Raw genomic sequence first — 276723 nt, 5'->3', positions numbered from 1 at the left:
GTTAATGGGTGCACCACAAGCTTGTTTAACAACAAATAGAAAGAAAAAACTTCTTGTCAAGCCATTCTGTTCTGTGTTGACTTAACAGTGATTTGAAGTGAAGTGAACATTTAATTCCTGAGTTCCGGAGATAAAATAGGTTTTATGGATCATCATCCTTGGATCATCGCTTCAGCATCATAACGTGTTCAACTTCATGAGGACACAAATTGAGATGCAGGTGTCCCCCATTGGTTTCACTTCCATTACACCCTTCATGGACTGAGATGCTCTTCAACAAACAAAAGCCTTGACCTTCTGATATACCAACACTGAGCTATAGGTACAGTGCATGTACAGCAACAGTCACGAGACTCCACGTGGAACTGGTCAGTGGCCTCCAACTGATCGCTATCTATAAGAATAAACTTCTACTTTAAAACAAGAAATGCTAGCGTGATGCTGCAATGTAAAATTATTTATATTAGGGAGAGCGGAAATGCTGGGCACAGGATATTAAACGTCGCTCTCACTGGCAGTGCCACAGCATGTCAATGGCTTGCTGTCTGCTCCACGTTCACCACTTGAATCTAAATGACCAGATTTGACTTTCAGGATATTACCAAAAACCCCAGTCACTGTGCCAACATGGACAAAGCCCTTTACAAAAACAGGTTCCTGAAGAAAAGTGAAAAGGAGCTTGAATGAATTTTGAAGAAAGGATCACCTTGAAGCCCATCAGAGAATGAAGATAAGTAAATTAACGCCAATTAAACAGAGGTATTTAGGCTTTCTTCACAAAACAAATTGTTTTCTTACTTAAACCACATCAATAGAAGAAGAAGATAGAGGGTGGGGGGGCGTTCAGAGGTGTCCTTGTCACTGATTGGTTGTTAGCTAAGACACTTCTCAACATGGTCGCACACATCAAACTGAATAAATGACATTATCAATACCAAGTTCATGGCGTTTCATTCCGCATCAGTAAACACAGCAAAACAGAACTATAGTTTGAAGCTTCATAATTAATACACCTGACCGTTTCTGTTGCTTCAATCCTTCACAATTAAACTGGATTATATTGAAGGTCCAACAAAATTTAATTCACACAACTCATTAAAAACATTTACATTTCAGAACAAAGACATTTTCATTACCTTTTTAATGCATGAAAAGAGCCACTTACTTATAAATACTCCTCAACCAAGTGGAGTTTAAATTCCAAATTTCAATAAAACAGCAGACACTTGAGCGCACAGTGGCACATATGTTAAATAAAAGCCAGGTTGTAGTCTTTAAAAATTTGGTTGAACTCGATCCATTTTCTAAACGTCTAACATCTAAAAACCAAAAAATTATGTATTAAAGTTTTTATACAAAATCTCCCACATAAAAATGTTTTGAAAAAAAGGCATGGTGTAAAGCATTTATTCACTCATCTTAAAGTCCATGGACAGTCCATGGACACTAAGTTATTGACCTTGTCACACTCCTGAGAAATGTAGTTTGACAACTTAGTCGATAAGCAGAAGCCTAATGTAAAGTTATATTTCTGTACTGAAAATTACTGCAACAGTTGCCTGCACCAAAGAAGCTGGGGGCATGTAAATAAGCTAAAAGGACCTCCAGTCTTCACCTGAGGATGCGCTTCAAGGGGTGGCATAGGGCTGGACCTACCTCAGGTAAGAGGTGGGGGAATCCCTGAACAGGTGACCAGTCGAGGGACAACCACTCACAAACAATTACACACACCAATGAACAGTCACCCATTCATCTTTGCTAATGCTGCTGGACTGTGGGAGGAAACCAGAGTCTCCTCACAAGTATGGGGCGAACAGACAAACCACCCAAAAAGACAGAAGAAGTTTGCAAAATCAAACATCTGTCACCGAAAGCTCAGCTCAGGCATACCATTTAGATTTCTCAATCGATTGCAAGACAACATCAATAAAAAGTACTTAAATAATCATCCAATCTCCATTCATTCGTTCACTGATCACGTGAATGGAAAAATATTATACGTTTAGTTCGTTGAAGCCTGGTTAAATTAGTTCCAACTTGAACTATCACCATGAAAGCTTTGAATCTAAGTTTGAAGGTGAAAAACAGACTGAAATTGAACATTGTAGCCCAATGAATGAATCTTTTTTTGTCACAAGATGATCTTTCAACAGTCTTTATCATCAACTTCAAGTTCAGCGCCACACTTAAACGGAAGCCACTCAGCTGCACAACCTGTAATTCACACAACAGAGTACCAATGATGGCAAACAAGTCCTCCACATCCAAAGTCTACCTATTTTCATACACAGCAGTCCAAGAGCACCTGAGGATAAAGCACCAGTGGGACAGAACAGACAGCAGTTCCATTTCCTCATGCTTATTTTCATTCATACTATTATGGTTCTTAAGCGTCTGGGCCAGCCTTATCACTATGCCACTTTTTCATCTCAGCCATCTCATCTTGCGGTTGCTTGTTCCTAACAGTTCCCTCGTCTCACTTCCCCGATCAAATATTCTGCTCACGCTCAACTGCGGCACCCTTTTCTCCAGTGCTCCCCATTAATCCACACCACAGACATCTTGGCCCAGTGTCTCGTCTCTCTCTCTCTCTCTAGCTCCACATGCACTCCAGACTCCTGTAGTCTGCTTCATTACAACGTGAAGTGCCAGAGCATTTTTCATAGGCCAGGAGGTGCACTGATAAAAAATGAATCATCTTTTTTATTGTTGCTGCTAGCTGTGGAAAAACAAACTTTTGGAGGAAGAGCAAAACAAGAAACAGTAGAATTTTAATACGCGACTTCACTGACGTTTGCTGTCTGAGTTTACGGAAATAGCCGGTTTGTGAGAACAGCTGTGCGCGTCACCGTTGATTGTAGACCAGCGACCGAGTGACACAGCATTTGGTACTAAACCAGTCCCTCCATTTTCAGACTTTTTTATTTGTTGCGGCCATTTAAAAAAAATTGTGGTGAAAGTTGAGATCATTTATGGTTCTGGAACAACATGACGGGAAATAAGGACCTTCGCAAATGAGCTTGTAAAAAACTATGGCCAGCTCCAGGCTGCAATGATTTTAACAAAATATGCTTTTAAAAGTATTTCAAATCCAAAGAACACATACAGTGCTCACAAAATACATAAATGTACATGATAAATAGAGGAAAAGATGATAAATGAGTTTCCTGGCTGACAGCATGGAGTGGCACCTCACTGGAAGGAGGAGCAGTGGTTTCACTTTGCATCTTCTCTGGATGAGCTTCTCAGCTACCCTCAAGAAATAAGGTACTTCTGCAAGACAATCGAGGGCGAAGGGTTCCTTGAACGAATGTTTCACTACTCCTTTCAAACATAAAGTAAGAAACTCTCAATAGCCAGGTGCGCTCTTGGGAGGTTTAATACCCAATAAAAAATAAAAAATAAAAACTCTTCTGCCAAACTTCTAGACACACTAAAAGCACTTGAGAAACATCAGATAAAACAGTTTGTTTTCCTTCCAGGAAATTATCCTGTGAAACTGCTTTAGATTTTCATTTCATTTTGTTGATGGTTAAGAACTCTCTGTTCTGAGGTTACCTTGAGTTTTTGAAAAGAATATATAAATATAATAATTTGACATCAACATCAACAGATGCTAAAAAAAAGAAAAGTTTTCTGGGTTTTATGTGACTCCAAGTCAGGGGGGCCCTCACAAATGTATTAAAGATGCAATGTGATGCATGAATTTCCATTTAAAGCACCAATTTTGTCATCAATATTATCATACATTACATGACGCTGCCTGTCTTTATATCACAAGGAACATGTATTTCGACACACTGACCACTGTGTAATGAGCATCATTTTTAAATCTGTCATGCTGAGGCCATGAATATGAATATAAAATTGACACTATTTACACTTGAACTTTAAGTTAAGTGGCGATGGTCCTTCTATTACTGTGACTACATTCAGTATTGAGCAAGTGAATCTTTTAAATGTGCAATTGAACATTATTAATCTTGGAATTTCTATCATCGATTGACAGCATTATTGTATAAAAAGAGACCTCATCGTCACAATGACACCCGTGGAATCCTTTGACGCGAAAGAGGAGGAAAACTGGTAGCCAAATAAACTCAAATATATTTTTAAAAAATACAGGAACATAATTTTGCAGATTTTATATCATTCATCGCAAAAACATTGTCTCGCTGAGATACGCTGAATATAGATATGATTTACCAATCAGTCTTTGAGATATTTGTTGACTCGAGCAGAGGCAGAAGCTTTTGTGTGGATTTTCACTTGTCGGGCACCAAAGGAAAGGCAATGACACGGCACAATAAAGAGAGTGAATTACATTTAATTAATGTATTAATTGTTTAATTTCTATTTATCAGTTGGATCCACCTCCCGGAACAAATCACGGGAAGAATGCTGCCAAATCCTCAATATTAACACGTTTCACGACGGGGGGAAGTTGGAGAGGGGATGGGGTGGGGGGAGTGAGGAAATCAGACTGATAATGCCGTCAAACAAAAGAGGCAGCTGAACAATGACAGAGGAAAGTGAGGGAGCCTGGTTCTCTTTGTTCTCCTCTCGCATGTGGACTTTTAATCTCTTATTAGACGGTGTCTGGAGATTCAATCCTGTTTTCAGGTATTTCGCCGCTTTACCGTCTTCCTTCTCTGGAATAAGTCTGGATTTGCTAGGAATTGCCCACCAACAGCCTCCAATCTCTTCAGCCATTTCTTTTTCTCACCCTCCACTCCTGCTATTTCAGAGCTTTCTATTCTTGCCCTCCCTCTGCTTTCTCTCTCCCGCTCATTCATTCAGTTTAATTTTGAACTCTGCTCCGCTAGACAGGCAAAGAGGGGAGCTCCATGGTTACCTGGCACCAGGCCATCTAATTACACTGCCAATTGATTCTGGCCTGCCGCCATGTTCGCTGCCTCGATCCCCCCACTACCCCACATCTCTGCACCCCAGACTGTCTGCAGCAAAGGAGATTTCAATACAAAGCAAGACGCAGAGCTCAGACTGTAATCATACAACACTGCGGTGGAAGCAAATAACACGCAACACAAACCATTACAACACAATTTAGGTGTAACGTTCATTCATTCATCTTCACTGCTCACTTCCTGCTTGTCATCGGCCCGGTCATCAACCTCTAAATTCCCAAGCTGAAGTCACACTTGAGGTTGTTCTGAAGCCAGATTGGAATTCGTGCACTTGTGTGTCTCCAAAGTCACTCAGCCGCAAACCATGAAACACACAAAACGGAGGTGCAAAACAGCCATTAGGGGTGCAACGGTTCACATACTCAGACTGGACTGTTGCTGAACACGGCCTTCAGTCCAGTTGGCACCAGGCAGATATGAGGAAAATCGCAGTACGATACGTTCTCCCACGGTCCGCAAAGTACGAACGCAACAGACCACCAGCGGCATGTCAACCACAACAAATGAACAGCTGAGGCTGGAAGATCCCGAGGCATGCGCCCAGACTTTGTTGCATGTACTAAGTAGTTCACCAGGTAATTTTGAGAAGCATACGGCAATTCATTTGAAGCTTCGCAACCGAGTGAATCATGTGACCAGTTTGGGAAATGGAGCAGTTTATTTCAAGATTTAAGTGGCAAAAAAACACAGCACAGATCCGCCGTTTAAATCGCTGTTGCACCGTAGGAATCGTTCTTTTTGTTTAGTTTCCAACCATTCTCCTCACAGTTTGAGTTCACTTTCAGGGTTTGACGTCTAAATCGTAAAAGTCCTGCGAGGTTTTCTAATATCGATACATTACATTTAAAGTTGGTGTTAGATTCATATATGCTGTTCAGAAGGCCAACCATTAAGATGAAGGATTCTTGCAGAATTCTTCTCCTTGTTATTTTTTATTTAGAATGTTATTTAAAAAAAATTGATGCTGAACTTCTAAGGAAAAGACAGACACTAAGAAGTAAAAAATAAATAAATGAATGCGTTTGTGTCACCAAAGCCCAAGAACTGACAACCGCTACGGAATGGCTATTTTGTGTCCTGCCACACCCATTGTAAACAGGTAGTTCTGCCCTCCACACAAAGATGAGCCCCCATTTGAGTCAAGTCTCCAGAATCATTCGACTGAGAGCAACAGACCATGATCACATTCACAGACAGTCTAGCAGTTTCTTTAGCAGCATGTATCTGAGGTTTTGTATCAATGAGCATCAGCGTATCTGTAAAGTATTGAACTGCTTATTTTTTTTCCAGGAAATGCTACAATTCTGTGCATTTTAAGTCATAAAACATCTCAGCATTAAAGTCTTAACGAACAATTTGGGTTCGTTTGAAAGCACTTTTCCGACAACCAACATTTTCAACTGGTTCATAATTTTGGGTCAAGAACAGCATTATCAGAAGTAGAAGTAGCACAACCACAATTTCTTTCTTGCGGATGTCAAACCATAATGCAGCAGATTGCAGGAGTACACGTTCAAGGACGAAGGATCAAAACAGACAGTTTGCTTTTCAAAACCCAATCCCTCAACAAGAGTCAGGTCTGAGGTCAAAGAGTCACCGTCTGGATATAGAAAAGTCATGTTTGGAGAGCGACCTGAATAAAAACCTCCTGTCCTGCAGCAAATAATGAGCTCGATTGAAAAGTGTGATAAAATCAGAAACTTGTATTCAGATGAGTCAATATTAACTCTATGGTTCAAGAACTTGTGTTAATTGAGCTCAATCCTCTCTTCAACGTCTACCATGAGCAGCATTATGTTCCAAAGTCATCTGATGTACTGGTACTCTGATGCTACTTAGCTACTTGTATATGGAGTCGCAGCAGTAGGTCACACATGCAATGGTCAGATAACAGAGCTCAATTTAACCTATATTATTGAGCCTCTTAACTTGTGCATTTGAACTGCATCTGCACGTTGCTGAAGTGAAATTCACTGTCACCACTCTCTATGCATGGATAACTAGCATTTGATGACTGACCTCCTGTTGCAGCAATCTTGCAATTATTTCAAAGAGCTAGGCAAAAAGACAAAGCTTTCTGCATGAACCAGTCAACCTAGTCCGTTCCTTGAGGGACCACACAAGCAAGACTTGGCCACCAAGCCCAAAGTAAAGCTGCTCCCCCTTGAGTGACGCCAATTGCAGCGGCATCTAGTCAGGATGTTTCCTGGATGTTCGCCTTGTGACCCTCAACAAGCTGGAGAGATGATGGCTCTCACCTGACTAAGTCTTCTAGCAGGACAGATATAGGGTTTTTTTTAGGTGTCGGTGTTTCTTCACTGTCCAGCCATAGTACTTTGGTACTACCTTGAAAGGCAGGCGTAACATTTCCCAAGGCGTACTAACACAAGTTATCATTCACTTTGTCCAACTGACTTCTTCAATTTGATTCAATTTTCTTCTAATTTAATCAAACAATTACGCATACGGAGAACTTGGTCACAGGCCCCCAAAGTCTAGGTCTTGGACTGGGTCTCTGTATGCTCTGGTCTCAGCCTTGACTTGGTCTTGGGTTAGGTGGTCTCGACTACAACACTACCAATAATAGATCCCAAACGTAAAATAAGTCATTCTTTTCAAACTGAATTAAACAGGCTGAGCAGTTCACAGCTGTGCACTCAATTCCCAAAAATCAGATCAACCTCAAATATTTCTCTTCGACCCAGCATCACTTACTTGACTCCAAAAGTTATATTATATTGAATAAAAATATGCATTGACAGACAAATCTAAAATAGCTTTTCTTGCTTGATTTATTCTACTCTTGTTTCTTGTAGCAGTCTTGACACAAAGACACCAAGACTGACTTCAAATGTATTCCAAATGCATGATGAAAAGCTCGCTGAAAAACACCAGCTCTTCAGCTAATGTGATTTTGAAAAGTCAAAGACTCGGTCGGCGTTCAGATCGATGTCTCATGACTCATGTAGTCCAGTGAGACTGTCAGTCAGAGGCAGCGAGTGTCGTGGCAGCTTCACAACTGAGACATCATCTTACAGAGCATCTGTCAAGGTGTGACTTGGTCGTGGCACAAGTCCCCCCCCCTCCACTTGTGGCAGATGCCGAGGTCGTGGCCTCTGGGTCGATGGGGATTTGAGTAGAGCAAGTGTCAGAGGGATCATAAAACCAGATGACAGTGGCTCTACTGTGCCGTCTGCAGACGCACAAAGTCATCTGCACACAACGCAGCAAACTGGCGGGAAATTCAAACCTGAATGGACTGTTGGATTGGGCTGGAGAGTTTTAGGGGTTCATCGAGTTCCTTTACTGATAGACGTGACAGGCTGGAGTCAATAGAGGAGGTGGAACAAAGGACAAAAGAAAACAATGTGAACCAAAACAGGTAAATAAATAAACAGATTTGAAATAGAATTACAGATTTATTTTGTCATGTTGTTGTGCAGAAACTGCTTTGCCTTCCCATATATTGTATTTTTTTCATCTAGAATAAAAATATTGTTTTTCAAGGGAATTTGGGGAATTTGTGACAATTAAAAAAAAAAAAATATATATATATATATATATATATAATCATCCCGTGATTTTTTTTTCATAATAATTAGAATAAATAGAATTTTATGATTTTGGACAAAGCAACCAGTTTTTTTGTGTGACTACTTTACTTTTAGCTTTCCTTTATTCTAATATTAGAAATTATGACAGCAAAATATTTGTTTAGCTTTCCTTTCCAAGTTTTTGTCTGCAAGAGATTAAATCATATTTACTGAATAGTTAAGTTCTGGTGGCAGAATCAAAGGTTTTCTTGTCCAAGTCTGTCCTTCCTACAAAAGGTTGAGAGATAGGACTCCCCGCTTTGGGGCCCCTTTCCTGTACATGCACACGGGTTGTTTAAGGACACAGTGAACCAGGCTACCCGATGAAGAGAGGGGGCCCTGCAGGGGGAGCCGCGACGGGCCGGCAAGAAGGAGGAAACTCAGAGGATCCTCACAGCCGGAGCTGCTGGCTCCCAGCTCGAGTGGGAGAGACGGGAGCAGTGAAGGCGAGAGACGGGATTGGGTCAACTAAAAGTCGAAGGAGGAGCACGTTCCCTGGGAGAGAAGGAGACATTTACTGTGAAAGGATGAAGCTCGCTCTTCAAATTGACTCCATTGTCAGTTTCAGCAAGTGTATTTGCAAGCAGTGTCGTACTGGCGTGGCATCCCCGAAATTAAACTTAACAGAAGTTGTGTAGCACATTTCCCTCACTCCCCCTTCAATTGTGTTCCATTCATTCAATGTATTTTCATATTCATGTAAGTTGTATTTGTATTTATACTTATAATAATTAATAATTAATAATTCATCCAGAAAACCCCATCCACAAGGGGTAAGAACCTTTCAGCTTGTTTTGCAATAGTTGCAGTAGCTTAGCATCACAACCATTTCAAACACTGACAAAAGCTTTATCTCGCTGTTAGGAGTCTGAAAAAAAAAACAAAGAATGAAAACTGACTGGCGTCTGTAGCGCCCTCTATTTTAGCTTGTCATTACCTCATTGTTTAGTGACTGAATTGATAGTTGTGCAGAAGATTCACTGTGGACACTGCAGCTGAGGGCAATTAAGAATGATGACAAGCACTCAATTTAAGATAAGGCAAAGGTGAAGGACAAAATTCAGCTGGAGGAAGTGGAAGATCACTGAGAGTCTCATCAGAAGATAACAGGACGGTTGTGGTGGGCACTCGGGAGGTGTGGCCTCTCACCCAGAGGTATGATGGGTAGGGTCCTGACCGAGGGTATATATAGAGGCTGTGCGGGAAAACGTGTTTGAGTGTTGTGGCCCGAGAGACAATAAAAAACATCACGTTCTCAACCAGCGACTCCGGACCGTTTTGTCCTGCCACACGGTGTCCGTTATGAGTGGATGAGTCAGATGCTAGAGATACTCGCGATACAAGGTTCAGGAAGTGTCTCAAGCCTGTGGAACCGTGGAGGGAGTGAGATACGAGTGGGGTTCCGGACATCAACTCTCCAGCCTAAACTTGTGAAATGATAAAAGAGGATGTTTGAAACGGTTGCACTCCAAGTCATTCCAATGGTGAAACTGAATCCGGTTCTCAGTGAATCTGAAGTTTCTTTGGCCACTGAACAAATCTTGGCACAGATCACAAAAGGCTGCTGCAGTTTTCAATTCAGCCCATTACACCTGTGTTCTTAAATGAGTGGAGCGACCAAACAACTGCTCCCTCACGCTCCATTTTCTCTCCCCTAGTTACCTTGTTTTCCTCTACTGTTCCCCTTTAGCTGTGTGAGTGAGTCTGGGTCCTGCTGCAGGGGCTTTGTTTGTGAACACTGCAGCCCGGTCCGGCCCATGGGGGCTCGATCCATGAATGCCCACAGTGTGAGAGCCACTCTTTCACTTCCCACCACGGTCTCTACTGGAATGCCAGAGCAGTGAGGTAAGAAGCACGTGCACGCGCTGTCATATGCGCACTAATACTTGCTGCACACACAAGTACGCACAATATAGAGACACCGAATCACGCAGCGACGAAAAGCCAGCGTTTTGTGTGCGAACCCTGTCACTCCCTCCCTGCAACCAGAGAGACCCTTTCTCTCCTCATCAAGTCCATGCCAACCCTTCCGTCTAATTAAAGGCTATTGGGTCTAAAAGCACTGGCTCAGTGTAGCTGGACCAGAGAGCAGCGTATGAGCGAGGTGAGTATCTGAAGTGACGTCTCAGGGTTTTTAGTTCTCTCATTAATGGCGAGCTATGATCGCCATGCCAGCTCTGCAGACAGGCTGGAAGAGTGTCAACCAAAAACCTTTGCTCTGGTCCGGAACACACTGTCCCGGGAAAATTGTCGACGCAGGAGAGGAGGTGGGAAACAATCTACTGGCGCGGACCAAACCAGCTCGACGCTTAACATTTGTGATACAAGGATTTCTCTGCTTGAATTCATCCACTTTTGTATTCAAACTAGCCTCCATTTGTGTGAGAGGGTAAATGCGGCAATATAGATATGAATATCATATTTAATTCAATCTTTTTTATAATTAAACTCTGATGTGAAAATACATGTTTTTTGAATATCAGGTTTACGTTTGTGCTGAAGGTGCCCTTTGGAAATACGCACAAGTGCTATCGCTGTGTATTCAAAAGCAAGGACATTTGGATATCCAGCAATAAAGGTTGGCAATATAAATTGTTTATACATTTTAAGTGGCCACTTGTATTGTATTTCATACAGCACCAAAACAGGAAAAAAGCGTAACACTTGAAGAGCTCTTTCACGACTCAACTAAATAAAGCACGCACTGTGTACTGTACATAGTTCACTAATCTGATATCGCAGATTTGTCATATTAAATGACGGTTTGACACCACTGTACAGCATCAGCTGACCCCCATTGTTGCTCTGTTTGTTTGCTCTGATCTTTTTATGTTTACGGCAGGAAATGCTGTCACGGTGAAGTGGGATTCTGGACTGTTTTTTATGCTTAAAATAAAGGAGCATTTCACACGACACACGTGGAGATGATTTAATTCAAGAAACATAAAAACGTAATGAAAATAATTGAATAATTGATATTTCTAGCTGGAGCAGAATATCCTCGAATGAGGGCTGATGTAGAGGAAGACCATGCCACGATCATGGCAATCATTCCGGCCAGTTCTCAATTTAAACATCTTGCTTTTGAGTGCAGCAATGATGCTGAGGCAACTTCTGAATATTAAGGCGGGGTTTCAAGGTTCATATAATTCAATAAATAAATTGCTTAGTCTCTTGATGAGGGATCATAATAGTCAAGGTGTTTAGAGCGACTACGAGCGTCTCTCAGCTCTTTGACAATTCCGTACCATGATAATTGATAGCTCACTCTGGTTTAAGAACCAGGTTGGCTCATAGTCCTGCTACTGCTAGTGACAACAACTCACCTTCAGCCTTTCGTCTTCAGTGACCATTTGTATCTTAGGTACAAAACATACACCAACTACAGCTTCCCTCATTTTGCTGTTATATTACTAGTATCCCTCTGCCTTTTCCAACATGAGCATGAAACCTTCGAAATCTCCACTGCAAGACGAGTGGGTGTCTCCTCCAACACGGGTAGCGTCTGCAGTTTCCAGTCCAGACTTTTCTTGTGGAGGCTGCTGCGTCACTTTCATAAACAAGCTGCCGACCACTCTGGCTTGGAAAACACCACACATTACCAGACAACTACACACGTCTGTCTGCCATGGAGGACGGATAAACTCGTAAATAATGAGAATTCATTCATTCATTCATTCATCGCCACCACTGAGAGACGTAGCGTCACACTTGTCTTCTTTTACTTGGGACAACCTTAAGAAACAACAGAGTTCATATTTTATAGCTGACCATCGGGCTGCGCTGTATGCCACACTTCATACTAAAGGATTGCCATGTGTTTTGGATGGTTAGGTTACGGGGGAGAGGCTGGAGATAGGGTTATGGCCATGAGTGGTCCACACAAAGATGGTGTGACAAACCTGTGTGTGTGTGTGTGTGTGTGTGTGTGTGTGTGTGTGTGTGTGTGTGTGTGTGTGTGTGAATGAGTGAAACCATGCCATGCCATCACAAACACAAGCCATTTCAAAAGCAGACACCTGCACTACAGATCTGTTTACATTTGATTGTGTGACTTTTACATTTTATTTGCAAAACGAGCAGTAGCTTATTTATTTGGAAGAAGTCAATAGACTCTTAGTGTGCTTTATTTGACTTGTTAGCATAAGATCATACGCTCTTACTGCAACAATAACAATAACTGTGACATGGAATTTTTTACCATTACAACCCCACTAACAACACAATGACAGTTAAGGTATTTATTCACAGATTAGTTTTTGTTCGACAGTCATTCCACATGAAGGCACACACCATGTTAGCAGAGCCCAAATACTGTATCTGCCAACATGTCGTACATAACATACACCACCAGCTGGCCCTCTCTAGAAGCCGGAAAGTGAGATATGATAATATAATTTCCACTATAAGGGAGCTCTGATTTAACGGCTTTCCCCCAAAACAGAAGTAGCTACAGTACATCACTGCTTTTTTGGCAGATAAATTTAGAGTACTGACGCCGTATGATTTCTTAAAGAGGCTTTATTTGAGTAATGGAAAAGAAGGCATATTACGCCAAGTATGATGTAAAAATAAAACTTTGACCGCATTATCACCTCAAACAAATACTTCTGGTTTCAAACTGACCAAAAGGAAGTGACCGTCTTGTCTGGCCCAGTCTGGTGGTCACCCAAACATTAATATCAGTCTCACTTCCCTCTTGAAATAGGAGCTTTCATTCACATCCAACGGCACACAGGGTGATTCAGCACGGCTGCTCGTGAACACTACAAACAAACCTGCCATTTGAACATATTCCCAGGACTAGAACTCAAAGTCGAATCACATCCATGACCACATAAACCTTTTCCTCGAAAAAACATTAAAAAAGAAAAGTCAGATAGTGAGTCATGCGGCCAGTCAGTGGGTGGGTCAGCTGCACCCATGAGCGTACATGCTGAAGCAACAAAGACCAACTCCCAACCTCTGTTGGATGGAGCCACAGTCACCGTGATTCATTTCAAAACTGATCATTCATGATTCCAACTCTTGGTGTGGCTGAAATTCCATCCCTAAGAATACATTTTAGAATTTAGGCTAGTGCTGGATTTGCTGGATTGCTATTCAGTAGGGAAGTTTAAAAAAATAAATCCGGGCAACACTTAAGTTCTATCATATTTTTAAGCCTCATATCAAAACACAAAGTTCAAAACTATTGCCAAATTAAGTTTTGGGGAAATACCCTAGCCATAATTTTAAATAATTTTCAATTAAATACAATTACTGCAGGCTGCTTAGGCTTTTGCTCGTTTGGTATATTCAGGAGTGAAAAAAACTGCAGCTGACAGAACGCACACTTGCGAGGTGACTGACTTAAGTCATGCTGTCAACACCCCCACGTGGCTTTAAAAAAATACTATTTAATAAAATGTACAGCATGGAATCTGAGGCAGCAAAAGCAGACTTAAAGGCTTCACTATGGAAGTGTGAAAAACAAGAAGTGCGATCTGCTGAAAGAATGGAAGAGTTGCTGTCTGGTAAACGTCTGCTGTCGCTGACACGCCCTGACAGAGACGGTAATTGACTTCTCTTGACATCTACTCAGGCTGACAAATAAATGCAGGATTGATTGTTTGAGAACTGACGGCCTCAAACAATCAATCCCTTTCGTTACGGCACATCGCAGAAAAGGATAATATGAGTTTTAAACGAACAACGACGTCATCTGAGCTACACACCGCCAAGGGCGCAATCTGGCTTAGGAGTGTGGAACTGTAATTACACTGTAATACTGCTACGGTCTCAGTAGACGTTTGCAAAACAGGCAAATTCAACAATTATAATATAGAAAAAAATACATGACACAGAACAAAAACTGTCTCAGTCATCATTTTCTGCTGATTCCCTTCTCATGGTCCCAGATATTGAGGCAAGACACACAACCAATCGCCTGGCAAGTGGAGACACACACTCATAAACTAACCTCTATGTTTTTGAACAGTGGAAGTCCAAAACTTTATGGGCTAAATCAAACATAAGACAACGTCCCTGAAAGAGCATCAATTGTGACCCCTTATGGATACGGAGTAAAATCGAAGAACACACGAAACATCTGTTGTTGAAGCAAAGACTGGAGTTGCCAAACTAGTTCGGCAATTTTCTACCCAGCAACAACTTGGATGGATGTTCTCTCTCTTACGGAGCAAGTTTTGCACCAGAATGGCAGAAGATCTGCAGTTTCTGAAAACTCCACCCAACAACAATGACGCATTAAAAGGCTCTTAAATCGCATTCGTTTCCTAATTCAGCGTGTCCTCTCGATCACATCTACCTGAATGTAAGAGGCTGCTCCTGTGCGGTTGGCTACATTGGTCTTTGCATTGACGGGTGGTTAGAAGTTGTGTCTACGTCAAAGACATTTCAAAATCTTCAGTGAGTCAAAACCTGAGGTAAACGTGGCTTTCCAGGCATTACTGGACCTTCCTGCGTGTGTGAAAGTACAAGAGGTGTGAACAAGTTCTCACTCCACTCACTCTTTTCCTTTCATTATTTTACTACTGCTGCTGCTTTCTTTGCTGCAGTGCTTCGTGATTGGTCCAGCACGTGCGTCAAATCACTTCAGCTCTGTCAGGACAGGCAGCGTTATTGGCTGGTCGGATTACACCCCTGCCTAGCGCCCACTTTCACCAGGCTGTGGCGATGGTGAGTGGGCATGCAGATGTGTGGAGCTGATGGGGAGTAGGAGGGGGAGGCTCTCAAGGCCACCCAAGGTAACAGAGCTCCAACAAGGGGGCAGCGTCGTGATTGGAGGAGGTTTTACTACGTCTGGAATATTATGATGCGCAAAAAAAAAAAAAAAAAAAAGAGATTGCAGGGGTAATTCTGAAAGCTTTTTTATTACATTAACAATAAGATTGTGCGTGAACGACAGAAATTTAGTACAAGTATTGGCGTATAAAAGTCGTGACAGACAGCAGGTCTAAAAAATGAAAGTAAAAAAGTCTTCACTGACGTCAATGGAGCAAACGCATCTTTCTGTGGCATGACCAACGTCAATATTTCAAATAACATACATTGAGAATCGATTGAAGATTGGAGGAAAAAAGACTCCCACTAGATGGGAATTAAAGCCTGGGTTGTTTTCATTCGTGTCAGATCAAATTGAATCAACTGAAATGTATCTAGTTGCTGCAAAAATTAAACTTATAACTGATAATAAAAGCCAGTGCGTCATGTGTTGTGATACGAAGGAAGTGGTGACGGAGTATTGCTCCTGAATTTTGACTCCAAACAGTGAGATAAGCATGTAGTACTCACCAAGACAGACTTATCTAGCACTCTGTAAAGCTCATTTCCTGTTATTCCACTCATAGACTGCTTTGTGAATACAACTTCCATTTGACCCACTACCTAGACTGTGTTGAACATTCTGAACCCCTAGTGTGAGTGCGCTTCACATCCCTGCTTCAGATATTTGAGGCATTGGTGTATTTTAGAACTTGGTCGCTTTTCATTTCAAATCTTTCACAAATAGAAAACCAACAACATAATTGGACACTTAAAGTTTCACTGAAAAGGTACTTAACTGGCCAAACAGTTGTGAAAGCCTCTTTAATATTGTTTACAAGGCGCTGGCTGTTCTGTTGTGGATCAAACTTGCTTTTTTCAGTGTGAGAAGATTGCACTGTCCCATGACAAATCTGCATTTGCAAGAAGGAGTGCATCATCCTGCAGTAAAATTCTCCCTTGACAAGAACCCTGATTTTCAATAGCTGAGACATATTTATTACAATCTCTGAAGAACATTCACAAATTTATTTTGTCCCATCCCAACGTGGGGTGAGAAATGGGAGGGGGGCATCCTGGACATAGCCCCGGTCCATCCGAGGACACATGTAGAGAGACTGCCACTCACATTCAAATAGCAAAAGTCTATAACAAATGCAACCTTTTGTCAGGAAAGGGTCTCATCACCTCAGTCCTGTAAAAGAGTTACATTCCTTTATACAAGATCAATTATTATGATACTAATTTACCCCAAAGAAGAATGAGACGTGTTGCTGAAGTGGTCATGAATCACTGCATTAACTCAGAGGTTCAACAATTGAGGCAACAGATGCAATTCATCACATTTATTGTCAGCAACTTATCGGTCTCTCCTTGTGGTACCACACCTTAAATGACTACACAAGGACCAGCTCAATTTAAGATCAAATTATTATCCTGGTGAGTGTCTGTTCTTTTCCCCTCATGTCTTTAAACTTGATCCCTTTGACTCCTTTTGTTTTTCCATCCAAAATGGACGTAATCAGCTGTCTAGAGGTGCAAAGAATGTGGGTTCAGGGATAAGCTGTTGAAGATGAGATGGAATGAGGTCAAGCAACTTGCTCATTTCACTTTCGAATCCAGTTTTTAAGAGGCTAAAGTCATGGCCTCTCAACTCGTAAACTCTTATTCAACCTGTCAGTGGCCTAGTCAGAGAAAAGCTGGAGGGGTAACACATGGTACTAAAGGAGGCGGCCCTCACATCCTGACCTAGCCATGACACCAAGAAACAAAACTGAATTAAATAGGTCATGCCTTTGCTGTGGGTCAGGTGTGGGTCTACTGTCATGCATCATAAACAGAAAAAAATCACATCACTCGGCCAAAAGGACGCAGAGTTCCGGGGCAGTGCCATCATTTGCGAGAATATATCCTCCAACAGCAGTTTGTGCAAAACTGTGTAATACAACAAACAGCAGCAGGTGTGACTTCCACCTACAGGCCAGGCCAGGAAGTGAGGCTCAACTTACCCGACAGCAAGTCTTCACTCCAGTTGATGCAAAAACCCCAAAAAAACCAAAACACACGCCCATCTATGAAATAAGAAGTAAGAAGATGACTCACAACCTAATTAACAAACTGGAATATATTGTTGTGGAAAGGATCACTCAGATGAAAGTGGCTGTTTTTGGCTCAGCCGGTTACATAACCCCCAATATGGGTCAGAATAATAGCATTACATATGAGATTACAGTTCAAACAGGAGTCAAAGTGCTGAAAGGCTGCTGATGCAGACTGCAGCAGCGTTTGTGTTTGCAGCTCCGAGCAGACAGACCAGCCCCAGAGAGCTTTTTTTATTCTCCACTCGTTTCATTTCTCCTCACCCATCTGTCTGTATTCCCCAATTTTTACACCCTTTCGCTCCTGTTCCGCCGCATATTTGGCTACACACTTGAACTTCAGCGAGCTGATTAAGTCTGACACATGCAGACGGATGAATAGATTGACAGACACAATCATCTCCGAACCCAGAATCACATCGGGGCTTGTCAATCTATCATTGCCACTTGTTTCTCTTTCTTCCCTTCGCTGAGGAAGGGGAGGACGTCTGCGATGGTTGCTATGGCACCAGACGGCTCATCATTTACTCGCAACTGTGATTGTTTTCTGTGTGTGTGTTTGTTCGGGTTTAACATATGTGCATCTGCTGAATGTGTGAAAATTATCTGTACGGGTGACTGAAGTGAAGAGGTGCAGGAAATTGTCATAACGAGTGTCTGGTTCGTTCTTTGTTCATTAGGCGTCAGAGATGAAACCAGATTGTCCGCAGGATTTGAAGGCTTCTTACGGTCGGTGTGGTTAAATACACAGATGTATAAAGGAGACATTGTAAACACACAGAGTCAGATTAAGAACAACTAAATTATCAGCATGAACATTTGTCATGAAAGCGACTAATATTGAGTGTCAGAACACTTTGTAAATGCCCAGCTCCTGCAACATAACAAAGATGGAATCTCACAGTGAAAGAAAATTATTCAAAACTGAGTTAGGAAATCAACCTCTTTTCCAACATTACCTTAACAATGAAAAAACTAAATACATATTGTCTGTAGAAAACTGCACGTAAAAAAAAAACTGCTCAGTTATTTGCTCTTTAATCAGATGTTTTTATATTTATTTTGAGAGGGTTTCATGGATTAGTGGCTTCAACAGCAACTACATCAACAAGAATATGATGCTTAATAGCAACTTTGATTCAGCATATACAGTACATCTTACACTTAGAACTATGAGAACTTAGAACTACTATACTTGAACTATGAAATGACAGAAAATTAAAAAAATAGCTGCAGAACTGAGACTGAGAAACAGCATAATGTTTGAAGCAATGAGCTGGGGATCTCATCCGTGTTGTGGTGTTTCTATACAGCTTCAAGGCCCTGGATGTTTTTGGTAGAATTTTCTACGGCACCTAAAATGTCATATATTTTGGAAGAGAGTGATTTAAATACGACATCGGGTGACGACTGTTGAAAAAACAAACAAGAGCAAAACACAAGATTATAAATAAATTATTTCAGTTTCAGTCACAAGAACCCAGAGTGAGTCAATACCGGCTTGTTTCACTTCTCTATTTCTTTTTCTTTTTTTAAGAGAAAGTGATGTGATTTCCATTTTCGGTTTCCTTTCAAAATGAACCGAATTCTCAAAACGTTTTAATGATGCGAATTATGTTTCACTATTTTAAATATCTGACATGTGACTGAGTTTAAAATATTCAGTCATGATTGTTAACAACATCAAGTAATAGTCAGATTGTATTTTTTTAAGTGAATCGGTTGGCATTTCTAGCTAATTATGTCCTAAGGAGAATTCAAATTTGATGATCCAGCATTGAGCCATTATGGAAGAATATGATGTTTTCAACACTGATGAGGTGAAATGTAGCTTCACTGGGGAGGTCAAACAAGGTTTACAATTCAACTTAAGTGTGACCATTAGACATCCTATGGAGGTCTTCAAGCATGAACTCGCTGGACGTTCAGGTCGATGAAATGACAGTCTTATTGCCAGCAGAGGGCAGTGTGCACATGAGCATTCAAAACACTCTCCCAAATAAAAGAGCATCTTAATTAAAAAAAAATGCAGAAAAAGGTGAACTGACATAAAACTTATGTATCTTCTTCATTAAAATCTTATATATATTTTTTTATTAATCTAAGGAGGTGTGAAACAAAAACTCACGAGAAGTAACACAAACATTGGTAAAGTTGCATAACTTTTTAAAGCAATTTAACACAATAATAATTAAAGTGTTTGTGCCACAAAGTTAAGTGTTACTTCTTTAGATGTTTGAAGATAAACGGTGTGGAAACCAGAGGAAGTCTCAGCTCTCACAGCCAGGATGGGCCAAGAATAAGGAACACTTGAAGCACTTGTGCAGGTTTTCCCACTGTACGTGTGTTCGAGACTGTGTGTGCATGTGTGTGTCGTTGGTGTTGGGTGAAAGAGGTGTTTTTTTTTTCCACCCTAGCGGGCCTCAGGCTGAGGCAGGGCAAGGCGGAGCGTTGGGGGAGGCACAGCGTGGGGCGGGTTGTTCCAGCTGAACTCGGTGCACTCCAGGCGGGAGGTCACGGAGTCCGGCATTCCTCCGGAGCACTGTCTGTTTACACGACTGCTCCCGCACTGGGTGGGGGGTGGGGGGCCTCCGCATAACTACTCCATCAGATAGCACTCACTGCTTGTATTTATGATGATTATCTTACGGTGCGATAAAAGCCCTTTATTCACTGTTCTAAATCGGGAAAATCGTTCAGCCTCTTGACTTCGGTAAACATTCATAAAGATTCTGAAACTTGAGTCATAAGAGGAAGCCAGGCTGCTTCTGAAAACAATGCCTGATATTTAATAAAAATAATATTATTAATATTATTATAACGGATCTGTTCTTCCTAATTTCTTCACACAAGTGTCAGTTATGCGCACATTATCTTGTCCTGATGTCCGCAGTGAGCAGCACCGGAGCCACAATGAAAGGTAAAGGCAGCTGTTTCAAACTGTGTTACCAATAAGTGTTCACTCCACAGACATGAGGAGGATGTCAAGTATGCCTGTGTCATGTACGCCTCAATGAATACAGGTACGTTCTATAGTCGAGGCCATGTCCACAGAGCTGAGCTAAAACACAAGCCACTCTGGGCCTACTTAGGTGGGGGCATCCTGAACATGGCAGATGCTGCAATAGAAACCACCTCTCTCAGGGGTCAGAGTGCAATGCTGAATCAGCACAGCAAGGTGCAGTCTCCCTTTCCTTCATCATCTTTAGCATTGTTGTCCTCCCTGAATTCAGAAATTATGCATAACACGACCAAGGGTTGAGGTGGTGCTGGTGCTCCAAGAAAAAAATGTGGACGCAGCAAAATATTTTTATGTACACAACATAAATCAATGTAACATTGACCTAAAAGTATATAAGGTCTCAAAAAAAAGGCCCTACTCTGAAGGATAATCACAATTAAAGGAACATTATTTGCCTTTAAATAATGATTTTAAACGATGCAATTTACTGTACATCTGTACTATCAGTCAACAGAATGAACTTTGTGGATGAAGGAACGACATGGGCCCAGAAACACAACAACTCATATTTGTAAATGTTGACTATTTTGGACTCACCAGAATGAATATTATTGGTGGTGCGATACAAAATCAATATGCTGTTTTTTCTTGCCCTACCTTGTATGGTGCATTACTGATTTACTGGCACCAAGTATAAATACTTGAAGGCATTTCAAAGTTTCATCTCAGCCGGTTTGTCAGCTGATGTCCACCAGTGTTTCTGTTCACGTGTGTGAAAGCCAACACGAAAACTGCTGCTGCGCAGAGACAGTCAGTAGAACATTGGTCTATGGTCATAGTTTTAAACATGTTCTTAACACAAGAGGTTCTCACAAATGACATCAGTAGTTATTGAGACTCCGAGTCAGGGTCAGGGTCAGGTCTCACTAGATTGAGCCACGAATCTGTCTGTTTTCAAACATCAGATCCACTAAGAACAAGTCAGCTAGTTCAGTGTTTCATATTTTTATAATCTCAACTAAACTTATGTCACGTGATGCACTGACATCTCAGCCTTTGACATCCCAGGTAGATGCGCAGCGTGAGAGTTTCTGCAACATTGACCAGCTACAACACAGTTATCTTGACCTCGACTACCACTCAGTATGAAGCAGAGGAGATGGTGGGACAAACCCGAGGGAGGGGCCATGTTGAATGCTAGCCAAGAAACTGCTCGGCAAATTTGCAGAGACTCATCAGTTCAATCCCACAGTGCATCAGTTCTGTCATCTCTCGTGAATAGAGTCACGATTCACTTGATTAACACCAACAATTTCATGCTTATTAAACTTCGGCCAGCAACAACGCGCTGTACTTATGCAAGTGAATTATACCGGCAGAAAGGAGGGGAGTGGCTGCAACAATGGCTGAGCACGGAGGTTAATATCATCAAAATGACAGTGCTACAGCAACAGCACAATGATAGCATGGAAGGTGAACTCAAAACAATGAGCAATACGTACATTTCCGGCACAAGTGGGAATGAATAATCTGTCTGTCAGTCTCAGTCATGTTTGAGAGCCTCACCACCCTCGAAAGAACGCGCACGCGTGGCCTTGATTTTATTCTTTTGGCCATGACTCACCACCGTCGGTGTGTAAAGGAATGAACCAAGTGTTCTCTAATTTTCACACAGGAATTTAAGTATCTTGAGATGACTCACATTTCTTCTTCTCCTTTTATCATGAGTTGAATAGGTGTGTGTCGTTTTCTTTATCAGTTCATAATGACCCTGAAAACAGATACAAACTCACTTGCTGCTCTGAGTGTAAATACCTTTTCAAATTTGGACTTGTGAAGTCAATTTTCTTTAATCGTATACTTGCTTGTATATAACAGCACAGCATATTCTGAACAATACGCAGCCTTTAAACGTGTCAGTAGGCCTACAAATGAAGTAAAAATACAGTACAGTAGTAGGTGAAAAACTGAAGAAGGGATGTAGAAAAATACATCAGCAAAACTACAGAGCCAAAATCCTCCTAAGTGCCGACAGATTCAATGACAAATATTTTTCTGCATAAAGGACACCATCACCCCGACCAATTCCGAAAGTATATTTTCGATTGACAAAATGCTAAGTGAGTAAACAGAAATCTAAATGAACCAATATTTGTCGTTCTTTGCAGCACACAACCACCCACTTCATGTGACGATTGAAATACGGTCAAAAAACCCCAAGGCGACGCAAGGAGAGAAGGAAGAAGAAATGACTATGCTGAGCTGCAAGTCTAGAGCTAAGACTGCATTGGATTTATTTCAAAACTGACTTCCATTTCTTCTATGCAAAGACAGAAGACACAGTGGTCTCCCAAGCAGTGCATGAGTGATGCATCCTTTCTAATTATGGCATAACAGAGAGATGTCCTGAAGGTGCGATTGTGAAAAGACATTTGCTGTCTCTCTGTGGTCTGAACAGAATAATTGTGACTTATGAGTCATATGTCCGACACTGGGACGATTCTGAGCCACTTAATTGTGTGGGAAAACATAGAGGGAGCTGTAGTGAGAAGGCATTTACCCACCAAATGGCTGAAGGCAGAAACAGGGAAGCATAGTGGAAGTTCTTGTTAGCATGGAGCAGCAGTTCTGAAAAAAAGAGTTGTGGATTTTGCCAGAATCTGTTGAGTCTTATTCATCATAGAGAGGCATAAGGGAGGTGGCCGACCATAAGAGGAACATTTCATGTAGCGTTTCCATTCTCCTTAAATCATTGTTAATGACTGTAAAGAAAGCAATCCGGGATCAGTGTCTCCAATGAATTTCAGTGTTCCGATAGAGCTTTATCATTATGGCGACCCCTTGACACCAACTGCTCCCCGCCTTGAGAACAACCTCACAGAACTAGAATTCAATTGCATACCTCTATCTTATGGCGTCTTAATTCATTCTTGTTGCTGTTCACATTGCCAGCCCACTCTCTCTCCGACACCCATCAATTTAACCCCACAATAAAACTTCTGCATAAAGTTTATACAGAGTGCATGCTAGACAATCAGCGTGCCTTCTTCTTTGTTGTTTCTGAAGAGCTACAGAGAGATAAAGCACCACTCCCAAGACTGACACTAGATCTTTAATAACTAGGGTCAATTCAACTGAAATGTATGGAATTTTGTGTTGTTTTTCCACAAAAATAAAAGCTTTTTTCTACCGTTTTCTGAATTGAATGGCCTAAGAATAGCAACTTGTGTGAGCAGGGAGAAGAATCGCAAGCTGGGTGTGCCAACAAGGTAACAAGGTATACAGTACTTTGACCTATAATACAATGATATTTAATCTCTTACCATCAATTTTTTTGTTGTTAAAATGGAATATTTTAGCCAAGATGACTTCCTTGTTTTTGTTAAGTCAGCAATTGAAGGGACAAGGGTCAAGTCAGCAATTGTTCATATTTTGCTCACATTTTCAATAGCAAATCCTGTTGCGAATCTCAATGGCACACATTTATCCATCAATGAAGGATTCAGGTTTTGAATGGATAGCTGTCACACTGGTCTAGCCCCAGTTCCTGACCAACAAAGGCTTCAATAAGGGAGGTAACTACCAAGTTGTCTCACATGAAGAACCATCAAACAAACTAGTGTTTCAGGGAAGCAAACGCTGATGACTTTCCCACCAGAGAGGGTGCTATCTGGGTTGGACCAGACATAAAGAACAAGCTCGACCTTCTCTCAGCTGGCTGAGCTTATCAGGTTATTTATGCAGGAAGAGTGAGGAACTTTGAACTCTGACTGTAACTCCACTGTGCTTCGGCTCTCACAAGCCAGATGGTCAGTTCTGGTTTGAGCACAACAGGGATGGGGAGTGACACCAGAGTCCAGGGGAGACAGAACACTGACTGTACTGTGGCCTGAGGAGGAGGGGGCAGCTGTCAAAGGGCCTATTGTTAAACTGGTCAGCATGGCTTCTGCACATGATTCTCAGTGCAGGTCCACACTGACCTTAACTGTACATGAGGATCCAGCCGCGGCCTCCCTGAGCAGGTTAAAGTGTAACCGTGTCCGTGTTTTCTCAGGAAAGTGTGTTTATCTAGAGGACCGACGTGGAGGCCCTTTTGTTTAACTAAGTAACAAGGCTCGCCCTGAAAGTAAAGCTTTGTGAAACGCACAGGAACCAGGTGGCCCTTCTGCTGGTTAGCGGTGGCGTGTGTGAGTTTGTTTACATGTTGGAGAGTGAGCAGAAAGAACCCACACGCACTCAAACAAGTCAAACATAAACATAAAGAAACAGTAGCTGAGATTTTATTTGTCCAGAGCAATGCAAACTGCAAGCGGGCACAAGTGAAATCGATCTACTGAGCGCGCAACAGCTGCAGACAATTATGTGAAAATAGCTCAAGGTCACTGATCACAGTTAAACACTAAATTACTGTATTTTAAAACCTTCTGCGGAAACCTTGAATAACAACATTGTTCCAAAACTCTGCTCCAAATGCGGACATGCAATAGCAGGAACAAGAAAATTGTCAATAAGTGTTAGCTTCCTTGTGCTGTTTAAATAAAATGAAAACTGTGGAAATAAGCGATGAGAGTCGACACCTGTATTGCGGGCACCATGGAGATTTACAGACCCAGGTTCATGAGTGGTAAAAGGATTCAGAGCAGCTCCATAAAACAGAAGATGGTCTACGATTGTGAAGCAAAGTGAGTTGTGCCTACATGTAAAAACCATTTCTAGCTCTGAAGGCCAAGACTGAACAAACAACCACACAGATGCAACATACTAAGTTAAGTCTCCTTAGGTTGGTGTCTGGTATCTCCCTTCCAGAGTGAAGGGTTTGGTAATCCATCAAAGACATCAAGCGACACTACTGCTTTTATGCAGAGCCAAATGAGTTAATCTGACCTCTCTATATAGTCTGTGAACATGAAACTCCTCACCTATGACTATATGGGTGGGCGACATGACTACATTGTACCATCAACGCTTAGAATGTGTTGGCAATCTGCCAAAGTGAGGAGATCAAAAACGGACCTTCAAGGTTTTTTTTTTTTTTTTTGAGAGCCTAACTTGACCACAAGGCTTCACGGCAGAATGAAGGAGTGTTTCTTGCCTGACCCGCGACCCAAACACTGTATGCACTATAGAACATCACTTCACTTCAAAGCTTTATTTGCACAACAGTTCTGCTGTTGTTTAATAGCTTCATTAATGCTTATTTAAAGCAGTACCACCAAATAAATACTCCAAAAAGGAAACAATCGATCGGCTTCTTGGTCCGATATCATCCATGATGGGAACACATTCTCTTTTTACTCATTCACAGCGTCAGTGTAAAAAAACTTGTAACAGAATACATCACAGAACATGTCAGAACTCTTTGTATTTATGCTGAAATACAATATTAACACATTCTCATTTTGACAAGTCCACACCTGTTATCGGGCTGATCAAAGCATTTGAAAGTTCAATCGAGCAATTTCTGGTATTTCGGAGCAACTCAATATTGGGTGTTGTTGAGAGTTCCTGTTCCCTCACACACCCCTGTGGATATGTTTGGTAGATAAAGCCCTTGTTTTCAAATGTGACTCACAAACATATTTGACATTTTGGTTCCCATACCATCTGTTGGCACTTTTAGCAGAAGTTCCCTTCACAGGGCCCCTTAAGTCATGCCTGCTTGAGGGTCAATGGGACTCGATGGAGATGTAATCTCTCCACTTAGGAGCGAGATCTGCAATGAACAGCTGGGGAGGGCTGGAAACACTCCAAAAGAGATGAGTGTGTGACGTCATGACATGATGCCAGAACCACTGCAAATGAGTGTTTCTCCAGGACCTTCAGGTCCAAATCTACGAATGAGTGAAAATCAACCAGCAGCTAACAAGAATAAAGACAGTCTTAGGAAGGAGTGCATTGAGAATTATTTTTTTACTGCTCAAAATGTCTCCTGCCAGTTCTTGATGCAGCCAAGGTCGATAAAGATGAGTTTTGATAATCTGAAAACGTCAGAATACTCATGAAAGAGTTGACAGTTCAGACAACAAAATAATGTTTCCATCTTGAAATAAAGGCAGCCAAAGTACCTGGTTCTGAAGTCAGTCCCTCCCAAGGGGAACGCTGGAGTGGCCTTGTGGATGACAGGCCTACAATATCCAGATGTGTTCACTCACCACAGACTATTTATGAAAAGGCACTAAACGCAATGTACAGCTGTGACTGATCATAAAAGCCACTACTGGTGTAATAATCTGGTCATAAAACCTGGTGTGAGACTGTAACAACCAGATCTCCTTTAGCAAATTTCAGAAATCACAGTGAAGCATAGGTGCTCCCTTGTTACTGAGAGAAAATGTGACATATGATCATCGTTGAGGCTTAATATCTCTGAGTAAAATGGCTTCTACATGCAACATGACTTTGTCACTAATGCCTTTCTGGACGTCATCTTTGACCAACACATTCAACTAGAGAAAGGTGTTCAAAATCAGCTTGGAGGTGAGGGACACCCTGGAAAGGGCAGGCACTTCCATTTAGCACAAGAATGTGTTTGGACACCTCATAAAATGGGTCTAACTTGGGTTGGCAGAATTTCAAAGCTCAAATGATAAGGCACGATAACAACATATGAGACTCTCTTTACGCACCTGAAAAATTCATACCATGTCTCACATATGGAAGCAATAAAATTCAATTCAGATTCACTATAATACTTCACCACACCAGGGCTTCTACCCAGAGCTTCAATCTTATAAAATTCTGTTCTCAAGTCTTTTTTTCTGTAGCTCTCAGCGGTGACTGTGAAATCCATGAGCGTCTCAAGAGCTATTTGAACTCTTCAGAAAGAAGATCAGCCTTTCACCGCGGGACCATCTGTCCGTGTAGCAGGTCAATGGAACCCTCCAGAGACCATGTTCAGGAGGATCTTATGCAGCACCTCGGCTCACATTCTGGTTCTGTCACGTGTCGTACCTGATGGCTTCACATCTGGATATGTTCTGAGAGCTGTAATCCTAGATGCTCAACTTAATGTCCTCGCAGTGTGTTGTTTATTTTGGTCCAGTTCTCTGGTCAATAGCCAGCTTTCTAAGAAGCAACTGCCGAGGCCACGGGAGTGAGGCCGTGAGGCCCCGACAGAGCAGCCAAAAGATCAGTTTGGAATGTAAAGACTCCTACAGTACAGCTAGAACATTGATGTGGTAACAAAGACAACAATGCATAAATCAATTACCACTGTGTCTTTTTCTAGCCACATAAAGTACTACATTCCAATCAGTTTTAAAATGTTTCACGACTGAAACACACATTCATGATATTGCAGTTACACTGTGTGCCATTATAATAATATTAACTATGCCCATTGAGAAGACGCTGCTGACAGAAACATTTTTTGGGGTGAACGACGATTGTTATGCCTCAACAAGACAGATCTGAAATTAATAAATAAATAAAGACAATGTAATTATCCCACCCTCTCCACGCTAAAACACAATTTGCTGTAATCACTATAATTGTTGTAATTGCTACACTGGCTTCTTAGTGCAATTATGATTATTATGTCTATTTATTTTAATTTATATACTGTAAGATGTGCTTTAATGCATAATTTAAATTATTTATTTAGAATTGAACAGTCATTGAATTAGCTGACTATTTTATTATTTTTAATTTCTGTTTTTTTTTTTTAAATCGGCTGGTCGGAGTGTTAAATATTTTAACAAGTATGAACCAAGCAATGGCCAAAAATAAAAAAACAAAGGAAGCTATTGGGATTTATGAATGGGTGAGTAGCTCTTTCATCCCATAGAACTCAGAGTACAGCATTGTTTTATATTACCTTTAAAGAAGCAAGTTCATATTGAGTTAGAAAGCATTCAGATTAGATTAAGAATGATTCATTTGCGATGCCAAGCGACAACTTTACAGATAACTGAGATAAGTAGCTTAAATTATGAGGCGAGTTGTCCCCTGAGCCTGTTCCAACAGATGATTACTTAACTAAATAACAGAGGAAACAGGAGCACAAGCTGCAGACAAAAGCAAACTGGAACAGGAAAATCTATAAGAGGAGGCAAACAAAAGAGAGTAAGCGAGAAGAAGGGAGGAGTGGAGGTCACAAGGGCAGAGAGGGAGGAGAGAAAAGGGGAAGGAGCAGATCCACCAGCTGACAACCAACCTCTGATCGGATGTGGAGGTACAATGTTTAAGTCTTCCAGGGTAGTGAATCATCCTGTGACTTCCCTTTCCAGAGCACAGCGAAATTATCAAGAAATAGTTTGAGCGTGCCATTACAAGGAACAGAGCACTAACGGTTCATTTCCTCGTCCCAAGTTACTCTTTTCTTGTTAAACCATGAGAAGCTCCAAATTAAACCGGCACTCACCAGCTTGTTAACATAGAACTCGGAAATAAAGTTTAAAACCTGTTGCTCACTGGGAACTTGGTACGAACTGGTCCACTAGAGAGGACCATGAGATAATTATTTAGTGGCGTTAAGGTGAGAAGCTTGAGACGGAGACATTCCTAAAAACATTGACAATTCAAAGAGTTCAACAGGACCTTATAGTGACAACTGAGAGTTAGAGACCTGCTATCGAAGGAAAACTGGACAGCATCTCTCATTATAGGATCAGTCGACATAGCTTAATAATGCAAATCCAAACAGCCGGAGGCTCAGGAGACATGAGCTGATCACGCCAATCGTTGCTACAAAGCTGGAAAGGATCAAGCCAAAACACTTCTCCACAGCCAACAATATTATTGAGTCACAGCACACTGGCCTTCAGGTTGATAAGGCACCAGAGTCATTAGTGAGGCTGCGTGAAGAATATGAGCAGCGAATAATGATATTTGGATTCAAAATGTAAAGGATGTTAGGATCCGTGAAGCATGTTTCAGCCTCTGCATAGCTCTTCTTGGCTGCTGACCTTTCTGGGAAATAACCACAGCCGCGCTCCGCTGTCACAGTAAAGTCAGCCCTGGTCCTCGATGGAGGCAGCACCTCTAGTCTGCTGCAGGAAAAACAAGTTACGGTTGTCATGATTTAAGATAAGGCAAAGGCTTCTCCTTCACTTAACACTGCGGACCTCACACAGTACAGTGCTCTATTATTCTGGGAAGAACTAGTCTTGAGGACTGATGGAAAGCTTCATATCTCAGCTGCCTTTCCAGTGACCATGAATGGACAGCAATCAAACCAGTTCCATAAATGTAATGTCAACTGGCAACATAGTAATGACATGTAGAGATTTCTAATCACTGACCCCCAACCCCTCAGAAGTCCTCAACAACCCATATCTTGCAGGGATTTCCGAAGTATGGCCCCTGCTAAACTACTCCTGGCCTCACAACTCTTCATCCCAGGAACTACCAGCAGCCTCTGGGTAAATCGGGAACTCTACCTGGAAGTGTGGTGCTTAGAATGGGACGGCTACCTCGCTCAGATGTTCAGGAGATATGAAGTAGCATCTTAAGGGTTTCAAACTGATGAATGCCTCTGTCGACCACATTTTTATTTTATTATTGTAATTTTTTTTTTATGTCAAAAAATATTTCTCCATGGTTCCTATTGGGTTTATTAGCAATGAATAGGTTGCTATTCATGCCGATAATACTCCTTACTTTGGCCTTGGAAGCAAAGTACTCACTACTGTTGAGATCAATGTGGCTCTTCATCAGAATTGGAAGGGTAATCGTTGCTTTATCGTAAATACGTCTGAGTATTTTGCCTGCACTCAAAAACATAGTTTCAATTTTCCCTTAAAAGCAGCAGTCACTTAGCTTCAAAAAACGTCAACAAAAACAATGAGCTGCCAATAATAAATCAGAAAAACAAACTTCACGATCCACATGTAATGCTGAGAGACTGTCGTGAGAGTCATGAAGTTCGAGTACCATTTAAGAATTGCAAGATCACAAGGAGCAATGTAAAATACATACGTCTGTATTTTAACTCAACATATGAATTGTGAAACACTGTGTCTACACAAAAGAGTTAAATAACTGTCTATTAATAGCCAGAAATGAAGCCATCTAGAACGGGTTGGGGATAAACCACCACATTATTCTTGGCAGTGAAAGAGTCGCGGTGTCGTAATTGGAGAAAGCTTCTCTATAAAGTAGTTTATCAGCAGATAAGGAATATCAAAGGAGCGCAGCTCCACACCGTCCTGGTTTATTTGGGAACAAATGATCATGAGGAGCCCGAGCAGCTGGAGGGAAGACAAAAGTGAACCCAGACCAGTCAGCGCTCACCAAAATTTAACACCTTCATGTCCGAGCACATGTAAACAAAGAGACCGAGAGGGAGAGTCTGACAAAGGGACTTCAGGGAGGTAAAATGAGCTTCACAAAGTTGAGCTGCAGCTCGAAACTCACCCTCCTCTTGTTGTCAGTGCTTTCTTCCCAGCTAGAAAACTTTGTCGTCTCAAGATGGAGGCAGGAACTCTCCAAACACAATTCCTCTGACCGCACTTTTTCTTGTTTGCACGTCCTCTGGCCTCTGACGGCAGCGCTAGCGAGCACAGGTGCCCAACACAAACACAGACGCACACTACAGCTCAGTTTAAGACAGATCCTTCACCAGTGGGTCCACTCCAACCTTCCTCCTCCTCCTGCGCCTCCCTCCCTCCCTCCCTCGCACCTAAACAGCCTCAAGACACAGCAGAGACCAAAGAAATGCTGCTTTTAGCTGCAGGTACCGACACTGTTTTATCAACAGTAAGACATGAATCCAAAATATTAATCGGGGTTGATAGATTTAATCATGACAAATAATTATTTAATTTCTTTAAATATAAATCACTTAAGTGATTAAGGAATCGATTGCATTAACTTCGTAATTTACAAGCAGTTAATAGAACAAATAGCGCAATTAATTAGTGAATTATTACATACATTCAATTAATACTTTTGCTAAATTGTATTTTATTTAAAAGACTATTTTATAATATGCAAATAAATGACCTATTTTTTTATTAAGAAAAGTACTATTAAAGAGGTTAAGGCACTGCTTTGGCTGAATTGTTTGTTTTGTATTCAGAGAGGAAACCGGAGTAAAAACAAGAGATGTTTTGAGCTTATTTGTCACCAGTTTTCTTATCAGTCATCCACGAGCACGTGAAAGTTAGAGCAGAAAGAATGTCGTTCAGAGCGAACAGAGGTCAGAAAGTTTAGCTGCCATGTTCCACTCTGACTAACAAGGTCACATGTTTCAACAAAGGGGCCGATGCACAGGTACAAACAAAGTCACATCGGAGAACACTTCGCTATCATTTCTTTCAAAACAGGAAGTCAACGTTGGAGAAGAAGTCAGAAATTCGCAGACTGTTCCATTGTTCTTCCATCACACGCAGGCACTCTGCTTTCCTCCCACTACACACTCCAACTTGATTCTCTAAATGTGAAAATGATTTGTAGTCTGGCTTTGTTCAGGTCACCGAGCACAAGCATTCCTAACTAGCTGGGACCACGCTCCAGAGAACCTATGAAATTATCACTTTATATTTTATGTCAAGAACAATTCTATGACGACCTGATAAATGTCCAAAATATAGAATAGCATAGTATAATATAGTATAGTATAGAAAATGACGACACCCTTGAACGCATCGTCCGAGATGCATTGATCAGTGCTTTACCCGAGAGAGCAAGAAATGAAGAAAAGCAGTGTAACCAGAGCTATGATGTGTGGCTCCCGTGGACCATTATGTGTGAAAGAAACAACTTCAGCTTAAGAAGGTAGTGACGTGGACGAAAAGTCTCACTAGAGAGATTCATGACCAAGGATAAATATTACCAGATGTAAAAAAATTTTCATGTAATAAGCCAGTGTCGCAGATGCTTTTATAGAAGCCTTATCTAAAGTGAAACCCATCATCATCATCATCATCATCCCTGTCACTTTTCAAAAGTGATATTAGTTTTCTCCTTAAAACAAACTGATGCCCTCGTTCATTGATGAATAATTTTATTGGTGAGGGAGGAGTCCATTTGAGCGAAAGTAGAATCTGAAATGTAGCGTTAAGGGGCACGGTCGGGGAGTTGCCTGAACTAAAAAGCGTTGCAGGAAACCTGCGAATACATTAACCCCTGTTTTTCAACGCAATTTCTCCAACAGTGGGCTGAATATCAGAATATCCATTACTCTACTAAAAGTAAGCTTGAAAGCAGAGACTATTGGCGAGTGCGCTCAGTGTCACATTTCTTTCAGCAGCTTCATTCAGAGCAGGTGGCAGGAAAATTTTGCATTTTGATAATCCAAACTCGGCAGCGGTGTCACACAAAATTCATGGATGCTTGAGAATTTTGTCCAATAAATTAAAGGCTGAGACAATCAAAGAAAACCTTTTTTTTTTTACAAAATAACAATTATTTCATTTGCTCAACCTTGACTAGTGGCCACTCCATAGATGAGCATTTATTTGCTCACTGAACAGTAGTAGAAAATGTATGTGGCTTTCAAATTGGGTCCACAAACTTGAAGAACATCAACGTCATGACAAAACAATGACACTTATTTCAATCAAGCTGGACTTCATTAACACTATGGGGACAAGAGAATAGCCTTTATCAACAATCTCCAAACCAAACTCTTATATCTCGAATCTCAATATCTCAAACTCTAATATCCTCAAGCAACAATGTTCGTGAGGGAGAACTGGTTCCAATTTCAAACATGTTGCTAATTTACAGTTGTCTGTCTTATCGGTCCCACAGAGGTTGAAATTGTAAAACAAGCTTGTCGTCGCACAGCTGGTTACAGTCAGCAGCGATCAGTACCACAGAATGGTCAGAAGCACCTTTCACCAGTGCGGCGTGATGACAAAGGAGTGCACCGTGCTAAACCTGCAGTACGGACAGTCTCATTTTGGCAGTGAGCAGCGAGCATAGCATTCAGCGACCCTTCCTTCTGTTAAGATCTGAGCCAGATAGGAGATTCATTTTAAAAGATATCAAAACAAAAGCCTGTATAGCACAGCATCAAACCCATTCAAAACTGAACAATCCCCAATGTAAACGTCACAGATGGCCATCTCCAAATGCGGAAAAAAAACCCTGGGCCACTCCAAAGGAACTTCATTGGTACACAGAATCGAAGAATTGACGTGTCCTTGCATTATCACAATGGACTGTATATAGTGTATATACATATATATATATTCTATATACAGTAGTGCCTTGGACACGCTGCTTGAATAGAGTTTGAAGCCTCCACTCCAGTGCCTTTGGGTACACTTTGCCTTCAAGGATGAGATTAACGATAAAGCAACGATTCAGACTCTCTGATGAAGAGCCACATCGATCTCAACAGTAGTACTTTGCTTCCAAGGCCAAAGTAAAGAGTATTATCTACATGAATATCAACCTAAGCATTACTAATAAACCCAAAAGGAACCACATAATCTGAAGATAAAAAAGAGTGTTGAACCCTTTCCAGACGGCTTTTGTCCAGAGAAGGAGATTGTTTCTTTATTATTTTAGCTTCCAAATGGGTTTGTGGAATCTTAAGGTTATTCTACGTCCAACCACCTGGTCTAAGGAACCCATCGTCTCGAGTGGACCAACTATGGAAGCTCGGTATGGACGTCAGGATTGTTTCTTTTTCACCACCATTTTCACAGGATATCAAACTTCAGACAATTTCCTTTACTGGAACCAAACTTTCACTTCCTCAACTTCAGGTTCACAAGGGGAAGCTGTACAAACCGCCCTGTCTCGGTGGCACTTCAGGAACTTGGTGTTGAGGTCACAACTTTCTTGTCGCCATCGTGGGTGTTGGAGACAATAAAAAACCATCGCTGTGGTGACAGTTCTTTAAAAAGGAGTAGTTGTATAATGTCCATCGGTCAGGGAGTATCACCAACATCAGTATATCGTACAGCTATTACATCAACAGTGACACTGTGGGATATATTAACCTTCAATAAACTACTAATTTCATACAGGTTTAAGTCATCATCATCATCTATTAAATAGCACCTTCATAAGCATGACTTTATTCTCGTATGGGGTGGTAACTAAGAACTGACTCTAAACACCATAATCACTGATTAGTAAAAGTGAGAATCTTTTTAAATGTTTCCCTAAGTCAACACTTGAAGCTCAGATGGCCCACGTGTACATAGTTGTACTTGATGAATGACAGAGTTCATGGATAGCCACGTGTGATGGATTAAATCTGGCTCAAGAGCTAAAAAAATAATGTACATTTTCCTACACTTTGAATTTCTACATCAGAACTACACAGCATGCATGACAGCACACCCTTGACTCAATATCTGATACAATTTCTGATATATTTTGAGAATTTCATCACACAAAACCAAGGCAACAAGAAGTTTTCGATTCAGTATGGAGGCACCTACCACAGTTTATTTCTGTTGGCGACAGTGCTGTCCTTCCTCTCCAGTCTGTGGAACTTGGGTTCGCATTTTCAAGGATTAGACACTAAAATAATCAACGAAAGAAAAAAAAGTTGAATCTATTCCTGTTATGTACATTGAATATGTATATAAAAATACAAATACTATAAAAAAAAAAATAAATCACTGAACTTCTTTGAGGTGAATAAATATATGGTGCACTTTATCCAAAAATGTGTTTCACATTTGCTCGAATTGAAAGACTACAGCGCCCTCCAGTGGTTTCTGTCAGCAACCTAACTACGGATTTACTGTCTGAAAAATCTTCAGCTGAAAAAAAATGTTCCCAACTTTAAAGGAGTAGGGGTGGAAAAAATCAAAATGCATTCATTTTTATGTTGCACTCCTCACATTTTCAATCATTTAAAAGCGCCCATTTACATGAAAACACACTTTATCAAGTCGTATGTAGTCGGACGCTCGTAAAAATAAATTAATCTATCAGCTAATCTAAACAGTGCAAATTTGGTTAACTGCTAATAACTATGGATCAATGACTCGGTTTTATGACTTAATTTTACTTTATGAGGATATTACAGCAATATATTCTACATTTTACGACAGAATCTCAACACTGAATTGTTTCCTTTCGAAAGCAGCACTTGATAAGATAACTTAATTTAACAACACATAACATATTAGTAATTAAATTTGCTTTATTTCTTACCTCAAATGAGAAGTTGAAATCTATCTTTGGTGATGTCATCGGGCAGAAGCACATAAACACGAACTCACTGCGTCACTGTTTGCTAGCTGGCTAATCCACCTGCTTCAAGACTGCTTCACGCATGCGCGGACAGATAGAGCCGTTCGGCGAAACTAGTTACATCGGACTTAAGTGTGACTAACCATGAATAAACCTACCTCTTGATCGACAAAAATAAATGTGCTTTTTTGCAACTAAACGGCAAATGCACCACAACAACATTAACAACCTATTTTTTTCACAAATGACATTTACGAATAATTTCAGACCGGAGCAAAACTCGAACGAAAGTCATGAGATGAATATTTTCGTTGACTTTAATTTACTTACTTATTTACAACCACATTTAATGCAGTTCAGACGGTTGCTGAAAGTTTATCCTAAAACAAATCTTCATCTAATGTAGAACGACAGATCTCCGCAACACGTTCTCTTAACTTAAACATGGACAAAACCTGAATTTTCTCATCTCCTGAAAATTCACCGCAGACAAAACTAAAGGCAACAGCTCACAGGAATGTGCTGTAGGGTTTGAAAATCTTGCTTTATTCAGTTTTCAGAGCGTCAAAAGCATCTTCAGTGAAACAGCCAGTAGCTGACACAAGCACTAAGCACCAAAATCATATGAAATAAAAATGTCCCTGTTTTGTTTACAAATAATACAGGTAAATAAATGCAGCTTAATTATTAATTTAGTAACTTAATCCGACTGAAAACCATTCTGTGCTTTATAATACGTGTGTGATAGATACTTGATCTACTGGCGACTGTCACAAAAGCAATAATAATAATAAAGAGAAAAATGACTTCATAGTTACTTCATGAATCAATCGTGTGTAGACAGCTACACGTTACACCAGGAAGATTTAAACTTCTCTGATGATTGTCAAAGTTTCTTGTGCTAGTTCTTACCAGGCTTGTAGTAACGTTTCTGAAATATGCAAAATATTTCTTATCACAGTGTGAGAGGCGGCAGAAAAAGGGCAGTAAAAGATAGGAAATTTGACCCCAAATTATCAGCAGACATGATTACTATAATTCTATTATTATCATTCGGGGCCTCGTGGGCAACAACAAACCTCTGTGTATCTTACCATTCCTGAGCTTTGCATCTGAACAGCTGGATCTAGGTCGTTTCAAAATGCCTTTGATGGAAGCCAGATGTGTTTTTTTTTGTCTTTTGGTATTTGGGCTGCATTTGTAGCAATGTGCATTTAAAAATAAATATAGTTTCTGCAGCTCACGGTTGCGCACAGGCCATAATAAGCCTCATCCTTCAGTCTTGCATGAGCATTTCCCTCCAGTTAAAACTATGATTTGGTCCATGAGTCAGAGGCAAGATGGGCGGGTCAACCAGCTGCCAAACTCCGGTCTCTCCCAGCTCTTCACAGGCGCAAAACCCCAAGTATGGAATCTACAATCCAAAAATGTTAAAATCCAAATGTTAGTTTTGGCATATTGTGATGACAAATTCATCAGACCTGAGACTCGGATTTGACTAGTTGACTAACGCACTGACCTTCCGGACGACTTGGACAAAGTCCTTGGAGTTTTGGGGACTGAGACCCTGAATCTGCCGAGTGCAGGCCTCCAGGGAGGAAGCGTGGGCTACAATCAGGACCTTGTTTCCTGCGGAGGGGGTCGAAAGAAGACAGAAACATTCCAGCGATGCTGTCAGAGCGTTCACCAACTCACGGACACTCAGTTGTCCATCACATGAAGACTGATGGGTTATCTTGAAATCCAAGTATGTTCATGCTAGAGCACTAAAAATATCTACGTGGTCAAACCTAAAAAATATTTTGTTGACACAATAATAATTCCTATACAGTGTGCTTAGTCCCAAGTCACAAATCAGAACTTTTTGTCACTTCATAAAAAATATATAAATAAATAAACAGTGATGGTTAAATTTATCTGTCTTATCTTAAGAAGCATTTGGCCACTCAATTTTTGAAAAATAAATCTCGGTAACAGTCCTTTAAAAACTATCTAATAAAGTATGATTTGATATTTGCCTTTAATTTTAACTGGATTTTAATAAAATGTATACAAATTCTTTTATGCAAGGATTTAATTACATTAACTTTGTCGTCAATAAATTTAGGACCAGTTATTTCTGTATTCTTCAAATTCGCCGCTAGATGTCTCTGCATTACACTCAAACAAAGCATCGCCGGTTCTAGATTTTCCTTGAAAAAGAAGTCGTGAGCCAGTGCGTGTGTTGCGTCCTTTCAAGTCTTTACCCAGGTTTTTGCACTCGGTCAGGATCTCTCTGGTCACTTGGAAGCTCCGGCTGATGTAAGTTTCGTAGGACTCGGACACCACCAGCTTACTTACGGGAATATGAGGTCTGAAGAGAATAAACGGGCGTATTTGAGCTACCTGTATTCCAGTGGTGATCCCAGTTAAACAGCTAAGCACCTGTATGTTGTATCCACACTGAGGTTGGAGGCGGCCAGCTCAGTCGGGGGGATCCAGGTGGGCAAACATGTGCCTGAAACCCACTTGGTCCACTCAAACAATCCAGGCTCAATGCGGATTTTAGTCTTTCCGTCTTGTTGAAGGCCTGACAGAGTCAAAACAAAATATGAAGAAGGAAGGCCAGGCTTGCTCCGGCACACTTGCGTCTCACCCTGCAGGATGTGCTGAGCCGTCTGGACGCAGCGAAGAGAAGGGGAGCAGTACACAAAGTCGATGGTGGTGTGACTTTCTAAAAGGGCTTCACCTGGAGGAGCGACAACCGACTCGTGAGACATGAAGAGACAAACATAAATACGTCGCACCCACCAACAAGACGGGCCTGAGTGGAGCCAAAGACAGTAATGGGACAGTCTTTGTCAAAGTCTCGGTGACCTCCACTCCGGGCAGGAAGGCTGGACGGCATGTTGAGATTGGAGCGAACGTAGCGACCTGCCCAACGAGCGTGTCAGCGAACCACATACATCACACTCCAGGTGAACATCTCTCACCTTTGGAGTCGAAACACTGCGTGACCCAGTGCTTCCCAAACACCACGTCCATCCTCTCTCCGTGCCGGCAAACAAACAGCTTCATCTTGGCCAGTGACGAAGCACCCGGGGCTCTAGTCACCTGACATGAAGAAGGAAGTCAAATGAGGTTGAAGAGAACTGAGCAGGAGCGTCCGAACATACCTGCATGGGGGGGCAGAGGCTGGTGAGGTGTGGAGATTCCACCAGACTGTCCAGCAAACTGTCGCCCGGCTGTCCGTCTGACAACAAGCCGCTCATGGTGCTGGCAGAGTTGGAGGGAGAGGCACAGTTCAGGATGGAGTGAGACCTGAGGACGAGATAGTTGTTCAAGTCTTGTCGTCTTAACCCTGATATTTTTCTGACCTTTCAGCTCATAGCAAGGAGGGCAGGACTTCACCAAACAATTTGGCCATCTCTACCTTTAAGGTGACTTCTAGTAGACTCAAGCCCAGATCATCACCCAGACTCAAATGGGTTTCTTTAGGTAGGGGAGCAGCATGAGTAGAGCAGCTGGGTTCTATACTATGAGAATTCTGGAAGCTTATCTGGGATGGCCTAGGCCCAGAATAGATGAGTCCTTCCTTTCGAGTGGAAGTGCTGGAACCTTTGCAACGGCAAATTTGGGGTCTAAAAGAAGCTCTTGACCATGAGTATCTGGCGCCCCCTACTGTTAGGACAGTGCAAATGCAAACCAAAGGGTCTTCCCAAGTAATCTTAAGGGAGCAAGATGGTGGTCAACTTCTGGTCTCCAGGCTTTCAACTATCCCTTGACTCACCCGTGGACCACCCAGGTGTCAGACTCGTCGGCTCGGTTGACGTAATTCTCGGGCAGAAGGCCCGACAGTCCAGTCCCCAGCGAGGTTCCGTACACCCAGCCCTCACTGGCCGTGCTCTGCTCCACTGGAGACATGAAGATGAAGTCTCCAGGAGCCAGCTCCAGCTCGTCGTCATTCTGAGGCACGTATGGGTACATGACCTGGAGCGTCTGAGGGGTCGAGACAAGTCAGAGGTGAGACATCCGCACGCCGGGTCTCGGTCGCCTGACTCCCTACCTCGTGATTAGCAAAGCGGATGTCCCTGGAGAGCAGCACGGCCAGCCAGTCGCACCCTGAAGACAGGTCCACGTTCTTGGCCAACTTCTCCAGGGCGGGAAGGTGACTCGGCTGGAAGTGGTACGCCAGCGTGACGTGAAGTTGCTTCTTGTGGGTCTCCACGTGAACGTCTGAAAAGACACAAAGGTCAGGAGGAACATCGGCGCCACCTTCACCTCCGTCGATGATCCCGACCTGCTTTGGCCGCGGCTTCTGTGGCGAAATCTGCTGAGAAGTTCTTGAGAACCTCAGCGACCTGCTCCTCCACGAACAGGCCGATAAATGAGGCGGAAGTGTAGAGCTCCAACGGGAGGGGTGTCGGCAGACGACCCTTCCAGTTGGTCACGGTGGTCTGGAGGGCGTCAGCCAGAGCTTCTACCTTCCCGTCAGCACACTGAGATCAGAACAAATGAGGTATATGAAGGAGACAGTTCATGATCATATTAAAATGAATGTTAATGTGTGACTTTAATGGAATCTAGTTCAGCTAAACAAGACTACAGACACAACCGAATCTTCAGATCCAACAGCTGAGACACATTGCATTCACTTAGACACGCACTTTCGATACGGGTCGGTCAGCAGAATGTTTTCGAGGAATTGTTGTGACTGACCACGAGGCGCAAAAATGTCAAGGTCAGAATGAACCCAGGACTGACCATGAAGAACTGGCAGAGGGTGATGTGAGGGAAGATGTTGTGAGCCTTATTCTTGCCGCAGGAGACGCGAGACTGCTGCCAGAAGTGGGACAGCTGCTGCAGGAGCGGGCCGCTGGGTCGCAGGTACAACACGTACTCCCGCGGCAGCGGGTCGTCCAGGAAGGGGTCGTCCACGTGGGAGAAGAGCCTGGAGAGGACAGAGAGAAAACCACGTCACGCTCATCAGTCACCCGAGGTCAGGGGGCGGAGTCACACTCACCAGTCACAGGCCGCCTGGACGTTCTTCCCTCCGGTGGACACCAGAGCTTTCAGGCTGCAGAGACCAACACATAGCAGCGTCACTCGTCAATAGTTTCTCTTCCGTGGCAGATGATGGTTTACAGGGATAAAAGATAGTGACAGAGCAGTGAGCAGTGAAACGGCAACATCCATTTATTCAAAACGATGTGTATAAACATGGTAATAACATGTTATATCAGTATTGTTTTTCGCAAAATACATTAATAAAATATATTATTCATTTTTTAAGCAATTAATACAAATTCATTTTATTTAAAAAGCGATTTATTGAAATTTATTATTTTATATTTATTATCACAATATTTTTTGAATATATTCCTATATCATAAAATCATTTTATATTTATATATATTTAATTAAAAACGTTCCCATTGTGATATAAATTAATATTTTTCATATTTTCATTTTTTTTTTCGAACAATTAAACTGAATATTTTTAAAATAGACAAACAGAATTCACAAAAAAAAAGAACAGAGAAGCTCAAAGGTCGAGCTATCTGCTGCATCACACTTGACGCCTGCTCATTTTCTCAGTGTTATTCGTGAATAAAACATGAGTGCAGTGGTCAGTGAGATGAGAGATGCAGTTAGAGCAAGTGCATCTCTGCAGCTGAAGGTTTAACCTTCGAAACCATGTGGCAAAGACCACGTGAAGACTGAACTGTGAGAAACAAGACAAGAGTCGTCCTCGAGCTCAAGGTTCAAATGACGTAGCTATTCGTTTAAAATACATTTGGAGTATTTCTGAACGATTGACTGAGAGAAGCCAGTGCTGCTGTGTGTTGACTGCAGCCATACACATCAATTATCGGCTCCACAGACACGGTGCCTCTTGCATATGCGACCTGAGTCGAGTGGACTATTTTTACATTTGACCCACTAAGAGGGTCCCGGATACCAGCCTGAGGCAGCGTGCCCTGATGCCGAGGCCACAGCACCACCCCAGATGGTTCTCACTGAAGATGAGTCACACACACAGTAGGCACACAATGAAGCAGGGATCATATTATGAACAACCGTTTCCTCTTTTAATCCATGTGGTTTGATGGGGCAGCAGGAAGAGAGGGGCTTAACTGACTGAACTTTTGTGAGGTCATAAAAAAGATATGCCCCCAGAGGTGGAGTGTTTTCCAAGTCCTGACTGTGGTCCAGCTGCTCGCCAGACAGCAAGTCAGCTCCATCCAAGGCCTGCACTGGTGGTACCAAAGTCCCTAGTGGATGGTGCCATGGCAAGTCTAGCTCGACCACACAGCCAAATTCCTTATCTACTTCCTCTTCCAAACTCATTTCTGGAGACAAGTGTAAAAGATAAAGATTATAGGTCATCCTTAAAGCAGAATTCAGGAGGGGGCCGGATGAAGAGGTGCAGTTCCACTTCCTGTCAAAGATGCAATCGCAAAATGTTGCCTTCCTGTCGTAAACACCAGCAGAATACTTAAAAGCATTTCTACATTTCTGAGACCCAGCAACACATCAAAGGACCATCATTCAATTTCTGAATGGACATCGAGTCTAGTACCTGGTTTGTGTTCGAAGATAAAAAGAAGAGGATTTTCACTCGGACACGACCGGATTACGAGCAGATGTGATGTCCAAAACCTAATCCAGGTTACAACGCTGGATTGCTTCTTATCTGCGGCACGGAGTAATTGTGAACCGCGCGGAATCCTCCACAAGGTTATTTGTTGTTTTGCTCTGAATACATTCCGAGCAGGAGGTAAAGAATCAAGCTATAATCCCATGCTACAACTCAGACTACCAGACAAACGGAAGATGGGCATGTGAGAGTCTGCAGAAATAGCTAACCACAAGGACGAGGTGGCGTCACCCCGCCACACTTCCGCTGCCTACTTCTGCACTTCACCCTTCTATGATTTTCAACCTCAATACGAACAAGTGGGTCTTGTTTCCGAAAACCATTTCAGGTCAGACTCACTCAGAATGATCTGAAGTGTGAAGGACTTGAAGCATGTTTATAGTTTAAAATGTCTGTTCCAATCACTCCTCAGGACACAGTCGGGAGAAGTGACTACAAGGTTCCACTGCTTCCCAGCACAGACAACCTTCACTTCATATCAAGTCACTTCATATCCGGTTGTTATTTACGACAGTAAGCGCCACTCTGAGTCTCTAGTAGACGGCCTAGCTCCTCATGAGGGTACCTTACCAACCACTGGACTCCATGACTACATCCTTCTTGTCAACAGAAGTCAAATATCTCTGCCTTCTGGCTTCATTTGTTGTCACAGTATTATGGCCCATTTAAGCTCAATGCTCTATACAAATCCGGACGAAGCCTTCTGTCCGTGCTCTGCCTTCATTTCGTCTGTATTTCTGCCAGTTTCCAGAAGCTTACCGATATGCCCTAAATGGAGCAGCACCATGAGAAACAGATGGGGGAAGTGTTGCTGTAACTACCCCATGTGTAGCTCTATTCAGACACGAAGAAGACATAACAATGGAGGAAATTCTCCGTCGGCCTCACCGACCACTTCCTCATACAACACTGCCTCCGTTTCCTTTTTTGTGCAAGAGCTACATGATCAATACTGACTCCACAGTTGCCATGTTGGTTTGCCGTTTGTCTACTCTGGGCTGCTCCCCCTGGTGGATATATTGGTGAACAGCAATGTAAACAACACATGTGATCAGTGACGGTAACATGGTTTGAAACGGACAGGCGCATGTTAGTACGTTAAGGGAGGGACACTTATTTCAAATGGAACACCGTCTTGCAACCAAGGAGAGCATCAACGACACATCATGGATCAAAATTCCGAACAGGTGTGATGAATAAAAAAACCTTGCAGCTGATTTCTGACCACATAACTAGCCAAAGCTAAGGTTAGCTTGGCGAGAGCAGCGAAGCTAACCGACAACAACTACTGCCAAATTCTACTTCAGCTGACATTTGAAAGACAAAAGCAACACATGGACTAAATTCTCATTAACATTACGCATAAATGGACGACAAAAAATATTCTTTTTTTTTCAGGTCTTCATACTCTGCGGCTCTTGCTTCACTTATGAGCCCACAGTAAATGACTGAGCGCCAGTCAGTCTTCCTGGCTCTTCCACACTCACAAAAGATGATTCTTGTTTGTCAGGTCTACACACTTGACTCTCCACACATGCTGTAAAGGCGTCTCTCACTTACATCACAGTTATTTATGGACTGCATTTCCTGTTCAGGCTGAACACGGAGGGAAACACCGACTGTGGGTTACGCAAGGTTTCTAAAGCAGCTGCTTGTTCTTCTAACAACAATGACGCATTTGTTCGCCATGATGAGACTCACAGTCGTCCCTCTGCAAATGCATTTGAAAATAAAGGACAATCTGGGATGAAAGCTCAGAATTTTGCCTATAAGCAGAACCACATTCACTCCTGCAGCAATCAGCGCCCTAAATTGGGACCTGGTGACATAAGGAAGTAGTTGTGAGGTCACATGATCACTTCCTGCAGATTGGCCGAGACCGTGCTCGGGTCTCGGGCAGGGGTTCAGTGGGGAGTTTGAGACAGTGAGTCCCAATTCAGGAGTTGAGAACAACACACGACGCAGCGGCAGGAAATCTGTTTCCTGCATTGTAAGGGGCAAATTTTGTGATAATAACTTTTTGCCTCCATTACCCTCCAGTATGTCTGTGATCTCTGGGCGATGCCTCGCAATATGAGCCCACGCATTTGTTGAGTCACCATCATTGTAGTCCAGGAATGCGTCATGTCCAGCTCGGTGTTTCCAGGCATTCAGTCTCACCTGGAATGACGCCAACCTTTAGCCTTCAGAGAAGATACAGATGGTTGGATCTACTTCCCTGCCATCTTTGTTTTGGCATTTCCCATGTGTGCGTTCCAGAAAGGTGCTGTCGTGAGTTTGTGAATCGTAGGATGGTAGGGGATGGTACCGCCTTCCTGGCCTGTTGGTTTCTGGTTGGCTCGAATGGCTCTCCTCCGATTGGCTATTCTATTTAGCCAGGAAACCATCATGTCATGTTCAGGGCAGATGAGTTTCAGTAAACTCATGCTGAAATAAGTTCGGGTTGGCGGTGGAGACACATTACAGTCAATCGGAAGTGAAGAGGGCGGCACCTTTCCCAACCATCGTATGTTTTGCAAATTCACAGACTGGACGTTAGGCATAGTTACAGAAAGGCAGACAGCCAGTGAATTTTTTTTAAATATTTGGGGACATTTTAGATTGATTCTGAAGCACAGCAAGTGACAATCGTGATTCTATGTGAATTGATACTTCGGCATACACCTTATCTGAACCAGTCAGCAGGCTGCTAAATCCAGTCTGACTTGCTCCTAGATGAGTTCAGTGACTTGAGCTCAATGAATCCCCTCGCAGTGTTTCAAATGGAGAGTGTTTTTTGTTTCTTTTTTTTTTTTTAAATCCATTTAAGAGCTGTTTCTGGAGCACCAGGTTCAAGTTCAGATACCACAGTTGGCATCAGATGCAGGATGGAGGGACGTCACAGTGGGCAGGTCCAAATCACACAACTTCACTCTGTTCGGTATGAGCATGTATTTAGACAGACACTTCACTCTTTAGTCAGGTCAAACGGTCATCTCCCATACCATCACACCCCTGTGGATCCTCGAAAGGGATGGGCTTCACAGTACTGGACCGCTTGCTCCTGAGAGACTGAGGTTCATGTATAGAGCATGTGACGCCGTTCCTCCACTCTTTTTGGGACTTTGTAGGTCGGAGGTAGCATGTGACTGCCTTCAGCTTGGTGGAGGATTTCTCGGAAATCAGTGGCCTTATCATATGTTGGTGGTGCGACTCTCAAAAGTAAGACTTCAGGGGTGGAAGTGAAACTGCTTCCCTCGTCTCCTGATTTTGGTCACTGGCACCCTTTCAGCAGAACAATGAGAAACATGCAGAATCTGAAACGCACCCAAGGGCCGTCCCCTGACTCAGCTGTTTGGGGCAAATCGCCATTTCCTGTTTACAAGCCAAGAGCCAGCACGCATGTCCACTTATCGGAGCCGGGAGCTGCTGAACAGCAGACGCTCGGGTCGCAGAGAAAGTCGACGATGACTCTGACACTTCAGTTAATATTGCATCACTTCTCACGGTGTGCAGGAGCCGCTAAACCCTTCACCTGCAGGTGATGCCGCCGTCAAGGTGACACAAACAAGAACAGAGCGTTGTGCAGTTCTCAGCTGTGGTGTGAAACTCAAAGGTCAGGTTATAACCATTAACCACAAAAACTTTGCACCAGCATATTGTCTCGAGGTCAGTAGTAGAGGTGCGTGTGACTTCAGCCAGTCCGCCTCACAGTCCACACACTGCAAACATCATCTTTCCCAGCTGTGGTGCGGCGACCAATAGACGCTTCACGCTCTCCGGCTCTCCGTCTTGCATCTACCTTCCTGGTCTCGCAGGAGTGGACGACTGTTAGCGACAACAAAGAGGAAGTTGCTGGTTTCCGCGGGAGGCTTGTGACCTTTTCGGAGCGCAACTGAGACGCTGCTTTTCTACTGCACAAGCAGAAATTCCACTCGCACACAGGAAGACCTGCACAACTGATCCGTCACGTTCTCAAACGTGATCAGCCGAAACACTTTGAGGACACTTCACTTCATCCGGTTGACTCGTACTCATTTATTTATTTTCTTAATCTGTGCATCACTTAAATCCTGAACCACAATTGGATCTTTGTCTTAAGCAATAATAATCTGCTTTAATTTATTGACTCCAAATTATATTTGTAACAACAGAATTTTCACGTAAAATTATTGACTATTTTAAAACTATTTTCTTTTACTTTGTGTGTAAATATTAATATGAAATTAAGATTGAATATAATGGGATGAGAATATTTTGTTTTAAAGGAAGCCTCTCATAGTTGGTGAACTTAAAATGACAAAGAAAATATAGAAGCTGTTATCAGAAAACTGCCAATACACTTATTTTATTTAGAAGTTACAAGTAATTATATTTAATTCATAACAATAAACTAGTGTCCATCATGTTTAAATATTAAAATACACGTGGAAAAAAAACCATTATCTGTGTGTTATCTTTGACCATAAATTAGCACATAAATAAAAAAAAAAAGAAATGGAATTTAATTAAAAATAAAATAAAATAAAGGAAAACTTGTGATTTTTTTTTAATCATACATTTTTGTCTTTGAGGTGCAGATCCTCACTGCTCCAAAATTATCTTACAATTTAATCTGCATTTACTGTTAGAGCATATTCATTTCCTTCCACTCATCATTGGGTTGCTTGGTTCTACATAGGGTGAGAGGAGGGGACACCCTGGAAAGGCCTCCACAGACGCACCAACACACCCACATACGGACAATTTACAGTCATCAATTAACCTCTGTATGGCTTTGGATCGTGGGAGGAACACAGACCCCCAGACAGAAAGAACCCGGTTTGATCCAAACCCACCACCAACACATAGCCCTGATCGTCTGGTGCTGATGTTTACCCATCAGATGAGCCGGGCTTTTCTGGGTCAGCATTAGCTTCTCCTCATCTGCTCTTGTTCGACCCAGCATAATGACAATTGTAGCAAAGTGACTGCAGCTTCTGTTCAACACAGAGCGTCTGTGTCAGCTCTTAATGGTGTCACTCGCTGCACGGCCTCGTGTCGGCCAGAAATAATGAGACCAGACTGCAGCAGCTCCAGACAACCAGATCCAGTCGGTATGCTGGACCGGCACCGCGCTGAAGACCCCGGCCGGGCTCTTGTGGACCGACAGACCCCCACAGACATCGGCTTGGTGGTAATTGGTTCTTTACATCCCCTGACACCGTTGCACAGCCACACAGCCTCCTCCTCATTAGACCCCGCTGCAGTGCTTTCTCTTAAAATCCCCTTTTGCTTTTCCTCACTCATTTGAACCGTTGAGGGATTTAAAGTCTCCAAGCAGCTGCATTCAGGTCAGTCTGTGGTTCATGAAAAATGAGGTGGCGACTTGCCACGGATTCTGAAGTGCAGCAAATGAAGCCCTCCACCCCCCAACTCTCTATGTCATATTAACATTTTCCCCTCACACCCGAGTAGTTCAATCTTCACTCACGTTTTTTTTTTTTTTGTGAGAGACATTTTTCTTTTGGACTAAATCTTTTTTTAAAATCTTTTATTTTAAGATGACTTCCGTCTGACAGTGAGCGTTTCACCTTTTCTTCTTGAAGGCCACTGTGTTTGTAGTTATTTTACTTCTGCCCTTTCTCTCCTCTCTTTCGTGCCTTTGCTGTCTTTGTCTCCTGGATTTTTTTTATCATTTATTTTTGTCATTGTCAGTTTATTTTTCAGGTTTCCTTATTAATTACTTTTGTCTCGCAAACTAAATTTTTAATACTAGATTTATACTATTTGTCATACTATATTTTACTCTTTTTTGTTGTTTTTAGTTACATTTATTCCTGCTGACCTTTTTTTTAAGCTCATTGACTGATAACATTTTGTTGGCGATTCCTGTTAAAAAGATTTTACCAGTTGTTTTGGGTATTTCCCTTGTCGCTCATATTTCCAATTATTTAATCATTTTTATTATTCATTACGTTGCAAGGTTGTTCACGGATTTGACATTTTTTGGATGAAATTAGGGTCCAGATGTGGAACCAAATCGTAGCCCAGACCAGGGGCCACATGTGGCCCTCCTGGAGTCAGAGTCGAGCTACAAAACTGATCAACTGATCTTTGAGAAATAAATTTGTGAGAAATCATGAATGAAACTCAAATATAACATCCTTTATTTTCCCCTCTTTTAATTTGTCATTCTTGCATTTCTTGTTCTTTTAAAACATTTGAGACACTTTCAAAATTTTTAAATGAGAAACAATTGAAAATAATAAAATAATTTCATGGTAATATCCTCACAGTCCTCCCCATCAACGAGTGCCGCAGGTTATGCGATTGAATGGATTGTTTATGGTCAGCATAAATGAAACTTTCAGGGGCTGCTTAGAAATGAGTAGATTTGTGGGGTGCTCTGCGATCTCATCTGGACTTACGGACTGGATTATGCTACTCTTCCTTGTCCTGCGTGTGCAGTAGGAGCTCTGTAAGCCACCTACTGGACGATTGAGCTCATTGCGTCCAATGCTATTTGAAATGAATCGAATAACTCAGATTAACGAAATGTGAGGCAATAACATGAGGTAAATAAACCACAGTGTGGGTGGAGATAAGTGGCCGGATGCAGGTATGCGCTCTCTTGCTTTACATTCTATTTATTTAATGATTCACCAGCACCCCGCCACACGCCAGCTAGCTACAGTACATCATATCATATTCATCCAGTCAGCTCATGCTCCTCATCCTCAGTATGTGTGAGTCATTTCCGCGATGCAACATCAGCTTCAGGATCACGTCAGCAGATCGGAGCCACCAAAACTCACTGGGATCAATTTTCATTCCTGCTTCCGACGATCGGACGCGATCAGCCTGCCGTCCGACATGGCTGCTATCAGATGACCCCAGTCGATGCCTCAATGACTCAGCATCAATTAAAACAGGAAGTTGTCTGACTAGAGTGCGTGTAGCATCACTCTCTTAATCGAGGCCAGCGAAAGCTTCGAGCGAATGGAATCCAAATCTCTTTGGTGATTGAATTCAGATCACAACATGCAGGTGAGAAACAGAAAGCTTTGTTGAGACAAATGAGAGTCTGAACAACCAAACGCTCGATTATGGTCTGATAAAATGTATGGAGTTTCAAGGCATGACAAGACAATGAATCTACAGAGCATCTATTTGAGTTGGAACTGCATGCATCACTGACTAACGGAAATATTGCTGAGCTTGTGAAGGTCATTTATACAGACTACTTCCCACTTCAGAGGAGGACGCAGGAAGTAGAACAGACATATGTTTGGTAAATGACCTGCTTGACAAACATCGTCTTATGCTGATACAAATATTCCCTGTGGTAGAAAGTGAATCCTTCATTTGAAGTTCCTTTACTCATTAAAACACGAAAAATGTGATTGTGATTGCCGGATGTGACATCATCAGCCGGTGGCTGCCCAAACGTATTCCACTCGGGGACACATTTGGTACTACAGAAGTATTTTATAGGATAATCTTCTCAAAGATAAGATGATCGGGCACCATCTTTGGTCAAGAAGGGACAACATCGGGGCCAAAACAGCCCTTCTTTGTGTGTTAGTTATGTTTTGTTGGCGTTATTCCAAAGCACTTATTTCAAGCCTAGTTGGTGGGATCCTCACTGACCTTGGCAATAAAGCAGATTCTGATTCTCATTGTGTGAGTGCCTCGCTGTACTGACAGCCACCTGGAACCCGAGGTATTCCGTGTCTGTCCCAGCGGGACCATAGGGCCGAGAACCATAGGACAGATTTAGGGAGCTGTGGAAAGATCCCATCTGAGACAGTCTCTGTTAGGGTGTGGGCAGGAGACCATGGAGTCGGAGCTGTCCTGCGTGACACTGACATCCGCTGACATCCGAGCACACGGCGTCAAGCAACACGCTCTCGCTGAATTATTCTTCATGTTTTCACTGCTGAGCTAATCAGAGTGTATTATTCCGCCATCAATAATGGATGCCCGTCTGCAAATATGAGCTTCTGTCTGCAGCTCTTCATTCAGCTGTGAAGACATTAGAGAGATGCATTGTGGGATGTTGAAAGCCACGGTGACCTTAGACATTTTTCGGTGGATAAAAAGGCTTAATTTTGGAGCGACTCCATCTGTCTCGCGTGTAGAAGAAAGACTGCTCGCTCCTGTTTGGCCTACTTATCAGCGCTCAGATAAGCAGCAACAATCCGCCGCTGATAAACGGCCCTGTGCGAGCGCAGATTCAGCAGCCGTCCAGCCCAACGCCACCAAGCGTGTGTTTGTGATGGAGGCTTTCTGTGCTGCCTGTGTTTTAAGATCTCATTATATAATGGCTGGGGTGTCTGACAGCCTGAACAATGAACGCCATCATTAAATGGGTGATCCAGCAGAGTCGGTGGAGGAGAAGATAAAGCCACACAGAACTCAGTCAGAAACTGGAAACATGAAGTCATGTTATCGTCAGTGTCTCAGCAGGTTCTACAGCCCATGAAACACTGTCGAAACCAACTAAACAGAAATTGGGCGGCGCTTTTCACTGAATTACGATTTGATCACCATTACATTTATCATCTTTTTTTTCACTTCACCAAGGAGGCCAGTCACCTCATTCTCCTTGCATCATGACTGGAACAGTGCAGTTTCAGGAAATGTTCGTAACGGCACTCGGAACATTTTGTTTCCCTCGTTGGTGTTCCAGGTCACCATCTGGACCCGCCAACACCGTGGCGCCAGCTTTACCAAATTTCTTGCTCGGTTTCACCAGGGTCGTGCGAGCAATTTCCGGAGCACTACTGCCACCTGCTGTCCCATTCAGAGTTTTTTAATTTGATGTTTAATGATAGCAAATTCAATGAGGATCCAGGAAGCTATTGAAGGATTCCTCATTCACTTGTATGGCTTCTTCAAACTGCTGCCGACCCGACAAAAGCACTGAATCACTGAAGCAACCTGACTTTCATGTGACGGCGGTGCTCAAGTCTGAACTTCGTGGTGAAGAACAAATCATGGAAAGCAAAAAGGAGGATTTATGTTCATGTAATGTCAATCTAACGTACAAGTCGTGTACGTATCATCACTCCGCTGGGGAGAAAGACGTGGCGTCTCGTGGGTGTGGCACCCCTTCCTTCATTGAACAGAACTTTTTAGCAGCAACTTCCATTGAAAATTCCCCCAAAAAACTACTCGTACGATTTTTGCTACTGAGAGGACTTGTGCTCAAAGTTACTGTCTGGTCACTTGTGCCTCCTCAGCTAAGGTCACATTCAGCCCACTCAGTGACATCACAGACAGAAGCTCAAACACTTCATTATAGATTAAACCACCTTATCACTTTTCAAGGGTAGCAGCATGTAGTGTCAAAGAAACGATGCCCACCGTGACGGCGTCACCCACTGTGTGGGCAGTTTTGTGTTTTACCGTGTATCATTTTTCCAGCTGATAGTTGGACAAATAAAGAGCTCTAACAGCTGATAGACAAACCTGAACACAAGCACAAGGTTACTCGTGTTTTCATTTAGTGTGTTTTCATATGCGGCACTGCATATTCAATGATTTCCAGTGCAGCATTATGTAACTCCATTCAGAAGCCGCTTGTTTCTTGGCAACAAAATCTTCACTGGAGAATGAATGAAGCGAGATTGGCTAACAGCTCAGACACAAACTAGACACAAACACTGCAGAGGTGTGAGGCAACAGTCACAATGAGGAGGCCAAAAATGCTAAACAGAGCTGACGACGCCACCGCAGCGCTGACTGCTCTTTTTTGGACAACGATGCGACTGTGCTGCCAAATGTCGATCTTTTTTACGCGTATTTGAAAAGAAGGAAGTGTTGGTCTTGTCTGGATTATGGCTGAAGATGAGTCGCTCACTTGTGCGGCTGACCAGAGCCGCAGCAGTGCAGGAAAGTTTGGGCCGTCTCAAGTGCCTGTTGACAAATATTTGCACATATGCTGATGTTTGAGAGGATGTTATTCAGTCAAATATCATGACTGACTGGCTCACGACAACACCACGCTCATTTCACAATGTGAACATGTAAGAGGGGCCATCCGGCTTCTAGTGATCTAACATGACGTGACCAAGTCAGAAACACAGGCCTCGGGTTTGACACATGGTCTCTGGCGTTAGCTTCAACTGTATTAAAGTAAGTGAAAATACAGGTCATACACATTAAATTTGCAGCAAGTGTCATCCACCTTCATGGTCGAGGTGTCAATGACACCACAAAGAGTTTAGAAACTCATGACTCGATGGTTATTGGTATCAGCCTGGATCGGACCAGATACCTCAGCTATCTGATTCTTTTAGTATATTTGTTTTGTTTGACATTATTTCAATATGTTTTACTTTCATGCTATTAAAACTTCACATTTTAATGAAGCCGAAGCAGCTGCACACAACTTCAGTGGAGTCAGTACTAAGCAGCTCGCAACATCTGATCGGAATCGACCATCGTCCAGGCTGCTGTATCAGATCTAAAAGGGTGCTATCAATCCATCCCTTCTACTCTTTTATACATGGTGTCGTAGCGATCAAAAGTCGTTATTTCAGCCCAGATTTGACTTCACGGCTACATGATGAAGAAACGTGGACGAGTCCTGTGTGTTTATTACAGACAAATAATGAGTTGTATGTACTTCAAAACAGAGGGAAAACTAGAAGCATTTAAACCAGTGATGTCATCTCCTCCTGAAATTTAGATTCAACAAACAAAATGTCGCTCGTCATTTGGCTTAATATTTTTATGTCTGTCCGACAAAAATCGCAGCGTCTTCTGAGTGGGAAATAAAGAAGCATGTAGTCAGTAAGAAGTACTCTAGCTAATGTCCCAGCTTAAGTACTTCACCAAGGCTGTGGTTGCTCAGTGCGCTGTGGCCACTGTTTCTGTTATCATAACCTATTTTAGTCGTGTATTGGACGTGTGAGCGTGCTGGTGTACTCACGCCCTGGTCTTGGGGAAGCCCATGGACAGCAGCACGTCCAGAGTGGAGCCGTGTTTGATGGTGTTGGGTCGGATCTGGCGCTGCCTGCGCGGGGTCACTTTGGCGTACAGCTCTTCTTTAGCGGCCATCGCTGCTGCTGCTGCTGCTCCTCTGACCAACTCGATTCTCAAACGTCATTCAACATGAAGACGCCACCGCGGCGTCGCTCCCGCGGCTCCGGTTCGGTCGGTCTTCCTCCAGCAGAGGGGTCAGCCATGGGAGGTGGCCGCCCGTCAACCGTGGCCGCGCTCACTGCTCCGGACGGTCATGACTGCATCGCGCTGGCATCCGGTCCGGTGGAGAAGAGAACTTCGATGCTCCACTTCCTCTGGAGTGCCGCTTATGAATGGACAGCGTTTCAGGAAATCAGGGTCAAATCATCCCCTCCTCCGCTGGAACGGATCCCGCTCCCGTCCGGGACCAGAATTATTCAGCCGAGTGCAGCCCGGTGAGACGGAAAGTGTCGAGCGAGAGGCGGATGGTGGAAAAGTCACATTTCCTGTCTCAGAAAGTGGGCGTTGACGCATTGCGCATGCGTAGGAAACCCCGACGACACTGCCCCATCATCTGTTACCATGGCGACGTTTGGGGCAAATATTTACATTTTCTCCAATATAACGACTTCTTTTACAACTACCAAGGACTATTGATGCTTTGAAATGTCTTTAGATGTGAGACAACCTCAAGTTCAGCCCGAAAATTGTCATCAACTTACCTGACTGACAACATTAAAAAAGGGAAGAAAATTGACTCCCAGTAAAGACTTTACATTTGTGAACATTAATTTTTGCTATCATGATGTCAAGCACCAAAAAATGGAATGTAGTGAGCTGACTCAACTACAGCAATCCAAACTACCAGATTGTGAGTTGGATGAATTTATAGTTTTTTTTCCCTCCTATTATAATATGGACGCTATGGATTGCTGTTCTATCTTATCTAAATGTTTATTTGGGAGTGGGGAATTGGTATCTATTGTTGGGGATAAAAACTACTTCTAAATAAAAACTACTTCTAAGATTGTTAATAATTCTAAAAATATATATGGATGGGTCAGTGGTTCTTGAACAGCAGGGGACTCTGGTACATTTCATGGCCATAAAATCTGTTTTTATTGCATAAAACAATGATTTAAGTGTTAAATCTCAGGTGTGTGAGGCTTAAACTGCATGATATTTGTTTGATAGACTTCTAAATATTTTTCCTGTAATACAAAATATATGTATTAAATTATATCTATATTGCCCTTCTGAAATCACAGTATTTTACTACATGTTTTACAAGTCTCATGCACCCCCTGCATCGTCTCCAGGGACCCCCATTTATGAACTACTGATATTATTACTACTGATCCGAGTAGTAAGTCCAAGTATAACTCGTGCACTTATTAGTAACGACACCACCAGAGAACCAGATTTTTGTCATTACAATTTTATTATACTACACATACAAAGCAAAGTTACAACAATCTGCTGACTGAGCAGCGACAAACTCATGACAAAGATGAGGTGATGGGAGAAGATTCAAAAATCCTATCATGACTTCCAGAGAGCGGACAGTATTCTGCGTGTTACGGACATGATTTGTAGTGTTAAATGTTTGTTTTAAAATCAAACTGAAGAGTTTTAAATTCATACAGGAGACACGTCATTTAAAAAAAAGTACAAAAGCTGATATATACAGAACAGAATAAAAGCTAAACGCACACATCTAAGTTCAGAAACACATTAACTTCTGTAATCCTTCAAGCGGGAAAGTAAAATGAGTTACGGGTCATTCGTCGTACTCAGTGTTTGAGGAGGCACAGTGAACCAGAGCAACACAAACACACACACTCCAAACACAGTTGTAAAAATGGGTCAACAGCTGCCCCCGAGCGCTCGATTAAAAATCCAAGTATGAATGAAATCATTGCCTCCGATCTTCAACACCACAAGCTCTGGTCAGCGCAACGTGGGACCAACCATAAAACAATCTTGAGAAAGTGGTCGTTTCTTCTCGTTATACCACGAATGACGACTTCTGTTTGAAATCCCCCTGAAAGACACAACAGTGGAAACTTTAGAATCTAGACTCGGCTTGTCTTTGGTTTGCCCCTGCTGCAAGACTAATTTCCTTTCATGAGGAAAATAGTTTTTAATTATGGTAATATGATTTTCAAAGTATTTTAAAATATGCAAAAATTGTTCTAAAATATGTATAGATAGAAAATGTAAATAAAACAGAAAAAAGGTATTGTTTTTCACAATAGGAGAGAACGTTTAACCACTGTATCTTTCATGTTTAAACGATTTAATCTATTTTAAATCAATAATAAAAAAAATAATCTAAAGAACAGAAAATGACTGGATTCCCATCCAGTGCTCATACGTACATCATCCTCCTCTCCTCCGTACACTGATGGAGGCTGGTACACCACGTTGGACTTTGGTTTGCTGCAGAAAAGCAAAAAAAAAAAAAAAAGAGGAGAATGAGAAAACCATGTGGAGAAAGTGGAATCCAGCCGGGGCAGTCGGTGGGGATTAAAAATGAAAGAAAAAAAAAAAATCAATCAAGCAGAATAAAGAAGAAAAGCCTCTTACCTTTCACTCTTCTCTGCGGAGGGAAGGAAGCAAAGAAAGACAGTGAGTATCCGGATGTTTACTTCTCTTGAGGCTCACAGCTTCACAAGATCAAAGGAGAACTCGATTTTTACGGCAGATAGTTCTGTCCAAGTTCACTTACTGGGCAGGTATCCTTTCTTGTTGGCGTACCAGATTCCTACTCCAAGTAGGAGCAGCAGCAGAAGAGCCACGATCACGCCGGCTACGATGCCTCCTGTGTTCACGTCGCCTTCAGTCACACACAGAGGAGAAACACATTCATGTCTGGAGGAAAGGCCCACAATAACATTCGACCAGATGCTGTCTTTGATGAGAGCACATTTGTCATCTGAAGAGATCCAGCAACAGTGGATGACAATGCAGCCTCCCACAACTAGGTGGCAGAGTTCACAAGCGTGAAAAAGGATGAGACGATGAGGAGCGCGCAGAGTCTGGTTTCATCGGACGCGAAGGAATCAAAGCAAGTGAACTTACGGACTTCCATCTTGACAGCTTTGCAGCGCTGAGCCGGGCCGGCACTGTTGTAGGCTTCGCAGTAGTATTCACCTGTGTCCATCCTACCGACCGCGGGAAACTCCTGTGGACACGCTTGGTTACATTTCTCATCGCCGACGGCGCTACGGCCTCTGCACTCACCAGCTTCCCGCCACCGTCGGTCATCTTGTAAGTGGCGTTTCGGAACGCTGCGATCTTGCTGGGATCAGGGGGCAGCAGGACGCCACCTTTGTACCACCTGTACTGTGGAGATGGCGAGCCATCGGCGTCGTGGCAGCTCAGCACGGCCTTCTTTCCTGTGGTCACTGAGGTGGGGATTCTGCACAGGGGGACGGACGGAGGCACTGCAGCACAGAGCTCAGAGTTCAGCCTCATTCAACATCGCAACATTGTCATACACTCAAGTAAGAATATCAGTTTACTAGTGACTGAATAATGAGAATAAGAACTAAAATGGAGATTTCCTAATGAATTCAAGATTTACAAAACGTGTGAATAAAATCTCACCGAGCACCGTCAGCTTCACGTCCACTTCCGAAAACTGCCCGTTGCCAGACACTTCACAGGTGTACATGCCGTTATCTTTTCGGGTCACTTTGCTGAATCTCAGATTGCCGCTGTACATGGACACTCTGGATTGGTACGGCACTGTGAAGAGTCATCAGGATGAGAACAAGATACAGAGGTCACAACTGGAGCAGCAGGACAGACAGTGTTGGACCAAGAATGTTGGAGAGGAAGGCAGCCAATGAGGTTCATGGATGTTAGAGGTCAGATGTGAAGAGGCAGTGACTCTATTGTGCTCCAGCAAGTTATGATGAGACTCACCTGTAGGTTTTCCATTAAAAACTACATAACTTTGTGATCCTTTGGTGTCTTTGAATTTCCACTCCAACCTGGCATTTTGACCAAAATCTGCACTGTGGCTGCACGTGAGGTCCACGCCTGGAAAAATGAAACACAAGTTCATAAATAAAACAGAAGAATTGGATGTATGATAAGCTGAAAGAGCAGCTGAAACTGAATGAGCCAAATGCACCGCCCATAACAAAGTGCTTGAACTAGAAAAAACACAAACCAAGTTGTGCTTACGGTGCCACCTCGTGGATGAAAGGCGACATAGCATATTGCACTTCCGCTCGTCTTATGTGCGCAGGTTCAGTTGACACGACTTTATTAAAGATGTTTGAATATTAACAAGGAGTTTTCATGTGCGAGAGCTCAGTTTTGTCATCTGCACCGCTGCAGCTGGAAGCAGCAAGACACTCACCCTCGTTCTCTTTCACCTGCACATCTTTGTTGGAGCTCGAGACGGTGAAGGCGCCTGGAAGAGAAATAAGATAAGAGCGTGTACGTTCGCTGAAATGTTTCCATAATAGAATATAATTAAATTTAGAATATAATCCTACTTTGAATTTTTTTCAGTTTTATCATTCATTTACCAGCATGAATAAATGTTTGTGTGAATGTGCGAAACTATTATAAATTGAAAAAAAGTGTTATTTCTGAAATATATTTAATAATAAAGACTTCCAAGTTAAACTGATCTAATGACTTCAGATTATAGACTTCAATATTAGGGAAGAAGAGTCTTCATTACATCACTTTGTTTGGCCAGAAGTAACTATTTAAATAATAAAATAAAAGTTAATAAAACACTTGGGTGAAGGACGGTTGAACTTGCTCATCTAAAGCACCAACAACCAACAGGAGAAGTTCTAAAATGTATGTTTATATGAGAAGAACTTTTCATGTTGGAAATTTGGAGGCCAAGACACGTGGATGTTGGTGGAGACTCTGCAGGAGAAATACGTCATTTAAATGGCAATAAAACATTGAATATAAAGAGGGGTGATTCATAAAAGAAAGAAACAAAAATGATGAGGGGATTAGAATGAAGGTCTGAAAAGTTTTCTATTCAAATTCAGATCAAACGGCTGTGGACTGAATGATAAGCCCTGCTGTAATATCGGGGCTCTTTGACCCACCAGCATGCAAACATGAAGAGGTTTCAGCTCATAATCCTGTGAAAACCCCGTTGATGGAACAACCGTCCTGTCAAACGTGGCTTCAATCACAGGGCGTGGACTTCAACACGCCTCATTCCTTTCTGCTGCAGTAGGAAGCTTCCGTTGAAACTGTCAACAATCTCGCTGAAACTAGGTCTCTATCAGATGGGCAAACACCAGACACCGCAGCGTAAACTTGCTCAACACACCAGCCAGACTGCAGACGACCAACGCAAACCACTAACTCCTCACATGCAATTCAGTTAGAACGGTGTGGATTACAAACTAAATCTCCTCGTCTGCTGTTCATCTTACGTGAAATAGACTTGATTTTCAAACACAAAAGCAATTTACTTTCAGACCTCAAACATTTAAAATTATCTGTGACACAGCACACACAATTCATTCACAACCAATTGCTAATATGAATTCATACTATGGCACCAGTTTTGCCTCATAACTCAATTGCTGAAACCAAACATTACAGTATGAATTTGTTTTTCTGTCCTCCAAAAGGCCACACATGAAATGAAGGGTTAAGCAACAATTCCGGTTCAAGTGGCTTCCTCAAAAAAAAAAAAAAAAGATGAAACTATAGTGTATGAGTTTATGCAAGTCAACTTGAGGCAGTTTCGCTCAGCACAAACAAAATAAATTACAGTAAAGTTAGTTGAAAGAAAAAAATAAAAATGAGGAAACAAAATGAAAAGTAAACGTGGCGTTCAAGGCTCATGGTTCAGACAATAAAAAACACTTCTGCAATGACCAAAATGGCGACTTGCAGATGTTCTGTTCATTTTCACGTCTTCACAAAAAGCAAATGAATTCAAGAAGAAAACTCTCAGCAACGACCTGTGCAACATTAGCATTTTAGCAACATTAGCAATTCTGCTAACAGTTTCCGTTTGAGGTGAAACTACCATTTCACTGTCTAACTGAACATGAACTGATTATTAACTATATACGGACTAAATAAATAGTATTACGTAAAAAGTCGCAATAAATGTTTAGTATGTATTAGCACCATTGTGTTAACAAACAAAAACAAATAAGGCAATTGTACATTTTCGTTTGTGAAGGTGGCCTTTGAGATCACCGTCAAAGGCGCAGCACATATTTCTTTTGAAAATTCATCATGCACTTCCAAGTACTTACGGTAAAAACAGACCAACACCTGACGTCACCTATTTTCCACAGTGTTATGTAGCAGAGTAAACTGTGCGAAACTAAAGAAACTACTAATGTTAAAGGAATAGACGGTTATATTTAACTGAAATATGAAGCATCATTTCATATCCCGACCATACTCGATAATAAGGGCCTGGGGTTTGTTACAGGTGCAGCAGGCCTCGTAAACGCCTCTCGGCGAGTTGCGGAATCAAACGTTAGTGTGGGTTCATCGAGTGAGTCCAGGACATTATGCTCCTACATTAGCGCGCGGTAACGTCCAGAGTTGGGGCATGAAGCCGTGCTATTGTTGTGCTCTCACCTGTTGCCGCAAACAAAGACACCGAAACCAGCCAGCGGAACAACATAGTTGCGTCTCTCCGGAAGCCCCAAGCCAAACTCGAGCGGTACAGATACGCTTCCTGGAGTGGGAAAAGTTGAAGATTAACTTGTGCTATCGCTGAGGTTTGTCTAGAGTGTCGAGCGCACGGTGAGATTCCGAGTCTTCACCTGCGAGTCCGCCCAGGTGCTGCTCTCTTCTTCCGGTAAGAGGATCCGCCCGGTTCCAGCGCGTCACTGACCAGAAAGACGGGTTCGACGGTGAAACCCGAGTCGATGATTAATCAGGTATGACCGACACACGCGCACACGCACATTTAAAAATGAAGCCGAAACGTGGTGACGAAACGAAAAGAATTGGCGCCGAAGATTTATGTTGAATAAGATTCACCGCACACACAAACCTCATTTTACGGTGATGTTAGTTATAGATTTTAACCACAAATATTTTCCAATTCCAGGGCAATAATCGCCCTAGTTTATGATTGTATCGATGAACCATGAATCAGTATTTTTTTTATGACGCTGCTGTGGTTTCCCTCTCTGTTTAGTTTCACTGGCAAGTTACCTCCCACGCACACATTCTTTTATCTCATTCTCATCCGTGATATCGGTGACTTATTTGAGAACAGATGAGTCAGAAGATATCAACAATGTTGGAGTCTCGGTGTGAGCATTCCACCGAGGCAGTCACGTGCCGTCCTCCAGTCAGGTGTCATCCTTCACGGCTCACGTGACGTCACATCTAATTTGATCTACCTCACAAAGTTCATCGTAAAATTGCTTCAGCCTCACCTGCTCCTTCTCCATCAAGGTGGAGAGATGAGATCTGGTCTCCGGCATGGCAGCTGGGAGAAGGACGTTTGGCGCTCCCTGTTGAAGCTGCTGGATATGGATGGATGGATGGGAGGAAACCAGAGTGCCCATGACACACAGGCAAGCATGGTTTGAACATATCTCCAAACATTGTGTTCCTTCAGTAAGGAATTGAACCGGCAACCAAAAAATGAAGTTGGAATTCATGTTTATTATATTATAGTATTATTGCAGCTTTAAAAAAAAACTGTGAAACACATCTGAACAACACACCATCATCGAAAACATGACACAAATCACACAAAACACTGTGCTTTGCATATTTGAAAACTTTGGTGTTTCCTCCTGATGTCCCTGCTACGCATCATCTACCAAGCCACTGCACATGCATCAGAGCATTACAGCCTCTGTTATTGTTGCTTTTTAGTGCAATTAAATGATTGTGCTTCAGCTACTGCTCGACTATATACACGAGAGATACAGTTGAAACCTGTAAGAAAAAATGGTCTGGAGATGCAGCCAGTGCATAGATGTTTCTGCTTCCGCATGCATCAGGAACGAACAGAGAGGTTGTTGTGGAGACATGTGGTGCAGCCTTCCAGCAATGCACCACCTTTATCCACCAGGATCCTTTTTGGCAGCCAGGTGGGACACGGGGGCAGATTTCAGAGGGATTGTTTGCCTCTGCAGTGACATTAAGTTGGACTATAATGCGGCACTGCATCACTCTCCAGCTGAGGTGGATGTAGCCGCTGCTTCTGTGACAATTGTTGTCGTACGTTGACTCTCAAACAGGTAAAATGGGAGGTTGACTGTTCCCTGAAACTACATGTGCAGACTCACCTGAGACACACCTGTGGAAGATCAGCGGGCCTGTTCTGGCATGAGCTGCTGGGTTTAGCATAGGAAAGTTGTTGGGATGATTTCATGATGGTTTTTGGCATGTTCTTTTAACAGAAAAATCCTGAAGCAAACACCACAACTGAATGCTCGCGGAACTAAATTGGACCTGTGAAGAGACGGGCCGCGTGAGGACGGCTGCAGAGTAGAGAGAGATGTACTTCTTGTGATTAAAAACTGGTGTTATTGTCACCAATTCAGTAAATGTCAAAATGCTCCCTCTGCTTCATCGTTTCTCTATCGGATCCCATAATGCACTGCAACAGTTGATGCTCTAACAAAAGCCAAGGAAATCCTGAGGAAATCCATTCTTGAACGTTTAAAATGTTTGGCCCTTTACGTTCATATGTGCATGTTGCGTGCCACCAGGTTGTCGCATGCAATAGCTCCTCGACAGTGATGTAGCATGTACCTTCCGTTTTAGCTCCTCTGCTACATTGACACCAGGAGCGTTTCAGCCTCATTCTGACCTATTCGCACGTCTTTTCATCTTCAGAAGTTCGTAATGTGAATCAGAATACATCACTGCAATTGAACGTAGAAGGGTTCCTCCCCACTGCCATGTAGCTTGCTAGCTCTAATGCTAACTCAAAAACCAATCAGAACACAGAGCAGACACCAGACCTGAATGAATATTTGATGTTTCCCATCGAGCAAAATCAAAATCAGAAGCTTAACAGTGTTGAGTTCACATAAGATTGTTGGAAAACAAGAACTAACGTACAGACCATTAGCAATGGTGCTAACTCTGTGGTCAACACGTGCATATTTTTATGAAGCCTCTGTTGCAGATATAAATAATAGCATAAATAACACTTCAATGATAATTTCATGTTTAAATTTAAAGGGGATTAAAATGATGCCCATCATGAGTCACTCAGATCTTTACAATGTGGCCTTGTCAACCATGTTTGATAGTTTGAAAGCTAAATAGTCGGTTGAAGAATGCGCTTTATTACGTTTCACTTTAAAAATGTTTGTCATTTACTTTTTCGTTCTGAGGTTTCACTGTTGCCTCTTAAAGACGTGCTGACGCGGCGGTATCCGCGGCGTCCCCGATCAATGCGGTGACCTTGTGGTTAAATATGCGTCTCGAAAACAACCTTCTGAACGTTGTAGTTGCATAACAGAGGCAGAACTTGATGTGTCTCACCCTGTCGAGGAGTCTTCCACGCGACATTGCCTCGATCTGAGCTAAACCGAAATCGATTGACAGGAAGTCAACCTTCACTTCCTCTCCAGAGTTTTGTCATCACACACACATCACAGATCAGGTGGGTCCTCTGACACTCTGAGACCCTAGTCGCATCAGGATTGCTAACACTTTAGAATATATAATCCTATAACTCAGACTATAAGATTTTCGGATCATGCTTCTCTTGTATTGTTCTGTAAATATTGTCTCTACTGGTAACTACAGTTGGATGTGTTACGGTTGTAAGCTGGTAAAATTGCTGCGTCTGGTGTGACGGTGTGGTCCACACACACATACACACACATACACACAGGCAGGTTCAGCGCTGTCGCCGGACAAACCCGGATCCGTGTCCGCAGCAGTGTCACAGCCAGTGGGTTTCTAGCAGCGCGGGGAGGGTCAGGAAGGTCAGGATCAGCCCGCTGCAGCTGTGTAACTGAAGACTCCAGGACGAGCAGGGCAGCAGCAGCTCTGACAGGAAACACACCATCCAGAGCTCAATTGATTGACGTAATCCGACCCAAAAACTGATCAAAGTCACTTAACAGAAGAATGAAAGAGATCGTGTGATCATTACGAACGTCGCTTTCTCAGATGATTTCCTCACAGAGGTGTGCTTCTGTTTTTTGAGCAGATTCAGAACGGTAGCAGAAACCATTCGCCTTCAGTTTTGTTTTGAACAAGCCTTTTTCTGGAGCACAGCCAACCTCAGGAGAGAGTTAAATAAGATGTGCATGCAGCTCATCCTCTTTTAAATCACGTTTATGTCTCTTGAAAATGGCTCTTATTAAACAGCTGAAAAAGTGTCTGGAAAGAACAGATTTTTAGTGACGGCTGTCAGCCACAAGGAGGCACTTTAACTCACACTCAAGTCTCACACACTTTTCCTCCATTCCTCAATAAAGCCACAGGTAAAATATTATCTTGTTGAAGAGATAATTCTGATCATCAGATTCACATATAAACGTTTTATTATTATTATTATTTTGGTGTGTATATATAGCATATTGTATAAACTGTTTTTATGCCAAAAATTAAAGGCTTAAAATGACCAGGAATGTAAACTTTATGCTGATGTAGGAAATAAAATACTCCTTTTGCTTATATTCAGCTTATAGGGGCGCAGGGGCAAAGAAAAGACACCTCGGCTTTTCCTCTCCAGAAGCCTCATTCATTTTCATCTGCTTATTCTCGTGAAAGGGAGACATGTAGTGAAAGGTGGGGGTGGCACCAGGGGAGGCCGCACACGCATCTTCATTTTCCTATCCTTGGTAGGACATTGTGAGGTTTCTCACTCGACACTGTTGTTTTATTTCTAATTGTTATTAAAACAGATTTATTTTTAATTCAAAATCATGAGTTTTGTGATAGTGGCAAGGGACTTACTTTTCTCAATCACCCAGGTTTTGGAGACAGTGGTGGGAGACTCCACGGGTCTGATGTTGCAGGTGAAGTTGGACTTGCCCTTGGGCAGGTCTTTGTACAGCAGCCGACAGATGTTCCCGGGGAACAGTCGAGCCCTGGCCCGGGTCTTGAACGCGGCCGGCTGCTCCTCCTCTGGGTCGGTGCTGTCCAGCAACCTCTCACCTTGAGTGTACTTGCAGAAGGCCTCGGTGGACTCGGCGGGAAGAGCGTACTTGCAGTCCACCCTCAGGTGGTCTTCGCCGACCGCGCAGTAGCTCATCTGGATCACCTTCTGCGCCGAGGCCAGGCCTGCGCCAGGCGACAGGGAGACGGTAAAACGCTGCTCCATCTAAACACACTCGTGTGAAACCGTAACTGACACCGGGAGGAAGTCGACCTCCAGCAGCTTCTACACACATCAGCTGCTTCAGCTGCACCTCTCATGTTTAGGACAGCTCTCTTCCTATGTCTATAAGAGTGGGGTCTGGTTATCACAAGGCTTCTGCCTCCACCAGCAGTAGTTTTAAATGGAATAATAGTGGAATAAATATTTTTACAATTAAAGTTACTTTCATGTCCTTCTATCATATTACATATTTCTTTCTCTAAGTCATGTTCCTTTGATGTTCCAGCTTCCTCTAATATTCGCCCAACTTCTCTCAAATATAGCAACTTTCTGGCACATAAAGGTCTCACCGAAAAGCAGAGCTGCAGTCAGCAGGAACATTTCTGCAGCCTTCCTGGGGCGGAAGAAAAGTAAAAGTTAGAGAGATCTTTAATTGGCTGGCCTCATCACATTAACACCAGTCCTGCTGACGCGGCTGAAAAGCCATCCGTGTTAGATTTCAGACGCAAGAATGCCACTGCAGGTCTCCAAACCCAGTTACCTGGAGTCACCGTGCCAAAGTCCGGGGAGCTTTGCTTCTAACTTCATCGATGTGTTTGATCGTCCTCCCCGAATTCAAGTCAGAAATGACAGCGTGACGCTCACCTTCTCTGCCTTTGTCAGAAATCCTCCTCAGCGCGTGATAAATCAAAGCCTTGTGCTCAGAAACCTCCAGAAGTTCCCTGCAGCCCCGCTTCAATAGGAGGCGAGTGAGTGAAGCGTTCTCACCTTGTCTGATGCAGTTACGCTCCCGTCAGGCTCTGCAGTGTGATGCCAGCCGTAGATACAGTAGAGGTCGGCTTATAGAGGAATCACAGGAGGCGGTGAGGGAGGGGGCCGGGTGGGAGGGGGAGGGAACACTGCTACAATGGACTTTGGGGACATTTCTCAATATTGCATAAGGAAGGGAATTGATTTTCTTCTGTTATGAAAGAGGATCGCAGAGAGGATGATCAACTCGCCAGACTCCTCACCTTCAGTCACTTTCTCAAGACACGTCTTGTTGGATGTGTTCAGAGAGTTTTCATGAGCAGCCCATCCTCACTGCCATGGTGTTCGTGGACTTCAGCGCCCTATCCTGGCGCCATGAGCAGCGCCTCACGTAAAAAAAGATGTAGCTTGTAGTTAGGTGAAGCATGGGATGGCACTGTGCTCCCTATACAAATAACACTGTTTCAATTGCTATTTAGCCCCTCAGACGGCCAGGTGTGTCAGTCACAGTGACTCCCTAAGGCGTAGAGCCACATAAGGGGTTTTATATAGCAACTGACATCTAGTGCAAGCCATTGACCAAAGCTTCCGAATGTCTCCTACGCGCCTCGCTTATTGCGGCCCCACCTGGAACACTACATTGGAAGGAAAACGTTTTGCAGTCCATCGAAACGCCTGAAAACTGCCGTAGGCGTCAGTATGTGACGCAAAAGTCCACTTCCCAACATCACTATATGAAGCCATGGGCAGGAGGTTAAGTTGTCATGAGAGAAGCTCAACTCTGAATCTCCGTGAGATGACTGAGCTCCTCCGCTTTTCTCTAAATTAGACGTTAATAATTCAGTGTCTAATGTCAGCGTCGTACTGTTCATGGAGGACAGGGGGCATTAAAAGATTGTGTTCTTCTTTTTGCAAGGGAGTCTGTGAGACTACGGAACCACTGTATTTATGAAAGAAAGTTGTAGCTATACTTGTCCGTCCAAGTGGCCGTTTGACTTATCTCCTTCAATATATATTTACTTACTATTGAAAGCAGTTTTTTCATGACAAATTGAAGATTAGTTTGTTGAACTGCGTCTTCTTTACTGTCATTAACATCACTAGGTCAAAAAAAGTAAGTGATTTGGGTTTTAAAAAACATCAGCGATGAACTACAGGCAAACAAGAAGAGGAAAAAGCACCACGCTGAAAGGAAATCTGGAAAACCCTAAGTAGGAACAACCTGAAAATCCTTGTTGCATCACAATAATGTGTTGTTCTATCTGTCATGACCCAGAATTCTTCAGCACAAAAGGGAGCATTAACACCAACAGCCATGTAACTCAGATGTTTTGAGTTCAAACACAACATGAGACTTGTAAAATGACTGTACAAAATAGAAGTGTTCATGCTGTCGCAGTAAAAAAAAAAAAATCTCAGTTCATATTTGCCCTTGTGATGCTTAAAACCACACACAGCTAATCCCCCCAGTAGCCTCCTCATCCTCTTCACGCAGCTCATCCATCTTCTCAAGGTCTTTCCTGGACAGTTAGTGAGCAGAAGCAGCGTCCCGGGACACTGACAAAAGTGTTGCAGAGGCTTCACCAAAGATGCCGAGCGCAGCAAATGCCAAAGGCAGGAGAGGAGGGAAGCTGTCTTTGTTCATGATACCTCACCAGCACATGGCCGTCACATGCTGTTCAAGAGGAGAGACGCATGTTTCGTGAAATAATCGTCCCACATGAGGCCTTGGAGGAGAGTGAAGGAGAAGACGATTGATTTGTTCGGCCGGTGTGTTTCATCTTCTCCCAGCTGTCCGGGGTTGAAGCCGACCTGTCAATTAATGCTCGTGGAGTGTGGGACTTCAGTCACGATCACATGACTCATCTAGGATCTTGTCATGTAACCATGCTATAGAAAAGTGTATGTTCATAATTGTGTACCTCAGGAACCTGGTGGTATGAGAAAATACCATGGTAATGAGGAACAAAGACATTCTGTGACGGAGATCATGCACATGAACATGATCTCCGTCACGTTACGGTGGCTCGAAGGAAAAGAACTACAAACATGGGGTCATGTTGTAGTCCAAAGCAAGAACTGTCAGACTACGTCGTTGCTTTCTTTTGAACCCAAAGTCATAGTTTTTAACTTTCTTTTGGACTGTGGGAGGAAATCAGAGAACCAAGAGGATGTTGCCATTGCTGGATTCGAACCAGCGACGTCCCTGCTGGGGGGCTGCAGTGACACGTTATATGTTATCGCTTGTCTCACCAGCAGAGTGCGCTAGAGCACAAGTGTTAAATGAACTCGCGTGTGTGCGTGTGACTCAAGTGCTCTTATTTCTAATAGTTATTGAACCATTATTGTGAGTCAGCGTATGTGCCTCTTGAACTGAAGGCATCAGCGGAGCAGCCCTGAGTGTGTGTGTTCTCGCGTGCGTGTTACATGAAGAACATGCGCCCAGGTGCGCGCGCGCAGACACACGCTCATCTTCCCCGCACATCGACACCGGACTGACACAAGAAGCGACGCCATCAGGAGCTACAGACAGGTAGGTCTGCCCGTCTCTCTGCCTGGAAGTTGGACACGCGCCCGTGACGCTTCCCGGCTCTGGAGAACACGCGGGAACGAGCGCCGCTCGCCACTGCAGTGAGTACTTTGCTGCAGTGAAAAGTCCCCGCAAGGGCGTCGTCTAGAGGCTGCGGACCGGACTGCGGCCCAGCAGACGACTCGCCCCATCAGATGCGCTTGTTGGAATCATGTGAAGTTGTCGTGTTGCAGGTGATTAATCCCCGACTGTGTCCTCAACTTCTCCCTGTGTGGGACTCCGCAGGGGCCGCTGAGCTGGGACGGCACCTGAGCAAACATGGACCACCTGCTCCGCTGCATCTTCATCATCTTCATCAGGACGATCAGCGCCCAGGATACTCACTGTGAGTCTCGATAGTTTTACTGCTTAAAACACTGTAGTGAAGCAGAAGCCGTGGCCCTCAGAGCAGAACAATCCTCTGAATGAGCGACACTCTTTTGAATATACGTAGTTGACTTTTGCTGTGAGCATAAACACTTGCATGATATGTTCATAAATTATTGACTTCAATGAACTTGTGCTGCTGCTTTAAGACGCTGACGTCATCGTGTTGCTTTTACAACGTCACATTTGATTCAGTTACCTTCTAAAGACATTTGACCATTGAAAGATGTAACCAACACCTTTAATTGTTCACTATATTATTAATATTAATTATGTTTGATGAAAACGTCATCAAAGATTTTATTCCTTGCTGTTTTTCTAACTACTAACTAACGTTATTTTCAAAAAATGTTCACTAAACGGTCTGACACACAGTTGCAGTGACGTGAGGGAGAAGAACTACAAACATGAGCTCATATTGTAGTCCACAGCATTACATAAGAAGGCACTGCGGGCAAGAGAGACCACACCATTGCTCCATCTATCCATTTATTCATTCAAATAACAAATCCATTTTGGCCACATGTTATTATCGAAAACTGTTCTACCAGGTCCCATAATGCACTGCAAAAGCTGAAGCTCAAATCACAGCTCATGTTTTATTCAGTCGGACTCAGGCTGTGTTTTGGTCTGTGCGACCCATTAAAAGTGTATTTGTTGACCTTGAGTGCTTGACATATAAAGAAAGGATCGGAGGCTCGGGGGCAGATTTGGACTCATGACTTCTATCATGTGCCTCAGTGAACCCCGTCACCAACCTGCTCTTCACGCCCCGCGGGCCTCAGATGTTCCCGTGCCTTACCTACCTGGAGCGGAACGTCCGGATCGACTGCGAGTTCCCGCCCACCTATGAGGTCGGGGGTCCGTACTGCGAGTACCGCCAGGACAGCCGGTTGGTGGGAAGCATGTTTCCCAACATGGTCAACTTTGTTGCCATGGACGACCGCCGACGGAGCAACGTCAGCCTGGTCACCCCCACCTTGTGCCGCCTCACCTGGGCCCCCATGGCCGACGAGAAGCCATACACTTACACGTGCCGCGTCTACCAGGGCAACAAGTGGAAGGAGAACAGCATGGCGGTGCACCACAGTGAGTCCACCACGGTGCCACCCCAAACACGCATCCGTCTAACCTGCCTCTCTGTTGCAGGGATTCTTCCCATCTGCTCCGCCATCAGCGTGATGTTCCAGTCGGCCCCCTGGTTTCTGTCGCTGCTGATGTCACTTCCTGTGGCAATGGGTCTTTTAAATCTGTGACCGTTTCAGAGGTTTTCTAACCAGTATTATTTATTGATAATCTGCTTTCAACTTAGCTAGTAGCATTAGCATTTGATATGAACCTAGAATTTCCGTTACTTGTAAATAACTAGTATAATTAAACTAAAATAATTTTTTAAAGAGATCTTTGTTATATATTTCTATTGCACTATATTTCCCTTGTGGAGCACACTTTGAGTTCCGCTGCTTTTAAGTCACTTCAGTTAGCATGCAGGTGGAATCACGTGTTCCCGTGGGGGAGGGGCTTATGTCCACCATTTTCTGCTCCATAATATTGTCCCACACAAGAAAGTTGATGGAAGTCCGTGGCCCTGTAGAGAGTAATAATCGATTCTTTGACCTGTCATTTGCATTTCCTGGAATTTGTATTGAAATTCATTCAGAACGTTCTTAGATATTTTGGTAACCCGCAGGAAATCGACCCGAACAAACTGTTGTGTTTCATCACCTCACCTGCTCAGATCTTTGTTCCACATTTCTGAAATATATATTTTATATCTGAGGGCTGCATGAAGAAGAAAAATAAACTTCATGAGAGCAATACATTAAAATTCACGGTGAAAAACAGCTGAGCTGGAACATCATTCCTTGCGTGTCTCTCTAGTTCATCACGTGTCTTCTGTGCCTTTCTGTCTCGTTTGACTCGTGCCTATTAGTTAATTTGCAAAGGAGTATATTTGACAAGACAAGCTTCTTTTTGTTGACCGTACTGTGTGAAATGAGGTGTTCTATAGCAATATCTATTCAAAAATAAAAGTATATACACACCTGTTTCAGTTTTTTTTTTGCACAAGAGCTGCAGTTCGCCAAGATCACCAGCTGATGGCAGCAATGTAAAATAAAAGTTTTTTACCCGCGGAATTATGGAAGAACTTGTCGTCGCCGTCAGTGGCAGCGCGGAGAGTAACCGACAGTCTGTGTTAAAAAACTCTGTCATATGGGATTTAACTTGGTCATTTTAGAAAATAGCGCCTCCATTTGAACCCTGATCCGTTAAACAACCCTGTAAAGATACACAAAGTGAAAGGACAAAACATGACAATCCAGTTTCTTTATTGAAACGTAGCGCTTTAATTCATATGGTCTTTGAGCATGAACAGTTCGCTGTCTTCTGACTGACGCCAGTTGAGGCGCTGAGGTGTGACGCTCTGTAACTGTAACCATCGTCTCTTGATTCCACCGAGAGCGTCGCGCGCCGGGGGTCGTCCGTGAGGCGTCCTCTGTGACCTCAGATGAGCAGCCAGCCAACAAACGAGCAACGGTGGGGTCCCCGTCAGACTCCAGGAGCCACCCACGAGGGCGTCCCGCCACTCTTTGATGGGCACTGAGGCAGGAGACGCGACCCGACACCCCATCAAAACGTCGATAGAAGAAAACATCTCCACTGTCCTTCGCTCACATGCGATCTTCACTGTCTCTTCTGGTTCTTTTTTGGAGTCGGTGTGGCAACAATGGAAGCGGAGCAATTGTTTTCTGTCGTAAATAAATAAAGTAGTAAAGGTACTGAGACAGCACAGACCTCTGTCGACCCACTGTACTGACATCGTTTTGCCCATCATGTTTTCTGTAATCCAAATATGATCCGTTGCATATATTGTAAGTGCAATGTGCTCGATTGGACAGCAGATGGCAGTAGCGTTACAGACCGCCATAACCACGCGCTGCCAGCAACTGTTGCAGAGAAAAATGGGTGCTTTTGACTTATAGAAGTTTATTTATTTCAGTGATCCGATTCGATATTGTGTTCTCTAAAGTCAGGAGTTGCAGGTCATGTGACCAGAATGACGATTTCTTTATCCCGTTATGCTACCAACACTGAAAACATAACATCGCGAATATTGTAACAGGGAAATATGTGCGGAATTAAATTATAGCAAAACATGTCCATAGATGCATGGAATTAAATGAAAAAAAAAAATGCATTCAGCTTTAATTGACAGCCAGTTTTAGTTGGTAAAAACTACTGAAAAAGCCTTTTCAAATCTCAATTTAGTTTTTCAGGCCTGACATTGTGAAATATCCTCTCCAAATTTGACTTCCACTTAATAAATAAAATGCATTTTTCTTGCACACGTTTATGGATTATGTTTTCTTCTTTGTAATTTAGACCGCAATGATCTTAGGCTGCATCTTCTGTGTTTGACCAGAATCTTCAGCTCTTTTCTTCACAAACTTATATATTAAACATTTATATTATATATTATGATACACATATTTAGTCGCAAACATTGATTTGACCTTTATTTAAAAACAAAACACCAACACATGGAGTTGAACACGTATAATTTCAAAAATAATTTCACGGAACTAATCACTAATGCCGATGTTCCTCAACGAGAGGAATACAAAAGGTCAAAATAATACAGATTTACAATGGTGAGGTATGTATGTAAAGAGCATGTTGTTATGTACAATGACCAGAAATAAACTGCTACGTTTCCTGGCAAGTTGTCAAAGTGTGACACAACCAGACGCGTAACTGTACAAATCGATAAAGTCAGCTTAAGATCTTACTCTTACTGTTGCATGGAGGCTGAGCTGGTGCTCTTCTGGGGCGAAATGCTGAGAGTCTGATATCAGCGGCACATTAAACACAAATATGGTGTCATGATCTCCACTGACGTCATGCATCAAACGTCCTTTTACACAAAACCCTGAATCTTGTTTGCCATGTGGACAACACACTTGCCGCTACAATCACCAGCAGCTGATCTCTATTTACATGATGACAAAAGATGGAGACTTTTTTGACGTCTTTTCAAAGACAGAGCCTCATTTCCATCGTGTACCAGTAATGCTTATTGTTATATACAGCACAAACGTACAGATAAAGCTGTGTATTTACATGAATGTTGCCTCAAATGTGCATTTTTTAACTACATTTTCCAGCCAAACATTTCTAAACATAACAATTCTACTCTCACTATACCTATGCTTTGTCAGGAAAAGAGAAAAGGTGTATATATATATATATATATATATATATATATATATAAACCAAAAATTTTATCAAACTTTAAAGAGAATGAATTTTTTAATGCTATAAACGTGATTGTTTTTTCCAAGATTTTGAACAATGCAAACTATATATATATATAAAACTTATATATATATATATATATATATATATAAAACTTGTGTTATACTTGAGGTTCATTGATTTCTTGAAAACTATGTTCCACTTTGGGGTCTGAGTCTGGGCCTTCACCACGACCGCTGTCCTCGGTGCACCATCACCCAGACACCCACTTGCTTGTCGTGGCCTTCACTTTCTGGGGAAACACTTGAGGCCCTGCGGCATGGTCGAAGTTAAAATCCAGCATCCCCCCATCCATCAGAGTGTCATGAAGGACACTCTCCATGTCGCACTCCAGCATCTCAATCGACATGTTGTCCAGGTCGCTGGGCAGTCGCTCCAGGCGCTGGCCGCCGTGGTGAGGGGCACAAAGTTCTCTGTAGTTACCGCAGCTAACGTACCCCGCCGTGACATCATCAGCGTGAGCAGCGTGACCATGGGACACAAGCATGCATGTCCTCGGGCTGGTCATTTGAGGAGGGGCCCCTGAAAGACGACTCAGACTGGTCAGGGGGATCATGTAGCAGCTATTCAAGTCTCGTGAGGTTGAGGGACCCTGGTTATGAATAGCTGGAGGATTTGAGTGAGGAACTTGGTGACTCTGCACAGGGCTTAGACTGCTGTAGTGGGGCGCTGGAGAAAAACCCTGACTAATCTGTGGCCCCTGAAAGGGAGTCAAGTCCCCGCCGTCTGCATTTGAAGTTTCCTCAAGGAGCCCGGGAGAGCCTGCGTACTGGCTGTCGAAGGCGTAGCTGCGCTTGGCCTCTGGAAGGCTCTTCATCCTCATCTGGCTGTACATGTGTTTACGGTAGTCCGGCTCCGTGTGCTGGGTCAGGCCCGGAGGGCTGTAGGGATTAGCCTGCAGCACGGCTGCCGTTGTGGAATGTGAGAAGCTGGAGGTCAGCAGGTCAATGGACGGCACCATGTCCATGTTGTCCAGCTGCTCGTCCAGCTCAGACGGTAAAGGGGACCAGCGGCTGCTCAGAGTGCTGGCGTCCGAGCTCTTCCGCGTCCGGAATGAGTTCCAGCTCTCCGAGTCCTCGTTGCTCTGCGAGCTCGGGCTGCCCAGCCAGTTAGGATGCTGGAGACTAGGGCTCTCTGCCTCTTCTTCCACCTCCTCCTGAAAGGCCACCTGCAAAAACAAAAGCAGTTAAGGCGCCCTGCAGGTCCGGTCAAGACGCTTCCAAGCGTCACCTTCTTCTTGGTGGCCCGGCCTCTGCTCTTGGCAAACTTGGCGCTGTTGTCCATGGAGACGGCTCTGCGACGGGGAGACTTCCCGCTTTTACCGCCCTCTGGGTTCAACATCCACCAGGAACTCTTCCCCGTTCCCTCATTCTGGATGCGCACGAAGCGGCTGTGAAGGGAAAGGTTGTGTCGGATGGAGTTCTGGAAGAGATTTGACAAGGTCACAAACATCTGCAACAAGTATCAGCTTGCCACCAGTTTAAATCAAATTCAGATCCCGGTTTGGATCGGATGACGCTGGTATCTTGTCTTCAAGCAGCAGAATTTGGGGGTGAAACAGGTCTCGTCGTGCAGAGCATCTCGGGGTCCCAGAGGAGGCCCGGGCTTGACGATAAGGGAATCCCCATGTGAGCGTGGAAGCCTGCAGTTACTGAGGCCAGATGTTGCCAACCACAGCTCACCAGGGAGCAGCGGAGTGTGGAGAAACCCCACCTACAGGCGACTGAGTGAAGTCATAGATCCTCTCAGACAGAAAGAAATAACCTTCATGTCCATGTTTTCTTCCTCAGATTGAACATGACTGAAGGTCTTCCATCATCACGCTCAAATACATTCAACAGGCAAAATACTGGGACCACTACTGCGGCTACAACTTCGACTGGTGTTGCTGTCACCAGTACTAGACTCACACAACAGCGTCTGCTACTACTGCAGCTGTAAATATAACTACGACAGGGTGTACTACATCTGCTCTCACTGACACTTCTTCAAATATCAGCACCACTAGCATTAACACATTTGCAGATACGCCTACAAGAGCTTTTATTGCATTACTCTTACTACTCCCACCACAAATACTACAATTACTTCTGCTACTCCTGCGGCTTCTGATACACCAACATATGATACTGCATCTAACGCTACTTTGTGTCTCATCAATAATTCTACTACTAATGCTGTAATTACTTTTGCTACTACAAGTACTACAACTTGTACAACTACATTTAGTACTCCATCTATCACCACCACTAATACTAGTACTTAACCTACTGATATTTCAACAACTGTTACTATAACAACTGCTACTATTACTAGTGTCATGTATTATTATTACAGCTTTTGCTCTACTAGCTGCTAGTAGTACTACTTAAACGTAGCACCCACCATTACTACTACTAGTGTAAACTCCTATCAATAATACTTCTAGGGCTAATCCAGGATTCCACAACAATTCCAACTTTTACTGGAACTACTTCAACAATGGTAACTAACACTTTTTGTTGTTTTTACCACAACTACCTTTGCAACTGTCACTGCTACTAATTCACAACTACTACAATTAACATACTTACTGCTGTAACTTCACTTCTCATACAAACTGCAACAAGTACATGTACTACTACTGCCACTTTTACTGAAGCCACTTCTGTATCGATTGCTACTCGTATTACTCAACAAATACCAGTACTTTTTCTACCACTGGTATTCATTTTCAGACAGCTACAGTTCGACTTCTACAGCTAAGTACTTCTTCGCCACCAGTCTTCTTCACATATTTCAGCAACAGCAGCGACTTGCAATATGGTAATAGTTGTCGACAATAAACAGTTTTATTAGTCTGAAGCCTGGAGACCGGTGTGATCACCGCATCTGCTGTGGAACAGTACTGCGTTTGCACGTGAGGGAAGACGTGATATCAGGACACAGAAGCAGCACATCAAGTGCGCGGCAGAGGCCTCTGACAGAATGAGTTATTGAGCTGGAGAGAAAGAGAAAGAGAGGGGGGTTACAGAGTTCGGAGCCGGAGCAGGGAGGGTGACGATGTTGTTGCCGTGAGAATGTGGGTCAGCGAGTTCACCGTGAGCCGAACATGAGACCCGACATGCAAACAGGTTGGATGGAGCTCAGGGGCCAGATGAAAAGCATCAGACGTGACATGCGTCTGCTCACCGACTCACCCAAACACCCCGACCCACCCTCTCGCCACTTTCTTTCACTGACTTTTAAATAAGGCTTCCTGTTGAGGGGGCGCGGGGGTGCGGGGGACCCCACAAATACTCCGCGGACTCATCAACGCCAAACCAGCACTATAAATGCTGGCGATATGCAAATGTCCACAGCTGCTGATTAAGAAGCACAATAGATCAGGGACCGCATGGCTGGCCCCTGTGAAGAGGTTTTCTCTTTTGGGGTCCGGGATAATCCTTGTCTCAGACAGTCTCACCTCAGCTCAAAGAGGACAAAAGACATCCCCTGCCTCACAAATTCAGGACCTTCTTTCTCAAACACATTAGTGCTCTTAAAGACCGACCCAAGGTGACCCATATGTCTCATTGAAGCCAGGATTTATTGTTCCGGGCCCTCGATGCTCCTCAAGGAATTTGTGATTTCAATGAAATGTATCGCAACAGGGATCTGGCTGGAATTTGCCAGTAAAGAAATTATTGAATTCAAATGTCACCTAAAATAAACCTCTGCTTCGCTGTCATTGGCTGCAGGTGATGTATGGGTGAATTTAATAGGAATAAATGGGGGACTTTTAAAGACAAAAAGGGAGATTTTGTCAGTGTGATGTGAGAAGAATGAGACTGAACCTGCTCATGCTTCAGAGTCCTGTTTTCACAGAGACTAAATTCATCATCCTCATCTCCGTGCTCAGTTTCGATTTGCGCTTCTCCATCCTGTCTGAAGATGCACGATTATTTCCTCTTTTAAGCACAAATCACTTCATATTTAATTCCATTACTGGCACTCTGAATCAGCCTTCCTTTCTTCTTTGTTTCTTTTTTTTTTTTTACAAAGAAATGGTAATCTTTCTGGGAAATGCTGAAGCAGAAACTCACCTAGCTCTTAAACAAGGCCAATTAGAAACTAATTTTTGAACTACCCATCTCAATTGAAGCTCCAGCAGGCCACATCAACTGACCCAGACTCGGCCCACAAACCTTGCTTTTGACATAGGTTCTCCATAAAATGTATGAGATTTTGGAATCGCCCATTTTAAAATCTAAATAAAGGACATCTTAAGTCAAATGTTTGGAGTAAGAAGTTCACCCTCACAATCAAGTCTGTTTCTCAGCCGCATCCTTGGAGACCTGTCAGTTAAAAACTCGAGTTCTATATCTAAGACAGACTCTCTCGAATCTGACTCCTCCTCCTGGACTTCACGGCTCTCTGACGGACACAGCTGCCGCGTCTTGTGCAGTGACGCATGGGACTCGCAGCAACGGTAGCAGGACACGTAAACAAACAAAGTGGAGCAGTTAGCACAGGTGCAGCCCCCCAGATGATGGCCTCACTTGCTATTGATCACACGCAACAGCAGACACCACCACAGACAGGACAGAAGAAACGCCCAGGAGACCAACAACTGAGGCGACCATCTCTGCGTACACCTGCTATTGACGTGCTTCTGCTCGGCGCATGATCTTCGGACAGCGTGAAAAAGAACTTGAGACAAGCTAGAGAAACATCAGCTGGTATCAGAAGATCAAGACGTTTGCCCATCAATAGCATCCTTGCTTGTTCATGATCTCCTCCACACCAAGTTGGCCTAACAACAGACGAGCTAGTATCCTTGAACTATTGCAAGTAAAGCCAGATGACTGAACTCCTGAGCTAAATTCTACCAGATAAAATATCGGAATAGATTTTCCGTGGTACTGAAGGGGCAACGCTGGGGGTGTTGTGCTACCATAGGTTGTGTGGCTTTTTATAAGGGTGCTGCTCACATGGCGCACTTTATGTGTGCATTCATCTCCGTTTTCTTGGCAGGGTGGGCCCGGTCCTCGCAAGGGCAGATGATGATGCCTGTGATACTCGCTCCGATGGCAGAACCATTGAGTCCAAAACCAAAACACTAGCCAGAAACAACTGGTCTTTAGATGAAGAGGAATCACCCTGAGAGAGTGAACATCTTGCCCCAGACTACCCTGAACACCCACCATCTACCATTCCAGAACCCACCGAACACAATCCTTGTCTTCTTAGCTACAGATAATAGCTGGAGCCCTGTTCCTCCTCAGCAGATGGCTATTATGCAGACGCCTACATACCACAGATTCTCAGGACTTACACATGTGGAGACAGAAAACTGTATTTGTGTGTTGTCCTAAAGACCACCAGTCAGCTGACTGCACCCCTCGAGCCACAGTCACACCCAGGAGACTTAGAGCTTTGCCTTCTTCAGAGGTCTGCTACTTAAAGCTCAGCGGGCCTCTTAAGTTCCCAGGCAGACCTCTCCCTTTTAACCTTGTGATCCCCACATAAATACCTGACAGCGACTCTGTTTTTACCCTTCTGGTATCTGCTGACAACTGAATGCTGTAAGTCACTGAAGGTTTGCTTGTCCTCGGTCTTCCAGGTCAACGGTGAAACTATTATATAAGGATTAGCAGACCCTGGTGGAGCCTAGAGAGTCAAATGCTCCAAGCTAGAGTGGAGACAGAGGCTGCATCCTCACGGAGACACGTCGTTTCCTGTCTCATTTTTTCACTGATCCGTAAATTTCAAACTCTTTCAAGCATCTATGAATCCACTGAAAGTGATGTAGTACCATCCCAGTTCTGTGGGCGGTGTTTCAAAGCTCTTGCAGGAAATGAAGAAGAAGCTAGAGGCTAAGCTAACAGTAGAATAGAACGAGTCACACTTGACTACACGTCGATGGTTGCTGAGCACTTCTCTGTAGTCCGCTGTACAGGCTTTTAGCTAAGGAGGCACCCTACGCTGAACAACAGTTTTTATTTATTTATTTATTTTAAAATTTCCAATAACTAGTGCGCATATCGTGTCATAATGGTAGCGAAAATGCTCTATCTCGCTGGTCATTTTGCTGAATTAGATTGAAATTCGACGTTTCTTATGCCTTCGTGGCATTTATTTTCGGGCGAAATCTCACAAGTCACAAGTCGTATTTGATTGGTCGATACAGCTTGCAAGAGCGCTGGGATACTGGGGATATTTTCATCCAGAGAAATTAAAATGTAGTATTTGACGCTGGAATAAGGAGAATTAAAGAGACAAACAGTTCCTTAATTCTCCCCTCAAAATGCAGGACATGGAGTTTCAGAGGGCTGAAATATCAAGATTTCCCAAGGGGGCGGGATGGTGGGTTAAAATCTGGACACTCTGTCTCCAAATGCTTGCAAAAACTCTGCAATCTACTGTTGGACGAGTTGGAAATACTGGGAGTCGGACAGGTGAAGCTGTGTGTGTGTATTATTGTGTTATTATAGTTAAAGAGGGACAGTGAGATGGAAGGGAAGGGCTGGGTAGGACTGTATGGCGATCCTGACCCTGGAAGTCATCTCCACTTTGAACATAGCGGGATTTGACAGCCCTTAACAAGTACCAGAATGTTTACCAATACTGCAACCAAAACACGTTGCAGTATCAGAAACATCTTTCATAACCATTGATCATCATGAGAGCTGCTACAATCCGAGTTGACTTATGCGGCAGAAAGCCAGCGTCAGAGTCAGTCTACTTCAGAGAGCAGGAACTGGTGGCCCCAGTCACTGAGAACTTCTCTGCCAGGAAACACTGGAGAGAAGGTTTTGAAGAGATCCCAATCTTGAAAGGACTGTGTCATCCTGCTGTCCACCCAGCGTGAAGTCCCTGCCTCCGCCCCTTTATCTGTCATTACAATCACCCATGTGGACCTCACAGGTCAGCACAGCAGCCAGCGAGCGACACAAATCATTTCATGTTATTTCGCTCGGTGCAGGGAGAACGTGACGCACAAGAAAAACACAGCCCGTCCACTCTTATCAGTCCCGCTCCTTCTGTAACGTTGGCCGGGCGGGACTGTTAACACATGGCTCTGTTTTCCATCCAGCAGGGCAGGAAATGCATCATAGTGGGGGGAGGGAGGGGTGTGGGGAGCGGCAGTTTTGTAAAACAGGAAAGTGCGTAAATAACTTAGTCACCGGTTCCATGGCACAGTTGGTCTGCCACCACTTCTGCAGTTCTGATCATAAAAGATCATCTTTTAGCATCTCACTAGCGCTACTTTTAGCTTCGCTATATCGAAAGATAAGCAAAAGCCACACTGCGAATCTTATCGGTAGCTCAGATTAAAAATATGGTGCGATGTTTTAGAAGATGTTTACAGTCAAATAAAAACCAGCCAAGACACGTAAACTAGTGTGAATAGTCTGCGTTAGTTGGTGGTGGTGCATCGCTAATAGCAGTGTAAAAAACTATTGATACACTCAAATATCGTGATGCTTGCGTAATTGCACTTTATTGTCTTTTTTTTAAGTCGTATATATCATATATTATATACAAGTAACATCCAATTTACGACCTGCTCAACTGACGTCCACCCATACTTACAACCACGGCCAGCAGATGCTTATTTTTTTATTCAATGTCTGGCACCGCAGCACGTAGCAGTCCAGCATCACGTACGACAGTAACAGCAGCACAGTATCCCAGCATCACACTCTCACACAGCCATCTACCACTAGAGTCCCACCTATAACCCTCACGTCAGTTATTTTGAACGCCATTCGACTTACGTCCAATCCGACTTACGACCGGTTGGTCGGAACCGAACCGATGCGACTTGTGTCATATACAAGTAAGCTAGGACGTTACTTGTATATGATATACATAAACATAGTTGGTTATAATGCCTCATTTTTTATGTGTTCAATGCTAATGTTTTCTTTTTTATTTTGTTGAGTATATTGAGTTATTTTGTTGCTTAAGGGAGCGACGCATTCTTCTGTTGGGAGTGTGAAATTTAACTGAAGGTCTACGTGACAACAATAAACTTGTTTTCATGCACATCAACTTGTACTGCATTATTTGATTTCCCACCTTAAAGTGATGGGTCTAGTTACAACAGTATCGCAAGATATCGCAATCCATCGTATCACAACTCCAGTATCGGGATGCAGATCGTATCACAAGATACCTGCCGATACACAGCCCTACTCTCTAACGTGCCTGCCCTAAGTTGAAGGTGCCTCCAGCTAAAAGCTTGGCAGTGGCCTATAAACAAAGGGGAACCCGCTACGTGAGCTAAGCTAAAAGGATCTAGTGGCTGTAACAGGATGTGACACCATTAGAGGATGTGACAATGGCTACATTCAGAGCAGCGTTTGTCCCGACCAGTCACACCCTCCGACACCTGACTGGTGAAACTGTGGTCTTCTTTCAGACCGCTGATATCATGGCTTCCTTGCTGGTGAACAATGAGCTTCAAATAGATCTTTAATACTTAACATACGTCTTCATCTCATGAGTGCTTGGAGGGAAATCTCACCTCTCAGTTACTGAAAAGACTCTTGACCTTCTGAGTCTGACAGAAACTTGATTGATTCACAGCTCATAATAAAACAGGTCACAGAGTTCCTCATTGCAGCAACACACCATTACAGGTCTGTGGACATCTGGTGGCGAGAATGCAGATTGCAATTCCATGATACATGGGATTACAGCTCAACGAATTCCACCACTGACCTGGTGGATTTTTGGTATTTCCTGTTCTATGTTCCGCAACTTCTTCAATCCAGTCTGTCATTTTCTTCAACTCTTTCACCCCTTTTCACCTTTCTTTCTGAGCGAAGCATGAGGAGGAAGTGACGGCGTAGAAAGCAACATTCCCTTTCTCCGAGTCAGAGCATCCGCAGAGGAAACTCGAGCGGACAAGGCCACACAGATACGAGTCCGGAGCTCAGGAATGAAGGATGTCTGACGTGGTTCCAAGCCCCCTTCCCCTTTGCTCGCGGTGTCAGACACTGATTGAGATGTTTGTGTGGCCTCCTGTTATTGTCGAGGAAGCTGTGACCCACCAGGCGACTGTAGGCACTGTGGGTCTCAGCGGCTAACTTTGGGGAGTCAAGTCACGATGAGAGTGGGGGGAACAACCCTTCAAAAATAAAGCCTTTCCTGAAATTACATTGAATAATGAACTGTAACTAGTAACTGATTCGATTGTTGCATTCATTTTCACCTGCTCATACAAGCTCAGGTCGCAGGGGCAGCAGTGGCTGACAGAGGCCAAGATCTCCCTCTGTTCGGACCTGATCCGAAGTCATCCTGATCCAACACTCTTCCCTTGATGCAGAGGAGAGGAGGTTCTATTTTGAGTCTCTCCAAGATGGCCGAGTCAGAGAAGATTCATTTAGGCCACTTGTATCTGTGGTGGGGACGTGGATTGACTCGAGAGCTCCAGCTTTTGGCTCAGCTCTTTCTTGCCTTGCAACAACAGGACTGAAGCATCAAGAAAAATCTGCGTTGCTCCGGTTTCCTCCCACATTCCAAAAATGTATAAAAGTCAACTGGCACTAAATTGTTGGAAGGTGACTGAAGTGAGTGGTTGTCTCGCACATATGTTGTGAGATGGGAAAAAGAAGGACGAACAGAACGATGCCAAGTCTAGCACCATGACATGGGAGTCATTTGGTTCCTCAGGTGATGCGCCCACTCACCTTCCATCCCGCAGAGCTGTTGCTGTCTCCTTTATCCTTGAAGAAAGGCACGCTCTTCACCATCCAGTCATAGATCTGTGACAGAGTCAGTCTCTTCTCGGGTGAGCTTTCTATCGCCCTGGTGATCAGGTCCGCGTAAGACAGGTTCCCCCAGGCGTTTCTTCTGGCCGAGCTGCTCTTCCTCTGAGCGGCTGCACCTGGAGGAGGCACCTGCTGCGGCGCCTGGACCTCCGGCTGCTGGTGATAGACGCTGTCCGCAGGGTGGGAATCCGTGCCGGCGCGCTCCTCCTCCAGTAACCCGAGGCTGAACTCGGGCTGCCCACCCGGCTCCGGCGCCGCTGGCGGTGCGGGCGAGGAAGTGCCGGAGGTGGCGGGGTCCTGGAGCTCCGGCCGGTGCAGCGGCCAAGTGCAAGAGCGCGGCCGAGAGAGAGGCTCGAAGTCCGGGTCGACTTCCACAGGTGGTCGCTCCGCCATGGGCGCCCTCTTACTCGCGCTTGGAAGAGAAGAACGTCGTATCCGTCAAGTCTGGAGTTAAAAGCAAAGCGTGATCTTGACGCACATCTTCCTGCACCCGCTGACTCCAAACTTGACATCGCTCAAGTGCGGTGATGCGTTCACGGACCTCCCACACGCTCAGTCTTTTTTTGAATCCTCTCTCAAAAATCGCACTTGCATAAAAAACGGACAGTTATGCATATCGTATTGAAATATGCGCGGAGTTCGAAAACAAAACACTAACAATTATTTACGAATACTTGATTCAGCTTGATTTACTCGGTTTAGTATCTTTTAATTGATGTGGACCTGTCAATATCTTAAAATTCAAACTTTGCGCGGGTTTATTTTTCTTTGTTTACTGTTCAATATTTGTTAAATTCGGTGCTTTCGTTTTGATTAGTTGTTTAGATCCATACATTCATTACGCTTTCAACAGCACGGCACCGCTGGCCAGCAAAATAATTCACCTTTTATGCTGCATTATTTAATGCAGTGTTAATTCAAAATGCACCAAAAAACATGACAAATAATTCGTTTTGTTACGAGTCATACCATTAGAGGGCTTTATGGTAAAATGACCCCCCTAGAAACCAATAAAAACCGAAATTTTCTTTTGGCCCCACAAGATAATTTCAATGAATTGATTGGTTTTCATTAATTTAATTTATATAGCTTATTTTTCGCATTATTTGAAGAAACTTAAATCGTCAAGTTTTGAAAATCGCTTGAGCAGCAAGGACACAAAACGCTGCCGGTAGCACCATCTAGTGGAGACTTTGTACAAGCTGCTGATAGTTCACAGAATAAAGGAAATTCCGCTGCCATAAGCTGTTGTTGTCGCCTCACAATAGCTCACAATAACATTCAGGGACTGGAAAAATAATTTATTGTAGTTTCAGACGCCCATTACTCTGAGGAAATGCAGCATTAGTGGACGTTTTCAGTCCAGTTGAGATTCATTTCTATAGTAAAAGATCCATGATCACAAACCAAGGTTGTGTTTTTACTACAGTATTCCACCAGTTTAATAAAGGTGCAGTAGTTCAGCCAAAATGCGTAGATGGACCAGCTTTTCTTATTCTTTTCTGCTTTCAAGCTAATTTTATCTAAAAAATGATTGAGTACATGTTTTGTTTTCTGTAACTGGGCATAGAAAGTTTGATCCATTTGTTGATGTAATCGGCATCAAACCTCCCATATGGCAGTCCAACTCTAATTGAGGAGCACGTCCGCCTCCTTCAGAATGTCCTGCTTCTGGTGGAAGTAGTCCCTGAACCAGGATATATGGTCCTTCTTCTGCGCCACAGTCAGATGTGGGTTTTTGGACAAACCCGCCACCACCAGCTCCATGAAGTGTCTGACCGGGCCGCGGGTGGGGAAACCTTCCTCCAGGTGCTTCTCCAGGAAGATATGCTCATGGAAGGGCACTTTTTTTTCTTCGTCAAGACCTGAAAGAACAGAAACAGCAGAGCTGGGTAACCAGGCGCAACAGCATCTTCAACACGAGTATAGAAGAGCGGAGCAACCCACCTGCTTCGTTGTCGATGGGGTACTGCCAGAGCTTCCCTTCCTTGGTCCACTGGATCATTTCCTCGAAGCCATTACGAGGCACTTGCGAAGACACCTGTGAAAGCTCATTGGCGAACTCCACCTCCCACAAGGTTGGGCGGCCTGAAGAGAAGGAATTTCAGAGAGCTGCTTGAATTCCATCTTCCCTTCATCATTGGATAACATGAACTGAGTCAACTCAAAGTGACACTGTGGAACAAAACCTACCGCCTACTGCCACATCAACCATCTTCTCCTTTTCTGGAGGAGAAAATATGTTCAGCCTCTTCCCGGAAAACAAGTTCCTCCTGAAGTGACACCCAAATAAACGTGTGTTTTTCAGCCTCATCATTTCTTACGATGAATGCTTACAGTTTCCGGACTCCCTCAAGGTCGTCTGGGATTTTTCTGTCTTGTGTGAATCCTTGGCCGTCGTCATCAAACAGGATCTGAGAGGACACTCCGGTCTTAAGCCGATTCGGCTCCTTCCCCACCCTCATGTGTGCAATTAGAAGCCTGTCAGAAATAACATCGCTTTATTAACCGATACATGACTGTCGAAGCGAAGAAGAAAAAACTGTTACCCCAAGTTGTCCGTGTTTCCTTTCTTCTGAGCTTTTGTGACGACTTCGTTCTGCCTGAGCTTGTGCAGCAGCTCCGACTCCGCCTGCTTCTGATCAGGGAGAGTTGAGGCGGCCGCAGATGCAGCCGCCACAAGCTTCGGATCCAGAGTCTCACTAAAAAAAACAAGAGTTAATAAGCATTAATTCATTATAAAAAGGCAGTCATAACTGAAACTATATGTGATAATACATAGCAGCCAATGTTGCGTAAAACTAGCACCAGTAGTTTTAGATTTTCCTCATGTTAAAGAAGCAACCAGATCCACTTCTCACCTCTGAGATGACGCCTCCACTGTGGCCCTCTGGAACATGCTGATGGTGCTCTCCATGTCAGGTGCCTTTGGCTTTCTCGAAAACACACTTTGCTGCTCTCGCAGTCGTCTCTTATTAGTCACCTCCACTTTCATGTTTCCTAGAAGAGCGATGAGATTCTCCTTCCCACTCTTGGCTGAGGTGATGGGCTGTTCCTGGGATTCCTTGCCATCTTTTTTCTCTTCAGCCACATTACTATTGCCGCCTCCACTGACAGCAGCGTCGCCGTCCTTCTTGTCACATAGGTGCCTTGTGCCTGTGCTGAGCCATTTTGATCCACATCCGTTTGTGACTCTAAATCAGGACCAAAACAAAGTTGGTACTTGCATTGTAAATATACCGTCTAACTATTCTGGAAGATCAATATCGAGCAATGTGAATACAACATAAGACATAAGTCAACACCATTCTAATCCAGATTTAATACAGTTATGTTCATCGCGTGAACTTTTATTCACGTGTAATGCATTTTGCTTGGAAAGCAGTTCATAAAACCGCATTTATTCATACCAAAATTAAATACTCGATTGAACAGATAGTATTTACATTGATGAAAGTCTTAATAATATCACACACGTTGTCGGGCAGTCAAACATTAACGAACATACTTACGTGTTGGCTAGATTTACGGTTCTTTCACATTTTGACGACGAAAGAAGAGACTCGCATACATTAACGGAGGACTGACGAGATCCCCGGACAAACAATCTGAGCATGATTGCTAAAATAATGTTTTTTGCATATGTCCTTCCACGCTCCGGACATGTACGAGTGCCGTGTTACATTAAATACCTCCCCTTGAACGTTAAAGCGGCAATGGTTCCGGTTTGACGTATCAACGCTTTTTAAACACAGAAACTTAGCTAAGAATGATGAATGATTCAGGTACATTCTGTTTCTGTAAAACACACACAAATACAAAACTGCAGGTTCTAATCAACAATTATTCAAATAAGTTCATAATCTTTCTCAAGATATTTTTCATTTTGTCTTGAAATAAATATGCAGTTGTTTAAAAAATGATCATGTAAGCTATTATTATTAGTGACTGTGCTTTTTATTTCGTATTTTCAAACATCTTTATCGCGGCCGCAGCAAGCTATGATATCGCGAGAAGATTTTTACTACGTCATTCAAAATGGCGACGGAACACAAGCGCTAACTCTGTAACGGACGTCTGAATGCACACAAATTTTGGCATTTACATCGGGATATGGCTGATTTAAACGAGAGATTGTCGTCTCGAAGTAACTGTTGCTGTGCACACTAGTAGTTTGCGCTGAATTTTCTACCACTCCTCGTTTAACTGGAGAAAGAAGAGCAGCATCAGGTAACATCGTTAGCATGAGCTACTTGACTAGCATCCAAGCTAACATATAGGCGCTTCAATTTTGAAATGTAAATCCATTTTGAGTCAGAATAGTGTGCTCAATCAGAGAGTGTTTATTTGGAACGCTAACCCTGGTATTATCATCTATTTTAATCGAGCGTGTGTTGTGTGCTGACTGCCGGCTGTCCCGTCAGTTGCTAACGCGCCCTCTGGTTTGTTTACGTTGAGTAGAATGGAACGTGATTCTTGACGTTGATAAGCCCCATTTCTTAGATCTCCTGGTCCTAGGCTTGCCTTCCTCAATATTACATTTGATTTAGCTTACTCATTTTGCCTTTTAGATTGCCACTTTAACAGTGGCATAAGAGACAGAAGTGACAATCGTGTGCTCTTGTTGTCGTACATTTCATATTCGTGCGTAGTGTAGTTCCATGAAAAGCCAAGGATATAATAGTTTTTATCTTTAAAATGATGCTGGATTAAATTAAATACGAATATTATGTGGGCCAACAACAAACCTTGCACCAAAGTCATAGAATAGATCATGACATTTATTGTCAAAGGAAATGTCATGTTGGTTGACATGTTTAGTCTATTTGAAGAAAACGGTGGGCAAAAGTTGATGTTGTGTCTTTTCTCTAGCCATGGCAGAGGAGCGACGGCAGAAGCCATGCTCGGTTGTCCTCCCTACAGAGTCCATGAAGGCCATGGCCGAGTCTGTGGGTGTGGGGCAGTTGCAGGAGGAAAGCTGTGTCGCTCTGAGTGAGGAAGTCAGCTACAGAATAAAAGAAATTACACAGGTAAGAATCACATACACCATTGTTTTTTGAGGGACCGTTGTGGGAAAGCTTCCTTCCATTACATCTTTGAATGTGTTTAATACTCCTTTGGTGTTGCTGTGGTAAATCGAGTGTAGCGTCATTGAGCTGTGTATTTCATCATTCAACCCCTCTCCTTGTTCTGTTCTGTGTAATTGCTGTACAATGATTTGATCTGCAGTGTTGTGCATTTCGCATTTTTGTAAAGTTATAAGTTTGAAGCCTGGGTAAATTCATTGGTTCTGGCACTGGTGCTATGTGCCAGAGTAAGGTGGTTACAGAGGAGACAACGCAGGAGTTTTCTAATGCTTAAAATGTATGTAAAAAAAAAAAACTAAACTAAATAAATGCTATACATGATTTCTGCGTCAAGGATTTTCCCATATTGACAGGGTTTCTGGTTAGGGACTTCTATTCAGTACCAATTTTGGGCACTTGGTGTCATCATTTGACTGTCAGCTATGCAATGCTCAGAATTCCACCACTTTTTATCCCTGCTTATTGCACGTACTCTGCAAGCCTGAAGTCATGTCTGGGCTGAGTTTTTTTCTTTCTTTCTTTCACACAGGACGCCCTGAAATTCATGCATCATGGAAAGAGACGTAAACTAACCACTAGTGACATAGATAATGCTCTCAAAATGAAAAACGTAGAGGTACGTACACTTACTGTCTTAAAGTTTCAAGTATAAAGGAGCTTGAAATGCTGTTCTGTGTGACACTCTTTTCCTTTTCATCTTTTTAAAAGATGATCACTGATAAACAGATCATATTTCTTCTCCCTTGCAGCCCCTTTATGGTTTCCAGTCTCAAGAATTTATCCCTTTTCGCTTTGCGAGTGGCGGCGGGAGAGAGCTTCACTTCTATGAAGAGAAAGAAGTGGATCTGAGTGACATTATTAACACGCCGCTTCCCAGAGTTCCACTAGACGTCTCTCTCAAGGGTCCGTTTTTCTGAACCGCTGCACTGAACCAGTCACTTCCCCTCACACCTGTCTCTCTGCTTACAGCTCATTGGTTAAGTATTGAAGGAATCCAACCATCTATTCCGGAGAATCCTCCACCTGGTGGGACCAGTCTTATCCACTGTTGTAATCACTATAACTGCGAATGGCGAATTGATGTCTCGATGTATTTCAGCGCCAAAGGAGCAGCAGAAGGCCGAGTCCACTGAGCCACTTAAAGTGGTGAAACCAGGCCAGGAAGAGGAAGTGAAGATTCAAGGCAAGAGCCAGGGGGCGACGGCTGCCGACGGCAAAGGTTGGCTTCATCATCAGCGCATGAGGCCTGATTCGTCTCTTCTTTACGTGAATCTGAATCCTGTTGCGATTTCCCTCTGCAGGAAAGGACAAGGGGCTGATCAGGCTGAAACCCCGCAGCACTCACGAGCTCTCTGTGGAGCAGCAGCTCTACTACAAAGAAATAACAGAAGCCTGCGTGGGCTCGTGTGAAGCCAAGAGAGCTGTAAGTGGCTTCCACACGAGCTGCGCCTGGGCGTCCTCCCTGCTAACACCTCTCCTCTTCACGTCTTCCACTCTGTCTGCATTACCTTTATAACGTGCCCCGCTTTGACACTGCGGCTTTACATGAACTGCTGCTGCCAGTTACATAACCTGACCCTATATGAAAAACAGTGAGAAGTGAATGATCCAGTCCGGGTGGTTTTGGATGAAGAGAATGCCACCAAGTGGCTTTTTGGACTCGTTTCAGTTACATAAGGAAACGCTTATACCGTCGAAACCTTCCCCGGGTGCCTTCCTGCGTCTCTGACAACAACCTCCTCCATTTGACCTTTTAATATCCGCAGACCAACATTTTCCCTTTTATTTTATGGCATATGCTTTTTAAATGAATCGTGCTTAAATGTATGCTTTAGTACTGCTTGATATAGTCGTCATGTTTGTATGTAGTCGCATGTGCTGTGACATCTTCATCTGACCCATTCTGTTTAGTAATAACCTTCAAATTATTGGTATTTTTTTAATTCAGGTGGTTCCAGATTAGGGCTGAACAATATGGGGAGGAAAAATCGTTCACATCAGTTGATATTGATGTTTATTTCTATATAAAATAAGTCTCTATATTTCCAATCTTTAATTTTCCCGTCACTCTTAAGTGACGCCTGAAGGAAATTCGATCTCGTCGCTGACAGGAAGCTGACATGTAAGGAGCGCTCGGGCATGTTCTCTCGATCCCACTCACCGTCTCACGCGCCCACAATCGAACCCCAAATTACACTGCAAATGAAACAAGGTGTGTAACTTGTAACTTCTCTCTCCTCAGGAAGCCCTGCAGAGCATCGCCACAGACCCTGGCTTGTACCAGATGCTTCCAAGATTCAGCACCTTCATATCTGAAGGGGTGAGCGACTCCTCTCTTGGACAGCATCTGTGCAGATATTAAGTCTCTGTCTTTGAAAAAGGTCCGTGTCAACGTGGTGCAGAACAACTTGGCGCTGCTGATCTACCTGATGCGGATGGTCAAAGCTCTCATGGACAATCCCACTCTCTATCTGGAGAAATACGTGAGTAGCTTGCTGGGACGTACACACATGCGCCGGGAAGTTTGACGTTTCCCCTCTGACTGCAGCTGCATGAGCTCATCCCAGCGGTGGTGACCTGCATCGTAAGCAAGCAGCTGTGTTTGAGGCCCGACGTGGACAACCACTGGGCCCTGCGGGACTTTGCCGCTCGCCTCATGGCACAGTGCTGCAAAACCTTCAGCACCACCACCAACAACATCCAGTCGCGCATCACAAAGACGTTCACAAAGGTGAGGCCAAGCAAGTGGAAAATTACCAGACACTTCAGCTTGATTCTGTGAAACCTCTGTCTCTTGCCCTGGGAATGTTTGTGAAGGACGGTGGGGCATCACCCGAAAATATCAATCCAGTTTCCAATCCTGATGCTCCAGGAACTTCCTGGATGTACCAACAAGTCTGTCTTGTTTTTATTCTCGCAGAGCTGGTTCGATGAGAAAACCCAGTGGACGACACGCTATGGCTGCATCGCAGGACTGGCCGAACTGGGACCTGATGTAAGTGCAGCCCGGCAGTGTCAGAGTGCTCAGCCCTATGCCTCAACTCCGCCCCCGTTCCCCCGCAGGTGATCAAGACGCTCATCCTTCCTCGGCTTACTGTAGAGGGCGCTCGCATCAAAGCGGTGATGGAAGGAGCCGTCATCTCCAACATCGACAAAATCGGAGCGGATCACGTTCAAAGCCTTTTGCTGGTGCGCGCAACAAGCAAGCAGAGCGGCAGGAGGCCGGTGTGTGTCAGCAACTCAGAGTCTTTGTTCCATCTCCTTCAGAAACACTGTGCCAGTGTCATCGCCAAGATTCGCTCTCAGCCTGACATTGTGGAGCAGTACCGGACCGATTACGGCTACCTGGGCCCCATGCTTTGCTCTCATGTGATCAAGGCCCGAACACAGGCGGCTCTGCAGGCGCAGCAGGTCAACAGAACCACTCTCACCATCACACAGGTACGTCCAACACGCACCACTCATTTGTTCCCGGTGAGCGCTTTCGTCACCCTGAGATGTTCCTCCTCCTCCTCCTCCCACCACCCAGCCACGTCCCACTCTGTCCGTCTCACAAAGTGGACTGAGCGGCTCCACGGGGCCCCGCACTCCCAGCATCATCAAGGTTCCCAGCTCGCTCACCCTGATGTCCCAGAGACCTGGAACCCCGTCCCAGCCGTCGCCTCCAGCCACCAAATACATCGTCATGGCAACCAGCGCCGGAGCAGCCACAACCCAGCAAGTACTTAAACACTTCGCTGTTTACAAGAGCATATTTCAGTGGCCTTCAGAGGGCTGCTCCAGATGGCTGGAAGCACAGAGCAGCAACGTGAATGAAAAGATTTCTGAAGATGATTCAACAGCTACACAAATGGGGAGATGCCGTGGTTACACAAGTCAGTCAATTGGAAACGGTTCGCGAGTGTTGCTTCACATTTCATGAGTCTGTGCTCTGGCTGCCACTGGCAGTGAGAGAGAGACCACCAGACTGCTCAGAGCTAAAAGCATCTGGACTTTACGCCTAGCAAGGTGAATGAGAGAAGTTCAGCAGTGACACTGTGACACATTGTAAATATGAAGAATGGAATCAGAATCGGCTTTATTGCCATGGTCAGTGGGGATCCCACCAACTAGGAAAGCGCTTTGGAATAAAGTGCTGTCAAAAAATAGAAAAAAAATATAATAAAATAACATAGATTGATCTTCTCAGTTTTCTGAGTCGCTCTCCATGCTGTAGACTGTAGCTGTGGTGAAGAGTTCTTCATTTGAAACGTCAGTCCTGGTTTCTGTTTCTGTTTTGTCGCAGCCCAGCATGTCGCCAGACCAACCCCTGTGAATGACCTTTTGGCTTCTGTAACTGTAGATGGTGACTCACAGCGTTGCAACATGATCTTACCATTTGTACAAGTAGCGCTGCTGTTCCTCGCGTCTCCAGCCGGACAAACCTGAAATGATCTGAGAGTCTTTCCCTCCGTCTGCAGGTGATCACCATCAACTCATCCCAGTCGGCCTCGCCAGTGACCAGCACGGTCCCCAGCGCCAGCTCCACCCTGCAGCCTCTGGTGAAGCTGGAGTCCGGCAGCGCCGCCCCCCGACCTCTGCAGAAATACATTGTGGTGTCCCTGCCCTCCTCCTCCTCCTCCATGGACAACAAGAGCTCCGCCGCTCCAGCTGCCATCTCCTCCGCGCAAATCGACGCAGGCATGAAGATGGATCGCTCCGAGTCTCCTGGCGCTAGCACGCAGTCGTCACACTGAACTTTTAACTTTCTTTTAATCGCACCCAGAGCTGAGGGGGAGATGCGTGAATGGGAAGAGAGACTGTAAATACTGGATGTCAACGGCCAATGAAAACCAGTCTGTGTAATCACCTGTTCATTCAAGGTTGTTGCTTTTTTTTATTCAAAAATAAATCAGATTTTGTATGAATTTTGATTTGCCTTGCTGAAGCCTTCACTCACGCCCGGCAGCCATCATCATACTTGTGTCACCGTGTCTCTGTCAGACGGGGCCTCCACCTTAAACATTGCTTTCATTGTTTCCCCAGCAGGTTTATGAGCCACTCCCACAACCCACCTCTCAATAGCTCTCTTCTTTAAATTCAAAGACCTGCGCAGGTGGGACACATGTGTCCTGTCGCCCACTCGAGAGGAATGAAGTACGACATTCGACCCGCCACCCGGGCGGACGTGTCGAACATATATGGCATGATCAAGGTGCATCTGGAGGCACTGAGGCTGGTTCTTCTGACTGGTGGTGTTAAGCAGTGGATGTGACTCGTTGGTGTGTTTCAGGAACTGGCCTGCCATGAGCACAAGGCTGAGCAGGTGAAGACTTCACTGGAAGGTAACCAACCGCCTCTGGTTTGACTTGAGCTCCACTGAAGAGAACGTGTGTGTGTCTTGGATGTTGGGAATTGGGATACTGCTTTTTTTTTTTTTTAATGTATATTTATAATATTTATATATTTTAACATTGTTTTCTGTTTTTGTTTGATTATTGTGTATGATTGATTATGTTTATTGAATTAAGAACATTTTATAACATAGCATTTTAATATTTGACACAGCTCTTTGCTGCATATGTTTTTTCCCATCCTTTAATCTCATGTCATCTCCTGGATGTTTTGGTGATCACATCACATCACATTCTATAATGCGATGAAGCTGCAAGTCAAACCTGCACCCTGTGATTAAAAACCTGTCTTGCCTGTGTCAGTTATTTAAGTTATATACATATAGACAGACAGACAGACAGGCAGGCAGACAGATAGATAGATAGATCGATAGATAGATTTAAATTTATTTGACGTCTCATGATTAATTCCCATCATATTTCAGACCTGGAGCGTCATGGTTTCTGCCAGAACCCCGTCTTCCACTGTCTGGTCGCAGAAGTTCCTGATGAGCGCCGAGAAGGTCACCAAAACCCCTTCATCCCTCATGAGGAAAACAGATCTCTAGACCATATTTCATTACTTTTCCAGAAGCCAAAACAGCCGGATACGCCCTCTATTATTACACGTACAGCACGTGGTCGGGCCCGTCGCTGTACCTGGAGGACCTGTACGTGAAACCAGACTACAGAGGTAATGATGCAGCACTCAGAGCCTGCGAGCAGCTGCAGCCACTTCAGTCTTCTGACTCTCTTTCAGGGATGGGCATCGGCAAGCAGCTGCTGGCAAACGTTGCCAAAGTAAGCATCCACTTCTCTTTGTTTTTACGCCTTTGCGTGAAAGCCGCGGCTCATCCTGATGTGGTGTGAGCAGGTGGGGAGGGACAACAGCTGCGTGCATCTGCAGCTGACGGTCTCTGAGGGCAACGCTTCAGCACGAGCCTTCTATGATGCCAACGGAGGGCAGGACCTGACGGGGAAGGAAGGATGGCACATGATTCGGTTCAGCAGGGAGGACTTTAAGAATCTGGCGAGTGAAGCCATGTGACTCAAATCCAGTTGGGTTCCTCTTCATCTCCACCACGAGCCGAGCGTTGCTCTGCAAACCTGCTGAGCATCTTAGCTGTTTCCTGCAGGACAACTGAGGCCTTGAGAAGAAACTTCTCTTTTAAACCAAAGCTTTAGATAGAGAGAAAAAACACCTTTGTATCTTATATTTACATGTCCTACCAAGTTATGTAGGACATATAAATACTATTTTCCTCTTGTTCTCTGTTATTAAAGGAACTAAATGTAATAAATGTCATGAGTCTTTTTCGCAGTAAATAATGTCTGTAATGTTGTGAACCGGTAGGATTCAGCAGCGCTGTGATTGGTCAGGATTGTGCATTCCCTGGAGACTCGAACACTTCCTCCACTCATATCCAATGGCTGCCTCAGATTCAGCCCGCGCGACTTTAAATCTGACCAATGAGCACCGCCCTAGCTTGGCAGCCTCTTTATAAAGCGGCTGCTGTGCACTCCTGACTTTCATTGATCGCTTGCTGACGCCATGGCGAGAACCAAGCAGACCGCTCGTAAATCCACCGGTGGAAAAGCTCCCAGGAAGCAGCTGGCGACCAAAGCCGCTCGCAAGAGCGCGCCAGCCACCGGAGGAGTGAAGAAGCCTCACCGCTACAGGCCCGGTACCGTGGCTCTGAGAGAGATCCGCCGCTACCAGAAGTCCACCGAGCTGCTCATCCGCAAGCTGCCCTTCCAGCGTCTGGTGCGCGAGATCGCTCAGGACTTCAAGACCGACCTGCGCTTCCAGAGCTCCGCCGTCATGGCTCTGCAGGAGTCCAGCGAGGCCTATCTGGTCGGCCTCTTCGAGGACACCAACCTGTGCGCCATCCACGCCAAGAGGGTCACCATCATGCCCAAAGACATCCAGCTGGCCCGCCGCATCCGCGGAGAGAGGGCGTAGACATCTCCCGCACCGCAACGGCTCTTTTCAGAGCCACACACTCCTTCTGATCGAGCTTCCCAAATATCACTTGTCATGAAGCTGCGTATCATAAAACGCGTCATAAACATGAAAACGTAAGGTCGTAAGCAATGTCTTCTACTGTGACATAAACAGCCGCTTACAGTAAATAAATCCTCACGCATATAGCAGTATGAGTGAGTATGAGAAGCTTATGTCGTGTTGGACTCCAATAAGAGGAACAGATTCTACAAAAGGACACAGTACAATATTTCATGTTGATCTGTCGAATGTTTTGTAGTTACTATAAATGAATGCAAGAAACCTCCATAAAGCAGGAATTCCTTCACAAGTCACGTGTGGTGAGGACTCGCGCCTCTGCTTGAGCTGGCACCGCCCATGATCTCAATTACGTCCGCGCGGCGTGTTCATATGGCAGCGCGAACAGCCCGGCAGCATCAGTTTCGTCTGTCTTGCTAACTGTTGAACAATGTCTGGCCGCGGGAAGGGAGGCAAAGGACTCGGAAAAGGAGGCGCCAAGCGTCACCGCAAGGTTCTCCGCGATAACATCCAGGGCATTACCAAGCCCGCCATCCGCCGTCTGGCTCGCCGTGGTGGAGTCAAGCGAATCTCCGGCCTCATCTACGAAGAGACCCGTGGTGTGCTCAAGGTCTTCTTGGAGAACGTCATCCGCGATGCCGTCACCTACACCGAGCACGCCAAGAGGAAGACCGTGACCGCCATGGATGTGGTCTATGCTCTCAAGAGGCAGGGCCGCACCCTGTACGGATTCGGTGGTTAAATTCACTCTGCGCTCTCAATTCAAACGGCTCTTTTCAGAGCCACCCAACTCTCATTAAAGCGCTATGTTCCTCTACATTATGGCAGAGTTGCCTCGGTGAAAACTGATAAAGCTGTTATTTGAATAATGTCGCATTCCCTGGTCAGTGTCTAGTTAAACCTCTCCCAACTCCAGTTAAACTCTCTCCCAGCTCTCAATAAATGTTCCCCTACATTATGGCAGAGTGGCCTCGGGGAAAACTCACCGATTGAATTGAGCATTGCGCACTGTCCACTATTTACGGTTCATGAAGATAGCTCTCACTAATATCATTATTACCTAAAGACACTATAGATTTTGTGGGTTAAGATTTCAAGTTTACTTTTGCTGTTTACTGCGGAAACGTTCGAACATTAAATGTGATTTTTCTTTATTGGAATTATGTCGTATTCTTATTATTTACAAGACCACACAAAATATATAAAGACGACAATGCTCCATGGTCAGGGTCTAAATGTGTGTCACGTTTCTCGTCAATAAACTCTTACGCTGAAGAACTGACGACATTTCCCGCCGTCTGATATTTGATGCGCGTAATACTGGGTCGTTTGAAGTCTTATCTAACATGGAACATGTGCAACCGTTGAAACAGCCGTTTCTTGTGTTGAGCCTTTTAGCCAATAGAAAATGAGCACTGGCATACAAAAATTTGCATGCCGTTCCACATATAAGAGGCGGTTCTCTGCCCTCCGACAGCAACTCGTTGAGAGTCGACCGCGATCATGCCTGAGCAAATGAAAGCAGCGAAGAAAGGCTCCAAGAAAGCCGTGTCGAAGGCCACCAAGACCGGCAAAAAGAAGAGGAAGACTAGGAAGCAGAGCTACGCCATCTACGTGTACAAGGTTCTGAAGCAGGTCCATCCGGACACCGGCATCTCCTCCAAGGCCATGAGCATCATGAACTCGTTCGTCAACGACATCTTCGAGCGCATCGCCGGAGAGGCTTCTCGCCTGGCGATGTACAACAAGCGCTCCACCATCAGCTCCAGGGAGATCCAGACGTCTGTCCGCCTGCTGCTCCCTGGAGAGCTGGCCAAGCACGCCGTGTCCGAGGGAACCAAGGCCGTCACCAAGTACACCAGCTCCAAGTAAATCGGTCCAAACGAAAACTAAAACGGTCCTTTTCAGGGCCACCCACACACCTGTGAAGAGTTCAGTTTCCTTTCTAGGTTGATATGACCCGCTCATGTCTGCGTGGCTCTTGATTGAAGAACTACCATCCCCTGAGATATGAGTATGAAAGTGTTTCCATCCAGGGAATTTTCTGCCATATCAACTGTATCACGGGCGGTGTTTGAATAGCAAAGTGACGACGGGAGGGGAATAATTTAGTCGAGATTCAACAAATTGAAACGGCTTAAAATCATCCTCTGTTGAATGTTTGTGCTTAATCCAAGAAACCACGTTATAAAATATAATTGTAACTGGAACTGAAATCGTTTGAGATCAAGAGAAAGGGGCGTGGATCCGAACCGCTCACGGAAGCGCGACGCATCAGCATTTCCTCATTTGTTGGACTGTACTGTACTGAATATTTGTTGTCTTTTATATAATAAAAACAGAACAGTCCACCAACCAAGATAACAATATCAGAAGATAGTTCAGAGCATTACTATGGCATGTCAGTCAACTGTTGATAATAAGAAATACGTTTATCAATCGCACCAGAACGAGTTAACTTCAGGACGAATTTAGATTGAACGTTGTTTGGCTCCGCCCAACGCATGAGCACTCGAGTGTCTGATTGGAGGAAAGAACTCAGGCAGCCCAGAGAGCGGAAGGTCCCGCTCACAGACAGTAGATCCGCCCTCACCGCAGACGATATATAACAGCATTCCGACAGATTAGTATTCATTTTCTGACTTTGACAGTTGAGAAGACTTTCAACATGAGTGGACGTGGGAAATCTGGGAAAGCCCGCGCTAAGGCCAAGACTCGCTCCTCCCGGGCTGGGCTCCAGTTCCCTGTCGGCAGAGTCCACAGGCTGCTGAGGAAGGGCTACTACGCCGAGCGAATCGGCGCCGGGGCTCCGGTCTACCTGGCCGCTGTGCTCGAGTATCTGACCGCTGAGATCCTGGAGCTGGCCGGAAACGCCGCCCGCGACAACAAGAAGACGAGGATCATCCCCCGCCACCTGCAGCTGGCTGTCCGCAACGACGAGGAGCTCAACAAGCTGCTGGGCAGAGTCACCATCGCGCAGGGCGGAGTGCTGCCCAACATCCAGGCGGTGCTGCTGCCCAAGAAGTCCGAGAAGCCCGGCAAGGCAAAGTAAAGGAGATCTGCCGACTTTTCACGCCAACGGCTCTTTTCAGAGCCACCCACCTCCAACTACAGAGCCTTCCTGAATTAGAGATTAATGTGAACCATGTTCAATTGAAGTTTCTGAAACGGAAGCGTTCATTGTTCTCCTTATTTTTTCTCACTATAGTGGGGCCGTTTTTAATCACCGTGACGTCTTTGAAGTGATCGGAAACGCGGCCACTGTGGCTTCACCACGCAAACACTAGGAGGCGCTAGCGCTCTGCTCTTATCTGCTTATTTTAACTTCAGTCATCCACCCAAGCGACGTTTCTGGGACTTGTGTGCAGCCTGTTACTTCAATAAACAGTGGTACGGTTAAACATAAACATCGGTCTGACGTTATCTGTGTGTTTTTCTAATTCATTTTCATGAAATGACAGAATAAACAGAAGTTAGTTTCGAGGGCGACAGGCTTGTAGGTGTGATAAAATAAATGGAGTGTTTAGGTTTGTTGTTTTACTACATACACTACATATGTGCTTTTGAAATGGCCTTAATCGATGAGGTTTCCTGAACTAGTGGACTGGAGCAATGCTCACAACATCTGTCCTCGGCAGGTAAGTGTCCACACACCGAAAACAATGTAGCGTTAAAATATGTCACCATCTAAAGGGGTGAAGTTTGGGCCGAAAAAAGACTCGGTTTTTAGATAGTTTGTCCTCAAACTGGACCATACATATTTTATATGCCATATTGTATCAGCCTTGACATCAGAGGACTGTTGCAGTTACATTTTATTATATTGCTGATGACATGAAGCTTCTTACATGGTTCTGACATCACACTGCATCATGTGGTGGAGTTGGCAACTGAAAAATCTTTGACGCCTCACATTCACTTGACAGGGAAGATGACAGTCAGGTTTAAGTAGCGATGTGTCTCGATGTAAAGGGAAGTAGCCATGTCTGTAATTCAATTGCAGACTATAGTAACATACAATAGTAACATGATCACTATGGTGTTGACTCCAGTTTTGAGTCTTCTCTGATGGTGAGCTTGACTTGGACCTGAACAAGTTTAATAAGACAAAATTAATAAAATAGTAAATTTATTCACCATTTTCTTTGGTTACTAAACAAAGGATGTGTAAAAAAAAAAAGGCTGGTTTATGTTTCATATATTTTGTATCATACAACTACATCATTCTAATAAAGGCTTAACTAAAATTTCAGCGAGTGTGAACCCAACTTAATCATGGATAGATGAAACTGAACTCTTCACGTGTGTGGGTGGCCCTGAAAAGGACCGTTTTAGTTTGCGGTTGGACCGATTTACTTGGAGCTGGTGTACTTGGTGACGGCCTTGGTTCCCTCGGACACGGCGTGCTTGGCCAGCTCTCCAGGGAGCAGCAGGCGGACAGACGTCTGGATCTCCCTGGAGCTGATGGTGGAGCGCTTGTTGTACATCGCCAGGCGAGAAGCCTCTCCAGCGATGCGCTCGAAGATGTCGTTGACGAACGAGTTCATGATGCTCATGGCCTTGGAGGAGATGCCGGTGTCCGGGTGGACCTGCTTCAGAACCTTGTACACGTAGATGGCGTAGCTCTGCTTCCTAGTCTTCCTCTTCTTTTTGCCGGTCTTGGTGGCCTTCGACACGGCTTTCTTGGAGCCTTTCTTCGCTGCTTTCATTTGCTCAGGCATGATCGCGGTCGACTCTCAACGAGTTGCTGTCGGAGGGCAGAGAACCGCCTCTTATATGTGGAACGCATGCAAATTTCTGTATGCCAGTGCTCATTTTCTATTGGCTGAAAGGCTCAACACAAGAAACGGCTGTTTCAACGGTTGCACATGTTCCATGTTAGATAAGACTTCAAACGACCCAGTATTACGCGCATCAAATATCAGATGGCGGGAAATGTCGTCAGTTCTTCAGCGTAAGAGTTTATTGACGAGAAACGTGACACACATTTAGACCCTGACCATGGAGCATTGTCGTCTTTATACATTTTGTGTGGTCTTAAATAAATAATAAATAATAAGAATACGACATAATTCCAATAAAGAAAAATCACATTTAATGTTCGAACGTTTCCGCAGTAAACAGCAAAAGTAAACTTGAAATCTTAAACCACAAAATCTATAGTGTCTTTAGGTAATAATGATATTAGTGAGAGCTATCTTCATGAACCGTAAATAGTGGACAGTACGCAATGCTCAATCCAATCGGTGAGTTTTCCCCGAGGCAACTCTGCTATAAAGTAGGGGGACATAGCGCTTTATTGAGAGTTGGGAAAGGTTTAACTAGACACTGACCAGGGAAAGTTGTAGTCTTTATTGAAAGTATACAATAAGAAGGACAGCTTTAACAGTTTTCACCGAGGCAACTCTGCCATAATGTAGAGGAACATAGCGCTTTAATGAGAGTTGGGTGGCTCTGAAAAGAGCCGTTTGAATTGAGATCGCAGAGTGAATTTAACCGCCGAATCCGTACAGAGTGCGGCCCTGCCTCTTGAGAGCATAGACCACATCCATGGCGGTCACGGTCTTCCTCTTGGCGTGCTCGGTGTAGGTGACGGCATCGCGGATGACGTTCTCCAAGAAGACCTTGAGCACACCACGGGTCTCTTCGTAGATGAGGCCGGAGATACGCTTGACTCCACCACGGCGAGCCAGACGGCGGATGGCGGGCTTGGTGATGCCCTGGATGTTATCGCGGAGAACCTTGCGGTGACGCTTGGCGCCTCCTTTTCCGAGTCCTTTACCTCCCTTCCCGCGGCCAGACATTGTTCAACAGTTGGCAAGACAGACGAAACTGATGCTCCCGGGCTGTTCGCGCTGCCATATGAACACGCCGCGCGGACGTAATTGAGACCATGGGCGGTGCCAGCTCAAGCAGAGGCGCGAGTCCTCACCACACGTGACTTGTGAAGGAATTCCTGCTTTATGGAGGTTTCTTGCATTCACTTATAGTAACTACCAAACATTCGACAGATCAACATGAAATATTGTACTTTGTCCTTTTGTAGAATCTGTTCCTCTTATTGGAGTCCAACACGATATAAGCTTCTCATACTCAGCTATATGCGTGAGGATTTATTTACTGTAAGCGGCTGTTTATGTCACAGTAGAAGACATTGCTTACGACCTTGCGTTTTCATGTTTATGACGCGTTTTATGATACGCAGCTTCATGACAAGTGATATTTGGGAAGCTCGATCAGAAGGAGTGTGTGGCTCTGAAAAGAGCCGTTGTGGTGCGGGAGATGTCTACGCCCTCTCTCCGCGGATGCGGCGGGCCAGCTGGATGTCTTTGGGCATGATGGTGACCCTCTTGGCGTGGATGGCGCACAGGTTGGTGTCCTCGAAGAGGCCGACCAGATAAGCCTCGCTGGACTCCTGCAGAGCCATGACGGCGGAGCTCTGGAAGCGCAGGTCGGTCTTGAAGTCCTGAGCGATCTCGCGCACCAGACGCTGGAAGGGCAGCTTGCGGATGAGCAGCTCGGTGGACTTCTGGTAGCGGCGGATCTCTCTCAGAGCCACGGTACCGGGCCTGTAGCGGTGAGGCTTCTTCACTCCTCCGGTGGCTGGCGCGCTCTTGCGAGCGGCTTTGGTCGCCAGCTGCTTCCTGGGAGCTTTTCCACCGGTGGATTTACGAGCGGTTTGCTTGGTTCTCGCCATTTCTTTCCTTCACTTCAGTTCAAGGAACAAGTGTTTGCTGCCGTCCAGATGCAGCTTCTTATACAGGCACGTCGGCTCTATGCAGGCTGTGATTGGCCTAAACTCAGGTCAGGCGCGCGTGGCTCGTGATCAGCAATTGGATGGCGACAGTTCGAAAATGAAGCGCGTGCCCCAACAGCTGCACGGCCCCGCCTCTCTTCCCCAAGGAGCAGCGTTGTTGATGTTTGCGGTGTTAGTGAATGATTTGAGTTCATGGATGGAGTTTGATACAAAAGAGTTGAAGCAACAGAATCAAGATCGAGTTTCAAATCTGCGGTCAAAGGACTGTTCTGCTCAAGAGTAGTGTCACCCAAACGTTAGTCAATGATGCCACCTAGCGGTCAGATGTACGAGCTCGCACATCTGGATAGTGCGCATGCGCCCATACAGCATGCAGCGGCTCATAGTGATACTGAACTTGTTGCCAGCAGATGGTTATGTTAACGTGCGTGTGTGTTTAATATCGAGACGTTTCCCATCTGAGTGACGTCAGATGAATCTGTCTCTGGTGTCGTGCGTCAGTGAAGCTCTTAGAAGCGGTGGCGGCTCTTAAAAGAGCCTTTGAGTGGAGAGAGGATGGCGAGCTCCGTATTCACTTCCTGGACTTCTTGCCTGCTCCCTTCCTGCCCAGGGACTTGGCCGCGACTCTCTTGGGGGCGGCCTTTTTACTGGCCACCTTCTTCACCGGGCTGGGCTTCTTCTTCGGAGTGGACTTCCTGGGAGTCGACTTGGGGGCTTTCTTAGGCGCAGGGTTCTTCTTCTTCGGCGAGCCCTTCTTGGTGCTTTTCTTGGCCTCAGACTTCTTGGCAGGTTTCTTCGCAGCCGGCTTCTTCTTCTTGTCGTCTGCCTTCTTCTCTGCGGGCCTCTTCTTCCCCGGACTGCGGGAAGTCTTGCTTGCTTTCACCTCCTTGGCGATCTTGAAGGAGCCGGACGCACCAGTGCCCTTGATCTGGACCAGAGCGCCATTGGTCACCAGCCTCTTGATGGCTGTGTTGATGCGCTTGTTCACCGTCGGCACGTCCACGCCGTTAGAGGCCAGGGACTTCTTGATCGCTGAGACCGACAGCCCTCCGCGCTCCTTGGACTCGGCCACCGCAGCGACGATCTTCTTGGGCAGCCCGAGGCCGGCTGACTTCCTGCCTGAAGCCCGCTTCTTCTTCTGTTTGGGCGTTTTGGCCGCGACGGGACCTGGAGCTGGTGCTTGTGCTGGTGCTTCTTCTGCCATTGTTTCTCGAGCGTTTCTCACAGTCTGTGATCAACTTTCTCAGTTATGACAGGAGGAGGAGTTTATAATGTCGATGAGAACCGTAGAGACTCAACCGCCACTGTTGCGCCACTTCCTTCTTCGAACGAGGAGAGAGATGTGTTTTCTCGTCGCTTTCTGTGCGATAAAACACACACAATACGGCAGTTAATCCATAAAACTTGCCCAGTATCGGGTAAAACACATCCTTACCTCCAGACCGAGACTGTATTCGGTGCAAAGGTCGCCTTCATTTAAGCCCAGAGTGATTCAAAAGACCACCAAACGCTGTCACTTTCTGCCTGACGGCGCAGGTTTTCTCCGCATTTTGAGTCCTAAATCAGAATAAAACCATAGCAACGATTCTGTAGAGACTTCACATGGAAAGCTAAGATGTTGAGGCACATAATAAAAAACAAACTGATCTTTGAACTCGCTTGATTCGTTTTAACCAGCCCACGTTTGTGACGCGTGTAAACACACTGCGAGGCACAGCGAAACCCACGTCTCCATCTTACAACTAACTGAAGACGGTTCCATCGGTTCGTCTGAATTCTTCATATAAGCTTCTCAATGCTTCATTTCGTTTCATTTTCATGTTGCTGCTTTGAGAGTAGTTGCAGCGTTATGGATGAACTATCTCGGGGTGTAACAACGACACTTGAATCTACAAGTGACGATGAATTAGCTTAGATAAGCCATTGTTACTTCAAACTGCAAATACACTTCGGTTTAATATAGTACTGGATTGTTCCCTGGAAGAGTTCCCTTAGCATTGCTATAACACATTCATTTCATGATTAATCTCGAGCGAAATTTAGTTCGTAACCCAACATGCTCCGTAAACAACGAAATATAAACATAAAATGTAATATATAAAATGCAAAATATTGATAATAAACAGACAGTGTAGGGAAGAGGAAAAGAAGGCTGGGCAAATAGTGCACATGAAGATGGACATGGAAGCGGGCTATGTACAATGTGCAAAAAAAAAAAAAAAAAAAAAAGATTGTTTCATTGCCACAGGAAGAAAGGACCTCCCTTGGCGCTCAGTCTTTCAGGTGGGTCATCTCAGTCTATTAGTTCTGTGTTGGAGATGATGGAGTTTCAGGAGCACCCTTCTGTCCATCTCTGTATCTAAGGAGTCCAGTTTCACCCCCACCACATCACCAGCTTTGCGGATGCGTCTGCCCCAGCAAACCACAGCAAACAAGAATTGTGCTGGACACCGCCAACTCATGAAACATCTCCAGCATCGTCCCACAGATGTTGAAGGACCTGAGCCTCCTTAGAAGAAGAGACGGCTCTGTCCTTTTTTGTAAAGGGCCTTGAGTGTTCCGAGCCCAGTCCAGTTTATCGTCTATGTGCACCCCAAAATATTTATAGTCCTCCACCATATCCACATTAACCTCCTGGATGGAAACAGGGGTCACAGGAGACATGGTCCTCATCAGGTCCACTACCAGTTCTATGATGCATATGACACAGATTCTTTCTTTTTTTCAGTTGCCAACGCCACCACTTGATGCAGTGTGATGTCAGAACCACATAAGACGCTTCATGTCATCAGCAATATGATAAAATGTAACTGCAACAGTCCTCTGATGTCAACACTGATACAATATGGCATATAAAATATGTATGGTCCAGTTTGAGAACAAACTATGTAAAAACCGAGTCTTTTTTCGGGCCCAAACTTCACCCCTTTAGATGGTGACATATTTTAACACTACATTGTTTTCAGTGTGTGGACACTTACCTACCTAGGACAGATGTTGTGAGCATTGCTCCAGTCCACTAGTTCAGGAAACCTCATCGATTAAGGCCATTTCAAAAGCACATATGTAGTGTATGTAGTAAAACAACAAACCTAAACACTCCATTTATTTTATCACACCTACAAGCCTGTCGCCCTCGAAACTAACTTCTGTTTATTCTGTCACTTCATGAAAATGAATTAGAAAAAGTTAAAATAAGCAGATAAGAGCAGAGCGCTAGCGCCTCCTAGTGTTTGCGTGGTGAAGCCACAGTGGCCGCGTTTCCGATCACTTCAAAGACGTCACGGTGATTAAAAACGGCCCCACTATAGTGAGAAAAAATAAGGAGAACAATGAACGCTTCCGTTTCAGAAACTTCAATTGAACATGGTTCACATTAATCTCTAATTCAGGAAGGCTCTGTAGTTGGAGGTGGGTGGCTCTGAAAAGAGCCGTTGGCGTGAAAAGTCGGCAGATCTCCTTTACTTTGCCTTGCCGGGCTTCTCGGACTTCTTGGGCAGCAGCACCGCCTGGATGTTGGGCAGCACTCCGCCCTGCGCGATGGTGACTCTGCCCAGCAGCTTGTTGAGCTCCTCGTCGTTGCGGACAGCCAGCTGCAGGTGGCGGGGGATGATCCTCGTCTTCTTGTTGTCGCGGGCGGCGTTTCCGGCCAGCTCCAGGATCTCAGCGGTCAGATACTCGAGCACAGCGGCCAGGTAGACCGGAGCCCCGGCGCCGATTCGCTCGGCGTAGTAGCCCTTCCTCAGCAGCCTGTGGACTCTGCCGACAGGGAACTGGAGCCCAGCCCGGGAGGAGCGAGTCTTGGCCTTAGCGCGGGCTTTCCCAGATTTCCCACGTCCACTCATGTTGAATGTCTTCTCAACTGTCAAAGTCAGAAAATGAATACTAATCTGTCGGAATGCTGTTATATATCGTCTGCGGTGAGGGCGGATCTACTGTCTGTGAGCGGGACCTTCCGCACTCTGAGCTGCCTGAGTTCTTTCCTCCAATCAGTCACTCGAGTGCTCATGCGGTGGGCGGAGTCAAGAAGCTTTGAATGTTCGCCGCTGTCCGTACGTTAACTTTGTAATCTGATTGCAACATACCTGTAAATATGATCAAACTGAGTTGAATATCACATTCAAAGTTGAAGTTTCGAGATTGCGCTCGCAACAACGTTAGTTCGCAATAACGTTGGTAACCAACGGACGGTTACCCACAACATGGACGGCAAACGTTTCCGTTCTTTGAATTCAAAACAGACACCCACACCACACCCCCAGACACCTCTCATTCACTTTCGTTTGGCAATTCTTTCCGCGGACGTAGTTGAAGCCAATGTCCTGACGGAAGGCGTCAAAGTGGCTTGTCATGTACTTTCACATTGAGCCGTCAGATTTTCATATAAATACAAAACTAAAAACCGGGGTTACAAGCTCAATTAAGATTCATATTGTCTCAAATTTATTGTGAAAGGAAAATGATTTCAGCGAGTGTAAACCCAACTTAATCATGGATAGATGAAACTGAACTCTTCACGTGTGTGGGTGGCCCTGAAAAGGACCGTTTGGTTTGCGGTTGGACCGATTTACTTGGAGCTGGTGTACTTGGTGACGGCCTTGGTTCCCTCGGACACGGCGTGCTTGGCCAGCTCACCGGGGAGCAGCAGGCGGACAGACGTCTGGATCTCCCTGGAGCTGATGGTGGAGCGCTTGTTGTACATCGCCAAGCGAGAAGCCTCTCCAGCGATGCGCTCGAAGATGTCGTTGACGAACGAGTTCATGATGCTCATGGCCTTGGAGGAGATGCCGGTGTCCGGGTGGACCTGCTTCAGAACCTTGTACACGTAGATGGCATAGCTCTGCTTCCTAGCCCGCTTCTTCTTCTTGCCCCCTTTGGCGGCGGACTTCATCACGGCTTTCTTGGAGCCCTTCTTCCCTGCTTTCACCTGCTCAGGCATGGTTACTGTCGTATACACAACGAGTAGTTACTACCGCAGGGCAGAACCGAGTGCTTTATACGATTTGGCATGCAAATGTAACGCGCCAGTACTTGTTTTCCATTGGCTAAAGGGCTCAAAGCAGGAAACGACGGTTAAACCGACGTATAACAAGTTTCCACCCGTCCGTTATCAGACGCTTTTAAACCATATTAATTAGTTATTATTCAGTACTATTGTCGGTGGTAGCATTTAAAAATTGGACAGTGGATTGCCTATATAAAAGTTTGACTTGGTCAATAAAATCCTGTTTGAATCAACATCCACAAAACATACCACATATGATCGCAAGATAAATAATGAAAGACTTTCATTTGGTCGAGGGTGAAAATGTAATCATTTATTTCTGTGGCGATGTCCCCACGCTGCGCACTCGCTCATGCTGCTAGTAACATAAAGTCACCAGCAGATGTCAGCAGAGCTCAATATATTTTAGTGTCTTTTTGGAAATTTGCTCGATATTCCCTCCGATTTGATGACGTCTTCATTCGTTTGGCAGGAAGTTACTCACTCGCGTGAGTCGCTCATCGTCTCGGGAATCGGGACACGCGACCACAATCGTACTCGATGATTTATGGGATTTATTTAGAAATAAATTCTGATTTTCCGCCACGTTTCACAGCCTAATCCACTTAGTTCCACTGTGATGGATTCGGTGTTTCCCCACAGTTTATTAGAAATCCTGCAGGACCCTATCTTCCACCCTTGAGGATCAATGCAATCGCCTGCGCTCATAGCGTGAGCTGAACATGATGGTCATAGATCAACAACAGGGAGTTGTGGACCAAATCACGTGATATCTCTCTGACGGGCTTTAGTTCGTACGAACACGGTCAAAACCGCACACAAAATCGAATCGCGGCGCCTCTCCGGCTCCCCACACCTGCCCTCCCACACTCCTTCCTCCGGGGCCTTCAGCTGCTCTCGGAGCCTCGCGGCTCTGCTCCCACATAATCCACGGGGACCAATGAGTGTCACTGCAGCACATTTGGAGATTATACAATCTGGACCAGAGACACATTCAACTGCATGACTGGCACGTGGAGCTTCTGGGAATCAGGAAATCACCTCCTCTTTCTGCCACTCTCATTCACTCTCCTAAAGCTTTTAGGAAAAATTCTTCCGCTGGCTCAGAGGGAGAGTTCGGGCTTTTACCTGTTTGCTGACGGTAGATTCCAGCAGAGTGTGGTCGTACTTGGAGTTAAGGACAGGTGAAGGGCTGAGCAAGTGGGTGATAGTCATGGAGGATGGAACAATACAGTCATGGTATTAACAGCATAAAACATGTGAATTGTGTGTGTGTGTGTGTGTGTGTGGCGTGCCGACAGTAACACACTGTCAACCTGATTGTCAACACCATCCCACACTCTTAGAGAGACACTGCAGATTCAATTGTTTCCATCTGTGTACACAGCACCTACAGGTCCATTCACACCAAACGTAATTTGGCGCACTACATGCACTATAGAGCGACAAAAGTGACTGTCGAGTCGCATTAAAAGGTTGATCTGGAGGGGGGGGCGGGTCAAAAGTCACCAAGGTGGACTTTGGCTCTGCGAGTCAGGAATAAGAGTGAATGCTATGATCATTTCACATCTTTGTCTTGTTGATGAATTTTCACTTTCAGCATCAAATCTGGGCTCTAAGTGGTCGATGTGGCGCGACTTGTCATGGGACCTAAGATGTTCGATGAAAGAAATGTCGCCTGAAACGTGTCTATTGAATCACACCGAAGCTGTGACCCTGTTGCCCACAAAAGTCAGTCACAGAGTGACAAAATGTGAAAACGCTGGATCCGGGTCTCAGTGTGGCAGCTGACCGAAATTTTTGAAAACGATGATGTCACATCCCAACCTGCCTCACCTCTCTCCCCGAAAGTTGGTACTTGACTGCAATACTTTGCACAGGTACTTACTACTCAAACGAATGAAAGTCGATCGTAAATGGTTCCAAATGCACTGCAACAGTCAACACTTGAGTCACAGTAGCTAAAGTTAAACGTAAACGTCCTCCGTGGTCCAGTGGCCTGCCTCCCTGATGTTGTGCTCATTGGGTCAGGCTCTTGAAGGGATCATCTGAGGGGAATGGATGATGCCTGATTTAATGCTGTCCTGTTTTTCACTCCTATCATGCAACAAACGATTAAAAACACGTGCCAGATCCTGTAACGGCATCATGGTCATATTTCCGACAACGACCCGACGAGCCAAACACAAACGTGGAAAGAAGCAGCAACAAAGTCTTTTCATCTGATGATGCGACTCATTAAATGCGCCTCTGTTTGTCCTGGGGCTGCTAGTTACTGTGGTTACAGCTACTTGCCTGACGTTCTCATATTTCACTCCAACTTTGAGCGCAATCACTGGAACTGGACTGAAGGCAGCAGCGCACAACATCTTTCATCTCTTATCAGTCGAGGACTCGGAGCAACTTCCTTTGTCAAGTTCTGGCCCAGAGGACATTTCCTCGTCTACCTACAATAACAACCAGCGGGAGAAGCCGATCCGTCTTTGCTCTTGGACTACTGGACTGATTTAATTGTTGAACCGACCCGGGAGCAGAAGATCTTAACCAGGACTGGTTTCCAGGGAGGGGAAGCGTCTTTTGAAGCTGGAGAAAGCAGATTAAAAAAAAAAAAAAAACTGCAGTTACTCAGTACACGTCTATGGGTTACGAGTACCTGTGTGGGAGGGGTTGACTACTGCATAACACACGTCTTATTCCAAAATCATATCACTCCAGTACCCACACTATTCACTGCTCCTCTTCTGTCCTGGACGACACATTCTCAAACGCAATGTTGTTTCTTCAGTGTGACTTCAATGACACTTCGTAGCACACTTTATTGTTGCAGCCAAAAGTTGCAGTGAAGGTTGCGTTCATTTGACATGATGGAATAATAGGACTTTTGCTTACCTTTGCGAAAGAAGACTAAAGAGATTGGTGGAATTGGTGGGAATGTCGTAGTGATAGACAGAATATCAGTCTCTCAGAACTCGCAGGGATTGGTTGGAATTGCGTTAATAGTTGCGATCACTACATCGCCATCTCCTGGAAGGACTGCTTTACCTTTGTCTTTCTTCTATGCATCATATATCCCGAAATTGAACTTTCAGCACTGACCTGTTCACTTCCGCTGCAGTCCAAGTGTGACATTGCTTCAAGGCACGAGCTTCAATTCAAAATGAATTACGGATGTATCACTATGTATATATTTTGGGTCAGATGTTCCAAAGTCATTCCCAGAATTCATCTTTTGCAACTTTAACTTCCACCCAGCGGCTTAAAATAGAACAAGATGTTTGAGTGTTTCCTCATCAGAGTTCACTCAGGGTCTGTGACTCGACTGAATCCTCTTAATTTTATTATTCGGCTCTGGTTTTTTAAATCTCAGCGTGTGTGTGAATTGAAACGCAATAGTGTGAACGGGTCACTGGATTGGAAAAACCAGGTTGTGTGTGCGTTAGATGGTTGGACGGGTGTTGAATGATGCAGAAAGCCAATGTGCTCTGGGAACAAAAACACACCACATCACACTGGGGAGTCCGGAGCGAGAAGCCAGGGAATACAGTGCATCGGGAAGCAGAAATGTTTCCCTGCGGAAGAACACGCACACGTCAAGCAAATAACCTGAAATAAATGTCTTTTTGCCACTTGGCTGAACCTGAGGTTGGCGATGGTGGTCTAAGGTCTTAAAGTCTTTGACTGAACCTGACAGTCGGCGATGGCGGTTTTGTTCAGCCGTCAAAAGTTCTGCAATGGTTGGCTGCTCACAACTACTCGCCACGAGTGGAACATCACAGGTTACTGCAGAGGTACGGACGCTCAACTCCAAGTTCAGCTCAGGTGATAGTGCAACTCTGTTTGGGGAGCACGCAGAGAGGCTGTTTCAACAGGTCACAGCCTTCTCCCTTCAGCAGAGTCCTCTGCTTCCTCTTCTCTCAGACCTCATGTCCTCCTTCACCACCTCCATCAATCTCCTCTTTGGCCTTCATCTCCACCTTCTGCCTGGCAGTTCCAACCTCAACATCTTCATCTACCAATGTACTGACTCTCTCTCCTGTACGTGTCCAAACCATCTCCATCCAGCCTCTCTGACTTTGTCTCCTAAACGCCTGAGCACATGTACTGTACCTCTGATCCTATCCATCCTGCTAATCCTCCCAGAGAGAAGCTCAGCATCTTCATCTCTGCTACCTCCAGCTCTGCCTCCTGTCTTTTCCCCAGTGCCACTGTTTCCAAACCATACAACATTGCTGGCCTCACCACCCTTTTGGACACTTTCCCTTTCATCCTTGCTGACACCCTTTTGTCACACATCGCACCTGACACTTTTCTGCAATGATTCCATCCTGCCTGCACCTGCTTCTTCACCTCTTTCTCACACTCTCCATGGCCCTGGACAGTTGAGCCTAAGTACTTCAAACCCCCCACCGTCTTTATCTCTGCATCCTGTAGCTTCACCTCTCCACTTGGCTCCCCCTCATTCACACACATGGATTCCGTTCTTGTTCCATCAGCATTTAAATGCGCTCAGAACTTCTCCAGCCAGTTCCTTGGATCCACTCAATGGAGATGGGGTCTCTCTTTGTTTGGGTTGAAGACTCCCATCTTAAGTCCAAGGAGGGAGTTGCAGTAGTCGAGCGACGATGAGGTGATGATGGGTTAGAAGTATAGATAGAGCTTTTCTGGTAGGAACAGAAGCGCCTGTCAAGTTGGCGTGTGCACTGAGAGCCATGCTCATGACTGAAACACATTCAAGGGTTTCGGTTCAAGATTATCTGCTGATAAACAACTGGACGTCTGAGCTCAACACTATTTTTTCTTTTTTGCAGAGGACGTCCGCTTCCCAGGTTTTTCCTGGACCGACTCCAGAGTGGAGTTTTTTTTGCCAAAAGCAACAGGCTGAATAATCTGCCAACGCTAATCCAGACAGACGTGAGCCGGTGGATCCTGTCGGCTCCAGGTTAGCTGACGGCTAATCAGTAAATTTAAACTGACGGCCAAACAGCAACGACTCACCGCTACTCTGGCTCTGGAGGGACGACAGCTAGCTGCTTCAGCTAAAAACCAGAGTTCATCCAGGGAGTTGAGGCCAAAATCTCAACAACAGGAAGCTTCATATTCTGGAAAAATGTATTGATTCGTGCTGTCTGGCAACTTTCAACAATTTCTGTCTCCAGAATTTGGGATTTTCAAACACTGAACTAAAACTGAAACACTATCGATTCCCAACATGGCAACGATTCAACAAAAAGAAATGATCACCCGCAGATCATCTGGTCTCAAACTGGCATGAAATGGTTTCACTCTCCAACAACAACACGGTTCAGGCAATGACCTGCTTGATGCTGTGACTCCTGATTCCTCAGTTGGCAGCTTCACCATCACATCATTGAAACAAGGAACCAAACTGGTTGATTGTTTTGTCTATAAAAATACTGCTTTTGTGAGTTGCTTTGACCATGGAACTTTGGAACCGGTGCCCACCAGGAACATGCTGCAGAGGTTGGATTGCCAAGTCGGAAAGTCACAAATCTTCACCCTGAGCAGAAGTCTTTTTTTGTGTTACAAAACTTCTAAAAACCTTTAGTAAACTGTCAAAACTTTCAGTTCCTGTTCCTTCAGAGAAGCCATCTTGTATGGTCTACTCAGTTTGGACTCACTGTTCATTTTGGATGTTTCTGAACATTACTGTTGTATTTTTTGTTGTATGGTTTTCATTTATATTTTTCCGATTATTTTATGTAGTTAGTTTTTTTTTTTATTAGAGGTATTTATTAGGGGTGAGATTCAATTAAAAAAATTACAATTTAATCGTATAAGAATATTTGTCACCATGAGCCACATTTTCCAATGTGAATGAATTTGGTATATTACTGAATCAAATGATGGAGCCATACATACATTTAAACAACAAAATATTGTTTATTTTGCATCAGTTTGACAACAGCACAATAAATCACCAATGTGGCTATATTCAAGTTTTTATATCACCTTATTTAAACTAAAGCTCTTTTTAATGCCTTGAAAATATTTGTATAAGAATTTCAATTTTATAAGAATTTCAAGTCCATTCAGAGTAGTGGAAACCATTGTGTAGTGAAAAATCTCCCTGAACCAAAGCAAACAGATACTTTCGTTTGCTTTTGTTTCCTCCATGTTTGTTGTTGTTGTTCTCATCCTAGCTGCCACGTGTCTTGTGCATCAGTGGGATCAGTGGAGCAGGAACTCCTGCACTGACAAAGGTTCCCTCTTGTCTGGAGAGAGAACTGTTAAATTAAATTAAATTAATGTTTTGTTGTTGTAATTAGCTTGTTAAAGTCCCACAACTAATATTTATATATATATTTCTTTTTTTACAGTACTGTATTTTGTTTCAATATTGATCAAAAAATGTTGTTTGTCTTTGCTGTTTGTATGCTGCCATAACAACCAAAGTTTCCCCACTGTGGGAAGAACAAAGGCTAGCTAATCTAAATTGAATCTACTAGGCTGCTGAGGATTGTCTCCTGTTGAAACGTAAAGCTCATGACTGGGAAAATCCCAGTACAACTGGAACACACTCGTGTAGTTTATTCTCTCGTGATCAGTGACCAAGGTGCAGATTCACACATGCAGCAGAGGACAGCGGACTCTGGTCAGCAGGATCTAATACACTGCAGTTGTCCGCGTCTAATCCTTCATTCTTCTTCCTCTTCTGCCTCCTCTGTTGGGCTGAAGGTTACCTCACACACTCTCATTACTCCTCATTGATCCAGATGTGCTGCGACTGCTGTTTGTTGACCAGCACGTTCAGACGATGCTCTTTTTTTGACTGTAATTCGTCTTCATTATTCCTTTAAAAATGGATTTGTCGTATGTCAGGACCGTTTAGTTTGGCTTGACCGGCGACTGGTGGCAGTCGGTTCTATCAGTGTTATTTACATAAACAGAAGCAGGCGTGTGACCCAGTTAAGGAGCTTTGATTCAATTTACATGGCCAACTTTTTCACACTGAGTTGTTCCCCCGAGCAACACTTATCTTACCTCCTCCTTGTTGGGTCTCTGTCACAAACGCAAACGGGGATTTGGTTGAGCAGCCTCCTCCTCGGCGGAACTTTCGTCTGCTTAATTTTTTAAACCAATTATCAAAGGAATCTTGGGAGAACCAGTCAGGCCTGACATCACCGCCCGGCGGAACATTCCAGCCGTTTGGACAGATTGGACTCAAATCAGCACACACTCACGGCTAATTTGCCGTGATGATAGAATCTGATGGAATGTCTCGGTTTCTCGCTTGATTCCACTTCATTTAGAAAGTAGACGTATGGATGTCCGCGCCAAAAGGAAGTGCTGGTTCAGGCGACGGAGGAAAGTCATCCTCTTGCTGACAAGTGAAAAAAAAATAGTCATGTTGCCGTGTGATGAGGAGAACTGTGGCGCGTGTGGAGCGTTAAACCCGTGTGGGTGTGCTGCCTGTACTTCTGTGGGCCGGGATGATGTGTGTTTGAGGTTCTGTTGAGTCTGGATCACTCTTTCCCTCAGGGTCGGTTTAACAAAGTTTGGTCTATTTAGAATCTAACATCACAATGAATCATGCTGGCGGATGAAACCCCTCATTATGCTGCGAGTTTGGAGAACGATATCAGACAACTTGTTGTTTTCAGGGAAATTTTGGGTCAAGTTTTCGCGAACCATGGTGTCTTACCTTTTCTACTGAACGCCTGTGTTCTGCGCCAGACAAGAGTGGTGCGGATCGGTCAGGCGGGAATCAACCGAGCGTCAACATGATGGCAGCACTGAGCCAGATGAAGGATGTCACATGACACCATGGGAAACAAAACAGTGATTCAAAAAAAGCGTTCCTGGAACAGACCATGGTCCAGAGGTGCTGGGAGACGGTCGTTCCTGAGATACACACATGTACACAACCCACTGAGCGTCTACAATCAACATGTGACTCCCTCAAAGCTGGGCTATTGTTCCATTTAAACGCCTATAGGACGCCATGTATCGCACAATGTTAGTCCTGTTGTGAAGTGGAGAAGCCTCTGTGTCATTTGCTAAAGGCTTTCAGATGGTTGGAAGCTTTCTGATTAAAATCTTTGCTCTATTAAAGGAGTCTCTGTACTTTTTCTGCTGACTTAGCGACTATTACCTACATTGAACTCATGTGACTGCTGGAGTTGTACCGTCATTAATGTAACACACAATTTCACAACTGCAGAATATGCCTGCGACCTCTGTAACTGTCTCTGCGGTTCATAGCTGTATCCATAAACATACCAACAATGTAATGATGAAGATGCTCATCCTTCCAGCCTGTGACCTGAAGCTCTGAACAGAATCCCCGCTGCTTGCAGATACTACAGTAGCTGTGGTTTTCCCTCCTCTTCATCTATGCTAGACATGGCGGGTTTGTGCTGCAGGTTCCATTGTGTCTCAGCTGCCTCCCTCCGGCTGCTCTCACTGTCCAGACTCACATCCAGAGACAGCCACAGTGGAGTTGGAAGATCAATGTCTAATAATCTGACCCTTTATTTTTCAGTGGCTCCAAGTCTGAAGGATTATTTTGGAGTAATTGAGTGAGAAGATTGAAAATGAAATGAAAAGTATGATGATCGTAATTCAAATATTCAGGGAGGAGTCTTTACATGCAGTGATGACTTTTAAATTAGCGCTGACATTGTGGAGCTACACCTCCGTCACTGTCTTCTCCACCTCAGTGTGGTGTTCGCCCTCTCACCCGGGAGGCTGGAGATCTGCCTTCAGCAACAGCTTCTTCTCATCTGCCATTCACCTCACAAACACTGGACACGTGAACAGCTGCTTAATGTGGATGTGCACTTTAGACACAGGCAGAAACATCTGTAACATCTTGTTTAAAAGGTTCAGTCTCAGACCATCCACTCTGGATTTCAGGTTTGGATTCTCCTCACATTCACTTTAATTCACCCTGAGCGCGCTGAGTACTCAGCGTTGTTGTTGCTTTCTATCTTCAAAAACGTTTGTATTTCAGCCATATTAAATATTTAATTTGAAATTTGGCTGCGACTCTCTTTTTTTGTAGCCGTAGTATGTTTCCACGAGCAGGTTTAATCTGCTAAATATTTCATGTCTCCAGTCTGCCACCTGCTTTCTGCTCCATGATATTGTTTTAATGGAGCTCATTAATGTAATTGCTTTCTGCCTGCGTGCAGCCTGCACAGCTACAAACACTTTGGTGTGATTGTGTCGGCCAAAAAAGAGAGTCGTTACGAGCGGGAACTGTGAATAAAAGGTGCCAAACAAGGATTGCAGTGCAGTTGGGGATGTTTTTACTTAAAAAAAACAAAAAACTTGAACGGAAAGACTAAAAACAAAAATCCAATCTGCCTAATATGTGAATGTTGGGATCAATGGCCGCCGCACACATTAGTTCAGTCACACAACATCAAGTCTCTGAAGAGACAAAGCCGCCATTACAGAGGCAGTAATCCCACTTTGTATCATGGTTTCCAAACAACAAAAAATGCGCGCACAACACACACGCAAGGAAGAAAAAGTAAGAGAAAATAAGACACAAGTCAGAAAAACTCTCACACAACGCACAAACATGGCTATTAAAGGCAGAAAATAAACTAGAAGAAAAACAAGGAAGTGGCAGAAACGACACGCACAATAGAAGGCTTACAAAGAACGCAGAAGAACAGATTTCGAGGTGAACTTTACCAGAGGACATTGAACAACCATCTGGCAGCGTAGACTGGAACCCAGGTGTAGAAATCAAGCTTGATCAGCGGAGGAGCTCCAGCTGTGCTGCTATGAAGCTGGAGGGAACAAAGTAAAAGGAAACCACAGACATAAGAACAGGAAATAACAAAATAAAAGCACTCAAAAAACCTAAGCATAACAGGTTAATCATGTTGTACATATATTTGTCCCATGTACTTATTCTTTTAAGCTGTAAAATTGTGATGCCTGTGAATTTGACTCACAGAGGTAAACACATGTTGTTACTAAGCCACAACAGGTGACCTGGGAAAGGCATGGAAAAGACCCTGAGAACATCAACGTTGAAATCCCACCGTGAGAGGAGATGTCAGGTGATGAGGACGTGTTTTTCTGCTTACGTTTCCATGAACCTCGGCTCCTTAATCACAGGCATCTGACAAAAAGTGGACCGGAGCAAACCTGCCCGGCGAGAGTGGAGCCAGACAGCATCAGGGTTGCCGTGAGAATCGTCTCCACCCACAGCATTTTTATGTGCCTCCTTGGTTTTCCACCTGCGTGTTCCGTTTCCCGCGGCAGCACCAGGCTGATCCCGGCAAGAACCCAGAGAAAAGTTCAAGGCTGAAGCAGACAAAACAAGTTTGGGTTGCTGCGGCGCTGGATTAAAAATGTCACCATTTGTGACTTTGTGGGGAAGTAAAGCTGACAGAGGGAGGTGCCAGGAGCCAATAGAGTTCATCTTGAGGACGGGATCAACATATCAGTGGAGGAGTGGAGGACAGAAGCTCCAACCTACCGTCTCACCCTTCGGTTGAAATTCCAAAACCCTGAATAAATCTAGAGACACCAGTGAACCTCTGTATGTTTTTAGAATTGGGGAGAAAACTGGAGTGCCCAGAGTAAACCTACGCACACAGAAGTAAGCTGTGACCCTGGAATAATCCCTGCAACCTTCTTGCTGCGGCACCAACCAACAAGTCACCATGCTGCCGATTGAAATGCTTCATAAAATGGAATGAAATCCTGACTAATATTGATAATGCGCCCGTCTTCAACTCTCCTGATAAAAAGATCTTGGAATAAGGAGCGAGCAGCTGTCAGCTGCCTTGCCAAAGGGCTCACAGCTGAGGGACACTTCTGCACAACCCCGGGGTCTCTTACCGCCGCTGGAAGTCCGACATTAACTCTGTGTGCTCATCAACAAAATAATCAACAGCTCTTCAATCACTGAGAAGAAACATCTCAGCGCTTCATCGCCACCTATCTCAGCCAATCTGTGACTGACGTATTCATCATGGTACGAAACGAAGCCCACCTCAAATCCATGGCTGAAAATATCGTCTTTAAAAGTGCGGTCCTTAATTCTTGCCAACGTTTGGGTTACGACTAGCTGGTTCGCTGAAGGTCTCCAGCACACCCTGGCTAGCTAGGACGCCTGGTTGATTAAACAAATGCTGTCCTTAATATGTTTTGTTTCTGTTGGTGTCAGCAGGAAAACAGTGCAGTGGAACTATGGCAACACAATATGTCAGAATCCAAAGCGTTTCCAGACACATCCAGCACATCAGATCAGGTTGCATTCAGCGACGGCATCACCTCCTTATTGTCACGGATTATTGTGCGATATTCCGGATTAGGTTTGAGAAAGTATTGTTTGTGGATTACGCATCTGTTGACGATGATCCTTGAATGCTTTTTTTCAGCTTGTTGATGTGGAGCATGACAATAGTGCGCAGCCTCACAACATCATCGGAGGACGGAGAATACGCTGCTGGATGGTGCAGAATTATTTAGCAGGGCCTTTTAGTGTTTGTGGTGTTTTCATTTTGGGATTTGAATTTATCTTACAAGAACAGAGAAGGCTTTACTCACAGGGTTTCACACGCCTTTTTTTCATTAAGTATGTGTTTAGATGGCAGTATGTGGCGTCAGGACCGCGCCACTGTCGGCAGCTGGCACCAACACGCAGACACCATTATTATATTAGTTTGTCACACATCCTGTATCACGAGTTCACGTCGTTCAGGTGCTTCTCCCAGGTGGCGCTGTTTGTTTGTAGGCGTGAATCTTGAGGTGGCGTCACATCCAGGTGTGGCACCATGCTGGCAGTACTGGGGTGGTCTCTCCTCATTGTGCTTTTTCTGAGGATCTTGAACATATTAAAAGAAAATGTGGTGTATTTAAAAAAAAATAGCCCTGTGTTTGGTTCGCTCTGAATCTGTTGTGCTCGTAAATCGAGGCACCACTGAACATGAGGCAAAGGACTGGAGCTTCATACGTTACTGCTCGGCTGGTTTGGGCAAAATAGTTCCGCCTCTTCTGCAGCCAAGAAACTTGTGTTTTTCTCCTGGCCCCACCCTCTTTGCTGAGGCTGCTTTAGACCGGCTGAACAAACAAACACCCTGGAAGAATGTCCGGTTTGAAATATTTTTATAAATGGTATTACAAAATTTATCTGAAGATGTTGCTTAAACACACAAAGTATTGGGTCCTTTAATTACCTGCGAGTATCGTCTACAAATAAAAGAATTCTCTGTGTCGAAACGATCCATAAAGGCCAACATTGGGTCCCTTCTAAAGGATGTAGCTCCTCCACCTGAGCACTGAGCGAGGAAGGAGAGGAAGTTTGTAGCCAGAGGACATCCATTCCTCTACCTCCGTGCTCGTCTTCCCGAGCTCTTTAGCTTTAATAAGGACTCAAGTCCCGGATGAGGTCATGCCGGCCTCATTATTTCCTTGCTCTTCCGTCTGTGAGCCAGCTTTCTTGCCCCTGTTCAGAGGTGGAGGAATAAATGTTGCGTACGGCGCGGAGAGATGTGACCGCGACCGAATCAGGCTCCTCCCCTCCTCCTCCCCCCGGCCCCACTCTTGTCCCCCCCACGACTCCTACTTACACTAAAGCGCTCTCATTGCGCGGCTTCAGCGTCACATGTTCACTTTTTGCTCCAGCAGACAATTTCATGCCTAAGTTGATGTTTTTATTCCGAGCCACTGTAGACGCTTCCCTCGCTGCTGCAAATTTCATGTCGTTGACGATAGTAAAAGGCAAAAGAATATGCTTTTTAAAAATAGTTTCAACTGTACGCAGTGCTGTGAGCGTAGCTGTGCAGGGACACGGTCAGCAACTCTTCTGCTGGTGAAACCTTCCCTCCGTCCTTCAAACACCTAATCCTGCGACAAAATGGCTTTTGGAGAAGTGAAACGTCTTAAGACTGCTGCTCGACAGATACGGGAGCCGCCTTTGAAGTTGTTGATGCTGTTCACAAGGGCTTCTCTTTTCTCACAATCGGTGGACGCTCTACAGCAGTGCCACAATGAGGAAGAGGTGGTCGATATGTGTTAAAAAAGCAGGTCAGCTGGCAAGTTCATGGCGAGTCAAGATGGTGGATGGGAGAGTTGGAATTGTACCCCTCATTCTAGCGTGGAACTACATTATATCAACAAAATATTTGGGCTCTGCTGTGTCTGGGGGCATTAGATTCTTCACAGGAGCTACGAGCTAGCTGAGTCATGAATGCTAAAACGCTGCGATCAGCTTTTCTTCGATTTCCCTTCTTCCTGTTGATGAAATTTCCTTCTCTGCGTATCATAAAATCTAAGCTCTGATTGGTTAACGCAGCTTGACGCCAGAGACTTTTCAACTTGATGTTGCCTGATGTGAGTCGCTATCGCCGCACACCTCACGCCAGGATTGTAGCACAACTGTGACTCACATAATGGCGCCCCTACATTGAATTTGCGTTGAGATCAATAGGAACTCGGGTGCAATCGCGTTGTCCAACGCGCGGCATATGATATGCAACCATTCCAATCACTGCGGCAATGTCCATGGATTGCGTGTCCAAACCTCCCACTGTGACTGGAACTTGTCGGACTTTAAAACTTATGAAGCAAGTTTAGGCAAATGATGGCACTTTTGAACCAATCAATGTCGCAAATAAAAGTAGCCAGAAATGAAGCAAAACACGTAGGTCATATGGTGGCCATTTTGTCCAACTCAAGGATGAAGATAAGTTTGACGTGAACTTCACTGTGCAGAGAATCATCTCTCGGTCCGCCAAGAACAGGAGGTATATTTTGGGTGCTGCCCCCTCGACCCAACCTTGGAAATGTAAGTGAGCCAGTTGGAAGTAAGATTCATTTGAACTGTCACGCTACCGTTACGCATCTTCGGAAAACTTCAAATGATCGTTGCTTTAAAATGTTGCCAGACCTGGTCTGATTAGACTTGTCTTCAAAAGACAAGGAAATGATTGAAGAATATCGTCATCTGGAAACCAATGCAAATCTAAAGCCAGCCTCAAATCTCAATCAGGAAGTTGACACACACACACACACGTGCGCGAGCTGCAGACACAGCACATCTCAACAATAGCTTGTTAGAGAAGCGTCTATGCCTCCAGCAGTATTTTAACTCGACACCTGGAAAACATTCTTCCGACACAATCAACAATCTATCAGCCATCACAGATGTTTCTAAGCCTCGGCCCATTCTATGCAAATGAAGTTATTGTGCGCGTGCGAGCAGAGATCCATAGCTTTTGTCCGGCAGCAGTCCTATATTTGTTGTCCAATAAAGCTCCTGCGGCGGCTCTTCCAGCACCACGCTCCCACACACCTCTTTGTGTGTAATTAGATTAAACTGCAGTCGCTCCACGTGGCCCACATATCATCTCCAGCGTCTCCGGATCACTTGCTCCTCTTCAGCAGCAACTTGAACATGTTTGCCCACCTCTCTCGCTGGTTCAAGACGGTGCATGTTTGACCAAGGATGTTGGGCCTAATTTAAATTCAGTGTGCCATACATATTTAAAGCCCATGTTCAGAATAAGATGAAATATGGCATAATATATATATATATATATGTATATATACTGTATATATGTGTGATATAAGCGCAATATATATATATATGTATATATATATATAATGAGGAAACAAAAAATTACAGGTTATTACAGTTCAGTTTTGTAATTTATTTGTATTCATATTAATTAATAGCAACATGTTAATTTTTTTTTTTAATAATAGTAAAATAATAATAATATTAAAATGTGTAAGCTTCTTGTGTTTCTGATGAACAGTTTTGAGACCAAATCCATGACTCAGTTCTCATTCGGAAGTCCCTCCCACCCCTCCAGGAACGCTTTCCAGTTTGGCTAGTTGGTTTAAATCTTTTGTTTGGTCTCCTGTTGGTCAGAGATCGATGAGTGGAACCAGCAACACTGGTGGAGAAAAGACAGATGTAACCTTGCAGCTCTCACAACTGGGAGAAAATATTCGGGATTTCACTTTGCCAGTGAGAGTGGTAACCATAGCAACTGCCCCTAAAGATGACAGCGAGTGGTGGTGCAAACACAAAGAATATGGTGGAGCTGTAATGGTCCTCAGAAGATCAACATGTTCTGTCACGTGTGCGGACTTTTCCTGAAGAGGAGCGACGCCTTTGATCGTGCGCTCGTGATTGCGTATTCAGTGAGAGTTTAAATGTGTTATTTAACTCCTCTTCAGTGTTCAAAGCATCACAGGAGACGTCGGCAGGAAGATTTAAGTGTCAACGTATCGTCGGTTCTCGCGTCACGATGGCAGCTGCACTTGCTACTCCAGGGTGCAGCTGAAATCTTGGAGCCGGTGAGAAATGGCGGCAGGAAAATTCTTTTCTTTTGCTACACTCTGCCTGAGTGTCTGAGCCTCTGGCCCCCTGTAGAACCACAGTGCCTCAGTTACAGAGCTGGAAGTGGGCGGAGCTACGTGTTTTTATCCGGTGACAAACATATGGCTTGTTTTTAATTTCTAACATTTTCAAACCACTTTATATTTCGCAAGACAAGTGCTGCATAAAGGACCAAGGTCTGTCCACGATGGAACTGAAAAACCAGTCAGTGGCAATACAATAAATGGCTTTGAGTTAGGCCATGTTTACACCCGACAGCCCGGGAAGGTTCGTCTCTGCAGTCTAGACACAGGTCCCTAGTAGATCAGTAGTTCAATGTCTTGCTCAAGGACACAAAAATGCAAATACGTCTTGAGCTGGAATTGAACCGCCGTCCTGTCAGTCACAGGCTTGGGCCAACCATCTACGCCGCACCATGCCAGTGAGATAACTTGAGACGTTCAGCGAGGATTCCAGTGAAGTTTCCAGGACTTGTTGACTGAAACTTTGGTGGTGTTGGGACTTGCAAAGCTTTTTCCCTCAGTGTCGATGCTCGGCCTCCCACGGGTTGCACATCGACATAACCGCTACTATTTCGATCACAATAGAGGTGGAAATGTTGCTGCGCAGATCAAGTCTTGATAGTGGAATTTCTCTCTTGTGAAAAGGAGAATACTTGCATTGCCTCACGAGAACATGGTTTCGGTTAAGACAGTCGAGCCCTTTTTCTCATTCTTAGTGAAGTTGCATCGTGACACAGCAGCTGTGCGTCGTCTCCCTCCAGCTGAGAGAGGAATAAAAAGATTTTTCAAACGACTCGGTGGACGGCACGTCAACGGAATTCAAGAATGTGATATGATTAATGAGGACCGGCAGCTTGACTGAGCTGCACCACACTTCCTGTGAGGACCTGAGGTGAAGATCAGTGGAACATGGTTGATGAATATATGATGAATCATGGAACCTAAAATGTGACAGGGATGGATGGGCAGTGGTGGGGGTGAGGGAGCCAAGGGGGGCAGTTCAAAGATCTCTGGATGGACAGACAGATGAATATATTTATGGCAAGTTTGAAGGTTAATTCATTATTGACAGAAATTGACCAGGATCCTCAGACGGTGTTAAGAGAAGGGAAAGTTTCACCCGAGTGCTGCAGTCACAGAAACACAGTAAACAGACTCACTGTGGCGACACACACACACGCACACACATCCGTGTCCGGAGGCTTTTCCATTACTTTCATTCCCATTAGATGGACAACTGTCTGCATCTCTTCATGGCCCAAAGCAAAAGAAAGTTCGGTGGTTGCCATGACAACCGGCGTCCTGCTTCCAGACTGCTGAGCAGCCTGCTGCAGTCTCGCTCAGGTGTATTAGTTCAGGTGTGAGACAGGCTTCATTCCAAGTGAGTCGGAATCTTTCCTTTCGTTTGCCGGGAATTGAACGACGATGGTTAAACCTTCGTATGCCTGTCTGCCTTTCCATAATTGTTTGGGAAAATGTTGTCCTGAGGAATTGATGGAACTGTCATTTTATCACTGTCCCAGAGTTCCAGTCTGTCGAAGGTCACTCTTCTGGAAAGTTCCCGAATACCACTGCCACCTGCTGTCCCATTGACCTCACTGTTATCATTTTGTATTTCTTTAATCAAAAGGTATCAAAGTACCCTCATAAAGTCAATGGAGAGCAAAAATATTGCATGAAAAATAAACTATAAAACGGGGGAAATGAGCAGCTTGGCAATCACTCTACAAGTAACATCCGACTTACGACCGGGATCGGTTACAACCAACCGGTCGTAAGTCAGACTGGACATAAGTCGAATGCCATTCAAAAGAGCTGATGCAAGGGTTATAGGTGCCACTCTAGTGGTAGATTGCTGTGTAAGAGTGAGATGCTGGGATACTGTGCTGCTATAACTGTCGTACGCGATGGCGGGCTGCTACGTGCTGCGGTGCCAGACATTGAATAAAAAAATAAATAAAAATAAGCATCTGCTGTCCGTGATCGTAAGTCTGCAGAATGGAGTGTGTCACATTTGGAACCACTTTGGAGCGTTCAGTAGCTCGATGATGTCTGGAACCAAAAACTGGTCCATGAAGTCCGCTGTGTTTTGGTCTTGGTCCCGTCCTCAGTCGTAGCGTGAAACCACATCACAAACTGTTTGGCAGGGAAACCCTGGTTGTACATGGAAATCCACTCCCTGCTGACCTCGCGCTGGCAGGCTCACCCAAGTGAGGCAGTGACGGCGGCGCTCTATTTCCTTGTTCCTGTCAGACGCCGCACAAATGCGTCTGCCTCGGGAGAAGCACTTAGACCATATGACAGTTCGCGTCTCTGGAGCCCCAGTTGACTGTTGCCCCGGGGTGAGTTTCAGTGAGACTGCAGAGATCATGCGAGCGCTCCAACTGGCAACAGGCTGCCTGGCTCTGATTCACTCCCTCCCCGTGGCTGTCAGATTGTGGGATGGGTTTCCACCCTGGAAACAAAATATTCATGTCAGAGTTCAGATGTGACGTTTGAGTGAAGAAGGTGGGGCCCAGGTTCTGGAGGTGGAGACTCAAAAAAGTGCGCCGTAAAAACGAAGACGTTTCTGCTGTCTTTTTTTTAAGGGGGGGAAAAATACATTTCATAGAAAAAAATGTGATTCCATTTCCAGGATTCAAATGGAAGGGACAAAATGATCCTCTGGAGTTTGACATCATGATAAGAACTAAAGAAATTCAGGGACGAAAACAGCCAACCAGTGTGAGCGCTATAATCCTCCCACCATAAGAAAGAAACTGTTTTTGTTGCCTCTGAAAATTTTATCTATCTTGATGTTTAGTGATATAGTGAATAAATGTCATACATAGTGGTGGTGTGGTGGTGTGGAGGTGCTTCATAACCTGGATGACTGGATGCATCTTGAAAATCCTGAAGGAGAGAGTCCATCTGTTCATGACCTCTAGAGGAAGCCAACTTGGGTTCTGATCTCGAACACACCTGGAAGTCCACCTCTGAATGGCTGACAAACGCTTTGAAAGTAGCCAGTCCAATTCTGCTCTGGATCCTGTTCAGATACCGTGGCATGACACTTTTTCAGACAAGCCCATGTTTGGGTTTGGTTTTCCTCACTCATCAAGACCATCATCTAAAAACTGCATCTCGTGTTGAGTTTGAGCAAAGATGTGGAACTTTTAAGGAAATCCTGACACTCTTTCACTCCACTGTGCCCAGATTTAAACTCAGGATGTGAGTGTGAGCTGCGGAGAGAGCCGCGACTGTGCTGTAAGGTCGAGCACCGTTCTCAAACATGCTGTTCGGAATTGCTAAACACTCACCAACGATGACTTCTGACTTTGTCTGCGCGTGCCCTTGTTAATCTTTGATAGGAGGGGAGTGGTGGCGTCGCCTCATGTATTTTTGAAGCAAAGCCATGCAGGCGTTGTCTGCTTTGTTGTGCACGTTGGCTGCCCTACTTTAACTTGGCAGCTGCCGAGATTCGACTCCCATGACTTGTCTCAACACCTTCGAGTGACTCGTACTCCTCACAAAGAACTCACACGAGCTGTTGGAGCATTTTTTTTTTTTTTAACTGCGGTATTTTTTGTTTATTTATTTACTTTTACAATATCAAATTCATTATTGGCATTTGTAGGTCTGAGCCACTTTACACTTAATTTCAGTCATTTTATTAATTATTATTTGTAAAAGGTGAGAAAACAGCTACATTTAGCTGTAATTGAATGATCTTATTTTTAACAAACTTTATTCAAGATTTGATTTATTTATATCTGTTGAAGTACAAGTGTGTTAAAAATTAAGTTCAGTTAAGATTAAGTTAAGTTATTGTAAAAAGATATTGTTTTTTAAATATTAGTATAAAAAAGTATATATTAGAAAAATAAAATAAAATCCCGAAATAAAATAGTGATATTAAAAAATTCTCAGGAATTGTAGGAAAAAAGAGTAAAATAGTCATACAAATAAATAATTACATATGGACATCAAACAAATCTTTATTCATTAAAATATTCAGAAACACTTGGTGAAATGAAAATAAAAAGAAATATCCAATAATGTATAGTAATATTTTGAATGTATTTATTTTATCATTAGATACAGTATTTTCAAAAAAATAATACAAAAGAACTTTGTATTTATTGTCTTTATTCATTTATTAAATCATTCAAACCAAAGAATATATAAATACATTAAATGTTCCTTTGGAAAAAAAAAGGTTTGACGCAGAATTCTAATGTACTGAACATATTTTTAATAGAACACAAAAAAAGCTAAATCAGAGCCATAATTAACCTTGTTGTTTCAGGCTGACCTTGTCAGTACGGTAATGGGACGCATGTTGCCCCGACACTTGACCTCAAAAAAGTAAAGTAAAACACCATGAGGCTTGTACATGAGGACAGAGAGCGTCTCCACATCTAGAAGAATGTAGAGTATATGGTTGTGATGTGGCACTTCACTCCTCACCACTTGCCTCCCATACAAAACTAACAGCCTTGCAGCCCCAGTGTTTTGAGTTTCAGTAGTGGGAGAATACTTTAGCGCCAAGAGACGTCCCACACACCCACACGGGAAAGCCTCGCTCAGGTTCTCACCTACACCAGCTTCTCTGAGAACCCGCCTTCAGTGGCTCCGCTTTTCAAGCACGAACACTCCGGACCACATCAAGCGGTGCCAGTGGTGAGGAAAACCCTGCACAGAGAAAGAAGCAGGGGCTGCGGCGAGGGCTGGGGAATACTCGTGTGAAAACTGGAGGAGTCACGAAACACCGAGAAAGAGAGCACAGTCAAGATTGATGTTTGAAATTCAGTCCTTCAAAGTGTGCAGCAGGCAACTCCTCGGAAAGAACACTTTTGAGTGGAGAGCCAAATTGGGTCATCTGGGCCGGCCGGAGAGAGGAGTGAGTCAAGGAAGAGACGGAGAAGAGGATTGGGAACACGAGAGAATTTCAGAAAACCTCTCCGATGTGTTCTGGGCCGAGTGGGGAGTCACATGACCAAAAGCACTGTAGAACTAATTCAATATTAAATCATCATTAGCGCAGGCGATAAATGCCATTCTCTGAGAGGCAGTTCTGGCAATGACTCATCGTGTTTCATGACATATATGTACTGTGACGCTCACAGGTGAGTGGCATCCTCACCATGATGATCTCACTGGAAGTATCTCATGTTCAACTTCAAAGGAAGGGATGTCCTCAACAACTTCATCGTGCAGGTTTATGACGTACAGTGTTACGCGAAGGACATGCGGCTCAAGCTCTGGTCTCTGCTCTGGTCTCAACTGCAGGCAGATGCACTTATTCCAATACAAGTACTTGAGTATCTGTTGGCTGAAATCATTTTGATCTGACTAAAAGCCTGTCTATGCTCAACGTTCCATTTTGCCCCGGATATGGAAGGAAACTTCTGTCTGTGATCTGGGTTCATTTCCTCCGTATTTCTGCGCATTTCCAAAAAGCAGTACCACTGGAAACCATGGGGGGCAGTGTTGCTGTTACACCCAGGTACATAGCTCTGATGACACAAAGAAGACATAAGAATGGCGGAAATTTTGCATCCGCCAGTCACGATATATTTACCGACCACCGCCTCCTACAACGCTGCCTCCGTTTCCTCTTTTACGCAAGAGCTACATGATCAATGCTTCGTTCACAGTCGCCATGTTTGTTTTAAAGTGTTTTGTTGTCATAAACATTTGACCCTGGGCTGCTCCCCCTTGTGGATGCATTGGTGCAATACAAACATAAAGAATGTGATCAGTGATGGTAACGCGGTTTGAACAGGACTTAGCATTTTTACTTCACACTTTCGTCTTTAATGTCTCAATGAATTGGCTGATAATAATGACTGATGAAGTCTCTTTTGAAAATGCTTACCTGGTAAAATATTCAGATGTTTCTGTTAACCCGAGTCATTTTCACAGTTTTGTGCAGATGAATATTACAAAATGAGCGCTGTGAACCTTGATCAGAGCCTGGATCAAATATGTATTCAGGACAGCCAAAGATCAATCCACAGCATTCACACTTCTCTCAAGCATCAATTTTAATATCATACATTAATATCGTCGACTACGCCTGAGTAAATTAACACTGATCACTTCGGCGGTGTAGTACTTGACAAGTATGAATAATGGAAGTTGCTAAAAGATGCAAACATCCTGTGGGACGGTTAAGGATGTACATGTTTTATTTAGATGGAAGACAACAACACACACTTATTGACACTGGAGGGCATCAATAAAAACAGAGTTGAATTCACTTGAAAACAAATTGAACTGAACTGAAGCAACAAACTTTACCTTTTATCTGTGATGTGTTCAACACACAATGGACGGTTTTTCTAGCAGTAAACCGCTCTGTGCCTTGAACAGAAAACCCGTACCACCAATAAAGTCGCTATATCTTTAGGTGCACTCTCCAGTGAAACGCTGCAGCTGAAACACTGCCATCTTGTGACTGGAGGCTGTCAATTATTGGAAAATTGTCATGCACTGTGAGAGGTCTACAGTAGCTGGTGCTCACTGTGTGCTTTTATGTCATGGACTCGTGGGCGACATAAAAAAAATATTCATAACCATTGATAGCATCATCGATAAAGCATTATTTATGCATTAATGAATGTACAAACAACACGTTTTAGCTGGGACCATGATATAGAGTGTAGCAAACTTTGGAATAAAAATTCATTTTTTTCCTTCTCTTCAGTAAATAAAGCAAGAGATTGAAAGAGACTTGAAAACGTATGTTTTCTCATCCTTTTCTGTGAAGTTTAAAAAAATAACCACATGGCATCACTGAAAATGATGTACCCATGCCAAGCCTGCATGTGGCGTGATGCAAGCACAAAAAACAGAGCATGTGGTGCGACAGACTACAAGGTTGAGTTGTTACGGTCAAATTCACATAAGTAATTGGACCAATGGAGAGGTGGCCGAACCGCAAAGATGCATGTCAGTCAAAATGTTGCAGGTGCTTTTTCGTTGCACTTATAGTTGAGCATAAATCATAATATCACGATGAAAATGTCTTCATGGAAACACTTGACTTTTTCTCACGGAAGGTTTGGGCACTTTTAGGAGGTGTTTTTTTCCTCACCAGGCTGATCCACTAGAGGGCGCTGTGAGTCTTAAGGTGTGACAGAGAACCCTTCATGTGGCGTAGAAAAAGACAAAGACGTACGATCAAAACATCCAGTTTGTATGTGGATAACTAAGAAATTCGAAGCCAATTCAGCGCTATGCAAAATCACACACCATCACACACAATTTCACCCCAAAATAGTTCTGACAGAACATAACAGGCAAAATCGATTGTAAAAGAAACATGTTTTTTGAATAAAAAGTGTAACGGAAGCCCGGCTAGCAAGTGAAAATGTCCGTATGGATGAAAGGCTTATTCAACACTGAACACCTGACCAACTAGTGTGGATGGGTCAAGAGCCTCTTGGATGTCGGACACAAGTCACAAGCAAATGTTACGGGCTAGAAAGATCCTCCGACCTGAGTCAGTCTGGTCTACAGCCAGTCCTGTCTGAGCTCCTGAATGAGGCGACACACAGATATTAAAAGTTGACAAATTCTAATGTGTATTTTATGGCCTGCAGAAACAGTTAACAACTCCTGCGAGTCCAATTTGTAGCCGAAGTGCAAGAGGTTCTGTAACTAATGGAGCTCTGTTATTGGGATGTGTGCATCTCATTGATGCATTGGTTTAATTATTCACTTGATAAAACCGTTTAAGAAGCTCGTAACGGCTATGAAGTAGGTCGCCGTCTGGCTCGGAGAGCACATTTTTGAAATGTTTGTGTGCAGTTAGAAGATGGGTTTCTCGACATCACGCTGCCCTTCTTTCACGGCGCCATCTTTGGACCCACTTCAGTCCAACAGTCATCATCGTACGAACGAGTCCTTACATTTTCAGATTAATCCTTTGCACCAGATTTAAATTAGCTTCCACAGTTGATAGGATATTGCTCATTGAAGATGTTTTCTGATCGTGTTCATTGCAGAGCTTTAACTGAAGATACGGCAGGAAGGGAGTGTTCAGTATTTCTGGACATAAAGCTCCATGAAATGATGGTGAATTGCTTTAGTGAAGGATAATTTTCTTAACCTACTTGTGTTGAAGCCGTTGGGAAGCTTGTTATTATTCATGCGAGTCACTTGAATTCTCTTTACGTTGGAAGCGATAGCTTGACCTAAGGATGTCAGACATATTAATGGCCGATTTTCACATCATGTCAGTGACGCTGCGATAAATGGGAGGGGTCAGTCCACTCCAACACTGCAGCCTCGTAGCCTCATGCTAAGCTACTTCCAGATGTCGCTGCTGAACAGATATCATGGCGTAAAAGAGAAGTAATAAAAGGTGGCCTCTAAAAACACAGGTTTCAAATACAGTTGGCTCATGATACGTTAAAACCTCACACACACTTACAGTTGTTGTTCTTTGCATTCATGCGGGACTAAGACAGGCTTCCTCGCTGGTCACAATATCAACATATAAACTCATCTGCTTTGAGTTTATTGGGACAAATGCTGGTCAGGATTTGGCTCCGGGCCCTTAGGTTTGACACACATAAGCATAAATCAGTAAATATATGTCTACTGTATGTTCCATTTGTAAATACCTTGGACAAGCTCGCTTCTTGTGAAGTTTGATGAGCAACTTAGCATCAAGGCAGCTTCAATATCATCCTGAGAAAATGGCCGGAGGTCATAGGTTAATCACCTCTTTCAATCATTCAGCGTGTGTGTCCCTGCCGCTCAGTTTAAACAACAGAACTGGTGTATTCGCCTGGATCCAATAAAATGAATTATCAACCACGTTCTGCTGGTAGCATAAACGCTAACGTAGCCTGTGGTTCATTGTTGCCTAGCAACACACGCAGTGGTTGAGAGGACTGCTGATGTCTTCACTTTAATGCACGCTGGCTTGTATTTGGTCACAGTTTCACTGTGTTTTTACTTTCTTAATTCTCTGAACTGGTCAGATCCGCGGAAGCTAGTTCATATTGTAGCAAACCGTCCTCTCAGACTTTCTGGTGAAGTGTTAAACTTGTCTGACAGACTGGGGACCAGAGCTAGAGCGATGTTGGAACATGTCATTACAAACCGCCGGCCAAATTTTGGCTCCAGCTAAAAGGCGTTTGAGACCGTAACAAGCAGGAGAGCTGAATATTTCATCACTTCAGCCGCTCCCTCCAGAATCCCGCCGCCGTCTGACGGCGGCTGCAGCTCGGCCGACGGCTCCTGCCGCGTCATCGCACGACATGACAGTCGTGATTACCTGTCACCTGGGTGTTGCTGCGACTCGGCCAGGGAAGCCAACCAATTACCTGCAACCCTGCGGTCTCCAGGAGAAACTGCAGTGGAAGCAAACGCGAACAAAACTCCTGTATAGCAGAAACGTTTTTGCTGACTTCAGCATCTGAGCTCTGTACACAACCAATTGTTTATTCCCCCTCCTCCGACTGTTTTTACTGACACACACTCTTTCTTCTCACCTATCCAGAAAAGTGCATGAGCTTTTGACAAACTGCCTACAAGGATATAGATTTCACTCAGCACAATGTGGCTCCACACACCTCTGGAGGCACCTCAATTTATAAGAGTTCTCATCTCTTTACTATTGCAGGACCAAAATCCAAATGCTCATATTGTCAATTCTCAATTTAACCTTAATATGACATGAATATTCTCTTTTTATTACATTTTTCACTCTACCTCCTTGCTCCAGGTCACGACACCACAAGATAAATGACGTTCCCACTTGTGTTTTTTCACCTCTGCTCACATCCCCGACGTCCCAGGTACTGTGTTCTCCTCCTCCTGGGTCTTGTTTGCAGATCGCTTGACCTTCTGCTTTGATCTCCGGACTCTGACCCCTGCTTCATCATCTTCATCCCCGGCCTCCTTCTCGTTGACCTTTGATCTCAAGCCTCCATACAAATCTTCCAAGATAAAAGGCAGCGTCCACACAAAAATGCATCTTTTCCTCTCCAATATTCAGCCCTGTTTCTTTAAAAAAAAAAAAAAAAGATAGATGTCGATCAAACACTTGAAGCTGAAGCAGGACTGTCCTAGAAGAGGTACATTCTGCCGCTGTGTGGGGCTTCACATGGCTCTTAAAACACAGAGATTAGCAGGGACAGGAAAGGGAAACGAAAGCATGAAGTCGATGCTCAAGGTAATACTGGAGGACATTTACGTTAGCGTCCGTTTGTTGCTGTTTTATGTGTCGGGATAGAGCTCATTAGTTTCATGCTGCTGGTCGACGTGAACTGTCTGTAGCTCTTTCTCAGACTCATCCTCCGCTGTCAGCGATGGGAGGAAGCGAGGAAGTGAGAGGGAGGAAGCAGGAGAAGACATTTCATACGTGAGTGACCTGGAAATGTCAGAGATGAAGCGCAAGAGTTTCTCGACACACACTTTTACACCCACCGCACCCACACCAACACATGAACATGAGCACACACACCGGCGCTAGGACTTTGTTTATGACCCCGTTTTTTTGTTCCTGGAAGTGACATAACTCTTTACAAGGAATGTGTTCTGTCTGTGGCTCGGCCCACAACAATACATCTGACTCAGCACCACACACAGTGACACACACCTCTGGACAGCTGAACTTTCTACTGACACAAACGCAGATCACACGTCATCGGATGTGACTGCTCGCACCTGACACTTGACCCTGCCTGAGCTCTGCTTCACCCTGGAATGCTCTTTATCACAGAAGAACCACCACCCTGTTTCCTCCAGGACTTTCGTTCCGGGACTGCCTGTGGAAGACACCCTCAGCTCCTGATGGAGTGTGAGGAAAAAGTCGCTCTGTTCCGGTGACTCACAACATGTGAACTCCGCGCAGCATGGCGCCACCTTTAATTTGAGCTCATGAGGAGAACGCCCATATTCAGTCTGGGAATGGGGGCGATGATTAGGACATCAAATTGGATTGGAGAAGAAGAAAAGCTGGAAGGAATTCACGACTTGGGCTTGAAGGAACTTTACACAATAAAGAAGCTGCTTGACAGACTGAACAAAAACCCAAAACGGAGGAGGAATAAAGCCATGCAAATCAAAACGCTGCGCTCTAATGAAGAAGAAGCTGTCAGCCGGCGGATTCTCTTCTGACTCAGAGACGAAGGGAACAAAGCAGAAGATGAAGGAAAGCGATAGCAAATGTGGAACTAATGCAGGTAAAGAGAGAAGTGTTTTGGAGGACGACAGGGGTCTAATTGTTTTAAAGCAGAATGATAGAGCCAGTATGCAAAATGACCACAGTGTCAGTGGCAGAGGACAAAAAGGAAGAATGAAGATGCATCTTTGCAAAGGTGACTCGACTGTTGTGAGGGGCCCTGAAGGACAGAGGAAAAAGTTTAGGCCAAATGAACTTGAATTTTGTGGCTAAAATATTATTAAGGAAGACAAACATAGGGGAAAGTGTAATTACACCTTGGCATAAAATGCTTCAGATGTGTTTTTTACTTTTTATTTAAATATTCTCATGATCATTTTTGGAAGGTCTTTTTAAGCGTGAACATGTTGGTAGCACATATATATATTGATAAATCAGTTTGAGGGAGAAGAAAGTTAAAATGTTAAACTGTCAAAATGAGCAATACAATTAAAAAAAAATCTGTTTTAATACACATTTCAACACGACTGTCTCATGTACTGGCGCTATAGGGGGAAAGATGACCAAAACCTAAAAATAAAACTGAGTTCAAATAGTAAAGAACAATGAAGAAAGTAAATTGTCCTGTGGTAGTTTTGCTGTGACCTCATGAGGGCCGCATAAGTACAGACAAAGGGCCAAATGTGGCCCCGAGGCTGCACTCTGCCCATGGTGAGGAAGTACTCCTCAGTTTGAATCCAGATCATCCACAGTGTTTCATCACTTCTTTTTCTTCTAAATGAATATTAAAGACATTTTGACAGTGATGACAAGTTCAATTGCTGCCCCCGTGACCCGCCCCCTGCTGAGCAGTGGAAAACTGTCGGCGCAGGATTCCCGCTCTGAAGTGAGAGGCAAACTGTAAACAGCAATAACACGTGAGCACATCTGTCTCACCGGAGGATTTGCTTCCAGAGCAGTAACCCAGAGGTCAGAGGTCATATTGAGCTAGCGCTTTAGCATACAGTAAGCAATAACTTTGTGCCTCTCAGCAGTGAACCCTGATGTAGGCCAGACACAGCAGCTGATGTGTGCGGTGATGTGATGACTTAAGAATGATGTCGTGGTGTTTCCAATCCATTTATGACCCGATTAACCAGCACCTGATTTTTCACTACATCTCCTGACAATTTTGTACTGTATTTTTTGTTTCTGTTCTTGAAGAGAAATGTGAAAGTCTCAAGTCCCACCTTGATTAAAGAGCGGCAGCTCAGCGGAAATAGATCAAACCACTGTATTTTGGGAGAAATCTGTCAGACGGTGAGAGAAGGATTGTTTTGTCTGTGTGGCCATATAATTCATTACATAAACAGCTTCACCGTCAACAAATATGAAACAACAGGATGTGGATTTTGAAGCTCAGGTTTCCTCCCATCCCTCTTTTGATTGAACTGCTGCGGTTTCTTATCTTGAGGTTGAAACGTGTGCGTTTAAAAAAAAAAAGAGTCTGCGACGCGCTTTCATGCCCGGACAAAGGCACCTATTCCAATCTGTCATGTGTGAGTTTTCATTCTGCCGACTCATCAGTTTTCAATAATGAATACTCGCTCCCAATCATGTTTCCAGCTCGTCACATGGCACTGGTTTTTAGTCATAATTTCCCAGAGGCGAACCTGGAATTAAAAACATCATCCTGATGTTTCTCTGAGGTCTCAGGTGAGAGGAGAGATGAAGAAAAACACATCACAGGATTCTTGAGAAACACTGCCTTGCTGGTGCTTGTAGCTTAGCCACAGCGCTAGCTTTACCTACGTTGTTCAGTGTGAACTAGTTGTTTCACTGTTAGTTCGCTGTAATTTTCTGCACAAGACGGATCATGGTTTGTTCCAACAATGCTGTGAGAGAGTCATTTTTCTTATTGAATGAAGGTCCTAATTTTTGTAAGCATTGAAAGTGGCTGCTAGCATAGCAACAAACGGAACCTAGAATGCTGGTAACTTAACACAGTTGTCAATGAAGAGATTGAATAGAATATAGACTATAAAGGGGAACCCCGTTTTGTCTTGGGACTATGTTCCACATTATGTTGAATGACCACTACGTAACGCTCGGGGAGGCAAGGGACGTGGAGGAGGGCGAGACACCGCCGATATCGGAGCCGATAAAGAGAGCAGGGGAGAGCTGATGATAGAAGGAGAGGGAGTGAGTGAAGGACAGCATCTGAACTGTCTGTCAACTGAAGTGATATGATGATGGAATGAACTGACTCTGTGTGTTGGTGCCGAGCTGTTTACAAACACCTGCCTATACACTTAAACACTGTAAAACACCGTCTGTGGTCCCTCAACAAGGCATGGCAGGGGACCTGTTATTGCTCCCGTCTCTATACTTCCATTTCTCTCCGTTTTCCGGGGCAGGATTCCTTAAGAGTCATGTGTCTAAGATCTTTTTTTTCAGTGTCACTGGGGCGTTTCCCTCGTCCCCATACGGGAGCTGACATTTCATGAGCACAATATCTTTTTGTTTTTTTCTGTAAATGATTTGACTCATCCCTTCGGCTTCCCTGTCTCCCACTTGAGCCGTTGTTTCAGAACCATCTGGTCTGTTCTCCTACGCTGTACCTCCAAGCATCGATGTCCAACTGAATCTGAAATGTAAAGTGTCGTTTTCCTCTCCATATTCCCATATTAATTCGGACGTTTCCGTCCTTCCTTCTCCTGGTTAATTGCGTGCTACACAGCGTCAAAGTCGGCGCAGCAGGTGATATTTAAAGACGCACATTAGCGATGCGGAGCAGAGGAAATCTGCATTCTTCAAACCTATTTCCTCGTAATGTGTTGTGAGCAAATGGGACGTGTTATTTCTGGATTAAGTGCTCTCTGGACTAAGTGCTTTTGTTGAAACTGCTTTGGTAAACAATTCAGGTTGGAGCCGAACAGAAAGGAGCTGACGGGGCCGGGCTGGATCTCAGGCGAGGACCAGGAACAAGCATTAATGCACATTAAAGCCATGAATTAAACACAAGTCGTGTCCTGCTCGTGCTTCTGGACCGTCTGCTGCGTTCAGGTGTTGGCTGACAGATATAAAGGCCTTGTTCATGCCGTCCTCGTGACCTCATGTACGCATGTAGATGAGGAGTCGGTGGCAGAGTAGAATCATGTGACCAGTTTTAACTCAATTATTTCTCGCAATTATTTTAAAATAAAACTTTTGGTTTTATTTTGTGGCCTAATAAATAAATAACAGTCAATTCTGGAAGCTATATTTTTTGTCTTTACTCCAAGCTTTATTTAAATGACTAGAACATTCTATGAGTCTTTTTCTTCTTCTTCTGTTGGTCTGTAACTTTATTTGAACATAAAAAATATTGGGAATATACACATTATCATTATCATTTGCAAAGTAATATATGCTTGCTGAGTGAATATGAGCTGAAAAAAATGACAAATTTCACCTCAAATTAACCAACTCTGAGTTCATAATAAGCTTATATATTTAAACTATTTGTCCAGTTCTGTCAACAGCCTGTTTTATTTGGGGCTTTTATTCTGCATGTAAACACCTGTGAGCTCCAGTGAACGTTATTATAAAGGAACAGAGAGCTGGCGGCCGTCCTCGTGGCCTCATGTATGGATGTAGATGAGGGGTCGGTGGTGAAGTAAAATCACTCTTAACTGAATTATCTCAAGTGATTTTGTCTTAATAAAACTTTTGGTTTCATTTTGGTGCTTAAAAAATAATTTGCAGTCGATTCTGGAAGCTCAATTTATTTTGTTTCTCTTTACACCGAACTTTATTTAAATGACTGGAACATTTAATGAGTCTTTATCGTCTTCTTTTGTTGCTCTGTAACTTTATTTAAACAGCAAACATATTGGGAATATACACATTAGCATTTGCAAAGTTGTGTATGCTAGCTGCGTGAATATGAGCTGAAATGGTCTGAAAATGATACATTTCATTTCAAATTGACGGACTATGAGTTGGTATATTTAAACCATCTGTCCGGTTCTGTCAGCATCGTGTTTTATTTTGGGCTTTTATTCTGGCGGTAAACACTTGTAAGCTCCAGTGAACGTTAATATCTCCCATTATGAGGGACATCCCAGACTTTAATTACAGAGAGCAGCTCAGTCTGGGACCTAAATTGTGTGTTGAATGAAGATGTTTGGAGTGATGAGGAGGGGATGAAGGCTGGAAATTAATGAATGTGCTGGATACCAGCGTTTATCTTCTGAGCTTTAATTAGCTGCTCACATGAGGGAGCGAAGGAGAGGAGCGCGTGGCGGACGATAGCGTCTTGTTGGAGGTGTTGAGTTTATCTCCGAACCCTCCCCTCCCTGATCTACTGAAGCTTGGTCCGGATACGTTCAGCCAGTGACTTGAGTTTCACTTGAATTGTATCGTGCAAAGCACATGACTATCCTGTAATGTTGTTGAGCTCCTTGTGACGAAGTTCTATCCACTTTTGTTGTTGTTTCATACTATAGCGCAGAAAATTCCAACATTAATGAACGCATCAGCTTCCTGCATCTGAGATTTGTAGATGAATGTGAAAAAAACCTTTTTTTATTCCTTGTTTATTTGCGCCTGATTCGCTCAAGCATGTAGCTCAAGCATGTAGCTCAAGTCGACTCGATCTACGGTGGCCTGAAGTGGGCAAAAAGTAAGTCTCGCTAAAGAGGGCTTCATGAGAAACCGTAAATATTTCCTGAAATGATATTTCACTTCTCAAAACACCCACTTTCTTTTACTCCTGTAAGTTCTGTTGATTGAAATGAGGACATCACTATCGCATGCAAGAACTTCTCACATTTTCCATGAATTTCATCCTAGAGATGACTAACCTTTTGTGAGCGTAATACATTCCGCCACCGCAGCGACCCGTCGCCGGACATGTAAATGAACGGAACAAACTTCTCAGCGCATCTAATCCTTCAACAGTCGGCGTCTCACCGCGTCGTGGTTCCACTTCCCGAGTCCTAATCTGGTTAAGCACAGCTATCAATTTTATGACATGTTTTCGTATTTAAGAGCATATTTAGAACACCACTATGCCTCTGAGCTAGAAATGTGCAAATATTCAAATCTTAAAAGAAAAAAAACAAGAGCCTCGGGCCAGGAGGATGAAGCACTTCACTTCACTTCAGTTTCCACCAGGGAGCCGAGCTCGCAGGAGCATTCAACAGCACCACAAACTTTCAATTATACACGGAGACACAACCAACAGGAACCTTAAAGAACATTTGATACACTTTATATACTGAAGAAGCAGAGCCATGGTTCGGGTCTTGAATGACTCACCAAACTTGATCACAGTGTCCCTCCGGTAAAGCCAGTTCCCAGGACGCATGCTCCGTCTTTGTTTGTCAATTCGCATCAATGTTTCACATGTACACGAGGTGACTTTGAGAACATTGTAACTAACATGCTTAACATGCAACCTGGGCACCAGGCATCATCATTTATTAATTATCCCACTATTCTGCATGGAAAACGTGAACACTTCAATCTTTAATGAGCTCACATGAACATATAGGACCATAGAGAAGGACGTTGCAGATGGAGTGAGATCGGTTAAAAAAAAAAAAAAAGAATATTATGCTACAAATTTTATTTTAATTCTGATTCATAACTTTCATCAAATCATTTTGTGCGATGCATTTTTAGTTTTTAGTTGTCCTTTTCTACTGAAGTTACATTCAATAAGAGCCAATCACCAAAGTAATTCAAATGCAAACATCAGATTCATTTCTTTAACTTTCTTTTATCTTTTCTTTGTGCACCACATTATACAAGCTGTTGTCATCACCTCAACATCCATGATGACGGTGAGGAAATGAAATCATACGGATGGAGGAAAGAAAAAAATATAAGCTTAAAAAAACCTAAGGAAAGACACAGGAAAAATGTTCAGAGAACTTTGTTTCAGTCACCGGAGATTTCAGTCATCAGCAGAGAACGTCCAACCTGATGTTGAAGCTCATGTCCACAGACTCGGCTGGAATATTCTGCTGTCCAATTTTATGATGTATTGTGTATCTCATGTAAACTGGACGTTTATATTTTCAGCAAATTCGTCTTCATTAAACGTAGGTCGCGATCCCTGTGGTCACATGATCACGGAGAAACCCTCTTGGCGATGTGCCACGGAGACGAACCTCCTGAACAACATGCGGATTCTCTGACCTCTGCTTCCTGCTGAATCATGGAGTTGGTTTCCATCAAGACAAAATCTCCCAAAATGCAATTCAGCCTTCAAGCTCTTATCGCACAATATTGCGAGCTTTCATCACTGAACCAGTAATCAGCGCTGGTGGTTTGTGTGGACGCAGATTAGACCGTTTGAAGTCATTGTGGGCTGCGCCTTTTAAAGCGACGTCCTGCTGCATCTGCCGCTTTCTGTTATTTCATTTTATACACCACACTTTAATTAGAGTCTCTGAATCAAGGAGACGGATCGGACCTTTCCCCGCTCCTGGATTTCACTGTATCTCGGAGAAAAGACGCTTCCCGGGGCACCTGGTTGTTAACCGAGGGCAACTTTTGTAACAGGATAGAAGCAAGGATTCAGACTCAACGTTTCATTTCGGGAAGTTACATTGTTACAATGTACCCCCTCACTGAAATGTACCCAGCAAGAGGGACTACAAAGATGGCCGAAAACTTTGTGACAAGCTGACATAAGTCAGTGCAAAAAGTGCATGAGGATTGGTTTATTGGGGATTTGGGGTACTCACCCCCTCACTCCCAACTTTTTGCAAGGTACGTAAGATTAGTAAATACCGACAATTGTAACCCGAATTAAAACTGAAAAAAACTAAAAAACTAAAACTAAAACTGACTGAACCCAGTCGTGATGTACATTCTACGTTGTTCGACGCAGAGGGACACACTGCCACTTACAGGACTGGCATGTGTACGACATCATCAGCTAGGCAGAGGAAACGCAACGTCTGAAGCAGAGAAAAGTGCTGTAGTGTGTAGAGCTTTGAGTGAATGCCGATACAAGTAACATACGACTTGTGACCTGCTCGACTTACGTCCACCCGTACGACCACAGCCAGCAGATGCTTTTTTTGTGTCAATGTCTGGCACCACAGCACGTAGCAGCCCGGCAACGCGTACGGCAATTATTGCCGCCAGCTGGCATCGTGTACGACTTGTATTCAATAGAAAACGTGGCGCACAAACGCAACAGGTGGACATTGTGTATCCTATACAGTAGTACCTGTAACCCTCGCATCGGGCATTTTGCCCTGGTCGTAAGTCGGATGTTACTTGTATATAATTACTACTCAGTGACAGATTTTCAGCTTGGTACGAGGGCAGAACACCGAGGGGGGACTACAAAGCTCGGCCATTTTCATTGCGTTAAAGCGCCCAAAAACGTTAACCTGCTAGCCACATGCTAAAGGTTAATTAAGACTGCTACAAATATCGGCCTCATGCGGAAAGTTTGTTTTGCCATCCGGGACGTTCCATTGCTTTGACGGTAAAACAACACATCAGTACCTAAATACACATTTACAAAATCAGGTCAATTCTTCTGCTTTGTTCCATTAATGACTGAAATCTTAAAATCCTTTGTTTTACCAGCAGCTGGCTCTTCAATTAGCTCTCCAACTGAACCAATGACTTTTCTCAAAACCCCTTACTAGGCGTGACACCGGGGCGCGAGCTGCTTAATAATTGAGCGGCAGAGAGCTTGTGTGCCGAAGAAATCTACTTAAAGTTAGTGTCATTGAAATAATTTATTAACTACCTGGACAGCAGAGGTAAGAGAATATCATCCGAGATTACATGAGATTTCTCTCACAACATTCCTCCGACCAGCTCAGCACAGCTTTTATTGGAGTCTGAAGTGCTCATACTTACGGAAGCTGAGAGCTGCCAGCGATGGAAAAATATTTTTGGATCAGTATCACGTTATTCCGTGATCAAGTAGCCCTTACATGTTTCCGCAGACATACGTCATATCTGCCTTAAGTTCGTCAGTCTGTGTTCTGTCGTCATGGCACAAGCACCTGACAACCCACTGCTGGACTTTTTATGGAAACGTGGAGTCCCTGCTCTTTTTTTCCCCGTGGAGTGGACGAGCTAAATCACTAAAATTGGGTGTTCAACCAAACTCTATGGTCACCATTGCTCGAATTCGCAAAACAGCATAACTGGATATGGCATAAGACACCCTGAATCACCAGAAATGACGTGATACGTATCATGAAATAACGGCATACTATCATGAAAGCATGTGATAATGTCATGAAATAACGTTATACGTGTCACGAAAAACGCGATACATATCATGAAATAACATGATACTATCATGAAACAATATGACATGTATCATGAAATAACGTAGTACGTATCATAAACTACCGTGATTAGTACCATGAAATAACGTGATACGTATCATGAAATAACGTGATAGGTATCATGAAATAATGCGATACGTATCATGAAATAACATGATACTATCATGAAATAATGTGATTCTGTCATGAAACAATGTGACATGTATCATGAAATAATGTGATACGTATCATGAAATAACATGATACTATAATGAATTAATGTGATACTGTCATGAAACAATGTGACACGTATCATGAAATAACGTGATTCGTACCATAAAATATTGTGATACATATTATGAAATAACGTGATACGTATCTTGAAATGACATGATTCGTATCATGAAATAACATGATACTATCATGAAATAACGTGATACTGATCCAAAAATATTTTTCCATCGCTGGCAGTTCTGAGCTTCCGTACGTACTCAAGGATAAATGATACGGAGAATTGCTGACTGTGTGTTGCTGAAAATTGTGGAAAGAAAAAGTGGAAGAAAAAAAAATCTTTAAATAGTTTTCATAGTGGAGATGAAATGTTTTTTACTTGACTTTTAAATCATTCAAGTTGCAGGTTCAACTCCCATTTTGAAGAGGTTCATTGATGGTCAATATCATCCTGAAATAAGACGCAGATTCAGTGTGATTGTTACATAACAGGTGCATCAGAACAGCAGAAACTGAACCGCACATGTGTTGGTCTCATTAACGGGGAGTGACGCCCAGCGCGTGTGCGCGTGTGAGGGAGTGTGCGTCTGACGCTCAGTGAACTGGCAGTCAGTCACCGTGAAGCTGCGTGGACGCGGGAGCAGCGAGGGTCTGCAGCAGCTTTCTGCCTGGATGTGCGAGCGCGCGGCCGGACTGCGGTGCGCTGCGTGGATGGGACTCCGCCGCCACTCCTGACGCTGCTGCCGGAGCGAAGATGCGGCTGCGCGGCTCCGCGATCCTGCCGCTGCTGCTGCTGCTGCTGCGGCTCTGCGGTGGAACAAGTTTCCCAAGTAACATCAACATCGGTGAGTGGAAGTGGAAGTTCAAACGCGTTGGGAACGTGTGGCGCCTGCCACTGCGATTTCTCTGGCACCGGTGCGTTGGGGTCTCCCTGCGCTGTGATTTGGAATATATGATTTACATCCTCGGTGTTGACTCTGCCTCAGTTTCGCTGCTCTCCGGTGCTTTCATATCCTGGAGAAAATAAATATGTGCTGATGTGCGGGAACACGTCCATATTCCTGCCGAGTCTTATCGTGTTTCATTTCCGATGTTGTTCTCTCCAGGCTTGGTCTCTGACATTGTTCTAGGTTTCACAATAGTGCAACTCAGGGTTCTGCTGAAACCCTCAATAGCTTTCTGCTGTCGCTCGCTGGTGGACCTTTAAAAAGCCCTACAAACGTGTGAAATACCCGTCTGTCACTGTAATGAATCAGCATCACCTGATTTTGGATAAATAATGTGAACACATCTCTTCATATTGATTTCTATATATTTTTGTAGATAGTTTCCTCACTAATAATTAGTTATAATTTGGCTATTCTCTTGATGTTTATTTATTATAACAGATTCAAATGGCCGTCCTGTGTGGGAAAAATTATTCAGAAAAACATGAATAATACTGAGAGAAAATTCAGATGGATATTGTTCACTGTTAGACATTTTTTCCCTCTCTGTTCTTCCCTGTTTCCTGTCAGAAGTTGTCGCAGCTGGTACCCCACCTGGTCCTGTCTTGGCCATCCTCTCTAGTCACTCGTATCAATTGTCTCTTTCTTCTTCATCTCCAACATTCTTCTGCCTCTCCCCTCCACACCTTCCTCTTGTCCTTCCCAGCTATTCCCAATGGCAGCCTCAGCATCTTCATGGCCTACTCCTCTCACTCTGACTCCTCTAAACCAGGGGTGTCAAACTGAATCCCAAAAGGGCCGTGTGCAGGTTCAGCATCAGACGGACATGTCAGACCTGTCTGGTTAAACTGTGTCCTGGTCTGCTGGAACCCACTCAGCCCTTTTCTGACTCACCCCAGCTCGAACCCATCCATCATGGCTGTGCCCTCTACGATCCCATTAAGCTTCTCTTCCATTCTTGCTGCTCTTCTCTGACCTGACCGTCATCACCACCCTGCCTGCACCCACTTCTTCACCTCCTTCATGTCCTAATAAGAAATTATTTTGCATTGTCTTTCATAATAACTTCAACTGCACTTCATTTTGAAAGTTATAGCTTTTCAATAAGGCAGCTTCCTGTCACAGAAAAGCTTGGCTGTGCCGTTGATCTCACCTATGTTTTATGTACAAGTACTCAAAATTCAAAAAAGTGGGTGACTTGTTTTCAGCTGTCGTAACAGATACTGTCAAGAACATTCTCTCAGTGAGTCAAGGAGACGGAGCGGACCTTTCCCCGCTCCTGAATTTCAATTTATCTTGGAGAAAAGACGGTTTCTGGGGCTTCTGTTTGTTAACCTAGGGCAACATTTATAACAGGATAAAAGTAAGGATTCAGACTCAACATTTCAAGTGAAGAAGTTACATTGTTACAATGTACCCCCTCACTGAAATGTACCAAGCGAGAGGGACTAGAAAGATGGCCGAAAACTGCCATCATTCGTGACACGCTGACATAACAGGAAAAGTGCATAAGGAATGGTTTAGTGGAGATTTGGGGGACGCACCTCCTTCCCCGACTTTTTCAGGGTAGGAGTATAGAAAATTCCGACACTCACATACCTACAATTAAACACCAAATTAAACCTGACTGAACCCTGTCGTGATTTTATCTGCATTCTTCTACGTTAAAAGAACCAGAGGCACAGAAGAGGCTCAACAACATGCATCACATTGGAAACATTATTGGCCACTCTTGTCCGACAAGTTACATAGAAAAGACAAAATGTGTGATTCATTCGCCATCAATCATGACTTAACTCATCTTTTGTGTGGTTAATGGAGATTAAAAATGTTACTTGAGATTAAAAATGTTAACCTACTGACAGCCCTAAACTTGTTTAAGACATTTGCTGAGGTTTTTAATGGGACGAGATCATAAAGGATGTTGACAGAGCGACATGTGAAGAAGTTTGGAGACAGTGCTAGGCTGGGCAAATGGTTTAGTCTTGAGGACAGTGACTGTGAAGGAAGTTGGAGTTGAAGACGACCAGAGAGGGGGGAGTTGTTGAGTGGGACATCACAAGTCAGTGCATATTGGAAAAGCAACAAAGTAGTTAGTGTTCTGTTGATTGCTTTCCTCCGTCATCGACCTGTTGTTGGTTGGTCCACGTGCACCTCTGGTGTGATGCCGAGACAAAGCTGCCTCATCACCACCAGACAAGAAAGAGGTCAATCACTCAGCGTTAAAGGGCTGTAATAAATTCTCCGGCAGCTCAAACAACATTGTGTTGAGGGTTTAATGGCTTCACAAGAGCTTGGAAAAGAGGCTTTTAACACCAATTACTGGCCGGCAGAGGCAGCTCCTTGTTGGTGACGGAGGGACGACACCCAGTCATGTTTCATGATAGCTTTCTTTTCTGCAGCCTCATTAGGGAGCCTCACCACCAGGATTGTACGACTAATGCGAGGCGTCGCCGCAAATGACACTCGCAAGCGATCGTTGATGAAGTGCTGCTGTGTGTTTGTCGAACAGGAGGCCTTTTCCCGCCTGGCTCTCATGAATATGAGGTGTTCCGCTTCGCCCTGGCTCAGCAGCAGGAGGTGCCAAAGCTGGTTCCACAAGTGGACATGGTGGACACTGGAAGCAGCTTCGCCATGACCTACGCCTGTAAGTGTCTTTTACTTTCTGGCTGTTGTTTTTGAGGTGTGTGTTAACTTCATCTCATGAGTAAAGATGCGTTGTTGAGTAAGCGTTGTTGATAATAAATGGGGCTGCTTTTTTGGGAAGGGTAAGGTTCTTAAGGTTCTGGGTAGGGAAAGTGAAAAGAACGGGTTGGGATAGGGGTCAGTATGAGATCCTGAGGTGAGGGGTTCAATTCATCTTCTCTGGTCGAATACTAGGGCTTTGTCCAGACGCCACATTCCCCCAGGAACTATTGTCTCATCACAGAAATGGCAACCGATGCAGATCTTATTGGAAATTTTGACACAATTTCAGCAGCTCTTTTGTTAAATGGAGCCTCAAAGGAGCACTGGTAGCAATATAGAATGTTGGAAGTTGAGAGGAGCACAACAGAGAACAAACATGGAGAACCAGATGAAAACTGCATCAGAGACATCGGTTTGGGCTGATGATAGGGTTGTTGTGAAATCTACTCGACACAGAGTTGCCAGGTGACCATGTCTTCTTTTTGGGTTGGATTTGGATTGGGTCACCCACTACAAGCTGCGCCAGCAAGCTAGCTATTTCTTTGATGTCAGAAAATTCATGTTGGACAAAATAAAATTATCAGTTGCCAAATGAGGACAAAGGTGCCAAGTATCGTTTTGAGTTCAAATATACCATAGAACAGGGGTGTCTAACTTTAGAGACCAGTGGTTTTCACCTCATATCCTTGGTCATTTTGTTTCATTAAATGCTATTTATTTGCATTAAGAGATTTGGTGAATCCACATATACCTCCTATACAACATGCACATTGTTAAAAAAATCCCACCTTATGTGTAGTAACAGTATACAGAAAACTACCAGTGGAACCAAGAGTGAAAATGCTACCTATACTCACCATACGTGTGACAAATTTGCCAATGTTTCTGCAACTTCACTTTAAGCACACGGACTTATACAGTGCTAATCAAACCGTCTGACATTGAATAAGTAGTGGCCGGCCACAGATCTGCATCCTCAGAGTTTGAGACCCTGCCGTAGGCCACAAAATCATTGCAGATTCTTAAAATCAGGTATTTTCCTCCCAAAAAATAAAGCAGATAACTCTCCCTTTACCACAGTCTGATAATACACACTCTGAGGTGGCGCTAGGGTCATGTTAGTCAAATGTCACTTGTTATTCCTGTGTCTATGTCGCCACATCAATAAACGAAAAAGGGCACGCGCTGTCAAAGTGACATATTTAAAGAGAGGACGACTTCCAGAAAGCATACCGTGACATTAAGACCTCTGTTTGTCTGGAGTGTCCTGGGGGCCTGTCGCGGTTGATCCTGCTGTCCACGGCGCTCGCTCGCATCACTGGCCAATGCATCAGTCGTCCATCAGCCACACTTCATTCAGCAGGTTGGGATTCAGAAAACACGAGCATAAATGTGGGGCAGGTTTTTCAAAGAGCGGTCTGAAGCAGTAAATGGACCGCAGGGACCTCGGACCTAAATGGACGGTAGCTCCAGGGGGCATTTGGTTTTGGACCGTAGATTTACAAAGCAATGCGCTGACCTTGTTTCCTCCAGGCCCTGGACCAAACCTACTTAATGACCGCTGTTTCACCAGTCAGCAGTTTGCCAGAAGAAAACACAAGCATGTAGCTGGAAATTTAACAGAATGAGATTTTCTTGTCGCGAATGTTCTTACGCAACAAGGTAACATAATAGAAGGGCACGTTGTGATGCTACATCCTACTGCAGTGCACAGCAGTATGACAGAAACTTCCTTTGCCGGGTCATTCGCATGAGACCGTTTAATTCACGAGGTCCAGTAAGACATGAATGATGAATGTTCTTCAGAGGGTGTACACCCATGTTTGCTCTTCACGTAGGTCCTCTGCTTCATTGTCAAATTTCAAGGTTGCCGGTGCTTTCTTCCCGCTTTGTGTCACTGAAATCTGAGCAATGAAATGCGACTCTCACCGATTTAATCGGCAAAAGAACATGTCAGCGACACAGCAACCCGCTAGAAAGGCTTGAGTCAGCGATTTTTAAATTACATTCTGCAAAGTTACCGGAGAAAACAGAGGAAGAAAAGTGGGGTGCCCTGTCAAAAACCTTTTTTTGTTGTGAATGGCGCCTCCTAACAAAAAGCCTTCTGTTCATTTTCGAAGGATGGGTGAAATTCACGGTGCATAGGGCAGCCAGGCAGGCTAGGAACATCATGATGGACCAAACCAGGAACTCATTTGAGCAACTCAAAAAGTGTAATAAAGACAGAAAGAAGCTGGAATTTTCTTCCCAGAGAAGCTCAGAGTTCAGTTCCAAGTTGGGTCTGTCATCATATACAAACCCCAGAGGCTGAATATTGGAGCGTGACACACGCAAGACGCGTGACATTGACTGAGAGCTAAGAAATTTCCTCCAAAAGTCGGCGACGGATACTCATCCATCTCGTAGCTGTCAACAGCTTGAAGAATAATATGAATCACATTCTGTAACTCAGTCGCTAACTCTTTCTTAGCCAGCACCAGCGCTCACCCACACACCCTCTCGATCAACTAGCTGTCAAGTGCCAGACTAGGGGATGATAAATGTCATAAGAAAAGCAGAAATAAAAGGAAGGGTTCTTCCTCGATCCTTGAACTGATGATGAGTCTTTTTGGCTGCTATACATGTGTAATGTGAATTAAAATAAAGGTTACTACGGCGACTATATCCTCCTGCTGAGCCGTACTTTCATCCAACTGCTTGGTTTGTAGCGCCACCCCCTCCAGTTGTCAGCTCCCCTGTCTGTTGTTGTGTGAAATGTAAAACAGACGGAGTGTTGTCTCCTGAGAGACTCCGGCTCTTCAGCCTTCTAACAACATCCTCCGAGAGAGAAAACGCAAATAGTAAGAGCAGTAGTGCTGCCTCAGGTTTCCAGGCTGTGGACCGCTGAGACCCTGCTCATCGGTGCTGCGGGACTCAGGCTGAGATCCATTTAAACCATGGTAACAAAATAACCTCCCACTGGTTCAGCTATAGATCACATCACGGCTTGGTTCTCTCATTGCTGTGGCCACAAACAATCCAATGACTGGCATTTCTTTTTTAATCGATAAATTATCAACATCTAAATCTCTTAATTCGACCTAGTTAATCTCATTTTGATTGTCATCTCATGTTTAGATGCCGGTCTGTATTGACGCTGCTGCTATTCCCATCGTGGCCACTGGGAGCATCTGCTTATCTGGCTTTAATCTCATTTACCTTTGATCGTGAGTGTATATCTTTGAGTCACAAAATCTCATGCCTGCTAAATGTTTGAGATTGGAGTGGGACTTGATAAAACGAAATAATCTCATGAAATACAGATTAATCGCATTTTAAAACTTGGCACAAAAATTCGAACCATCAGCGCGATATCTTCATCATGGATGGTTTGGTTTCTACATCACAGTGTGTGATGTGCCGCTCTTGGAAGTGGTGATTTATTGGTGTTATTTGCAACAATGAGTTACTTTTATCTATAATTCATCGATCCAAAATTATCTCTTAAGGTTTCACTCCTGGTTTGAGAACAATTGTTAAACAAATAGCAATGAAATGGAAACGTCCTGTTTCCTGTGTGGCTCCGGTTTGAACTCAATGATGTTAAATTTAATCTGCATTATTATGATACGTTTTCTATTTCTAGCTTCCACTGTCTCTATTGTGCACGAGAGCGTTTAATTTAAAGCCCAACATCGACCTGATGGCTTCAATTCTAAATGGTAAAGACAGATAAAAAGGTGACCTGTGGACAGGAAGTGTGTCTCTGGGTCAACTATTCTTGTTGCGCACGCTGCCACGGTGAATCATCGAGGATGTTGAACCAGTCACTCTTCCCGCGTGAGCGTGGAATCGTACCGCAGCGGCAGAGATTGACGGGTGTGTCAGGATGATCATCTCTAGACGAGGACCCAGCTGTGGCCCCGTTAGCGCTGGCTCTTTTCTCTGGGCTACGTTTAAATAAAGCTCTGTCTAAGAGCCGCGAGCGGTGAGGAGTGAGACGTCTGACTGCCAACCCTCAGCTGGTACATGAGGTCAGCAAATGGTGATCTAATCTTTGTTTTGAATTTGGACCTCGGAGCGCGAGGCCTTTCGTGAAATTAATTAGCATGGGTTGGGTGTGATTCAGTTTCACAACACAGGAAACAGGAAGTGTCATTACGAGGTAATAACACAGAGTCCAGTCTCTGCTCCATGTTCAGTATGAAATAAACTTTAAATCCCAGCCCTGGCAACACAACGCTTCTCTGGAAGGTTCTCCTCCACAGAGGTGGTCACGACCTCTTTGATCCAGGCATCGTCCCTGAAGGTCGGCAGGATTAACGCTAACAGACGCTCACCTTGTTTTCATGACGGCAGGAGCCAGGCAGCAAACATGCTATTGTTAGCATGATAACAACCGCCGTCGGGAATAGTTATTTCCAGGCCTTGCTGCTCACAGGGATCAGACAACTTGTTAGCATGTTAACTTTTCCCGCTGGGGTTTCACGCGATTTGGTAGTGAATAGTGATACGTGAGGATATTATTTTCTGCCACTGAGGTTTCTATTTTTGTATGACTTTGAAGAACATTGGAAAAAAGCTGTTGGACAAAGACTGAGATTTGAGAATGACAGAAGAAGAGCAAGATGAGGTTGTTTGGTGAAGAGATCAGGTGCCACTAGAGGATGGTCAGGACAGTGAAAGTGAATGATCGGCTGTGGCGCCACCTGGGGGGAAATGCTGAAATGTCTGTGTCAGACCTCTGTTGAAATGCGCTTTAAGTAATAGAATTATTTTATGTCGATTAGTAGGCAGAATCTGACTCAATGCGCTTCCCTCCACTGACCACCGGAGGCCGCAGTGCTCTGAATCTGATGATGACGGCGAAGTCGGAAAAATATAGCGTCTTCTGCTACAGGAGTCGGGGCACTGCAATTCAATACATCTATTCAGCTGATCAATGAGCCTGTTGGTTTGTTTGGTGGTGTTTTCGCTGAGGATTGTGGCGCTAACCAAGCTAACCTGTCGCGACATGACATGACATGACATGACATGACATGACATCAGTTCCTGTAACTTGATCTCAGTGTGCTGTGTGGAGATTGTTATTATTATAATTATTATCTTATTATTAGGTCTCCACCTGAACCCATCTTGACCCTCCTCTTGTCAAACCTATGCATCCGAGAACCTCACTGGTTGCCTTTCTCTTCTTCATCTCCAACATTCATGGTCTTCTCTCCTCATGTCCAAACCTTCTCCTACTCTTAGTGTCTTCATCTCGGGTAAATAAAGAACCAAAAGATAAACACAGAGAACAAACGAATTAGAGACATGAATGATTCACTTCAAAGCTAAATGGTGGAGTAGTGGGTAGTGCTGGATCTCACTGTCCAAAAACATACTGTGGAGATGAATGTCTGTCGATGTGAGGGGTTGCTAGCGTGTGCTGCAGGTAGCTGGGACAGGCTCCACCGCCTGCTGCCACATGAGGGGAAAACACCAAAGAAGATGAATAATTCTTCACTGTATGTTCACAGGGGGCACAGAGGGGGGGATAAGAACCACACAGAAACACATATCTGCCTGAAGCTGGAGTGGAACCAGGGGCTGCAGAGGCAGCTACCACATCACTGCGCTGCCAAGTTTTCAGCAAAAGCGCTGACTGTAAAGGTGATGTGAAGGAAGTCTGAGGTGGATCCAGTCTTAAATTGAGTCCATCTGCGATATGAAACATTCATGGTGCCATTTTAAAGATTCTTTTTCCTTTCACTGAAAAGACCAAAATATCCATTCACTGTGAGCGTTTTTGGAAGTGAACGCCAGCTAACATTGGGTTCTCTATCTGGGTCAATCATCTGTATTGGAGTGGTGGACTGGACGCTTGTTTATCCAGCGGAGCTGACGCTGGTCCCAAAAGACGTGTGAATGGAGTCCCAGCAGGGAGAATGATACGGTCTCAACTGTTAGTCCGTGACTGAAGTTTCTCCACGAGGAGACTGTTTGACTTCGTGTGTGTAAAGATGTACCATGACTGAACCTCTGTGAGGAGGAGAACTGGAATGACAAGACAGATGAGCGTCATCTGATATGTTGGTACATATGTGGGATTGAACCGTCCGTCATAGTGCAGTGGGTGGGCATATGAACGGCGGTGGGGTGTGATCTGTTGCCTCTGGACATCACCGGACCAACATGTGCTTCTCCCTTTCTTCCTCAAGTCTGTTCCCAGTTCTCCAAAGGAGTGTATGCAATCATGGGGATGTACGACCGGCGGACCGTCAACATGCTCATGTCCTTCTGCAGCTCGCTCCACGTCTGCTTCGTCACGCCGTCCTTTCCTGTGCGGACCAACAATCAGTTTGTGCTGCAGATGCGACCGGAGCTGCAGGAGCCACTCATGGCCCTGCTGGACCACTTCTACTGGACCAGATTTGTCTACATGTACAGCTCCAACTCAGGTACAGATCATGCTTCAGTCTTGACCGTGGGGCCAAACTTTAAACTCAGCCAAACGGAGTCAAGATTTATTGTCATGTGTACTGTATAACGGATCAATCGCCCTCCAGCCTTGCTTCACTCATGAACACGACTCTGGACATTAGGGCTTTCAGCCAAGCTGAGAACCCTGAAGTTGATCCACACCCTTCTGGAGCTAAATCAGTCTGAAGTCTGGATTTAAATCTGGTAAAAAAAAAACTGTTGGAATGCATTAAATGGAGTTAGCCATGAGTGGACCAGGTTTCATGAAACACTGTCCTGATTTTCAGAGGCCACCAGATGTCACTGTCTGCCGTAAAATGTTTGGACTTGGAACAACAAATTCAATGGAACCTCAAACCTCTTCAGTGCCATCTAGTGGCCTCTGAAAATACTGTTTGATGATCCCTCATCGACCCATCAGTACATATAAAATAACAAATGCTCAAGATGCTAAAAAACATTTTTCCGGATTCAAAGCTATGGTGCGTGTTTTTCTGTCGGGGTTGGGGTGTCGTATTTGTGAGGGTTACGGTCTGTTATTGACATAAATGTCGCGCAAGTTACGTTCACACGTCAATTAACAAACAGTTTTTGATGTCGCATTCCATCAATGGCTCTAGAATGAGAGCCTGAGACTGTCAAACCGTCTGCATCTGTAAAGATTACGACCAGAACTGCTGGCAAAGGTCCCTTTTAACAGCAAGTCCAAGTCTGTTTCACCACCACCCTCCCCTCACTGTGCCACATCACATCGCTGCCCTCACTGCTCTCTGGGTCGTGTCCCTTTTTTTCAGTGCTCACTCTGCCGGTTTGACAGAATAATAACATTCGCCTTCCACACATTTCACCGTCCACGTTGGATAAGGAGAACTGTGTTTGTTTTTAAGAGGGAAATCAAACCTTGTCAAAGGAGAATGTGTCAGGCAAGTAAAGGAACCGGTAAACTGCCGCTGAACTACCTCACTCAAGCCTGAGTCCACCTTGTTAGTACTGACGTATCAGATGTGATTTCCAAAGAAGTATCTTTTTTATTTGAAATCTCCGTTGGTCTCTGAAGCATAATGATTGTGTCGCAGGCCTTAAGCTTTTGTTCTCTCTCACAAAGGTAAGTGTTGTTAAAAACCTGTTTTCCAAATGCCATCTGTCCTTCCGCCACTCTGACCTCTGCTCTAAATTACCAGACACAGGAGTCCAGAGATGGTTGACGTCCTTCACAGGGAACCAAAAGCAGAGCTTCTGTGTTAAGAGACACGACACCCCTTGGCCGGGTGGATTGAATACTTCGATATATATAAATACAACTCTAGCACTCTGTAGTCAGGTAGCTCTGGATCGGAGGGCCTGTTACCTCTGCATCTTCCCGCTAGTGTCACAGCGCCTGGGTAATGAGGGTGTCATCATCTCCTCCTGCTGCCTGTCAGACTTTCCTTACCTGCTAAAAATATCAATGCGAGGAAGTCAAACTGGGTGATGACTTTATCTCCGTCTCTTAAACAAGGTTTCTGGGAGACTGAGGTTGTCACTCAGTATTGTGCTGCTGAGCACTGCTAATTCTTCAGCAACCTGCCATGGAGGGAAGTGGGCATACGTTGCCGGGACGATAAAATATCGGCTCGGGTTCGATGTGAAGGATGGATTTTGATCAAGTTTCAGTTCTGAAACAAGACCTAAGAACGTCGTCTTTCCTTGGTTGACCTTGTCGCTAGTCAGTGTCCAGAGAACTGTGAGAGCTTTTACGTGTCCCCATCCGCCACAGATTTAGTTCTTTTTATGTCTTCAACAAGGTGCCCTTGAGCAAGGTTTTAATCCACAGCTCGATGGCTGAATTGGGCAATGTTCAGCGAAGCTTCTCTTAATACAAATCTTCCTGACAGGAGGACAGACGGTCAACTCAAATCCAGAGAGAGGAGGGCGGGCTGGACGCGGAGCGTGTGTAATTGGATATAAAAGTGATTCCGTGTGTAGATGACCACTGAGTGGCTCCACTCTGCAAAGGTGATGAACTGTGTTCCCAAGCCTGCGCCGGACTCTTAACTCTATTTTTCTCTGTCACGAGCTCGTGTTGAAGAGCAACAGAGGAGAGGAAGTTGTTGGTTCAATTACACTAAAGAGCTCTGCTGGGAGAAGCTGTGCTGCGTTTGCGATTCCACTTCCTTCTCTCCTGCGCCGACTCTTGCTTAGCACGCGTCTCCTCCTCAATCCCTCTTCTGACTGTTGTTCCCCCGTTTTTTTCCATGCCTCCTAATAACCATGTTCCTTTCACGCTAAAGTGGATATGAAAGATGTTTATGGAAATGAGATGTGAAATACAGCATATTAGCGCCTATATTTATCAAACAATTTCCCTATATCTCAGCTATTTTTATCTCCCATGGCAGGCTTGTCGTCTCGGCATTAGGGGGATTGGTTGTGCTGCTGTACAGCGCCTCTAATCGAAGCTACGACGTTCTCATGAACACCCACTTGACTTTTCACTGGCTGTTGTGATGCCCAGGAAAGCTGTCGCTGCGTGAGTTCTAATGAGTCGTCAGCCATCAGCTCCCTATTTTCCCATAAGCCGACTATATACGGGCACTTGAACACAATAACAAGCTTCAGCCTCACTTGGCGATTGCGACGCTCTGAACCTCTGGGTGGTGCTAAAGCGATCACATCAATGTTGCGATGACGCTGACGCGTGTTACACGGAGGCTCAGTAATGTGATGCGGTGTAATTAGCTGAAACCCTCCGGCCCTGCCTGTTGGAAGTCAAGCTCCCAAACATTCCTCACGGCTTTGCTTTTCTTCATCCTCACGCCGCTTCCTGTAGAGCGATTGATGAAGTTCTCATGAAGATCTTTGGTATTGATCCAGTATGGAATCACGGGATTGAATTCCACCTCCAGTTTGAGTCGGATTGTGATGTATTGTTTGTAGAGGTGGCTTTCCAAACACCCATGTTCTCGATCCAGATCTAGACATCATCGTAGCATGTCAACTTTCCCATCAGACCTTTCAGCTGTAGGGTGATGTTGCCTTCCTCAGAGGCCTTTCAGTGTGAAGATCTGATCCTTTTTGAAGTATCTGTCAACATGATTTCCAAGTTGGATACTAGCAGGGTTCTCCCCAGGATTTTTTACAGTCCTCATAGGGGTTTAAACCTTTGTAGCCTCCAATATACCTAGAGCTACCTCTAACCAGCAGCGGTAGAAGTTCTGTAAAAGTCAAAGTAAAAATCAACTCTTGTCGCGCGCCTCTTGTCCTGGAGTAAAAGTTGAAAAGTGGAACATCTAAAATATATATAAAATTATAAAATTACATTCAATATAGGTAAAAAATATGTTTTTTTTTTTATATCTTTAAAGCAATAATAAGTTTATATATATATATATATATATATATATATATATATATATATATATATATATATATATATATATATATATATGTATACATATTTTTATTATAGTATATTATTATTTTCATATGTATTATTATCATATGTGGAGTAAAAACTTCTAATCACAATCAGAACAGTTTACTTTATAGTACTGATACTCGAAGACTGTATTTAAGTACACTATTGAATTGATATATTTGTACATCCCGTATTACTACTCAACATTACTGAGCCGAGGTTGTAAGTTGCACGTCACCCTTCTGGCCAACAAGGTCCAATTCATCACGCTGTTGTGTGATCTCAACTCGGAAGGTCAAGGTCTTACAATGAATCACACACATTTGAAAGATAGGAGCGACTCAATAATTCATGCATTCATTCACAGTCTGGGATGGAAATCGATCCATTGATTTTAGCTGTTGATGATGTCAGGTTTGTTTCGGATCACTCTGACGGCAGCTACAGGATGGTGTTCCCCTGGTTCCGTGCATGGATGTGACCTGGACTTTAATTGGGGACCAGAGCATCACCTTTTGCTCTTTACCTCAGGGGACTGTTGGGAGATATGCAGACATGCTCCTTGTGATGCTATTTAGCATGTTGTAAGGGGAACGTAAACATCGAGAGGCAATAGTTTGATGACTTCAGCAGCAGCCTCATCGCTTCTGTTCTTCTCCTTGTTTGCTGCCTTCTTCATCTCCAACATTCTTGGCCCAACACTGTCTCTCAATCTCCCAAACCTCTCTCCAAACCTCTGATGGACTCATTTTGGATGCTGGCTCTCAGTATAAAGGAGAAAAGAACCAGGGCTAGTTTCACTGAACCAACTCTCATTATCGGTGGAGATTCAAATGAGTGTTGACTTGCAAAAACGTCTGAGTGAGTCAGCCTTAAATTCACTGAAAGGAAACACATTTCCTTCCTTTTTGGTCCAATACTTACATTACTACAGTGAGTGTTAAATGTAATACTGTATAACTTCATTCTCACACACTCAGTGAGTTCCTTTGGGGTTGTTACCTCTATGTCTGTCCTTCACGCCTGTCTTTGAAGTTCTCATTGTTCTCTTTCAAGTCCTTCACAATTTACAGATAATGGAAGATTTTGCAATGGAAAACAGCAACAGCATGCTAGCCCAACATTTCTCTCAGTCCGAGAGTGATTCAGCCCACAGTGTGACCATAAGAGGCTCATAATCTTGTGTAATGTTCCATACGAAGCGCATGGAGTGAATCATTACTGGGAGTTTACTGTCCGTCTTAGTTAGACGCTCTGTCCAGGGAAATGTGACTCGAGCAATTGTCAGATGGGAGTTTGGGAGTGAGGCATTTTCCACGCTAATATATTCCAGCTGTAATTATCTTTATATTCATTTGTAATGAGATGTGAAGGATGGGCCGGTGTGGCGATGTAAAGAGGTGTGATTTTGAGGCAGCTGTGGAAGCACCAGCTGCGGTGAATATCACTGCGTAAGAGGCAGCTGGTCCGTCTCATGCAGGACAAAGATAGACTCATTCACCCAGTCAAATCCCTCTCTGCTGAGGTCGTGCTTACCCAGAGCTAGTGGACGTGCATGAAACCTACATGCTCCAGGAGAGATTTTTATTTTCTGAGAATGAAGCATGTGCAGCAGAGAGAGTTTTTTTATCCTGAAAATCCCTTTATATGTTCCTGATTTTATCGTATTTCTATGTGTTCCATACGAGGCCTTTATTTTGTCTCCTCTGGGGTTTCTGATTCCATGTTGATGTATCCAGTTCCTGCTGAGTGTGCAAGTTCAGCTCAGTCCTTAGCTTAAATAATGAATCACAATCCGAGAGAGAAGAGCGTCTGAAAGACAAGATTACTCTGAGAAGATAAATCGCAGGCATATTTATTTATTTCTGCTGTGTAATCAGCCCACCACAACAAAAATAAACTCGTCACAAGTCGTCACAGAGAGGAGCAGCTTATTGAAGTTTCACCCAGGCTGAGTCCAGCCCCAGGCAGACAGCTCAAATCACACCACTTTGATTCCACCAAGAAAAAAAAAACAGCTTGACATTCAGTTTGAGAAGCAGCTGCCTCCTTAAATCCTGCCTCAGCACCTCACATGAAAATAGATTTGTGTTTATGTTCTCCAGTAAAGCTATTTCAATGTCATTCAGACTGCAACATTAGGCTTTGTTTACGGGCGACTGGAGTGGACGGTAGTGAGATGTCAAGTGGTCAAGCCTCCAGAAAAGGCCATTGGGTGCTCAGTATGGGGTTGTACTGGCTTCTGGCCATGGTGGTGGGGGTGTAACCGGGTGGGACGGGGGTGTCTTGGCACATTTTGGACCCCAAAATTGAGCATCATTCAAACAGCATGGCCTACATGGGTAAGGTTTCCACTCCTCTTCGACCACAGAGTGCCGTCTTTTGGATTCTTCCAGTAGGATAACATGCCATGTCGCAAATCTCCTGAGGAAATGTGACCATTGTGATCCAAAACAGTCACTACGGCACTATTTCACAAAGGACACATCAAAGGACAGATGCCTCCTGCACCATATTTTAAGCAATTAAGATTCTAATATAAACTTTTCCAAAAATATTATAATAACAGCAGCAGCAGAGCCGTTGGTATTTGGTCTATCTGTGTGTGAAGCTATCACGTCAAAATAGCTGTGATGGGGTGGGAGTATAGTTGTAGTTGAGTGAAGTGGTTGACTTTTATTTCAATTGATTCATAAAAAAAGGTCTCACTGAACATCACCAGTGAATCGAATCATTTTCATCTCAAGTTTTGTTCCAACAGGCAGCTCCACTGTTTACAGCAAAAAAAGTCCATTTATCTGGTCCAAATTTTGTCCATTCCATAAGAACGGGTCACTACCATGGCAAAAACACTCTCGCTTTCCTCCCACTGCTGCAGACAGGCACATTATCTTGCAAAAACTGTTTTCTAATCTCAGGACAAGACCAGCAATCTCAGGGCGAAGTGGTTTGAGGGCAATTACTGCGACACTTGTGCAAGAAATAACACCGTAGTAGATGTAGATGGAGGATCTTTGACAGACCACTGAACAGCGTTTTCTGCAGGTCTGTCGGTGTTGCAGAGGATTTTGGACACGGCAGCAGAGCGCACTTGGCAGGTCACCACGGTTAACTTGGACTCGCTAACAGAAGCGGGATTCATTAAGCTGCTGGCCGACCTGGACTATAAGAAGGAGTTTCAGGTCATCCTGGACTGCGAGTTGGAGCGACTCAACTCCATCCTCAACCTGGTAGGAATCGCTTCATGACAACAAATTTTGTGTGAATGTTTTAAATATTTGAGGAGTGTGGCGTTTTCACTGCTCATCGACAAACCGTTTGCATTCACGGCACATGGTGACTGAGAAGCCTGGTTTCTTCCGATGATGCTGAACCTGGAATTTTCTCCCAGATCGTTCAAATGTATCGCCCCCATTGGCAGCTGGGAAGATGCTCCACAGTGGGTGTCCGTCGTGCTCATCATCACAGCTGGATCTCTGTCCATCGATTTCCCCTCTTTTCTCACCATCATCCTTCCTCTGCTTTTCCCCAATTTTATCTTCATCACCATTGATCCGTCCGTCTTTCTGAAGATTCTTTCAGCAGCTTTCTAAAAGTGAAATGGGCACTTTGTTTTGGAGGGTGTTTCCGTTAGCAGCTGCTTGACAGGAAGCACGGACACGAAGGATAAGTTGCTTTTACCTTCTGAAAGACTGTATTAATGCCCTTTTCTGAATGTCCTTTGCTTAGATTGCTGCTCAGAAGAGGAACCTAAAGAACTACCATTACATCATTGCCAACCTGGTGAGTGCCTCCCTTCAATAGAATAATTAGTTTGGAGCAGACCCCGTGCGGAACTTCATTATCTCTGCTGCAGGGCTTTTTGGACTTCAACTTCACAGAGTTTCAGAAGCTGGCTCCAAATGTGACCGGCTTCCAGCTGGTGAACCAGTCTGATGCCAACGTGGAGAAGGTCGACCAGGCCTGGCTGGAGTTTGACAACAAAGATCTGAAACTGCCCAGAAGAAGGCTCAAGGTATAGGCACCCCCTCGCATCAACACATAGAAAAATGACGTAGGGTATTCGTACCTCGGTTGCAAGAGGAGGGATTGGAGCTGATCCCAGGCTTTACTGGGACATCAACATGTTTTCTTAATGCTGTTCAAAAGAAGAGGCGGTTTCTACCAGGCTTTTAGGTAGGAGGGTGTCTGGACGTCAAAAGACGAACAAATGAATGCCTGATTCGCCATATACCAACGTAATCTGTTGGCCAAGCTACGTTTTGCAGATGCCCTCCGAGCTAAAAGCCTGGTTTCTACAGTGGGGTAGACACGACTCTCCACTCCAGCCCTCACTGTTACCCTGTAATGCTGTCAGACACCATGAGCATCTGTTGAGGTCCTCCCACTCACCACCACTAGTCTTCTCCAGGGCCAGAGCTGTGCTGCCGACCTATTCCCCTGTCGATCCTCCTCCTCCTCCTTCGTCCCTGTTCACTCACTCTCCTCCCATTGTCCTGGACACGCCTTCAGGACCTGCACCCGTTACAGGGGTGGTTGGGGTCTGGAAAGAATAGGTTCCTGTTATTTCCTATGGTAGAAACAGCTGTGGTTTATTCGCAATTCATGAATACGTGTTTAGCCAAGCGCCATGGAACTGGCTTTTGTCTCAACAGCTTTGTCACGTCACCATTCATAAACATTTGAACATGACCCGGGTTTTCCATTGTGCCATGATGCCATGCAGTATACAGGGGCTCTGACATACGACGGCGTGATGGTGATGGCAACAGCTTTCCAGAACCTCCGCCGGCAGAGGATCGACATTTCTCGCCGCGGCAATGCCGGAGAGTGTCTGGCCAACCCGCCGGCGCCATGGGGACAAGGCATCGACATACAGAGGGCGCTGCAACAGGTAGAAGCGCAGCACAAGCTCAACACGATTGGTGACCTGAAGCCACTCGGCGTGTGCTTGCAGGTGCGCATGGAAGGACTGACGGGTCACATCCAGTTTGACGAGCGAGGACACCGCACCAACTACACTCTGTCAGTGATGGAGCTCATGCACACTGGGCCTCGACAGGTACACCGTCGACAGACAGGCCGCGTGTGGAGGAGTCAGTGCTGGTGCGAGCGTTTTATAATAAACTACATCAGCTCATTTTAATAATGAGCTCCCTCTCCTCTGATAATCTGTGAAATCAGCGTGTGCGTGGTATTAAAACCTGCCGACTCTGATTTTCCCTCATGTCGCTACCTGTGCGTTTTTATTATCAGACGTTTCATCTGGCTCGAGTTTTACTGCTGGAAACAAACTTTTATTTTTAAATAAACCGGAGCGGATTATGGGATGCGACTTGCCGTCGCCGCGGCTTCGACGACAGCCAGAGTTGTGATGCAACTCAAATCAAAAGAGTTTTGGGCTGTTTGAGCTTCTGTGTTATTTTTACTTCGCTGTAATGTGGAACACAAACACGGCAGAAAACTTGGGAAACATTGTTTTTTCCCTCTTATTGACTACAAGCTTTCCTCTAGTCGGGGCTGTAATTTAGACTCTTCCCTGGTAGATAAACAAGCGCAACTGTCATAAATGATAAAACTACAAAAGGAAATGAAAGCTTAACTGGGACGTGATGTTTCTACGTGCGTCTTAATAATACAACATAATGAAATGCTTTATTATGGATCAGTTCATTGTAAGCATTAATAATTACCAGGTAATAACACAGGCTTTAGCTGTGGGCTGACTTTAAATAAATATTTCACTTATCACTGTAGGTGCTTTGTGTGATTGAATCTCAGTTTATTCTTTTTTAACTGTTTGTTTGTGAATTAAGATTTGTTATCCCCACGCTTACAGTACACATCGCTGTCTGTATCACTCTGTTGTCTTACCTTCTTACTAAAACTGTCCTCCTCTAACTAGACTGCTTGATCTAGTGCGTCGCTTCACAGTATTCCCTCACTGTATTCCCTGTCATGCATTTGAAACAAGCATTCCAAGTGCGAAGACGTTCAGGACACAGGAGACAAATGCAGCCAGTGTTATGCAGTGTTAAACTTTTCACACTCCACGGCTCTCACAGTCTGTGTGCTGTAGTTTGAGTGGTGGCTGTCTTAAGGTTTCCATCGGTCTGTTAGAGAACAAAATCAACCGATGTTTGTTGTGTAAATTAACCATCCACCATCAAAGTATTTTATGGAATGCTCTCAGCTGCGTCTCGAGTGACTCAGCTGGTAAAATTAAAACGCTATTTCTTTGCATCATGCGGTGACTTCCGGCTAAAACACCCTGATTATAATTTGTGATCTTTCACTGTTCATTTCTGTGGTCGATTTCCTGTTTACTGCTCGCTTTTACTACACAATGCTACTGGAAAAAAGAAAGTTGTACTGTTTTCTGAAAAGTATATTCCTAGTTTAGCTATTTAATCTTGACCCAAACCCCTCTCACCAGCAGTGCTGTGGGCACTGCTGTCACGTACGCAGGTTTTTGACCCTTACTTACAGCAGCTTTTCCTATTATGAAGGGTGTTTCCTGTTGTGTTTGTCGATTTGTAGTGAAGTGTACATCGTAACAACAACATAACCTCGTGGTTGGGGCTCCCAGTGTTGGGCAGATTAGCACCTGGCACTGCTTTGTACGCTCACTATATTGCTATCCTTCTAACTCTAGAATAACTTCATGAGATATGTTGTTGAGAAACTTCTGCCTGCTTGCGTTTTACTTATTCAAAATATCTGTGGCCTCTTCATCTCCAGATCGGCTACTGGAATGAGAAGAGAGGTTACGTGAATACAGCCACATACAAGCCCACACTAGATGAGTTCTACATCTACGGGCTTCAGAACCGGACCTACATTGTCACCACAATACTGGTAAAAGAAGAGGTAGCTCATCATGACCGGTGTGGAAATCACTTCAAGTTCTCCTCCCACAGGAAGCTCCCTACATGATGCTGAAGAAAAACCATGAGCAGTTTACAGGGAATGACAAGTACGAGGGTTACTGTGCCGAACTGGCCTCGGAAATCGCCAAGCACGTGGGCTTTACCTATAAACTCCAGCTGGTGGGAGATGGCAAGTACGGTGCCAGAGATGCTGACACGAAAAAGTGGAACGGGATGGTGGGAGAACTGGTCTATGGGGTGAGTTCAGCGGAGCTTATCGTCTTTGTGAGACGTACTAACGCTCCGGATCTTTGTGTGTCCTTGTAGAAAGCTGACGTTGCTGTGGCTCCACTGACTATCACTCTGGTCAGAGAGCAGGTGATTGACTTCACCAAACCCTTCATGTCACTTGGGATCTCAATCATGATCAAAAAACCGACCAAGTCCAAACCAGGTGTCTTTTCCTTCCTGGACCCGTTGGCTTATGAGATCTGGATGTGCATCGTCTTTGCCTACATTGGAGTCAGCGTCGTGCTCTTCCTGGTATGGGTCAGACATCTTGACACTTTATGAACTAGACTTTCTTATTCCTCATCTAATTACGTCATGTCCCGTCAGTTTCCTCCACCCCAGCCTGACTTGTACCTCCTACCTAGTCACACCTACCTGTATCCTCAAATGCATCCTCTCCTTCTTTGGCCTGGTACTTCATTCTACCCACCTGAGTCTGGACTTTCCCAAATGACTTCTTATGTGACGCCATCTTCAGGCTACGATAGTGTTGTAGTCAAGACCAAGTCCATGACCAAGACTTTGAGGGCCAGAGACCAGGACAAACTAAGAGGGCAAGACCGGGACCAACACCAAACTGAATACCGAAGCATAAGTCCATCAGTCACATCGACGCACACATTTTTGTCGTGCTGCAAAAGAAACAGAAGTCATCTTTTCTTTACGAGTAGTTTGTGATGTATCTTGGCCTCGCCTCCCCGAAATTTGTCATCACTTTAGTAAATGATTCACATAGTTATTGAGCGGTGTTGAAGTCATAATGCTAGGAGAGTCATTGGACCTTTGCACCATTGTTAAAGATTCAGCCTGCTTCTACCATCAAACTCCTTCTACCAAGTACCACCCCGATAAATTTAGCCCGGATTTAACTTGAGATTTCTTATGAATCCAAGTTGACTTTTTTTAAGTCCAGTGAGTGAACAAAATTGTTTTTGAATGGAAAATCTTCAGTTGGGTTCATGCTAGTTGACGTGTGTTGAATTAAAAAGGGGATTAAAAATGTCCTCTGGTTGGGAAAGTAAACCCAAAATGAAGTTTGTTGACTGAACATTCCTCAGGAAGTGTGATGCAATTTTATTTTATGTGATGCAATACATTTTTTTGTGATGCAATACATTTTTTTATGATGCAATACATTTTTTGCGTAAAAGTCAAGCCCCGAAACTGAGCTGCTCTTCACCTGAGTGTAGACCGATTCGCCGAACAGCTGACCGCTACAAACATGGAGACACCATCTGTGACCTCCATCGCAGCGTCCCATCCAACACTCATTATTTATGGCGATCACACAAACAAATTAAAGTTGCCATCTGCAGAGCTCCCGTCGTTGTTTTAGAAATTTTAGATGAAAGAGTTCACGTGACATTTGTGCCTCAGGTGAGTCGCTTCAGTCCCTACGAGTGGAAGGGTGAGGAGTCCGACGATGAAGATGAAACGCTGCCCTCATCTACCTCTCACAGGACTCAGCCCTTAATGACATCTGAGCTGACACATCCTTCAGGTACGCCGAGCCCGTACTCTGTACCAGACTCTGTGAACTGCATTCTCCCCCTCGCCCCCCTTCAGGTTACTCTCAGGCTCAGAACCAGAATCAGCAGAAGGACAAGGAAACCCCGGAATACACGAATGATTTCGGCATCTTCAACTCCTTGTGGTTTTCACTGGGAGCTTTCATGCAGCAAGGTTGTGACATCTCCCCCAGGTACAGTGGCACTTTGTCTGAGTCACCGTTGTGGTTGTGTTTCCTGTTTCAGCCTCTTACTGCCGTTCACAACACCGACTTGTAAAAGATGCCTCACATCCACTTTTTTTGTTGTTTTTGCTCACTCTGCTTTCATCTGGAGACTTCATCTATTTCACTGGCTCATATCTGTTTCCTGCTTCACACTCAACTGAAAATCTGTGGGATTGAAATTAAGCCATGAGAGGGGCGGGACATTGTCACCTGAAAGTATGAAGTGCTGCGCTACTAGAGAGTCACAGTGCTGTCGCTTCTCCAGTTCATGCGAGGACACATTCTCGGCGCACTATGGGCAATGAAAGGAGCAACTGAAAAGCTGTGTTGGAACTGCGGGTTAACTACAGTAATCCTCTGGATGTATTGTGTTCCTGCACATGTGTGTCCCACAAACTACTGATGTTCCTTGCTCTTTATTTGATCCCTTCAAGTGTCATGTGTGTTACGTGTCTTTCATTAGACGGCTTGATGCCGGTGCCAGTGCAGACAGCTCCACTGATATGTCGATGCTTCAGAGTAAAACGGGATTCAAAGTCTGCACATAGTGTTTTACTTTGGGACTTCCAATTGCTTTTCACCGGTTGAACATGACACTGTACTCCGGATAGATGCGGTCAGAGTCAATGTATATTTAGCACAGCGGCACGACGCTTCAGGAGAGCTACATGCCGCGGCTCTCATTGACCAGACTGGAGTCTTATTAGCCTTTCTGAAGTCGAAGCATGACTGTAAACTGGATGAGCTGCAATATTTGCCTGTTAATGCCCAGCAGTGTCCATATTTTATTTACATTAGTCCACATTGTGTGGCTAGAAAGTGCTAATTTTAACTCAAAATATACTTAATTTAATCCCTCAATCTCAACTTTAAAAAAATCTAATCCATCAAGAACATCAACTTAAGCCAAAAAGCTCATCTGATCATGTTTATATGGGACTACACTTTCTCCACACATCGAGTCGCTAACATGGCTGTCCAGTCACAGCAGCACCGATCCTGCTAAGATCAAGTTTGACCTGAGAGTGACCTTGTCAGCCAGCAGTTGACTCCGACACTGCAACATTGAGTTTGAAGACTTCTATTCTCACTAATACTGTGACCACTCCTGGACCATGGAGTCCTGCAGCACAGTGTTTTCATATAGGAAACCAGGGTGCCCTCACCAAGGCAAGGAAGAGTGGAAACCACAGGCCGCGGCAGGTAACAAGCAGCTGCCGATGCTTAGCTCTCCATCTTTTGATGCTTACACATCAACTTCTCACCCCACTTTTAAACGCGGGATCTTTTGTGAGTCGATCGCTGCAACAGCTCTTTGAACTTAGTATAAATGGAAAACAGCAACACGAGCCCACGGGCGCATGAACGCACCATGAGACATGTACAGCACATTAATGCAGACCTATCATCACATACATGTTGTTTTTTAACACACGATACTGTGTGACATGCTGCCGGCTTGTTGTATGTTATTGCTGCTGAAGCCTGAGGGGGTTTCTATTCTGGACCGTGTGTGTGTGTGTGTGTGTGTGTTGCCCTCATTAAAGTGATGCAGTCTGGGAGCATCATGTTACGGACAGGTGATGTGTTTTTGTCCGACTCTACCTAAGACAAACCCCCATTCGGACCCCATTCTAATGAGCAGTTTGTGATGCCACATCTAATACGTGAGCCAGTAAGATTGTATCTGTAGTTGAGGTCATGTGGTGATGTCTGATGCCACTGGGGGATTTGGTCCCTGGAATGTTCTGTCTAAACAAAAAAAATATATAATTAAGTTGATTCGCTTTGACTGTGTTATTCAATACAACCTTTTATTTTCATAGAAGTGAAGCAACTGTGTGTCTCCTTCTATTGCAAGTCTTCCCTGGGGAAACACTACGACTCAGCAGCGCACCTGTAAATGAAGCCCTTGTGCTTGACTCAGTCACCCTCATTCTAACACACAACACCAACTGTGCTTCAACATCTTCCCCTCTCTGAGGACCATCACGTCGAAAACACCCACATGATCTGATGCTCTCGTGATCATCCCACCGCTGACACCAATTGTCAGTGAATTGATGAACACTTGTCCCAACCTGTCTGGCACAGACTCAGACACCAAATCCAGAAATGTCTTGTGTTCACACCAACGAGTGCGACTTGCGTTCCAATGCCTTCCCTAACCCTGGATATGGTGCGTTCACGTCACGCGTCTCATCGTTCTAGGAGCATGGAGGAATGAACCCTCAAAATGTAGTGAGGTTGGATGCGCACTTAAAACGAATGAATAATATAAATTAGAGTTTGCGTTTGCTAGTTCTAGTTTCGCTAAGCGTCGACTACTGAGGTGAACAGTCAAATGGCGGCCCAATCGTCAACCAACAGCCAACACAGTAGCCAACAATACAGTTTCAAGTGCCATTTTTCCTGAATGAAAGTAGTCGTTCACTGGGGAGACGTGTGACATGTGTTAGCATGCTTGCTACATTCACCAAGCTAATTTGTAAGTAAAGGTGTCCCATTTTCCCAGGGAAAGATTTTTGTCTTGGGGAGGAGACTTCATGGGGAGAAATGGAAATTGTGTTCACAACAAATGTGACCCCGCAAGCAACCAAAATAGTGTTGTGTTAAGAAAGCACTCATCTGCTAAAGTTGCGTTGGTTCCCCTGCTACCATATTTTAGACTTAAGATGGCGTTTAATGTGAATTTACCATTCATAGTCACACGAGTTGGCGAACCAAAACTCGCCAGCAGAGTGGCTAACGCTAATAAACAACAGCTATGCATCAAACAATCAGAAAGCTCAATTCAAATGCTTTGATTCCAGAGATGTCCCGTGTGTTCACTCATATCTACACCCAAAAGTAATCTCGGCACTTAAAACACACATCTACCTGTACAAGACTTTGTAGGGACACAAGCTACCGCACCACACAGCCAGGTGTCATCTCACTGGCAAGAGCCATCTGAAAGGTTTTAGCTGCTCCCTGTTTGTTATTACAAGTGAGGCGTAAAGCTACTTACAGATGCCAACGTTTAGGATGCAAACGTATTTATCTGATTCAGGAGAGCGAAGGTGAACAGATGGAGACACTGAACATGTAAACAAGCAGCAGATGGATGACGTTCGAAATCCCCCGCCTAACGTCTGACCTCGTAATATTTCCCCGGGGTTTGGATTAAACACATCGTTTCAAGTGGGATATGTTTGTTCATTCAAAGTCAGCGCTTCAACATAACAGTCCTTTTCTGATTCTGGCTGACCTTGTGTGGGAATGACTTTGTTTTTGGAACTTTGACAGGGACTTTTTAATTAACTGAATAAGTCACTTACACTGCAAAGCAGTCTTTAAAATACTCTCTGTCTCCCTCATGCCTGCAGGTCTCTGTCAGGCCGAATCGTGGGAGGCGTCTGGTGGTTCTTCACTCTCATCATCATCTCCTCCTATACAGCCAACCTGGCTGCCTTCCTCACCGTGGAGAGGATGGTGTCTCCCATCGAGAGCGCCGAGGACCTGGCCAAGCAGACGGAGATCGCCTACGGAACCCTGGACGGGGGTTCCACAAAGGAGTTTTTCAGAGTGAGAGCGATTCTTTGTTTGTTTTTGAGTTCATACAGTTAAACTTGTGTGGGAAAGTGTCCATATAAGCGTGAGTGAGGTGGGTCAACCCTGAGCCCAGCTGAAGGACGAGGCCAGGAGTGTTGGATCTGCTTTTAGCCTGTGAAATTGTTGGCCAGTTAGCACATTAGCTGGGTTAGTGTATGACTCAAAGATGGAGAGGTGACTGAACTGTCCCCAGAAATTGGACCTTAGATTTTGGGAACGCAGGTTAGCACAACCACAAAATCCGCCAAGCGTTATGTCCATTTACGGTGTTTCTCTCTCCTTCAGCGGTCAAAGATTGCAGTGTTTGAAAAGATGTGGTCGTACATGAGAAGCGCCGATCCATCGGTGTTCGTCAAGAGCACCACGGATGGAGTCAGTCGAGTCAGGAAGTCGAAAGGGAAGTACGCCTACCTGCTGGAGTCCTCCATGAACGAGTACATCGAGCAGAGGAAACCCTGCGACACAATGAAGGTTGGAGGAAACCTGGACTCAAAGGGATACGGAGTGGCAACACCTAAAGGATCTCCTCTCAGGTACAGCCGGACCTCTGAGTGTCGGAGTGCAAGTGATGTTGATGTCCCCCATGTCTTTCTATGAGAGCGAAACCATAGACATCAATTCAAAATGATTAATTTTGTTCTTAATTTATATCATGGTTTGGGCTTGTCAGTCGAGTCCATACAATTTAAGGATAAATACATTTCTAAATTGCTGTGTACCATAAGTATTTTGAGGGTTATTAACATCCTGTCGCAAAATTTGAGGTAAAATTCACTGCTACTTTCTTCTGTGAGCATCTGTTTCGTGATCTGCTTAGGCACTTCCCAGCTCAGTGTCGACATCTTTACCGGAGAGAGTTGTTTAACGTCTGTCTGTCCGAGTGTCTGTCTGTTAATGTGTCTCTCTGTCTGTCTTGTCTCCTCTCTGTTGTGTCTGTGTCGTGCCTTCCTGCCGTGTTGGTTTGCGTATGTCAGATGTCTCGTGTCTGGCCTGTTTCTGCCTCTCCAGTCCATAAACATCTTCATGTGATTGTGTTTCGCTGCTGTCAGGTAGAATCCAATTGAACATTAGCTTTATATTGTGGATGTCGCGTATTTTGAGAGAAGCTGCTGAGTCAAGCTTAGAAGCAAAAAATCGGAGAGGAATTCTCATCATACTGAGGAAAGTACCTCTGACATTCCCTGTGAATTGGCACAGGTCCAATCAGGACGATCTTCATACCTCTGGAAAAATCAAGGTTTTTTTTTTTTTTTGGAGGAAACCGTCACCCAAGCCCTGACATAAAAGTCGCGACTTGATTCTACCTGACAGCAGCACTTAAAAGTCGCAATCTCCTTTCAGCTCATGTCATTTTCCGTTGGTCTCTAACATGTACTTTCACTTCACATCAGCATGTATTGGAAACAGCGGAGCCAGGCGAGGACTATTCTCACAAAAACAATATACAGAGACAGAATGTCGTTCCACGTCAAAACCTATCCACAAAATAGAGGACTGGTTTTGGTGTTTCGGAACTTCTCTTCCAATTAAAATCAGAGACAGAAATGAAAATAGCAATTATAAAACACATCGAAAAGCTAAATAGAAATATGGCCCTCACTTGTCAGTTAAAGTGCCGCATGTAGCTCTAAGCTAATTTAAAGTAGGCAGTGGTTGAGTGAGGGCCAACTTCCTGTTAGGCTAGGTTAGCTGTAGCATCCAGCCGTCTGTGATGGTACGTTCCAGTTATCTCGGAAGTTAGAATGGGGTGCAGCGCGTTCCTCTTGCCAAAGTCAACTAGGCTAGCATTAGCTATTGTTAGCACCTTCTGCATTGTAGTTCACTCATTCAGCATTTCAAATTACTCTAGAGAAAGGTTTATATTTAAATGCATCAAACAATGCTATGTCTTCGACTGACATAGTAAAAAACAGTCAAAACAGTCAGTTACTCACTGAGCAGCCATCTTGGATTGCGTACTCTGGTTGAATTCTCCCACCGTCTGACTGGGAAATCCAACGTCAGATGACATCATGAGAAGGGGGCGGAGCTAGGGATTTCCCAGACCACTGGAACGCACCACAAGTAGCTGACCTCGTGATGAATGTTTCGTTGTCTCTTGAATATTATCAGCAGAAAACAAAGAGTTGTGGCATCATCTATTACACCATCCTCATGAACAGGCCGTCAGATCCCTCATCACATGACTCATCTTGTAAAGGAGAACAACTGTAGTGAAGGATACTTCACTGTTAAAGTGTATTCAACCTCTAACTGATGTCTTATTTCCTTTTTTCCCGCAAATATATCACTGTTGTTGCTCCTTTATCTGTCACAGCATCGTTCACCAGAACATTAGCATCAGCAAAATGTTGTTTTCCTTCACTTCTATTTGTGTAGTTGATATCTCAAACTTCCGGATGAAAACAGGATCCATTTTCTGAGTGCTACAAATCTTTTTGCAAAAGTTTTTCCAACCTCTAAATTAGTCCTTATTCCAGCCACAGTCTTTAGTTACGTTAGTGTGGGATGCAATCTTCATTTACACAGTCCAGAGTGGGAATTTTTGAACTAGCACCACAGCTTTCTGTCCCCCATCACCGACGATCATCAGCCATCGTGGGTAGGTTTTTCTTTGTTTGGTATCTTCCCCTGTTTCCGGTGGCTCCGTCCAGGCTCGGCATTCTGAAGTGTTCATGTGGAGACTTTGTTCTGTTCCCTTTTGTTTAGGTAGAAGAACAGTCACTGAAGAGCAGATACAGTAAAGTGTAAAAATAGCTTCTTTTTGTGTCTTTTTCTGCGACCAATCTTGGCTGTCAACTCTGGGCAGAAGCCCAGAATAATGAACCGGAATTGGTGGAGGTTCTTGAAGACGTTCACTTCAAACCCCCTGCAGACTCCGGCTGTTAAAAGAGGTCAGGCCTTTAGACACTCGTGATGCAACGAGTTACAAAACAAGAGTCACATCTGCTGCAGCTTCCTCCCGTCTGCTGCTGCTCGTAAACCTGTTTCCTGTATTTCATCGTTTCTTCAAGAGCATCTCTGGCTACTTTCATAGGTGGCATCAAAGCCTTTATCTGGGTCTCCTGGCTGCAGATCAAAAAGGCCTCGTAACCTGTTTAACTGACTCTTAACTGTGGCTGGAACAATGGGAGCAGTGCCGACTGTCGCTCCTGCTTATATAAGGCTGCTGTAGCAGCGGTGGGTAGAGTTTGACCCACAAGTCGACATGAAGGAATACAACATTTATTGAACTGTGACTTCATCCCATTCACGCCATGTTTGATGAAAGTAACCTGCCTGTTTCCTGTCGATCAATGCTGTGATGTTCACTTTGGCCTCTGCTCTCACTTCCCTTATTGTGACTATCATCCCCGTAGAAACCCTGTAAACTTGGCAGTGTTAAAACTGAACGAACAGGGCCTGTTGGACAAATTGAAAAACAGATGGTGGTATGACAAGGGAGAGTGCGGCATCGGGGGAGGGGACTCCAAGGTCAGATCAACGTGACCCCCCAACGGGTAACGGAAGGCTATGGCTCAACGGGGTAACCGGCACCACCAAGAAACTTGGGGAATCCGTCGTATTCTGACGGCCATAAATTAAGGAAGGAAACTAAGGAAACGAAACCTTTGTCTTGGTGATTTGGGGGATATTTTCGGCTTATTGTTTAAACCGTGCTATTGATAGCACAACACAATGGTCCACATTTAATTCTGTTCTTTAATCACTCATTCCCTTATTAGAACGCTGAAGCCTATTCCCAGTACTTTGGGGAAGAGGCGGGGGACACCCTGGACAGGAAGCCCATCTATCACAGGGCACACACATGCTCACACCTGAGGAGCAGAGTACTCAATCTACCTCTGTTTTTGGACTGTGATCCAAGTAAATCCACGGAAACACAGGCGGAACATCCGTAGAAGCTCCACTGATGAATATCAGTTTTAAAAAAAAGAGTATTTTGCATTTTAGGTTTTTTTACATTTCATATTTATATATTTTTGTTTACGGGGCATGTTAAGTTACAAACAAAAAAAAAATCTAGCCACTACCCACCATGCTCCCCATTTTATCTGTTGAAATATTCTTCCATTATCTGTGTTTTCACTTCACTTCAGTCTAAAGACGAGGTTCCGGAACGTAATTTTGGATTGGTTTATAGTAGAAATTGCTTTAGTTTGGTCATGAATGTATCCCACTCAAGTGTAAAAGCAAAGCAATGAAGAGCGGCAAATGTTGAACACTAGTGTCAATGATAAAATAATGATACAAAATACTGTGTGTCCCCTGCCACTCCCCGGAGTATAGGGAATAATTGGCGGAAAATAAATGCGTGAATATCACGACATGTCTTGTTAAGTGACAATGCACATTTTAGCTTATAGCAGGCTAAATAGCGCCAAATGCTAACTAACAATAGCGTCACTGCTAACAGCAGCGCTAACTCTATCTTTCAAATCATGTTTACAACTCTTACATTTTGATCTCAAATTCACTGTTGCTTAGAGGCTGGAAAACTATCCCCTCTGATCACCTGACAATAAACTCCAAACCTTTGTATTATTGCCGGTTACCCAAAGTGATATAGTAATACACATCTCGCACGTAGGGAGTCAGGTCAAAGCAAGCTAGATGGAGTATTAACGCATATCACTTTTACACTGATCAGAACTGTTTCATTTGTGCTTGTTTGTTTACGTTCTTTCTGTCATTTAAGAGGTTTTCTGTAATATAAGCCATCGAGCAGAGGTGTAACGCAACTAGCTGTACAGTAGCAGCCATGATAAATAACATAAGATAACATGGAGGTGCATAATGTTATTTATGTTATTTCCACTCCCACTCCCCTCCCCCTGTGGTTCTGTGAAGAATCCCAGTAAACCTAGCAGTACTGAAGCTCAATGAACAAGCCGTCTTAGACAAGTTGAAAAACAAGTGGTGGTATGACAAGGGGGAGTGCGGACACAAGGACTCCAACCGAAAGGTCAGTCGCTGAGGATGTGGACCTGATGCCCAGGTCATGTGAACGTTTACCCCCAAATCCCTCTGTGTAAGTCTGAGACACCCACATCGCAGCGGATGCACTCTGAAGACAAAAAAAGTTTGTGCGACTAAGAACCACCTTTATTGTTATTGTTTTGTTTGTATTTAAATCTGTAGAACATGAGTAGAACATGATCTGTAGAACATGATCTGCCAGAGATAAGATTACTGTTTGGTGTGACAACAAAATCATTTTGCATAGCATTTTGTTTTGTTATGTCCTTATAGTTTTAAGAGTTTATTGTCTTGAAAAAAGAAAAGAAAAGAAAAAAAAATAAACACTAAAATATTTGCCCTTATCTCTCATCCAGGACAAAAATAGTCTCTAAAAAATATACTCACTTTTTTTGCATTAATCTGTCATGTAACTCTTGCCTATGAAAAATAAATATAATTGAAATTCTAATAAAGAAAAAATGTGAAACAAAATAAAATAACAATAATAATAAAAAATAAAAATAATAAAAAAAATACAAATAATAATAAAACAAATAAATGAAATTAATTTTGGAGACCTAACCACAATCTTGCTTGTTGCAAATATGCTCACAACACTGAAATGTTCTGATCAAAACAGAAGAGGCTGAGAGACAATGCAAACATCAAACCATCTCAGCTGCATGCTGCTGTGTGTTGAAGCCAATGTAGGGCAGTCAGCACTGTCCTTGGTGCTTCATGCTGATCCAAGTCGGGTAAAAATGTTTACTCTGTGATTAAACTGTGTCTTTTGATCCGCTCTATTCAAACAGTAATTTGGGTTTTAACCCTGTAAATGCCTGTTTCAGCACAGATTATTAGTTTCCTGTAGTACAATGAAGCTGGTGTGAAGTGGATTAGAATCCTTCATGTGGCCTGATCTGTGAGGTCAGTAGGAGCTAAAGAGAAGCGACAGAAGTGGTCACTACATTGATGTTTGTTGACTCAGAGATGAACATGCCAATGGGAGGAGGACAAGATCAGGAACTCGTACAGCAGTGGGACATGTGTCGGAGAAGAGTTAGGGATGGTCAGTGTTGAGGAGAGATAGTTGATGCTCCAAGACCAGGTTCATAAAGAAGGCGAATAAGGTGGGAGTAGGGAGTCCGACTTCCCAGAGGTGAGAAAAAAAATCAAAGAGTTGGTAAACAGATTCATGCAAAAGAAAATCAAACATGAATGTGATCATTTTTTCAATAGGTCTTTTTGACCCTGACATTTATCCTCCATGACTCAAGAGGCAGGGAATGAAAATGCTGACTGAGAGCAAAATAAAGGATTTCTCAAATTATTTATTACCAATACTAGAATTATCAGCTTATTTAGAAGCAACATGCGGTCACTAAAAGGTAGAGATACCATAATGAAATAGTTTCCATTTAACAAAGGGTTTTTATTGTGTCGTATTGACACAGAAAGAATATTTAGCCAGGCTCTCTCGCTCAGTTTTGTTTGTTCAGCTTCAGTCTGCCTCTCTAAAGCCGGTTTTCTTTTCTCTTGGTGGAGGAACTTCTTTCGTTTTCAGAGTGTAACGCTGTCACCCTGCTGTTATCGGAGTGGTTGAAGGATGATAATAAATCTCCTGCAGTCTGCAATGAGAGTTTAAGTTTCCACAAATCTCTTCTGCGGGAAAGAATCATGCAAATTGAGTCAAATGAGACTGAGCAGACTCTCCGCAAAGATAAGCAGGTTTTGCTTGGTGGAAGAGAGTGCGTTCTCATTCTTCAATTCTCCAGACCCCCTTCGTTCGTCAGCAGCCACGCACAGACAGACGGCGGACAAATATGACTTTTTACATGTAAATGTAGAGCTCCGAAAGCTCTCTGACATCATGTTTCAACTCTCGCACCACTCTGTTCCCTCCACTCGCTTTACCTTGCTGGTTTCCATGGAAACAAAAAGGAGTCAAGGAGACATTAAAGTTGATTAGGAAAACATAGGAGTAGCCACAAAATGGAATCATAGCCCACTGTAGTTCATAAGAATATAATGAAATCAGGTGACAGCAGCCTTAAAAATGGGACAAATATCGATGCAAATCCATTTACAAATGGAAAAATTGAAATGATGTTCAAGCTGAATCAAAATTTAATTTGTTTCAAACTAACTGACAGGGGTTCAGGATCAGATATGGATAACCTTAACACAGCGTATGATACGGATGTGAAAAGGCATATTGTCAGGCAGACTTGTCTTTCTGTTTCTCTGCTTCTGTCCTCTCTGTCTGTGGCTGCAGACGAACACTGTCTTAAGTCACTGAACTCAGCTTACACACACACACACACACACACACACACACACACAATTGTCTCCAATCTGTCATGCACATCCTGCTTCCTTTGAACTTGCTGATTAACAGACTGTAACTAAGAACTCATAAGTCTGTCGCCGTGGCAACACTCAGTCTAAATTCACAGAGTAATAACGGCACCGTTCTCACATCACTACCGACCAATTCTGAGGACGCACAACACTGAATCAAGTTGCTATCCAGGCTGCTGTATGGAACGTGGGGAGGTGAAGCTGACAGTTTGGAGCACTGCTTTTCATGATGCTAATGATGAAGTACGTGTTAAAACTACAACATGTCAGCAGGTGCCATCACTGAACACAGGTCAATAACAAGCGTGTGACAAACTCCAACTGAGATCAGTGATTAATGGTGCACGCCATGGTCATAAAAAGCATTTAGCATCATGGAAAGTGGGAAAGAGTGCATGGCAGCAGGTGACTCATGGTCCTGACGCATGACACGACACAAGGGACAATGGACGGGTGACTCCACCTGTCAGAACCACAGATTTGAGAGAGAGGGAGGTGACGTGATCCTGCAGGCCTCAGGTTTATTCAACTTAACTTTCATTTATTGTTTGTTTACGTTGCTGTCTTTGCATGAGGATGCATGTGTTGAAGGTTAGCGAGTGTGTAGTGAAGACAGTTGCCACGCTGAAGCGCCGTGTTAGCCAGAGAGAAGCTTGGCTGAAGACAGATGGCCACCATGGCGCTCGCTAACTCCGCCTCTCTGCTCCGACAGGACAAAACAAGCGCGCTCTCTCTGAGCAATGTAGCTGGAGTCTTTTACATCCTGATCGGAGGTCTGGGGCTGGCCATGCTGGTGGCGCTGGTCGAGTTCTGCTACAAGTCTCGCATTGAGTCGAGGAGGATGAAGGTAAGCGCTCGCCAGCTGCGTGGCTCCGCCCCGTTGTTATTACCCTGGTGATGGACATGATATCCACGAATAGTCAAGTGAAGTTTAGCCAAAACCACTGGCGTTTTACACCTGACACGCTGCCTGCAGCGCCAGGAAATACCTTCAGTGTAATGCAGATGACAGAGTTCCGAATGAAAAAGTTTATTTGACGACAGGAAATACATTTTGCCTGTGAGAACATGTCATGCAGTGCCATTTAGTAAGAATGTATTTACGCTGCGAAGCGACAAAACTTACCTTTAATTATTCTACATTTGGTCCTGTATTGAATCGCGGTGCAAAGCGTGACATCATTTTGTCACAAGACCAGGTTTTTTCCCTCAGCCATCAGACTGATCAGTTCATGAACAGCCCTTGTTGTTTATTTATTTATTAATTACCTCTATTATTATTGTTTATTTTTAATTATTTTTAATCATTTTTAATTTATTTTTATTTTTATTTTTATTTTTATTTTTATTTTTATTTTTATTTTTATTTTTATTTTTATTTTTATTTTTTTGCACGGTGTACCGAAGCACTTTCCTAGTTACTAGATACCTTACTGACATTGGCAATAAAGGATTCTGATCATCAACCTGTGACCTCTTCGTTTGGTCGCTTGATGATATGGTGTTTGTCTGAAACCAACGTATAGACGATGATGAGGCAGTGAAACATTTTCACATATTTGAGGTGAAGAGGAGAGTGCAGGCAGGGTGGAACGCGGGGAAGACTAGCAGCTGAAGGGAGGAAGGTGGGGCTGCCTGGAGGACGTAGCAAGTCCAGACTTAGAGGAGTGTGAGGCAACCTGAAGGTGTCTCAGGTGACGTGGAAATCTGGAAATATTTTAATTGAAAAGAAGAAGTGTGGAACCTTCAGACCGTGTTTTTTTTCTCTCAGGAGCTCATTGATGCCGCCATGATGAGCACAAGCCTTGGCGGTATGGCGGTCGGGGGCGGAGCTGCGGCCACTGGAGGGTTAGGTATCGGAGGAGAGAACGGCCGCGTGGTGGCACATGACTTTCCAAAGTCTGGAGCACAGGGATTACCCTGCATGAGCAAAGCCTCGGGCTTGGGCTTGTCCTCCACCGGGATGTGATCGGAACAGAAACTCTGGACTGAGCGCTCAAGTTGTTCAGGACCCGACGGGGGATGGAGTCATACTGTAATGCATTCATGTTGTTTCGGTTCATGTCACAATTTAAATTCCAAGGTCGCGTTGCCGATGAAACTGGACTGTCCCATTCAGATATAGAAGCGACTCCAGCTGGACACACGCCTGCGCTGAGCTGTTCGACGACCAGTGCGACTGGTTACATTCTTTGCTTTTTTTCATGCACATCCACGGTTTGAAGAGCATGTGAATGAAAGTCTTTCGTTTCGACCTGTTTAAGATGAACTCACCTGGATGTTTGTGCCCTGTTTTTGGCTTGTCTCGGGATGATCTGATTGGATGTTTCAAATAAACACTAAACTCACGCAGAAAACACCTAAATTACTTCTGCTCTCAGTCAACCCAGGTGGCAACTACCTAAATTCGGCGCCACTGACAGGACCCTAGTGGAAAACTCGTACTCTTCCATAGACTCTGTGTAGGTCTAGTTCACTATATACTCTGGACATCAAGACGTAGCTGGCTCTAATCAAATGTAATCGCACGCAGACAAACTATAGCAACATTTTTGAGTTGAATATTTACCAGATCACATGACAAAAGGGCAACTTTGGTGACGGTTTCCAGTGAACCGCTGATGTCACATGTTTTTAGACAGTCTACTTTTTATACGGGATCAGAAACAATACGAGTGTTGATGCTGGTTTAGGACTGAAAACACCTGTTTGAATGACGTTTGTAGATTTTCTTCTGCTCAGTTACTATTTAATAAAAACTCAGAAAATGTCTCTGTCTTTTTAGAGTCATCGCACTTGACTAATGGAGAAACTTTTCGACAGATATTTAACAGCTTAGGACGAGACAAGTGTGATTTGATTTTAGATTTGAAGTGAAACAGGAGAAATTACTGAGCTGTAGTACAGCTGGAAAAAACTACTTCTGGTAGACGTCCAACTGTTCTCATCTACCCTTCCAGTTCTGTAACATAAAAAAACGAATTCAGTAACGCCAATACTGCGCATGAGAAGCTAAAGTCTGTGCACTTGAAACTGTAGCTGTGGTCTTTAGCTACAGTTAGCTGAAGCCTAGCGTGAGCTAGCAGATTGTTAGCCGCTTGGCACCTGCTGTCAAACGGATTGAACAAATGTCCTGCCAGAGAGGTGGTAGCTCCAAATCCAGTTTCAGTCCGATCCTGATGTTCTTTCCACTATAAATGTCTGATACTTTTCTGGCTTCTCCCTGTTCATTCCTCTTCTTAGGTGCTGCAGCTAACCCTGGAATAGGGATTTCCAGACAAATCTTACCAATCTAACATTAGTTTCGTAACAGTAATGATGGAGCGCCTTTATTTGGTCCTGCATTTAGTTTTTCGCCAACTATTAAGCTGTGTGATGAGCGTCAATAAAGTTTTCACAGGAGACATCACATTAACTGTTAGCTCTGTTAGACTGTCTTTGGCATCGCGACCGACAAGGAACACTCCATCATTCTGTCATGAAGGTGCGTGGTCAAGTTTGAGTCACGTCAGGTTTAAAAACACCTTGCACAATTGACCGACTTCTTCTCTCTGAGTGTGTGGGAAGAGGAGCGCTTAGTTGTCATATCGGTCAGGGAGGATGGAATCATTGGAGAAAAGTGTCAGGTGCGATGTGTGACAAAAGGGTGTCGGCAAGGATGAAAGGGAAAGTGTCCAAAAGGGTGGTGAGGCCAGCAATGTAGTATGGTTTGGAAACAGTGGCACTGAGGAAAAGACAGGAGGCAGAGCTGGAGGTAGCAGAGATGAAGATGCTGAGCTTCTCTCTGGGAGTGTGCAGGATGATGATAGGATCAGAGGGACAGCACATGTGCTCAGGTGTTTAGGAGACAAAGTCAGAGAGGCTGGATGGAGATGGTTTAGACACGTACAGAAGAGAGAGAGCCAGTACATTGGTAGATGAAGATGTTGAGGTTGGAACTGCCAGGCAGAAGCTGGAGAGGAAGGTCAAAGAGGAGATTGATGGAGGTGGTGAAGGAGGACATGAGGTTTGTAGGTTTGAGAGAAGAGGAAGCAGAGGACAGGGTGAGATGGGGGAAGATGATCCGCTGAAGGGAGAAGCCGAAAGAAAAAGAAGATATCGCCCACCTTCGGACAAATGAGGGGAAACTGGATCATTTACCACCTGACAAACAAACTGCACTTGTTCATCCACCGCAGTCGTCGACTGGAGTCCAAACTGCCCACGAGAGCTGGACTAGACTCGCTTGACTTCCCGGAGAGGAAGAATGAATTCATATTGGATGTTCTTGCACTGACTTACACATAATACTAATCTATCAATTCAAATCACCCTCTGGGGAACGGAGAGATTTACAGCATCACAATTAAAGGGAGCGCTGCTTCTTCAGACGACAGTCACGTTCGAGGACTTCAGGTCTCAGATGCACCAGTGTTCTTTTCCCTGCTCCTGGAGGAATCGCTTCCCCTCGTTACTCTTTATCTTGTCTTTGAGGCGCCATTAGATGGTGCTCTGCCGAGCTGCAGGGCCTGATATTGAGTCGTCCTGAGGGGGACATCGTACCACGCGTCACCTCATTAGTCCCCCGGCATGAAGAGGAGACGGATGGATCGAAGCAAGGATGACAATTACCCCTATAAGGACCTGATTAAGAGTTTGTGGTCCATTACTTCCCCCTGCTCGTGCGGAGGAGTGCGGGACCCCTGAGGACGCCAGAAGTTCTCCGTGCTGTGTGTTGCAGAAGTTGAGCAACAACAAACTTCTCTGGACACGACATGCTAGATGCTAATTTCCAATATCTTGTCGCCATTTTTTCTTGCAGTTCCCAGTGACAGTGCTGGGAAACGGCCTCGCACGCATCAGTGTGGAGTTTCCGTGACACGTACGACTCCAGTGTTCCTCCTCTTGACCTGTTTACAAGTCGATAGCCAGCGGTACGCGGCGGCTGCTCATTGCTAACCGGGCCAAACAATCGCACCTGGTGCCTGATGTGAACGCACGACTGCGAACAAACCAATGGATCAGAAACAATAGAATCAAAATCATTTCATATATATACAAATGACAGTTGCACAAAAAGAATCCTGACTTGATCATGATGCAGAGGCTATTGATTTCAATGTGACACAGAGGAATACCAGCAACACAGCACAACAACACACACACACACCTGGTGAGTATTGCACCATGTTGACAGTACTGAAGTCACCATGGCTGTAACACACCATCATTGGAGCTATTTTATATACCAAGTGGCGTATAGAGAGTGAAATTGTAACCTCAACGTCTGTCTTTCTTTTACGTGACGCGCTACGTAGGAATTTCCGCAGTAAATGTGCCTAAATTGAAAGTGTCAACAGGCGTTGAAGACACTTGAAGATGGAGAGTCAGAATGTGTTGTATTTCTCGGTGTGTTGTGCATAGCACGATGCTGAAGGTGTGAGTGCTGTCACGTGCTAAATATGTGGCATCAAAATGTATTCTAAGACTGGGAGAATAGCAAACAGCAGCCTGAGGCTAAACCAAAAATATCACCTCAAATGTTCACATTCGTCCTTGATGACTGTGAATGACTTGGTGGTTGTGGAACAGGTGACTTCTACTGATACAGTGTGATTGTTTTGGCAGCAGTTTTTGCTAAGGTTTGTTTTATTGTCAGTACTGTAGCAAATTATGACGTTCCTGAACGCAACACGCAACAATGGATTAGCTTCACCGCGAGAGATAAATGAAGAAAAGCAGCCAAAGCAAAACGGTAAACGCGTAAACTAAACATATTCCTTCTTTATTTAAGCCTGATCAGCTCACGCAGCAATCGCCAGTAGTTCGATCTACGGTGGCCTGAAGTGGACAAAAGGTAAGTCTCACTAAAGTGGGATTGTTGAGAAATAATAAATATTTACCGAAGTATTTCTCCTAAAACATGTCATGAGCCTTCTCAAAGCAAACTGACGGCCGGACTGTGTGGGGTCTCCCCTGCCTCTCACCCTCAGTAGCTGGGTTCAGCTGCCCTGACAGGAGGCACCAGTTCCACCACAGCTGAGGAATCTTCCAACAGTTAAGAATGAAATGAACCGTTTTGATGAACGTCTGCACAGAATTAAACACATTTTTGTTGCTCTACGAACATGTTGTCGAGACAGATGAAAGCTAAATGGATTATTTATAATTGCAGTGTTATGTTTCGGCGTTGCTCCTTGGTGAGAAGTGCCCGAGGTAACAGATCTGAAGGAGTCTGATGTTTTCAATAAAGAAATAAAGAAGATCAAACCCCGGAGCTGCGATTCTCTAATCAGACTTGTGACGTCACCAAAACACCCGCTGAGCACAAATCAAAGCCGCCTCACGCAGCTGGGAGGGGAGGAGCGGGGGGTGAGGGGGGGGTCCTTAATTTAATTACAGCGGTGAAATATCAGCAGCAGCTCTTTATTTTCTAACTCCCTGGTAAAGACTGCTAATGAGCCTGTCCAGGCTGGTGCTGCACGTTCATGCTTCTGTGTTCCTACGATCACCCTGGAGGCCAGGACCAAGCTTGGATCACTGTTCAGTGTTCCAGGATGTAAACCTCCTCCAGCTCCTCTCATGAGAGGCGCCATCTCCCCCGGGGCTTTCACCCAGTCCAAGAGACGTCCTGACAAGCCGCCTCAACTGGCTACACTGAGTCTCTTCCAGACGACTGAGCTTCTCACCACATCACAAAGAGAGGCAAATTCAGGTGTTTGTATGTTATGAGTTTTTGAATAACATTTCAGTTGTGTCACCACCGGGCTCCACTACGCTTTAACCCTCCCTCACTCGAGAACAAGACCTCATGATGCCACTCCCCCCACCAGCACAGGACGTTTAACCTTGTACCACAGCCTCTACTTAGCTGATCTTCGACCCGACTCCTTCAATGACCCATATCTGTCAACTTAAACATTTTCCCCGTATGTATGCCGTAAAACCACTTTTATACAGGGGAATATGAATTAGAAAAAAAAAAACCCACTGATGTTTCATGCCAGACCGATATCGACTCGCCAATTTCAGATCCAAAACGGATCGACTTGTCTAGCTGGGAGCTGACGACGGTCGGCGCATCATACCAGCCAAAGTTATCCTCAATCGCGCATTTATTTTTCCTGTTGCTTTCGGCTTCGAAGATAGGAGTGTGGCGTGCGCATGCGCGCTGCACTGTGGCCCGCATCCATTGTTTTGAATTGAGTTGCAAGAGGAATCATACAGAGAAAAATCATAGAAGAAACCATGGAAGAATCGGAACCACCTGGTAAGAAGAGAAGAGTAAAACATGCTGCACATTGTAACTGTAATGCAAGAGCTTTTATATATGTTATCTTGATGCAAATAGTAATAATAGAATATTAAAATGTGCCGCGATTGTGTTTCTTTTCAATTTCTAAGGGGAATCGCACCCTTTATAAGGGGAGTTATTGGCAGAGGTTGACAGGTATCCAGACCTCAGTAAGCCCACCAACTTGAAGGGACCACCAACTGGACCCTGAAGTTCTGTCCTTAAAAACGCGAGGCAATCCAGAACCATACCTGCCGCTGCGTAATCTTGAGGGAACATATTTTGACTCATTCTTTAGGAGGAATTACTCAGGAGGCTAAAACTGTCAGGAAAGATTGTAGTGTGTATGTAAGGCGGCCGGCTAAACCCCTGAGAAGATTACGGAGCTTTAAAACGTCCATCAAACATGGAGGATGAGCAGCTGGACATGAAAGTCTGTCAGCGGGCGGAGCAAAGCCAATCAACGAGTGAGAAATGTAATTACAGTGTTTGGCGTGTCAGAGCAGCGGCGTTATCAGCAGCAGCAGATAGAGCTGAGATTATTCTTGCATCATGTGATGAAGATCTCTCAGGAGCTAAATGAAAAAGTGGGAAAGTTTCAGCTGCCTGTCTCACTGTGGAGACCCCGCCAGACGGTACTTCAACAGTCTCAGCCAGGCTCCTTTGATTTGACTCATCGGGGTGAAATAGTCTCCCTGAGATCGCTCGGCTCTATCAAGGTCAGTCGTGTCCACCGCCGGCTGCAGTCGCTTCTTCTCCCTCACACCGCCATCGAGCATAAATTAATCACACCTGCGCGCCATTAATGAATCAGCAACATGAAACATTCAAATCATATCAGGAAAATCAATTTTCACTCAGCAGGGGATGAGAAATGTGGAGCAGCTCCACGTGAAAGTCAAATGTGCTTTACTTGCCGTGTACACAGAGGGGACTCTTAACCAACAATGTTGGGCGACAGAGGTTGTGTCGCAGCGTCGCCTGCTGGCTGTTTGTGCTCATTGCACAGAAGAAAATGAAAACCAAAACACAGTACACGTTAGATTTCAAATGTTTGCTGTACTTAATTCTGTATTTTTTTGGGAATAATTAAACGTACAAAAAGATACAGAATTCAGTACCAAAAGATAATAGAATTAAACGGAACTAAAGTTAACTTAGTGGAGTATAATGGTGGGATGATGAAAGCAGTTAGCAATGATGCCTTAGTGCCATTTTAAGATTGGTGGAGTAATGCGATCATGCCTTTCATCACTTCCCGTCAGGGGTTACCACCTTCCCCACTCGCACCTCTTCAGTGTTCTGAATCCAGTTCTGTTATTTTTATGGAGAAAAACATCAAAAATAATAATTATATAAAAAAAAAATTATAATTAAATAAAAACAAATCATTAAGAAATAAATAAAAACATATGGTTCTGCATGTTGACGCTTAGAACCAACTCACTGAGAAGAATTCCACACTCACAAAGTGGGTAAAACTTGTTTTTTATTTCCATAATTTGAGGTAAAAATCTCAGTCATCTCATTTCATGCAGACTGGTGAGTCAGTTATTGGCTTCATATTTAAAAAAAAAAAAAAAAGTTACAGCAGAACACAAGTACCGCAACCCTGAACATGATGAGGACCTCAATCCCAATATTTACGAGCAAACATTTATGACCCAGCAGCTTGACACAGAACGGTACACAATGAAAAGGTGGAACTTTTCCTCACAAGCCACACGCGCCTCTCCGTAACGTCACACTGATTAAACGTCAAAAACATGAGTCGTCAGCAACAAATCCTCCACAACCCTTCACATTCTTTCTTATTCTCTTTTCTTCAGACAGATTCGACTGCACTGCACTTTAAAAAAAATATTTGCCCATTGCTTCATTCCCTATCAACCTCAAGCGGTGTTGTCTGTAAACACACAATCAGCACTGTTTACTCTCAGACCAACCACGCAACAGTGAGTCGATCGTGACGCAGGTTTTGGTTGCTTCATAGACTCCTGTCATCAGCATCAGCGGACAAAAACAGTCTCCACGTAACACAACACAAAGCAGGTCACACACCTGCCACACAAACCAAAGATAAATAGTGAAATAAATACCTTGTTTACAGTTAGGTAGATTTGGTTATGTTGATATTTTCTGTTGTAAAAATGTGTGAAATGATGAAGGATAAAGTGTTTATAATAGAGACTGGACTTTCTCCTCTCCAAATCACCTGATAAAGTTTTGGTTGGTTCAAACTGCATTTGCTTGTGTGTTCTTGGTTTCATTTTTACACAAGATCCCAGCAGGAAATGTCCAGTCGGATGCATGACAAATTCCCCTTCACAAAAAAAAACATTTCATGGTGGTTCATTAAATGATAAAGTGCTGCGTAACAGAAGGAAAGCAGGTGAAGATTCCGCAGGATCAGCTGATGATGAAGACCCTGGGTCCCTCCTCTCTCATGGGGGGGAGGCTCTCGATCACCACGTTGTCTATCAGTCCATGCTTGTCGTCTTTCTTTCGCCCGCTGCTGGAGCCAGCGATGACGCTGACCGAAACCTCCTCCCTCAGTTCGTGCTGCTCGATGGGCTGCGACAGCTGATTGGTCAGTTGCTCCATCGTCATCTGGGGGGAGACGCAGGTAAACTTAGTTGGGTTGTGGGACTCGGGCGAGGCCCAGTAACACGCCAGTCCAACCACAGACGGAAAAGCTGTCTGGAGTGGACGGCACAGTCTCCAAACTGACGTAAACAGCTGGAACAAGGAAGTCACTCGGAGAGCGCTGCTCATTGCCACACTGTGTTTTTTAAAAACATTTATTTCAACTGTACACATGGATACTATTTTATTAGGGGTAGGCTTCAGACACATGCCCAACAAAGCCACCAATCAAAACACAAGCTTAATCTTTGCAGCAAACCATCATTTTCAAACTCAAATCAAGCATGAACTTGAGGTTTACCAATCTTAGCACTAATGCTGTTAGCGCAATGCTAACTCAGGCAAAAGTCTCTTGGATATTTAATCTTGACGCAGTTTTCTTCTGCTGCGTTTGAGCAGGGGCCTCTTTGTCAAATTTAGCCCAAAAACTTTACTGACAGTATTTATCAGTCAGTCAGTAAAACTCTTCATGACGCAAATATTTAGATATAATATTAATATTAGAACAAACCATGTTGTGTTTGAGATAAGGGTGTAATAGACCAAACCGGAGTTACAAGGTTCCATTAATCTGGATTGATATTTTTTCCCAGCCCCACCACATTGTGCTCATGTGTGTGTTAGGCACACATACAGTTGTACACCTCACCAGTCCGCTGCACTCTAAATAACTCTAATAAAACATGGGTCTCCAGGAGGCCATCTGCTCTCCTACACCAAACCCACAACAGAACCCGGACTCCTCCCATAAAACAGCACTTAAAATGAGGAATCTAAAGGGTCTGAAACCAAACCGATTTAATTGATAGGAAAACACACCTCCAAGGACAGTCCAAGTGAAAGCAATAAGAACAAACCTGCAGCTCTTTAAATAGGTGCAGCATGGCCACGCCCACCACAATGACCAGGAAAGAGCTCAGCGTGGTCACGACGTCGACAGCCGCCATATTCCTCCACTCTTGGAAGAGTATGATGGAGGTGGACAGGACCACGGAAGTGAAGAGGACGTAGTAGATGGGGTACACCAGCAGCGTGTTGTAGGTGTCCAGGGACTTGTTTAGATAGTTGACCTTCAAGAGATGGAGTGTTAAAGAGGACCTATGATGCTTTTCATGTGTACAGGGTCAGGGGGTGAGAGGCACAGGTACATTTGTCCCACCTAAAGTTGAGTCTCAGGAGGTAGTGTGATGTCACATGGTTTCCAGATAGCATGTGGAAATGTAGCAACAAACGCCTTATTGAGATGAGTTACCTGTGTTTTATAAATGAGTTTTGACTCCATGGTTTTAGATCAGTTGAAACCACAGGGGAGTCACAGATGTGAAGCATTTTTGTAGTCCTTTTTCAATGAGGCAGCCATTTTGTAAACTTACAACTGAATACATCTTAGCAAATACAGACATTTAAACATCTCATTCAGATAAAAGCATTTATCTATGCTCAGGTTTAGACTTTTAAATGTTGTTTGTATGTCTGTGAGCTATTGACACGGAGCAAAGCAAAGAAATGAACTTCGTTCCAGGAAAAACAGGTTTCTCCAGGAAAGGAGGACCAACTTTGCGGTGCACCATGACCTCACTCGTCTTATGGTTGTACTTTATGTTGAAATAAAGGAGTTAATCTTCAGTCACCCATGGAGGAGACTCACCTGTGTCACCACCGAGACGATGAGCGTGACTAGAAGAATCCAGGTGAGGCCGCTACCGAGCACAGTGATGTCATAAAACACTGGAAGAGATCAGAGTTTGAGTCAGGAGGAAGCAGCAGGAGCTTGAGGAAGCTGAGATGTCACCGGTGTTTATAGCGATGGCGAGGCCCTTGACGGAGGAGACGGTGAAAGCTCCGAGCAGCGAGCAGATGCTGATGTAGATCAAGATGTTGGAGCCTCCGATCCGAGGCGAGAAGTACCAGATGAGGACGACACAGAGCACCAACACTGCCGACATGTACACAAGGAACCCTGCGACACATGGCGTCACCGTCAACATCACGCACAAGCGTCAGCGTAACTCCTTTCTGAATCACCTGGTTTCAGAAGCATGCTGGTCATGTGCTGCAGCGACGTCACTTCCTGTTCCTGCGGCGCATGGATCACCAGCAAGATGCTTCCCACCACACACAGCACGCAGCCCAGCTTCCCCACCACGTTCAGCACCTCGCCGAGGAGGTAGGAGGATAAAACTGCGCTGGAGAGCACAGACAAGAGCGGATCACTCTCCTAAGTCGGCACTTTTGAATCTCATCGTGTCCTTAAAACATTCCACTCACCTGATGAGGACGCTCAGAGCCCCCAGGGGAGTCACCAGCGTGGCTGGAGCAAACATGTAGGCGACAAAGTTACAGGCCTCTCCAGCGCCCACTGGAGGAGAAACAAAGCATGTCAGTAAGAAATGTACAGGTTGGATGAACCAGAGCTTCCTGAGGTCAGGTCAGCAGCTGAAGCAGCTCAACTTTCAGCTTTTCTCAGGAAATGCTTAGGCATTCCCAGGCCAACCGAGTGGCTTCCTCCTAGTCGTATGGGCTATGGCTATGGAGGAATGATGGAGGCACCCCAAAACCATTCACCTCAACTGGCTTCCGTTGATGTTGAGGGAGAAGCAGCAGCTCTACTCTGAGTCTCTCCTGGATGACTGAGCTTCTGTCTCTTAGAGAGTCCAGCTACACTGAGTCTCTTGATCAGCTCTGTCTTCACGACTGATCCATCTGATCAGTTTATGTTAATGAAAATTCGTTTTCTCTCAGTTATGTAAGGGCCATCACATGACTCCTTCATTCACCAAACATGATTCAAGGATTGGTAGTGATGAAAGAGGCTGTGGCTTAACCTTAGAAGAGACTGTGGAAATGCAGGACCGGTCAAGGATCAGGGCGAACACACACTCATGCGCAAGTGTTAGCTCACGTACAGCGACTCCAAATGGAGTTTTGCTTTTTCGTTAATCTTCACAGCTGGACTCGCAGTGTTTATCTCAATGTACATGAACAGACTTGTCTGAACACTTACTGGTCAACAAGCCTGCCCACCAAACCCAGTCCTTGAGGTATCCATGGCCACCGTCACCTGCACAGAGACACACATTAGACCCTTAGACGCGCCGCCTCCTCGGGCCATTGAGAAAAACAAAAACTTCATTTCTCATAAGCACCATGACTAGTTACGGAAATATAGACCTACATTTAAATAACTTTTTGACCAAGTTCGGAGGCTAAAACGACGCTTACATTTCAGTTCCAGTTCTGACTTTTGTCATCTTAATTTCAAAATCAGACACACATGATTTTAATTCTATTAACTAGGCGTTTACACCAGTATATTTCAGCCATCTTGTATTCATGTTTAAGATTCCTAATGACATAGCTCTGAGGCTTTAGCACACCCTCTTAACTGATGTCTGTGTTTAACACATGGATTTGAGACAAAACTAACTCAGGATTGATGTGATTGTGACATTTATTTTGAGCAGAACTGAATGTCACATATGTTTTACATCCACAGAAACATGGAGCAATTTTTAACAACTATTTTTCATTAACCTCATGCAGTTATTGACTTAAGTTTTATATAATATATCAACAGTAATGTCCAGATTTGAGGTTAGTGAAAGCAGCTACTTCAATATATCCACCTGCTCTGGTTTGACCTCCGTTGGCCAGTCGGATCAGAGCTTTCTTCTTGAGAATGACGCTTCCCCCGATCAGGAAGGCCGACATGAGCGCCAAAGCCAGGCCGAGCCATGGACTGTAGAAGACCTGCTGCTCATAACCTGCACACAATTCAGCAGTCGGGACAGGTGATTCCATATGAAGTGAGCAACACACAATGACATACTGACCGAAATGCCTTTTTATTCAAGTCTACCTTCAATTATATATTGTTTTTTTCATTGTAATAATTGAACTGGTACTCGTGATATTGCCAATGCATGGAGCAAACTACAAAGAGATACATCAAGCAGAACAGAGATTTAAGAAATTGAGTTTTTGAACTGAAGTCACTCCCAGCTACTCAGGGTAAGAGGCAGAGACACCCTGAGCAGCACAACACTAACCACCAGACTTTGTTAAACAAGAAAAGTCTGTGATCTCACTTCCAGTCAGGTGAATTCCGTCATTATTGTTGAATAATCCGCCTTCTTTGATAACAGAAAAGTCCTCAAACACGGACACGGACTTGCAGTGTCACACTCCAGAGGAAATTACACAACAACTACCTGCACGTGGTGTGTTGTTGCCTGGCTGAGTGATGGGTGTGAAGAGGTCACCATCTCCTCCGGTGAGCGAACACACCAAGGACTGAGAACCGCACCAGATCCTGACCTTTAGACCTGCAAGCACAACCAGAATTTATTCCCCTGATAACCAGTGACCAATACATTTCACATCAGTGACATGAAACCATGATACTCAGCTCAGCTCAAGTAAATATTCTCATGATTTCTCTCACCACTTATTTTATTTATCCAGGACTGAGAAATCAATATGAGCTGTGATGAAGCTCAACTATTTTTCCTTGCTGTAGTTTAAGGTTCATGGCAGCCATTAATCAATTCTCCCTCTTAAGTATCTCAGTCTTTGATAATTCAAACCTGTAATTGGCCTATTTTAACACTCCAGACACGAGTGGTGCGGAGTTCAGTTCTACTGGTTTGACCACAGTAACATGAGAGTTTATTTAAACAGAACTTTTATATTTGCACTGTCAACACAGGGGCCCCAGGACACTCAGCAGGAGCCGGGACAGAACAACTTAATCCACTGTGTTCAAAAGAAATCACCATGAAGCAAATAAAACAGCTGTGCGTGAGAAAGAAGATGAAACCTGTGAACTGAACCATCATAGAACGAGTCCAATACAACCAGGCTCGCTGTTCATTAAATGTTCCGAATAAACACCCTGCAAGGCTTTAATTTACTTAACCAAACAGAAGTGTGTTGACACATTGTGTCAGGCTGCATAAAAGGTGTACATGGACAGAAATCGTAAAAATATCACCCAAAAATGTGCGAAAACAAGACTTTTTCAAAATATTCCTGGTTAAATGAAATTTACACAGGTAAATATAAAACAATTTAACAGACGGAAGAGACGGATAAGATTTTAAAAATAATGTTAGTAGTTGATAATAATTTAAATTTGTATATGACAAGGATTTTCTAGTATAAGGCACAATTTATTGCAAGGAAAGAAAGAGTTCTATTAAAATTCGTTTTGAACTCGAACGCGCTGTTTGTCTCACCGCTGCTGCAGGTGTCATTCAGGTGAACATCTTTCATCGTTGTTGTTTTCTTGGAGCGTCAGTCCGCAGAGACGCAGCAGGAAGCGCTGATGCTCCGTGGACGAAATTAGAAATTGTCCTAGACTCAAGCGTTTTAAAGGAAAACACCAAAACTCTCTGTCTGGTCATAAGAGGCGGAATAAAGGTCCGTGATTCGGTCCATGGAAACAATTCTTCGACCGAAACTCCTCACCGACACCTGGCCCCTCCTAGAGTAGCGCCGCCCCTGGCAACAACCCGTCCAGGCGGAAAAAGCCGAAGAATCGCGAGTCAGACGTAAGCGGAAGTGGATTTTTGCTAACTATTTACCCGGCGATTTTGAAAGGCTTCTGGTGGGTAACGTCTGCTCATGTTAACCTTATCACGCACCTCAACTTTTGATACAACACTATAAATATTCGTCGCAGCTTCTTTTGTTTCCCGGTTATTATTTTAGTTATTCTAGTAATGTACCTGTTTTACAGCAGTTTTTGTAACAATTATTTTATCTTTAACACTGCTTTTTATTTATACACAAAACTTCTAAAAATGATGTGTAAATTTTAAATAATAATGTTAGAATTCAGGACAAGCATATATTTTTATATCCACTTTTAAGATTGAAACTTTATTGGAAAAACAATGTTGTCTTTCATGTGTTTGCACGTGGTTTCAACAGAAGTTGTGTTTTAGAGACACAGTGGGCTGTTTTCACAGGTGTGTTGCTAGGTTAGGGTATGAAGAGCAAGGCTAAATAATAAAGTGCTGCTCAGTTGCAGTAGTTCTGCAGGTCGAAGATGTTGCAGGGTCTGTGGCAGCACTGCTCCACGATGCCGCGCTTCACCATCATTTCCATCATCTGATCCTTGTAGCCGTACTCGGCCGCCTCGTTCTCGCCGCCTTTCATTGCACCACCAGACTTTGGAGGGAGGAAACCTGTGGAGAAACACATGGAAAAGTTCACTTTGAAGGAAGTGCTTTGCTTCGGCGGTGGAACTGTGTTGGACGCGGACACCAGGAGGAATGTTTACCCAGCAGGGGGTCCACGTCTCTCTTGGGGTTGTAGAAGAAGCCTCTCTCCCCACAGACCAGGTAGAGAGCGTCGACTAGGTGAGAGCCGCACAGGTGCTGTGGAGGGGCGACCGCCTGTGAGCCCGGCCATGACACCACCAGCAAGACCAAGAGAGAGACGGACTGGAGCCACAAAGCCGCCATGCTTGAGCTGAACAGGAAGAAGGTAAGGAGTTCACATGTGCAGTACATGATTCTCTGAGGCTCTGAACATCTTGTCCAAGGTAGAGGACAGTTCTTTAAAGGTACCCATTAGTTTGATGGTGACATTTAAACCAACTTTCTGAAGAGAAAGATGCGAGAACTGATACAGACTAGGAAGGGCGAATATGTTAAAAAGTCAGATTTTAAAAGTGAAGGTGGTGAAACTTACCTGCAGAGTTTGAGGAGGCAGCGATGAGAAGAATGAATCCGCTGATCGCAGGGATGTGTGAGGCAGAACCCAGGAGCATCTCCGTTTTTATACACCGTCTCGTCCTCGCTGACCGTCAGAGGGTGAACATGTGAGCACGATAGCGTCTGCCCTTTACTTCTGATTGACTTCTCCTCCATCTTCAAGTGTCACATCACTTAGTAAAGCAAACAGATCAAATGAGGCGACTTGATGTGATTTGCACCCCTCGGAACAAACAATGAATGGATTCATTGCGCACATCCATCCATTTCACAAACAAAATACAGAACAGAAGATAAATCTCAAATCTCAAAAAAGATACTTATATACTTGAAAATGTTGATTTGTATCTTATTAAAAAAAACAGTAACCTTCAAATGCTTAAAAACTTTAACTCCTCTGTTGCGACAACAATATTTCTTTTAATTCCATTGACTCAAAAGGTGTTTCAGTGCATCTCAACAACTCTGCATCACGTACACAGCCACTCTCCGGTGGAGTACCACAGGGATGAGTCCTTGGATCCTTCCTGTCCTCCCTGTATTTGCTTCCCATGCATCCCATTTTTAGGAAACGCAGGATTTATTTTCCTTTGTGCTGATGACAACATGACAGCATGGATGGCTCTTAAGATCCTCAGTTTTTTAATGGGAAAACAGATGTTGCCTGGTGTCAGCAACCTTGGGGTTTAAATTGATCCAGATTTCAAATTTGAAAGGCAAAAACGGCCAGTTTTAAAGAAGAGGTTTTTCTATCACTGAATGATGCTGACAAAAACAGCTGGAAACTAGGAATATCCCAGCGTAGGTGCTGTCTCCACCTGCCACTGCTCCTGTGTACGAATGCCTCCATGCTCTGCACTTGACCTCTGACCTGCTTCAGCGCTACACTCCCTCAAGCTCCTAGTGTTGTGCATTCACCAGGCCTTCTCACTTCCTGTTTTTTAAAGGCCCATCTTGAATTGGGCTTGTAGCTTGTAGCGCACGAGTCATATCTGTGTCATGTTGTATTCTACCTGTGTGGTTCCTTATCTCGTTTATGCCCAACAGCAATGTTGTTGTGAAAAAGTGGCTGAGATCCACCCAGGAGCTGAGACAACAACCCTGTTCGTATATTTTCGGAGAGAGAGGCAGAACTTAATGAACCGAGAATGATTGTCCCCATGACAACGTGCCCATGATGCAGAGTTCAACCCAAGATAAATGTTCTTTTCACGGAAACTAGTCAGGAATTTCAGCAGAATTTTCCCACCTATCCCTGTGACGTGGTGTAGCAGCAGTTTTTATGCAATGTGTTTGCTCCCACCTGCTCTCCACAAGGGCGTTTGTTCAGTTTGAACAGTTTGGGCTGAAAATAAATCTGAAAATATTAGGCTCCTCGCTGACAGCGTTTATGATGAAAATGAATATGAAAATAAAATCACTTCACACGGTATGGAGTGTAAAAAACTTTTATTTCTTCAGTGTCAGGCCGACGCCTTCTGGAACATAACAATACTGTGACTTTAAAGACATTTTATAAGAGCAGCTTGACTCATCGTCCATTAATTGTAAACATTATTTTTTCCATCAAAGGAAGACGTCCATGGTCTGGGTGATTGGCTGTCGACAGAGGGGACAGCAGCGCTGCTGAATGGGCCGCCGCTGAGTCAGGATCTGGGCGCATGGTTGGCAGAGGCAGAGGTGACGACAAGGCAGGAGCAGCACAGTCTTACTCAAGTCCTGGCAGATGACACACTTTTTCCTCTCCTCCTGCTCTTCCAGTAAACTCAGCAGCTCACCATCCTGAGCGCTCACGCTTGGCTGTGAACATCTATCGTCTGTGCGGCCGTCGCCATCTTCAGGACCCGGCTCGCACCTCGCTGCAGGTGGGGAAACGCTTGTTCTTCTCACTTCCTGTACTGCCCTGGAGTGGACTACCTCATAAGTCAAAACGGGTTCTACTAATGATGCATGGACCCTTCGGGCTGCCCTCAGGAGACCACTAACTGGTCTGTAAAGCAAGCGTCTTACAAGCAAGGAAAGCCGTGGACTCAGAAAGAGCAAAAACAGGAAGGTCGAGGCAGCTGTGATGAGAACTCCTTTCATGTCAACCACAAACACCACACGCCCTAATGCTCCCAGGAAATCCAGCACTAGCTGGCATGATGTCCACAGCAGAACTGAGGCTCCGACTACAGAGCTGTAAAAAAACATCAACAAGGTGACGGTGGCCTCCATTAATTGGTGCAGGGGCCCTGAAAGGCCCTCCCAGACCCCGACCATCAAATAAAAAGAGTTCTGAGCCGCAATGAGGGCAATATTGACGACAGTGTTGACGAGATAAAGAACAAGACTGAGAAGGATCCAGGCTCCGTCCCATGTTTGCCGCAGCAGACAGTTGGCAGAAAGCAGAGTTCTGTGAAGCGCATCTCTACATCTCCAAAGCATGTGGCAGCAAAGGTGTCCCACGATCTTGAAGCTCTCCATCACTCCCTCCAGGGAGGTCACTGAGGGGCAACAAGACACACGTCTGGCAAAGGTGAAATACTGCACTGAGCCGATGAGGCCCACCAGCTCACTGCGGCCACCGGACAACACATACACTGCGTTCCAAATTATTATGCAAATTATGGTTTTGTTTGATTTTCCAAAATACTTGATGCAAATAACGATCAACATAATTTTTGAGTCATTAGCTGTTGAAATTTATGTCAAATGTTATTGAACAAAACTCCTAATGAAAACAGTATTTAAAAAATAAACTTAAAACGCACTGTTCCAAATTATTATGCACAACATAGTTTCAAGACATGTTCTAGTTTGTAAACAACTGAAAATAGTAATTTGTTGAATTTACAGCAATATAAGGTCATGTTTACTAAAATAAAAAGCTATTACAATCCAAAACATCTTAACAGGTCAAGTTACATGTTAACATAGGACCCCTTGTTTGATAGCAGCTTCTCAATTCTTGCATCCATAGAACTTGTGAGTTTATGGACAGTTTCTGCTTGAATGTCTTTGCAGGATGTCAGAACAGCCTCCCAGAGTTGCTGTTTGGATGTGAACTGCCTCCTACCCTCATAGATCTTTTGCTTGAGGATGCTCCAGAGATTCTCAATAGGATTGAGGTCAGGGGAGGATGGGGGCCACACCATGAGGTTCTCCCCTTTTATGCCCATAGCAGCCAATGAAGCAGAGGTGTTCCTTGCAGCATGAGATGGTGCATTGTCGTGCATGAAGATGATTTTGTTTTGGAAAGCACGATTTTTCCTTTTGTACCATGGAAGAAAGTGGTCAGTCAGAAACTCAACATACTTTGCAGAAGTCATTTTTATACCTTCAGGGACCCTAAAGGGCCCGACCAGATCTTTCCCTAGGATTCCAGCCCAAAACATGACTCCGCCACCTCCTTGCTGACGTCGCAGCCTTGTTGGGACATGCACCAACCATCCACTATTCCATCCATCTGGACCATCCAGGGCTGCACGGCACTCATCAGTGAACAAGACTGTTTGAAAATCGGTCTTCATGTATCTCTGGGCCCACTGCAGCCGTTTCTGCTTGTGAGCGTTGTTTAGGGGTGGTCGAATAGAAGGTTTATGCATAACTGTAACCCTCTGGAGCATCCTACACCTTGATGTTCGTGGGACTCCAGGGACACCAGCAGCTTCAAATACCTGTTTGCTGCTTTGTAATGGCATTTTAGCAGCTGCTCTCTCAATCCGGCGTGTTTGTCTAGCAGAAACCTTCCTTATTTTGCCTTTATCTGCACGAACCCGTGTGTGCTCTGAATCAGCCACAAATCTCTTAATGGTACGATGATCACGCTTAAGTTTTCGTGAAATATCTAAGCTTTTCATACCTTTTCCAAGGCATTCAACTATTTCACGCTTTTCAGCAGCAGAGAGATCCTTTTTCTTTCCCATATTGCTTGAAAATGGTGGTCTGCTTAATAATGTGGAACATTCTTCTTAAGAGTTTTTCATTGGGCTCACCTGGCCAACTACTTATCACTGGTGTGTGTGATTGATTTCAGTGATCCACAGCGCCCTGAGACACAATACCATCCATGAGTTGAACTGAAAAACACAGGATGTAACCTTTATGACACTTAAATACAATTTGCATAATAATTTGGAACGCAGTTTAGATGACCCACGTCAACATCCCGAGGAGTCGATCTAGAAGTAGGGAGCGCGCTTCCACACATCTTCCAACCGGCAGATCGTCCATACTATTCTGGTAGAGAAATGAAATATTTACATGAATGCAACAAGCTTCACAACATGTTACGTTTATCAATCAGATCTGGTCGAGAGCAATCATCAATTTCAAATTATAAACGTCAAATATCGCCCCATGAGACACCATTATTCATGGATTCATTCAAGGATGCATGTGCCAACCTTGGTATGTAACTGAGGTTCAGAAGTACATTAAAAACTAGGATAAAATTTTGACATGAGAAACACATCATGAACCTCGAAATCTCTTAAGAATCTTACGTAGAGCTCAACATTAACTCACTGATCAACATTTGAGTCGTTCTCAAAACAAACACAAGCTAACATGGCTAACACTAATGTTTGCCTGTCTCAGTGAACGCGGACATTCGGTGGTGCTTTGGAGACACAACCGGACTCACCGTCACAACATGACCGCAGAATACTGTGGTTGGGCGGAATATCCAAACGGCACCGTTAAATAGAGGCAGGTTTATGATTCTTCTTCTGTGAGACCAGCGATTCACCACGCGAATACTGCCATCTAGTGTACTGCCTGGGCTATGGTCACACAGTATTTGGTACAGTCGTTGGTTAAATCTGCTCAGAAAATGTTGCGGTCACATTTCACCCCTTAAAGTAGTAGTCAAGTAGTTCTTTTTTTTCTACAACGGCTGCCTTTTCTTTACTTTTGGGTTATTTTATGTGTTTATTTATTTAGTTATTTATTTTATTGACAGCACTTTATTCCGAAGCACATTCCTATGTGGTGGGATCCCCACTGACCATGGCAATAAATTTGAGTCTGATTCTGATCACGAAAATGAAAATTAAAAAAAAAAAAAATAAATCACCATCTCCTCCATATCCGTGGTTTTACTTTGAAGATCCCGGCTACATCCGGAACTACTTCCTGGAGTTTATCCGGGAGGTTTTTGTGTTTGTCCAACTGCAGCGGATTGGTGACGCTCAGCGTTCACTAAGCTAGAATGAAGTTTAAAATCCGAACTGCGAAGAGAGAGGACTGCAAAGAAATATGGAGACTGATAAAGGTGAGTCAACGTCACTAACTGTGCTGCGCACTTCCGCCACCTGCGTTTGACCAATACGTGTATGTTTATGCAGGAATTGGCGGTGTATGTGAACGAACCCGAGGAGGTGAAAATATCACATGAAGGTAACCCATGTTACAATAAATACTTCCTCATGTAGGCGGCTGCACTTCAGCTATAGCTATAGTCACTTTCAGTAGTCTGCCGAGTTAACGGCGCGTCATTAACACGCTTGCGCATGGGCTGCAAATGCATCAGTTGAGTTTTAAGATTTAATGTTTATTTCAATCCATTGTATCTACTTTTGATATATGGTGCTAAATAGTAAAGGCATTTTACCAACAGAGACGCACCATCCTTTTATCGAAATGTATATATATCGCTTGTATTGTCAGTCATCATTCGTGGAGGCCCTGATTATTAGCAACGGTTAATACTCTTTTAATTTGGATCACAATGAGGTGAACATCGTTGTGCTCAACCGTCAAGTCACCTCCACTGTACATGCTGTTTTACTTTGAAAACCCCACGTGTATCCAAAACAACTTCCTGGAGTTTCGCCGGAAGGTTTTTGCGCCTCGACTTGAATTGAGTTTGGAAACACGCGGTGCTCGTTTTGTCAAAAATGAAGTGTGAAATCCGAGCTGCGACAAAAACGGACTGCAAAGAGATAGCGAGAATGATAAAGGTGAAGCCGCCTTGCGAAGCTAGCACCTGCGACGAACTTCCGCCGCTCACGCGCCTTTGACCAATAACCGTTTGTTTACACAGGAGCTGGCGGTGTTTGAGAAAATGGCTGAGCAAGTGAAGATATCGCATGAAGGTAACCCATAGTCTTAACAAGCTTCTCTTTATGTCTGTGCTCCTGACTGCGTCGGTTCTGCTGAGTTGATGGTTGACCAGGTGCATTATTAACCCGCTTGCACATCCGCTCGCTTGTTTATTTTTACCCAGTTGTCCATCACTTATATTGAACAATTCCTATTATAAGCACTTTAATTCAAAATATTTCGTGAGAACAGGTCAACAGTGAATGGCATAAACGGCCTATATTGACATGTTCTTGTCATTCAGGGAATCATGATTCACTATATATTCGAGAATTTGACATGTTGTGTAAGTTGTTGTTTATTAAGACACACGTGTCAAACTCGAGGCTCAGGGGCCAAATGTGGTCGCAGTAATTCTTATGTAGCATATTGGAGCGCACATATAGCGTGCAACAAAGGCTTGGTGGTAAATCTAATTTTTAGGTGGGAGAAATATGGTGATGAATCAGTTTTGAGCAGTTAACTATTTCAGAATCAATAGAATTTATTGCCATGGTCAGTGGGGGTTCCACCAACTAGGAAAGTGCTTCGAAATAAAGTGCTGCTAATAAAATAAAATAACCCACAAACAACAAAGGCTGATCACAAATTTAACAGTCTGACGGCCGAGGGGAAGAAGCTGTTCCTGGGACAGGATGTTCTGGTCTGGATGGACCACAGCCTCCTGCCAGAGGGAAGAGGAATAAACAGTCCATGTCCAGGATGAGAAGTGTCGGCTCAGATCCCACCTGCACGTCTCTGGGTCCTGGAGACATACGGGTCCTGAAGAGGTGGCAGGCTGCAACCCATCACCTTCTCAGCAGACCGCATGATGCACTGCAGTCTGCTCTTGTCCCTGGAGGTGGCGCTGTTGTATCACACAGTGATAGAGGAGGTGCGGATGGACTGGATGATGGCTGTGTAGAACTCCACCAGCATCTTCATTGGAAGTCGTATTTTCTTCAGCTGCCGCAGGAAGACTATTCTCTGCTGGGCCTTCCTGATGAGGGACCTGATGGTTGACTCTCATTTAAGGTCCTCAGTGATGGTGGTTCCTAGGAAGCAGAAGGAGTCTACAATAGGAATGGGTGAACCAGCCAACATGAGAGGGGACGGAGGAGCTATGACTCTCCTGAAGTCTATGACCATCTCCACTGTCTTCTGGGCGTTGAGCTCCAGGTTGTTGTGGCTGCACCAGGACACGAGCTGCTCCACCTCCCTCCTGTAAGCCGACTCATCTCCATCTGAGATGAGCCCGATGATGGTGGTGTCATCCGCAAACTTGATCAGCTTCACGGACTGTTGGCTGGAGGTGCAGCCGTTTGGTGTACAGAGAGAAGAGCCATGGAGAGAGAACACAGCCCTGAGGAGACCCGATGTTGAGGGTCTCCTCAGGGCTGTGTGTCGGAGACAGTCCCCAGCCGAACACACTGACTCCGGCTGGTAAGGAAGTCTGTAATCCCTCTACAGAGGGAGTCAGGCACGTTGAACTAGGAAGCTTGTCTTCAAGCAGAGCTGGAAGAATCGTTACAGCGCTACAGTCAGACGAGTCACCTGTTCAGCAACACGTCTTCACACTTCCTGCAACATTTCCATGCTCGGATTTTAACATCGGTGTCAATGTCACTGTTAATGTTGGTGTTTTTTGTTTTACCCCAGAGCTGGAGCGAGACGGTTTCTGCCAAAATCCTTTCTATGAATGCTTGGTGGCCGAGGTTGCTGAGGAGAATAAATCAAAAGAAGGTATTTGTCCGCACGAAACACTCCCTCCTGAAGGTTGTCCTCGTTCCAGAATGATAAATATATTTCTTTTGTTTCTCTTTTACTTGAAATGAACTCAACGTCATGCAGGGTTCACTGTTGTTGGCTACGCTCTGTACTTTTACACGTACAGTACATGGATGGGACGGACTTTGTACCTGGAGGATCTGTATGTGATGCCAGAATTTAGAGGTAACATATCGCTGATTTCCTCGTTCCATTTTGTCTCAGCCTTTTTTCACCTAAAGTTTCATCCATTTTTCCGTCAGGGAATGGAATTGGAAAGAGTTTACTGAGCAGCGTTGCCAAGGTGAGCTGTGCTATGAGCGGGGTCACATGTTCGGTCTGACCAGTTGGTGTTAACGCTCGACAGGTTGGGAAAGACAAGCAGTGCACCCGGCTGCAGCTGTCGGTGTTGGACTGGAACACACCTGCTCGGGACTTTTACGCTGCAAAAGGAGCACTGGACCTCACCGAAAGTGAAGGATGGCACTTTATACGGTTTCACGGACAGTCCCTGGATAATTTAGCCTCCGGTGCCGCAACAAATCCGTAACGTGTCAAGGTAACACTCAGCGTTTTTCATCACACATTGAAACATCCCTGAAGGTGATCATGCAGTTCCCCTAATGTCCACTAGATGGTAGAGTTGCATCATGATAGGTCATTAACGTTTACGGTTGCTAATTATCCCATAAAAAAGCATAAAAATAATCAAATGGTTCGTAACTAATGGCTGCTACTGTTAAAAATAAGATAAAGCGACTTTGCTGTGTTGCTAATTGACATAAATCAGAAGGAAAATTCACTTTGTCATTCTGTAAAAACCAAATCAGTAGATTTGATTTTGTACTTGTAATAAGATGTGGAAAAATTAAACAAGCTATTTGAAAACTGGCCTTTTATCTAAGCTGTCTTTTGTGAATTTTAGTTCTTATGTAACAAGAGGAAACACAGAGGAAAATAAACACTGGCAGTTTGTCACAATATTCTTTACTTGTGTATAAAAAAAACATAAGTGTGTATCATTTGTATAAAATAGTATAAATGCATTTTTTTTCGTTTTTTTTTGTGTTTAAAAAAAATCACCCAAAATATAACTACTATATGTTGGTTGGCATCACACAAACATAATCATTAGCAGGTTAATATACAAGATTTGAGGCGCTGTTTGATCAGCAACTTGAAGTGAACCTCCTCTTTGGCCGCTCCATCACACGTATGCGTTTCGTCCATAGTGGCTCGGGGCCGACTGTGATGTGGCCACGATAGAGCGCAGTTGTCCGCGGGACGACTGCTGGTATGGATACGCCCTAAGAAGCAAGGGTGCTGTTAGTGGAGGCATCGCCGGAGTCGGAACGGTCGCTCACCTCTTCTGGTCTGTTGTGTTCGATTTACAAGCGCACAACAGACACGAGCCTCCGCACAGAGCAAGCACCGACGACGACCAGCCGATGTACAGGCCCTCGCCGATCTCATACCTGCGATAGGACACGTTTACTGACATCACCAGGTGAAGGGAAATGCGCAGTCTGTTTTATCGCAGCATCAGCGATGAGCAGGAAGTGAAGCGTTTCATGTGTTGCAAGCAAGTGGTGGGTGTCACCTTATCAAAACAACACTCCTCCCTCAGCTTCTCAAGTGAGAAAGACTTTACCGGAAAGGGATGGAGTCAGTTGTGTTTCCAAGCTTTTATACTTGCACATAAAAGAAATCTGCTGCTCCCTTCAAAACTAACAAGTCAATGAAGACTGGGGTTCTTCACCTCTTTGATCTCGGGGCCCACCTTTCCCAGAACAAATGGACCCAGGGCCCATTCAAGTCACAGAAATGATTCATTACTCTTAATTTCATTTGTGATCAATAACTATATTTTATCTACTTGCGTGTAAACAAACCAAAACCTTGTGCAATGACATAAACGTGATCATTGCAAAGATATTTGTTATCGAAAATTCCACCCAGCCGCAGAAGCTGGTGCAAGTCATATCAAATTTACTGAGAAAAAAAAAAAGGAAAAACTGAATAACATTCTGAATGAAATAAATATAATAAAACCATGTCTAAATATCATTAAATAAAAAGTATATGTTTTATTTAAATTCCAAAGAAGATATATGTAAAGTGTAAATGAAAGTATCGCCATCAAATATTCTAATTTTCAAAACTGCTTCAACAGGTGTTTTCATGAACAGTGTTTACTGTTGGGGGCGCCATCGCTTTATCATTTTTTCTTTCCAAGAACTTCTCCATAGTTGGTAACTATCACAGATTTGCAGCTGTCAAATCAGTTCAGTGTCACACTACTGCCACCATACGTGGCTATTGTCCTAAAACTGAGCACCTCACGGCCCAAAGGTGTAAAAGAGAAAAACTTCTAGCGGCCCTGTAGGAGGCGCTCGCGGCCCAACCATGGGTCCTATGGTGAAGAATCACTGCATTAAGAGATGAAGATGATCTCGCCGACTCTGCAACAACAGATCAATCAGTGACAGAGACTCACTTGGTCCCGGGGTAGTACTGGTCGAAGAACTGCTGAGTGATGTTGGCGGCGTACCAGGACACCGCAATCATGGTGCACATCCCTGCGAAAGCGATAAGCAAAATGACAAGCTGCGCATCCCTTACAAACATAAAGAAGATAAGAAAAATTAAACATTTCCTCGACACCTGCTGTCAGACACGGATCACAAGTTCAAATGAGCGTTTATGGGTCTTGGGGCGTTCAGAAACACATTAAATATGGATTTTAAAAAATGAATTGCTCCAAATTCAATAAAACATTTCTCAAATGTCCGCACGTGTCCAGGCCTTGTGTATTACGTAAGGCAAGAGAACACACCCAGCAATTCAACAAGTCCCATAATGTACTGCAACAGGTGAAGCTTTTCAGAGGTTTTACTCTATAATCCAGATGAAACAGTGGTTAGTTTGTTTTTTTGCAGCAGTGTTTGATTTACTTTATTGATTTTAAATGGCATCAGACCAGGCGTGTTTGGAATTTATCACCTCTTTAAAATATGACCGACATTTTTATTGTGCAAAGTCGTATTTTAAATCCTGTTTATTGTTGCCGTGCCAGTGAGATTGGTCTTTGTTTTTTTGGTGCATTTTCCATCAGATGGTCTCACCATCATGTCCTCCCTCCGCGTCTTGCTCCTCTCTTCACTCTGTCTCACCTCTCTCTCTCTGTGCCCGAACCATCCTGTCTCTGTCTCCAGCCTCAGCCCTGAGTTTTCCCTTGTCTCCCGTGTCGGCGATGTGTTCGGTTCTCTTCAAACACTCTGAACTGATGACCCGTCGGCCGATAGCTTGTTTACACAGACAAGCAAGAGCCCGTTATCTTATCAGAGATTAGACTCATTACATTTCCCACAAAGATCGATGCCTTTGCTCAGGCGGTGTGAAACTGTGGGACCATTTTTACCTTTGTGGCTGAAACTCCAGCCCTGAGGCGCTTTTCCACGCAATAGGAATCAAATAGTGATGGAAAAAAATAATTCATTTACTGTTATTATTCGTCCGAAATAGTATTCTGAATCATCTATCTCCAATACTGCTCTGCAAATACACCAGGAAAGGTGTTTTATTCCACCTAAAATTCCATGTTAGCCTCTTAATAATGGCCGTCTAAATTAATCTAGTCTTTTAACGTAGTAAATTCTGTTTTTACACTGACGTTCTTGTACCTTCGAGTATAAACAGGACTCCTCCTACGGCGGCGATCCTTCCTTTCAACACGTAGTTTTCTCCTCCTATTTTGGAGCACTGCATTCCGACCAGAGTGGCCGCCAGACCCAAGGTCCCGAACACAATGGCAGCGATCATCAGCGCTCGGGACGCTTGAATGTACCCTGAAAACAAGATGAGACAGGCAACAGTCGCCGTTTCAGTGTTGTCATGTGAATTATACAAGCAGCGACTCCCAGTCCACAGCACAGGCCCAGACACTGGACAGATGAAAACACAGCGTCACCTCACATGTAAACAAACAGGCACCGGAGGACAGGGACAGAAAGGCAGCCAGAAAAAAGGCAAAATCACACACAAAATATTGCAGTACTACACACCTGAGACCTAAACCACAAGTAGAAATACAAACAAACTTGTACCGCCATCTTTGTTGACTTTAACCCTTTCCCCAGCCTCGCATCCTGTACTTAGCCATCAACAAACAAACCTTAACCAGGACTCTAAACCAGACTTAAACCCAATGATAGTGACCTGTTTATAAAGAGGTTTTAGTCTTTTAAATGAGGCTTAACCTTTTTGCAAAAATGTCGCCACAAGTGGGTGTGTTTCCAAGAATTGGTCCCCACAAGCAAAGCTAAACTAAGAACACACACTCAGTTAAACAAACATGCCGATTCTTAGGCACACAGAAACCTAGCATGGGCAAAACAACTACTTGGAAACAATGGAAAATTCACACACGTGTCTTTGTGGGGACCTCTCTTTGCCATAACCCTTTCCCCAGCCTCTTCCCCCTAAACCTAACAATCCAAAACACATGGCTCACCTGAACCAGGACGCTAAGCCAAACTGACCAAGTCATTTTGAAATTTTAATCCTCAAATAGTAGGGTTAACCAGCAAAGTCTATCCACAAATGCATACAGTCCCCACAAGTAGGTGTGTTTCCAAGAATTTGTCCCCACACGTATAGTTATACATGTACACGTTCACAGTCATGGAGCCATAACATGTATAAGAATAGGCAGATTATCCCCAAAATGGCACACAAGAGCTGAACAATATCACACACAACAACAAAAACTAACATGTGTGAGTAACAAGTAAATGTGGTCACACGCTTTTTCAAAGGAAAACGTAGACTTGTATGCAGGTAAACTCAAGCACAAACAGGCCCACACTGAAGCACACACCATCTCACAGAAGGAAGCTGAGACACAGGTGTGTCTAAAGTGAATTACACAAACGACAAAAAAAGACCTCCAGAGAAACATTGCACTTAAATGCAGAAGTACACACATAAGAAGAGACGCAGAGGAACATATAAACAATACACTTCATAAACCCATATAAACGGAGCATAAAAATGATATAAGTTGAGTACATTTATCGACTAGGAACCAATGAATATGGTTTTCCATCTTGTTTAGTGTATTTTCTCTTTCGTGTCGTCATGTTTTATGATGCTTATCCTTGTCAGTTCTGCCGCTGGTGGCAAAGGGCTAGCTAGCTAGCTAAGCCGACCGAGATGACTTTGTTTTTTTTTTTTTGTTTTTTTTTTGCGGCAAACTAAATCTTTAGCCTTTTCTCAGTCACCTACCATTCAGCGCGAGCAGTGATGGAAAATCTCGACAGTTGTGAACCCCCGTCGCATCGGTAGCGCATGACATCCACAGGTTTTCGTAGATGGTCGACGTGGTGATAACGTTCCCGTCCACTGTGGAGACTTTCCAATTTCGGTTGGGAAGTGCGATCCCTACCATCAGCCATGACAGAAAGCCCAGAAAGAAGGCGAACGCTTCCACCACCGGATTCATATTTGCGATTTTTCGTTTCTATCCGTCCTCGCCTGAAAAGTTTGCGCAAACTCTGCCTGGATTCTTTTCCGTGCGGTTTTGTTTGTGTCCGTGTTATCAATGGCCAACATATTAGCAGAAACCTCCCGCTGACCTGCCGAAACCCGAGCTTAATGATTAATTCCGATTATCCCACTTGAGATTCCCCCATTAGCCTCAACTTTGTTTGCTGTTGTCAAGTGTTTGTTCTGCGCTCACACCTGCTAGCAAACATCTACAGACTCTCGCCCATGTGTCACTTTTTGACGTTTGCTTTGAACACGGCCAATATGGCCGCGCTTATTGATGAGTCATGAATCGCTTCGAGGCTCGGCGATGAAGAGGTCAGGACGGGTGTGTCGTCCGGCGGCGACCTCTAGATGACACCCTTTGAGTTTCATAAGCTCTTTATGTCCCGCCGTGCCTCACTTCAGTCCTTTTTAGGTGAGTGGAGTTCGTGGATTTTGAATTCAATAAAGGCGTCAAAAGGCGTGAAAATATTGATTTTAAACTATGGAGTCAATGTGTGATCAAGATCATTTTCCAATTACTTTAATTCATATATTTGTTGTATTTATTTAATTGTTATTTAATTGTTATTTGTATTTCTTTTTTTATTGTTTTCATCCCATATTGCTACGATCCTTAAATGTTAATAGCTGAATATATATATATATATATATATATATATATATATATATATATATATATATATATATATATATATATATATATATATAGTTTCCCATTGTTATGCTGTTTCAGGACTCATAATAACATATACGATAATAAACGTGTCTATGATTTTTTTTATTGGCCTATCGAGTGACATGTAAATATACATTATAATCATCATATTCTTTTGAAAGGCTGGAGTCCACTCGTAATTGTCTCAGTCAAATTTAAAGCTCCTTCTTTCGTTGTTACGCCGCTTGTTTATAGAATGACTCATCTGTAAATGATCGAAGGGCATTTATATCATTCCTTTAAGTCCAAGAGCTTTTTAACTTTAATTAAAATGTTACTTTAGATTATGTTTTAAATTGCTTTGCATCATAAACTGTTTTTTTCCCATGTTTTTCAAAAGTTTTATTTTTAGGTGAATTTAGATGCCTTTTCCGAATCTTCAATACTGTTTAATTATTGTTGTTTTATATTGTTCAATAGAGAAACTCTCTTATCACTAAAAGAAAATGAGTTTAATTTTTATTAATAGAATTTTTAAAAAATCACTTGTTAAAACATTTTTCTTTCTTATATCAATTAAAATAAGAGTTTCAATTTAGTGTTTTTCTTTTTGGATTAATTTTCACACTTTTGTGGCCAATATATTCAGTTACTAGTGAAATCTAAATATGTGAAATCATATTCAATATTTTGACTTATTTTAATGAACACTTTATTCATTTAAGATCTGACTACAAACTCAGACTGCCAGGTGAAACAAACCTTGCAATTTAAAGAAACATTTTTCACATATTTATATCTAATTTGGTGTCAAATGTGATTGTTAATTGTATTTTCTTTTCATTTATCGCCGTTTTGTTTAAAGACGCACAGGCAGCTGTCATATGCTGAATCTCCAGCAGTAGTTGAATTGATCTATATTTTTAACTTTTTAAGGAATCAGGTTTGAGTTAAATAGAAATAAAGTAACTCTTACCTGGGAGCGCGAAAAGAGAAGGAAAGTCTCTGCAGTTGTAAATCCCGGTGGAGTCGCTTGCACAAGACATCCAGAGGTTCTCATAGATAGTGGAGGTTGTGATTACACTTCCCTCTGTGGTGGATTCTTTCCAGTATTGGTCCTCTAGCGACACAAAGATCAAAACCCAGCTCACAAAGCCCAAAAAAAGGGCCACCACCTCGACTATGTCTTTCATGGCGGCAGGGAAGTCCTGTCTTGTCAGGTCTACAGCGACAGATGTAGCGAGCAGCTCTGTTGGCACCTTGTGTGTCTGACATACATTTTCAGAGTGTGAGGACACACTCGGGAGGGCTTTTCTCAGCCCGCTCATTAGATCGTTCATGTGTTGCCTCCAGCTGCAAGTCGACTATTCCCGCCCCAAAATTGGTGACATTCAAGTCACTTTTTTCCCTCTTGATTTGGAGCTGCTGGTGGTAAAAACAGAGTGTTATCAGATATAGAATCAGAGTTTCACATCCATAAATGTGTGATATTGTGACGCTGTTGTTTTGTGCGCTCTATTATTGTGTATAGAAGTGGGGTTTTTGTCTTGTTTTTAAAAGATGGTCTCAAACTTTAATCCACCGCTTGAGTAAAATCATCATCATGACTTTTGAAATCATTTTAAGCATTGCGATATACAACTTTAGCAGATTTAATGTCGAGTGTTCTGCGAGACGGCAACGATTTTCTGGCGTTTTTGGTTTTTGATGTAGCCATTAACACAGCAATCAACAGATGTGTGTTCTTGCAAGGTTGTCAAAAATCCCGATCCTCCGAAAAATATCAATATTTAAATACTGTATCCAGATACAATACTTTTGCTACATTCCAGTTAACTTGGAAGTGGGAGCTGCAAATGACGTAAAGAAAGCCGAATTGAGTGTGTTCCAGTCAGTCGGAAAACAAGATCCATGAAAGTCGTTCTCATGCGTGCCTTGTCCAGATAGAAGCAGAAGCAGTTTAATACTACAGACCCCACAGGATGTTTCTTTTCGGCGTATTTCATTGATTCAAAACCTCTACTTACTGTTTACGTCTGGGGAAGCCATCTTTGATTGCGTACTCTTAGTGGTGAGGATTCTCTCTTTCCGACAAATTCTACATCAATTCACCATAGGGCTTCAAATGGAGAATTTCCCTGGTGGAACGCGGCATAATTTGCTATGGTATCGATACAACAACCTAAGCATGAGTTGTTTGTATTGCATTTATTAAGGCGGAATGTGATTTATTTCGTTGATCTGTGGTTCTGTTTTTGTGGAAATCAATTGTTTGTATGCCTTTTTGAGTATTTTTTTTTAATCCCTGTTTTAGTATTGTGTCAACTCTATGCTCTTACGAGAATTCTTTTTCATTCATGTACTTCTTCTTGGGTTTTTTTCTGTATTAGTGTGTGATTATGTCTGGCGTTTTGTTTGTCTGCTGCTCTGATACCTGAACTCAAAACGCCCTTCAAGGTTCCGCTCTCCGGCCGATATTCAGTGGCCCAGGAGTGACCTATATTTCGGCCCTGACCAGTGCTTGAGAACACTAGATGAATATAACTATGGTTAAATGTGAGATGAACTGAAGATGATATTCCAATGTGTTCATGTTAAAACTTGATTATTTATACTTCTATATAGTTGTCTGCAACTAGCTAAAGGCTAAAATCACACTCTTGTAATGAGATCATGTATAATAATGCTGTTGGTAGCTTGTGATTTTAGCTGGTCATTTTAAGCACCGTTGGCAAATACTTATGAGGAAACTGTGAATTGAGGACAGAGCGAACATAAAAGCTGCTCACAATAGAGAGTGATTTATTGGAGGCAGAAAGTGTGTTCCAGTTAAGCATTAACCGTCTGACGGCACAAAAGATGCCTGTAAACCCTTTTGTGAGTCGGTTTTCTTCTCTCCACCGAATATCGTCCTTGGAACAGTGTCGACTCCGCGCGGAGCTGTGAAACGCTTGGATTCAGCCCAGCGTTTATTACTCCTCAACCTTTAGTTAAATATATATTAGTAATTTTATAGCCAATCAAAGTGGGTATTAATAAAATTGTCGCCCATTAATGGCTTTATTCTTGATCTTATCAGGAGGGAATTGTCTCCAGCTGACAAGCAATCCGACGGTTCAAAGTTCTGCCTCGCACGGAGTGAAAAGACGTTCACACTTTAAATCAATCGTGTGTTAATATTTTATTCCTGCGCCCTTCACACTGTCATGTGAAATGTTTATTTGGTTTGTCCGCACTGACCTCGCTTCTAGAGGCCAAAGTTCACTCAATATAAACGCGAGTCGCTCGAGGTTGTCGCCTCAGATCGTGGCCTGGCTTTTCAACTTTGTACAAATCACCGAACTGGTTGGTTTTCAAATGCTGTTTGTTTGTTTTTTTCAGCAATATAAGAAGGTGAGATCAGGTATTAGGGACTGGTGGCCCGTGGGCCTCACCCAGCCCGCCAAGAGTCTCCATGTGGCCCGTTGGAATCAGATATGTTGAGTTTAGGGGATATAGTCATCTAAAGGTTAGGCCACAGGAAGCGCTGGAAAACAGTGTTACATCATAAGACGTATGTCTAGCATGAGGTTAGTGTTAGAGCTAACGTTAGTTCTGGTAGAGTTATCTAGAATTAAACAGAGTTCTGCCAGCAATGATAAATCAAAAGCTGTTCCAGGCATGGACTCTGCTCTGGACAGACCATATGTGACTGAACCCAGGCAGATATTTAATGCTGAGCTTTGAACGTTAACTGAGGACGTCTGTAATGAAAATCGCCCTGAAGTTCTCTGAGACTGAGGAATCAAAGACAACAAACAATGCATTTGCTGGGTTTTATTAATGCTTTTTCTCTCTTTACCCTATTACATCCACAACAACATAACAACATTCATTGTTCACATATTCATATTTTTACACAATAAATCCATGTATTTAATATGTGTCTAATATTAATTATGTTTTTCCACCATAAAATACTGTTATAATATTTACACTTTATGTTTGAAATCCTTGGAAAATAAGTCACTACTAATGTCAAAGTCAGAACATCATAAGAAAGCAATATGGTTTGTAGTTTCTTTCTCTTTTCCACCCTTCATTGTTATTGTCAAATGTCGATGCAACACACAGCATTCACAGGCTTGGTGACTCCCAAAAAATCTTCCAATCGGTCGCCAGACCATGGTTCGCTTTTCATCCTCTGTGCATCAAATATTTTTACTCCTGGATACTACATTTTCCCCCGGTACGTAACTTGAGGTATCTGGTGTTGCCAAAATTCACTTCTGTTGAATGAACAGGACATTAATTCAAACTTTAACCAAGCTAGCATTAACATTAGCAGCTTGGTCTCAAACTAAAAGATGCTCTGTGAGGGCACCAGAGATGTTTGTTTTCAGTTAAATAATGAATCCTTTGTAGCCACATTCTGCATGCTAGCACGTGGAACAGCTCTGTTAGCTGTATAGTTTTTTATTGCTAATGTGCTATTGAAAGACGCAAGCCAAATTCCGGTTTTCAGTTTGTTCTTACGCTGCATTTACAGTACAAAACAGCCTTTTCAGATGCGGTTGTTCAGTCCCCGCAAGGAAACTTAGAGCAGCACACAACCTCCACCTTTTGCTTCCACGTAGTTTGGGTCGAGGTCATTGGGCAGTTTGCCGTTCTCCGCCCAGATGTTTAACTCCCCGAACACTCCGGTCTCCACTATCTCCTCTTGCCATGGAATGGGGACGTTGCCAGTGGAGAAGTCGTTGTAGAACTCGGTGTCCTTGTTGTCCAACACGATACCCTTAATGGTGCTGAAGGCGCCCACGTCATCGATGTCTTTGGCGTACACCGCTCGAGGGTCGGGGACAAACGGAGGTGGTAGAAGGCCTTTGAAGGAGAGAGGCAGTTTAGTTCACACCTCAGCAGTGAGTTCACGTTGACACAGGTGCTCACCAGCTTCCATGCGGCCCCAGTTGATCTCCTTGAAGAAGGGATGATTCTTCAGCTCTGTGCAGTCGTTATTCTTGAAGCCTAAACGCTTCAGTGGGTCCTTCTCCAGCAGCCCTTCACAAATGGCCTTGCAAACCTTGCTGAAGACGGGTGGATACACCGCTGGATCGTTCAAGATCCTGCGCTTCACTTCATCGTTCTCCACCTGCAGGACGTTGTTGAGTTATCAACAGAGAAGTACCATGAACAGTAGCCTTGCGTTCGACCTGTTCTCCCCGGACTCTGAACGGCCCTTTAGCCGCGATCATCTCGTACAGAGTGACTCCGAGGGTGAAGTAATCCACGGTGTAGTCGTAATCTTTTTTCTCCAGCAGCTCTGGAGCCATGAACCCTGCAACACAGTGAAGAATGAAACCGAAATCTTCTACGGTAACTTTTTCCGTCTTCCATACCTGGAGTTCCTGCGTAGCCGTTGGTTTTATCGGTCCCCGGCGGGAGCTCAATAGCCAGACCCAAATCAGAGAGGCGAACGTGCCCTGTGAGAAAGTTAAGTGAAGTTAATTTAAACTGCAATGAACTATTATTTTCCATTGCAAGTGATTGACTAAATGCGTTGCTGTGATCGAACGACTTTCATGTTTTATCAGCGCATCTTCCCCTTTGCCATCTTTTCCCCTGCCTTATCCAAGTTGTCATTATGTCACACTTCGCCAAACTTGACGGTGCTGCTCTCTGGTGTTTTTTTTCCACCAGATACACCCCAGTGTTTGATACTTGTGTACTGCTCATGAATGTAGTTGAAGATTTTGTTTTTTATATTTCCGATAAGCTCGACAGCTGTTGCCAACAAACACTACTCTGTAGCCTGCCGTTGCCGTGCAAGGCTAACCTTTGGAGTACAATGATGTCATCATTTTCAGTTGTAGTTTTACCAGGCCTTAAGTTTTTCTTTACTGTTTAACCCTCGGGATTAAGGTGAACACCTCTAAATCCAAGAATCTTCAGGCTCAGTTTCAGAATCGCTGGCTTTGAGGTGGCAGTACAACGCCCACATGTCCCAAAAAGATCTTCGAAACTTCTTTGGCATTTTCCGTTTGTCACGCTTCCAATTTTCTATTCAGAAATTGGCAACGGCAATAAGTGGTTTACTTGACTCTTCAGTATTTGGCACTACACAAACACTTGTGCAGAGTGTATCAAACTCAATCACCTCAAGTGGCCAGTCTGGAATTGAAAGTGATATAGTGAGAAATTTTGTTTCGTCTTCATAGACTTCAACTTTTTAATGATCTGTTGTGTTTAGGTTACCCCTGGTTTATGAGGTAGCCCTGCCCCTGTATATCCGCTCTCTTGTAGAGGCCATCGGACCCCTGTATACCCCTTCACGGGTGCTGTGGGGGGGGCATGGAGGAGTGTGTCAGTACTGAGAGTTTAGAGGTCTAAGAGGAACGCAAGGGAACTTGATCCATGGTAGCTCGAGAAAGTAATACGGATGTTGGAATGATACATGTATCTCTCTGAATTTCCCATCAGGCATGTTCTTCCTCACCGCGTCTATCCACCGCGGGCCGAGTTAAACGTAACCTTGTGTGTGTTGGGTGCAGACGGTTGCATGGTCCTTATCGTTGCCCTACGCTCTAGCAACACTGATAAAACACATTCCTTCAAAGAGTCTCCTGCGCTCCTTACCCTGGACAATTGTTAACCTAGATACCTCCATAGATGTGTTTTGTACAGATGTTGATTCGGCCGTGTTTGCTTGTCTTGTGTCATGTGCACCTGGTTCTACATTTTTTGTTTGATGGCAACTCGGAATATGACCTGCATCATCCAGCAGAACGTTCTCCGGTTTGAGGTCCCTGTAGATGATGCGGTGCTGGTGGAGGTGCTCCAACCCACAGATGATCTGAGCTGTGTAGAAGCAGGCTCGCTTCTCGTTGAACCCTGGATTCTTTTCGTCCACGTTGTACATGTGGTACCTGAAATGGGAAGGTGGGTCAGCACCCGCATGTGGACAGGGGCTGAGAAAGTATTTCTACTCCTTATCAGTCTAAATGAGCATTTTTCTGGTGCAGATAAGGTCTTGTCCTTACCAAGTCTGACTTTTCAGACAAATGCTGCTTGTTAGGTTTCAAGTTTATTGCTTCTGCTTATCATGTGACACGATTCTTTCACCAATTTGTCTTGCTAATGTAGCACGTCTGTAGATAACAAACAATAGTTTCCGTGACAACCGGCCTCAAAATGAGGTCTGGGTTGTTTTTGCCATCCAGTTCCTTGATAGGAAAACCTTTAAGGGTTGTCTGGAATTCAGAATTTAGAAACACATAAATCGGAATATTTCAAATGGTAACCCTGAGCTTGCTGCCTTGATGCCCATCAACGTTTTAGAATTATGTAAGATCAGTTGAACTGTTGTTTCAAAATAGCAACTTGGTCAGCCTGTTCGGGTCAGGTGATGAGGGCGACGGTATTATTCTCAGGTGTGACACAGCGTGATGCTCAGCCAGTTTTGTAGCTGCTGCTGTCTGTTTTTAGACAGATTACAAGAGATGAGGACAGAGTTGGTGTGGAGTCAATTCAGGCATTAAGGTCAGAGAGAGAGTGCGCGAGAGGGAGCACCTCAGGTCGCCACCGTTCATGATGGTCATGACCAGGCAGAGGTCCGTTTTGGTCTGGAATGCATAGGCCAACGTCACAATGAAGCGGCTGTGGACCTTTGCCAGGATGCGCTTCTCCACGATGGCACCCTGAAAAACAGGCAATGAATGAGCAACAGCTGTCGTTTCATGGGCCCTTTTGAACTAAAACGTGGCATGGAGCCACTGTAGGTTCAGTCATTATGGCATGATAAAACTTATTGAGGTTGTGTAACAAGCCAACACTCCCAATGTGCAACAAAATGCGAAGCACAGCGTCACCTTTATAGTAGGGAACTTGGGAATATTTTCTCCTCACGTTTTCTCGTGAACTTTGTCTTATTGCTCTGGAGTTGGACTCTTGGGTGGTGTATCTCAGGACAGCACTTGTGATGGAACATTTGTGTATAGACTTGTACTGTGAGGTCACTTGTGTCCCAGTCTTTTATCTTACCTCATATCCTTTGCGTTTCTTCAGCCTCTTCTTCTCCAACTTCTTGTTGGCATACATTTTACCCGTGGCCTTTGCCTGGCAGGCAAACACTTCCCCAAATCCTCCCTTACCCAGGACCCTGAAGTCCATGAACCACTCCTCATCCACCGGTTGGCTCTCCAGCCATTTGAACTGAACGTAGCGCAGGAAGTACATGCTCTTCTTGAATCCATCCAGGGCAGCCTTCTCCAGGTGCTTGAGGAGCTGCTTCTCACTCTCTTTAAACAAGTCCCCGTGGACGTTTTTGAAGTCCTCCTTCACCCGAGTGACGGCTTTCTCCTCTAGGAATTTGCAAAAGTTCTTTGAAGACGACTGATAATACTTGTTGACAATCTTTTGGGCCTTTTGCAGTCGATCCTTTTCTTGACTGATGCTATAGTCTTCAATGTCTTTCCAAAGCTCTCCTGCATCCTTGTGGGTCGCATCACTCTCCAGATACTGTTTGAACAGTCTTTTGCCAATGGGTTGTTTGACGCACATGCTGTCAAAGTTTGAGTCCACGGTGGTCTTCATGTGCTCGCAGTCTCGGATGTGAGGGAGTTTCAGCCTGGCCCGCATCTTCTTGTCGCGCATGGAGGCCGCTGCCGCTCCATCGACGCTCCCTCGCGCCGACACGTAGGCAGAGTTTGCCACCACTGTCTCCAAGCCACCTATGTCCATGGTTAGTTTTCAACCTGGCACACAGAGAAGGAGCACGTCATCATGGCTGCAGCGGAGTTAGTGAAATCGTATTCAAACTTCTGTGACCTTATCGCTCAGTATTCATTGGTGAACCTCCTGGTACATATCTGAGCATTCGCTGCAGCTGGTCTCCTTAAACAATGACCCAAGCATGACCCTGTGTATGCATGGCTTTGCTTTGTACCGTTGCTTTGGAAACTTATTGAATCTCAGGACTTTCACAGTGTTATGGCCGTTGTTAGGGTATAGAGTTAGAGGGTCTGAGTCTGGTATTTTGAAGTGAATCTGCTGCAAATTCTCCCATTGACAACTTCAGTATGTTCGTCTCTGAGGCTTTGAAAATTTGTCTCAAGTCTCACGATCCACTGCAGCCATTAAAAAAACCAATGGTGGGGAGGAAGTTCAGCGCAGGAAATCTCAAGAATTTTTGGTCCTTAAAACTGAGACCATATTTGTTTTGGGGCCCCTCTAGGATTGGCTTTGGTTGTGATCTTTTTGTGAAATTTTGAATAGATCAGAACCCATAAAACTGCTCCTCTGTCTGCTCAGTTCAGAGTGTGATCTGCTGCACCCTGCTGGTGTTTGCAGGAAATATTGGGAACCTGCTGCAGCACCGATCCAGGTTTGCATGCGTCTGCAGAGACAAACACTGTTGCAAGCGAAAGGGATTTGGGAGGTTTGAACCTTCCCCAGTTAATGCCCTTCATCCTGGACTACAAAGTATTTTTTAACCACCTTAATCTGGTTCTGTGATTAGACAATGGACTCTGTGTGTGAAGAGGTGGTGTTCAAAGCAACGCCATTAATTAATAATTCGTTATCAATGGCAATAAGTGACCGGTGTTTATGGTGCGAGCACACGACCACAGATTGACGGCCTGGTTTAGTTGATAGTGTTCGTATTGTTGGACACTAAGGTCCACTTTGTTGACATTGATGATGTTGGTACATGGGAACCTGCTTGCACAGGGATGCCATGTATTCCTAAATATCCCCCACTTTCAGTTCGGTGGCCAGAAGTTCTCTTTGGCAGCACGTCTCCGTTCCTCATCGGATTTATTCAGGTGACCCAGTACTGACTCCGCGATCCTCCAGCGAGCAAATGAGACAGGAAGCCGTAAGTGGATCGGCCAGGATGAGCACTGTTGTTGGTGGAGTGTGTTGCGTCACCAACTGCTGTGGCCTGACCCGCTGCTCGAGCACAGAAAGTGATACAGTTGGATTTGGGAGCTTTCCTGACCCGCAGCAATCCAATTAACACTGACTGTCGAAGCCCTGAATGATTTACCGATGATTGACCTGCTCGCTAATAAGCCTCAATTAGCATAGCGGCTTTTTCAAATTTAAGCCGGCGGAACTCTCCTGACAGTTGAGTGTGAGACCTTTATTTAGGTGTCCAGTTTTAGCCGTGGGCCCTAGAATCAAACCAGCAACCCAAATGGGAGCATCAGTCGCTGCTGCACACAAACCTTCCTGCAGGGGGGTCAGGTGAAAGTCATACAAGGAAGGTTAGCTTGCACGAAGATGATGCCGACATGCGGCCGAACATTTTTCATTTATTCTCAACAGTCGATGTACATATAGACTCAAACTTTGCAGATACATTTGCAAGAAAATAACCAAAAAATGTAATGGACTCATGAAAATAGTTATAAAACATTCTGCAACATTTTGTAAAATTATTTTGCATCAATAAAATAGCATTTCAAGTTTAATATTTTACTGTTTTTCGATTTTTTTTTTTTTTTTCCCCGTTATTGTTGTTAGTCACTCTGCAGTAAATTGTGTTATAATATAAAAAAAGCTCACCGAACTTTCTCCAAAATCAGAGTGAAAATCGACGGCAAATCCAGCTGTTCTGGTCGTCTCTCTGGTCGTCCATCCACGGAGTCAGAGTTGGGTGCGGAGACGTAGCTGCTGTGTCTGGCGCTGACAGCGGCATGAAAGAGGCCGAGGTATCAGCGGCAGGTTTGCTGTGCCGCTGAAATCCCACTTCATTAGCTGACGAGGATTACACCTGGATGTTATTAGAGGCAGCAGAAAGTTGGCCAAAGCTCTTAGAGCTGCAGGAGTGATTACTGACAAGGAGTCACAGCAGCCGTCGCTGTGCGACATAGAAAAGGCAAACACACAGTCACGTTTGGATCCAAAAGCACTGCCATTGTTGCTCCATGGATCCGTGCTCAGAGAGCAGTGATGAAACTTGTTTTCTCTTGGCTCCGTCCTCTCCTCCTGGTGGTGACTGATCTGCCAGTCCAGCTTTCTGCTATAGAGCAGAGTTGCTGTAGTGGTGATGGAGCACATGCCGCTGAATGATGTCATAAATAGCAACAAAATCAGATGCCGTTTAAAGCTCGACATTGTAACCGCGTCCTCTTGTTCCACTCGACTCATTGACATCTCCAATCGCTTTATTATTCAGAATAATTTGGAGACAGTCATGGATTTGTTTCCCAGAGAACAATTTCTTGAGGGATGATGTCTGGAGACGCTTGGAGAAACACCATGGCGGTTGTTTGGGATCTGCTGTGTGGCTGACGTCAAACTGGGCTATGGATTTGTGGCTGGTGCCACTGAGGGAATATGAAGAGCCAATTCTGAGAGTGATCCTTCTTCCTGCTCTGAACCCCTCAGTAAAGACTCTTCTCACAAATCCTATTGAAAGGTGCGAGAGGTGACTCGGACTTAAATCCAATCCTGCTGACAAAAACAAGCCCACCGTGATGAGACGACACAAAGCTGGAACCCAGAACCATGAAGGTCTCCGTCAAGGTTTGTGACTGCATTTCAGTCGTCCTTTGTTGGGACGTCCGTGGGTAATATCACCCCTGATATTATCTGTGTCGATCTATACATGAGGTTGGCCCGACATCCTGGTCCAGCTGGAGCCAACCAGGTGGACAACAGTGGCACCTGATCACTCCAGCAAGTCCTCAGTCGAGCTGGGACTGGGAGGCATCCAGCAGGTCTTCTGCTCCTGCTTCTTTTAGCCCATACACTCGCAGCGTGGAGAGTGGTGTCCGTCTTGGCTCAGCTCTCCTCTGTGACAGTATCCTCTCAGGTATATAAACAGTATATATATATATATATATATATATATATATATATATATATATATATATAAATCTAGATAGATAAATCGATAGATATTCATCAACTAAGTAAAATAAATGAAATGACCCCCATGAGTAGAAAATAAATACCTGTTGTGTTGGTGTTTTAGATTTTGGGAGTTGACTGAATGTGAATCAGGCTTTGGCGCTACAAGGAGGCGCCCCTTGGTGGCCAACTGAGGCGGACACTCCTTTAGTCCTGTGTCCTGTGATGGTCAAGAACTGGTTGTTCCAGTGGCACTTTGTGTTGTAAATAGCTGAAGTAAAATGCAGATGCCGTTTTACCTGGGGCTAAAAGAAACCACTTTTGCAAGCTCAGATTTGATATTTTTATGCGACCTCACACCCACTGTCTCCCACGACAGAACCAGTCTGTCGTGCGTGACAACTGGACCGAGAGCAAATATGGTCGTCTACATTAGAGTCGACTGAGGTGCCTTTGTTTCTGATCTCCCTGGTTTCTGTCACTCATACTCCCTCTAGTGGTTCAGATGAGAACTCACTCAGATGGCGCTCTAGAGCTGAGGTGGGATATTACATTTCCCAAGGGGCCACATTACAACAAAACACCGTTTGGGGGGGCCTACGAGCCAAAAGGACAGAATAAGGTCCTAAAGTTAACTTCTATTTTGTGACGATTATGAGACCAGAATTAAATTGGAAAACGTGTAATGACACCATAATGATATATTTTTTTCTTTGTTTTTTTTTTTTTTATATAAAGGTTTTTTTTTCATCTTTACAAGCTAATTTTAGTATTACTAGCTATGTGGGAGGAAGGTTGTAACTAGCTGTTTATTTTTGGAATTAAAATTTCAATGATTAAAAGGAGAAATATATATATTTTGAGATTTCGATTTGACATCTTGAGGGCCCCGTAAGTACAGGCAAAGGGCCACATGTGGCTCCTAGCTTGCAGTTTGGCCAGGTCTGTTCGAGAGTGAGGATTTAAATAAGTGGACTGGATTTATGTTTTTAAACTTTAACTCGCAGGGAGGAGAACCATGGGCACCAGGTTCTTGGTCAAACTTCAACTATAGACACTGCTGCCCTAACTACGGGATCCGCTCTGTTGTGTGTACGTGCGTGAGGATTAAACGTTAGAAACAAGCCTGTTCATTGCTGCTATTTGCCTCACAGCCACGAATGTGCTTTTAATTATTATTATTTATTTATTTATTTATTTATTTATTTATTTTTTGCATAATTACGACTCGACTGAATTTTTAACATGTTGCTCCAGACTCGGATAATTATACAAAAAATGGCTTCAACGTTTTATTTTTTTTATTGCCAAAATTAAACGAACACGCCCTTTACAATGTGAAATCACTGTGCATGTATACGTGGACGGGTGATATAAGTATCAGAAACATATGAATGAAAATTAAATATAAAAATAAATTACAAAAGAAAAATCAAACAGGATGTAAAATAAAATATCCATATTACCGCCAGGGGGTGAATGGCTGGATTCAGGGTCTTGGAGCGCTGCTACTGTGCACGTGCCTCCTGCTGTACGCTGATTGGACGAGGAAGAGGAGCGTCGCTCTGTCGTGTTGACGCTAAGACGGCGTCCTTCTTATGACGCCTTCAAATGTCTGTTTTTCCACGGGGTTTTCTTTTAACTTTAAGATATACGATTAGCGCTATTTAACGCAATGCGTATGAGATGAGTTGCATGTTTACTACACGTCATGTATTCATTGAAATAAACATAGTTAGCTTTGCTACTGCGGGGTGTTGTTTGGAGTCCACAGCGTGCGCTCGAAATTCCGAGCATGCGTGAGGTCCGTGAAGTGCACTCATGTCTGCGCTCTGATGCGAAGTGTCATGCATGTTGGGGAGGAATCGTGAAACCAGTTTGGGGGAGGAGTGACTTTGTAAGGTTGTGCCGAGGCTCGTGTCGGTCTCAGTCGGACTCGGAACCAAGATGGACTTCGTGTTGGCCGGAGTGGCGTCGTGCGGGGCCTGTCTGTTCAGCAACCCGCTGGAGGTGGTGAAGACGCGGATGCAGCTGCAGGGCGAGCTGCGGAGCCGCGGCTCCTACCAGGTCCACTACCGCAACGTCTTCCACGCCTTCTACACCATCGGGAAGGTGGACGGACTGGCCGGCCTGCAGAAGGGCCTGGTCCCCGGACTCATGTACCAGTTCTTCATGAACGGAGTTCGCCTCGGCTCCTACGCGATCATCGAGTCCTCCGGTTACATCAAGACCGACGGGCGGGTCAGTGCGGTCAAGTCCACGCTGGCGGGGGCCGTGGCCGGAGTGGTGGGAGCCGTGATGGGCAGCCCCGTCTACCTGGTCAGTATCAAGCGGGGGGTGGGGACGGTCCTCCCTATAGGTGACTCACGCTGACCCCTGGGTCCCGTGGCTTCTGCTCCTCATTCAGAGGTGGGGACCAGAATGGGATGTTGGGAACCTCCCGAGGCAGCCATTCAGTTAGGGGAAGTCATGTGGTCCAAGTGTGATGTAATAGTTGTCATGTTGGGCTTAAATCTCCAGCTTCAGTTGGACTCGGGTTCCTTAAAATTACCCGCCAATTTCAGGGTCACTGTGACCTGTGACAGTAAACGGGGGAAATATTGAAACAACGCATAACATATCATGGATGTGGACATGAGTCCTGAGGTTGTTTAGGTTGAAAGTAGCAGTTTTTAATGTACGTTTTTGAGTTTGTTTCTGAGGGACCATTTCCACTTTCAAATTTTATGATTTTCACCTCATGTTTTCCACTGCAAATCGATATGGTTTTTAAAGGAACTTATTGAAGTGTGAGGCCCAACACCGGTGCCTTGCTGAGCCTGAGCCAGTGGTTCGTGAAGGGCAGCCAAAGAGACTGAATTAATATTGAGCGTTTCCTGTCACCAGTTTTTGTGTGAACTCCTTGAGTTTCCTGACAAATGTTGACTTTGTCGTCCAAAACAAATCCTGTTGAGTGAATAAAAATATTTTTTACTGATCTAAAACTAATACTACTACACTAAGAAGTGTCATGATGTCAAGGTTTTTACATCATTTTTTCTCATTCTTTAAACTTTGTCGACCTAAAAAGAGTCAAATGAACCTACTTGGTATATTTAAATAAAAACAGGAGCCAGTGTGACTTAAATAGGGTGTGAAATGTGTGGTGAGGTGAGGTAATCTGTCATGGTTCTGATTCCCAGTGAATATTTTGTGGCTTCTTATTCATGGGATTGAATAAGAAGTGGGGTGTGGCTTCACCAGGTCTCATCGAAAACGTCCTTCCTTGCAGGTGAAGACTCACCTCCAGAGTCAGGCCGCCGCCTCCATCGCCGTGGGACACCAGTACAACCACCAGGTAGCCGCAGAGCCTCGTGTGTTCCATCACCTGTCCCCTCCTCCTAACCTCCCCCTCACCCTCCTCCGACACGCCAGGGAACGTTCCACGCGCTGAGAGCCATCTACCGGGAGCACGGCCTGCTGGGACTGTGGCGGGGGTCGGGCGCCGCCGTGCCCAGGGTCAGCGTGGGCTCAGCGACACAGCTCTGCACCTTCTCCTCAGCCAAGGAGCTTGTGATGGACCTGCAGGTCAGATGATGGGATGCTAGGACATCACTCTTGTGTAGGGTGTCACGTTATCTTCACTTAAAAAAGCATCGAGTCTTGTCTGAACAGACGTCACATATTCAATAGTTACTCAGTTACAGTTCAAACATTGGCGACTTGCTGAAAGGCTCTCTTCTTGTCCTGACTCGTGACCTATGGACCGTCTGTTTGTGCAAAGTGAGACTTGCCAATAGGTCGACTGCTGTGGAGGAGCCGGATGAGTCACCTGTGATGTGTCTGTAGGGTCCAGTGCACATGGGTTGGACCCTGCTGAGCAGTTTGAGTCCGATATCTTGCTGAATTTACTGGGATTCGATTGACGTGTCAGTGACTTGTGTGTTCAGTCATGTGTTGCATTTGCAACCTGATTCATGATCCATGAGTCAGATCAGCTTGCTTCCTTCAGGCCTCATTTGATCGAGATGTTCTGACTGGGCGGAGTCAGCCATTTCTCTGTGGTCCAGTGGCTAGATTCGGAAGGACTCCCTTCATATTTCAGACTGATTCGATGGGAATCAAAGCACATGGACTCGGTCAGGACTCGCGACAATCGAATCAGTCCCACTTCTTGTTGTTTCTTGTTGTGAGCTTGATGAACTCCACACTTGAAGTGACCTGATATACCGTGACTCAAACAGGTGTGTGGGACTCACAGTTGAGAACCACTTCCTGTTTGGCACAAACGTTGTCGTACGTGTGTAAACAAGCTTGTTGGTGAGTCGTTTCTAGAAACAGATTCATGACTGGAGGGTTAGTTTTATGGGTCAGTTCACTCATCACATTACTAGGACACGGGTCCTGCTTTGTAGAGCAGGGTGCGGCTGTCGTGCGACTTCAAACACTGTGCAGTTGAACTCGGACACTTCAGGACGTCACTCGATGACTAACGTCATTGAGGCTCTTCATCATGTTGGGAACCAGTCGGACCAGATTTGCCGGCAGGCAGAGTAACTGGCAGCGTTTCATGGTGATAGTTTTGGCGCTGGGTTCTGGTGGAGTCACTGGCACAAAGCAAGGCGCAGCTCTGGAACAGAAACCCGACACCTCCGGGAGGCCCCTCTGTGAGCCAGGCTTACGTAACAGCCATGTGGAGCAGCTGACTGTGGAAGCTTGTGGTGGTCCTCGCTGGCCAGGCGCCAGTCTCTCCCTCGTGCCAGTCTTCTCTGTCATCCTCATCTGGGATTTGCTAGTAATGCTAACTGTTAGCATCCTACTAGTTAGAGACCTTTGAATGACCTATTAAAGTCAGCAGATTAAGACTTGAAACCTTTAGGAAGCAGAAGGGCTGGAAGATCGCTCTCAGTGGCCAGGGAGGAAATGCCATGTTAAAAAAACAAAAGCCAACAGGAAAACAACTATAAAAGGAGAAAATAAAATGATATAAAAAAGAGGGAATATAACTATAATATAAATTATATAAAAAGAGACATAAATTATATTTAAAAAATAGATTAGAAATAAAAAAATATTCACTTAGCAAAAAATTCTTGAGAAGTTGAAAATAGAAATCAGTGGATGGAGAAATTGGCAGGTGATTTTAAGGAACCGGACTCGAGCTGAGGCTGGGGATTTAAGCCTAACATGACAGCGATGGCATCACACCTGGATCACGTGACTTTTCCTAACTAACTCAGGAGGTTCCCCACATCCCATTCTGGTTCCCATCTCTGAATGAGTCACCAACTGTCAGAAGGATGAGTGAACTTGTGGACATGAAGAACACGTGTCTCGTCTGACTGCAGTGTTGTAGATGGAAAACACTGTAGTGTTTAGGTGCTCAAATGTGGTTTGAATGTTTTGATGGTCCACAGTTCATGACTCGATTATGGTCGACAATAAGCTAAATGTATAAGTAAATATAAAATACTTGTTTCTGGACAAATATTTGTTGTTGGTTTACAGCAGGGATCAGCAACAACAAGTGTGTTTAGATGTCAAGGTTTCCTCCACACACACTGATGTGTTTTGACTAGACCTGTGCTCACATGGATTTCCTCCGGTGACTCCGGTTTCCTCCCACCGTCCAGAAACACACTGAGCTGAGAACGTCTTGTTCCCGCAGATGTTTCCGAAGGACAGCTGGCTGGTGGCTCTGAGCGCGGGGATGATCAGCAGCGTCGCCGTGGTGATGGCCATGACGCCCTTCGATGTGGTGAGCACGCGGCTCTACAACCAGCCGGTGGACCAACAGGGAAAGGTCAGTTTCCCGTGCACTCACTTGATTCTGTATCAGTCGTCTCATACAATATACATACATTTACACACAACAATATCAGCCCCGCTCGCTTTATGCCAACATAGATGGAGAATACCATTACCGAGCTAATGCTAACATGCGTGGGTCGGTGAACAAAATTAAATTATTTTGATAGGATTAAAAAACATACACGCTCGTGTTGAGTTGAACGCTGTACGGCAACTCCACAAGCCCACAATACCACAGGACACTTGCACAGCACAGTCAACAACATGATCAGTCTTGTTTTATTTTCAACAAAAGGTTTTTTTTTAATTGTATAAAATAAATAATATTTTCTTCATATTTATTACTTGACTGCTGTTCATCAGTTGTTGCGATCGGTTCTCCTTCTGCTTCAGGGTCTCCTCTACAAGGGATTCACCGACTGCTTCTCCAAGACTCTGAAGAAGGAAGGTTTCCTGGGCGTCTACAAAGGGCTGGGGGCGTCGTACTTCCGGGTCGGACCGCACACCATCCTGTGTCTGTTCTTCTGGGACGAGCTGCGTAAAGTCTACGCCAGGTTAAAGTGAGGAGGAGACGGAGCTGAAGGAGCAGCGTTGGTCCTCCAGAGCAAGGTCACAGAACCAGGACTGAAGCAGCTCTGCTCCCGTTTGTACCTCTTTCATGAATGTCCATCGCTGCAACGTTAGCCGTAACAATATGGCCCCTGTTTGGCCTCTGCAGTGGTCAGTACCACAGATCTAAACCTCAACAACTCCAGGACCAAACTAAAACTTCATTGAACTATGTAGCAGATCGTTTCCATGACAACTGAATGGAGGAATACAATCATCATTGTGGAATTACTGGCCGTAATGTTATGGCTAATTGGTGAAGATTGTTTTATTCAACAGTACTGTTACACAGTAGATGGTACTTAGAAGTACTTGCAGTAGCATCAACAGGTCGGGCCTCTTGAAGGTTGTTTCTCTAGTGAGAAGACCGTTTGTGTTTATCGATATTATCTTCACGTCGCACACATTTGCTGTGTAGTTTCTACACTCCTTTGATGAACCATGAGCCAGAAGGGTTCGGTTTGAATCGGGTGGTTTGTTTAGATGTGATTTAAATGTTGTCCTTTGTTGTGACCAGCAAGGGGCAGCAGAAGGTTCAAGAACAAAATGAAGCGACCACGACATGAAACAAAGGTCACGATTTCAAGGTCTGTATGATTTGAAGTCTTCAGTGCTGAATACTGTACAGTGAGTACAGAAAAACTACCTCGAAGTCAGAGCGGTCGCTACCTCTGCACTGCCTTAATTCAGTCACTCCTGTACCAGAAGAATATCGAATCTATTTTCATTTCTAAAGTTCAGAATTGCTTTAACATTATTGATGCATTGACAAACAGCAATATAAGATGCGTGTTACAAAACTTTTGCCAAAAACAGTATATTTATATCGTTTATTCCCCTTTACTTTCATGGGCGCGATGAAGTTGCATTTGCATAATTACATGCAGAATCTGAAAGCGTATTACAAATAAATGGTATTGTTTGAAGTGTACTATTGTGTTTCGTACACACCAAGTTGATGAAACATGATGGTAAAAATGTGCCAATAGTTGTACAAACACTGAGATTTGTGACACAAACATGATTTTGTAAACATGATGAAGTAGTTTGTGTGACGAAAACATCTATTTAAAAAGATGAGTAAAATATAATTCATCAATTTTAACTAAGTTTCTTTTAAATTGAGCAGAGAATATTGCGGTTTTCTTCTGCTTCTGAGCCATGTTTCTCCCCTAAAACGTCCCCCATGAATTTAACTATTGTTTGGTCTGATGAGACAAAAATGCTTTTTTGATGACTTGATATGCAGATATGTTCAATAAAAGGCTATGTGATCTTCGCTAGTGTGTGTGAGGTGTGTTTACGTCTCTCGCTGAATATGAGTGTACTGTGTGTCGTAGTAATGGTCTGTTTGGCATGCATGCCTTTAAGCCCACTAGGTGGCGCTCTTTGACTTGTAAAGGCGCCGTTTCTCCACTGTGGAACCTCAAGTCACGGGAGAAGAAGCCTTTAATCCCTGATTGGTCCATAGTTGTGCGTGTAACATATAAACATGACCTGTCAGAAACGTAGTGTGTGTAAACATTTGGCGTTTTCCCGCCATGTGTGCCGCCATCTAGTCGCCCTTCAGTTTGGGGCTGGAGCTGAGCACCTGGGCCAGCAGGACACAGCTGAGGCAGGCGGACACGGTGAAGGTCAGCGTGGTCAGTGAGACGCCGCTGTCCTGAATGAGAGTGGAGAGGTCAGCTGACAGGACAGAGGAGCAGGCGTCTGTCTGTACTCACCTGCATGGAGATGAAGGCCTCACCCAGAGACGCCATCCAGGTGAGCAGCACCGACGTGGTGGACAGGTGAGCCGTGTGGCCGATGGTGTGGTTGGCTGCCACCTGCGCCGCCTGCAACACAACACTGGGATGTGAAGAAGAAGAAGAAGATGAGCCGAAGAGTTTCTACCTTGCTGAGGACGATGGCGGCTGAGGTGGACGCCTGTAGCGCTGAGAGGACCTCTGTGGTGGCGAAGGAGCCCAGGAGGAACATGGACCCGCTGAAGACCGACAGGAGGAGCAACCCTGGAGCAAACACAGCACCAGTGTTCTGACCCGTCCAGACACGTGGATGACCTCTGAACTCCCTTGATTGCATCACCACTCAAGCATTCCACTGATAAACCCACATCCGATCAATGCTAACCTGAGAGGGAGCGGCCGCGGAAGTGGAGGATGAGGAAGACCATCAACGCCGTCTGACACACCACGAACAGCCGCTCGCCCCACGCACTGCGGAGGCAAACACAGGCGCTGGTGTCTGGGAGCAGCCTTCGTGCTTAAACAGTGACTGGACCCAAGAACAAACATCTAAGGTCAGCAGGTCTGATCTCTGCTGCTGAATCTACTCCTCTTCAGAACAAGCTCCTTGTTTGTCGTGCCCTTACGTGCGTTCCCTACATCTCCAGAACATTTTTTCCATCCCCATTGAGGAGTGCAAATGTTCAGGAGTTTCTGGAGGAGATGATAGAGGCCAACATGAGTTGCGAGGCACCATGATGGTGAGGAGGAGCAGTGAAGATGACATGAAGAAATTGAGTGTACAATTCAGAGGAAGGAAGATGAGGGAAGCGAAAACACTAAAGTATTTAGAGAGTAATGGACAGAGATGAAAGGAGGCCAAGAAGAAAGTGCAGGCAGGGAGGAGGCGACAGGACATCAAAGTGGTGATCACTACTGCGAGATGAATAGTTGTGACCTTCTAGAAGAAATACACTAACTTAATTGGTGGTACTTGTGCAGAGTACTAGAAATAAAAGCAGTGTTTGATAATAGTTGATCTGGTTTTTAGGGTAACAAGTTTGAGAGTACAAATGTGAGTCAACAACAATACAGTTACTGCAGTAGCAGGAGAGCAAAATAGATTATAGTACTATATTGTGTGAGTGTGTATATATGTACTGTATGACATATAACAGTATTTTAGTATTGTGATATCAGTGAGCATAGTACTTAAAAAAGTAACAATGTAGTTGAAATAGTGACGTTGTAGTATTAAGTACTAGTTGGCAGGTACAATAATAGTAGTAGGAGAAGTAGCAAATACGATGTTACTATATGTTACTAGTCGTGTTGACAGAAACAGAAGTGTAATATTGCACGTCTAGTATTAGTAGGTGTGTTTGTTGTAGTAGAAGCGCTGTATTTATAACAGTAATACTTGGTGGTAACACAGCTGAAGCTGTAATAACAGGTGTCACTGTAGCTACAGGTGTTGATGTGTTAGTTGTGGTGTCAGGACTAGAACGTTTCGGGTCACAGATGAAGAAGAAAGCGGCAGTTCCTCACATGACGGGGAAGTTGCTGGCCACGCCGTAAACCACCGGACATGAGAAGGCGTAAAGCTGCAGCAGCGCCGCGGTCAAACTCAGACCCTCGGCGCTTCCTGTCCACAGGACCTTCAGCAGCTGAGAGAGCTGGGCTGCAGGGAGACGACAGATCAGCGCTCGATTACCAGTCACATGACCGCCACATCGGTTCGATTATTCATGCCTAGTTCAATTGTTTTTGCTTTCAGTACCTTCATTATTGAACAATTGCGATCACATTTCTGTTGCTTGATACTTGTTCTCCGCGCACTTTATCATGCTGAGTATATACATTCATTCATTCAGACTCGATCTAAATGGTTTCTGCGCAGGCGCAGCTGCTGTTGTCATGGCGACAAAGGTCTTCTTGATCCAGCCGGGGACATCAAACTCAATCACTGACGTGTCACAACGCGAATCACTCACCGAAAAGTGCGTCCAACATGATCCAGAAGGAGAAGATCTTCCTCAGGACGAAGACGAGACATGGCGCTGCAGACACGGAGAAGTCAGGCTTTAACACTGGAGCCGCGGCTGCGACGCGGAAACATCTGGACGTGGTTGGACTCACCGTGAAAGTCAAAGTTCACCAGCAGTTTCTCGTAACACTTTTCGGGCATTAAATAAAGCACCAGGAACTGTTTCAAGGAAGACGATGCCATGTTGGGAGTCGAGCCCGGACCGCTGGAATGGGGAGCGAAGTTCTCCCCAAATATTTACGAAACTCCCGAGGACTTCAAAACCACGCCCACATCTGTAGTCCGGAAGTCATCCGTCACTCCGAGCACGACCTGCGTTGCACACCGTCTTCATTTGATGTCAACACACGCACAAAATACCAACTTAACGGGCAGGTTATGCTTCAGAAAAGAGCGCCTAAACTCTTTAGAGGCGTGGCGCATCTAAAGTGCGCGTTTACCGTCACAATAGAAAACATTTGAGTTCAATTAAGCAGCGCCTTTTTAATTATTAAATCGAGGGGGATAAAAATGCAACTCCTGTGTGAAAATAACACAACTGTAAACTTCCTGTTAGCAGATTTTCAAATGGAGATTTCATAGAGATTAATTCGTGAACAGCCTTTGTTGTTTTTATTTAGTTATTGTATTTTTATTTCATTTATTTATTTATTTTTGTCAGCACTTTATTCTAAAACACTTTTCTAGTTGGTGGGCTCCTCACTGACCATGGCAATACATTTGATTCTGATTCTAGAGATGACACTATATATTATAAATGTTGCATCACAAACATCAAAGGGCCAATATGACAAAATAATGTTTTTTTGCTGGCTAATAACTGTCTTCCAAAACAAGGTCTTTGTTCTTCTTTATCTTTATATGCGATGTCATGCTTGTGCTTTGTTTCTCTTGCAACAGTATGTTCTGATCTCTGAGAACAAAGTTGCAGAAGAACCTTGTGAATGCGCATCTGCTCAGCAGCCTCTCTGGAGTTTAATATTCTTATGTGTTTCCTTTTCCTGTATCAACACTTATCGAAGTGTCATCACCAGCTTCTCCTCTCCAAAAGAGGAACAAAGCGGAAAAAAAGCGTGAGGCTGCGAGGTGCGAGGACACTTGACAAGCCGTCGCCCCTCCATCAACATGTCCACCGCAAAGTGCTCCAACTTCATTGCCGTCTCTCTGTACCCTCTGGTCTTCCTCTCCATCGTCTGCAACATCGTGCTCTTCTTCCCTGCCGGTGAGACCAGGTATGTGAAGGAAGGCCTCATCACCGTGGAGGTGAAGTACATGGGTGGGGTGCTCGGCGGCGGCATCGCGGTAAGTGCTGCAGCGCTGAAATGACTGTGTTACACTGCTGTGTTCGGGGCTGACGCCGCACATGTGCCGCTCAGGTCTTCATCGCCGCCCTCTTCATCCACCTGACTGGACCAAACGGATGCTGTGGGAATCGTTTCGGGGTGAGGAGCTCCAGTCCGCGCGCTCAGCAGCCGCACAGAGGCGGAAACATTGGGTTTGCGTGACAAACGGCGTGAAATGTTCCGCATCAGATTCGTAGGCGCAAACTCCCTTCCTTGTTAGGGCGTCGCCACCACGAGAAAGAACTGATCGAACCAGCTGCCATTTTCTAGGACACATCCCAACACACTCAGTTGTGGATTTTGTGTCGAAAAGGCGAGGGTTCAGTCTTTCGCTTTCCAGGTACTCCTTTCCAGATGGGGCACAGATCTAGACAGCCCTTACCCAGAGAGCAGCTGGCACAGGGCCTGATCCAGGCAGATCCAGGTATCTGGCTGCCGGGTTCGGCCCGTTTATTGACTTGATTTTGCTACTCTGGGCCAGATCTGGCGCACATCCGTTTCAGTAAATGGATCTGTAGCGGATGTGACCCAGACCCGGAACAGATCCCAGAGTACAACCAGCCCATATCCAGATCAGGCTTTCAGCTAGGAGGGCGTCCGGGCGTCTGCAAAACATGATAAAATGGACACCCAATTCTTGACCATAGTGGGCATCTGACGGCCAAGCCACGGTCGAGAATCGGGCATCCATTTTTTCATGACACCCAGACGCCCTCCTAGCTGAAAGCCTGAGTCCAGAGTTTGCTATCACAGTACGGTCGTCTGACTAAAGGACCTCAGAGCTGGAACTGGATAAGACAGGCTTAAGTCGTCCTTAACTGACACTTTTAGCACCTGAAATGATTCAGTATGTACTGTCACTTAGACCCAGGGCTTCCCACATCATCCTGTTAATGCACAACAATACCACAAACTGTAATCCAGAAACTGACGTACCATTCGCAGATGTTCATGTCCGTTGCGTTCGCCGGCCTGGGATTGGCTGGCGGCATCTACAGCTTCATTGTGGCGGCAGTCGGAGTGTACAACGGGCCTCTGTGCCAGCAAGCCAACGGCGAGTGGACCTCCCCGTTCACACAGAGGTGCGCCAGTCTCCGTTCATCTAATCCAGGCAACTTCAATCCTGCGCTTCTTCTCGTCCAGCGAGGGGCAGTACCTGAGAGACCACAGCGTGTGGGACACCTGCGTGAAGCCGCGCGGCATCGTGCAGTTCAACCTGGGCTTGTTCATCACCCTGATGGTCATCAGCGGTCTGCAGTGTCTGCTCTGCGCCAGTCAGGTGATCAACGGGCTCATCGGCTGCGTGTGTGGCGCCGGCACGGAGAAAAAGGTGAGACGTCACGTCAGTACCCCAGCTTTTTCTCAAGGTTAAAAACTTCTCTCACCATTTTCAGCCGATTGCATGAAGCCAGACTGCGAGGTGCAAACAGGCGCCATCTGTTGGCGGGTTGGTGTAAACGCTCGAAGTATTCTGGATGCAGGAAGAAGTGCAGTCTTTACTCATAATTCCATTCACAGAAAAAAAAAGATTTCATTTTGCAGCTTCATTCAGAACAACTGACGCATTTGTGAAATAAAGTTTATGTGGCAGGACTTTCCTGATCTGCTCCGTGTTTTTTGGTCCACATTATCAGCCGCTGCAACTTGTGAAAACAAACTTGTCTAGTCGGATGTAAACAAAAAATAAATAAAAAAGCAAAAAACAAGTGTAACTGGTGAAACACAAACACAGTTCTGAACTGAAGTCTTTTCGGCTGTGCTCTGGTGATAGGCACACAGGATATGAGTTTGGGTTTTTTGGTTCCTGTTAACACAAATTATTAACAACGGAAGGTGGGGCTGACACAGCAAGACAAAAAAAGCATTCAAGACAGAAGAAATGCATCTATTTGTCACAGCTCATTCATTCATTATGGCTACAGATCTCTTTTTTTTATTGCTGCCAGCCATTTTGTGTTTCATTTTATGCCTTTCATGTTTTACTTTTTACGGAAGAACCATGCTAATGCTAACCAGCTAGCCCACCTCTGAGACACTTGAGCCAGTCATAGTGAATTATGCGCGGTGTAGTATAAATTCAAATTCAAGCTTTCGAATTTGATCCTAAACAGAATAAACATGTTCCTTTACAGTGTGACTCAAAAATATCCTCCATGTTTCCCAGCCTTTGCTTCCGTCGGCTGGGTTGGGACATCAAGCGTTTGGGGTTGTAAAGCACTGTTTTGGTCGGTAGCTTGTAACAACACTTTATAGCGCGAGGAAAGTCCAGTCGCCCGACATGCCTCTCATTCTTAAATGATGCTACCGCGCCCAGCCGTAAACCGGCTTTAACTCCGCTTGACTCTCTCCCTTTCACCTTCATTTAGAGATTTACCCGCGTAAAATAACTGAACAATAAGCCAGAATAGAAAAAGAGATGAAAAGAAAAGCACGTTGTTTCAGATGAAACATTTGCAGATGATTTCACTTCTGGTTCTCCTCAGTGATTCAGACAGAGGCATAAAACCCACTGCATTAAGTATAAGTTAGTGAGGATTAAAGCTCCATTGTGGTTCTGTTCACACCAGTCAGACACCAAGAATAGAATTCCCAGCTTTTGGTGGAGGCCTGTCTGGTCATCTGCAGCAAACTAGTGTGATTATAGTGCCATTGAGCAACACTCGACACCCACAAAGGGACGGTTGGGTGTGGGAACTTCAACTGAACCTTTGTGTCTAAGGAACAAGTCAGGACAAATGAGCATGTTGTGATAGCGCCCACACTTTTCTAATGACAGATCCACTGTGTTGAGTAAACTAGGTTTTGCATGGAGGACATTCAAGATGGTTCACTCCAGAGCATGGTGGTCACATGACCCAAACCAGATGGCCAGTCAGAAGGGTCAGCGAAACTTAGCGTTATGACTGTCAATATCCCTCACAGAAGGCTGGACTGGCCCACCGGCAGAAGTTGACATGCACACGTAGTGAATGTAAACATTAGGGGAGTGACCGGCTTCTGCGGTTATCCAGGGGTGCGATTCGTTTTGGAAGCAGAAAACATGCAGGTACAGTTGGGATAGAGAAGAGAGGGTGTGAGAGGAAGAGCTAGCAGGGTGTTTGTATAGCTAGCTCCAGCAGACAGAACGTCTTCATTGACCCTCGGCCACCTCTGGAGTCCAGAAGGTTTTAGGCTGACCATCAAGAGTCAACTCCTCCAGCTACACCAGGGCTTCTCAGTGTGACCTCAATGTGACCTCACGGAGCATACTTTTTTGCACTACTAGAATAAAGTGTAAATGCACAGACGCACACAAAGGCAAGACTGTCAGGTCACATGACCAACATTTTTGGATGGTTAAAACAGGAAGTGCTCCCTAAACTTCTTCTTTTCTTGCCTGTTCAATCGTCACTTCAACACCAATCCTCCCAAACAAAAGGAGGTGCGACAGGCATTACTAGACGAGCACTGAGCCTCAAACACTAGGGAGTGCTACAGAGAAGTGCGCATTATCCTTATCACCTGGGTCCGGGGCAGCAGACTTGAACTATGGAAACTCCCTTCACCACGTTCACTCCTGTTTCCATGGCAACCGCCCAACAGCAAACAACATAATCGACTCAGGAGTTAGTCAGTTTCTGTGAGGCTGATAAACTCCAGAGCATCCGGTTAGAAAAAGTTATAAATAAAAAAAAAGTTGCCCATCCCTGATAAGAGAGTCACACAGCCGCCCTCCCACCTCCCCCGCACACACCCACACTGAGCGAGCTCGTCCCGCCTGCTCTTTCTCTCTGACTTGAAGAGGAAGCTCCACCGAGGAGCAGAGAAACCAGAAAGAGGAATCACAGCGTCGGGACAGCATGTGTACAGGAAAGTGCTCCCGGTGCGTCGCGGTGACACTCTACCCTCTGGCCGTCATTTCCATCATCTGCAACATCGTGCTGTTCTTCCCCAACGGCGAGATCAAGTACGCGCAGGATGGGCACATCACCGAGGAGGTGAAGTACATGGGGGGGCTGGTCGGCGGGGGGATCATGGTGAGTGCCCCTACCACGCCACACCTCGGCCGCATCGGAGCGCCCCTCTGACCTGGACCCCTCTCTGACTCCAGGTGCTGATCCCAGCGCTGCACATTCACTTGACGGGCTCTCAGGGCTGCTGCGGAAACCGCTGCGGGGTGAGTCAGACCCACAGCAACCACACACTCCTCGTGTAACGTTCCTGAAACTTAACCTCCTGGTTAATGATTGATTTTAATGGCGGTTCGCGATTAACCTGCCATTTGAAGATCAATAGTAGAGTCTATCCCTCACAGCCTCCGGGGGGCAGGCAAGAGCAAAGCCCTTGAACCACGTTCAAACGTTCGGCACGGCTTCATTACTGGTTGAGGGATTGACATTGTTTTACCGCCTTGTTGGCAAAACAACTGGAACTGTGAGGAATGGGTTTCAATGGCAGTGAAGTCCAGGGAACATGAGGTCGGGGACAGACTTCACCCTGGGTAGAGTGAGCAGGGACATGACAGCCACGACAGTTGAAATGCTAGAAATCTAATTCAGAGGCAAAATAAATGTAGTAGTAAATGAGCTGCTTGGTGGAGGTCTGCGGCTTCAGAGTGCTTCTCTTGTTTGGAGTTAATCTGAATGTAAATCTGAATCCTTTCCATTCTGCCCAATTAATTTGGTCATTTGAGTATATATATGCATATATATACCAAATTCATTCAAATTGAAAAATGTGGCTTCTTGTGGCAAATATTCTTATACCACTAAAGTGCGATTAATTGAGATTGAGATTTGCAATTTTGAAATTCCCCCCAAAAATGCATGTTGTTGCTGTTGTTCATATAAATCATAATCTGTTTAAAAAAACAAACAAAAAAACATTTGTCAGCTGCGGTCGCTGAGCACCACCTTCTCTCCAGCTCAGTGTGGATGAGATGAGTCAGCCGGGCGAGGCGGCTGCCAGGAAATGAACGCACCTCTGTTTCCTATCAAAGCCATTTGCTGTTCATCTTCCCCTGCACTGAGTGCTGTGGGAAATTTATCAATAATAACGTTTGGATTTGATGCTCTGGGATCAGAACGACTGCATCGACAGACAGTTTTGTTAAGTTGACACCGAGTCCTCATTAATCCAGGAGGTTGAGTCAATAACATATAACAGACACAACAATCTCCTTTCTGAGGTCGAGTTTGGGAATTAAATCAGGCTTTTTAAAATGACATTTTTGATCCCATTGTATTCCACATAAGGAACTGTACATGTCCAGCACTTAACCATGAACAGTGTGAGTCAAATATTTTAAGAATAAAAACATTGAAATAACACGATAACAAATAGTGCAGTCATCATAAATTTTAGTTTAATTTTTTTTTTACTTCTGAATTTTATTTTAATCATCATATATTTATTAAAGCCAGAGTTTTGAGACTTTTCATGCATATTAAATTTAGATTTATTATTTCTTACATATTTAATGTTGACAAGAATTTTTGCTTTATTGAAGTCAATAATTTCTGTTGACTTTAAGTGATTTGCCATATGAATTAATAAACTATTGTGGAAAGACTGGAGAGAAATTGAGGAAAAACTAGGGAAAAATAAATGTTTACGATTAAATAGATTTCCATTTTATTTTCCCTTGTTTATTTTCGTATTAATCATTTAGCGACTCCCCTCATCATTGCATTCATTTTATAGTTAGAAACTTTATTAGGCAATGTTTTTGACATTCTGTTGTATGAATTCAAATACTTAGTGCCGCGTCTCTGAAAATTCAATATTCCCTCGGTGTAATTGAATTATGCAGGCATCTGTGGTGCCATGCTTGTTGAATGAAGTCATGAACTCATCGTTCGTCATGCGGCCTAGAGAACGCCATGTCTGTCCGCGTCAGGTTCCTGTCTTTGTTTTTACGACGCGTCAACAGAAAGGCTCACGTTCCAACAAGCATCAGACGCAGGTGACCTGCTGACATCACATGCCGTCACCGAGTGGCGAGAGCAAAAGAATGCTGGCAAATGAGTGAGCGCTGGTTCCTCCTTAGACTCACAGACGGCTCATTGATCCAGCCTCAGGGAGCACGGTAAACACTGGAGCTACTGACCTGCTCACCACATCAGAACAAGACGGAACTTCTTACTGAATGATGGTTCTTTCAGAAGCACAGGAGGAAACTAATAAATCCAGTGAAACTCCTCCTGCTTCTCACTGCGCACATGCTCATCACTATATTTGTTTTTATGCCATCATCATCACGGACCCTTCTCTGGTCCACTTGGAAACACAAACAACAAAAGTGAGATGCAAAGTTCTGGCCCATTTTTGTGGCGGTAGAGCCATGATACTATGATTCGCTAGATCCAGGAAACATGTTTCTAGAAGTGCAACGATAAAGTGAAATAGCATCAGCCTCACATCAGCTCTTGGTGGAGAAGGTGGTGCCACAAAGTCGAGCAGCTAGGTGGCTATTCCCTGTCTGCCTTTAAACACAGTTTGAAACGGATGAACAGGAAGCTAAGGCCAAGAACGATCGGATTTTGGGGTTAAACAGTGGCTGTTTGAGACGGCGAGTGAGAAGTGCCAGAGTATATGTGGTAGCTTTGTGCCGCTATCAAAAGTGGTGCCGAAGATGTTTAATCTGAACAACAGAAAGCCATGAATGAGGGGAGCAGCTTCGGTCAAGGCCACTACCTTAACAACATGGTATGAAATTCTGCGTTTCATGATTGAAAGATGAAAGCCATTTTTAAAAAATGGCTGCCGAGCCTCATTACAATCGAACAATTAGTGGTCCTCAGGGTAAAGGCACAAACGTTCCTGACAATTAAATATTTAGAAATGTCAGATAATATAATAATAATAAAATATCTGGATGAGAAACAACAGAGTTAATATAGAATTCTTAATGTGAATTAAAACTATGTTGATAGCAGAGGAAAATGATGTGACTGAAGTTAGATTTTTCAAAAACAATTGCAAAGAAATACACACAGAAAAATAGAATATACATTTTTAATCCCTGTCAGAAGGTTGGCGCTCTCTGAGTGCTTTTATAATAACTCCTTCATGCCTCACAGCGAAGCAGACAGTGAAAGCCACATAACAGCAGAAAATTGTTCAGCCAAAGCTTTCTGCCCACAAAATGTGTTTTCCCATAAAGTTTTCTCATAAATGGCTGCATTAATAGGCTTTCGATTGCTGTGTTTTGAGGATAGAAATCAATTTCAACTGACCAGAACCGGTGCTCTTGTCTCTCTCAGATGTTCCTGTCCATCCTGTTTGCCGCTGTTGGGGTCGTGGGCGCCCTCTACAGTCTGGCTGTGGCAGCCGTGGCTCTTCAAAACGGGCCCCTCTGCAAGGCTTTTTTCATCTGGAACACACCCTTCAAAGACAAGTGAGACCGAACCCAAGTGAGTTGTGTGATGACGCCATCAGGTTCTGACGTGACGCTGGGTGTCTGCAGAGACGCCAAGTACCTGACCGATGACGACAAGTGGGTGGTGTGCACCGAACCCAAGAACATCGTCAGCTTCCACATCGGTCTGTTCGCCACGCTGGTCGCCACCAGCTGCCTGCAGCTCATCCTCTGCGCCGTCCAGATGATCAACGGCCTCTTCGGCTGCTTGTGCGGAACCTGCAGCAAGAAAGGAGTCATCTGAGCTTCAGGCCAAGACGGGAAATCACGTCCGACATTTCAGTCTTACCTCCAGGTCGAACAGTCGCCCCCTGTCGGACAAGCTGGTAGTGGGCACCCGCTTCAGCATAAACGCTCACACCTCTACAGCCGCTCACTTTCACCGCCTAAAGCTCATCTGTTATCGAGAACACGTATGATGTAAAAGCTGACGCATTAAATCGCTGTTAACTGCGGACTGTTTTATATTGTTTGAACGACAATAAAGTCCTTTAGTGTGTCGCACCTGGACGTCACTGCTGGAACAAAAAAGGGCAATTTTGAGAAATAGTTATTGAAAAATTGGATATTTTCTTTTTTTTTTTTTGCCAAAGCCAAAACTGTAAAACTCAAATCCTGCCATTCATATAAGAAGTGCTGATATTACTTTTTTTAAAAGCACATTTGAATCAGTGAAGTACTTGCAAAACAGTATATTCACTTAAAATAGCTATATATTCTAATGTGTTGCACAAAAATTCCATGCATCTAAAGTAAACAAAAATAAATTTCCAATGATTGAATTTTAACATTTTAGAGGCAAAATATGGTGCTTTCGGAGACACTATTGATCCCAATAATATCATAAATTGAAGTGGAATATTGATGCGCTTTGTTACAATTATAAACATGATATAATCTAAATAACGAATACATCCAGAGACAACTCGTTCTTTTATATCATTAAATAATTTTCAAATTTTGGGAAGAATAACGACGCTCTATTCTATTTATGTAAAACAAAAAGGCTTCTACATTATATATTGAATGGTCACTAACCCTTTCACTGCGTCATATATCGTCCACAAGTTTATATATTTATATATTTTTGTTATTTATTTATTATAATAAAAGCATGTCACAAATAATTAAATGTGTATTATGATTATTTTAATAATTATGGTATTTTTTTATATATGAAAACTGTCCAAAAGAGAGTACTGAACATTTAATTAATTCTCAAAGCTTTCTTTTTCCTAGGTGTAAAACAGAATTTAATCCAAATATTAAATCGTTGCTGTTCAATAAACACACCACCTTAACATGAAAAACAAAAAACACAGTGACCTTTTTCAACGACACATTTAATGTTTGTACAACGCACATCATGGTCGCGACATTTCATATTTACAGCCTTCTAAAATGATTTTTTTTTTTCATATTAAAAAGGAGTGTAAAAGGAGTTGGTGTTTTGCAGCACGAAAACAGATGGTTGGCACATTAGAGGAGAAACAAGGCAAAACACTGGTGTCTGAAAACTGCAGAGTGACCCTGCACATAAGGAGTGAGGACAGGTGAAGGAAGAGGGAAAGAAGACTGCAAAGCTATTTTAGCAGAAGCTTGGCTCCCTGCTGGAGTGTTTATCTTGAGGTAGGCAGAAAATATAACACGCTTAAAATACTTTCCTCTTCACAATAAAATAGTTTCAAGTTAAAAAAATGTGAAACCCTCAGTACATTGTACCTCCCAGTGCTGAGATGCTGCTACCTTCAACTCTCCCACTGCTTCATCATGAGCTTGCGGCTGGCCTCGTAGCCCAGGAAGAGTGCTCCGTTGGCAGGGAACGTGCGGACCATGGTGGGGGTGAGGCCCGAGTAGAGCGCTCGGACGCCTGCGCAGGACAAAAACAAGCAGCCTGGTGACCTCACAGACCGGGTTTTGTTTCTGCACCGGCATGGAGAGACCAATAACGGAAGACAGCTTTTCACTGAAGTTCCATTTACCTTCAGTGCGTGCGATGGTCATGAAGGTTTTGAAAAAGCCACTCTGGCGTCCAGTCATGGACATGACCTGGATTCGGGATTTGACACAGTCCATGGGGTAGACCACCAGCCAGAGACAAGCCCCGCCGAAGCCGCCGCTGAAGACGATGGGAGCCACGCCTGCAACATCCTGGAGGGTTAGAACTGGCGTCCAGAACCAGACGGCGAAAGCACGTTACCGATGTCGTCCTTGCTGCACTTCATGTACTCGGCGAAGGTTGTGCGACTCAGCTCATAGGCACCGAAGAAGCAGAAGTAACCGGGGACCTCTCTGGCGATGGTGGTGGTCAGACCCTGGAAGAAGCCCTGCGGACCCTCGTTCCTCATGATGGACTTGACCACAGACCACACGGAGCTGTGGAAGCAGAGAGAGTCAATGTTAAAAAAAAAACGAAGAGGACCCCAGTCTGGCTGTGGAAGACACATTAATGAGCAGTTTGAACTTATGAGCCTTTTTAACCCCCTAATTTCCACGCAGTGTTCACATCCACTGTCGTTTGTAACGTCAGGGACCCATCTAGTGGTCAAATGGAGTAATGGCGTCTGACAGACCTCAGCGTCAGCCTTTCTCTCCCAAATCCCGTTATATATTTGGTAAATTAAACACAAACACCTAACGTCTCAGAAGAAGTTGCAACCCCCGGGTCACTGCTGTGCGGGGAGACAAAGAAACTACAATTTTTCAGCTTAGGGATCCTTTATCTTGGAAAGGGACAAAAAATATTGTACATTTCCAATCACTTAGTATATTTTGATTTCTGTAACTAATTTTTTATTGTGTTCCTTTCACCCTTAATTTATGCATCTATTTCCATCCCCTTGCTATTAATGATTACATTTAAATTCAAACTAAATTGGACTATATGTCCCACAAAAATAATTAAAATATATTGAATACCTTACAATAAAGCACCTTTTTAATCACTGTTACAGGTTGCATTACCAAGATTTTCACAACTTTAAAAGATCCACTGTCATTGATTTATATTAAGAACCTTTAACTCAAATGTATATGAAAAAAAAAATCAAATAACATTTTTTAAGAAGGCAATGTAAGCAAAATTACACTTTTCTTATTTCCTTCTTGCTTTGTGATATTTTAAACACAAATTTTAAGTTATAGTTTTCCTCTTTCCGTCTGGCTTGACAGCCCCTCACAGCAGTCACAGTTCGCAATGAGGTTCTACACGGCTAAATGTTCTAGTCAGGACATCAGGAGTCGCAGACATCCATTTTTGTGCGCTCATACTTCATTCGTGATCGAGCCCGTCTGATCGAGAGTCACTTCTCATTCCATTGACTCTTACTTCTGTCGCGCCTCAATCTTGCCGGACGCCTCCATCTCATACATGGCCTGCAGCCGACACTTGACCAGCTCGGTTGGACAGAGGACCAGTGAGGAGAAGATTGAAGCCACAGAGCCGGCGCACGCTTTGTGCATGTCACTGAACAAAAAAAAAAACCAAGCCACCAATCACAAATACAGATTCATATTTAACCAAAAACATGGCATCTGCCCCAAATAGAAACATATATGTCGGTTTAACCTATAGACAAGCAGCTGAAGAAGTTGAAAAGTTGACCCAAAAAAAAACTGGCTGCAAGAGGATTTGCCTCCGAACTCCTCCCCCACCTGAGCACCGCGTCACTCTGGAGTCCGGCCATCAAGCGGATGACCTGCTGGCAGAAGCCGTAGCTCATGAAGAGCACAGAGTTCTCGGCTATGTTGGCCATCAGCGCTGGTGTGGTCCCCTGGTAGAGTCCCCGCAGCCCCACCTGTCTGTAGGTGGAGGTGATGCAGTGGACGAAGCCTCGGTACATCTTTGGAAAAGTCTGCATCTTGACCTTGGCCGTGTCCAGCGGCTGACCGCTGAACACACAAGCCGCACCGCCTGAGACGAGACAGAGAACAACATCAGACCACACACGCCGGCTGGCTGGATGGAAGGATGGAGGCTTGTTTGTGGGTTGGGAGATAAGATCAGAGCTCAGCACACACGGCTGCACGCAGCAGAATGATGTGGACACAAAGGCAAATGAGGCGGAAAAAGAGGCGAGTCATCAAAACTATCTCAGAACCACTTGCATCATGGGCTCTGTTTCTATCAAACATTTACCACCAACACACATTAGTTTTCAACCTAAAAAAAATAAAACTTTCAGCTCAATATATTGGAGAAGCTCACTGCTGCCAGAAAGAGTACAATGTTAACTCACAAGTACAGAAATGAAAAGGGGGTTTGGCCGCAAAAAAACATTTTTGTCACGTCATCAATCGTCTCTTGCATGTTCAAACATTCGAGGTGAGGAAACATGACTGCAGCTGGAGGTCAGATGAGCTTGTTTGAGTGGAACTGATGCAGACAGAGGAGCACACAGAATCGCTGAGTAATGCCTCCTGAACAGATAACAGTGTCGATCCACGTCTAAATTACCTATTGCTCCTGACGACAGGTCGATGAAAGCTTGGACCGCTGGGTGAGGAGCCATGACACCCAAAATTGTGGTTTAACTACCTGGAAAATAGGCACAAAAAACATCTTTTTTTTTTGTCTTTGAATAGACAGTGAATGCAACTTATGAGGCAGGATATCTGACAGGCAGCAACAGCTGAGTAATAAAGGTCACGACAATAAAACCTGTTCTACTCTTTGACCCCTAACGCTTTTTGTTTCTACTGTAAGTGTTACAACATTCATGCTGTCGCAAATGTTTTCAGCGTGTTACGTTTGAATTATACATTATACATTATATTCACTTTTCATTCATTCAATCATTAATTTTAATAATTGTTTAGATTAAGGAAAATAACTTGAAAAGTTTTGATTTTTTTAACTCATGTAAAGCCTCAAAATGTCAAGAGGAAATTAACAAAACACGACTGCGAGGTGTTAAAAAGCAAACTAACGTCGAAGTTTGAATGGATTAAACGATAGGTTCATTCAGTGTTTTCTAGTGAGTAATACAGCAGATAATTCTCCTTATTTCAAGGCTCAGATTTAACCATCTAAAGTGCATTCTTTTAAGAAGTGTTTCTCGATTATATTACTTTGAAAAGACAAATATCAAAAGACTGCTACACTCAAGGGCGCAGAAAAGTTTTCTAAAAGTATGAAACAAGAGCGAGTCTGCAATACGTTTTTTAAACAGTACACATATATTAAAGACAAAGGTGCAACATGTTGTCTTTTTTCGCAGTGAAAAAGTGGTGTACCTTGTTGGACCTTCACTTGAAGCATCAACGTGTAGCTGCTGCTGCTGCTGACGTCCTGCTAACCGGCTGCGTGCTAACTGCAGCTAACAACGATGGCCGCATACTAAATTCACTCAGCCGGGTTTATCGCCACATTTATCTCATTTGCGACATCCAGCCGCCGGGAACTCACTCGATGGATGGATCGGTTCCAAGCGATGTTGTCCTCACAGAAATTTCTGGAATTCACGATATCAATTGGAACTACAAGTATCACCAGAGATCTCACTCTGCAGCGAGTACCACGACCGTTTCTATAGCAACTAAACCATGTCACAGATTACATCTTAATGGCTGCAGTTTTTATTAATATACATCGAGTTCCTATAGCATAGTTACAAATAACTGTCATTTTCATTAAAAAAAAAGTACAATTTCTGCTAAGACGAATATCTATATTAGATATTTTCCAGAAGAGCGTGGACATCCACAGAGAAGATCTTTGATGGGCGAGCTGACGTCACAGCTTCCGGTCTTGCATCTTGTTCTCCGGTTACACACAAAAAAACAGGTTTTATAGTAACAGCGCCTCCCTCTGGTGCCTAACTCATACCCAAAATGAATCCGCCGTTTTTGAGAATTTATAGCAAGACACTTAAAAAAAGTGCTATGACCTTTAGTAGTCGCACAGTTGGGGACATGGATTTATGGTTAAAAATGGACAATGATTGTTGCAATATTGATTCACATCTGACTTAAATTTCAACTGTCAGAGGAACTAGAGTTTAGGATTAAATACATGGATCCTGGCACCACTAAGCTGATCCCTAAAAACTCAGACCTGGTAAGGATTATAACCGTCTAGACCAAGAAAACACGGATTTACTATCTCAAGGTACTGTCTCAGAATGATGACAGGAATTAGCTTTGACATCTTTTCTGACACATTTTCTTACTGCTACTATACTTTTATCTGCATGTGCAGCTAAATCAAACAAATCTAATCCAAAGGGAAATTTATTGTCATTTCTTTTTTTATATATATATTCACAGATGATAGATAGATAGGAATCATCATCCACATTAAAACATAACGATGCGTGTTGCAGTACCCATGCCAGGCCTGCGGGCGGTGCTCTCTTAAAAAGTCGAGAAGAAGCTCTCTTGAAGTTGACTACAAACTGCAGAAGAGAAACCAAATGAAAACTACACTGTACAAAGTTAGGGAGGTCAAACAGAGAAAGAACAAAACACACACACACACAGGGTTCAGTTTTGTATGTCTTTTATAGATATATATTCATTTATATTAAAAAACATTGACATTGTCTACATCACAGACAAGAATCAATATTCTGTTTTAAACCATTTGCCATGGAGCGAACCCCCCGCCCGAACGCCCGCCCGCCCGCCCCGGCCCCTCTGTACACAGTAAACTTTACATCCTTTTTACACCGTTATCAAAGTAGCTGCAAAATACATACAACGCTCTTTTAAATTCAAACGTCCTGATTGTACAAACAGTAGCGTTTCCCACAGTTAGAACATTGTCGCGGTGATAAAACAAAGTGATTAGCGATCGATACTGTACCGACGGGTCTCACCTCCAACTGTGTTCTTGGATTGAAGATCACGAGCCACAGAAAATCTCTGCTAATCTCTCATGGAATAAAGCGATTCACACGGAAATTCCACAATAAATGCGACTGGCAGTGAAATGTAAGCCAATAACGATGGGCTCATCCTCACATTTGGTTATTTAAATCAGGGTTCATAATCCGAAATCATCAGTTTAAACGACTGAATTTGATTGTTTTGTTATTGTCTTTTTGTGTTTGATTCAAGCCAATATTTTTTAGGGTTGTAGCTCTCAGTGATTTAAGGTCCTTTATTATGCCGTGAATGTTTAGTTTCCCAGTCAGAATCTGGTTAACCATGGTTAACAAGCACAGAATTGGGTATAAAAGTGGGGGTAGGATTACCGACACGATGCATTCGGACCAGACTAAAACCTCAGGTTGTTTTTTGATTTCGTCGGCTATTGGTTCCAGAACTTGAACAAGGGAACTAGAGTTAAGCAAAGAAGATCCAGGGTTTCCGCCAGGATATTTTGACACAGTGGTGGAGCAAGCACCTCCCACCCCACACCCAAAAAACACGGTACAGAACGCAGCCAATAAAACGCGACAGAGAAAAACAATGAATCAGAGGAGGAACGTTTTGTCGTTTACTGAACTGGTACTACTAGATACTGCGTTTCTTCATAGGAGACGACTTGAGCTCCGCGAGCAACAGACTTCAGTCATTAGGAAGTTTCTTTTGGGATTTCTCCTTGAAAAACACGCAGAATCCGTCACATTCAAGTCCACCTCCATGATGCGCTATGTGTTATCAGTTCACTTCAATGTCTACACTTTGTTTCAATATGTTTGATCGCGTGGGATTTCATCTTGAAAAAGATCATTTTTCCAACTCTTGTGTACGTGACACACTAGTCAACAAGCTAGCGGAGGAACTAGTTCAGCTAATTTGTCTATTATTATTCATGATGTAACCTGAAAAAGAGGTCAGACTAGAATGAAGCCTGAAAAATCCATGGAATTCATTGGCCCTCTTCATGGAGTCAAGTAAACATACGGCAGCCATTTTGAAAATCCACTCGGTCTCGCAATTCTGTGCTTTATTTCCCAATGGTGTTAAGAAATGACAGGTGAAAAGCATAATGTGGGACCATTAAAATTAAAGTTTTGTTACAAAACAACCAATCTGCTTCAAATTTAGACACAAGAAATCGTAAATATCTACACTGTTTGAGTTAAAGTCGTCTAAAAGTGGGAAAACGGAAGTCTCCTTCCTTCTTACCCTGTTCACACGCTGTACAGTCGAAACCTTCCGCGGCTCCTGATACGAACAGTAAACAACCTTCACATTACCGGAGTAAATAAAAACACATTTTCATTTCACACTGTGGGCCCAGTGAAGCTCCGGTGGAAAATTCTGGAGCGCACCACCGATCTTAGTGTGGCGGAGTTTTTGGCAGCAGAATGTACATGGAAGAAAGTTCTGAGTGGGTTGTGAGAACAAACAACACAAAAGAGTGAAAGAGAAAAGAACTATTCACATCTTTCTTGGCACAAATGCATGATTTCCGGGTGCAGGAACCAAATATATCTCAGAGCAGGTACTGGACATTTGATGCTGATGTGGAAGAGCAAAGATTCATGAACTAAAGTTTTAGTTTTTTTTCTTTTAAATTACAAGTATTTCACAGGTTTAAGGCTGCAGGAGAAAGTAATGCTCACTGGTGGACGTGTCTGGGATTGAACCAGCAACTTTTTACTGTACAGGCCTCGTCACTAGAGCTGCCGATCTGGTTAAGGGGTTAGTGTCATGCACAAGGACACTTTAGCAGTCACTTGAAAAGCCTGGGATCAAGCCAGTAACCTTGACAGGAAGCTAAACAAGGCGCTAGGCTAATGAAAATAGCTCCACAAACAAAAACAAAATGTACTTTGATGTTTTTATTTTTAAATTACAGACTGGTGAAGCGTCTGTGATGCTAATTGTGCTAATGATGCTACGCTGCACGCACCGAAGGGGAAAACAAAAATGAATCATGCTCTTGACAATATTGATGATTTGCTTGTGGCTGGTCGCGGGGGCAGCAGCTGGATCAAAGAGCCCCAGACTTCCTGCTTTGGAGACGTCGTCTCTTGGGTCTGCCCAAGGCCCCCACCCATTTAGGATACCTTCTGAGTTGCAGTCACAAGGTCACTGGTTCGATCCCCATCCCCTTCAGTGATACTCAGCATTCTAATATCTGAACAAACGTGAGCGCTGATGAAGTTGGTAGACAAATTTTAAAACGGGGCGCTCATGCACCGCACAATGAGATGGAGAATCTTAAAAAAAGGCCCTTTTTCTGCTGGAATCTGCACTTGTCGGAGCTAAAAATCCAAAATAATCACAGGCACCTTGAAAATAAAATCCCTCATGTTTTTTTTTCTTGTTGTTTTGTTGTTGTTTTTTTTCACAAATACGATAAGGCAGTTTGATGACAGCGATTCAGCATCTTCTGCTCTGCTCAACAATATTCACAATTTAGAGAGTTTTATATTCACAACCCTTTTGAAATGACCTGTAAAAACAGCTACAATCAAAAAAGAGGCACTTTATAAAAGAGTATATAGATATCTAGGCTTTGTACTATTAAATATCATATGCATACTGTTTATCTTAGATACCATTGTGTCCTTTTATATCAAAAATGTGGCAGAAGGTTTCAAAGAGTGGAGAAGGTACTCTAGTTAATGCTGCTCTGCATGAATACTTTAGTATATACCATAACGTAATATACAGGCATCATATCAAACCAACAGTTGCCAAAAAATCTATCAGGACTTTTTACAGATTTTCTGTTTGCCACATGAAAGTATTTTATATTTTATATACAAGCAATTTGATAAAATAAGATGCTCAAAGTGTGTATTTCAGATCCTGAGAGTGTTTAGATATTCCTTTAGTTATTTGTTGCATCTTGTTTTGTATATATTTTTCGTCTCACGCTTTTAAAATAACCTGTATTTTTATTGATAATAGTCACTTTTTAATACATCTCATTTTTGTAATAAATGGTCTCACTTTTGTGTTATGTAGCTAAATACAGACATTTTTCATAATATTTTATTACTTTTTAGATTTCTTAAGAAATGAAATTGTAATAGTTTGTAAAAGTTGACTTTATATTGATATTTTATTCTGGTGAATGCTCTCTATTTATTATAATAGCAGTAAAATGTATTAAATAATTTCTAACTTGGTTCCCATTGTTCTTCACATTTTTTATAAATAACAAATATGAATTTCATATATTTTTCAAGAGGTCAGATGATAATAATTTGCTTTTTGTCATTATAAATATAAAAAACATGTTTGAATGACAGATATGAAACGCTGTTGGATATTTATATATCTGTCCTTTTTGGACATGTTTTATTCAATTTTATTGTCAGGACGTCACTCCCTCAGTAAATTGTGTATTTTTTTTTTTAATTACTTGTAATGTATTCACAGCTGTGCTAGAAAAGCAGTAAAAAATATAAATAGATTTTTTGGCAAGTGTTAAAAATAAATCATATTTGGTGAGAAAGTCTTCTTCTCCATCAAAGCGACAATTTCCTTTTGAAGCGTTCTGTTTGAATCGTAAAAATATGTTGCACCATTGAATCGTCAAGTGATTCCCTGAAAGTCCGATGAGTCGTGACAGAATTGTCCATGAAGTTGTACGTCAACGTCATTTTACACCTTTTCCTTACCCTGTTTGTGTGTCTGTGTGTTTGGCACGCGTTTGGTCGACGGTGAGTGGATGAGTTTGCTGCACTCCAGCGTTCCAACCCCGCAGGTCTCTTTTGTTCGGGTGGTTGAGTCGTGATTCTACAGTCGTGCGCTGCTGGATGGAGATCAACAATCTGACGGAGAGAAATTTAAAAAAATGTTTTTTTAGTTTAGATAGAGAAAATATGAGCTCAACTAGTAAATCATCCATCAGAGTGGTACTGTAAAAGCTATACTACAGTACATTGTTTTAGTAAGACTCATTTTGTTTTGCTGCCACTCAATGCTAAATCTCACTAATGGCGCAAGTGGACGTGCTAGAATATATCAACTTGTGCGAGAGCTCGCTCTGTTTACACAAATATTCCTGCAGAACAAGAAGACACACTCGCACTCTAAAATAGCAAGCTCCTCCTGAGTTAAAAAGCGAACACATGGACCAAGAGCTTTGTCCAACCACTGCTGTGTTACTGTCTGACATATGTGTAGCTTCACACCTCCATATTCAATATCTTTAAAATCTTAAATATGGATCTATTTTTGAGTGGTTTTAGCTTTCCACGCAACTTTGGACGGGTTTGCTAGCTCAAGTTGGGTTTGACCACAGACTTTAGAAGCTTTCCTGTCTAGGCTGTAGCGCCCTATCCGACCTATCAAAAACATCCTCCTTTGTGCAGCTTAAATTCAATTACAATACAACTCAATGCAATATATCAACTTTGGCGCCCCCAGAGGGTCAAATGAAAGCATAGCCAGAAAGCAGAATTGACAGAATTAGCTAGTTAGCATTAGCTTTGTCAGACGACATGATGCAAATACTTTTATTCATACTACTAAACAGGTAGTCGTAATGTTGCGGCTCACTATTCCAGAGTGTTCACCGGTTAATGGAAGCAGATGATTTCTTTCTATATGAATCACATTTCAGTTGAACTGCTCGAATCAATAGAGTTCGACAGCGAAACATACTTTAGCTATCACCAAGGTCACGACCATCTATTTCAAGACTCCTCAGGAGGACTGAATGCAATGAACAGGAATGGAGTGAAAGAATGTCGAAGGACGTTTCCTTGAGATTTTCAATCAGAATAAACAATGACGCACAAGAAAGTCATTGAGAGTTTTCATTCACGGACGCGCAGAGGAAGACACGGTCGCAGGAGATGTTAGAATGACTTCCAACATGTGAAACGTTTCAGTTCACTTCAGCTTCGCAGTCATAGAGGTAGCATGTCAATGCTAAGCTATCTCTGCTGTCAATACGACTTGATGTGACTTGCTAGCAATGTCACGTGTCTTCTGGAATGTTCTCACCACTGAATCCGTTTGAATAGTTAAAATGGTCAAAGTGGCAAAAGAATAATTAGTGATTAAGTTTAGGCTGATTTGGAAACTGCTAACTGTAACGCTGTCGACCATGAGCTAATATACGAGCTATATTAGCATATATTGTTCATTGGTACAGAAAAGAAAGCTACATTAAGCTAATCTGGTTTGATAGAAAATTAGATGTCAGGAAATGATAAAGCTTTCTAAAGTTTCTAAAGAGACTGACTTGTTATTAAACAGATTTGACTCCTTCAGATGAATTCATGAATCGCGTCCTAGCTCCCGTCCTGTGGCTCCACACAGGCCGTGGCTTGTCTCCACACATTAGCCTACAAGCCCACACCAGTCTCACACAGTCTTCCATCATCTGGTTCATTCCAGGCTTGACACCTCCAGATCTAAAACAACTCCAGCGCGCAGCAGCTCCAATGATTTCCCTTCAACTTTGAATGATTCGTCTGCAGCTGTGAAACCCTGTCGCACGGCTTCGACGTCGGACCGGATTGCATTTACTCCAAATGACCTCGGCCTCAGCCTAAGTTATTGCTGTCAGCGGTGAGCACCACATGATGCGACTTATCTTGGGCGGCTGATTATCGCAGACTCTCTGTGTTGCAAACGTCAATATCACCTGACAAACTGTTGCCACATTCCCAGGAATTCTGAGCTGCTGGACGGCCGACTGGATCAAGCTCTCGCCGCCTGGTCAGCGCTTCAGTCTTTAAACCTGCAATAACTCGGACTAAATGACCTCCTCCGGCCACTGCAAACCGTTCGTCCGTCAGCGGAGGACGATAACTGAGAGCCACCTTCACTGCGCCTGACCACTCGCTCCGTCAAACCACTACAGCAGCTTTGCTTCTCAGCCCTTCCCTTCCCCTGCCTCCCTGCACAAAGTGGCTGGCACGATTATGAACGATTATTTTCCTCGTCGCCTAATCTATTTATTATTTTTCAGATCATCGACTAATCGTGATGACCTTTGTTTGGACCTATTTTGAATTTCTGTTTAACCTAAAGTTGCTTAAATCATCTCACTGTGATACTCCGACACCATACATTATTAAACAAGTATATTAAAATAATGACACATGAAACAGTTGACAGAGAGCTCCAGTTCTTTTAAACTGAGGTCTTTAGTGGTCCTTAAGAAGAATTAAAAATCATCAATATTCATATATGTATCTCATATGAAATCTAAAACGATGTGCTCAGTGTAGCTAGTGACTAGTTCAGTTCTGGTTATTATTATTAAGAGGAGAGACACTGAGGACACTTCACTACATCTACAACTGACAACAAGTTAGCTCCGTGCTAACCGACATATTAGCTGTTAGCTCGTGGGTGTCACAAAACAAACGGACCACGGAACACTCTTTCATCATTCTACCATGGTGTAGAAGGGGTTTGCTCATCCTTAAGACGCGTTTTCTTCACAAACAAAACGAAGCCTCACTTTTGAACACTACGACCCGTCGCCGCTCGAACTGAGGCGGTCAGTCGGAGGTGGTGACGCGGAGCCTGGGGCACGCAGCGACGGCAGCGAGTTGGAGTCGGACCTCAGTCAGGAACCAATTGAAGGAACAGAAATTGACATGTCTTAATGATTCCAGAGAATATGATCATTTATCACTGCCTCTCAATAACAATCACTTCTTGAAGCCCAATGTGTGTTTATACCAACAGCAACACAACACATCAACGCATAGATTTTGATGTCAACAAAATTTTGTTGTCGACGTAATCGATGACATCAACTAATCGTTGCAGGCCCAGTTCAAATCCAACTCCGGTTTCCTCCAAGCCTTCAGAGGATATTAATCCAAATCAGAATTTTAATTGTAAAACCCCCTACGTATCTGGAGTACCTGGGCCTGGTTGCCATGGAAACTCTTTTAACTCTAGGTCTCCCTAGCTATAGTCCACTGTGTGTCCTGGTGGACCCCATCCTGCAGTGGAGGAGGGGTGGGGTCGGGGGGGATGCCCGGTGAGTTCACCCACACATGAGGAGAGACACCTGGTGGCTCGCCTCCACCTCCATTTGTGCGGAGAAGCCTTGTTACGAGCAGACGAATCAATTGGCTCCGCTCTCTGAACACCCACTCGTGGCAGTAAGAGACTCTACAGACACGTCTGGCAACACGGCGCTGCACAGCAGCTCCACACCAATCTACACACCAGACACGGGAAGTGACTCACAGCTTCAATCTGAATAGCCTCGTTTTCAATATGGAGATATCCATCCAGCAGTGGCGGTGAGGCTCTAACATTATGACCACCTGCTAGATATTGTGTCGATTTTTCTCTATTTTAAATCTGAATTTTTGGAGCTATGCTGCCTTAATAGTGACGCTTCCCACTGGTATCCCCAGCTTATAATGCAGGTGTTGAAGTAGGATATATTCATGGTAGAATTGAGTTAAATAAACTAGATGTTACGGGCAGTTCAGGGGGTGGAGGTGTTCCTCTCCAAACTTGATCTGATGCACTGATCTTGTCCGTTCTAGTCGCCCCAGCCTCGGAGCCTTCAGCCTCTGTTGCTCTCCTATAAAGCTTCCAGCTCACTCTTGCTGGTAGGACATCGACCTTTCACTTTGTTGAACACACATCAAACTGCAGGTAACACTTCCCTGCTTTTGATTTTAACACAGCTGATCAGCACACGCTTTCTTCCCTGCCTGCCGGCCTGAGGTGAATCAAATTCCAGATGCATGGAAATGAGCTGGGTTCATTCGGAAAGGGGGCATTCAAGGTAAATCCAGAGGAACAAATGAAGGCGCGTCGCTCTGCAGAGTTCAAACAAAAGCTGGAACAAAAGGGGGCGTAATTCTTCTGCTGACATCAGCATCACGGCATCACCACAAAATGCCGATTAATATTTTCGACAGCCACAATCAAACTGATATACAAATATTGTTCATTGCAAATATCGGCCAATGAATGCTAAATCTCGCTAATGGTGCAAGTGGACATCCGAGAATCATCCTGTGTGAGCGCTAGCTGTGTTTACACAAACTTTCCCACAGAACTAGGAGACAAACTAGCACGCCGATGCTATAATTCTAATTGTTTTTTCTTTTCTTTGCCAGAGCGATCTGACATGCTAACACGGCTAAAATAGCAAGCTCCTCCTGAGTCAAGGGAGAAACAGTTTCGTCCAACCAGCTGCTTTATTTTTGTTGCTATATTTTTGCACATTGTATACAGCCAGCTGCCATACTCTTCTGCACTGTCTGTTCTATTTTGTTGAGTAGTTTGCTGTTTTATATTTTAAATTTTAATATTATATGTTGTTGTTGCACACAGAGAATTAATAAAGTGTTTCTGAAAACTTTGAAATGAAATTAGCAGTGCGGGTAAATAAACCAAAAACACAAGAGGTAAAGAGTGAACTCAGGAGGCTGATGCAGTTTGGATCGAACCGCTGTTGACTTCCTAATCTTGCCACGTTTACATTTTGTGTTCAGTTTTATGTTTACTCACTCAGGTATTTGCTGTCGCCATGCTTACCTTGACCATCCTTCCGACTGATCTGGTGTGCTCTGAGTTCTTCTGACTTGTAGAAATCAATACTGGCGTACGTGTTGATGCCGGAACCCGCAGCGTTCCCTCCATCGTTGTAGGTGGCGGAGGCATGCTCCACTCCAGCATGAGAGCCCTCCTTCACCACCAGGTCCAGGTCAATATAGTTAAGGCCTTGTTCAGCTGATGAGGTTGAGGCTTGCGGAGGAGGTGTGGCAGACAGACTCGTCGCCTGCCCGCTCTCCCACAAGGAGCAATCCAGACCGTGGCGATGGCTCGCTGGCTGGCTTCCCTCTGGATAGTGCAAGGTGGAGGATGGTGCGTGGCAAGGTGAACTGAAAGTCTCTGAACGGTGGCTCCGCCGCCCCTGCTGGTCTGCTCGTACGAGTCTGCTCACCCTTTCGGGAGACTGGAAGGACTTGGCTGGGGAAAAACTCAACCCAGTCTCAGGTGGAACAGCGTGGATGGCAGGTCTTGCTGAAATATTGGATTCTGAGCTTTTAGTCTCTGTAAATGATGCAACATTATCCGTCGCCACCGAAGCCATCTTTTTGGATCTGTATCCGGTACTTCCCTCTGCCGCTAGTGGAGAGGCTTTATCACGGTCGTGCCGGGTCCTGGGAGCAACAGCCGGAGGAACTTGCGGGTTGTTGAATGTGGACCGGACCGGAGTGAGCGGTGTTGATGGCTTCCCTAAATCCATGCTGACATACTCAGTGGAGCCAGATAAAGGTGCGGACAAGCTCCTGGGGAGGTTGTTAGGATTACCAGAGCTGAGGAGTTGCTGGTTCAAAGGACGGATTGTGCCGTGAAGCACAGCTCGACCACGTTCATTCTCCACATCTCGATCATCATCGTACTTGTCTTCCATGTAAACAATACTGACATAATCGCCAACATTCTGCGGTGCTAATGGATGGAGATTTTCCTTTGCCCTGGGGAGGGTGTTGGCTTTCGTGATGTCTGACGATATGCTGAGGGGTCGGCCCTTCCTCTGCTGTTTCGGACTTTTTGAACTTGATCCTCGTTTCTGATGGCGGCCGTCTTTTGTGCAAGCTCCTGCACTCTGCACGCCAGATCGTAATAAACTTAACCCTCTACCCGCTGACAGTGATTTGTCCTCCAGACTCTCACTGCTGGCTGAGCTGGAGGAGAAAGAAGAGGAAGACATGGAGAGTTGGCAGCCCCCTGTCGGGCCCATCGCTATTTTATTCCTTTTGGTGTACCCTGCTGCCCCTCCCCTTCCAGCTCCACCACCGATGTCCTTTTTTCCCTCGCCTTTGTTTAAATCCTCCTCAAAGCGAGTGTAGAGTGTGTGCTGATACGCCCGAGGGAGGGAGAAGTAGGAATTGAACATTTTTGGTTGCAGTTGGTGCTGTTCGGGGTGGGACGGTGGCGTGCTGCAAGCCGAGCGGCTGCTCACAGGCGAGATGTTCATGTAGTCGGTGGCAGCTCGGCTCTCCATCCCCACCCTGCTGTCCCAAATACCGATCCCTTGCAAGTCCGTGGAGCTGCTACTGTTGGGGGACATAACCATGTAACCTTCAGAGCTGGGCTGCCGTATGTGGCGAGGAGGGGACACGCTGTTGTTGGGGGTCATGGCCATGTACTCATCATCTGCCTCAGCTTTGGCTGCAGCGCCAGACATGGAGAGAGAGAGCGAATCAGGCGGAGATGTCACTCCAGGGAGCATGGACATGTAACCACTGTCCACAGTGGAGCCTGCGCCCACTCCCCTCCTGGTTTTATCAGCTCTCTTTCTACTACCCCCTACTGCGCCCCCGAGGCCATGATGTGAATCACCTCTCTCTCGGTTCGCACTTTGCGTCATGATGGCGTATTCTTCATCATCCTCATCATCTTCATCTTTTCGATGTGGGGTCAGTCGTTCATGGTCAGCCAACGGCAGGGATGCCCTCTTACTTAACAGTCTGCGTTCAACTTCAGATTCCCGACTGGATGAGCGTCGGAGAATTCGTCGTCCTTTGGAACGATGGTGGGAACTGAGCAGTCCTTCACGATGTCCCATGACTATATAGCTGGAGGAACCTTCACCGTGTACATGATGTCCAGATGTACTGGGCGCAAGCAAGGAGTGTTCACCAGGACTAGAGCCATATTCATCTGAGGAACCGTAGTCACTTGGTGAACCAGAGACAGATACTCTTTGCGACACTCGGGGGTAGGAGCAAATGGTCATGCCACCTACTGCTGCCCCCACTAGGCCGCACTCTGATCCATGACCAGAGCTAGAGGAGAGGCTTGGTGCAGGGGAAGGTGCAGGGTTGGGTGTATATCGCGCAAGGCTGAGCGTTATCTTGGCAGGTGTTGGGGCCCTTGTGGGCTTTGGCCGTAACGTTGGTGTAGTTGAGCAGGAACCATTAAGACTTGGGCTGGAGCTGGCCCATGTTCCTCTGGCACTTGTGCTGCTTTCCTCAGACCTTGCTCCTATGCTGGCAGTTCGCGCCCTTGGGAATCCGTGGCGCGAGGTCGGTGAAGTGCTGGTACTGCTGCCCCCTGTTCCTGGTGTCTCAGTCCGAGCACGTCTAGAGAATCCCACCTGGCTCGGAGGCAGATTTGGATGGTGACGACGGCTTGGGACGCTGATGGGGTTCGAGACTGTGCCACCTCCACATGATGTTCCGACAGACTGAGACTTACTGCGCTGGCGGAACTCCTCGCTCAGGGCCTTCATAGCCTCCAGCAGGGTCTCGTGCATGTTCTGAGCCACCACAGAGTCGTCCACTTGCATCCAGAACTCTCCCGGGCCTGTAATTGCTGAACGTCCCACCTCGATGAAGAAGAAATTCTCCGAATGGCCACACCTGCGAACGTTCATCAGCTGCAGTACCACAGAGGACACATCGGAATTCAGCTTCAGGAAGTTGACAGTCTTGTCAGTGAGGCACAGTCGGTAGATGCCTACTAAGTTCCTGGCATGTCCAAGACCTTTTGGCCAAACTTTGACCTGCCACACTTCCTTGAACGTTGGTATCGGCGATGGAGAGCTACACTCTCCACTGCTGCCATAATCCTCCGGGGTTCGACCTGTGGACCACACAGAAAATAAAGAATCAGATTTCAAGATCATCATTTAAAAAAACAAGTCTCTATGGAGTAACAGCAGAAGACCACAAATACCAGTATGAGCACTAATAAAGATATATATTTTTTAATATTATAACTAATACAAATGATATAAAATACATATACATTTTAACATTGTGACCAGCTGAATAATTGTACTTTAGACTTTCCCTTGGACACTGAAATGTCCATCTTAGTCCAATCTCACATTTACGTTGCTGAAGAGAAACAATGTGCATGCACCTGATACTGAACTTTACTAAATTATTTGAGGGCTACATTTCTCGACAGCATTTCGATAATCTTTGGGAGAAAAGGCATTCAAACACGTCAACCCGCATCCGACATCTTTTCATTGCAGATGCAGTGCTCGCTTCTTTGGTGCCGACAAAGATGAGCTTGCAAAATGCAAACTATAGTAAATTACACGTTCTGTTTTGGAAGTTTGAGAATACTTAAGTAACATTTGAGTTGCAGTTTTTAACTAGTCCTGAAGTCCAAGCGAAACTTCTAGTATTTAGTAATAACATTTTAGCGTTCTTATTCCACCACTGTATCCACGTCCTCGATATATTGTGGATTTTGTTTTCAGTGAATGACATAGGAGATTTCACTGGCTCACGGGGGCTGATATTTGGGTTAAACTGTGTTCCAAAACAGGGAAAGAGATCCAAGAAAGTTTTCATTTTTCTTGGAAATAGCAGTGCAGCGGAACGTTTCTGGGAAGCCCCCCTCCAACGTAGTAACAAGCTCCAAAGTTGAGGTGAGTATTAATTTATTTTCCAAGACCTAGCACATAAAAAATCTTGTTGTTGAACAGGAAATTGTCGGAAATGGAATCTGAAATCTTAAGAGCCTGTGTTTAGCATGTTCCGTGCTTGCATTCATTGGTAGCCAGCTACTGACCACTGCGCCACACAGCTCAATCATAAGCAGGTGGTTATAATTTTCCAGCAGATTATAACTACGCCGTCGGACGTATTTCTAGCGGAAATAACGGAACACGCCTGGCGAGCGCTTGAGGTAAGCATCAGGCGGACAGCGCTAACAGGGCGGTGCACTCTAATGTGCCTCTAATGAGAGTCGATCCTGCCACATTAGCGACACGAGACGCGTCCATCCATCAGTCTGCGTGGACGTCGGTGTCCTCCCGCATCGACGTAAACACGAGGATCGCCCACAGAAGCGCGCTCTCCCTCCAGTGAGGGCGCACTCGCGATGCCGCCTCGAGTATCGCGGTGCACGAATGTAGGTTAGAGGAGAAAAACAAAAACACAGCAGCAGCAGCGCGATAGGCTGCTCATATATGATGCATCCCGCGCACGGTTGCTATATGCCACTGCACCACACCAAAACACGCCGTCGCCAGACGCCGATGCTTTCCACTGTCGCCCCAATCTAAACGCATCCACCCGCGTGCACCATTGTCTTCAATAATCCCGAGCTTTATTGGTGTTTAACGGAGATTGCAGCACAATCCCACCCCTGCTGATCAGCCGCTTGTCTCCGGGTAAAACTCGCGTCACTCGTTTTTCACCTCACATTCTGAAATAAAAACGCAGAGAGAATTGGAAGATTCGCCGGTGCATATTGATGTGGAGGGAAAACAGCCCGCGCCACGGAGAAGGCCCGATGCACGGAGCGTGTCTTACAGTTGCTCTGGAGATCCAGCATCGCCTGGTACCACTCGTTCTGGACGCCCTCGCTGTCTGCGGCGATGGCGAAGCTCTCGCTGCGGGTGTACAGCACGATCATGTGCTTGTTCTTGGAGTCCGCCCGCTTGTTGATGTTGAAGCACGAGTCCAGGCTCAGAACCTTCTTGGGAACCGGCGACTTGCTGCGAAATTTCTTCTCGTTCTCGTAGTACTCGAGGCGGGCAGGTCCGTGCTCCGAGGCCGCCCTCAGCACGAAGAAGCGCCGGTGCATTGATTTATGTTTGCGGAGGTAACCGCTCTTCTGCACGTCTTCGTAGCTCTGCGCCTCGGCCGGCGGGTTCTCCATGACCAAAGCCGGGTGTGTTAGCAAGCAGCGACCTCGGGGGTGAAAGCGGATCCACGCGCGCGCCTCTCTAGTCCATCATCCAGCTCCCAGAACCCGCACGGAGGAGTCCAGCAGCATGAGGGTTCAGGGTGGGCAGGAGAGCCGCACCATCTTCTGGATCGGCTCCGGGAGAATCCAGCAAAGGGTCCCCGACCCAGCTGGCTGGACCGGCGGTCCGGTCCCGGTTCGGTCCAGTCCTGCCTCGAGTCCAAACACGGTGCAGACCCGGAGCTTCAGGACGTCTCCTCCACCTGTCTGTCCCGACACCTGTCAAGCCTTTCGAGTCAGCGCACAGCATCCGGTGAGCATCTTTCAAAACAAAACTGCGAAACTAAACGGCATCTTCTCAAACTAGAGAGCTCGTTCTAGTGATCAGTACCGATAATGGTATTCAACAAAGCGGCTATTTATTTACCTCGCTGAGGTCGTGTTAGTTGTGAAAGCACCTACTCTGTATCGCCTCCAAAAACTATGTCGCAGCTAGTAAATTCTCACGTTTTGTTAATGACTTCTACCAAATCGAAAACTAAATCTCCTAAGTGGCTGTAATAATTTAAATAATAATGTTTGCTAAGTCACCCGCAGTGCTAACAGGGCAGGTTGTTGTGGAAGCACGTTCTATTTTGAAGGACGCCGTCCCCGTGTTTCCGGTCTTCTCTCGCCTGCTTCACAGCGCTTCATCTCGCTGGCACCTCCGAGCCGGTGCCAGTCAGATAAACAGCAGAGAAGAACACCGTGTTCGGCGAGAAGACAAGTTCTTCTCTGCCGATTGGTGCAATCCGACACCTCTGGCGTCTTTATTTCATTATTTATGAGAGGAGTTTGATCCAATTAGAGTGAACAAAGAGGGGGGCTTCAGGTCAACAACTGTATCCGGGTAGATCTGTTGTCCCAATGTTCTGCAGTGGTGCAGAGATTGTCACGTTATCTTGTTGAATTTTCAAGTTGGTCGCAGTTTTGGTTCATTAATGAGCAATATGTTCTTCATCCTATATGGTGAAACGCTTTTCGGATTTTATGCTTTACGACTTCTGAAGCAGAAATAAAAGGTGTTGGATAGACGGAGAGCAACCGCTAGGTGTCGCTAGAGCGTTACAGGGCGCATTTGAGTGGGAGCCCCAGTTGCGACGCTTTTTAATGACAAATGTAATATTTTAACTCCTTTAACACGTTATTTTAATAGAATGTAATGTACTAAAATTAACTTTACAATGATTTAAAATGCTGTATATTAATTTTTAATGAACCTGAAATGAATAGTGCCACATTCTAGGAGTCTCCACGGACCATGATGTTTGCTGATGATGTAGCGACTATTGCAGATGGAGGAGACACTGCGGGGGTGGAGAGAAGAGGAAGGGTGAGGTCCACAGTGACGGGACAGAGATGGAGGGGAGAGAAACACAGGGTGAAATGAACCCCCCCAGTGTTATGACTAAAACAATATTTTATTCACTTAAACATTTTAAAAACATTGGGTCTATCTATTTGGCAAAAAAAAAGAAGATGATGAAGATGCTAACTGAGATGTTCCGTCATGTGCGGCTGGAAACACAAAAGTCTTTGGATTGAGGATGAGCATGAGCTGCTGCAGAGACGCGGCGTGTTGGAAGTGACCAGCAGACCAAACACAGGGATGGAAGTTCAGCTCACCATCATCCACTTCCAAGTTTTTCAGAGAGGAAGCAGTTTCGGTCCCAGGGTTTCGTCCTTCACTTGGCAGGACACAAAGCCACACTAATTATGTACAAATATACAGTATTTACACAATCGCAGTTCAAAAACGAGCGACACAGAAACTGCTTTTGTCACGCGTGTCATCCATGATGTGCGGAACCCGAGGGCCGATCAAATGGACAAGATAATAGCAGGGAGCCCGACACAGAAGATGCAGATGAAAAGGTTCAATCTGCTGATGATTGTTCACTCATGCTGACTGAGATCTTTGTTGTCTTGCTTCATAAAAGCTCTTGTTGCTTTTGACTCGGCACACAAGTCTTTCTTCTGTACCACAGACTCCAGAGACTCATGATATGATGTCGTGGTTTTCACTAATATTGGCTGTTCAATATCCAGAAAGGAAGCGACTCTGAATGCAACAGCCAACACTGAGGTGAAAAGCTTGATGTAGTGGTTCAAGCTAATGAAATAGCTTGAGCTCTGTTGTTAAGAGTATTGAAATACTGTTAAAATGTTGACTTCTAATTGACATTTGAATCACATATTCAAACTAAATAACTCATTTACCAGGCAGAACGTTGCCCCACAAGTACGTTTATGCAAAGCGTTTGTCAATATAGCTCAGAAGTGGTTTACAATCTGCTCAGTTTTTGGAAATAATATTTGTGTCCTTCAGTGTTGCGTCCCATTACAGCACTGAGTCAGGCTCATGAATCATAATTCTTCCTTTTAGGCCCAAATTATCTGAATAAACTCACTAACTAAGCTGACCATTACGAGCGTCTACTTGAGTGGAACTTTTTGAATTCTGAATTTTGAATTCACATGTAAAAATAGATGATTAAACCTCAGAAACAATGGAGTGGTGACCTTTCCACGGAGTGACCGAGTGACCCATCAGATGATTAACTAAGCAAGTAATGTCAACCTGACAACCTAAACTAGCCCATCTTCTTCTGCCGGTCCAGGAACTTTTGTCTTCTGTCTTCAGGAATTTCTTCGATACTGATACCGTGGTTGCCTCCCCTGTAAGTACAGACATGCAGCTTCAGACCTGCTGTGTTTACAGTCGGCTTCAGAAACGCTGCCGTACCCTTTCAGGTCCAGAGGTTTTGGCAGAGGTTTGGTGAAATCCTGCTTTCCAACCAGCCAATAGGTGTTCTCAATGCCTTTACCCTGGAGACAAACGCCACTGTAGTGAAGTGTAAAGAAACTATATTGTGATTTGGAATTACCTTCAACTCCGTCAGACCTCTGACTTCTATTTTATATCCCAGTTTCAAGCTGTTGAGGACGTCAACTGTGCTTTGATTCACGTGGATTCTGTAAGCTGAGGGGACGAAGACAGATTTTAAAAACATACCTGGACACACCGTCACCAGCTACACGCAACGCAGAGACCCCCAAAATATAAATGAAGCGAATGTGTTTGACAGACTGAAGACAGAAGCGCTTTCAGATGTCGGCGAACTAAAGATTTCACCACTAGATGGCGGCATTTTGCATTCTATTGCCTTGATATAAATGTAAAAGGACATGTTTGTATAAATCACTTTGTTCCAAGTGAATTCCCTTCTAACCACGGCCGTGAGTTGCGTTGACAATGCAGTGACATATTTAAGCAGAAGGCTAGTTTTCAGATGCAGATCAGCGGGTGTCTGCAGGTTGTCTGTGTCTGTGTGGGAGCCGACACCTTTGGATCGATCTGTTCTGTAGCACAAGAGCAGCCTGAGGGACTTTCAGCTGGGAGGAAGCCAGAGGGCAGATGCGAGAGACGAAAACGCGATGAATATTATGGGACGGAAATGAAACTCGCTCATTTCATTGAGGGATTTTGTTGGTGAATGTTTTGTGTGTCTCATCTTGAAATCATTTTATCTATCTTTCTCAGTTGACTGAGAGCAGGCGGCTACTTTTGAAAAAGCGGACTCTCCCATGCTGATGTTGCACAAGATTCTGATGACTAAATTTAGGAGGGTTTTGTTGACGTGGTTGTCCAGCGACACGCAGCCCCAGTGGATGAGATAACAGGAGCAGCTGAGAGTAACTGGTTTGGCCGGGTGACAGGACCGATCGATGGCGCTCCACACATGTGACCGCGAGGCATTCCGACCTTCCAAATTGCCAGTGATATGTTGTAACCGCGGTGGGATTATCACAGTGGGGATGTAAAAGTAATCACAACCGTTGCTCAAAGACACTTCGTCAGAGACATCAGCCTTGAACCGCCTCATGTAACGGAATTAAACCACTCAAACGTGGCGCACCCGAGTTGACTTTCGAGCGCCAGTGTGGAAAAACTTGGTCATTGACGACATTTACAGCGAAACTTCAGATTGGCTTCTAATACTCTTGATAGTCTTAAGAGATTAGAAAGCGCGCTGCTCACTTAAAGCCCTCTTTAGCCTGGAGCTGCATGCACACGGGCCGCCACACACCCAGAGGCTCTGCGATGTCCACTAAAAACAATCAGATTCGGATGTATCTCAGAACACTCACGCAAACCGGTGGACTCCATCCGAGACGCAGTGTTGACGGTGTCTCCGAAGAGACAGTAGCGAGGCATGGTGAGACCCACGACCCCCGCCACCACGGGGCCTGCAACACATTCCCCGCACACAAAGCTTCAATCCAGACGGTTTGTGATCAAACATTGTGTATCGCTGACGTGAATTCATAGAATCAAGCAAGCCAATCCAAAGTATGCACTGGCGTAATTGGATGACGGCCCCCTAAGTGGATCCTGCTTCGCTTCTTCCAAGAATACAATCCAGACGAGGATAAAGGAGGTAAAAATATCTCTGCCTTAGCAGCTTGGCATCTGCAGCGTTCGACTCACATGAATGAAAAAATGTTGCTGACTTGTGACTTATCAAGTTAGTAGCACACATTCATTACTGTAATATTCGAATGAAGTCGGAAGAGCTGAGATTTGAGGATGTTAAGGCACAAAAACATGCTGTTGTAAAGCCGCAGATGTTTCCTCTCAACAACAAAAAACACTCCCAGCATGAAGAAGTGTGAGTTCTGCGACTAATTTAACATTCCTCACCACATTAGCTTGGCTACTAACTTCCTTCTGGTTTAACAAGGCAGCAGTGAGTTAAGCCAGAAGAACATGACAATGAGCTATATATTCAGATCCAATGAGGTGTGGCGAGGAGAGGTTTGGACTGAAGTCTCACCGGAGTGCAGGCCGATCCTGATCCGGACTTTGAGCTCCGGCATGTGCCGCATCTTGAAGGTGCCGATGCAGTGCAGGATGTCCAAAGACATGTTGGCCATCTCAGCGGCATGGCGGTTTCCGTTTCTGGTGGGGACTCCAGAGGCCACCATGTAGGCGTCGCCTATGGTTTCCACCTGAAGGTCACATCAAGAGAGACAGAGCCATCTATTAACTCCATGCACCAACCACATGAGATCTATAACTTGAATTCAAACATGCTGATAACTGGTTACTCACTCTAAATTCCTCTTCAGCTTATCTGCATGTGGTTTTTCCATCAGCCATTCTGACATTACTCAGTCTCCAACTTTGACCTGATGTAACTCTCAGGACATTCCCTGACCAAAACCATGTTCCAATAGCTGACACTCTGGAGGCACACTGCGAGAGCTAGGGAGGGTTTTCTGCTGTCACACTGTTGACTATAGTCCCTGCAGTCGATAGCTGCGGACTGAAACTCTTCAATTCCTCTTCATACCTGAAGCACACATCCTCACCCGCTGTGTCTTCAGCTGCCTCTAGTGCCACCTATTTTCTCCACTTCATCATTTCTCGCCTTCACTTCCATCACTCTTGGTCCAACTCTGTCTCTCCTTTTCATGTGTCCAGCCCATCTACCAAGCTTTGTCTCCAAACTTCTCCATTGACAAACTCAATTCTGAACTCTTGCTCTTTCTAGTCCCAGTGACAACCTCAGCATCTTCATCTTTGACTCTTCCCATACATCATGGCATCCACCCCTACTGTCACAGTAGTCTCCACTCATTCTACCCGGCCTGCACTCACTTCTTCACCTGCATTATTTAGACCTAATTTTAAAAAAAAACTCTGCTTTACTGAGCGTCAATTCATCCAACCATGTCAACACATTGCTTCACTTTCCACAAATGTCCGCAACATTAGTCACCTTGGTCCTTCAACACTGCCCCTTCACTGCCCTGAAGCTAGGAAACCAGGAGGACCTGAAGAAACTCACCTTGTAGACGTCATGAAGCCCGATGATGGCATCGAAGCATGTGTAAAGGTCGTTGAGCAGGTCGACCACCTCTATGGGTTCACTGAGAGCTGAGATGGTGGTGAAGCCAACAATGTCGCTGAAGTACAGGGTGACCTCGTTGAAATGCTCAGGTTTCACTGGCTTGCCGGTCTTCAGCGCCTGCGCAACAGACCTGGCGAGGACATGGAGAACCAGCCGGTCAGTCAGTTTGTCCCCTTCCTCCAAAGGCAGCACCTAAAAACCTCCTTACTTTGGCAACATCTGAGCCACCAGATTGTCTGTCTTCTGCCTCTCCACCTCCAGCTCCTCCGTCCTCTCTCGGATCAGATCCTCCAGGTTGGAGGAGTATTGCTCCAACATGCGCAGCATTGAGTCGATGATGTTGGTCTTCCGTCCCTTCGTGATGCTCTTGAACTACAGAGAAAGAGCACGGTTGAGACTCCAGCTCCGGCTCTCAGCGTGCCTCACCCTCACCTGTCTGAAAACATCCTCAAAGGTCGGCCTCTTCTCTGGCTCTTCACTCCAGGACTGCCTCATCACCTGGATGACGTCGAGCGGAGCCTCGTCCACGGACACGACCGGTCGACACAACGGAGGAGGGTCTTTGACTTTGCTGACAATCTCTGCCAGGAAGACAGAGACTGGCTCAGCTGCGGCTCAGGCCGTGGCTCGCCTCCACCACTCACCTTTGGCAGGCATGTCAAGCATACAGAAAGGTGAAGACCTCGAGATAACCTCCTGCACAATGATGGAAAAGCTGTAAATATCTCCAGCGAAGGTTCCCCTTCTCCTGAGACTGGAACTTCTCAGCAACTCAGGAGCCGTCCACAGCAGATCTGGAGAGATAAACGTGACAAAACGTGACTCGGCACCGCCACACTTGAAAGCAGTGGAGACCGGGGGACTCACTCTCAGGCTTCTCCTCGTCACTGTTGATGCCCAGGGCATTCAGAATTTCATTGTAGCCATAATCAGTCACCTTCAGCACAAAACGGCCGTCTACGACGCAGTTCCGCGACTTGAGTCGTCCGTGGACGATGCCACGATGGTGCAGGTATTTCATCCCCTGTTTGGAAAGATCAAAGATGGGTTGAGCTTCAGTTGGTGCGGTGGACCAAGGTCTGGTCACTGATGCCCGTCCCATAACATGGTTCATGGGAGACATCTTGGGTGTCACACAGTGGAAGACAACAAAAGAGCTAGATAACTGGGGGAGAACGCTTCAGTCGAGACAGTCTCCACATCCCTGTCTCCCTGGAAAGCATTCCACAGAAAGCACCACTAGACCCCCAAACCCACAAGACCATCGGTGGACCACCCTTCACCAACCAGAAACCCAACTCTTGGACGCCACACCTCCTTGGTTAAGACCATTCTACCAGCCGAAGGCAGAAAAATGGAATGGAGAGATTACATCAGACCTGAGCAAAGTGCGGAAACGGGGGCCACATGTGGCCCAATGCCTGTATTTTTGTGGCCCTTTTGATGTCAGACTAAAACTATAACTGATATGTTGCAATTTTTCTGCCTTTTTATTCTGTCTCTTTTAGTCACCGCCACCACTTCAACAGTAAATACAGCATGTTCTTGTTTCAAGACTAAAGTTTTCATTGGCCATTTTGTGTTTTTCTTCTTCCTCAAAATACATTGAAGGACTACTGAAAATGTTTTGAAATAAATTGCCTTTTTATATTGAACGTCTGGTCCATAGTTATGGACCAGACGTTTATATTAAAATTAAGTGCATCTGAAATGAAATATTTCAAAAGTTTTCATTGCATATTTACACTTCTTAATATCCGTACTTACATTTCATCTTTCATCTTATTAGCTCAACTTATCCCTGTTACTGAAGTACATATTTAGGATATTTTTCCTTCATGTTTTGTATTCTTGGTACTCTTTCTTTTGATGATGGCCCCTCACAACAGTTACAGTTCCAATGTGGCCCTTTAGGAAATTGAATAGCCCACATCTGGATTACATCATTTAGTGGTCCAGCTGCAGCAGCCATGAGCAGTGCCCCCTCTTGACCGGAGGGGTAGCTCTTGTCAACTTTTAAACTTTTCTGATTCAACCCTGTTGCTTATTCACAGTTCAGAAAATTCTCTGAAACACAGGCTGCCGAAGTGAGAGCTCTGTGCTGTGTACTCTTTTGTGTAAAGCAGTAGCGGACAACTCAGAAAATGTTAAGCTGCGGCTCCTCTTTTCACAGATAAGGACAGGCTCTTCTCTTTGTCTCTCACGGACAACTCAGCTTCTCAAACCACAAGTGACCATTTGCTGTTTGTATCCTGGACTCCTCTCCTATCCTGGACCATCTGGCTCAGCTCCTGAGTAACAGCAAACTCATAAGAGTGCTCAACGTAGCAGAAACTCAATGCCCAACTTCAACACTTCAACATAGATTTAGGTGAGTACTTCATCAGATACTGATCTCTTGAAGAGGAATCGCTCCTATGACTTCTCAGAATCCAGAAAACCTTTACCATGCAAGAGTCTGTGTTCCATGACCTGAGTCCTTCAAGTACAAAATCAAGTAGAACTTGGACACAGTTGCACCACACATGCTGACCAAATATGCTGAGACATAGTTTAAGATGGCATCTCAGCATATTTTAATGTCAATCATAGCAAAAAAATAAAAAAAATATATATGAGGAATGTTTTCAGCCCAGGTTGTCTATGTCAGTCACACAAAGCAGCCAGAATAGGGTCCAATCTGACACGGCCCTGAGGGAGCGGGGATAAGTGGGGCTCCAGTGGAATTTGACAGTGAACTATTGTCCACGTTCCATTCGTCCACTGCATTTTCAGGTCGTCCCCTGAAGTCCCCTGAAGTTAGATCAGCCATGACAGAGGCCATACACTGAAAGAGTCATTAAAAGCTGCCCACGCCACAGCGCACCCTCCATCCACTAAATAATGATAGTAGCGATTGTATTGTAATGCTAATATCAATCCTAAACGCTGTTCTCTTACCCGGATCAAATCTATGAGGAGGGAAGACTTGAACATCCAGTCCAGACGCACGTCCTCGTTGTTAAGAAGGTCCTCCAAGCTGCCCCTGGTGCAGTGCTCCGTCACCACGCCGAAAATGCCAGAGTCGAAGAACAGTCCCAAGAAGAGGTTGAGATTTTCGTGCCTCATGTCTCGGAGCTGGAGGGAATAAAAGAAACCACATGGTTTCAATCGATGAGAGGGGATGAAGGCGAAGAAGAGAGTGCAGACAGGGTTGGTTTAGAGACTCAAGTTGTGAGACAAAGAAGATGTGGAGAGGAGAGACAGAGATGGATCAAGAGTGATGGAGTTGAAGAAGAGAGTGCAGGCAGCGTTGGTTTAGAGACTCAAGTTGTGAGACAAAGAAGATGTGGATGAGAGAGACAGTGTTGGATCACGAGTGATGGAGTTGAAGAAGAGGGTGCAGGCAGGGTTGGTTTAGAGACTGAAGTTTGTGAGACAAAGAAGATGTGGATGAGAGAGACAGTGTTGGATCATGAGTGATGGAGTTGAAGAAGAGAGTGCAGGCAGGGTTGGTTTAGAGACTGAAGTTTGTGAGACAAAGAAGATGTGGATGAGAGAGACAGTGTCGAATCACGAGTGATGGAGTTGAAGAAGAGGGTGCAGGCAGGGTTGGGTTAGAGAGTGAAGTTTGTCAGACATAGAAGATGTGGATGAGAGAGACAGTGTTGGATCACGAGTGATGGAGGTGAAGAAGAGGAACCAGTGAAGTTCAGGACGAGGATAGCAATGCTTTCAATGGGAAGATAGTGTTGTCAAATACCACAGCATCTTGAGCAACCGCTTAGCGAGAAGCACAAAAAACTGTAAACAAAACAAGATTCCTGACCTTGATAAAGATGTTCTCCGTGCTGATGTTGACACTGGAAACCGCTCCGACTGGACTTTTCTTCAGCCACACCCAGTCCCCCTTACAGGGATGACAAGAACTCAGGTCACTCACAAACCACAAATGAATGTGAGTCAGTGTGTCACATGGGTGGGTGTGAGTTACCTCAAACACAGCCACATTGGAACTATCCGGGGAGGAGGCCATGTAGCTTCGGCCCGACACCGAGTGGTGAGGGGTTTTCATGTCAATGTGACTCTTCATGATGCTCTCATCATTGAGCTTCTGCTCAGAGGAACGACAGGCATACACAACAGTTAGAACTGCAACACTACTGTCAGTGTTATAGCAATACCAACAATGTTTAAACACTGCAAGCTTTGTTGCTATACTTCATCATATATGGAACATTTAAAGGTGAAATTACGAAGTTTTTCATTTTTTTGCACATGACACAGGCAGACTAATAATCTGAGACCACAGAGGACTGACTCAGTTTCTGACCAGGAAACACCTCATTGTTCACCCTGTAGGCCTTCTGAGGTTTCTGGACAGAGGGAGGTCTGGGCTTCTTTCCTTAGGCTGCTGCCCCAGCGACAGACCTCGGCTGAGCAGGAGGAAATAAATGGAGGGATATAGACCTAGAATCACAGGCTCTGTGGTTTTCAAAGGCACATGAGAAGGCCTTGACACAACTCTCCTCAGTGTTGACTGGTTCACTTGTTTTCCTTGCTGTTGTTTTATTTTGTACCAAGTCTATGTGTAATAGAGCCATATGGTGGATGTCATCTACCTTTGGAGCAATACCAGAAGGCCCAGGAGGTTGGGATCATATTGCTGTCTAGATGGTTCTTTTTTTTTCACGCTCAGCAGTATATATTATGTATTTTTATATGTGAATACACTGTAAATACAGTTTAGAAGGTCCTTTTAATTTGCACTTATATAGTAGTAGTATATATTATTGTGTCTTTTTTTTTATCTTGCATGTTTGTTTGGTTAATATTCCATGTTACTGACTCTCACTGTTTCTTCATTATTCTTTTATTTTGAGCAGGAGTTGTGGCTGTAACAAAAAGCAATTTCCATCCGGATAAATAAAGTGATTCGGATTCTGAAGTATCCATTGTACACCTCAAAGTATGGTTACTGCAGGCACATGCCAACGGACCACTGTGTACATTAGTCTCAAGTCAATTGTGTGGGTTTGTCGTAAGACTGGAGTTCTGAAGAGCAGATTCCACTTTTAAACACTGTTCCAATGTGATGCTTTCATCTGCAACCGATGGAGGAGGAAAACAAAAAACAGGAAACTGACCCTTTTGCTGATTTGAGTGTTGATGAAGACCAGGTCATCCAGGGTCAGGACCACCTTAGAAGATCCATTCGAGGTACCCCCTCCAAAGCTAAAGCCAACCCTGCCACTTTTCCTGCGATAATGAAATGAAGGTTTTAAAAACACTCTTGACACAGCTGACTTTTTCAGTCCAGCTGGACTCACTTGTAATTGATCAGAAAGTTCACTCCAAGCCCAACCATGACGGCAAAGAAGAGGAAGAGGAAGAACAGAGTGGCTGAGTCCAGACCTGAGGAGCAGAATCATGCATTAGTGGTTATTCTTTTGAATGAGCCAGAGAAGGTCACTGGTCCACTGACCTCCGGAGCAGGCAAAATATGGGCTAAACCAGCAACTGGAGTCCTTGTAGGGCGTGCTGCCCGCAAAATGGATGGAGCGTCCCAGATATTTCAGGCCGCCGATCTTGCCATCAGTATGTGCAGCTTCCAGAGCGTGAGTAGAGTACAGCGAGTTCCCGATGCCGCTGTAGTCCAGAACAACGTAGCGGGTCTGCATTCCCTCGCCGTTCCTGCTGGCCCTCACGTGCTGATTGAACCCTTTGAAATCAAAGCCGCCTTCGCTGGCACCCAGGACCTCGCCAGAAACCCAGCGGCCTGTGCTGACTCGTGCGTGCTCGGTAGCCATAGCGGTGAAGTACATCATGTTGTAGATGGTGGCGAAGAACGGGGAAACCTGCCAGAGATATCTGTTGATTCTTGCAACTATACAGATGTGTTGTCGTTCAAGAGCTTTTTTAGAACAATCTAAAGCGCTCACCTGTTCCGGCGGGGTGCTGCTGCGGATTTCATAGTTGTTCTGTGCGTTTCTAAAGGCATCGTTGAAATTGTACTCCTCGGAGTCCACAGTGATGGTCAGGACGCCGTCGTAGGCTTTCCGCAGCTTGGTGTTATTGCCTAGCATGTAGTAGAACGCATTGTTGTAGGGGAGGGGGTACAGAAGAGTGTCGTATGGGATGAATATGTAGCCACGGTCGATCATTCGCATGTCCAAGGCTGTGACCAAAAGCTGCTCCTGGCTCTCCCCTCCAATCAGGACGGAAGGCATGCACATGATGATCACTAGAAGGAGGAGAGGAAGGGCTCATAAGGTCACGCCTTTTACGCCACAATGAGATAATGGAACAATACCCTTTCCTTGAAAACTGACAGTGACGGTTGCTCACCTCTGACGCGGTCTGTTTCACGTATTTTGGTCAGGGCTCTCCGTGGTCCGTCCTTGTTCGCCGGCATTGTCACCACAGGGTTGACAGGTAAGCCCAACGCTCTGAGTGAAGACGCCAGCTCGTTCCCGGTGGCCTCCCACAAGTCGGTCTCCTCCGATATGATACCCACATGGGCCCACCGGAAATAGCGCAGTACACTGAAGAGAACGTTGGAGGACAAGGGCAGTGGCCGCAGGAAAGTGGGATACATCCTTCCTTTCTTCATATCTGGTTTCAGACACCCCCAAGAAAGAATTCCAGTGTCCCACTCTTTAGCATACAAAGCAGCAGAAGCACAGTACGCAGGGTTCGCCGGACCCAGATAGGCCGAGCCGTAGCCTTCCAGGTCAGCAAATCGAGCCAGGGCACGAGATGACTTGCAGTCTTCAGTTATCAGCGTATAGTCATACCAGTAGCCTTTGTTGAGGTAGGGGTCCTTGTTGATACGATTTATTGCAAGGCGCGCTGCAACATCAGGGAGAGCTTTTGAGTACAGGAGGTCACAAGTCCAAGGTCCTACTAGGGCCATCTTGAAAGTGGTCGCCCAGGCATGACACGGAAGAAAAGAGACCAGGAGTAGAGGCAGAAGAAAGCGTGTTTGCCAACAGCCTTTCGCGCGTTGTACCGGCGAGCACGGTGCTTGTTGGTGCGTTGGTTGTGAGAACTCTGATGAAGATTGAAATACACTATGAGCACTGTAGTCGTCTCTTGCAACCCTCTGGATGCATCTTTTCCGCTTTGTTTTCTGAGTGTTCTGTTTCCATCGAGGATGATAGGAGAGGTTGTGCAGAAGGCGAGGATCTTTGTGACTTGCCATTTCCTCGCAGGCAAGTCGGAAGCACCGGCAGGCTAAAGAGAAGCTACGTTTTCTATGGTGTCCGGGGAAGTAGGTTTGTGTCTGTGGGTGGGAACGTCTCCCGGCGGGAGTCTAGTCCAAAGATGGACTGGTGCCGGCACAACCCCAAGTCATCAGAACCTACAGGAGAGAGCAGTCATCAACAGTCAATGGTGAAATGTCCTTTACATCAGCCAGGAGCGCCACCTACAGGGCTACAAGTATTTCGTTTTACACCTCTGGGCCGCTCAGTTTTAATACACTTGCCACATATGGTGGCAGTAGTGCGTCATTGAATTGACTTGAATTGGCCAACTATGGAGATGTTCTTAAAAAGAAAAAATGATAAAGCGATTGAGCCCCCAACAGTAAAAAGGTTCACCTGTTTTAAAAATTAATTAGAGCATTTTATGGTAATACTTACTAATACTTATTTATTGATGAAAAACAAAATATTTTATGATGAATATTACTGTTGATGTTTTATTATATTTATTTTATTCAGAATTTTTCCAATTTTCTCAACAGTTTGGATAAACTGGATTTTTTTCTTCTTTTTTTTTTTCTTTAGTAAATTTCATGAACATGACTTGCACATGCTTCTGCTGCTGGTTGGACTTTTCCATGACAAATATCTATGTGCTGCTCACATGGTTTCATGTCATTTCACAAGGTTTTGGTTTGTTTATATGTATAGTTATTGAACACAAATCAGTAACCACAGTATCAGTTCTATTCCTTGAATGGGCCCTGGACGCATTTGTTCTGGAAGAGGTGGGCCCCAAGATGAGGAAGGTTAAGAGCCCCTGCTTTATATGTCAGTCCCACTCATGAAATGCCTCATGGGTCCAGGACACTTCCATCCAGGGAAAATCTAGTGATCAAGATCCAACTGTCTCACCTGGAGTGTAGCGTGCCTGCGTTTCGTGTAGATTTAATGGCATGTGCAAAGCAAAGTGATTAACTCCGTCGGGGTCAAGGATTTCTAAATCAACAGCAGCGTGGAACTAAATCTGGACTTGATGTCTGTCCTGTACTTGGTATCTTGTTCTTGCAGCCACAGATACGGCTAGCTAGCTCTGAGGCACACAGTAAGAGATTCAACACAAACCTCGCACACTTTTTAATGAAAGATGGCTCCATTCAAATGCACTATGATGGTACACGTTAAAAGAATGAAGTCCAAACTATTTGACCATCTAAAATGATTTTTTTTTTAATAAATATGAGCAAATATTCACATTGATTCATGCTGGTGGAATGTGACTCCAAATCTGGCATCACAATGCTAATTCGCTCACAAAAACAGTGTAGTTGGAAACTGCTTCAAATAATTCAAGCAGCTATTGACGCTAAAACCAACATGCTAACTTCACTGTGAAATGGATTTAATCATGGAGACGGTTGGAGGAGCCTCAGTGTAGATGAGTGTTGATACATGTGTGTGCTCCTTTCAATATTATTATTATTATTTATGTATTTCGTGACAGCTTTGAATGAAGCATCAACAGTAGCCACCGACAAATGGTTTCACCAATTGATAAAACATGTCCTGACTCTCAAGGTTATTTCACAAAAATACAGTAACAGGTGCTCCCTTTTGTTCTGAACTATGATCCACCGTGATGTTCATGTTTTTAAGAAGTAGTGAAGGGGAGAGGTATTTCTCTCCAAGAGGCCTCTTGCCAAGGCTAATGCTGACATTGGCTTAGGAGAGACTAATAGGTTCGAGGGAAGCCTGAGCAAATATTCTGTCCTTCTGATGTGCTGGGAGGCAAGAAATATCTGTAGCCAGTCCATTATGTGTCAAAATACTTTTAATTCCCAGGTAATAATCTCCAGAAGAAGTTCATTTATCATCACCTCCATCACTAACAGAGAGTCTAACACTTTAATAATGTGAATGAATACTGACCGGGAGTGGGGTTTTCCGTCTAAGGGTCCATGTCAGGGTTGTTCTGGGTTGAAGAGAAGTCCGGTGGGATTGCGCAGAGCGGGCCCTTGCTCTTGAAGAAACAGCATAGGTAATCCAAACTGCGCCTCTATCTCCTCTTGAAAGCGAGCTCTACAAAAGACATGTAAAGCAGCACAAGTCCACACATCTTCAGAGAGACGGACGGTGGTCGTTTTTGCTGACCCGACCCCAAACCACCGAGCAGAGGCCCAGCTGGACTTAAAAATGTCTGTTGGCTAAAGTGGGCAGGGATGGAAGGACGGCCAGGCTTTGACTTCTCAGCCTTCTTTAGCTTTTAATCCATACTAGTGTGGGAACACAGTGTAAGCAGGTGTGAAGTGTGTGCGTTTGTGTACCGCGGCTTTAGTTGAGTTTTAAAGAGTGAAAGTAGCTGCAAATTCAGATGATTTTGGCGAGTAAATGAAAGCATTTTAATAAATCACACAATAGCAGCATCATTAAAACTGTGCTCTGATTAAACCAAATTACTTTTAATAACTCTAATTTCATGAGTAAGTGTCAGCAGAGACGTGGAATTTTGTCGAACATTTTATGGACAATGACAACAAAGGCATTCTAGTCACTAAAAGACGATACTGGTTTGCTGATTAAATCCAAGATCACAGGCCTTTTGAGCTCATGGAAGGTGAGGACTGACTTCGACAGTCCCTGGCTTGTTACCTTTCTTCCTCTAAAATAATGCCGCGCTCCACGTGGAGCAGCAGCCGTACAACTCTGCGTCCACGGCGGATGATTGGCTTCTCACTCCGCCTCGCAGGGATTAATCTCATCTGGGATAGCTTGACAGAGGGGCGGTGGTTTACCAGGGCGCTGCTGAGTTCACAGGGGGAACAAACATTTGCGGATTTTGTTGAAGATAACGCTAAAGCCAGACGGACGCTGTGATTTGATCATCATTCTATTTTAACCCCAACTGACTGAAGAGTTAATCCAGTGTTCAGGGTGTTGGGTCTGATTGTTGAGTTGAGACACACCATCTGCACGTGTCACTGAAGGTAGTCGGAGATTTAACTGCACTGGAGTGTAAAGCCTTGATCGAGAAACCAAATAAATTCATTGTTTACTACTCTTCAAATTCATGTAACCCCTCCCCACCAAAAAAAACTTGGTAATGTGTTTGCACCTGGGTCCTGTACGCAACGAAATGTAAAAAAAACAAAACAATTAAACTCAGATCAAATTCAAAAATAAAGATCACAAGTGTCAAAAGAGAGTCCAAAATGAAAGATTCTTTTGTTAGAGGACAACTCTAATTGTGTGTCAATGTGTTTACAAAAACTCTATGGCCAGTAAACAGCAAGCAAAATTCGAGTTATTGACAAGCCAAACGACTCGAGTGCATTTCTCTGCACCGCAGATTAAGACCCTCTGAACCTTTAGCCTTATTTAACCCCCTTGCTCCCACTTAAATCCCTCGCCGAGGCTCTCTGGCTGCCTTACTGTCGCACATAACCTGGTTGTAGCACGCGCTTAGTCAGTTAAACATGCCTGTCAAAGCCCCGCAGAAGATGTCAGATAGCAGCAGACTGTAGATGCGACCTTTCACTGCCCCAAACATTGTTTAATGGATGTCAAAGAATAGATGCAACTGATCCTGTAGACGCCATTGCTACGTAGCACATGCACAGCTAAGACGTACTTAGAAGTTGAAGGCGTTACTTTCAGAGACAATTTCACTAGGCAGAGTGGAGCATTTGAATACGTGTTCTGCGGCTAAAAATGGTGGCCATGACAGGTCAAAATCAATAAAACCTACCTTAACCATGGCTTTAGGATTCGCGCAATGCCTTGGGTTAAGAGGACTTCAGTTGAGGTCAGACTCTGCCCTCTAGTCAGGACGTACATGAGGCTAGCCCACCAGGTAGAGTCTTCCACTGGTGAGGTCCCTCACGACCGATGGGTTTGGAGTGTATTTGGAGGGGAGAGTTCCCATAGTTTCCAATGGTCATGAGCACTTCAGGTTGCGAGTATGCTCAGAACAAATCCAAACGCCAAGGTACCCCTGTATGTTCATACGTGGTGTACCTCAGAGATACATGAGCTCATCTTCCACAAGGTTTTTGGTGCAGTTTTCGTTGATATTTTGGGATGGACAAAGGCAGCAGAATTTGGTCTTCCTGAACCGCCCCAGATACAAAGACTTCAGGTGGAGCTCCCCAGATTGATAGTTCAACGCTCCTTGCATAGAAGTATGCTAATAAAGGCTCAAGAACTATGAGCTGGAGCTAAAAATATCTTGAGATAATCTTCGGAAAGTCTGCTGTTGATCTTTTGACCTGGCAATATGTGAACTTTTACTGCAGCTGGAATCCAAATAATCCATTTAGCCCTATTGGCATGATCATAAAGGAGACCAAACTCGAGACACATCAGGAGGGTCGCTCTCGCCCGCTTGAATGCTGACGCTGGTTGTGATATAAAAATGGAGCTAAACATGTCTCAAGATGTGTTTGTAGTTGATCCTCTCCAGCACTTTGATAGAAGCCTTGTTGAAGTAATCAGATTAGTCAGGTGAGGCTGTGCTAAACTGATCCGCTGCCTGGAAGCCTCTTATTGACATGGCCAACGCTGCTGACAGAGATCATTTCAAAGCAAGGTCAGGCTTGCTCTCCGCTCAGCACAGGAGAAGCTTGCCGTACCTGAAACGGGTTGAAAAGTCAGTCAGTGTTAAACTCTGCGGGGGCTTGCTGCTAAAAATAAAGTAATCCTGTTGCAAATAATTAACAATATAGCAAGATTACAGCCAGGTACCTGCGGCGGGTTCCCCCGTATCTCCTCAGGAGATCCCTTATCGAGGGGGGAGATCTGTCAAAACACAGACAAAGCCTGCAAAACCCTCCTTGAACTTTGGGTCAGCAGATTCCAACAGCTTGCTTCTTAACCACTGTAAATCAAGCAAAGCAATTCAGTTCACGAGCCGGGAAGCAAACCAATGCTGGGCAAGTGCAAAACGTGCGGAAGTAATATCAACACAGGTGATGTTGACTTTACAGTTTGACTGAGTAAAGAGGGTACAATTCAATCTTCCCAGGTGACCACTCTAACAAGAAATGGGCAGTGATTTCTGGGTACAATTGGACTCTCATGGTCGTGTAACCAATACCACGTTACTGGGGTGCTGATCTGCTCTAAGGGGAAGTAAGTCTTGCACATTGTGAGCAAAGTACTGCGAGGTATATTGAGTCTAACTGCCAAGACTTCTCAAAAACAAGAGGAATTGCGATCAAAGGCGCTCACACACTCGCTAAAAGCATTTGTTTGCTTCACTCTCTTTGTCACTGGAACTTCTAGCATTGCTTGCTACCTCTGTCCAGCCAGGAGTCTGTGAGACCTGCGCTTGGGTTTCAGCAACACCTCTCTGAAAATGACACAAATTTACATTTTAATATATTTAAAAAAAAAAAAAAAAGGTTAACGTTGGCAGCTTTCACAGAAAGACACCAGGTAAACGGTCTAAATATAAAAACTAGTTGTGGGATTCAATCTTAAAAATGAATCTAGTTAAGTAGAGAATCTGTGAGTCAGTGAAGGTACTGCGTTGTCTGGAGAGCAAACTGTTAAATGAAATTATTTTTTGTAATGAATTTATCGTAATAATGTTGGAATTGATTAATCGTAATAAACTTGTTAAAGTCCCACCACTAATAAAAACACAACCTCAAAATTGCCGTTGATATTTTGTGTAGGTGATGAGGGCAGCTGTCGGCCGCAGCAAAATGAAGTCCTTCAGTATTAGTGAGATTGGAGACTGGACTGACTTAAAGGCAAGCGAACGGATGAACGGCTGCCGCAGCAGACGTGACCAGTTTGTTTCCAGCCGTCCTTTGTTGTTCGCTACAAACGTCCTTATAGCCTCAGCTCCCATTTGTAAATCCTAATAAGCAGCAGATGAAACAACAGATAAGTCAAAGCAGTAATGCCACAATCCTCGCCGCTCTTTAGCTTAGCACAGTAGTTTGCACCGCTAGCTGCAATCCTATCAAAGCCTGTCAGATAACTTCAAGACAACCCTCATGTTGAATGACTGGTGTCGTAAAACATGGACTGAACCCCGACTCCCATTTTCTTTAGGAGGAAACACGAGACCTGGCTGAGAACACTGAGCCAGACGGTGTGTGTGTCCACACTTGAGAACACCTTCAGGCGGCTGCTATAGGTACTTTTCCTCTGTAATGCCACCTTTTGCTTTCTAAAAAAGACTCTCTTGGAATGGCGCTGGTCTCTGGAAGCTTCACGTCACAGTGAATTAATCAAACACAACCTGGAAGAGGAGGGCCCACAGAGGAGCTTAGACGTTTGCTTCCTCACTGGACCTGCTTCAACCTGCTTGAATGTATGCGCCTCCTCCCACAGTGACATCACTCTGACTTTCCAGAGTCAAAGCCGCAGAGGTCATCTGAGCGGGTTTGTTTTAAATGTGCATTATGCAATGCATCCGACAGCAGAGCACACAAATGGAAGCCGGCAGAAAGAGGGGTGTTTCCCTTCCACCTACTGAGTCATAATCCTCTTTCCTCACCTGGAAAACAAGCCTGGCAGCAGGCGCTAATGTGAGGGGGGATATATAACTGGCATGACCCACCTGATCAGAGCCCATGATGGCTGAACGAGACCCAGATCGTTACGTGACCAATGACAAAATCCCATGGCTGCTAGTGCACAGCAATTCAAGTGCAACATTGCACCGTGAATCAGTCGGCAGATCACCACAAGTAATCCTTTTTGTTCGACACCACAGACGAGTCAGTCAGTGACTTGGTAGGATCAGGTGTCCAGTCTGCAACTTTGGGTTCTAAAGTAGAACATATCTGAGATCAGAGGTAGACAAAGTGTGGCCCTTGTGAGGTCAAAACATGCATACATACATTTCTTTTCCCTCAAGATATATAAATACATATATATTGCAGTGTAAAAATGTCCTGTCATTACAGTGAGTGTCTTTATATTATATGTTTCCACACCAAAATTCACCATTTTAAAAGATCCTCCATGATTTACTATCTTTAAATAAAATATATTTTTCCAAATTAAATATGTATAATACAATCAAATACATATTTTATGCAT

General features: G+C 44.3%; 29 protein-coding genes and 1 pseudogene across 39 annotated transcripts; 12 read left to right on the top strand and 18 right to left on the bottom strand.

The window, feature by feature from the left end:
* Positions 1–35837: 35837 nt before the first annotated feature.
* ubash3ba (ubiquitin associated and SH3 domain containing Ba) lies at positions 35838–53530 on the bottom strand. Its single transcript, XM_053847634.1, has 14 exons — positions 52996–53530; positions 40458–40511; positions 40199–40385; positions 39735–39933; positions 39501–39670; positions 39225–39433; positions 38611–38755; positions 38428–38548; positions 38246–38368; positions 38091–38183; positions 37880–38024; positions 37702–37808; positions 36975–37084; positions 35838–36869 (listed from the first exon to the last, which is right to left on the bottom strand). The coding sequence occupies exons 1-14, from the start codon at positions 53121–53123 to the stop codon at positions 36732–36734; spliced, it is 1929 nt and encodes a 642-aa protein (XP_053703609.1). The 5' UTR covers positions 53124–53530; the 3' UTR covers positions 35838–36731.
* Positions 53531–54460: 930 nt separating this feature from the next.
* On the bottom strand, positions 54461–59886 carry f11r.1 (F11 receptor, tandem duplicate 1). Of its 2 annotated transcripts, none has more exons than XM_053847647.1 (11): positions 59819–59886; positions 59631–59730; positions 57403–57456; positions 56961–57077; positions 56640–56780; positions 56274–56476; positions 56112–56214; positions 55759–55866; positions 55617–55629; positions 55409–55469; positions 54461–55071 (listed from the first exon to the last, which is right to left on the bottom strand). In XM_053847647.1, the coding sequence occupies exons 2-11, from the start codon at positions 59674–59676 to the stop codon at positions 55036–55038; spliced, it is 882 nt and encodes a 293-aa protein (XP_053703622.1). In that variant the 5' UTR covers positions 59677–59730; positions 59819–59886; the 3' UTR covers positions 54461–55035. The 2 variants fall into 2 exon arrangements, with proteins under 2 accessions (XP_053703622.1, XP_053703623.1); XM_053847648.1 differs by lacking the exon at positions 59819–59886 and adding an exon at positions 59798–59813.
* Positions 59887–67236: 7350 nt separating this feature from the next.
* Positions 67237–70052, top strand: si:ch211-215c18.3 (uncharacterized). Of its 2 annotated transcripts, none has more exons than XM_053847659.1 (4): positions 67237–67591; positions 67874–67973; positions 68756–69103; positions 69164–70052. In XM_053847659.1, the coding sequence occupies exons 2-4, from the start codon at positions 67907–67909 to the stop codon at positions 69268–69270; spliced, it is 522 nt and encodes a 173-aa protein (XP_053703634.1). In that variant the 5' UTR covers positions 67237–67591; positions 67874–67906; the 3' UTR covers positions 69271–70052. The 2 variants fall into 2 exon arrangements, with proteins under 2 accessions (XP_053703634.1, XP_053703633.1); XM_053847658.1 differs by having other exon boundaries at positions 67237–67689.
* Positions 70053–72437: 2385 nt separating this feature from the next.
* LOC128748691 (forkhead box protein O1-A-like) lies at positions 72438–82497 on the bottom strand. The gene is made up of 3 exons (XM_053847640.1): positions 81994–82497; positions 73562–73753; positions 72438–73499 (listed from the first exon to the last, which is right to left on the bottom strand). The coding sequence occupies exons 1-3, from the start codon at positions 82465–82467 to the stop codon at positions 72525–72527; spliced, it is 1641 nt and encodes a 546-aa protein (XP_053703615.1). The 5' UTR covers positions 82468–82497; the 3' UTR covers positions 72438–72524.
* An 853-nt stretch (positions 82498–83350) lies between these two features.
* On the bottom strand, positions 83351–85753 carry mrps31 (mitochondrial ribosomal protein S31). The gene is made up of 7 exons (XM_053847642.1): positions 85587–85753; positions 84936–85268; positions 84624–84776; positions 84412–84555; positions 84268–84347; positions 84022–84162; positions 83351–83939 (listed from the first exon to the last, which is right to left on the bottom strand). Exons 1-7 carry the CDS (start codon positions 85688–85690, stop codon positions 83704–83706), a joined length of 1191 nt encoding a protein of 396 aa, XP_053703617.1. The 5' UTR covers positions 85691–85753; the 3' UTR covers positions 83351–83703.
* A 367-nt stretch (positions 85754–86120) lies between these two features.
* Positions 86121–92056, top strand: taf6 (TAF6 RNA polymerase II, TATA box binding protein (TBP)-associated factor). 2 transcript variants are annotated; one of them, XM_053847635.1, is made up of 15 exons: positions 86121–86304; positions 86947–87104; positions 87691–87777; positions 87911–88064; positions 88131–88187; positions 88261–88380; positions 88463–88584; positions 89404–89481; positions 89543–89644; positions 89710–89892; positions 90082–90156; positions 90225–90350; positions 90429–90602; positions 90691–90882; positions 91622–92056. In XM_053847635.1, the coding sequence occupies exons 2-15, from the start codon at positions 86949–86951 to the stop codon at positions 91895–91897; spliced, it is 1902 nt and encodes a 633-aa protein (XP_053703610.1). In that variant the 5' UTR covers positions 86121–86304; positions 86947–86948; the 3' UTR covers positions 91898–92056. The 2 variants fall into 2 exon arrangements, with proteins under 2 accessions (XP_053703610.1, XP_053703612.1); XM_053847637.1 differs by having other exon boundaries at positions 90691–90878; positions 91622–91771.
* Positions 92057–92210: 154 nt separating this feature from the next.
* LOC128748705 (thialysine N-epsilon-acetyltransferase-like) lies at positions 92211–93811 on the top strand. The gene is made up of 6 exons (XM_053847660.1): positions 92211–92355; positions 92434–92485; positions 92980–93057; positions 93126–93227; positions 93294–93334; positions 93408–93811. The coding sequence occupies exons 1-6, from the start codon at positions 92266–92268 to the stop codon at positions 93579–93581; spliced, it is 537 nt and encodes a 178-aa protein (XP_053703635.1). The 5' UTR covers positions 92211–92265; the 3' UTR covers positions 93582–93811.
* Positions 93812–94079: 268 nt separating this feature from the next.
* On the top strand, positions 94080–94499 carry LOC128748713 (histone H3-like). Its single transcript, XM_053847668.1, has one exon. The coding sequence runs from the start codon at positions 94086–94088 to the stop codon at positions 94494–94496; it is 411 nt and encodes a 136-aa protein (XP_053703643.1). The 5' UTR covers positions 94080–94085; the 3' UTR covers positions 94497–94499.
* A 469-nt stretch (positions 94500–94968) lies between these two features.
* LOC128748712 (histone H4) lies at positions 94969–95319 on the top strand. The gene has a single exon (XM_053847667.1). It carries the CDS (start codon positions 94987–94989, stop codon positions 95296–95298), a length of 312 nt encoding a protein of 103 aa, XP_053703642.1. The 5' UTR covers positions 94969–94986; the 3' UTR covers positions 95299–95319.
* A 732-nt stretch (positions 95320–96051) lies between these two features.
* On the top strand, positions 96052–96787 carry LOC128748710 (histone H2B-like). Its single transcript, XM_053847665.1, has one exon. The coding sequence runs from the start codon at positions 96060–96062 to the stop codon at positions 96426–96428; it is 369 nt and encodes a 122-aa protein (XP_053703640.1). The 5' UTR covers positions 96052–96059; the 3' UTR covers positions 96429–96787.
* A 209-nt stretch (positions 96788–96996) lies between these two features.
* Positions 96997–97963, top strand: LOC128748707 (histone H2A-like). The gene has a single exon (XM_053847661.1). It carries the CDS (start codon positions 97225–97227, stop codon positions 97606–97608), a length of 384 nt encoding a protein of 127 aa, XP_053703636.1. The 5' UTR covers positions 96997–97224; the 3' UTR covers positions 97609–97963.
* Positions 97964–98195: 232 nt separating this feature from the next.
* On the bottom strand, positions 98196–99279 carry LOC128748711 (histone H2B-like). Its single transcript, XM_053847666.1, has one exon. The coding sequence runs from the start codon at positions 99275–99277 to the stop codon at positions 98909–98911; it is 369 nt and encodes a 122-aa protein (XP_053703641.1). The 5' UTR covers positions 99278–99279; the 3' UTR covers positions 98196–98908.
* A 619-nt stretch (positions 99280–99898) lies between these two features.
* LOC128748702 (histone H3.3C-like) lies at positions 99899–101253 on the bottom strand (annotated as a pseudogene).
* A 217-nt stretch (positions 101254–101470) lies between these two features.
* On the bottom strand, positions 101471–102538 carry LOC128748703 (histone H1.10-like). Its single transcript, XM_053847657.1, has one exon. It carries the CDS (start codon positions 102515–102517, stop codon positions 101885–101887), a length of 633 nt encoding a protein of 210 aa, XP_053703632.1. The 5' UTR covers positions 102518–102538; the 3' UTR covers positions 101471–101884.
* A 1803-nt stretch (positions 102539–104341) lies between these two features.
* LOC128748708 (histone H2A-like) lies at positions 104342–105170 on the bottom strand. Its single transcript, XM_053847663.1, has one exon. It carries the CDS (start codon positions 105156–105158, stop codon positions 104775–104777), a length of 384 nt encoding a protein of 127 aa, XP_053703638.1. The 5' UTR covers positions 105159–105170; the 3' UTR covers positions 104342–104774.
* Positions 105171–105818: 648 nt separating this feature from the next.
* On the bottom strand, positions 105819–106261 carry LOC128748709 (histone H2B 1/2-like). The gene has a single exon (XM_053847664.1). It carries the CDS (start codon positions 106250–106252, stop codon positions 105881–105883), a length of 372 nt encoding a protein of 123 aa, XP_053703639.1. The 5' UTR covers positions 106253–106261; the 3' UTR covers positions 105819–105880.
* Positions 106262–141905: 35644 nt separating this feature from the next.
* On the top strand, positions 141906–177444 carry LOC128748012 (glutamate receptor 1-like). Of its 5 annotated transcripts, none has more exons than XM_053846363.1 (18): positions 141906–142137; positions 144752–144886; positions 151110–151349; positions 157814–157998; positions 158498–158551; positions 158625–158783; positions 159495–159662; positions 159726–159830; positions 161510–161626; positions 161689–161895; positions 161965–162180; positions 163306–163429; positions 163495–163630; positions 167032–167230; positions 167543–167790; positions 170617–170731; positions 175293–175427; positions 176352–177444. In XM_053846363.1, the coding sequence occupies exons 1-18, from the start codon at positions 142047–142049 to the stop codon at positions 176547–176549; spliced, it is 2832 nt and encodes a 943-aa protein (XP_053702338.1). In that variant the 5' UTR covers positions 141906–142046; the 3' UTR covers positions 176550–177444. The 5 variants fall into 5 exon arrangements, 3 of the variants coding, with proteins under 3 accessions (XP_053702338.1, XP_053702336.1, XP_053702339.1); XM_053846361.1 differs by lacking the exon at positions 170617–170731 and adding an exon at positions 172109–172223 and having other exon boundaries at positions 176352–177443; XR_008412749.1 differs by lacking the exon at positions 170617–170731 and having other exon boundaries at positions 176352–176498.
* A 5877-nt stretch (positions 177445–183321) lies between these two features.
* On the bottom strand, positions 183322–189943 carry nipal4 (NIPA like domain containing 4). The gene is made up of 10 exons (XM_053847246.1): positions 189737–189943; positions 188711–188824; positions 188126–188263; positions 187504–187560; positions 186768–186858; positions 186525–186685; positions 186292–186459; positions 186148–186227; positions 185357–185569; positions 183322–184463 (listed from the first exon to the last, which is right to left on the bottom strand). The coding sequence occupies exons 1-10, from the start codon at positions 189771–189773 to the stop codon at positions 184263–184265; spliced, it is 1260 nt and encodes a 419-aa protein (XP_053703221.1). The 5' UTR covers positions 189774–189943; the 3' UTR covers positions 183322–184262.
* Positions 189944–190523: 580 nt separating this feature from the next.
* Positions 190524–190975, bottom strand: ins (preproinsulin). The gene is made up of 2 exons (XM_053847032.1): positions 190786–190975; positions 190524–190690 (listed from the first exon to the last, which is right to left on the bottom strand). Exons 1-2 carry the CDS (start codon positions 190967–190969, stop codon positions 190524–190526), a joined length of 351 nt encoding a protein of 116 aa, XP_053703007.1. The 5' UTR covers positions 190970–190975.
* A 1690-nt stretch (positions 190976–192665) lies between these two features.
* Positions 192666–195950, bottom strand: LOC128748349 (E3 ubiquitin-protein ligase RNF26-like). The gene is made up of 3 exons (XM_053847031.1): positions 195849–195950; positions 195363–195442; positions 192666–195282 (listed from the first exon to the last, which is right to left on the bottom strand). Exon 3 carries the CDS (start codon positions 193877–193879, stop codon positions 192788–192790), a length of 1092 nt encoding a protein of 363 aa, XP_053703006.1. The 5' UTR covers positions 193880–195282; positions 195363–195442; positions 195849–195950; the 3' UTR covers positions 192666–192787.
* A 385-nt stretch (positions 195951–196335) lies between these two features.
* On the top strand, positions 196336–199966 carry sat2b (spermidine/spermine N1-acetyltransferase family member 2b). 3 transcript variants are annotated; one of them, XM_053848014.1, is made up of 7 exons: positions 196336–196478; positions 196552–196603; positions 197250–197301; positions 198947–199030; positions 199139–199240; positions 199318–199358; positions 199422–199965. In XM_053848014.1, exons 2-7 carry the CDS (start codon positions 196598–196600, stop codon positions 199602–199604), a joined length of 468 nt encoding a protein of 155 aa, XP_053703989.1. In that variant the 5' UTR covers positions 196336–196478; positions 196552–196597; the 3' UTR covers positions 199605–199965. The 3 variants fall into 3 exon arrangements, with proteins under 3 accessions (XP_053703989.1, XP_053703991.1, XP_053703988.1); XM_053848016.1 differs by lacking the exon at positions 197250–197301 and having other exon boundaries at positions 199422–199966; XM_053848013.1 differs by lacking the exons at positions 196336–196478; positions 196552–196603 and adding an exon at positions 196965–197166.
* A 65-nt stretch (positions 199967–200031) lies between these two features.
* LOC128748923 (claudin-15-like) lies at positions 200032–206488 on the bottom strand. The gene is made up of 5 exons (XM_053848012.1): positions 206239–206488; positions 202738–202902; positions 201552–201633; positions 200419–200529; positions 200032–200361 (listed from the first exon to the last, which is right to left on the bottom strand). The coding sequence occupies exons 1-5, from the start codon at positions 206453–206455 to the stop codon at positions 200262–200264; spliced, it is 675 nt and encodes a 224-aa protein (XP_053703987.1). The 5' UTR covers positions 206456–206488; the 3' UTR covers positions 200032–200261.
* Positions 206489–209076: 2588 nt separating this feature from the next.
* Positions 209077–215954, bottom strand: grk1b (G protein-coupled receptor kinase 1 b). The gene is made up of 8 exons (XM_053847981.1): positions 215808–215954; positions 213279–213991; positions 212808–212935; positions 212007–212164; positions 210638–210721; positions 210452–210576; positions 210189–210390; positions 209077–210122 (listed from the first exon to the last, which is right to left on the bottom strand). The coding sequence occupies exons 2-8, from the start codon at positions 213975–213977 to the stop codon at positions 209839–209841; spliced, it is 1680 nt and encodes a 559-aa protein (XP_053703956.1). The 5' UTR covers positions 213978–213991; positions 215808–215954; the 3' UTR covers positions 209077–209838.
* A 2788-nt stretch (positions 215955–218742) lies between these two features.
* On the top strand, positions 218743–224764 carry slc25a35 (solute carrier family 25 member 35). The gene is made up of 5 exons (XM_053847682.1): positions 218743–219416; positions 220369–220434; positions 220512–220664; positions 222745–222879; positions 223281–224764. Exons 1-5 carry the CDS (start codon positions 219045–219047, stop codon positions 223449–223451), a joined length of 897 nt encoding a protein of 298 aa, XP_053703657.1. The 5' UTR covers positions 218743–219044; the 3' UTR covers positions 223452–224764.
* Positions 223243–228465, bottom strand: LOC128748726 (mannose-P-dolichol utilization defect 1 protein-like). The gene is made up of 7 exons (XM_053847683.1): positions 227360–228465; positions 227215–227280; positions 226769–226901; positions 225627–225712; positions 225390–225505; positions 225221–225331; positions 223243–225159 (listed from the first exon to the last, which is right to left on the bottom strand). Exons 1-7 carry the CDS (start codon positions 227448–227450, stop codon positions 225052–225054), a joined length of 711 nt encoding a protein of 236 aa, XP_053703658.1. The 5' UTR covers positions 227451–228465; the 3' UTR covers positions 223243–225051.
* LOC128748727 (transmembrane 4 L6 family member 4-like) lies at positions 228174–230337 on the top strand. The gene is made up of 5 exons (XM_053847684.1): positions 228174–228569; positions 228644–228709; positions 229556–229692; positions 229754–229940; positions 230005–230337. Exons 1-5 carry the CDS (start codon positions 228393–228395, stop codon positions 230014–230016), a joined length of 579 nt encoding a protein of 192 aa, XP_053703659.1. The 5' UTR covers positions 228174–228392; the 3' UTR covers positions 230017–230337.
* Positions 230338–232362: 2025 nt separating this feature from the next.
* On the top strand, positions 232363–237024 carry tm4sf21a (transmembrane 4 L six family member 21a). Its single transcript, XM_053847291.1, has 4 exons — positions 232363–232626; positions 232701–232766; positions 235855–235988; positions 236058–237024. Exons 1-4 carry the CDS (start codon positions 232450–232452, stop codon positions 236251–236253), a joined length of 573 nt encoding a protein of 190 aa, XP_053703266.1. The 5' UTR covers positions 232363–232449; the 3' UTR covers positions 236254–237024.
* Positions 237025–237373: 349 nt separating this feature from the next.
* slc25a15b (solute carrier family 25 member 15b) lies at positions 237374–241488 on the bottom strand. 2 transcript variants are annotated; one of them, XM_053847592.1, is made up of 7 exons: positions 241245–241488; positions 240466–240546; positions 239664–239922; positions 239338–239475; positions 238210–238385; positions 237992–238150; positions 237374–237879 (listed from the first exon to the last, which is right to left on the bottom strand). In XM_053847592.1, the coding sequence occupies exons 2-7, from the start codon at positions 240518–240520 to the stop codon at positions 237758–237760; spliced, it is 909 nt and encodes a 302-aa protein (XP_053703567.1). In that variant the 5' UTR covers positions 240521–240546; positions 241245–241488; the 3' UTR covers positions 237374–237757. The 2 variants fall into 2 exon arrangements, with proteins under 2 accessions (XP_053703567.1, XP_053703569.1); XM_053847594.1 differs by having other exon boundaries at positions 241417–241459.
* A 1152-nt stretch (positions 241489–242640) lies between these two features.
* On the bottom strand, positions 242641–256794 carry si:ch211-284e13.4 (insulin receptor substrate 1-B). The gene is made up of 3 exons (XM_053847846.1): positions 256148–256794; positions 251397–254456; positions 242641–246691 (listed from the first exon to the last, which is right to left on the bottom strand). Exons 1-3 carry the CDS (start codon positions 256494–256496, stop codon positions 246684–246686), a joined length of 3417 nt encoding a protein of 1138 aa, XP_053703821.1. The 5' UTR covers positions 256497–256794; the 3' UTR covers positions 242641–246683.
* A 1180-nt stretch (positions 256795–257974) lies between these two features.
* On the bottom strand, positions 257975–276434 carry gucy2d (guanylate cyclase 2D, retinal). Its single transcript, XM_053847026.1, has 21 exons — positions 276239–276434; positions 274408–275014; positions 271597–274295; positions 268808–269822; positions 268402–268703; positions 267945–268317; positions 267790–267874; positions 267607–267718; positions 266454–266573; positions 266289–266369; positions 265421–265597; positions 263348–263504; positions 263125–263274; positions 262913–263061; positions 262689–262852; positions 262418–262610; positions 261401–261575; positions 260715–260813; positions 259451–259545; positions 259309–259391; positions 257975–259241 (listed from the first exon to the last, which is right to left on the bottom strand). Exons 4-21 carry the CDS (start codon positions 269661–269663, stop codon positions 259157–259159), a joined length of 3456 nt encoding a protein of 1151 aa, XP_053703001.1. The 5' UTR covers positions 269664–269822; positions 271597–274295; positions 274408–275014; positions 276239–276434; the 3' UTR covers positions 257975–259156.
* Between the last annotated feature and the right edge of the window lie 289 nt (positions 276435–276723).

Source organism: Synchiropus splendidus, chromosome 17 (assembly GCF_027744825.2).
Source record: "Synchiropus splendidus isolate RoL2022-P1 chromosome 17, RoL_Sspl_1.0, whole genome shotgun sequence".
Lineage (NCBI taxonomy): Eukaryota > Metazoa > Chordata > Actinopteri > Syngnathiformes > Callionymidae > Synchiropus > Synchiropus splendidus.
This window is presented reverse-complemented; position numbering and strand designations above follow the sequence as displayed.

What these genes read in the sequence shown, in the direction of transcription:
- LOC128748703 (XM_053847657.1), bottom strand. Translation starts at nt 102,517, where the DNA reads ATGGCAGAAGAAGCACCAGCACAAGCACCAGCTCCAGGTCCCGTCGCG.
- LOC128748923 (XM_053848012.1), bottom strand. Translation starts at nt 206,455, where the DNA reads ATGAAAGACATAGTCGAGGTGGTGGCCCTTTTTTTGGGCTTTGTGAGC. An exon ending in AGTCCTGTTTATACTCGAAG is followed by an intron (nt 201,634 to 202,737) that starts GTACAAGAACGT and finishes TCGCTTTCGCAG; the next exon opens with GGATGTGCACCATGATTGCG. An exon ending in CAGTACTACCCCGGGACCAA is followed by an intron (nt 200,530 to 201,551) that starts GTGAGTCTCTGT and finishes GTCCTATCGCAG; the next exon opens with GTATGAGATCGGCGAGGGCC.
- gucy2d (XM_053847026.1), bottom strand. Translation starts at nt 269,663, where the DNA reads ATGGCAAGTCACAAAGATCCTCGCCTTCTGCACAACCTCTCCTATCAT. An exon ending in TGAAACAGACCGCGTCAGAG is followed by an intron (nt 268,704 to 268,807) that starts GTGAGCAACCGT and finishes TCCTCCTTCTAG; the next exon opens with TGATCATCATGTGCATGCCT. An exon ending in TGACGAGGAGAAGCCTGAGA is followed by an intron (nt 263,275 to 263,347) that starts GTGAGTCCCCCG and finishes TTATCTCTCCAG; the next exon opens with ATCTGCTGTGGACGGCTCCT.
- tm4sf21a (XM_053847291.1), top strand. Translation starts at nt 232,450, where the DNA reads ATGTGTACAGGAAAGTGCTCCCGGTGCGTCGCGGTGACACTCTACCCT. An exon ending in TGGTCGGCGGGGGGATCATG is followed by an intron (nt 232,627 to 232,700) that starts GTGAGTGCCCCT and finishes CTCTGACTCCAG; the next exon opens with GTGCTGATCCCAGCGCTGCA. An exon ending in AACACACCCTTCAAAGACAA is followed by an intron (nt 235,989 to 236,057) that starts GTGAGACCGAAC and finishes GGGTGTCTGCAG; the next exon opens with AGACGCCAAGTACCTGACCG.
- sat2b (XM_053848016.1), top strand. Translation starts at nt 196,416, where the DNA reads ATGAAGTTTAAAATCCGAACTGCGAAGAGAGAGGACTGCAAAGAAATA. An exon ending in AAATATGGAGACTGATAAAG is followed by an intron (nt 196,479 to 196,551) that starts GTGAGTCAACGT and finishes ATGTTTATGCAG; the next exon opens with GAATTGGCGGTGTATGTGAA. An exon ending in GGAGAATAAATCAAAAGAAG is followed by an intron (nt 199,031 to 199,138) that starts GTATTTGTCCGC and finishes AACGTCATGCAG; the next exon opens with GGTTCACTGTTGTTGGCTAC.
- LOC128748691 (XM_053847640.1), bottom strand. Translation starts at nt 82,467, where the DNA reads ATGGCGGAGCGACCACCTGTGGAAGTCGACCCGGACTTCGAGCCTCTC. An exon ending in ACAGCTCTGCGGGATGGAAG is followed by an intron (nt 73,754 to 81,993) that starts GTGAGTGGGCGC and finishes AATCTCTTCCAG; the next exon opens with AACTCCATCCGACACAACCT. An exon ending in GCCGGGCCACCAAGAAGAAG is followed by an intron (nt 73,500 to 73,561) that starts GTGACGCTTGGA and finishes TTGTTTTTGCAG; the next exon opens with GTGGCCTTTCAGGAGGAGGT.
- LOC128748712 (XM_053847667.1), top strand. Translation starts at nt 94,987, where the DNA reads ATGTCTGGCCGCGGGAAGGGAGGCAAAGGACTCGGAAAAGGAGGCGCC.
- nipal4 (XM_053847246.1), bottom strand. Translation starts at nt 189,773, where the DNA reads ATGAAAGATGTTCACCTGAATGACACCTGCAGCAGCG. An exon ending in CGGAGGTCAAACCAGAGCAG is followed by an intron (nt 187,561 to 188,125) that starts GTGGATATATTG and finishes GTCTCTGTGCAG; the next exon opens with GTGACGGTGGCCATGGATAC. An exon ending in CGCCATCGCTATAAACACCG is followed by an intron (nt 186,228 to 186,291) that starts GTGACATCTCAG and finishes GATCTCTTCCAG; the next exon opens with TGTTTTATGACATCACTGTG.
- LOC128748709 (XM_053847664.1), bottom strand. Translation starts at nt 106,252, where the DNA reads ATGCCTGAGCAGGTGAAAGCAGGGAAGAAGGGCTCCAAGAAAGCCGTG.
- taf6 (XM_053847635.1), top strand. Translation starts at nt 86,949, where the DNA reads ATGGCAGAGGAGCGACGGCAGAAGCCATGCTCGGTTGTCCTCCCTACA. An exon ending in GACGGCTGCCGACGGCAAAG is followed by an intron (nt 88,381 to 88,462) that starts GTTGGCTTCATC and finishes TTCCCTCTGCAG; the next exon opens with GAAAGGACAAGGGGCTGATC. An exon ending in GCACCTTCATATCTGAAGGG is followed by an intron (nt 89,482 to 89,542) that starts GTGAGCGACTCC and finishes TCTTTGAAAAAG; the next exon opens with GTCCGTGTCAACGTGGTGCA.
- si:ch211-284e13.4 (XM_053847846.1), bottom strand. Translation starts at nt 256,496, where the DNA reads ATGGAGAACCCGCCGGCCGAGGCGCAGAGCTACGAAGACGTGCAGAAG. An exon ending in GCTGGATCTCCAGAGCAACT is followed by an intron (nt 254,457 to 256,147) that starts GTAAGACACGCT and finishes TGTGGTCCACAG; the next exon opens with GTCGAACCCCGGAGGATTAT.
- LOC128748705 (XM_053847660.1), top strand. Translation starts at nt 92,266, where the DNA reads ATGTGTCCTGTCGCCCACTCGAGAGGAATGAAGTACGACATTCGACCC. An exon ending in ACATATATGGCATGATCAAG is followed by an intron (nt 92,356 to 92,433) that starts GTGCATCTGGAG and finishes GGTGTGTTTCAG; the next exon opens with GAACTGGCCTGCCATGAGCA. An exon ending in GGTGAAGACTTCACTGGAAG is followed by an intron (nt 92,486 to 92,979) that starts GTAACCAACCGC and finishes ATCATATTTCAG; the next exon opens with ACCTGGAGCGTCATGGTTTC.
- grk1b (XM_053847981.1), bottom strand. Translation starts at nt 213,977, where the DNA reads ATGGACATAGGTGGCTTGGAGACAGTGGTGGCAAACTCTGCCTACGTG. An exon ending in AGAAACGCAAAGGATATGAG is followed by an intron (nt 212,936 to 213,278) that starts GTAAGATAAAAG and finishes CCTGTTTTTCAG; the next exon opens with GGTGCCATCGTGGAGAAGCG. An exon ending in ATGAACGGTGGCGACCTGAG is followed by an intron (nt 212,165 to 212,807) that starts GTGCTCCCTCTC and finishes TTCCCATTTCAG; the next exon opens with GTACCACATGTACAACGTGG.
- slc25a35 (XM_053847682.1), top strand. Translation starts at nt 219,045, where the DNA reads ATGGACTTCGTGTTGGCCGGAGTGGCGTCGTGCGGGGCCTGTCTGTTC. An exon ending in TGGGCAGCCCCGTCTACCTG is followed by an intron (nt 219,417 to 220,368) that starts GTCAGTATCAAG and finishes CCTTCCTTGCAG; the next exon opens with GTGAAGACTCACCTCCAGAG. An exon ending in GACACCAGTACAACCACCAG is followed by an intron (nt 220,435 to 220,511) that starts GTAGCCGCAGAG and finishes CCGACACGCCAG; the next exon opens with GGAACGTTCCACGCGCTGAG.
- si:ch211-215c18.3 (XM_053847659.1), top strand. Translation starts at nt 67,907, where the DNA reads ATGGACCACCTGCTCCGCTGCATCTTCATCATCTTCATCAGGACGATC. An exon ending in CAGCGCCCAGGATACTCACT is followed by an intron (nt 67,974 to 68,755) that starts GTGAGTCTCGAT and finishes CATGTGCCTCAG; the next exon opens with TGAACCCCGTCACCAACCTG. An exon ending in CAGCATGGCGGTGCACCACA is followed by an intron (nt 69,104 to 69,163) that starts GTGAGTCCACCA and finishes TCTCTGTTGCAG; the next exon opens with GGATTCTTCCCATCTGCTCC.
- f11r.1 (XM_053847647.1), bottom strand. Translation starts at nt 59,676, where the DNA reads ATGTTGTTCCGCTGGCTGGTTTCGGTGTCTTTGTTTGCGGCAACAG. An exon ending in GCAGGTGAAAGAGAACGAGG is followed by an intron (nt 57,078 to 57,402) that starts GTGAGTGTCTTG and finishes TCATTTTTCCAG; the next exon opens with GCGTGGACCTCACGTGCAGC. An exon ending in AGCTGTCAAGATGGAAGTCC is followed by an intron (nt 55,867 to 56,111) that starts GTAAGTTCACTT and finishes GTGTGACTGAAG; the next exon opens with GCGACGTGAACACAGGAGGC.
- slc25a15b (XM_053847592.1), bottom strand. Translation starts at nt 240,520, where the DNA reads ATGGCTCCTCACCCAGCGGTCCAAGCTTTCATCGACCTGTCGTCAGGA. An exon ending in CAGAGTGACGCGGTGCTCAG is followed by an intron (nt 239,476 to 239,663) that starts GTGGGGGAGGAG and finishes TTTTTTGTTCAG; the next exon opens with TGACATGCACAAAGCGTGCG. An exon ending in GTGCAGCAAGGACGACATCG is followed by an intron (nt 238,151 to 238,209) that starts GTAACGTGCTTT and finishes AGGATGTTGCAG; the next exon opens with GCGTGGCTCCCATCGTCTTC.
- LOC128748713 (XM_053847668.1), top strand. Translation starts at nt 94,086, where the DNA reads ATGGCGAGAACCAAGCAGACCGCTCGTAAATCCACCGGTGGAAAAGCT.
- mrps31 (XM_053847642.1), bottom strand. Translation starts at nt 85,690, where the DNA reads ATGCTCAGATTGTTTGTCCGGGGATCTCGTCAGTCCTCCGTTAATGTA. An exon ending in GTGGAGGCGTCATCTCAGAG is followed by an intron (nt 84,777 to 84,935) that starts GTGAGAAGTGGA and finishes TGTTTTTTTTAG; the next exon opens with TGAGACTCTGGATCCGAAGC. An exon ending in GGAAACACGGACAACTTGGG is followed by an intron (nt 84,556 to 84,623) that starts GTAACAGTTTTT and finishes TATTTCTGACAG; the next exon opens with GCTTCTAATTGCACACATGA.
- ins (XM_053847032.1), bottom strand. Translation starts at nt 190,969, where the DNA reads ATGGCGGCTTTGTGGCTCCAGTCCGTCTCTCTCTTGGTCTTGCTGGTG. An exon ending in AGACGTGGACCCCCTGCTGG is followed by an intron (nt 190,691 to 190,785) that starts GTAAACATTCCT and finishes GTTTCTCCACAG; the next exon opens with GTTTCCTCCCTCCAAAGTCT.
- LOC128748726 (XM_053847683.1), bottom strand. Translation starts at nt 227,450, where the DNA reads ATGGCATCGTCTTCCTTGAAACAGTTCCTGGTGCTTTATTTAATGCCC. An exon ending in CATGTTGGACGCACTTTTCG is followed by an intron (nt 226,902 to 227,214) that starts GTGAGTGATTCG and finishes GTCTCCCTGCAG; the next exon opens with CCCAGCTCTCTCAGCTGCTG. An exon ending in AGGCCTTCATCTCCATGCAG is followed by an intron (nt 225,160 to 225,220) that starts GTGAGTACAGAC and finishes ACTCTCATTCAG; the next exon opens with GACAGCGGCGTCTCACTGAC.
- ubash3ba (XM_053847634.1), bottom strand. Translation starts at nt 53,123, where the DNA reads ATGGCCGCTAAAGAAGAGCTGTACGCCAAAGTGACCCCGCGCAGGCAG. An exon ending in GACACCTGGGTGGTCCACGG is followed by an intron (nt 38,756 to 39,224) that starts GTGAGTCAAGGG and finishes TCTCGTCCTCAG; the next exon opens with GTCTCACTCCATCCTGAACT. An exon ending in CACTCAGGCCCGTCTTGTTG is followed by an intron (nt 38,184 to 38,245) that starts GTGGGTGCGACG and finishes TCGCTCCTCCAG; the next exon opens with GTGAAGCCCTTTTAGAAAGT.
- LOC128748708 (XM_053847663.1), bottom strand. Translation starts at nt 105,158, where the DNA reads ATGAGTGGACGTGGGAAATCTGGGAAAGCCCGCGCTAAGGCCAAGACT.
- LOC128748727 (XM_053847684.1), top strand. Translation starts at nt 228,393, where the DNA reads ATGTCCACCGCAAAGTGCTCCAACTTCATTGCCGTCTCTCTGTACCCT. An exon ending in GCTGTGGGAATCGTTTCGGG is followed by an intron (nt 228,710 to 229,555) that starts GTGAGGAGCTCC and finishes TACCATTCGCAG; the next exon opens with ATGTTCATGTCCGTTGCGTT. An exon ending in ACCTCCCCGTTCACACAGAG is followed by an intron (nt 229,693 to 229,753) that starts GTGCGCCAGTCT and finishes CTTCTCGTCCAG; the next exon opens with CGAGGGGCAGTACCTGAGAG.
- LOC128748707 (XM_053847661.1), top strand. Translation starts at nt 97,225, where the DNA reads ATGAGTGGACGTGGGAAATCTGGGAAAGCCCGCGCTAAGGCCAAGACT.
- LOC128748012 (XM_053846363.1), top strand. Translation starts at nt 142,047, where the DNA reads ATGCGGCTGCGCGGCTCCGCGATCCTGCCGCTGCTGCTGCTGCTGCTG. An exon ending in CTTCGCCATGACCTACGCCT is followed by an intron (nt 144,887 to 151,109) that starts GTAAGTGTCTTT and finishes TTCTTCCTCAAG; the next exon opens with TCTGTTCCCAGTTCTCCAAA. An exon ending in CCACAAAGGAGTTTTTCAGA is followed by an intron (nt 167,231 to 167,542) that starts GTGAGAGCGATT and finishes TCTCTCCTTCAG; the next exon opens with CGGTCAAAGATTGCAGTGTT.
- LOC128748710 (XM_053847665.1), top strand. Translation starts at nt 96,060, where the DNA reads ATGCCTGAGCAAATGAAAGCAGCGAAGAAAGGCTCCAAGAAAGCCGTG.
- LOC128748711 (XM_053847666.1), bottom strand. Translation starts at nt 99,277, where the DNA reads ATGCCTGAGCAAATGAAAGCAGCGAAGAAAGGCTCCAAGAAAGCCGTG.
- LOC128748349 (XM_053847031.1), bottom strand. Translation starts at nt 193,879, where the DNA reads ATGTTGATCGTTATTTGCATCAAGTATTTTGGAAAATCAAACAAAACC.